The following is a 288,358-nucleotide window of genomic DNA, read 5'->3' on the forward strand; positions in this document are numbered from 1 at the left end:
AACTGGCCAGTCTAGACACAGCCATACAGTTTAATTTAAAATCATCTCTGTTTTGTGTTACTAGTGCACCAGAAAGCACTGAAAACTGGCAATTTTTTTGCACACACCTTTAAATGGAAAAACACGGACAATTTACATTTTTCAGGGCAAATATATAAAAGGACAATATTTACATTATTCCAATCCTAAAAGTTCAGAGTGCTCTAAAAAGCATTAAGAATATATATTTAACTATAAAGGATTAACTGAAAAAAACAACAAATGGTCTCACAGCACTTTATAGACTATCAAAACATGTAGATGGTAACATGAGCTTTTGTGGGCATAGCCCACTTCTTCAGAAAGCCCACGAAAGCTCATGATACCATCTACATGTTTTGTTAGTCTATAAAGTGCTACCAGACCATTTGTTGTTTACGTTTATCTTGTACAGACTAACTCGGCTACCCCTGGAAGCTTTATAAAGGATTATTAATTTAGTGGTTTCAGTCAACTCCTTAGAAAATAAGGAGCCAGCAAATACTAATCACAGAAAGGATTTGTGAGTAATGATAGATACTTCTGCAATGTGACTGCGTCCTAAACACACTAGTGGTTTCATCCTTCATAATATATTTTAAAAAAGCATCATTTAAAGTATGATAAGTAATTATTGCACAACCACTATGTTTTACTATATGATTGCTATTGCCTTCTCCATAGATTAGCAACGTAGTATCGGGACAAGTCATTAGGCCTGACAATTTGATATCAAGAGTTTTGTCTAATCTGCTTAAGTACTGGGTATCTGTTTTTAATATACCAACAACAACCCGTTTATTTTATAGTTCAGTGTGTAAGAAAACACTCAATGTGTCTGTTTTTCTGCCCAATACATTAAAGTTACTTGTGTGACCCTGGGCTGCTTCTGTCAGTTTCCAACATATAGGTCACAGTCACCATAATCCTGGAACACAGATTAAAAGATAAAATTGTTTTATGATTTTTTCAGATAAAAAACTAGCATCTTGTCTCAACATTACTTTGACCCAAAACTGAAACAAGACCGACCCCTGGTGGTCATGTTTTATGTTTGTCTGAATGATTTTCTCTTGTGAAGTGTTCCCATTTAATGGAAAAAGCTGCTGAGAATCAGGCCCACTGCAAAGGAGCAGATAACTTCTGTGGACCTCTGGAAAAGGTAGAGGAGGGTTTGCTTCTGTGTTTCCAGAAGGGGTGGGGCTGGGATCAGCCAGACTGCCTGGAGCATGCTGCCACCTTGGTCCCTTGAACTGCTGGGCTACGTCTACACTGGCCACAATTTCCGGAAAAGGGATGCAAATCAGGTAAGTCAGGATAGGGAAATCCGCGGGGGATTTAAATATCCCCCGCGGATTTAAATAAACATGTCCGCTGCTTTTTTTCCGGCTTGGGGAAAAGCCGGAAAAAAAGCATCTAGACTGGCACGATCCTCCGGAATAAAGCCCTTTTCCGGAGGATCTCTTATTCCTACTTCAAAATAGGACATGTTTATTTAAATCCGCGGGGGATATTTAAATCCCCCGCAGATTTCCCTATCCTGACTTACCTGATTTGCATCCCTTTTCCGGAAATTGTGGCCAGTGTAGACGTAGCCTTGGAGTGCAGCTGGGAGCCTAAGGCCCCTTTGAATCATCAGGACGTGTGGCAGCTGACCCCTTCCGGTTCCCCCCTTCCTAGTCAGCAGGCCTGTCCCATTTTGGCAAGTTCTGTTCACATTGATTCTGTTTAAAAGTAGATGCCAGGGAACAGGTTACTAAAACTACGCCGACAATATGACCCAGATTTTCCGGGACCATACCTATTTTCAATATTCTGTCCCAGTGTTCCCCAGTGAAATGTCCCAGTTTTACAGGTCCATACACAGCGAGGGTGAAAACGCACCCCCACAATGCTCCAATAGTGTCAGCGCGTCTCTCCCATGGTGTCAGCGCGTTCACGTCCCAGCTGGGCTGCCAACAAGTCTGCACTGTGTGTGGGTAGGGGGAGGCGGGGAAGGGCAACGCCGGCAAGGGCAGAATTTCAGCAGGGTAGGGGACGCAGCAGCTGTGCGCACTGCTCCAGGACATGACTTGCTTTTGATACTATTCCTCAAAAGCTAAGAAGGGAGTGAGGGGAAAGTGCTTGCATTCTTGCTTGTCCCTCACTCCTGGCTAGTGAGAGGCAAGTACAGAATGTAAGCACTTTCCCTTCACTCCCTTAGCATCTGGGGAATGGGATCAAAAGCAAGCTGCATCCCAGAGTGGCACACACAGCTCTTGCCCTATCCCCCCGGCTGAAATTCCACCCTTGTCACAAGGGCCCCCTCTGGGACAAATCCAGCCTTGGGGCAGAGCAGCACTGTCCAAAGCCCCCCCCCCCCCAACTTTGCAGGGCTCAGGGGGCACCACAGCAGCTACCCCAGAATTCCCCTCCCTGTGGCCAGGCTGGGGGTGGCCCGGGGAGTGCAGCTGGGCACCCCACCCAGGCTGAGCTCGTCCCACTTTTGCATGGAACGGACAGGGGCCAAACTTGCCTAGCAGAGCATGGAGCCACTGTGACTGGAGCATGCAATTGCATCCAAAGGTGCCCATTGTGGCTGGTAATGTGGCTGTGGGTAATACTAGCTTGGGTGCCACTGTGGGTGATATGGTCATGGGGTGTAGTGATGCCCTTGTAGAGATGAAGTGAGGGATGCCTGCTGGGAAGAGAATGCACTCATCATAGATCTCTGTTGAGCACCCCCGTCCCTGCTTTGATGGTGAGTAGGGTGGGTATGGTGCCGGGGACTGTTCCCTTGATGTAGGCAGGGGAGGGGAGTCATCTGTGCTTGGTATAATTCCCCCTTAGCTCCATGCAGTCTGCATCTGTTTCAAAGCCCGTCTGCTTAGCCTGTGGGCTAAAGTCCTGCTGTAATGAAGGCAGTGGAGAGGTGGGTGCACTAAGCGGTGGCACCGAGGCTTTGCATGTCTGCTGTGTAGGCAGCGCCACTTCTCTAGCTGGTGCCCAGCTGAGCGGTGGCACTGAGGGTTTGCAGGGCTGCTTTGAAGCTGGCTCCGCTGCTTCATCCGGTGCCGCATATACCTGTGCCTGTTCTTCTTTGAGTGGTCCCTGTGAGTGCTCCATTCCTGGTGTCGGGCCCTGTCCCAGCGTCACTGTTGGGGGGCTGCCCCCCCACTTCAGAGGGTGCCGCCAAAGTCTGGGGCATAGTTTAGACCACTCGAGTCTAGTCTCACAGTACACTGCCCCTGTACTATGGGAATTATGGCCCACTGGCCTAGTCTTAAAGTATGCAGGACCTGAGGCCAAGTCCTTTAGGTAAACCCCTTCTTGCTGGCGGTCAGTGAAGGAGGGGTAGGGGGGCCCGGGCCCTCCCTCTCCACCGGGCTCCCACCCATGGCCCTATCAGTGGTGGGTGACTCACCCCACTGGCTCGGCGGGGGTCCCTTCCCGCAACACGCCGAGCCTTCTGGGGCCTTTCGGGCTCCCTGTCCTGGGTCACTTCCTACCCCCTTCCCCTGGTTGGCAACGGTCCCACCTGTTGTTGTTAGCCAGATGTCTGTAACAGCACCTTCCGACTTGGCGTCTGGGGTTGCAGTGGCGGGTCCAGCCTGGGTCCCATGTGGCTGGCTGGCGGCTTTGACATTGGGGCCGAGCCCAGCTTGGGCCTTGCGGTGGCGGGCCTGGCGCTTCTCTCTCTGGCTGATGGGTCGGAGGCTCTGGAGGTTGGGCCCTAGTTCCTGCTCCGTCAGCTGTCTGCCCCAACTGAAGAGGACTGCAGACCTCTGTACCTGAGGCCTCCTGGGAGCATGCCCAGTAGGGCAGCGTGGGTGCAGCCCTCTCTGCCCCCTGAGCCAGTGGTTTCCTGGGGCTAGAGTGCGGGGCGGGGTCGCCCCGTCACAGTCACGAATTGGAGAACAGTCATAGCCATGCTCTGCTGGACCACTCATGCGTGGCTTCCTTCTGGCGGCATTTGCGCCTTTCATCCGTCGTGGATGGTCTGGCCCCGCCCAGTTCCTCTCATATGCCCCTGGTCATGGATGGAGCTCCCTTCTCTCTTCTTGTTCTCTCACAATTTTTCCTCACAAACCTATCACTATCTGTAAATACTTAAGAGTTCATTAGTTAGTTTATAATTCTGTGGTTATCTCTTGTTAAATATAAAAAACATATTTTTTTTCTTCAGAAGTTATATAGAAGCTGTTGCAGCTACCCACTTCAAAACAAAAAACAACAATAAAAAAAAGGGTGTGGGGACAGAAAGAAGGTGACAAACAGTTCAGCTAATCTGACTATGCCGGCATCCTCCAGATAAAAAAAGTTTTTTGCCTGCTGTGAAGCTATGCCGGCTTCTGATGGCCATGATGCTTGCATTTGGTGCTTGACTGAGACACACATCCCACAGAAAGGCACCTATTGCTGCAAGCTCACGTTGAGAGCTCAGAAGGATTGCGACATGAGGCTGAAAATGATTATGCTGCAGATTCCTTGGTGGCTACGGCAGTACTCTCTCGTACCCAGAAACTTTAATTCTGGCGCTCTCCGGCAATTTGGGTACTGCTGTAAAGTCACCAGGAGAGGAGCACTCACATGGACCACTCAAAGAAGAAGTTACTCACCCTGTGAAGTAATGATTGTTCTTCGAGATGTGTCCCCATAGGTGCTCCACGACCCGCCCTCCTCCCCGCTCCAGAATTGTTTTTATTATTTCAGATAGCGGGTGAGAGGAACTGGGCAGGGCCAGACCGCATGCAACAGATGAAAGGCACGAACGCCACCAGAAGAAAGCTATGCATGCGAGGTCCGGTGGAGCACAGCTATGACAGTTCTCTGATTCGCGGCACTGGGACAGGGCCTGACACCAGGAGTGGAGCACCCACAGGGACACATCTCGAAGAACAATCGTTACTTCCTAGGGAGAGTAACTTCTTCTTTCCCTGCCGGAGGCTGCCTGTGAGTTTCTCCTGGTGCAGGGAGATATCTCACAGTTTATCTGTGCCTGGCTGGTGCTGAGGCAGATGACTCTGAGGCTGCCACATCCCTCCCATTCATTCTGGGGGACCGAGATGGTGGCAGGCATCTGGCAGGGGAAATCCTGCTCCTTTGATGTGCCTTCAGCATTAAAGAGGCTGATTTACACCTGGGGATCTGTGTCCTTTGATCCTGTGCAGCCTCTGCCTGGGGCTGTATAGCCTTCTCCATACAGGACATAGGGAGCGGAAGCTCTCTGTCCTCCCTCGCTCTTGCAGGCAGGGTTTTACAATGGTCGCATTCCTGAGGACTGTGTGCCTCCCTCAAGCATCTGACAGCTGTGTCCATTTGAGAATAGTGGTAGAGATGTAGCCGTGTTAGTCTGGGATAGCTGAAGCAAAATGCAGGACAATGTAGCACTTTAAAGACTAACAAGATGGTTTATTAGATGATGAGCTTTCGTGGGCCAGACCCACTTCCTCAGCCCACGAAAGCTCATCATCTAATAAACCATCTTGTTAGTCTTTAAAGTGCTACATTGTCCTGCATTTTGTGTCCATTTGAGGCTGGGATAGGATCACTGCAGCTAAGGCACTTTTTAAAGCCTTGTGAGGCAGGTATATTCCAGCTGTTGGCAGTTGGGCTGGAGGCGGGAGAGGTTAGTGAAGGTGCTGACTTCCCTGTTGATGTGAGGGTGTCAGGTTGTGAAGGTGTGGGGTTTTTTGTGTGTGATTTTTTTTTGAGCCAGCTGACGGACAGCAAAGGCTGCCGCTGAAGCTGCTAGTGGTGAGGAAACAGTTCCCCAGCTTGATTTGTTTGCCTTCGAAGTGGTAATAAAGTGTCAAGGATCCAAGATGAATTGAGGTCAAAAGGGTGAGGGTTTTATCCAAGTGCGTGAAGCGGCAGGCCGACTCCGTCTAGGCCAAGTGCGGTAGAAGAGGAACTGAGGGGAGGGGAGGGGGGTTGGGCCCCGTTCAACTGTCAAACTGTCAGCAGCGCGAGACACCTGCTGCACATGCGTGCCCGACTAGCAACTGCTTAGAAAAAGCTCTAATCTGCGGCACCAGGATGAGCCCAACACCATATGTTGCACCCACGGGGACATCACCCGAAAAAGAACTAAGGGTCTGGTGGACAGAGCCTGAGGGGAGTGTATCCCAGGAATTATATGAGCCAATAAAGCAGGGTGGATAACATAAGAATGGCCATACGGGGTCAGACCAAAAGTCCATCTAGTCCAGTATCCTGTCTGTCGACAGTGGCTGATGCCAGATGCCCCAGAGGGAGGGAATACAATCAGTAATTCTCACATCATCTCGCCGCTGTCACCCATTTCCAGACAAACAGAGGCTAGGGACACCATTCCTACCCATCCTGGCTAATAGCCATTGATGGACCTAACCTCCAGGAATCTATCCAGCTCTTTTTTGAACCCTGTTAAAGTCCTACTTAAAGTAGGACTTCAACAGGGGTTAAAAAATTATTATTAAAAAAAATCAATTAAAGAACAGGTGTTTTTAATTTAAATGGGATTTGTTTAAACACATTTTTCTTTTTAAAAATAAACATGTTTAAGTAAGATTATACTAAGTCTAAGCCTATTAAAATAATTTAAATAAATTTGGTGAGCCACTTCAAATATTAAGGAGTTCAAGAGTATTGTTTTTTATTTTATGGTGGGGGTGGCTATAATTAGAGGTCAGGTCAAGCTTTATAAATGTCACCATGTCATGAATTGCATTATCTGTATTATTTTCAGTTTTATCATGAAACAAATGCTGGTATTCACATTTTTCCAAATGTAAGTATTTTCTGTTGTGCAGAAAAGAAAGCTTTTATCTTAGTTACATCTTGTTTCTTAAGGAAACATAAAAGTAGGAGAAAAAAATAAATTAGATTCTTAAGTATTGAATAGCTATAAAATTTACAAGATTATTAGAAGATTTCATCCAGGCACATAATATGAGCTCAGTATGTTTCAAATGTATGTCCTCTCTGTATAATGGTATGGGACACAATCGTAGCAATGGGGAAGAGAGGGGACAACAAAAACTCTTTCAAAGAACAAGCCAAAATTGTTCAGTACGTTTGGGGACTAGGATTCTGACTAGGAGACCAATCTTCCATATCAGTCTTTGACTAGAAGATGAAGATATGGCTTTGAAGCACCAGATTTAGGAAGCTTGAGTTTGTTCACTTATATCCATTCTCCAGAATGAACTCTCAATAGCTGTCACAGTCAACTGTAGATATGTGACCCTAGTTCAATCCATAACACTTCCCTGAGGAGTGATCCACAAAGAGACTTAGGTGTCCAGAAAAATCCCCATAACAGTGCTATCCATAAAGTCTGAATTAGGTAAAATGAATGGGGAAAGAAAGATGCCTTAGCACAGGGGTATTCAACCTTTTCTCTGTCATCCGCCCTCCTCCCCACCGTAACATGCTATAGTAAGTTAATGGCCTACCTTTGTCAGAACTGTTTTACTGCATAGAAAAGCCAGAGCCAGTGTTAGGAGGTACAAGCAGGCAACTGCCCAGGGCCCCTGTAAAGCTGTGTGACTGAACTTGATTCTTTTATAAATTTCAGGTAACTGGACATTTTAATATCAATATTATTTTATCAGTATACCCTACAAACGGATTTTCATCTCCCGAATCTAGAGAATGCACCAATCTCCCTCTAGCTGTGCCTGTGCACCCTCTATGGGACTGTCGACTAGCGATGTGAAAGAGTAAACATATACACAGTTAACCGAGGAGTCTGGGCTCATCTGTTAACCTTCATGGACAGCAGTGCAAGGGAGGAGAGACAGGTGAGTACCAGCTCCTGGGAGCCATCTACCTGCCCCCACTGCTGCCTCTGATACTGAGGCAGCAGCATGGGGGAGGGGCAGGTGGAAACTGGTAAATGTGGGAAGCTGGCTTTTAAACCCATCCCCATGCACACTGGCTCCCACAAAGTGCAGGGTGGGGAGGTGGCTCCACATGAACCAGTATGTATAGAGAGCTGGCTTTAAGCTGCCCCATTTCTCCCCTTTTAAATGTGTAACTGTTGAAATTCAGTGATTTTACATAAACCATTGTAACATTCTTACTGTTGACATTACAGCTGAGAGTGAGGGTCCCAAAATATGCATACAGTGCAATGAAACATGCATGGCTGGGTTAGCTAATTCTTGCTCAGATAGCTCAGGACAGATGCAGTGTAAACATACCCTTAGTCTTCTCAACACAGACATATAAAACAGTATTGCTAACATCAAGTAGTAACAAATCATGAATGAAGCATCTTCCAAACATAACATGTTTAAAAGTGAGCTATTTTGTACTTATCTGTTTGTTTTTGAGCCTTTACAAGTTTATTTGTAAGCTTTAAAAAAAGACACTTTTTAAAAATGAAAGCTGAGATTTTCACATCATAGGATTGCAGAGCTGGAAGGAACCTCATATCATGAAGATTCAGCCCCCTGCATTGGGGGTAAGACCAAGGAAACCTAGAGCATCCAACTTATTTTTAAACGTTTCCAAATATGGGGACTCCATGGTCTCCCTTGTAAGCCATATTCCAAAGCTTAACTACCCTTCTAGTTAGGAAAAACTTTGATACATAGCCTAAATTTCTTTTGCTGCAGCTATTCTATTACAAGAAGTCTATTACTTCTGGTCATCTTCAATGGACATGGAGAACAATTGATCCCTGTCCTCTTTATAACAAGCCCTTAACATCGAAGACTATTAGCAGGTCACACTTCAGTCTCTTCTCAAGATTAAACATACCCAGTTTTTTCAACTTTGCGACATACATCAAGTTTCCGAAGCCTTTTAGCATCATTTTTGTTGCTCTCTTCTGTGCTCTTTCCAATTTGTCCACATCCTTCCTGGATTGTGGGGCCCAGAACTGGACTTATTACTCCAGCTTGAGTGTTACAGTGCCAAGCAGAGCAGGCTCTTTATCTCTTGTGTCCTACATACAACCCTCCTCCTGTTAACATACTTCATAGTCTCCTCATTCTGCAGCTGCAGCACATTGACGCTCATATTCAGTTCATTGTCCCCTCCATCCTTTTCAGCTGTTCTACCACTAGACGGTTGTTCCCCATTTCCTAGACATGCATTTGATTTGTCTTTGGGAACGTGACTGCGGGAGCTGGGACTGGATGGCACACGAGGCTTGTTAGAAAACCACAGGCTGGCACGGTCAGAAACAGAAGCTAACCCCGGCTGGCTGGGGCCGGGCTCAGAGCACTCACTGCTGTCCAGGTGTAACACCTTTGGTTGCTTACTGTGATGTGGCCTCCCCCAGCTCTGGCGAGCTGCACGGACAGGTAAAGGGGGAGGTGCTGAACCAATCTCCGCCGAGAGTCAGCGAACGAGACCGTAATGGAAACCACTTCAACCCCCTCCCTGCGCAGGTTGGAATCGTTCCCTAGCAACGCAGCGCTCCGCCTGCCGGACGCCAGTAACGGACTCTGTAAGCTCGAGCTGCTGCCATCTCTCGGCTGTTCCTAGGACTGCGCACTTCCCCCAACTATGCCGAGGGCCTAGCCTACGTAGCCTCTCGCGGCTGTTCCTGCCACTCCCCCTCTCCCTCTTCCCCTTCCTGCTTCTCGCGAGACTGCTAGTGGCGCTCGGGACAAATTTGAAGCTAACGGCGGCGCGAGACGAGCTGTTGCAGGGCGCGAGAGCTGGAGCGGTGGTGAGAGCGACTAACGCGATTGATTCCGCAGGTGGGAGACGCCCGGGGCCTGGTACCGACCGAGCGGCGTTGGAAGGAGCAGGGCTCGCTCCTGCGTCCCGCAGTGCAGCGTCCCCCCCCCCCTCCGTGGGTAGGTGGCGGAGGGTCACGTGAAACTATTTGTTGAACTCGACACCAGATTTCAAAGACTTCGGGAAGAGTGTGTGTGTGTGTGTGGGGGGGGGGGAGTATCTTTGCACGTGTGCTGTCAGCAGCCCCACCTGTACCCCAGCTGTGCTGGCTGGGCAGCCGGAGCTGCTTGGTGGTGCGTGGACCTGAGGAGGCCCTGCAGCAGTCCCGGACCTTTCCCCACCAGCACCCCGGCTCAGCGACGTGCTCGTATCTCCCCAGCAATGGGAGCGGAGAAGAAGCTGCTGCAGATCAAAGATGCATTCGAGATGGCTCAGAAACCTCACCAGAACCATGCCAAGCTCGTGGCAGGTTTGAAGCGGACCTACAATCAGGTGAATATCCTCCAAGGGATTGGCCGTACCAAGAGCACAAGTGTGGGAGGGCACTTTTTAAAATTCGAGTTGAGCTAAGGGCCATTAGCAGCTTTAGTTCCTTCTATTCCATGTGGAACCCAGGCTGGTTTTTGTGTGACCTAGATTATAGAGCACTGTGGTCCGGACAGCTGGGGTCTAGTCCCGGCTCTGCCACTGGGCAAGTCACTTTCCTGCCCTGTGCATCGATTTCCTCATCTGTAAAATGGAGATCGTAATACTAATTCTATTTATAAACCATTTTGAGCTATGTGGATGTAAACAACAAACCAGGCATTATTATTTATTATTCCACCTTGCTTTCTCCAAAATGCATAACAGCATGTGCATTAAACAAACCTAAAAACAAAGCTTTATCAAACAGTACACTGTATCCTCAATTCTCCAACCGGGAAGAAGAAAAAGAAAACTTCATATGACAAATAATACTTACCTTGAGTCATGCAATATTGGAAAATACTCCGACACCACAGTGACAAAGTGGTGAAAGAACCTCTTTAGATTAATGTTGACATCTCAAGTTAGACAGGAGCCTACAAACTATGGTACAGATTGTTACAGTTTAGTTCTTGAGTAGGACATTTTGCTGAAAGCACATTGTGCAGAAAATCTATACTTACTGATTCAGACTTATAAAGACCTAAATGTGAGCTGCTTATCTGAGACACTACCTCTTTTCTCTGATTCTGTCATGGTAAGATTGCTAATGTTCTGTGTTTTTAATATATTGCAGCTGAAGGATAAGATGATTTTTCATGAGGAGTTTGTTCATTACCTTAAGTATCCTATGATAATCTACAAACGTGAACCAGCAGTGGAACAAGTGATAAATTTTGCAGCTAAGTTTGTTACTTCATTTCATTTGCTGGAGAAAGAAGATGATACCGAGGAAGAAGAGGAAAACTCACTTCTGAGTTATTTGTTTAATTTTTTGTTTAAGGTACCATGACAACATTTACCAAATTGTTAATGTGATGGTGAAATCCCCATGTAAGGGAAGAACTTGACACTTGTGTTCCAGTTGATAAGTACATTACTATATAAATCTGAGGCCTGATCTAAACTTAAGTTTTGCCAGCATGGCTAGGTATGGGGAGTAATTTTGTTTGTTTGAAGCTATTTCAGTAAAAGAGCTAGTGTAGATGGACTTATCTATGTAAAAGTGCTTCTAGAGGTATAGTTTGTCTATTGCTCAAACAAGAGTAAACTATACTGATAGAAGCTATATCAATATATGTCTGCATTAGGAGGGTTTGGTGGTTTAAGTATACCCGTGTAGTTAAACCAAGAGCAGCTGCCTGTTATGCCACTCATTTGAGTGCTACTGTGCAGCTCTGCAGAGGAGGTGGGAGGGAGGAGAATTTTTTGGTTACGATGTTGTATCTGTGGTCAAAATCATAACCCTTTGGCCATTGTGATGTCTTTTTTTGTTTTTAGTCTCACAGTGCGAACAGCCATGCTGTTAGATTTCGAGTTTGCCAGCTTGTTAATAAGCTTTTGGGAAGTATGCCAGAGAATGCCCAGATTGATGATGATCTCTTTGATAAAATTAACGAAGCTATGCTAATTAGACTAAAGGATAAGATTCCAAATGTGAGAATCCAAGCTGTACTGGCGTTGGCTAGACTTCAGGATCCCAGTAATGGGAACTGTCCCGTGGTTAATGGTGTGTTTGTATACCTGTTATCCTTTTCTTTTTGTAAGCACAGTTGAGTTAACTTGTTCTAAAATTTTCTTTGTGAGTATTATCTAAACCTGGGCTACTCCACTTTGGAAGCCCCAAGGGCCACAGTGATTCTTACAGCATATGCCAAGGGCCGCAACTTAAGTGTGGTTGTGTGTGTATATATGTATGCAAATAGCTTATTTCACACAATGCCTTGGTGCTCTTGGCACCTCCTCCCTGGGGGGTTAGAAACGCTGACACACTGTACCCATCTGTGCCAACCAGCCTGTGTGCTTGCGTCTTTCAGTGCTCACCCTGCCTGTGAGACGCCTCGCTGTTGTGGAGCATGTTCCCATTCAAAGGATCCCACCTGTGGGTCATGTGTTGACCCCCACGCAAACCCAAATCGCACCGTGGGCCACAAACAAACGGGCCTCATACAGCCCATGGGCCACATGTTGAGTAGGCCTAGTCAAACTTTGAATACTATACAAAATGTAGCTGTCATTTGTTTACTAATTCTAGCAATTTTAAGGCAGATATATAGAATCAGAAAATATTTGAATCTGTAATGTTTAAAATGTACTTAACATATTTATTTTATCTCCTAGCATAAAGGGCCATATAGTAAAACACAAATCAAAATAAAAAATAAAGATTGCCAATCAAAAGAGCTAACTGTTGGTAATATTGCACTATCAAATAAAAGGCATTTTAAATGCTCCCAAAGGTTGAGAGAAATGGGATTAACAGATCTAAGTAATGAAAAGTAAAACAAAGTAAAAAATCAGGATAAGCCTGGCAATGCAAATAGATTTCTGCTGTGCCCTGAAGTTAGTGTAGAGTATAGCCCTGCTTCTGTGGGGAAGAGTTTCTGAACTGAAAGGCCTGCTTGATGCTTCATGTGTCATTTTGAGAGAAGCTACGGACTGGACCCTTAAACAGCAATGATCTTTTGTATCTGTTGTTACATTTAGGGCCTAGAATGTTCTATAAAGTGATTACCACATAAGAGAGGCTTTTTAATACAATTTGAGAAATAGATCAAATTTAGTTGCAGGTATCTTGTAGATGGGTTTTATTTTATTATGATGTGAATTTCAGTTTTTAAAGAGACATTTAGTGCTAATGATTGATTTTTTTTTCTTTCAGTTTACAACGCTTTGCTTGAAAATGATTCAAATTCAGAAGTGAGGCGTGCAGTGTTGTCATGTATTGCCCCATCAGCTAAAACTTTGCCAAAAATTGTAGGCCGCACTATGGATGTTAAAGAGGCTGTCAGGAAACTGGCGTATGAGGTAAATAGGTCTCTTACTTTTCTTATTGGGAACACCTAATAAGCTTTACAAAAATATATAACCTTGTAACTAAAATTAACTTCCAGGACTGGTATGTTCAGTTATGAGAAAAACCACTGCATAAAACTGCTACGCTCAAGGACTCTCAAGGTGTGTCTACATAGCACCCTTACTGCAAAATAAGCACGCAGTTTGTGATATACAAATTGCATACCTTATTTCAATCTTATTTTGAAACTTAGCGGTTTTCTTTCAAAGAGCACCATTCCAAAATGTCCCTTAAACCTCGTGCAGTGAGGTTTGCAGGGATGTCGGGATAGCAAGCCTGTTCTATTTCAACATAATAGGCTTGCTCTTAAGACATGGAATAGCTTCCTAGAGTCAGCTGCTGGTCAGTTTCAGCAGCTGCTGAATTGGGGACGCCTGGGGCAGAGCAGCTGGGGTGCTGCCGGGTTGGTCCAGTAGCGCCGAGGAGTGGCGCTGCGGGGACCAACCTGGCAGCACCCCAGCTGCTCTGTCCCAGGTGTACCCAAGTCAGCTGCTGCTGAAACTGATCAGGGGCTGATTCCAGGAAGCCAGGGCAGAGCAGCTCTGCCTCGGGCTTCCTGGAGTCAGCCGCTGGTCAGTTTCAGCAGCGGCTGAATCGGGGACAGCTGGGGTGCTGCCGGGTTGGTCCCGCAGCCCCGAGGGGCAGTGCTACGGGACTTACTGGGCAGCACTCCAGCTGCTCTGCCCCCAGCTTCCCCGATTCAGCTGCTGATCAGTTTTAGCAGCGGCTGAATTCGGGAAGCTGGGGGCAGAGCAGCTCCAATGGTCTGGCTGCCCAGAGTACTTCCGTGTTCCTGATGGTGCCGGACCATCAGGAGTGCCGGACCATCAGATGCCGGACCATCAGAGTTTTACTGTATTTGGGATGATGACCTATATCCCCTCTAAGATTTTTCCATCTGTGAGCGGAGTGATCTTTTTTGGATGTGGGCCACAGTAGCACCTAGGGATGTAAGTGACTAGTCAACTATTTGATAAGCAAAAGTTTATCAGATAGTTGACTAGTCCCTCAACTAGTCACTTCCCTTCCCCCCCATCCCTCTTGCTGCTTCTATCAGGGGCAGCAAGGGTTGGGAGCGGGAAAGGAGCAGAAGCCAGTGCTGGGGAAGGCTGGCTTAAAAACTGGTTTCCTCCCCCTCCTCCCCCCGCGCTATGTCTGCAGGGAAAAGAGGGCATAGTGGGACTGGGTGCAATCTGGGAATCAGCAGATCTCTGGCTTGTGCCTAATCCCAGAGCATTTAAGAGCTGGCAGGCTCTTAATACATTTAAAAGGCTGAAGCACAGCAAGGAAGAGCAGCGCGAACTGGGACAGCTGATTCCTGGCTCACTCCAGGTCCCCTGCTGCACTCCAGCCTTTCTACATTTAAGGCTGATACACTGTGTGTGTGTGGGGGGGGGGGGGACCCTTGTGCCAGGTCCCCCCTGCTGTGCTTCAACCTTTTAATGTATTAAGAGCCTGCTGTCTTTTAAAGGCAGAGCTGCACCGGGGTTAGCTCCAGGGCTGGAAGCTAATGCTCCTGTGGCTCCCCTGTTTATTGACTAATCAACGGGAAGTAAATTGGCTAGTCGATTAGTTAAACTAAATTCCCCTTTTCCCTTCTGCACAGTGCCCTCTTCATCCCAACCCCTACGTTTTCCTCCTAGTTGTGCTCCCAACCTCCATGCTGTTCTTCCAGCACGTCCTACCATTCTGCGCCTCCCCCCCCCCCCCTCTTCAGCCCGGTATCCTCCTCTCCCTTTGCCCAGAAACACCCATACCCTGTTGCCCCTTGCCCTCTGGCTGTGGCACCCTAGGCATGAGCTAAGTTTGCCCAGCCTTAAGGCTGGCCCTGTGATAGGGCAGCTGATCTCCATGTGGCCCTTGCTACTGGCTGCCACGCCGCTCCGGCCCAGCCCCTGCCCCTGCCCCAGCTGCCCACCACATAATGTCTCAGGCTTAGGACCTGGCTGCTGGAGCTGCCGTCGCTGCTACCGTTTCACACATGACTGCTTGGGCACTGGAACTGCCTCTGCAGCTGCCACCGCTGCCCACCATGTTGGGAAGGGCTGAAGATAGGACCAGGTGCATATGGGGGCTGTCTAGCTGCTCCTGGGGCAGGGCAGCTGGCCCACACGTGGCCCTGCTCCAGAGCAGCCACTTCATGGCCCTGCTGAGGAGTTGGTTGGGCCTCAAATTCTTGGTGCTCGCCCACCTTATAGGGAACCATGATGATGTCTAACAAATGTTAATTATATCTTAAATTGTTGAGAGATTCTATAAGACAAACTATCTAACTTGTTTTGAGGCTAAATCCCCATGTTTGTGGATGTGGAAGAAAAATATGGGGTTTGAGTAACGTAGCAGTCTTGTTTGTATCATTACTGATAGCTTTCCTTGAGTGCTTTAAGTGGAACGTTACTGCTATATAATGTGTTACTTGTGAATCTTTTTTCTTAAGCCAGGAAGGGGAAAAGACTTTAGCTCTCAGAGCAGAATTGGAGCTTAACAGGGCTGTGGTAGAAGAAAAATGGAGTGAGTGGTGAGGGGGCTGTCTGGATGTTTTATGTTAAGGAATATAGATATCAGTGTCTTATTAGCATAAGATATGGCAAGAGGGTTGACTTATAGTTACTGTGGAAATAATAAAGGAATTTTCTAATGGGTGTTTGAATGCTCAGTTACTCTGTTAGGGTATGTCTACACTACCACCCTAGTTCGAACTAGGAGTTGCAAATGAAGCCCGGGATTTGAATTTCCTGGGCTTCATTTGCATATTGCTGGGCGCTGCCATTTTTAAATGTCCGCTAGTTCGGACTCGGTGCCCGCGGCTACACGCGGCACGAACTAGGTAGTTCGGATTAGGCTTCCTATTCCGAACTACCGTTACTGTAACGGTACACGCGTTACCATAACGGTACCGTTACTGTAACGGTAGTTCGGAATAGGAAGCCTAATCCGAACTACCTAGTTCGTGCCGCGTGTAGCCGCGGGCACCGAGTCCGAACTAGCGGACATTTAAAAATGGCGGCGCCCAGCAATATGCAAATGAATATGAAATCCCAGGCTTCATTTGCAACTCCGGTTGCCTACATTAACCAACCTAGTTCGAACTAGGGTGGTAGTGTAGACATACCCTTAGGGTTTTTAACACTAAGCACCATAATGAGAGTTTGAGGTATTGAATTGCTGGATGTAATTTGTAGAAATGTGTTTGATAGTGAAATACCAATTCCTGCTTTTTGTTTTGTTTTTTTTAGGTTCTGGCAGAAAAAGTTCACATGAGAGCTTTGTCCATAGCTCAGAGAGTAAAACTTTTGCAGCAAGGACTTAATGACAGATCTGGTGAGAGAACTATTTGAATTTGTATGTGTTTGGGCTTAGAGTTCCTTAAACGTTATTTTTTTCAGGAGTTTAAAAATACTCTAAAAGAAAATGTGGAAGATACTTCTATAAATATAATATGATGGCAGAACGTTAGTGTGTAGGTACATAATAGTTCAGCTAGGTAATAGAGGATTGTAGGTAGTCATAGTGTGTGTGTGTGTGTGTGTGTGTGTGTGTGTAAAATGTGAACAGTTTAATGCAAGGTTAGTATTTTTTAAAACATTTTTAACTAGATTTAAAGTTGCCAGGTATCCAGTTTTCGACTAGAGTGCCCATCAGAAATGCCCAGCACTGCTGATTGAGCTGTGAAAGTCTACTTGTGGCACAGGCAGGCTCCCTGCTCAACTCCATGCAGCTCCCAGAAGTGACAACATGTCCCTCTGGCTCTTAGGGGTAGGGCGGCATGATGAAGGCACTGCATGTTGCCTCTGCCCTGCTCTGAGAGTAGATACCACAACTCTCATTGGCCTGGAGTGTGGCCAGTGGGAACTACATCTGCAGTACCTGCAGCTAGGGGCAGTGTGCAGAATCACCTGGCTATGCCTGCAGCTAGGAATCAGAGGGACATGTTGCTGCTTTCAGGGGTTGCCTGAGGTCGCACTGGCTAGAGCTCAAGCCCCTCTTGTGCCCCAACACCCTGTCCCTGTCTTGAGTATCCTCCTGCATCAAAAGCCACAGCCCGCAACCCTCTCCTGAACTCAGGGCTTCAAGCAGTTCAATCCTACACCCCAAAACACTCATCGCTGGCCCCAACCCAGGGCCTGCACCTCCAGCCCCTGCCATACCATGGTGAAAATGAACAAGTGGGTAAGGATGGGGGAACATGAGTGAAGAAGGGATGGGGTAAGGGAGTGAGTGGGGGGGTTCAGAGAGGAAGATGGGGCAATGGTACTCTGTTTTCTGCAAATAGTAAAACTGGCATCTCTAGTTAAGCTAGATGTATTGAGCAAAGTAATCTTGGCCCATAACTTAGCCCAAACATCTACATAGGGTAACTAGAGTTGGTACCAAATTCAATAGACCAGTTCAGTTCTTGTTTATCTAGCTGAAGATAGGACTTCTCAGTCCTTCCTATTTGGAAAATGTTGGCTACGTACCACAAGTAGGACTGTATGGACACAGATTAAAAATGAAGTTACTTCTTTGTAATTGTGCTTCTTCAAGCTGTTCTGTTCATGTCTGAGTATTTCTCTATCCCCATTATTGTGGAGTACATATTTTTTTTTAAATTTCAGAATGAGGGAATATATGAGAGGTTGGAGCTGCTCTGCTGTACATGGTCTCGCATGTGGGAGAGAGAGTGCACAACATGAAGAATATAAACATGGCCAATAGAACACTGCTGGCCAAAATATTGTAATCTCACACACACATGCAGCTTGTGCACTAGTGGGGCCGTCCACATAGACAAAACATCTAGAACAGGGCTACTCAGGTGGCCCGTGGTGTCTTGAGTGTCTTCCCGGGCTACCTGCTTGCCTCATCGCTGGGGCTCTAGCGGCAGCACTGAACTGCGAGCCGAGCGGCTTTGAGACAAGCTGCCTTTTGGCAGCAAAAAGCGGTGGCAGAGTATGCCTGCCACATCTGCCACAGCGGCAGTGCCTCCCCGCAAGCGGAGCTGCATATTGCGGCACTGAGACAGGCCACATTGGTGCATGTGTGGGAGCTGTCGGCTGGTGGGTAGGAGGTGGGAGGCAAAAGGCAGCAGCAGGGCATGCCTGCCGGGTCTGCCACAGCAGCAGTACCTCCAGGGGCAGCAGGGGAGCTGGGCAGTGAGGCACATGGCAAAGCAGTGGCAGAGCTGGGCAGCAAGAGCGAGGTGGTGGTGGAGCCAGGCAGCAAGGCCAGAGTGAGAGAGCTGCGATGGAGCTTGGGTAGGGTTACCGTACATCCATTTTTTTGCTGCATATGTTATTCTTTTTACATGTTAAATCGCCATCCAGACAAGTTTTTTAAAAGGCAAAAAATAACTGGGATTTTTTTTCCCTGCAAAGGAGATGGCGAGAGAGGGGACGGCACGTGCCTTCAATGGAACGTTCAGAGCTGCGTGCCAGAACTGTTCGCAGCTGCTCTGCAAACTGGCCCCAGTGCTTGGAGGGAAAAGGGTGTGGCTCCAGTGAGACCCAGGGCATTACTCACTGCTATGCTAGATTTATGTCCCCAGCTCTGTGGGAGGGAAAGTGCATTGAGTTAGAGCAGGGAGACAGGGGGTGCCTGGCTCTGCGGGAGCGGAGGGGTACTGGATTTTAGAGCAGAGAACTGGGCATTAAAACGTCTGACTCCTTTCCATTCCTGTAGGTGGGCAGTGAGTATGTTGGTTAGATTTGGGGGTTCCAGTCTCAGCTCTTTGAGGATTGTGGGAGCTGGTGGTTGGTGGGGTTGGCAGGGGAAAGGAAGGGATTCTGGGAAGCAGGATTCCTGAGTTCCTTTTCTAGCCATGCTACTTCTCCCCTCGGTGCCTTTAATGTCACATTGATTGTACTTGTATTTCAGTAAATATTGTATTGGCAGTTTTTGTTTGATTTGTTAAATTGTGAAGCCAAAACAAAAAAGTATAATGGTCTTCTGTTGATATGTGTTTTAGTAGTTAAATTGCTGAACTGTCATTGCTCATTAAAAGTACTGTCATATGGGTGGAAATCTGGTAAATATTGCATATTATTATAAGCAGAACTGACTGAAGTGTTGTGAAGGGGCCTGTGTGTTGTGTAGTCTCTTTAATTTTTGTATTCATATCTGTCATTATGAAAGCTATTTGCATAAATATTTGCATATATTTGATCTAGAAAGACCACAGTTCTCATAATAAACATAAGAATTGCCAAACTGGATCAGACCAAGGGTCCATTTAGCTCAGTATCTTGCTGACAGGGGCTGGCACCAGGTATTTCAGATGGAAAGAATGGAATAGGGCAGTTAATAGAGTTAATTGATCTGTCTAATCCTAGCTTTTGGCAGTCAGAGGGTTTGGAGCATCCGGATCCTGTGGTAATACCCCTGATCATCATGACTAGTAATCATTGATGGACCTGTCTGCTGTTCCTTACAGTAACGTGAATAGCTGCTCTTCTACTAGCATAACGTCCATTTTGGTTCCTTGTCTTCATGTATCCAAAAGTATGTGAGAAATGTACTTAATCTTGTGAATATAGATTGAATTCTTCTGTGAATAGATGCTGTTAAGGAGGTAGTGCAGAAGAAACTTCTTCAAGCCTGGTTACGGTTGACCGAGGGGGATGTTTTAGAATTGCTTCATCGGTTGGATGTAGAAAACTGCCCTGAAGTGGCTGCCCTCGTGCTTAATGCAATGTTTTCGATATCTCCACTTAATGACTTAGTTCAAAACTGCAAAAACCTTGATAACAGGTATGTAAATCAACTCTTTGTTAACATTAACATTTTTTGGTCAACTTTCAGTATGGGATTTTGTTTTTTTGGGGTCTTTTTAATGGCAAAGGAGAAACTGTTATGTGCTGGGAAGTGAACTCAATGGATATCATAGTGATTATTATGTGCTTAGCTATCTTTAATGTCTGTCGTGGTGTGGTGTGGTTTTTTTTTTTTTTTTTTTTTTTTTTTTTTTTTTGCTATTTGGATGGGCCAATTTCACAATGTTTTAAAACATTTGAGTTAAATCATCTAGGAGAATTTCAACAGAGAAATATTAGTGATAATTAGAAAATGTCTAAGAACATGTTAGTAGGGGCTCAAAAAGCTACATGCCTGCTGGTGACATGCCTGCTGGTGACAGAGGTTCCTACGTTGGTTAACAAAACAGCTTAGGTTTGAGGGGAAGTTCAAGCAACAGTACAAAATAATATAGAGCAAAAAAGAAAAAAGGGGAAGTTGACAGCAACATATATATATAGAAACTAGAAATCTTAGAAAATTGATAAGGGAAGCAAAAGATTACATGGCGACCTATAGCCAGTAAAGTAGGGGTAGGGAACTTCAGGCCCAGGACCAGAAGCAATCCCTCGTTTGCTTGGATCTGGCCCCTGATGCTCAGGACCCCCTGTAGCACTGGGGAGCCCATGCTGGTGCTTCAGCCCCTCCTGCTACCCCACCGTAGGGCTGGAGCAAACAAAATCTACTAGTCTGGGCCTCCCAGGCTCTTCTGTGTGAGAGGTAGGTGGGGAATGTCTGTCTTCTTCTCACCTGGGACCACCGTAAGCATTTTTTTTGTGGGGTTTTTTTACTTCTCACTTGTGTGTGGCCCTCAACTGATTTTTCTGTACGTCAGTGGCCCCCGTCCCAAAAAAGGTTATAATAAAGTTAAGAACTATTTAATAAAAATAAAAAACCCCAAAACACTGCCTTAAAATATATTGGGAACAAAAGGATCCTTAATTATGGTAATTCTCCATTATTCAATGGAAATGACAGAATTGTCAATAGTTCAGAAAAGTTAGGCTGAATCTCTGCTTGTTATGCTGGCGATCAATCTTCTGGCATTCGATACAGCGGGCCTTATAATGACTGTCACGCACCACTTCCCTATCGGCATGCACAGAGCAAAATTCATTCTGCACATTGGTGGAGAAAATCAGAGGGAACTCTGATTCACTGGTTACATTTGCAAATATTATTAAAAAGTGGAAGTGGTAAATAATGAAGAGGACAAATCACAAGGGGCTGGGCTGCCGTGGACAGAGGTTGCTTCATGGCAGTCTCTTTTGTACTCTGTCCACCCAGCAGCCTCTGTCCACAGGGAGCTCAGACCCCTGTGGACAGGGGTTGCTGCCACTCAGCACTTCTGCCTCCGTGTGAGAGGTAGCAGCGCAGGGCGGCAGGCAGCCAGCCAGCCAGCTGGTCTGCGAGGGGAGCTGGTTTTTAAACTGGCTCCTCTCACAGACTGGTTCCCACCTGGCATGCTGCACTGCTCCCTTTGATACAGAGGCAGCAGTGTGGAGTGGCAGGGGGCTCCATGGGAGTGGTGCTAGATTGCACTGGCTGCCGGCCCCACCCTCAGGGACTATAGAATAATTGACTGATTGCTGAGAATTCATGCAATTTGTTGACTATTACAGGCAGTCCCCGGGTTACGTACAAGATAGGGACTGTAGGTTTGTTCTTAAGTTGAATTTGTATGCAAGTCGGAACTGGTACATATTGTAGGGGAAACTCTAGCCAAACATTTCTCCAGAGCTCAGTTTTATTCTCCCACACCTCACTTCCCTCTGTCCTTTATTCTCAAGCTGAGGTGTCTGCTGAGAAAAGCCGCTCTGCGTCTCCCTGGTCTGCTGGGGGGGGTGCTAGCTTCGCGTCTCCCTGGTCTGCTGGGGGGAAGCAGGTAGTGTGGGGTTGCCTCACCCCGTTTGTAAGTAGGGATCTGATGTAAGTCGGATCCATGTAACCCGGGGACTGCCTATATATTATTTACTATCTGACATCCCTAACACCTACTGCTTTTATATCTGTTGTTCTGCCGGGGTGTTGTGCTGCTTTGAGTCGGTGTGTCCTGGTTCATGTGAGGTTGCTTCTGGAGATGAGTGTGGGGGGCGGGGTCATTACTTGAAGGCCAGAATGTGTGTGTGTGATTCAGGAAAGATGTCTGCATCCTAAAAGAAACATCTCTACCGCAACAATTGTCAGCACCCTCTATAACAGTGGTTCCCAAACTTTTTAATGCCACAGACTGGCAAACCCATTCACAAACTTTTAGCAGACCAGTAACATTTTTATTTGTATAAACCAAGCCCCCAGAGCTGCTGTGAATAACCCTTCTCTCTTCCCTTCCCATCAGCCAGGGAAGTCCTGTGCATGTCCCTATCCAACACACACATGCCACCCACATGTTTGTCTCCCATCCCAAACCACATTGAAGGAACTGTGAGCTCGTTGCGTGGCAGGAATGGGAGATGGTAGAAGGAGAGGGATGAATTGGTGTTTTCAAACCTCTCATTGAATCAAACTGGGAGCCAAACACTCAGAAGTTTCACTGTGAAAAGAACCACCTCTACAAGAGGCATAGAGCTCTTATTGGTGATGCTTTTGCAGTGATGTGGAAGTGAAGATACGTTCCAACTCTATACAATGCTTTTGGCCTTCACAGTGCCTAGGTGACTACTCAAGCCAGTATGTCTGCTGCTCTGATTCCAGCTAAACAGACAGCCATCCCTCCCTCTGTAAAGCCCTGGGAACTTTGAAACTCCCCTTTCTATTTCTTTTGGCATGTGCTCCCTTATAATTTGACCAAGTGACAATGGTTGCTCCACAGAAAAAGGGATCCCTTGCTTGCAGTAATGCTGATGTATTCTTTGGGTATAGAGGGCTGTGTAGGGACCTAGGATGTTCGGAGATCACCCCAACTCCCTTCCCATGAGAGCTGCACTGTGGGATATCTGTCCTCAGGATGCTTTAATCAGAGATGGAAGTGCTTCAAATGTAAACACTCTGATGCCTGTGTAAGTAAATGAATACACAAATCAGTGCTTTTCTTTTACCAGTTCCCTACCACTGGTAAAGCTGACAGTGGGAAAAACTTCAAGTGTAGACACAGCCTAAAAATCTTGGACTGAATAGACACTGGGTTTATGGCTTATTACAACAATCTATAACCCACTATTTATTTTTAGAAAATTGATTCCACTGGAAGATCTAACGGCTGAAAGCGCTTTATATTGGCGATCCCTTTGCGAGTATCTAAACTCAAAAGGGGAAGAAGGTGAAGCTTTTATGGAGAAGATTTTGCCAGAACCTGCCATATATGCTGATTATCTGTTAAGGTAGATATATTTAATTATTGCTAATATAGGAAAAGCTGTTGAATATTTCTTAGGTCTAGTCTATACTACAGAGTTATGTCAACATAAGGCAGCTAACTGTAAGTGTTCTCACGAATATGTAACTCCCACTCCATCAACTTAACTCCACTTCCACAGGAGGTGTAGTGGTTTGGGAGGTACAGTGGTTTGGGCCTATGTAGTTAGGACAGCCCAATGACTGTGTAGACCAAGAGTGGGGAATTGTTTTTGGATCAGGGGCTACTGCCTCAGAAAAATCAGTCAGGGGTTGCACACAAGTGAAAAGCCAAAAAAAACCCAAACCACTAAACCCCTCACTGATGAGGCCCCCAGCTGAGAAGGAGAAAGAGACGCCCCACATTCCCGTCCCACACCAGAGCATAGGGGGCCCCAGCCTAGTAGATTTTGTGTGCTATAGGCCTATGATAGGGCAGCAGGAGGGCTGGAGTGCCAGCACAGGTTCTCCAGTGCTTGGGGTGGGGGGTGCTGAGCCTTTAGGGCTGGATCTAGGTAAGCTGGGACTGCATTTGGCCTCTGGGCTTGAGGTTCCCCACCCTCTGATGTAGACACATTACTTATATTGCCTGTTGGCTGTCAGCCCCATTTGCAGGGCTCGCAGCTGGAGCCCTCCTGCGCTGGGGCTGACAGCCCCATATAGTGGGGGTCTCCGGCTGTGAGCTCTGTTGCCAAGGTCTGACAGCTCCAGCTGTCTGCCTCAGGATGGGGGTGGGGCTTAGGGATGTGACTGACTAGTTGCTTTGCCCCCCGCTACCTCTTTCAGAAAGAGGCAGCAGGTGGGGGAGAGAGGTGGGAGTACTTTCAGGCGGCAGCACCGCATGGAGCTTGGGGCCAGACCCCAGGTTCCATGCAGCACTGTCGCTTGCAACGCTGCATGCAACTCGGGGTCAGCTGGGGTATCCCCAGGCTGCCCACGACATTTCAAAGCAGTAGTGCCTTGTGGAGCCCAGTATCAGCAGGGGACTCCTGCTGACCCCCCGGCTCCATGCGGCACTGTCGCTTTCAAATGCCACGTGTAGCCTGATGCAGGTCTCTTCTCAATATTTCGAGTGGCACTGCCACGCTGACCCCGGGCTTCACGTGGCTCTGCTGTTTTGAAATGCCACAGAGAGCCTGACGCCGGGCTCCCCACAGCGTTTCAAAGTGCCAGTGCCATGTGAAGCCTAAGGCTGTTGCTACACTTCACAGGCAAAATAACCACATCTTAACAGCGTCTGTTTCGAAATAGCGCCATAATGCAAATATGCAAATGAAGCACGGGATGTTTAAATCCCAGCTTCATTTGCAATTTTGAATGTCTTCATTTGCATCCCTCTCGTGAAAGAGGGTACAAGACATACACCGAGAGTGTGTGTTAGGTCTCAAAACACTGATTGAAATCTAAAACACAGATTGAGACCTAAAAATGATTTAGGTCTCAAAGCGGTACCTTCAAAAAATTTCACCTAGAACTTAGCAGCTGGTACAGATCATGGAGCACAGGTGCTTTTTGCATGAAATAGCCTCGTAAACAGGGAACTGCATATTGCAGTGGTTCCAAGTTCTGAAAGGTCCCCATAGAATACAGTGAGAAAAACAGTTGCATCCTCCTTTTGCATCTTGGTTTATAGTTTGTACAGCTGTTTGGTTTAAAGTGCCCTCCCACCCTTTCACTACTCCCTGATCTTATTACAGTAAAACTCTGATGGTCCGGCACCATCAGGAACCCGGACGTGCTCCGGGCAGCCGGACCATTGGAGCTGCTCTGCCCCCAGCTTCCTGGATTCAGCCGCTGCTAAAACTGACCAGCGGCTGAATCCCGGAAGCCAGGTGCAGAGCAGCTGGGGCGCTGCTGGGTAGGTACCATAGCGCTGCCCCGTGGGGCTGTGGGACCAACCCGGCAGCACCCCAGCTGTCACTGATTCAGCCGCTGCTGAAACTGACCAGCGGCTGACTCCAGGAAGCCGGAGGCAGAGCAGCTGTCTCGGGCTTCCTGGAGTCAGCCCCTGGTCAGTTTCAGCAGCGGCTGACTTGGGGACACCTGGAGCAAAGCAGCTGGGGTGCTGCCGGGTTGGTCCAGTAGCGCCGAGGAGCGGCGCTGCTGGACCAACCGGGCAGCACCCCAGCTGCTCTGCCCCAGGCGTCCCCAAGAGCAGCTGGGGTGCTGCTGGGTTGGTCTCGCCGCGCCAAGGGTCGGCGCTACCGGACGAACCCGGCAGCACTCCAGCTGCTCTGCTGCAGTCCCTGATTCAGCTGCTGCTGAAATTGACCAGCAGCGGCTGAATCAGGGACACCTGGGGCAGAGCCGGACTATCGGAAGGGGGGGCTATGAGAGGTCTGGGGACAGACCCCTTTTAGCCCCCCCTTCTGATAGTCCGGCATATTTGATAATCCGGCACCCCTTGGGTCCTAAAGGTTCCGGATTATCGGAAGTTTACTGTAGTATGGATTTTGGAAAATGTAAAGTACAGCATGTGAGTGAGCATGTATATCTCTCCTTTAGGACGTTAGCCACATGGCCCCATTGCCTGTGCACAAGGCTGGGCTGCCACCAGGGTGGCTGGGCTTTCCTCAGCAGTGGCTGCCTATAACACTGGGCCTCCACAATGCTGTGGAACTGAGCTCCCTAAAGCCTGGGGGAGAGAGCAAAGCACGGGCAGGGCCAGGGCTTGCTTTAGGGGCTGCTTAGGCCCTCACCTCCTACCCCCCAGCTATTATCCACTGCCCATGCTATTGCATGTAAAATCTGTTATGGATTTTTTTACAAATATAACTTTAATTTGTACTTTATTGCCCTTATCTGTGCTGTAGCGGTCACTTGTGAAAGGCTGTAACTGAATTATCCCCAACTGAAACCTGGGGAATGACTTGAATACAAAGCTGCAAACAATTTAAACAATTTTTATATTCCTCTTTTTGTAATTTTTCAAGTAATAGAAAATCTTTTAACTGAATCACAATTTCTTCAGAATTATTTTCATTGCTATGGTGGTTCTACAGGCTAAAAATTAATTATTCTTGATATTTTTCACAGTTTTTGTAAGTGTTTTGAGGGGGGGAAATGGTTAAGACATTTTGAGTATGAGTGTGTGTACTGGTGGATGGAGAAACACCCCATTACAAAGAAATCCTTGCAGTCGTTTTCTTTAGGACAGCTAGCACTGAAATTATTAGACTTAGGAAGTTTAAAAATTTAGTATCTGTCATAAAAATAATCTTTAGTGAATAATGCTGGACTGTTCTGGAGATTTGAGTATGTTGTTGAAAATCACTCTTTGTGATGTATGCTGTGCATGCATGTCAAGTTTTTTTGTGAAGCTAAAGAATGCTCCACAGAACATGAATGCATAGTCAAGGAATAAAAATGGAGGGATATATTGGCTCCAAAAAGTCACAAAATGATCAAGGACACATTTCTGTGGATATGGACTATCCTTAAGTCATCTTCTTTGCCAGCAAACTTTGTGGTGTTGTGTGATATTTAGTCTGACATGTTATGTTAGAATGGCTTACTTGGTATTTCTCATATAAACTTTCTTAGAATTTGTACATCTGATGCGCAGTATTCAAAGCTTTAATTATACTAAATCTTTCTTTAATTGCTCATTTGAGAAATGTTTCATGTGGTTTTTAAAGATGTTTGTCTACACACAAGGCAGACTTAAGCTTGCATAAATAAAATAAAGTTGGCCATTTTCTGACTTTTATATTGAGTTTTATACATGGGAATTTTTGTGTGGCTTTCAAACATTTAAGCTACTTTATTTGCATGTTTTATAAATGTTTGTCCAGAATTGTATACATTTTAAAAAAATGCATGAACACTGAATTTCATGTTTTATTGTTAATGTATTGTGGTAATAAAAGATGTAACCTTTAGTTACACAGATGTAGGAAGGAACACTTTTGTGTTTTGGCAACAAAGTTGCTACATTTAATGATGACTGTTCTTTGTGTTCAGTTACCTTCAGAACATGCCAGTTCTGAGTGAGGAACAAAGGGAAGATTTTTCCTGCATTGAAAACTTGATGACAAAAGAATTTATAGGTCAGCAGTTGATTCTTATTGTTGGCTGCATGGATACCAGTGAAGAGGGAGGAAGGTAAGCTTTGTAAAATTATATGCACGTACAGGTTTGTTTGGCCTTACTATGGAAAGGTTTGACTTTTTCTATGGAAACTACTTGCTTGCATCCAAAATGTACTTCTGAAGAAAACCATGTCAAACAGTCAAAATATTATACTTCTGTGCTGATTGCAAAAATGACCTCACCCTTCTTTAGGATTGTTTCTGAGTATATTCAGAGTACTATCAGCATACTGTAGTGGAACAATACATATTCAAGTCTTCAGTTATTAATTCAGACTTGATATAACTATGGGAGCATGAATTCATTTATTTTCTATTCTGACTTGCTCATAATCTCAAAAATTGTTAATTAAGTACCAAGTGAACAGCCTCTTCATGAGTTGTGATTTCAGAAACAAAAAAGTATAGATTTTATTTTTGACTTCAAGACAATTATTTTGATTCATTAAAACTGTCTTTTTACTTGCAACATGACTAAACTTGACATGTTAGTAGTTGAGCAAGTATAAGTTTGAAAACCCACAACGCCACATTTACTGATCCTTTTTCCAAATATAACTTAACTTGCAATATTAATTATGATATGTTTTGGTCTACTGCATTGTGCAGGCATTGTGAAGGAATAACATTCTCGTATGCTATCGAACTAGTTAAAACATTTTGCATCTGGAAATATGAGAGTTTTTAATTGAAGAACTTAAATAGAAGTTTTCTTTCTAATTTATAAATACTTTTTCTTATCCTCACTTTTATTTAGGTAATGGGTCACACTTAATAGAAAATTTAGTATCAACTGGTAAAGCAGAAGGAAATAATATTGGGTAAAAATGAATAATTCATGTAAACACTGTCAAGTCTAGTACTTTCCTAGCAAATGTCTTTCTAACTAAATAAACTAGATTAAATCTTAGCTATTGAGTGTTTTCCTATTATTTGAAGAAAGAAGCGTATAATTTGCAAAATAATAAAACTTTTTACTTAAAAAAAAAGGAAGCGTCTACTGGCTGTCTTGCAGGAGATTCTTATTCTACCCACTACTTCAACATCACTTGTATCTTCACTTGTGGAGCGATTGCTCAGCATGATTAAGGATGATGACCGGAGAATTCAGACTGTAAGTAGTTTCTTGTGTTTCTAGGCCATGTGAGATACAGCCTTGACAAAGTATTGTAATAGGAGTGGTATTAACCACTGTAGTGATGTTTGCAAAAATATGCTGTTCTGATCCTCTCTTCCAGCCAAGTCTCATTTCCCCATCCACCTTAAGATATGTGAACTCTGCAATTAAATAAACTGTGTGCACACCCACGTTCTAGGATATGTAGTTTCTGAATATTGATGATTGGGTGTGTGGTTTTTTTTTTTTTTTAAATGGAAACAGTGGCTACCTTTCACAAACTGCAATATTTGTCTCCTAGCTTAGCAAATCTCAAGCAGTTTTGCTCAGAATATTCACAGGCTCTTCTGAAGGAAGGCTATTATCTTCCCACATGTCAGCTCTTTTTTCCCCTTCCATTCTTGGCTGAGAACTTAACAGAAATGGTTGTAAGAATAGTTTTTATAATGGAGAAAATCTATTTTTTTACACTCTACTGAAAAATGAGTTTTTGCTCAAACCTTCCCCTTCCCCCCCCAATCAAACCCAAATTTTTGGACAGAAATGATTTCTGGAAGATATCAGTGGGTGAAACTTTCACAAAAAATGGGTGACTGAAAAGAGGTTTCACTCTAGCTTTAATGTTGGTGCTTAAACGATAATGTTTATTCCATTCTGCTCTCTTGGAATTGTGAGCTGAAGCTGGAGAAGGGTTGGTATAAAATGGATTTGGCACGAGACTTCTGTGGGAGGGAGGAGAATTGATCTTTCTTTGAATTATTATAGTAATAGTCAATTTACGTACGTTTCATCCTGTTCTCTGCTCTGTTAGTGGACTTGGCTACTGAGAAGTGGCCTCCAGTTTCACTTGTGAAATTAATTTGACACATACTACAATTTAGATACATTCCTGTGCATAGAAACAGATAAGTATGACAGACATCTAAATATTATATGCACTGTCAATTGTACGTGCAAAACTGGAGGCAGTTAAGGAAAAAAAAATCAACTATGGTCATTTAACTTTTGCAAAGGCTCAGATGTTATTGAGGAAACAAATCTTAATGCCTTGGACGTTGATACCTTCCACTTCAGCACACAGCTGTCTTTTTACTCGTTATAAAAGCATCAGTCCTTTTTATAGGTTGAACTCTCTAATCTGGCATACTCTGGTCTGACAACATCCATGGTCCAGCATGATTTTAGTTAGCTGGATGTCCTCTGATCGTGGGTGTGGCCAACTTTCCTGCAGTCCCATAAAGTTGGTTTACAGACCTGGACCGCCTGCGGAGAGGGGCCCCTGGCTGCCACTGACAGAGGCTGCTCTGTGGGATGCTGAGGCGGCAGTGTGGGGAAAGGGAGTACGCAGCACCCTGGACTGGAGTAGGTGGCACCCCGGAGCCAGTGCTGAAGGGAACTGGCTTTTAAAGTGGGCCCCCTCCCCTCCGCACCAGCTCCTGCTTCTGCTCCTCCCCTTAGCTGCCTCTGATACAGTGGCAGTGGGGGGCATGGAGAAATTCTAATAGTTGATTAGATTAACTGATTAATGGATAAGCCTAGGCTTATCAACTTGTTCAATATTTGTTCACATCCCTATTCGTTGCCAGTCAGGTCCTGAGGACTAGAGAGGTTCAACCTGTATTACATTTCCATACTCGGGTAGCCACCAGGAAATTCTAGACCTCTTCCATGGCAGGGCAGTGTATTGGCAAAAATGGTCACTAATCTTTTTGGAATTTGTTGTTGTAGTTTTTATCTACTAATGATATCTAATGAAAGCTCATGATTTTTGTAGAAGATGCATTTTTTTTTTTTTAATATTGAATGTCCAGGAATATATATCTATAGGATCTGAGATTCATACCAGTGACAAGCTGTGTTAATAGCAGTAACTTTTGTCTCTTTTATATTAGGTTGCAGAAATTATCTCAGAGGTCCGTGAGCCCATTGTTTCAGTTGACACTCCTGTAGATGCAGCTGCAATAAGAAAGCAACAACTTAAGGTAAGTGAATTTTAGATAACTTACAATGGCTATTTAAATGTGTGTATTTTTACAGACAGCACACTTATATAAAAAGTGCTACTTACTAGCTGATTTAGATATTTTAGCATTAATTTTGCAGATAATAAAATCATTTACAATGTTGCCACTTATATTTTCTGTGTATTTAAGCTGGCTGAAATAAAAGTGAAACTTCTGGAAACAAAAGAGGCTTTGGAGGAATGTATTACTCTGCAGGATTTTAATCGTGCATTGGTATTAAAAGAGAAAATAACAGAGCTGGAATGCATCAAGAGTGATCTGATAAAAGAAGCAGAACAGCCTGAAATCAAAGAAATGCGTGTGGAGAAGGTTCTGCTTCCTTTCATTCTTCTCTCCCCTAAGTACTGGTTATGTCTTGATATCGGTGATATTTTGATCCACTTTGGTTTTCAACTAACTGTTGAACAAGCTTGTGCCTTATTTAAATTTCTTTGAAGATGTTAGCGGGCATATAATTGTTCTTCATGCAGTTGTCAGTGGTTTGCATTTACATTTCAAATGTAAATTATAATGTTCTCTATCAAATTCTTTACAATATAAATGTTGTTTTGTGCAGTTTATGGACTTTGAGGATATAATTCAACCTCTTAAAAAGGGGTTTTATCTTATCTAAGTGTTCTTAGCCTTAAGTGACAATTAATAACAGGTGAACCACTAATTTATGTAACCATAATTCTTTATCATTTTCAGTACTGTAGGTGAATATAGCGTTCTTTGAGAATATAGTGTGAAGAGAACATTTTACTTGCACAGAAAAGGCAAAAATGATCTTTTGTTTATTCTCTCATTTTTAATAAAAAAAATATTTTTCTCCTCTTAAAGAATGATCCAGAAACACTACTGAAGTGTTTACTGATATGTTTCGAACTCCTCAAGCAGATGTCCTTTTCTAAAGGAATAGGCCCAACCATGAATGGGATCATTGAGTCGTTGGTAAGTGGCAATAAGGAGTGCAGTTTTAAAAGATAGAAAATAGAAAAACTGAAATGGAAAATGAAATGAAAAATAAAAACAATAAATATTGTAGAAAATTGCATTTTTGTAATGCACCTTCACCTTAAATTTCCTGTAATTGTCAATTTCTTGTTATATGAATATGGATGTCTCAATCTTCTCTATCAACATCTCAGTATGAAGTGTGGGTGTGTGGGTGTGTGGGTGTGTGGGTGTGTGTGTGTGTGTGTGTGTGTGTGTGTGTGTGTGTGAGAGATGTATTCTAGTATTCCTTTGAACTAATTTAAAATCATTCTTGGTATTAATGCAGTTTTGGTTAGTTAAACATGTTGGTGCTTATTCTGATGCATGTAAACTTCATCTTCAATCAACTAAATTGCCAGCCAGAAGCACTTAAGCTACAGGAAAAGTTTAACACTATGGACCTTAACTACTGCATTTATTCTGTTCCTAGTGTCGTTGTCTTTTTTATGGGAGTGTCATATCAGTAATGCTTTTACGCTTCTTAGTTACTTTTATCTATATGTATAGAATCAAAGCAGAGTCCCTCCCTCCCCCCCATAGCATTAATGTTACAGCTTCCAAGCCACTCCTATGCTGAAAGAAGCTGAGATGTGTTTCTGCAACCCTGTGTCAAGATGAGTGCTGAGATCCCTTGGGCTTCAACTTCCAAAGGGATTTATTACAACATTTTTACTGAAAAACCAATTACAATAAACTTCTGATAATATGGCACCTTTAGGACCCAGGGGGTGCCGGATTATCAGATATGCCGGACTATCGGAAGGGGGGACTATGAGGAGTCTGGGGAGGTATCCCCTCCACCCCACGCCAGACCCCTCATAGCCCCCCCCCCTTCCGATAGTCTGGCTCTGCCCCAGGCATCCCCGATTCAGCCGCTGCTGGTCAGTTTCAGCAGCTGCTGAATCGGGGAAGCCGGGCGCAGAGCAGCTCCAATTGTCCAGCTGCCCAGAGCACTTCCGGATTCCCAATGATGCCGGACCATCAGGAGTGCCGGAGCATTGGATGCTGGACCAATGGAGTTTTACTGTATGTCTTGCTCCCATTTCAGGGAAGCCTGTAAATGCTCAACCAATGTAGTAGCTGACCTTAAGATGGCCAAAGCTGAGCACTCAGTTGATGTAGGCCCTTATGCTTATGTTGATGAGAGATACTATGTTCTTTTTTTCCTCATGTTATTAAAATTACTGAAGATTTATATAGAGTAAAATGATTCTGTGTTAAGGAAAATGTGGGAAGCAATTTCAGACTTACAGAATCTTTCTTGCAAGATCTGTTGCTCAACCCTAGTAGTTTCAATTACGGGATTTCATGTTGATCTCGAACTGTGGATTACCTGAAGTCTATTGATCTTCAGCCTTTACCTGTCATTCTGATCACAAAAACGATCAATCTGGAAGGAATAAATCGCATTGGACCAATAGTCATGCAACAGAAACTGGTGGTGTTTGGTAGCTGTTCTGTCCTTCCATCTGTCCAGAGTATTCTTTTACACAATGGTCTTTTTTTAGAGTTATGACCATTAAATATGGACAGTAAGTCAGTATAGTGAGCCATAGAATACTAGAACTGGAAGGGACTTTGAAAGAACATCAAGTCCAGACCCCTGCTCTCACAGCAGGATCAAGCACTGTCTGGATCATCCCTGATATATGTCTGTCCATGTAATTTCTCTAGTCTGGTGGGTTTTTATTGTCAAGGGTTGTCAAGCAGTTAGAAAGTTAATCATGATTAATCACACCATTAATCATGCTGTCAAACAATAAAAGAATATCATTTATTTACATATTTTAAGTGTTTTTTACATTTTAAAATATATTTATTTTAACTACAACACAGAATACAAAGTGTATAGTGCTAACTCTATACTTCTATTACAAATATTTGCACTGTAAAAATCAAGAGACTATTTTTCAGTTCACCTAATACAAGCACTATAGTGTAATCTCTTTATAGTGAAAGTTGAAATTCCAAATGTAGAATTATGTACAAAACCCATTGAATTAAAAAATAAAACAATGTAAGTCCCTAGAGCCTGCATGTCCACTCAGTCCTACTTCTTGTTCAGCTAATAGTTCAAACAAGCTTGTTTACATTTTGTAGGAGAAAATGTTGCCTGCTTCTTGTTAAAGTGTCACCTGAATGTGAGAACAGATGTTCACATGGCATTTTTGTAGCTTATCTGAAGATATTTGTGCTAGATATGCTTAAGATTCATATGTTACTTCATTCTTCAGCCATCCTTCCAGAGGACATCTATCCATGCTCTTGATGGGGTCTGCTCGATAACAATCCAAAGCAGTATGGATTAGTGCCTGTTCATTTTCATCATTTGAGTCAAATGCCACCATCAGAATATTTATTTTCTTATGGGGGGAGGGGTCGGAGGTTGGGCTCTGTAGTTTCCACATCAAAATGTTGGCCTTTTAAGACTATGGACAGCATGTTCTATACCTTGTTCATCTTGAAGTACTATAGCTATCTTTGGAAATCTCACATTGGTACCTTGTTGGTGTTTTGTCAAACCTGCAGTGAAAGTGTTCTTAAAGAGAACATGTGCTGGGTCATCATCCAGGACTGCTATTTGAAATACATGTCAGGGGCCTGGACTTGACCTCTCAAGGTTCCTTCCAGTTCTAGGATTCTGTGATCCTGTTGTGGTTTCCCCACTTTTATAGAAGACATACAGTTCTCCCCCAAGGAGTTTAGTCACAAATTTAATTAATGCATTATATGTTTAACTAGCATCATCAGCATGGAAGCATGTTTTCTGGAATGGTGGCTGAAGCATGAAGGGGAATGTACGTACCTTGCAATACTGGCAACAAAAGTGCTATGGAAAGGTGTTCTTACTTAGGGTACATCTAGACTACATGCCTCTGTTGCCAGAGGCATGTAGATTAGGCTACCAGACATAGTAAAATGAAGTGGCGATTTAAATAATCGCCGCTTCATTTAAATTTACATGGCTGCTGCGCTGAGCTGACAAACAGCTGATCAGCTGTTTGTCGGCTCAGCGCAATAGTCTGGACGCGCGGTTGTCGACATCAAAGGTATTTGTCGACCACCCAGGTAAGCCTCCTGGGATGAGGTTTACCTGGGTGGTCGACAAATACCTTGGATGTCGACAACCGCGCGTCCAGACTATTGCGCTGAGCCGACAAACAGCTGATCAGCTGTTTGTCAGCTCAGCGCAGCAGCCATTTAAATGAAGCGGCGATTATTTAAATCGCCACTTCATTTTACTATGTCTGGTAGCCTAATCTACATGCCTCTGTCGCCAGAGGCATGTAGTCTAGACGTACCCTTATTTACAATATAGCCTCACAGTGAAAAGTATTCTCTCGTATAAATGTAAACAAATTTGGTAAGGCAATCTTAAGAATAACAAGAAGTAGGACTGAATGGAATTGTAGGCTCTAAAGTTTTACATTTTGTTTTTGAGTGCAGTTATGTAATAAAAAAATCCTTATTTGTAAATTGCACTCTCGCAATACAGATTACATGTATGAGGTGAACTGAAAAATACTGTTCATATTTATTGTTTTTTGCAGTGCAAATGTTTGTAGTAAATGCTTATATAGAGTACTATATATTTTGTATTCTGTGTTGTAACTGAAATTAATATATTGATGGAAAAACTTCCACAAACATTTAATAAATTTCAATTGGTACTTAAGAGGTCAATTCAAATTGCAATTAAAAAAAAAATCACAAAAATTAAATGTGATTGAGTTAAATGTTATGAGTTAAATGAAAATAATTGACAGCCTTAGTTTTTATTAAAGTTAGCAGTTTCTTGTTCAGTGTCTTCTGTGTACCCATAAGTGATTGCTCCCACTCTTTTGCACTGTTTGCAAACACAGGATTTCTTAATGTTTTATTGTGTGAAAGTTCAAGCCATTTTTCTAGGGTTGTTCATCCCGTTGTAATTATAATTACATGAGGTAGGCATCAAAAGTAAGGTAAATGAGTAGTCACTATGCTCTCCTATTCAGTCATTTGAGTTCCTTGTAGCAGGGCTGGTGTGTGCTTCTGTAACCCAAGCTGTAGAGTCTCCTACACTAAGCTCCAGAGGTCCCAGGTTCTGTTCTGCCTACAGGCGATTGCACTTGCAAGTGTATTTTGTGAGAGAGAGAGACCAGGTGATGTGTGTGATTATGTGGATTCACTTGATATTCTCTCGAGCCGCATGAGGAGCTTTGCTTAAAGCAGTGTCCCAACCTGTGGGTCAGGACCAAAATATGGGTCGCCATTAAATTTCTAAAGGGTCGCCAAGTGTCTCCCCAGGTTGCTCTGCCCCCTTCCTCTCTCCGTTTTTGAATTGCCTTGGGTCCCCAAGTCTTTCTGAATTGTCTCCATCTGGAAAAGGTTTGGAACCGCTGGCTTAAAGAAATGCGGCTCTTGCTAGTTCTGAGCCGCGCGTTTGGACTGCTCATGGCCGGCCACTCTGCACACGTGCCTAAGCGCATGATTACGATTGGCCATTCTGCTCATGCACCCCAATCCTTGGTGGGAGAAGCACATGGCGGCAGCTCCAGGATCCAGACCTCTGAGGGGTTGGAGGGGTAGTCTGGGAGTGCCTGGCTGAAGCACCTTAAACTCAAAGTCTTCAGGGCTGCAGAGTAAGACGGCCAACACAGATATCATATTTAAATTCCAGGGCGCGGTGAAGGGGGACATCAGCATGTACCTGGTTACACTGTGTTTTTTAAAGAAAATGCAAAGGCTATACTGTTTGCCAGGTTGAAGCAATTATTCTGAGATATGTGTCTCTCCCTTATGGTTTTTGAACCTGTCATATTTGCAGTCTAGAAAAGACCTGAATGTTTAGAACTATAAAAAAGCCATAACCTTCATAAAGTGTGTGTGTGTGTGTGTGTGTGTGTACGAACCATATTGTGCTAATGTACTTCTCAGTCCAGCTTAATTTTAAAAAACTCACAGGACATAATAGGTCAGTAGTGTTAAATTTAAAATACATGGTGGGGATGCTTTTTTGTGGGAGAATATTACTGTATTTTATAGGATTTTTTTTTTTTAAAATTTGATATTTGGTCCTTGTCAAGTTCTCTGAAGATCTATGGACTGGCTGTGAATTTAAGTGACTAGAGACTTTTTTTTATTGGTTTTTGTCCTAACTGTCCTGTAATGTTGGTTTTTATCACTACACTTCGTGAATTCTAACTATATGTCTAAGAATAAATATGAACTTATATGAGTCAATTGTTAAGCAATATTTCCCCTTCTAGTATAGACTCCATTTATCTAGGTTTAATCTCAAGTGGCTTTCTGAACACTTTGTCTTCAATTAGCAATGGAATAGTCTTACTTCTTGATTGACTCACTCATTGGGTACAAAAGTACATGTGAATAAGTTACACATAGGTCACTTAATATTTACTTTCTAATAACTTATTTTCCAACATGAGCTACAAGTATTTCTTGTCCCAATGTGTATATTTTAATCACAAAGAATCACATTTTTATTTTTAAGATACTTCCTGGAGTAACTAATATTCACCCAGCTGTACGAAATATGGCCGTTTTGTGTTTGGGTTGCTGTGCCCTGCAGAACAAAGACTTTGCCAGTCAACACCTTGCATTGTTGTTACAGGTAAAAACTTCTTAGCTAATCAACACAATTCTTATCTAGGGATGTGAAAGGTTAACAGGTAGGGGCTGGAGCAGCTCCCAACCCACTGTGGTGTGGACTGTTCTAGCCCCATAGGGCCCATCACAGGCAGGGGCTAGGTGTAAACTCCTCAAACTTTGGAACAGTATAAAAAAGCAACCCAAGTTTAAATATTAATCCAAATTTAGAATAAAATCTGATGTTGAACTATAAAAGAATATCTATTCAGCTCAAGCTATGCAATCAGCCTATTTCATGAAGTCCAAAACCGTGCAGCACTATTACAATTGTTTCAAGCAGGGATGTTGTCATGATCCTAATGGAAGACCTTATCCCATGGTTCTCAGGCTCTCTGGTTCAGGAGCATCTATGGTCCTGCCAAACCAGGGGTATTGCAGGACTAGAGAGTGCCGGATATTGGAGGTACAATCTGCATATGCATGTGGTTTATGTCCACCTCTGCCACATACACTTGACTTCCTCTGATAGTTCTAACACCTCTCTGTTTTCCTCACCTGTGAAATGGAGTCCTTCTTCAGTGTTAAGCTTCTCAGCAATTTCTAAACTCATAATATTTATGTCTTTGTCCTGTTAGTTCTATCTTGGGCATTATTTAGAAAAGAAAGGGGTCTTGATAGTTCTAGGTCTACTCAGTATTTTTTTTTCTAAACGCAAGTTGCATATGTCCACAGCATGGAAAATGCTTATAGTTGTGGCTCTTCTTTTGGCCAGTTGACTCTAGAGTAAAATGGACAACAGCAGATGAGTTTCTTAAACCACTATCACATTCTTGCGTATTTGCATTGTAGTAGCATCCAAAGGCCCTCATCAAAATAAATGATCATTGTATTAGGTAGGACAATATTGTCACTGACCCAGAGAACTTATGATACAATTTTCAAAAGCCTAAATCCCATTGACTTTCAATGAGACTTAGACTTTAAGTCACTCTAGAAAATGGAGCTTAAGGAGAAGTCACCTTTGAAAATGTCTTTCAGATTAGACTAATTTATGCAATTTGAATTTATTACTCTCCCCCCTGTCTTTATATCCCATTGTTTGCTACAGTCGTCTTGTGTCTTCTTTCAAAATAGACATTGAACTCTTTATTGAGTAGTGCTCAGCACAGTTTGGTCCTGGTTATGTTTTGGGCCTTTTGGAGTTAGCAAATTCCAAATGAGTTTGATTTTTATTATTACTTGCTTCCAAATTAGACATAATAAGGCAGTAAGAATACATGGGATAAGGTCTTCTATTAGGATTATGATTTCCCTGATAGAAACAACTATAAATCATGCAATGCTGGTTTGGACTTCATAAAGTAGGCCGATTGCATAGCTGGAGCTGAATGGATATTCTTTTATAGTTTACATCAGATTTTATTTTAAATTTGGATTCATATTTGAGCTTAGATTGCTTTTTCATACTGTTCTAAAGTTTGAGGAGTTTCCACCTAACTTTGGTGGATTGCTGTCTAATCTTTGGGTAAACTCAGTCACTGATTTAGGAATTAAATAATGTCAGTTTTTCATTTTAACACACCATAATTGAATGATGTACCACAGAACTTCCTCCCTTCCTAGGTTTTACAAATTGATGACATTAAGGTGAAGTTAAGTGCTTTAAAGGCAATCTTTGACCAGCTGATGATGTTTGGGATAGAAACATTCAAAACAAAAAGAGTCAGTGATTCTCACAGTGAAAAAATAGAGATTAGAAGCAGAGATTGTGAAGAAGAGGAGACTAAAATAAAAGATTTGGAAGACGAGACTGCCACTGTTCACAACCTTCTGCACCTCCTTTCTAGTTTCTTAGACAGTGAGGTAAGTCATTTATAAAATGCCATCAGTCTGCTCTTATACATCTTTTTTTTGTTTTTGTTTAAAAAATTGTATACGATTGTACGTAAGAGAGCTTTTCCCCCCTAAACCACTTGTATGTTTATATTCTTGGGTCGGATGACCAGTGTTCAGGAACTGCTTATAGATTTAAGCTTGTATGAAAATTACTGCTGAATGGAAGTCTGTAAATAGGGCTGCTGTTCTGCAGTGGTTTCTTTAGAAAACCCCATAACAATGGTGGAAATGTCAGACATTTCTTTATGGCCCAGAGTGCTTTATTTTCTCATTTAACATCATTTGGTATAGAACTTAAGGTGGTACAATTGGCATAGCTCTAGTATTATTAACTAGAACAAGTTATGATGTGATAACAAGGATAACAGTGTGAATACCAGGACAGATTTATTTAAAAGCTCCTTCGTTCCATTTTTAATCGGCTCGCTTTGCTTTGCAAGAGAAGGCAATTACTTTGCCTTTGGAGGAATTAAAACGGCTATTAAAACTGCTAAGTCTAGTTTTTGTGGAGTCGTATTCTGTTCCTGTTCTCTGCTACTCTTCCACATAACTCATGGCACTAAGTAGGCATCTCCCCCACGTTTTCAGTGGTATTGTTTCAGTTACAATTACATGCACTCCACACATGCAGGCATCCAAAAACATTATGTTGTGATGTTTTTAACGAAAAAAATGCTTGTGTGCATGCCTTCTGATGGATTTTATTCCTCATTATTATTCTGTTATATCAAATTTTTGTTCTTCTACATGAAAATGATGGACTACAAGCATGTACAAATGAAGTTAAGGAAAAAAATAAAGATAGGACTGTGATTCACTGTAGAGAAATGTAAAATCATGGTAATTGGAACATGGATTTAAGCCTCAAAATTAACAATCAAGAGCTAGAGAGGGTAGATTGATTCAAATGTCTTAGAAGCACAATAAGCCAAGATGCTCTGAGGAAAAAAGAATAAGGATTGGCTAAGTGAATGCAGCCTGGTGTAAATTTTGGAATCTTGATACCATATCCTTATATACAAAACAAAGTGTCTACTCAGCTGTTATAGCCATAGTAACATATGGCAGTGAAATCTGGCAACTCAACATACGTTTAATCATAAGTGCTCGGTGGGGAGAACATTAGGAGTAAGTTATGAGGAAAGAAAAATGAAGGATGAGGTCAGAAAAAAAAAGCAAGATCTCTATTGCAAATAATTTGTAAGAAGACATTCATGACTAGGGCATGTATTCTGAATGGATCATTACTGACTAATGATTATGGCTCTCTTGTTGGATTTTCTGGCTTCCACCTGAGAGAGGGGTAGACCTAAGATGACTTGGATGTGTACGACTATCTATGACATTGAAAAAATTAATTTGATATCGGAAGACTTGGGCCAAAAGGCAGCTGATAAGCAAGCATGGAGAATGTGGGTAGCCCAATGTGCTGAAAAGCATAGTATGGACTAAGGTCTACATTCTATATTAAATTTTCATTAAGCTACTTCTGGATTTTGGCTGCCTTGTATGATTGGTCTTTTCACCATGAAAACCTTCTTGTGTATATAGTCTTAGGATAAATATATTTGGACTTGTTTTCAAAACAGGCTGCTACTTTGGGTCTTCCTTCATGTAGGAAATAACTCGTACTTCTTGAAATTCTGCATAATTTTGATGAGGGCAAATGTGAAGGCTCATCAGTGATTTTGAACGAAATGAGAAATTGATGCAAACTACTAGTTTCTGAATGTTTGGCAACTTCCAAAGAAATATAACTAACTGCATCCCCAGCCTTGTTAAAACTGTCAGTCCTCCATGGCTTTTATATCTGTAAAAGAAAAATGAAATAGCAGGATTGTTTTAGCAAAGTTGTGTATTCTATAATCCATTTTTTTTCATTGGTGAGGAAAGAATATTCTTTTCATTCTCAACTGGGTTGGAAATAAATTGATAGCTATGATGGGTTTTTTTCCCAGTATGTTAACTTTAGGTTTCTTGATAGAGATTTGAGGCACCTGAACTCTGTTAGCATGGATTTGGGTATCATTCAATTAACATTTAGAGTAACTTTTGTTTGTAGTATGCTACTTTAAGAGTTTTACTGGCATTAAAGATGCAACTCTAAGCTTGAATTTAAATCTTCAGCGTAGTCATAGATATAAGATTGGTCTTTACTTTCCAATTAACTGATGTATGTCATTTAAAGGACTGCATTTTTCTCTAATCAAACCTTTCTTTACTTAAGTATTCTGAACTCAGGACAGAAGCTGCAGAGGGTCTGGCCAAGTTGATGTTCTCTGGGAGGTTAATTAGTGCCAAACTTCTTTCTCGTCTTGTTTTGTTGTGGTATAATCCAGTAACAGAAGAGGATACTCGACTTAGACATTGTCTGGGAGTTTTCTTCCCTTTATTTGCTTATGCAAATAGGTATGACAATTTAAAAACACTTTATGTTGAAAGCATGTATTTTTTTTTTTTCCCTTTCTTTGCTACATTGTAATTTTTAGCTGGTTTTGTTCTTAAGATTTACACAACACAACTGATACAACAGCCTGAGAAAGTAAGGCCAGCTGTCAAACCTGAGTGTTTTTAAAATTAGACACCTAAATAAGTGGCCTAATTTTTCAGGTCTGAGAGCCAGGCTGTTCTAAGTGTTTGGCAGCTATGTAGAGCCGTGGTCACCAACAGGTCAATCGCGAGCTGCTGGTCGATCTCGAGGCCTCGACCAGTCACTCGCGAGGCGTCCTGTCCGCCCCCCCCTTTTTTCCCACCCCCCCCCCCCAGAAGCCCCACTACTTACCTCAAGAGAAAACGGAGGTAGTGTGGGCTTCAGAAGTCCCGCAGCTTAGCGCCACTTCCGGCAATTCCAGAAGTGCGCTAACTGCTCTGCCAGCCCCCTGCACCGCACAGGAGGGGTGAGTCAGCCCTGCGGGAGGCGCGCAGGGGGATTGGCCCTGGGGCAGACGTTTGCGTGGGGCTTCCCTGCGCAGGGGGAGGGGGGGTCGGCCCCCCGGGGCAGACGCGCACACGGGGCTTCCCTGCAAAGGGGGTGCTGGCCCCGGGGCAGGCACACGCTCGTTTCCCGGGGGGGAGAATGCTGGGAGGGGGGAGATGCAGGGGACTCTCTGCCTCCACTGGCACCCTACTCCCCAGTCCCCACTCCCGAGCCACAGAATGCTGTCCCCACTCCCCTGGCCCCAGCCACAGAATGCTGTCCCCATTCCTGTCCCCACTCACAGAACTCTGTCCCCTCTGGCACCCTGTCCCCTGCTGCAGAACCCTGTCCTCTCTCCCCTGCCCCCAGCCGCAGTACTCTGTCCCCACAAAATGTATAATTATAAATGCTTCATTTTAGATTTAAATAGCATGAATCAAAAACAGACCATTTATTTCATAACTATAAACACGTGATTTTAATTGTATGTATCGCATAATTTAAAAATAAACTGTTGATCGGAGTGTGTAAGTAAGGGCTGGGGATAGCAAGTAATGGACAGGAGGAGAATAGAGAGGGCGGGGCTTCAAGGAAGGGGCGGGGCGGTAGATCTTCGCCTGTTCTGAGATTTAAAAAGTGATCTTGGGTGTAAAAAGGTTGGAGACCACTGATGTAGAGGAAACTGTTAGTCTCCTGTCTAAAAAATTAAATTAGCAGATGTAGGGTTTTCAATGCAAGGAAGTACATTAGCATTGCGCTCCTATGGGTGAACCTTCTCTAAATGTCACAATAACACAGTATACTAATAAATATATTAAAAGTAGTATTGCCTTTTGAAGCCATAACACAGTATACTGTGGTGACTCTAGAAGGCAAAATATTGTCCTTGACTTGGTAAGTTATGCAATAAGTATGCTAATGTACTTCCTTTTGAAGCCACTCCTCCTTCCTGCATTTGGAGAGCTTCAAACTGGATTCTTGAGGGACTAACAAAGAAAGGACTGTTGGATAAATACAGTAGAGTCCCAATTATCTGACCTAAATGGGACCGACATGTGGTCGGATTACCGAATATGTCGGATAATAGGGACTCTACTGTAGTCTGGCCCCATCCCTGCCTGCCCCTTCCCTCCCTGCAGCTCCCTGGCGCTCGGCCTTGCTTGCTGCCCCGTAGCTCTCCTGGAGCCGCTGATGCCTGCAGCTCCCAGGGACGAAGCGGTGCCAGAAGGAGCGGCTTCAGCAGCTCCAAGAGAGCAACAGGGCAGTGAGCAGGGCCATTCTCCCTGTCCGCGCCCTGGAGCTGCTGATGCCTGCAGCTCCCGGGGATGAAGTGGTGCTGGCAGGAGCGGCTCCAGGGCACGGGGCAGGAGAAGGTCCCCACTCGCTGCCCCGTTGCTCTCTTGGAGCCACTGATGCCACTCCTGCTGGCGCCACTTTGTCCCCGGAGCTGCAGGCATCAGCAGCTCCAGGAGAGTGACGGGGCAGCAAGTGGGGCCGTTCTCCCGGCCCACGCTTTATCCGACCCTGCAGCTCCCGGGGACCAAGTGGCGGCGGGAGAAGCGGCATCAGCGGCTCCAGGAGAGTGACGGGGCAGCGAGTGAGGCCATTCTCCTACCCGGTGCCCTGGAGCCACTGATGCTGCAGCGCTGCTTTGTCCCCGGGAGCTGCAGGGTCGGATAAAGCCCAGTGTCGGATTACCGAATGTTGGATAATCCAGACTCTACTGTAACTTGGTCTTAAAGCAGCTCAGGGCCTTCTTTCTGATCCAGCAAACAAACAGGACCTCTGGTCTACAGTGGGCCCCAATCTTTAGTTTTGGTTTGGAAAGCCTTGGCCTTCTGAGGCCCCTCAAAACAATATGCTATTTCTGGGTTGAGGCTATAATGAATTTGTGATGACATTTTTGTATTGTATTAGTATTATTTGACTCATTTCATACAGGACTAATCAGGAATGTTTTGAGGAAGCTTACCTTCCAACTCTGCGAACGCTGTTTAATGCTCCTGCATCTTCACCTTTGGCTGAAGTAGATATTGCTAATGTTTCTGAACTGTTAGTGGACCTGACAAGACCAAGTGGATTGAATCCTCAAGCCAAAAAGTCACAGGATTACCAAGTATGTAGATTATGGCAGACGGGATTCTACTTTGATGTTCATAGCTAGAGATTGTGTCCCAATAACCCAGCCGCTTCTAGCATTCTGAAGATTTCTCCCTGTTCCTTTGAGGTTCCTGCATAAGATTCGCAATGACCTCTCACTACCTTTTTTTTTTTTTTTCCCCCCCCCCCCCCCTCACGTGGTTAAAGCGTACATAATTTACCAATAGCAGCTGTTTGCTTCCTTCTATACATGTGCATGTATGTGCACGTGCGTGCTTAAAATGTGGATTTTTGATAAATTACCTTTTTGGCATTTAACATAGCCGACTGGTTTCTTACATCAGACACATTTCATTGTCATCTTATGTGTAACTAGCTTTCAGCTAATTTTAAGAATATCCTTATGATTTTTCCAGGATTTGACAGTTCATGATAGCTTATCTATGAAAATTTGCAATGAGATCTTGATGGATCCAACTGCACCAGATGTTCGTATTTATGCAAAAGCTTTGACTTCATTAGAACTCAGTAAAGATTTCACAAAAGATCTTCTGGTTATACTTGAAGAGATTCTTGAGGTAGGTAGTGTATATAAACAGTAACATTGCTCTTTGTACCTTTTTAATAGCTAAAAATTGTAGTATCCTAGTAGTACTCCACTGTTTATCTGTTAGTTATTTAACAAAGAATCTGTGTTAATACTAATTAGGGTGGAATTATTTTAGTTTTAATCAGGATAGTTATATTTTAAACAAATCTAATTAAAATTGAGTTAATCTATGGGTTGAGATCACTGTACGCTGATATTGAAGCATACTGAATTACTTCAACCAGTGAAATAAATTGAAGCAACATGTCATGTTTTTCATGTGTCCTCAGAGTAAGGCTCACAATAGATATGCTGCATTATATTTTATCACATTTTAGTAATATTGAAGGATAGTCCTTTACAACTCAGATTATCGAATAGCTACTGCTGTTACCTAAATCTCAATATTTGCAGCTGAATGCAGAGTTGGAGCCTACCTTTGTTCACTCCTTCCACAGTTAAATGCTTACTTGCATGCTTAACTTAGTATTAGGTCTTTTATTCAGAGGGGAAAGAATGTGGTCTGAATTGAGATGGTGAGGTTTTGGAAGTCTGCTACAGATGGCTAACAGAATAGCAGAGAAAACTCACATCAACCATGGACTGATTGGGTGGGATGAGAGAAGAATCTAGTGCTATGTATGTAGAAGAGTCGAGAGGGACACATGGACGAGAAGTTCCATACCTGAATTTGGCAAAGGTGGCAATTTTGAAGTGTTCTGAAGCAAATGTGCAGCCTATGGACTTTATTAAGGATGTTTCTGAGGTCTGCATGTGAAAGAGTAGAGGGCAATAACTTCTGCATGGGCTGCACTCTGCTTTTTATCTAATTCTTCTCTATTGATTTCAAGCTAGTTGTAGTGATCATAGTGGTCTTAATTCTAAGATGAACCATTTAAACATAGTTTGATAAGAGTAGTAAGAAAAGACATTCTTTCATGTTTGGCATAGCATAAAAATTAGCTAAGCTCATTTGCTAAATCCTCTTACTCTGTTGAAACAGTGCCTTTCAAGCACTATACCAAGCAATGAGAACTAATTTGCCTTCTTTCAGTGGCCCTTGGACTAAGGATGTTAAGGACTAGTCAACTATCTGATAAGCAAATGCTTATCTGATAGTCAAGTCGACTAGTCGATTTCCTTCCCCCTCTTCCCCTCTGTTGCTGCCTCCATCAGAGGCAGTGCGGGGGGGGGGGGAAAGGGGGTACTTCAAAGCAGCAGTGCCCCACGGAGAGCCTGTACCCGGGCTCCATGTGGTGCTGCCTCTTTGAAATGCTGGGGCTCTTATACATTTCAAAGGAAGACTACGGAACTCCATTGACTAGTCGAGTAGTTGATGGAATTTCCATCGACTAGTAAAGTAATAGTTAACATCCCTACCTTGGACTAATGCATTATAACCTCTGTATGTTGGGGTGGAAAGGCCCTTCTTAAAGGATGTAGACTTAGGCCATGTCTATACTTACTGTGCCAGAGATCTTCTGGCATTAGATTTAGTGGGCCTATTAAGGATTCACTAAAGGAAATGCTGAGGGTGCCCCAGTTGGCACTGGTATGCCTCGATTCGCGAGGAGTAAGGAAAGCCGGTGGGAGCATTTGCTCCGGTCAGCGTCCTGCTTTGGAGATGGTACCAAGCTCACCTTAAGGTACGTTGACTCCTGCTATGTTGTTTAGAAAGCTGGAGTTGCGTACCTTAAGCTGACCTTCTGGGTCTAGTATAGATGTGACTTAACTAGCTGCCTTCCAGGTAAGGGGTTTGAGGCCAGGGCTTAGGTGATGTCTGAGCATACAGGCGACCTAAATCAGAAAGTCTTTCTAGAAGACCATGATCAGGGAATGGTGGGGAAGGAGCTCTCTGTGGCAGAAACCTTTTGAGGAAGAGGCTTTAGGATGGGCCAGGTATTAGTTTGAGTTTTGACCGTTTTATATTTTGAAAAATAAACCCATCCCGGAAGAAAGGGGTTTCTGTTCTCTTTTCCCCCCACCCTCCATTCTCCCCTCCTGTTGCCTAAATAATTCACCTTGTGAGTTAGTATCCATAATTTAGTGTGTGGTTTGTCTCTGTATAAAATATGGTAATGAGGGGTGCATGATCCTCAGTTGTAGAAATACCAACCTTTCCTGGATAATCCCATGTTAGAAGATGTTTTGAAAGTAAAGTTGCAGAATTAGCAAAATTTAATATGAAACATTTCTACCACAGGAAGTGAAAGATAGGTTGTGTCAAAGAATGATTGAGAAACTCAAGATAAATTTAAGCAAAGGAAATGATATACACAAAGATCACTCTGAAGTAGAACAGGAAACTGGCACCATGATATCTGAGCAAGTTAATCCAAATGAGGAAGGTAATGTATTGAAAGTGCGGCTAACAGGAGGATAAATGAGTCCCTTTGTAAGGGTGGAGTTTGAGGGGGAGTTATTAATCAATTTCCTATCTAAATAGCTAAACATTTGTCTTACTTTCTGCTGAATTCTTAGTGACTGACTTCAGGTCCTTAAATCCATCATTTTAAGAGTTCTAAGCTCCAGCAGTTGTAGCTAAGTAGGACTGGTAGACTAAAATAAATGTAATTCAGGGATGCATCACAAAATATGTATAACAAACTAACACTTTCAACTGTTCATCTCTGCATATTCATTGTAGGAGGATCTGGTAGCGATTCCTTTGTGTTTAGATGGTACACTCTCCCTCCTCTTTCCCTCCCAGCTGTGAGATAATTCCCTGTGCTTACTACTGGTTTGGTCTTTCCAGTGTGTAAGTCCTACAAAGAGAAGTGGAAGTTCTGCATTTCAGTACATTTTTTCTTGCATCCTGTAAAGCAGTGCTTCTCAAATTGTGCGGTGTACCCCTCTTGAAAAGTGCAGAGGAATGTGTAGATGGCTGTGGGGCCCACTGGAAGGGAATGCTATGCCTCACAACTAATGTTCCCTGTAATTTGTGTATCCATGTGCAGAATGAATTTTATTTGCACTGAGGCATGTGCACCCCCAGTAAAAACACATGCTGCAGGCGCTATGGACTCTCTGCTAATCAGCTGGGCTGCATTTGAATTTCTCCGGCATGGCTGACCAAGCGCTCAGGTCACAGGGAACACTGTCCCCAACCCATCTTTGTTCCTCAGTCTGGCTCCGACTCCAGCTGCAGCTTCTTTCCTCTCCCAGATCAACTCTGTCTAGTCCCAGCTCTGCCTTCAGTACAGGTTCTGCTACTGAGGAATCTTGGCTGTGTGGTAGCTGGGAGGTGTGTAGGGTCACAGACCCATTCTGTTACAGATAAGGAGGGACGCAACTGGAAACTTCGAGCATTACTGCTGTAAAGAAAACCACACTTCACAATGATTGTTAATGTTTGCTTCCATTTTTTTCTCAATTAAAAATGACTAAAGTCTTTAAGAATGGCAGTAGAGATTTGTGTAGTTTATTTTTGCATTGGTATCTAAAGATCATTTCTTATGATTGTCCTGATAACATTGTTCTGTTACACAGAAAAAAATAAAGAAGCTGATCAAACTCCTGTTAATGAACAGAAAGATAAAACCACTACAAAGCTGAAATCAACAAGAAATAAAGCTAATAGAGGTATGAGCTGACTTTTTTTGTAGCTTAACATTTACTACTAGTATTTTTAAAATCTATGTACAGTAGACATCTGATAATCCGGCACCTTTGGAACCTAGGTGGATCCGGATTATCGGATATGCCGGAGTATTGGGAAGTACTCCGGTGGGGGGCTGTAACGGGTCTACTGGGACCCGCACTGTGTCCGGGGGGGTTGCCGGGGAACGGCGCGGCGATGGGTGAACCCTCCGCCATTTTGCAGGAAGGTGGGTGAAGCTCCACACCGCTGCAAGAGTTTCTGGGAGGGGAAAGGGCTCCCCACCAACCTGACAGCACCCCAGCTGCTCTGCTCCGCTGCTTCCAAGTCCGCGGCTGCTGAAACTGACAAGTGGTGGACAAGTGGCGGAGCAGAGCAGCTGGGGTGCTGCCGGGTTGTTCCCGCAGCGCTGCTCCTCACCCCGCTGCTCAGCGATAACTACTGCAGTCTGAGGGGTGGGGAGCCCGCTCCCCTCCTGGAAACTCTCACGGTGGCTCGGGGCTTCCCCCGCCTTCCTGCAAAATGGCGGAGGGTTTGCCCCTCGTCGCGCCGTTCCCCACCAACAGCTCCAATTGTCCTTTTGTCTGGAGCACTTCTGGGTTCCAGTTGGTGCCGGACTATTGGGAGTGCCGGATCACTGGATGTCGGACAATTGGAGTTTTACTGTATGTCCCATAGATATTGAAACAAAAATGTCCTTGTCGTAGCATAACTTGCGTTAAAGCCAATTAGTGATAAGAACTGTTTCATAAATAAAACCTCATCTCTGATGGAGTTTGTTTTTAAAAATAATATAACAGCCTTGACTTAACAGTCATTTTCAGATAATCTGCTTTTGGACTACCAAACCATACTGCTGATGTTACCACTTTTTTTTAATATGGTAGCTGCCAGTAGGAGATTGCCCATTTTAATAAAAACATTTTAAATTTAAATCCAATTTGTAAGTTATTCATAAGATAGATCATAGGATACACTGTGGGCTTTCAGAATACTTTGTTGCACAAAATAGATACTGCTCTTTTAGGTAAAAAAGATTTTACTTATGTGATTACTTTTATACAGAGTAAAGCAGTGTCAAGATATCTGTAAAAAGTTGACTGTGGTTTGTGACAGGAAACTTTTACTTGTACTTGATATTCTGTGTGTGTTTAATGTTATTGCCAGATATACATTGCATTATTTATTACTGAGAGATGTACTATCATTGGATTCCTGACTTAAAATCTTGGAACGATTAAGTAGGTGTTTAAAAAGTTGGTGTAGAGAAGAAAATGTTAGTTGGTTATACTTCTTACCTGTTGAAAGAGGTAAAACGTTAATCCATCTTCCTATGGCCCATTTGAGCAATATAAGGAGAGGAGAAAGTGTATGTGTTTTAAAGCAAGACACAAGCTGAACTGTGATCTTAGAAATAATAGTGTTTTTCTCAGAAAGCCAAAATAAAATTGCCACAACCTCCTCAATCTCTAGTACCATGCCACTGTTACAAAGATATTAACTTACCCCACTTGTTCAGTCTAAGTACTTGGTACTGAGATGAGACAGTTCCATCATTTTGGTTTTGAGTTGCCAATGTGAAATTGGCTTCCTAATTATTTTTATTATAGTCTTAAAAAATAGGGCATTTTAAGTGGCTGATGTTTGTGCATCTTCATGGTTTATTAGTCTTCAGTAGTCAGGGCCCAGTGTTCTATGTCATTGGTTCTTGGACAAGGAAATACATAACTCAGATGGTCTGTAGGGGTCTTCCAACGGGTACATCAACTGTATATATTTGCCTGTTTGCACAACAGGCTACATAAAAGCTCCAGTGGAATAAGGATAAATTAAATTTTCCTACAGTGACTTGTTTATACTGCTCTGTGTACTATACACTGGCATGTAAACATGTATAATATTTATATTCTAGTTTTTCAGTAATAGCATGCTGTGAAATTTTTGTATATTCATGTCTGATTGTTATAAGCAAGTAGTTTTTAGGTGAGGTGTAACTCAGAGGTACATAAGATAAATCAGACTTCTGAAAAGCATAATAAGTCTGAAAAGGTTGAGTCGTTGGTGTAAGGAACTCCCCATGTGTGGTGAGGGAATTTTTTTTCGGGAAAAATAATATAAAGAACTGAAAATTCTCTCTAGGAGATAAAGGTTGTTTGAACAAAATTCACATTGTTGTTCTGATAATGGATAACTTTTATTTGTGTTTTAGGGCAGGGAAAAGTAAATCCAGGTGCTAAGTCTGTGAACAGAAGAAGAAATCGTAAAATGGTTGAGTCTGACAATGAAAGGTAAACCACCTGGTATAATGTATGCACAACGTCCTCCCTACGCCTTGAACTTCCTTCCTCCTTTCTAGCAAGCAAACTTAATTTCAGCACTTTCATCCATATGACCTTCCTTTTTAAAATTAGATGTTCTGAGCAGAGAAGATGAACTATGTTAACTACGTATTCTGTAAACTTAATCCCATACTTCTCAGCAAATAAAAATAATTTTAATAAAAATAAATAATTAAAGCTATCCATAAATATTAAGTCTCCTTAAGCAATATTGGTTAAGAAAAGTTAATGTTTCCTTTCAAGGAAATAAAGCAATTTCTTTAAGATAAGAAATCCAACCTGTATTAATTATTTTCCAATATATCTTCGTTTTGTTCTTGTGTCACAACTATTTAGGGAAGAGTTTGTAATGTTACCTCTGCTACACTTAAATGCTCCAGGTTGCATCTCTTTAAAGCAGGTCTCTGGAGTGGCTCAGCTGAACTGTGAAGGTGGGGGGAGGGACTGGGAAACCCAGCATGCGGTTCAGCTGGGTTGGCGGTGGGGAGCCCGGTGTGTGGCTCAGGAGGGCTGTGGGAGAGATCAGAGGGGTAATAGGAAACCCAGTGCTCGACCCAGCTGGGCTGCTGAAGGAGCTGGTAAGCTGGGTGGAGTGGCAGGCAGGGGTGCCAGGGGCCTGAAATGACTTCCCCTTGTCTGGCAAAATCCCTCATCCAGGACTGGTAAAGTCCCAAGGGTGCTGGACAAGGGAGGTCCAACCTGTATTGTTCTTCATTTTTTTTAATTTTGTAAATTGATAAACATTAACCAACATGTGTCAATAAATAATTAAGTGCTACTTGAACTACTTGCCTTTGATTATCCCTTTGTGGTGGTCACATATTTTAATTGATAGATACATAGCTGCTTAAAAATAAACTTACACCATATATCTAGAGCAGTGTCTACAATAAAGAATGTAGTTTAATCAGTGATTTCAAGGCTGTGAATTTTACAGTTAAACTTATTTGCAACTTTTTGTGGCCTTTTATGTTTAGTGGTGATGAAGTTCCAGAACCAGTTACGTTGCCAAGTTCAAGACCTCCAAGACGAGCAAAAACAAGTGCACTTGAGAAAACGCGAATGAATCTCTCAAAGCTTCTGAATAAAGAAGCAGATGAATGAAGGTGAAAGACAGAGTGAAGTGTTCTTTATGAAAGCCAGCTCTTCCCAATAAACTTACAAAAATAAGCTTTCTTTTTACTGTCAATTCTATTTTTTTAAATCTTTCTATAATTGTTGTAAAAACACAAAATTCCCAGAAACTTTGCAGCATTTTAAATTGGTGTTAATTTTGATAATCACTTCCTAGTTACATGCATATTTTCAGTTCTAAAACTTGATTTGTGGCTTTTAGTCTTCTTGATTGAGCATTTGAACACAACAGCACTTTCCATGTGAAGATTTAAGTCTTACTAGCAGTATTGAGACTGTTAAATCTGGTTGCTGTTTTTTGTGTTAATTTACAATTAGTAGTGTGTAGCATGGTGTGCATGTCCTGAAAGGCAATACATTTTAATGTACTTTTTTCTCATTATTGGCTTGTCAGAATTGCTAATGTGAGGTGGTGATGGGGACCTGATTGCTTTGTTTTCTGTTTTAAAGTGTACAAGAGATCTTAAGTGTGGTCAGGAACTGAGCAGCAGTTTGTGTCTACAGGTATATCCAATACTGAAACTGAAAATATGTAATGTTAACTCTAAGAATGAAAGCAACATTTTGACCATGTTTATACTCTTTTGTATAAAATCCAATATTGGTTTCAAAGACGCATCAAAATCATAAATTATTTGTATTGTTTAGCAGCTTGGAGCCCTAACTGTGGATGAAGACATCATTGTGCTAGGTGCTGGGAAAACAGAAAAGAGTATGATAGGAATAAGAGCTAATAGGGAAGGAGTAAAAGGCAGCCAAAATACTTTGAAATCAGGTAATGGCATCCTCTTCAAAGCTATCAGTTGCACCTCTTCAGGTGGTTTTATATGGAAAACTGGTTTATGTGCATAAATGTATGTCTGTGTATTAAAGCCACGTTCATAACTTTTTGAGTAGCTTCTCATTTTAAGAGGTGTGGGTTTTGGGGGTTGTGGGTTTTTGGGGGGGGGATGGGAGATGGGATGGGCTTAGTAGAGTTGCTATTTGTTTTTAAAAAAAATCAGGTAAGTGATCTATTCCAAATAATAGTTCTCCCACTTCTCAGAAAAATACATAGGGGGAGAAGATGGTGAAGCAACTTCTTATATACCTTCCTTGCATCTGTAGGCCTAAATATCCAATGTTGGAACTTGCTTACAGAATACAAAGAATCAATATCACTGCAGATTTGTATAGCTTCCTGGAGTTGTCAGACATGTTTCTTTCTCTAAAAGACTCTGAATCTTGGAGTTAGTGATCCCTGTTGATACTGTGTGAAAGTTTGTAAACCTTTCTTAAATATACTATTTCCTTTTTTTAGAATTTTGAAACCTATTTTTGGATAGGAATTGATGAGTGGATTTCCTCATAGATTTTGTGTTCTGAAGGTTTGCCAAATGGCTTCGTGATCATCCACTTTTGTGCCATAATTTTTTGCAAGTACAGATTGAATCTTTCTAGTCCGGCAACATCTGTGGTCTGGCATGATTTTAGTTAGCTGAATGTTCACTTATTATGTGTGTGACTGAATTTCCCCTGGTCCCATAAAGACGTTTACAGCGACCAGTCCTGGCTGTCAGTGGTTTGTGCTGTTTTGCTCTAATTTACCCCTAAATGTCTTCTCACAGCCCAATAAGAAGTGGAAGTGTTGGTAACACTGCTAGAAAGTATCAACTTCCTGTTATTCGGCCAATTCTCTGGTTTGGCACTGGTCAGGTCCAGAGGATTTTGGACTAGAGAGGTTCAATCTGTATTCCCAGGCAGTATAGAACCTGGTAAGGAAGTACATGGGTGATTGGTAAAACTTAGGCCTTGTCTATGATACCATGGGCAGTTCAAGTAGGTTATGCAATTTCAGCTAAGAGAATAATGTAGAGGAAGTTGATGTACTTAGGTCTGCTTACTGTAGTATCTTCACAATTGTAAGTCAACAGCTGATCTCTCCCGTTGACTCCACCTACTCTTGGTTTGGTGGAGTACCAGAGTCTATGGGAAAGTGCTCAATTTATTGTGTCTATACTGGACTTGATAAATTGAACCCTGGTGGACTGATCACTGCTCATTGATCCAGCAGTTAGTAAAGACTTGCTGTAACTGTTTAAGCAAAGGACAAAATAGTGCTGTTAGGAGAGCAGTATTGTTTGACACTTTCTTCTACCCACCTGGATGACTGTAATTAAGAAACAAGTTTTGGCAGTAAGGTTAAAAATGTACACTGCAGGAATTTTGAAAGTCCTATTTAGGAAAAAATAGGGCAGAAGCTGGATATGGCTCATTTATCTTAATACCTGCTAGTGAATATCGTGATGGTGACAGCTGAAACAATATCGTTGGTTTCAGACTGAAGTAGATATTTAAGATAAAAATCCTGTATCCATGATTTCCTATGACTATATCTGGGAATGAGAGCATAACTTGATAAGCCACAGTTGGTACAAAAGGTTACAATAAGGATGTTAAATTTACTTTAATCAACTAGTCGATTAGTTGATTATCTATGATTAGTGAATAAAAGGGGGAGCAGCAGCAGAGTTAGCTCCCAGCCTGGGAGCTAACCCTGCTGCGGCTCTGCCTTTTAAATGTGTTAAGAGCCTGTTGGCTCTTAACACATTTAAAAGGCTTAAAGCGCAGCAAGAGGGACTCAGTGCAAGCTGGGACAGCTGATTCCCGGCTTGCGCAGGGTCTCCCCCCCTGTGGTTTTTTAAAAGGTTGGTGCGCAGTGTGGGGGGACCCAGCACTAGCCAGGAATCAGCTTTCCTGGCTCACGCCGGGTCCCCCCTGCACTGCACTTATGATTTTTAAGTGTATTAAGAGCATGCAGGCTCTTAATACATTTAAAAAGCAGAGGCTCAATTTCTGAGACTGGCCGGGAGCCAGGAATCAGCTGATTCCCAGCTCCCTTCCAGTCCCTGCAACCTCCCTGCCTCTCCTGCCCTCCAGCGGAGATGATGCTGGGGGGAACCATCTTTTAAGCTGGCTCCCCCAGCACCTAGTCTCCATCTCTCTTCTTCCCCCCCTTCCCCCCACACACATTTGCTGCCTATGATAACAGGCAGTAAGGGGTGGAGGGAGTGACTAGTCGCTTACATCCCTAGTTGCAGCCTTTCTGTATAGGGTTGTTATGGGTACAAACAGGTTGCCATGGGTACATCACCCCACAGTCTGCTCTCTGACCTGGCAGAATCTATTTTTAAGGTCTTTCTTTGTAGTCCGAGCCCTCCACTTTCAAAACAAAATGTTCAAATGTGTTTCTTCTTAGTTTTCCTGCAGGAATTTTCAGTGGTAATCAAGCGAAGAAATAAAAGCCTTGCAAACAAATCAAACTATTTCCCCTACAGACTGCAAAGAGGTTGTTTCTGTTTTTAAATATTTGACTCAACAGAACAATCTATTGCCTTATTAGTTATACTAATGAGAAATTGAGGGATGACTAAAATTTGCACCAGGTATGACTGTGTGTTTCTCGGCTTGTTCAGATCAGCCACTGATGGTTTTGTCATACTGTCAGCCCCTCTGTAAGTGTGGTATTAGTACCCAAAGGCCCAGGAAAGTTAATACTCTTTTTGTTTTGTTTTTGTTTTTTTTAATCTGAGGGGACGAAGTATCTTGAGTGATAACATGGTTGAGATATACAAGTCTCTTTGGATGGAAAATGTCTCTTCTGACTGCTCTGTATTCTGGAAGGATGGGGAAGTTTTTGTAGTATAGGTATACAGCGCTGTAGTGGCAGCTATGTCAGTAGGAGAAGCTCTCCTGCCAACGTAATGCTGCTATTGGTGTAATTTGTTACTCAGAGATGGTTTATTCACACCCCTCATCAACATAAGGTATGCTGACATAAGCTTTAGTGTAGCTATAGGTTTATTCTCCACTGTTTGACACCTTGGTGACTTCAGTAGCTCTGTGAACTTCTAAGGCTGTACACTGCTAAAAAAATTGGCTAAACATAGCAGGTATTGAATTGTAGGTACAACTAAGCCAGCGTGTGCAATAATTTTTGATGGGGAGTTTTAATGGAGGAGGTAAAGGGTCTGGGATGGAAGTTGGGTGCAGAAGGGCACTTGGGGTAGGGATTGGAGTGCGGGGGGGGGTCACTAGTTTTGGGAGGGGATATGGATGCAGGAAAGTATTCTGACATGGAGAGGTGCAAGGGTTGGGTTTGATTTGTGACCTGGGGCACTGGTAGAGGATGGGGAGCAGAAGGTTGGGGGGGAAGGAGGTATGCAAGAGGCAAGCTCTGGCCAGAAGGCACTTCCCAGCCAGAAGCCCAGCAGGGCCCTCAAGTAGGCCTTCCATGTCCCTACGTACTGCTCAGAGCAGCGGACTGCAGGAGACTTGTGATTTCTGTGCACCACGTGTCCTTGACAGTTATAGTGCAGGGCAACTCTCATTGGTAAACACATGGCCCCACAGCCAGCCAGCCTTTGAATGGTTTGGGGAGGCGTGGAAGGCAGGGAGGCTGTCACTGCACCTCAGGCTGGATACAGCAGTTTGGCAGATTGGATCCGGCCTGTGCGCTGTAATTTGCCCATCTCTGAATTTAGCCCTGGGAAAGAAGAACTTCATCCTTGTTTTTTTTTTAATAAATCTAGTATATGTATTTTAAGTGACAACCAGGACACTTTGGTCTAAAATTTTTGAATAGATTACCATCAGGACATTTCTTTTAAGCTGTGATAATTTTTGGCTCTTTTTTCAGGACTGGACAACTCAATGAAGGAATCATTGCTCTGTCCATAGAATAAGTGCATATAGAAAAAGGGAATATCTAATGTAGATTTCTTCTAAGTAACATAACAGCACACTAGTATCAATACACTTTATTAGACATGTCAAGTAACCATAGCTGAGACTATATTGTAGGCTTGATAAAAATGTCTACTAGGTAATGGAAACATTTAAGCAGAGGCATACTGTTGAAGTATAAAATTATAAGATGCAATAAAGCAATTAACTAAATGTGTTTACATCAATTTTAATTGGTGACAGGCAAATTGATAGAAACAAAATAGACCACTTATTAGAAACATCAAAAAAAGTGCGGATACATGTTTGTTGAATGACAATCGTTCAAGAGATTTCACCAGCAAGGGTGGCCCTTCTTTTAGACTACCAGTTTTAAGGAAAACATACTGTGCAATCTGACTGTTCTGTAAATTTTGAACATTTATGAATGAGCTTGTATACATCTTTGCCTTATTGTTTTACTGCTTTGCTTCGAGGTAGCCAGTCTCCACCTGTTACAGAATTTTCTGAATCATTGCCATAAATCTTTACACAGTTAGTGACTCATGTCACAAAATATATTAACTTTTGTGCACAAAAATAAACTGGGACAATTATATAATTAAATTTAAAAACATAGGCCCTCCCTCCCCCCCCCCAATGAAATGCTATTGAAAGGGAAACATCTGATACTTTGTACTGCAAAATTCCATAATGATCAAATGCAAACCTTCATGTAAAAAACATACAAAGTACATCAAAATGAATAATGCTAATGATTTTAATATAAAGCCCAATCACAAGATCATTTCAAGATCAACATAACAAATGCTTATTATTCAGCAGAAGAAAAACAATGTACAAAATAATAGTGCAAGAATAACTGCAATCTATTTGTTCTCAGCAGTTTTGAGATTTTGGTTAAAAACTTTACAGGTGGCAAGAGATACTGCTGTAAAATTCAGATTCCACTCAGTGGGTTGATTAAGGCACTTCTTTACTGACTTCAGAGGTTGAGTTGTTGTGTTCATGTCAAATAAATTCTGCTTCTTGGAGGCCTTCACTTGGATTAGGCTAGGGAGAAAGGAGAGAAAGGTCTTTAGTGTATTTTTTTTTCATAGAAACCAAATGCATCAACAGGGGTGAAGGATGGAGAGGGAGATCTTTTTTTTTTCTTTTACTAGCTCAAGTACACCTGGAGTCATCAACTGGGAGTTGCACACTTCTGGGGCTCTGCACAACATGAAGGAAAACTCAGGCTTTTCCTCACTGTAAGATTAATTCCAATTGAGTTAGGGACAATGCTTGAGTTAAAAGTACTATTAGCACAGACCTTAAAAGCAAGTGGGATGGTGCTTTAAATTAGCAGCTCAAATTAGCACAACTTGGCTACTTCTACAATTGTTAGTTTGTGTGTGTTCTGTAGCATTGCCACATTCACCTGAGGTGTTAAACAGTAGCCTGAGTCCCTGCCAGAAAGTTGACTACGTGAAAATAGTCTGCTTATTGCTATGCTACCTGAGGTTGTAGTTACAATAGATATTATGGATGGATATACTAATACGTCCCTAGGTGGTGCTTTTTGGGTGTTTTGAGTCTTACAAAAAGACCATCATCTGGACACTGAAATCAAGCTGCAGCATACAATTTGTTCAATGCAAAAATCTCATCAGTGCAAGATAGTGTGCTTTCAAAGCTCAAAAAGAAGTAGCATGAAATTTTGTCCTGCTTCAGAGAGCTTTGAAATTAGTCTCTCTCAACACATTTTCTTTGTCAAAAGAAAAAGTATAGGATGCAGATGCCTCAGCAACTGTAGAGGTAAGATTTTAAAATGTGCTTAGCCCTGATGTTCACATTGTACAATTTGTTGTCAAGAAGTACAAAAGATTCAATTTCTGGCAAGCCTGTCTCATTGTGAGAGTCCAACTATTTGGTCAATCACTTACCTGTGAGAAGATATCTTAATAAAGGTAAATAAGACCATGAATTCTGCTACTGTGGCTCTTTATGATAATAGTGCTAATTTGATTCCTGAACTACTGAGGTCTGAGATCATTGCCTAGTAGAAAGGCCAAAGGCCAGATGCTGACGCTAAAATCAATTTACTGGAAACAAGCTGTAGATTTAACTCTCATTATTGAAATTTACCCAGGTAGGTGGAGTTTTCATTATCAACTAAAGTCTCCTTGCTATTAAAAAATGGGCTTTAGTCTTTAAAAATATGTTTGCATGCTGATAATTGGGAAAATGACCAATGTGTCACCAATTCATCTGGTCTTATCCAGCTGAGCCATTTTTATTTCTCTAATGGGAAGAATTGTGTGTCTTGTTATATTGACAGACAAATCTTGCTTTTAATTAATAAATATTAATGAAATAAGGAAATTAGCCAAGCATATGCTAACAAGCAATTGTAACTCAGGTGGCCAGAAGACAATATTGGGTGGACCTCCCTGGTCCAACAACATCTGTAACATTCTCTCCTTCTCCCCCCCCCCCCCATTTTGAAGTAGATCTTTTGAGTGTGTGGCTTTTTTAACCCCTTTCCTCTCCCCCCACCCTCCGTCCCTTCCCCCAAAATCCATATGAATAACAAGCACAGAATATCCTGGATATTGGGGCAGCCAGCTGCACTGAGTGACCCATGTTCAAGCTTGTGTTTTGCCTAATTCAAAACAGGGACTTGAACCTTGGTGCATCTAACTATTCCATGCTGTGCTAAATCAGCATTTCCATGAAATGTTTCTGGTCTAACTAAAGAAAAATAATTTCATGGGTAGGAGCCTAGTCATGTAACCTTTTAAAATCTTTGTGTCTTGTGCATGTGTGGTGTGTGGTTTTTTGTTTTTGTTTTTTGTTGCTTAGAGAGAGCAATTAGTTTTCTAAAACCCAGGGAGCTAAGAAGCAGCTGAACCTTGTTATGAATACAGCTCTAAGTAAGGGCATGTCTACACTATGGAGATTAGTCCCCCGGAAGCTGATCGTCTCTCATCCAATTTAGCAGGTCTAGTTTAGACCCCCAAATCAAATGCTGAGGATTCCCCTTCTGTGTGTGCTCCCATTGGCCTCCTGCAGTGTAGACACAGCAGCAGCTCAGCTTAAGGTAAGTCAAATCCTGCTATGCGTTTTGTGTAGCTGGATGTGTACCTTAAGCCAACCTGCTTGGTCTAGTGTAGACTAGGCCTAAGTGATTTTCTTTCTCTGGACCCTCTGATGATAGCTATCATTGCTTTTTAACAGGTATTTAAAGGCAAAGTAGCAAGAATACACACACTATAAATGCTGTTTCTTTTTTCAATGGACATGACTATAAACAAATCTGTACTCAGATTTTTTTTTTTAAACTTATTATACCAGAGCCAGTAGAAAAAGGGCCAGGGATTTATAGATTGCCAGAGCAAGTTCTTCATCATCTAACTCTAGCTCTGCCTCTTACATCAACTGATTTTTCTCAGCTGTCTATGTAGCACCAGATAACTTCTGCATCTGTTGAAGCATACACACTTTATTTTGATGTTTGTTTGAAATATTTTAATCAGGTTTTGTTTTTAAACTGAGATTTGATTGACACAAATTCTTTCCTAAATACCACTCTGATTACAACTAACTTTTAAAAATGTTTTTTCTTCAAGCAAAGCCTAGTCTGTACAGTGCTGCACTCACATTCCAAGAAATAGATGCATAACAGTTTTAGACATTTCTCTTTAGTGGTTCTACATAGGCACCTTTGGCTGAGAAGAGCAGAGCTGCAGACTACACCATGACCCTAACAGTGGGCCTAATTCTTTTAGCCTTTTCCACTGGCATTAGGTCCTGGTCTGTTTGAGAGTGAGGACTCCAAGTTTCCCTGATGCATATACACCTCCGCTCCTATCCCCCCCTCCCCCTAGCTGCTTCAACATACAAATCTTGGCAGTTGAGCATGGATTGGCCAGGGTGACCTCACCAAGTGAATGAGAAATCAGGAATCCTTTCCTTGCTGAGTCCAGTCAGCTTTATTTGCTCTTCTGCTCTATGTGCTGACCATCCCAATGTGCTCTAATGCATAATAAGCAGCAGTCACCCCCAGGAAAAGCTGCTAACTGCAGCATCAGGAATTACACTGTTTCATACTTGGGAGAGGGAGGAGAGTAAGAGGAGTCAGTGCTCAAGTACAGGAGAGCTATATAGATGGCTCTGACATCAACGGAATCCCTGAGATTGGAACATGGAACTTGCCAAGCAATCTGCCAGATCCTGGTTTCATCAACCTCCAAAAATGGATGATTTGAAGGAAGTTCTGCAAGTGAAAACTCAGTTTCCAATTCACTATGGAAGAAAATCCCACATAAGAAAAGATATGGCTCAGTTCAGCAATCTTAGGCAAACAGCATGAAACTGCAATTTCAGTTTGTGGTTTTGTGGTGCTGCCTTGATTCATTGGGTATTGAGTTAACTAAAATAAATTGTGGCCCATCACCACCTTTACTTCAGCTATATTTGAATCCATTAAAGCTCTGTCAAATCAATAGGCCCCAGTACTGTCATTGGATGGAGGTATCAATTCATGCCTTCACTCAGGCTTGTTAGTAACATGGCTTAATGGGTGGTCTGCATGTTTCAAGGGGCAGTATGAATTTATCATTCTTTACTGTAACCTTTCCAATAAGTACATGCAGCATTTTATTAGACAAATTTGAGGATTTAAAAAATACAGGTTGTGGTCTTTGGAACCCTAGATCATAAAAAAGTAACTTTTGATTCTACAGCTACACCGGACTCAACATCTCTTCAAATATGCACAGATTACATGATGCCTGCATCTTGGAATTAGGGCAGAAACATAACACATTTTTAGTGGTGTCTGAAAATGTGTCTGAGCTCCTAAATGCAACAACAACAAAAAATCACAAGTTGCCAAAGGTGTGTCAATGAAATTTGTCAAATTTCTCAATATGGATAAGAGCCCTACCAAATTCATCATCAGTTTTGGCCAATTTCACAATCAGAAGATTTTTAAAGCTAATGATTACAGGTATTTAAAATTTCATCATCCTGTACAGGCCCTGACCACAAATGGAGGTTTAAGTTGAGGGTTCATAAGGCTATTGGAGGGTGCAGGCTAGTGCCATGCTTACTTTTGCACTGCTGTGGTTGGCACCACTACCTTTAGAGGTGGCCAACTAGAAAACTGTATTGCTGTTGGTGGGTGCCTAAGGATGGCATGGCACTGCCACATTTACTTCTGCGTGGCTATCTTCAGAGCTGGTCTGTTGGCCAGCAACTGCCACTCTTCTGCCATCCATTGCCAACCTAATTTCTGCATTGCTGCTGGCAGTGCTGCCTTCCAAGATGGGTGCCTGGCATGCAGCTGCTGCTTTCTGATCATCCAACTCTGAAGGCAGTGCAGAAATAAGGTTAGCAATGCTCTCTCTCTCTCTCTCTCTCTCTCTCTCTCTCTCACAGACAGAGAGAGAGAGAGAGAGAGACAGTTACGACCCTCCTGAAATACTGTTTGGGTAGAGACCGCCAGTTTGAAAAACTGGTCTCCAAGGAAATCTAGACAGTATAAGGTAAAAGCACACAAAAAAGGACTAGATTTCAGAATCTGTTTTTCACAGCTGTGAATTTGGTAAGACCCTAAATATGTAGCAACATTTTTGATAAACAGGACAGCTCAGGAATTAGTCTATAGGAGACCCAAGAAAACCAGAAGCAAGTAAAGGGCCCTGGAAGTAGATTGCATGTTTCAAGAAATGAGAGAGTAATTGGAGAAACAAGGCAAAATTCAGGAAGCTTTTTAAAAAATACAGGATGCAAAATCAGGCTAGTAAACAGCTAAACAAGAGACAGACCAAGTTAGAAGGTAAGAATGGATGGAGATCATACAGACTAGTGTTATCTTACAAGACTGAAATTAAGGCTGATAGGTGGGAGGAAATGGTGTAAACAGTGGGTGGGGGAAACTAGCTTTGTCTTAAAAAAAAAAAAATTGAGATTTCGGATAAATGGGGAAGCTGGAAATATAGATTAAGGACATAAGTGATAAGAGTTGTGGTGCATGGGAGGCATGGATCTGTCAGGAAGAGAGAATTACTTATCAGTAACTATTCACTGTGATGGATCAACACTCTGGCTACGTCTGGACTACATCCCTTTTTTGTAAAAGGGATGTAAATTAGATGTATCACAATTGCTAATGAAGTGGAGATTTAAATCTCCCCCACTTCATTAGCATAAAAATGGCTGCCGCTTTTTTTTTGGCACAGAGCTTTGCCGGAAAAAAGCACCAGTCTAGAAGCTGATCTTGCGGAAAATAAAGCTTTTTCCGAAAGATCCCTTATCCCTCTTTGAAATAAGGGATCTTTCGGAAAAGGCTTTATTTTCTGAAAGATCAGCATCTAGACTGGCGCTTTTCTCCGGCAAAGCTCTGTGCTGAAAAAGCGGCAGCCATTTTTATGCTAATGAAGCAAGGGAGATTTAAATCCCTGCTTCATTAGCAATTGTGATACATCTAATTTACATCCCTTTTACAAAAAAGGGATGTAGTCTAAACATAGCCTATCTGTATGGGATGCTAATACACAACAAGCTGGTGCATAGTAGACTTGCAGCCTAGCTTGCTCCATAGTAACTTGACATGTAGACAAGCCCTCACTTAAAGTAATATAGAAGGCTGTATGCACATTGTAAAGATCAATATAAATTTGCCTTTATATAGATTGTTACTCGAACAGGTTTAAGCCTACTGACAAAAGTGAAATAAGAGCATCTATTCAGAGTTTTGATCTGATTTAATTCAGTTTAAAAACTTTTACGTTGAACTGCTACAATTCATAAAGTCTTTTCCTACTGAATAGGTTTCTGGAATCACCTCAAGGCATCTCTGCCTATCACAAACTGCACCAAGGCATTGCGTTCCAAGTGCATGGAACTAAAATAGATTTTGTGGTAAGGCACAGATGTAGCTGATCTCAGCTGGGCAAGTTAGGTAAGTTTCAAGTGTTGAACCTGAAAGAAAAATGGGGGATATTTTTTTATATAAAACTTAGAAGAAACAAACAGGAAAGTAACCTTAAGGCTTCATGAGGAACCAGTTACCTCACACCACAGACATATTTTAAACTTGGTAGATTAGACCAGACAGATATCATTAGGTTATATAAACATAAATCTCAAGAACTACTTCAAAGCAGGCTAAGCAGCTTTTAGCTAATTTTTGTGACCAATGCGGTAGTAGTCAGGAGTTCCTTATCAGCTGTGAAAATAAACTGAAATGAAGTGGGGGTTGCTAAGTCTTCTCAGTAGGCACAGAAGTCTTAGAAAAGGGAGCAAAGGGACAGTAGCTCCTTTAGAACTCTAAGGCTATGTGTACACTGCCAGTTTTGCCAGCAGTGAGTATGCAAATGAGGTGCAGCTTAGCATACTGACACCTAATTTGCATAATTTATGTGCACTTTTTTTTTTTTTTGCAGAAAAAAGTAGTGCGGACAGGGTTTTTGTGCGTGAAAGCTCCATTTTCCACAAGATCCTTGTGCCTCTGCGGGAGAGACAAAAAAGGATAAATTATGCAAATGATGTGGTAATATGCTAATATGGGCTCATTTGCATAGTCACTGCTGGATGAAGCCTAAAGGTTTCAGAGTAGCTGACTTAGAAGCACAGAAATAAAGTTTTGAATCTATTACAATACATTTGCATAATTAATATTTACTCTGTTTAGTTCTTTACAAACAAATAAAGTATATATTGACTTGCTGGAAATGGCTTAAAAGCTAGCCATGGCTATTCATAAAAGGGTTTCTATGTATTTTGAGTAAAGATTGGAAAGACGATGGTTGTGGGAAGAAAGAAACAGTTCTTAGGCCTTAACAATTGCAGTGGAGAAGCAGAGTTAAAAAGGAAGAGTGTAAAGTTGAAGAATGAATTGGGATGAAAATGTGCTTTGGCTCTGGATTTTCTCCAGACCGTGACCATATACTGAGTGGCTGTGTCTAGACTGGCCAGTTTTTCTGGAAAATCAGCTGCTTTTCCGGAAAACCTTGCCAGCTTGTCTACACTGGCCGCTTGAATTTCTGCAAAAGCACAGACTTCCTACTGTAAGAAATCAGTGCTTTTTGCGGAAATACTATGCTGCTTCCGTTTGGGCAAAAGTCACTTTTGCGCAAAAGGGCCAGTGTAGACAGCTGAGATTTGTTTTCTGCAAAAAAGCCCCGATCGCGAAAATGGCGACTGGGGCTTTTTTGCGGAAAAGCGTGTCTAGATTGGCCACGGACACTCTTCCGCAAAAAGTGCTTTTGCGGAAAAGCGTCCGTGCTAATCTAGACGCTCTTTTCTGAAAATGCTTTTAACGGAAAACTTTTCCATTAAAAGCATTTCTGGAAAATCATGCCAGTCTAGACGTAGCCTCTGTGTAAGAAGCTGATATAAAGGCTGAGAAGAGGCTAGGGTTTGATGAGATAAACAGCGTGGTAGGAGAGAAGAGTGAAGGAATTGGGTGGGAAGAAGAGAAGGTGAAATTGGATATAGAGATCATCATACAAAACTGAGATCAGAAAGGGAATAACGGGACTGAAAGCTGTAGAGATCAGTCTGTTAGTCTAAAAAGGAGTATTGTATCTGTCAGGTTATAGTGCAGGAAGTGAGCCAGCAGCAGAGGAGATAAGATAAATTATCAAGTACTGAGAGTGAAGTCAGGAAGAGACCAGTGCTTGCTGAAAATTGGTATGGAGAAAGTGACCAAGCCAATCAGGCAAGAGGTGATGATATAATGAAGAAAAACAGCAAAAGAAAAAACAGATGGAGGTGGTATAGAAACTGAAGTAATCCAGGATAACAACTGATAGACTGAGATTAGAGGAAAATGAACAGGAGGGACTAAAGAGCACATGCAACATAGCACAATATGCACTGTGGCCAATTGAGTAATATTTTAATATTTTTTTTAAATTTTAACCCAAAAAGTTATGTCTATAAGTTGTTGTTGTCTGGGTATTTTTAGAAGTTGTCTACTGACTAGCAATGAAGTGATATTGGTTTCCTTTTGTCACACCACAGTATTCTACTGGTAAACTATTTCCATAAAGGACTACTGTGACCATCTAGTCTACCCTATGGAACACAAACCATAGAACTTCCCCAAAATGGATCATGTTATAACAATGTTAATTGTCTTGTTGCTTCATGTCCTTAATCTAAGCTCCAACTGCACTATTTCAAGACACAAGCTCTGCCTTTATAAAAAAAAAGTCCATGGGGAATTCCGTAGTAGGGTATAGATGTCTTTGGATTTATTTAGTTTGTTCAAATGTTTACCTTTGCTCCTAGAAGTAAGCTTACCCCCCTGCTCTTATTTAGAACTCCTAAAAACATTGTTATAACCAGATAAACATTGTATGCCATTAATGACAATGTATTTCATTGCCAGATTTCTCATATATATACACACCATTATTTCACTACAGTCAGTCATTCTAGATCTCAACAGGTCCAATACTGTAAGATGGTACAGTGTGTGGAAGGCCCTTAGTTCCTACTGAAGGCAAACATGTAACCCCTTATCCTGCAATGCATTATCACACATGCAGACTGGGGCTCCGGGTGATGCTCCACTGAAGTCCATTAAGATTTGAGGGCACTCGGCATCCAGGAAGCAATATTTTATTGAATCAGGACAATTGAAAAGGATAGAGATTCTTTATATTCCACGTAAGCTAAGAAAAAAAGAAAAACATCTAGAGGAAAAGGCTTACCATATCAAACTATAATACAGTTTGGACCTTCCCGTCCAGTATCCTCAGAACCTGACCAGTCCTGAAGAAGGGGTTTTGCTGGACTAGGAGAAGTCCCTCCCATCCTGGCCCATGCTAAACTGCTACCGTCTCCCATTTCCCCTCCCCCTCTGCCACCTGCCCAGATGTCACTCCCTGGGCCAGAGCTCCTCAGCTCCTGCTGACCCCACTGCTGCTGGGGCCAGAGCTCCCTGACTGCCTCCAGAACTGGAAATGCATGGCTGGGGCTTCCCCGCTGCACAGCCAGGATGGGAGCTGCATGGCTGACCTGTTACTGCCCAGCTGCTGGGTCCAGATGATCCTGCTGCACAGCCCTCCACCACTTCCAACATGGGGCTCCCAGATGAGTTGCCAGCCCTCCCCTGTGATGCTCCTGCCCCGTGGCCAGACCTCCCCTATACCTGGACTCTGTGGTCCTAGCAGACCATGGATGTTGGTGGACCAGAGAGTCCCAGTTAAGAGAGGTTACAACCTGTATTTCAAAATTTTGCCACTGTTTTAAGTGCATGAAATCATAGTCAAGTTATACAGTTTTTAAGTAGATGAATGAAAAAAAATCACATAGAAATCAAATAATGTAAGAAAACAACAAAATCTTCACCTTTGGCACTGATTCATATACACTCGCGTAATGTTGCCACATGAATGTTGCAAACATTGTTAAAAAGCTTTCATTAGAATGTTTAAAATATAAAATATGTCAAAGTTTAACTCTAGATTAGAGGCTCTCATACCCCTCCCAACCACCCCAAACAACATATCTCATCTTAGTGGCCTTTTCCCCCTTGCATTTCTTTTTCAGGAGATGTCAGGTAAATTACTTAAATCAAAATGTAAATCAAATAGCATTAAAAGGAACACTCCTCTTTCCATCTGAGTGGTGCTGTGACTCAGTGCATCAGGTCACAACTTTGTACTCAAATTTGTTCAGGGTGCCCCGCCATCATGCAAGCAGGGAAGGGCTCCATTGTTACAACTCCCAGTTTTGAAAGGAGTTAAAGGGTTGGGGAGGGAAGCTAGTACTCCCCTCACTGTGTCCTTATCAAGTTCAGATTCTCAATAGTGATGGTCTATAACCCTTCCCCCCCCCCCATTTAAAAGTTGGAGCAATGGCCCTTGGGAGCCTCCTCCATGGTAACAATTGCCAACCTTCCCCCCCACTTTTAGGCAGCTTGATATGCTTCCACCCATCTCCTGGGTTTGTCTCTCTTAGTTGAAAACACTTTGGTTGTGTCTACACTGGCAAGATTTTGCACAAATACTTTTAACGGAAGAGTTTTTCCATTAAAAGTATTTGTGCAAGAGAGCATCTACACTGGCATGTGCTTTTGCGCAAAAGCATCTGTGCCAGTGTAGATGCTCTCTTGCGCAAGAAAGCTCTGATGGCCATTTTAGCCGTCGGGCTTTCTTGTGTAAGAAATTAATGTTGCCTGTCTACACTGGCCTCTTGCGCAAGAATACTTGCGTAAGAGGGCTTATCCCTGAGCGGGAGCGTCAGAAGCAGGAGCAATTTTGTACATTACAACGTCAGTGTTCTTGCACAAATACTCGCGGCCAGTGTAGACAGGTGGCAAGATTTTGCCAATGTAGACACAGCCAGTCTAGACCAGTGTTTCTCAACCTTTTTTTAATAAAGTACCTACAGTTTTCAGACGCACAATTTTTTTTTACCATTGCAACACACTTGTTTAAACAACTTACTGTAGCTGGGCAGGCAATGAAATTTTTGGGTGTAAAAAGTATAAAAATAAAATGCTGTGAAACAAAAAAAAAATTCAGTTTTCTTCACATTTCAGTTGTGTTGACATCCCCCCCCCACCCTGACTCCTCTCAAGTACTCATACTACTGGTTGAGAAACACTGGTCTAGATGATATTTTTACAGGCAAGGATGCTAGGATTTCTTCCAATAGTGATAGGTTGTCACATGGCAGTGTTAACTGATTTTTTGAAATGCACCATTCCCCTACTCTCCCCCCGTTTTGTGTGAGAAAATGAAGATCAGGTTTGAAAACTTTTTAAAGAATACACACTGCAACAGATTACTTGAGTGGTGGTAGCTCAGGAAATATTGTTTTCTGTGGTCTGTCATTTAATTTGACCTAAAATATGTACATTCAGTATGTAGCTAAAACTTAAACAAAATCTAGTAGCACTTTAAAGACTACCAAAACACGTAGATGGTATCATGAGCTTTTGTGGGCACAACCCACTTCGGATGACAGGAGTATTAGAAGTTCAGATCCAAGAATAAATAACAGAAGAGGGAAGGAGGGGGAAAAAAAAGAGAAAGGGGGGGAGGGGAAAAAATAGAGAGAGTGAGTAGATGGTTCAAATAGTTAGAAGAGGCTGATAAGAACAATTAGCATCTCCACTGTTTGGTTGGTTAAGTCATTAGGATGTGGAAGGTAGTGTGGGAGCCAGTCTATGTCCCTATTCATACCATTTGCATACAAATTAAACTTGTGAATGGAGTTAAGTTCCAACCCTTTTCTGTGTATTTGGCTTGTGGAATTGGCCTTAAGTGGGTTGTGCCCACAAAAGCTCATGATACTATCTACATGTTTTGTTAGCCTTTAAGGTGCTACTAGACTATTCATTGTGTTTTAAGTTTTTCCTGTTACAGACTCACTCAGCTACCCCCCTGAAGTCTATGTAGCTAAGTTAGTCATGTCTCCATGTGACTCACAGGTTAACTTCTCACCAAATGGTGGCTTAAAAGTGTTTAGAAGCCAATGTTCTACCCCAAGATTTAAAGCACAACTTTAGCAAAGCATAGCCCATACTTAATCCAGTAGATTGTGCCTCTCAGGTAAGTTCTCGAGCCTCTCTCTCTCTCTTAGTTGGAGAAGCCCCACTTTTTGTTCATCTTAAAATATGAAAGTAGTTTATAAATTTTACCTTCTTTATATTATTGAGCTAACTGCAAAGAGTTGACAACTTGTGTAAGAGGGGCTGTGGGTTCATAGGTGTCCAGTGGTTTAGGTGGGGCAAGGCTTTGCCTTCCCAACCTCCAAACTGTCTCCGCCCACACACTGTCCCCAGAACACTTGCTGTGGGTGTTCCAGGGGCAGAGCGTTGCTGCTCCAAGTTCCTGCCCTCCCTGTGCTCTGGATGAGGGAGGCTGGAACAGCACAGCATCCTCCCCTCCCTCAGTGCTCCGGGGCCCACGTAGCACAACTTTCTCCTCTCCCTGGTGCTCTGGGGAGACTGGAAAGTCATGCTGTGCATACACACTCCTTTCACCTCTGCTGCTCTGGGGAGGTAGGGCATGCACCCCATGCCTCTCTTCCCCTTCCCGGTGCTCCAGGGAGGCTGGGGCATGCTCAGTGCACTGCCCTACCTCCTCCCCTCCCAGCACTCTGCCCTGACTCCTCCCCTCCTTGTGGGGGGCAGGGCCTCAGCAGAGGGGGCAGAGCTGAAGGTGGGGCTGCTGTCCTGCCTCCCCAGCCACACCAACCACTAATGTTGTGGTCCAAACATATGAAATATAGGTCAGCAACCCCAGAGCGAGGATTTATTTCTATTCCTTCTGCAGTTTTACATAACTTTTAGGATGTCCATTTAACAATTTGTTCCTCAGCTACCCGGTCTAGAAAATAATATCTAAAAGAATTAGTTTTGATGCTATATACGCATGCTGAGTACATTTTATCAGCTCTTTCTTTTTGATTTTGATATGTAGTCAATTTCTTTTATCACCATGGTTCTTGATCAGCTAAGACAGAATCATGTTAAGGTTTTTAACAAAAATAATTAATTTTTATAGAACTTCAGAATTATGAACAGCAGTTATGAACTGAGCAGTCAGCTATATATCTCATCTAGAATTGGAAGAAGTGCACAATCAAGCAGCAGCAGAGATTATTTTTTTAAAGTACACGAAATTACTGCACTGTGGTAAACTTTCAAAAGAACAATCAATGATTTGTTCACAGTTACTGACACCTCGGGAATGAAGTTCTAGTGTATATTCTTTCTTACTAGTTCTCCCTTATAAAGTGTCTCATATATACCAGGTTAGAACTTTTTATGTTCCTGAATTTGGTAGATGATTATTTATCAACCTTTTTAAAATCAGTCATTTATATGGATCAAGAGCCAACAAAACTCTGGCTGAGTTTAAAATAATGTAGAATGAGACAAGATAAAGGAATAATATCAAAAGCTTTTGAAATAAAGTGAAAAGTTTAAATAAGCATGAGTTGAGCTATTTTTTACATATTTTTATATCTAATGCCGCAGATCTGAAAACTCTTATGCACATGCTTCAAATTACTGTTGTGAATAGAGATGCTTTTCTGAATTAGGGCCTAGAACTGTGGAATTTTCTCACGATCTCTTGTCTCCACAGCTATGTTTAGAAAACAGAATGCAGGACTCTATAGTAATAGAAATTGAACAGCACAACAAGAAAATTTGTCTCTTCCTTCATTGCAGTTTGTCAATGGAAATTCTAGTTTCAACAGTTTCCTTGTATTTCATTGTAGTTCAACTTCTGTATATACAACCTTACATCATGTTTGGTTAAAAAAACCAATACTTAGCATCATTTAATTTCTTAGAAAGTAATATTTTACATAGATCTGCACACAAAGTTTAATGCAACTCCAATAAATGGATTTGGGATAATTCTCAAAAGCCCAATTTAGCAAATCACTTAAACCCATAAATGATCTTGTTGATGTCAATTGAATTATTCACATAGTTATAGTTAAACATATGCTTAAATGCTTTGCTGAATTGGAGCATAGGTGATTTTAAATAAATTTATTCTCTGGATCACCATCTATAAACATTATCAGTTCATTAGTGGATCCTGAAAAACTTAACGGTAATTCCGCCAAAACTGTAACTGGAGAAAAGATGAGTGTGAATCTGTCCATATTACCATATTTGGAAATCAAATATTAGAATACCAGTTCAATAAAAAGATATTGAGACAATCCTAAAACTGAAATAAAAATAAGATTTAAATGATCAATGAATTTTGTTAGTATAAATTATATACAAAGGATGAAAAAACATGACACCAAGATATGAAGACATTCTAGCAGAAAAAAGAGGAAGTATTTAGAGTTAAGTCTTTTTGTTCACTTTAATATAACTCTTGTAGTAAAGATAAGCCAAATGTAATATGGTGCCCAGCAATGTTTCCTGTAAGCTGTGTGCTTGTGCAGCCACTCAGGAGAAATTCAAATGCCACCCAGCTGATTAGCAGTTAGGTTTTTTGTTTCTACCGGTGGTGCTCATTTGCACATGCCTGGGTGCACATAAAATGTGTTCTGCACATGGATGGAAAAAAAATCCCCACACTGATGGAAAAGATTAGAGGGAACATTGGTGTCCATGCCAATGACAACCCATGGCTCTCTCCAGTGAGAGAATAAGCAACAGACAGCTATGATGCTGTAACAGTTCAAGAAATTTAACCCATAGGTGTGCAAATGCGTGCACACGATTTATTACATGTATATTTCTGCTGCTAGCAAAAGAAGGTAAGCTAAAATGTTGCTCTTGATATTTTCCTTTTAAGACACATGCACTTAATTGAAATTAATTAATTAGTGTTAAAATAAATTTGTATACAACTTATATTGTTTTGTCTCTGATTCTGTTTAATGATAAAATGGCTCCTTGACTCATAATGGTTTGGTGCCAATGACTTAGGTAATTGTAGTTTATGAAATGAGCTGCACATGCTTGTGTGATGTCTCACAGGTATAAATATCCTGAGGCCAAATACTTTCATTAGCATTCCTCTGATGAGATTCCAGAGGAAATTCTTACAAGAGAAAAATGTAATTTCCATTTCAACAGATTATTTTGCACTTAATGTGACCTCGCATACTAGAAGCATATGTTTCACTTGTTCCACACCTAGAGCATAGAATAAGTCTCTACATGTGTTAAAAAGATGGATGGATTTTCTTTTATCTGTCATTAACTTTTTGGAGCAGGGATTATGTCTTCCAATGTGCATGTAAAATGCCTAGCACAGGGGTGGCCAACCAGTTAGAGACAAAGAGCCAAAATAGCTGTGGATAGAGTGCAAAGAGCCACATATTATATATTTATTCTTAGACAAGATAGAGTACACAAAATGTAGTGATTAAAAACAACATTACAGGTCATTTCAGACAAAAAACTAATAAAGTCTAATTGCTTCAGCCTGGCAAACAATACCCTCTGAATTTTCTTTAAAGAAACACAGTGTAAACTAGGTACATGCTGATTCTTTTTTTGCCCTGTAATTTAAATGACACCTATATTGGCTGCCTTATTCTGCATCCATGAAGACTTTGAGTTTAAAGTGCTGCAGCCTCCCTACACTCTAACCCAATCACCCCCTACGTCCCCAATGCCAGGCACCCTCAACGCCCCTGCTCTAACCTAATTCTCCCCCCCCCCCAGCTCTAACCTAATGCCTGGGTCCTGGAGCTGCTGCTGCCACCACCACGCACTTCTCCCTCCTTGCACTGGAACGCATGCTCAGAGTGGCTGGCTATGAGTTCAGGCGCATTGCTCAGAACCAGCAGGAGCCACATTTCTTTAATCAAAGAGCCGCATGTAGCTCAAGAGCCACGGGTTGGCCACCCTGGGCCTAGTACAATGGCATCTGGATCTTAACTAGGGATGTAAGGGAGTAGTCAAGTACTTGACTAACTGATAACCCCAGGGTCTGGCCCGAGGCTCTAAGCGGCACTGCTGCTTTGAAGTACCCGCTGCTCTCCCTCCGCCTTGCTGCCTCTTTCTGATAGAGCCAGCAAGATGTGTGTGTGGAGGGGAGGCAGGAGGGAAACGACTAGTCGGCTAGCCTGTCAACTATGCAATAAGCATTTGCTTATCGGATAGTCGACTAGTCCTTCACATGCCTGCCTGTGACAGGCCCAAGGTCACTGCGGGCAGGGGTTGTTGCTGGAGCAGCCTCTGTTCACAGCCAGCCCGAGCTGCTGCTAGCAGGGGCTGCTGCCTGCCCACCTGCCTCTTACTACAATCATGCTGCAGAGCCATAACAGAGCCACAGTTCTTGGACATGAGGCTTCCTCCCTTATCCACTACATGATTAACTAATTACTTGCTTCTTAACATCCATAATGTTAACTGAATCATAGTACCAAAATAAAAATAGACTCCAAATTAACTTTTAAAACCCAAGGATCTTTCTGGAATGAAAAGGGAATTTTGGAAAAAATTGGCTGTTGTCATCCTGATATGTTAATGCAGACATTGTTTTAAATTACAAGTGATTGTACAAAGCAAGAGATGGAAACCAATTACACTCTTGGAACAATATGGTCCAATTTTCAAATGTAGGCTCTGTAAGCAATATGTCCAAATCCTGTAGTTGTATTTTCAAGTCAGTATTTAGCACTGTAAATTCTGATTTTGTCAAAGTGCTGAGCTGAATGAACCCAAATAAGGTTCCTGACTTTTGAAAACAGGGCTCATAACTTTGAAAATAAATAAATAAAATTACTTCTAATTTTACACATTGCTAGTAAAATCTTTTCAAATACACATAATGGGAGTTGTTCCAAAATCTTCAAGCCCCCATCTACTCTCTTAGTAGCTAAAGAGTAAGGCAGAAATGAAAAAGTGCATAATTCCCTATGTTGTAAATAATCAGAACTGATCTTACTTTTAAGAATTCTTTCAGTACCTCCTTACTGGAAATCTTTAGACTAGTGTTTCTCAAAGTGGGCCACGGGCCTGCTTTGCGAAAGCCGCTAGCAGGCCTATGCCACTTTGTTTACCTAAAGGGTCCATAACCACAGAGCCTCGCAGTTCCCATTGGCTCTGGTTCACCATTTCCAGCCAAGGGGAGCTTCCCATGTCTCCCATTGGCTGAAAACAGCAAACTGGAGGCAATGGAGATGTGAGGCTCCACGTCTATGGATTTTTTAGGTAAACAAAATGGGTGGATCTGCTAGCAGCTTTCCCAAAGCCGGCTTGGTGCCCACTTTGAGAAACACTGCTTTAGATCATTCGTCATATGGTGAAGATCTCACATGGTATCTTCTCACTATTATGTCACATTGTACCATAGGATGACCATTTATTCTATTTAAGCTTAGCCATCTTCAAAGCCTGTATCTGGAAACTTTAGCTAGCTGCAAGCCTCTAGGTGAGGTCTATGACATACTGATGGGAAATGTATGCACCTTTCTAACCAGAACTATAAACCCTTAACTAAAAATCTATTTATTCAATATCCATCATGCATGTAGACAAGTCCAATTCAATACTGCCAAATGAAAGTGTCCTTTCAAAAAAAAAAAAAAAAATTAGGAACAGAGATTCACAGTACATTGGAACCAAGCCCTCAACATGTCCAAATGCATCACTGCAGCAGTCATTTCACAAGCAAATCAAAGTGCCAAACGTATCATGAGGTTCAAAATATCTTCTATTTGCCACATTTTGAACAAAATGTGGCATGAAAGCACAATCAGTCCTCTTCTGCAGCCAGACTGAGAACTAATCACAGTGATGCTTTCTTTTGAAAAAGTGTCTTGAGCTGTAAGAATGCAATAATATCCACCTGTGTATGTTTATGTAACAAAAAATGGACCCACAATTCTTCAATATCAACATCTTGCCCTTCCTCTCAGCTCTTGCAGATACAGGACATCAGAAAGTTCCTTCAAGAATACTCAAAGTACTTCCCCCTCTTTTCCTCAGTCTGATAGAGAGGTTAATAAACATGAGGAAAAACTTGAACATGTTGACAAAAATATCTACTTATCTATTTAAAAGCATTAAATGTACAGAAAATCTTAACACAGTGATGTAGGTCTTGATACCAATGTAACACATACATGCAATCAAAAAATATACATATACATAATGATGCTTCCATACACATAAACCTTTCAGATACAGGAAATGTGCCAGCAAACAGGTATGCGTGGAAAGTTAGAATGTGATCTTGCAGCTGCATTCACTGGGGGAATAGGGAGGCAGGTTCTATACCAGCTAAAAAATCCACCAGCATGTATGCAGTTGTAGAATCAGACACCTGGACACCAGCCTGAGGCTAAATTTTGCTCTGAGATTAAGGCTTTTTTGACATCTTTCTATGGATACCAACAGCTATGGGACACTATGAACAACAGAAAAAAATTAAAGTAAAAAAAGTCTAAAGTGAAATAATGCAACAATAGTAAATAGTGAGAGACATCAAATTAAAAAAGAGGAAAGTTATCAGCAAATATTAGTGTTAAGCATAGCTAACATGAGCACATACAGGAGTAAGTTATTTGTAGACTTTTGAAATTAGAAAAAAGTTAACTCAAACTAGTATAATTTGAATTTTAACTTTTGTATTTACATCAAGAGCGTATTTAAAATAGTAATTTTTCTTTTGATTGAACTTTCAAAATTAATGCACTTAGAACACACACTCGTTAGTAAAGGTTCATGGACATCAATAAAAGTTTCACAATTGAACCCTGTATTTTGAAACTATATTATGGCCAGGATGATGTCAAACCTGTGCAAAATGCCCTATAAATGTCTTACTGTTCTTTCTTATGTACAGATTGCATTTCAGAATACCAATAAAACATTTCAGGGCAAATGCATTTCAATCTGATTATAGTGTGGCTCACTTAATTAGTTTCATCCCACATCTCGTTTTGACCATTAAGGGCCCACTACAAAATTTATGAAAGTCAACAGAAATCTTATTGATTTCAATCAGGAGCTACCACGGACATTCTAGTAAATAATTGTCCAGAAATGCACAGTATTATCTATCATATCTTAATGTTTAATTATGGATCTTATTATAGAGTTGGATTTAAAACAATGTCAATGAGAATTTTTGTTTAGCCATGCTGTAACTTTATAGCTCTGTTTATATGTATTTTGTAGATAACACCTTCCAGACATAACAGGGACTATGATGCCAAATGGTGAAATCCTGACCCTGTAGGGGTGAAATTAATGACAAAGTTCCAACTGATTTTGACTTTAATGGTGTCAGAATTTGACCCAAATGTCTCTCAAAATATGCTATTAGAACTAACTCATTGCTTTTTGGCTTATCATTAAGTGTATCTTCAGGCTAGATATTGTAATATATCTATTGTAAAAGAAGATATGAAACTAATTAAATAAGGTATTTTTAAAATTTTAATTGCACTTTTAGCACTATGCATTTAATGTTATACTTTGTTCCATTTTACTACTTTTTGAAAATTGGATGTTTTTGACCTACACAATATACATTTTAATTTTGTCCACTATTCTGCTTCTACTCTTTGTTCTACTTCAATTTAAAATTAGTATTTTAAAGTTAAGGGGCAAGGGAACTTACCTAGTTGGTATTTTGAGTAAAAATTCGCCATTTGTCCAGTATTGCATGATTGTCTCTTATGCTTTTTTCTTATATTCATATCAGTGGTCTCCCATTGTGGTCTTTTTCTTATGTTTATTTTGTTAAGAACTTCAGAACTATCAGCAGGGCTTTCATGCATTACAGACGTGCTTGATTTTTTGCCGTCTAATTGATCATCCACCATTGCAGTAATTTTGGAAAGATTAGTTCCCTTAGATAGCTCCACTTCTCTTTCTTTTATCTTTAATGCATCTTGCCTAGCAGAATAGGATCTTAAAGTATGATGCCTTTTTTCTTCAGTGTAGGTCTGATCGCTCTTACTTTCAACAGCTCCTGGAGAGTAAATGATAGTATTGAAGTTAAAAGATTTATTCTGTTCAATATGGTTGAGTTTTCTCAGAAATATTCTACAGTCTTTAAAGGTTTTGGTTCTCCATGTACTTTCATTCATTTTAACTTGATTTTGTGCTTTTCCAACATTTTTTTTATTATAACTTGTTCCATTTATTTCTGACTGTGATTTAAAAATATTTGTTAAACCAGGATGTGGGCTGAAGTCGGACAGTTCCATTGTCTGTGGAAGAAATGAATCTTTGACTTCAGTTCCAGTTGGCAAGATGCTACTTTGAGATTCTAAGATTTCAGTGGGCTGGGTTTCTACAGTACTTTTTCCTTGATGCACAGACACTACATCGCTGATTTTCCCACTTGTATTTTTAAAAAACTGGCTTTGGCAGAAAAATCTTAAATTTCTCCTTTTTGATTTCCAGTCACCTGTTCCATGTTTATATATATTTTTCACTGGTGTCCACCTGTCATGTTGTAACTTCTTAAATTCAGTTCTTCTTAATTTAGCTAGTGTGAAATTACTTTTCATATTTAGGATTGGAGCCTGGATCATTTTATGCAGCATTTGTAATTTTCCAGCTGTTTCTGAAGGAGAGGATAGTGCAAACTTTTTAAAGTGCTTTCTGAAAGGGCTAGTATTAAGATCTGATTGTTTACTTCCCATCTTAATGTCTCTAGTACCAATTACTTCCAAAGGATTGCGAGCATTTGCTTTTCTCACTAGAGAAAGGGATTGTGTTTCTGTTGTTTGCATAAACCAAGTACTAAGTTCATTCATACTACACTTCTTCTGAAAAAGCATTTTTATAGGTGATGCTTCAAGTTCTACAATGCAGGTGTCTAAAGGTCTTGATACTTTAATGCTACAATCTTGTTCAACATGATTCCTTTTTTCATATAAACACTTTTCAAATTCATTTCCACCCACTTGCAACCAGGTATTGGTTATCTGTTCAAATCTATTATTTAGTTCTTCCAACAAGGAGTCACATGAAGTGGAAGTAGCCCACCACCTGAGAGAAGGATTTGATGAAAATATGGGATCCAATGATATTTCATTAATGGACCTGAGTTCATTCACCCCAGAACCCTTTTCTTCACTCCCTGAATTTTTAGTTTCTGAGGTATCCTTGGATACGATCTTCAGATTTGATTGCATATGTTTTTCTTTTTGATTCTTAGCTTTTTTCAAATGGAGCTTATAGGATTTATGTAGCAAGGCACTTCTACAAGTAAATGTGCTAGAAGATGCTAATGAGTGTAAGAAATGCACTGATGGCCTTCTGTCTCTAACAGAATGCCTCAAAGGAATTTCATGTTTTCTTGATTCTGCAGTAATCACATTGCCGAATGCCTCCTTGGTAGTGACATTCTCAACAGTCTTTCTTTCATCTACTTTATTGCATAGTTGGTTATTTTTTTCCTGTGATATGTTAGAAAAAAAACTATGTTGCTGCTGTAAGGGAGGCAGGCAGCCGCTAATACTTACTTTTCGTTCCTGAGGTGAAATTCTATTAACAGTCACTGATATGCCAGATATTTTTACTTTTGCTGGTCTACCAGGCTTTCTAGTGATAGTTAAAGGCTTCTTCTGATTTGGTCGTATGATATTGTTATAGGAGTGTGGTAATATTGGATTATTCTTGATAGGTCTAATATACTCATAACCAGAACCAGACACTTCATTTTCAGTAGCAGAATTCGGTAAGATTTTTACTATTTTGGCAAAACCACTTTCACTTTCAATATTTGGCCTCAGTTCACTAGAATCGTTTTTAAAACTGGAATAACATTGAGTAGGCATATAATTAATTGTATTGGTATTACCTTCAGAAACATGTCTTTTAATTCTTCTTGACCTTCCAAAAACAACTGTCACAATAATATTTTTGTTACTAATAACTTCTTTTATCACTGTTGCATCAGATTTGGTGGTTTCCCCATAAGTGGTGTGTTCACTTTGATGATCACTATTTTCAGCAGTGTCTATTTTAGGCTTTGGAGGTCGTCCAATTGGTCGCTTGACCTGTTTTACAACCTGAGGCCCTAATTTTTTAGGCCTGCCAGGTTTTCTTTTAAAAACAGATTCATTGCTACTACTTGATTTTTCCATAGTTTCTTCACTTTGCTTACAATAATTTAAGTCAGTTTCACCAGCTGCACAAGTATCTGCAACTATCTCAGTATTAACAATATTTGGTTCCTCTTTAGTGTCACTTTCATTACAATTATATCCAGAGTCTCCAATGCAGACTTCATGAACAAGATCACTCGTTTTGAATTTTTTTCCTGATATGATGTCTGGATACTTCTGAAATAAACAAAGATCAGTGTTTACTGTAGAAGATGCACTGGCAGCAGTTAAAGTATATTTGACTCCTTCACTACTATTAACCTCTGAGACAAACATAAGCTTTATTGGGCTAGAGTAAAGAAGAGATGCACTTTCCCCAATTTCAGATTGTGTTTGTACATCCTTAGTACTGGCAGTCAATCTGCCCGAATCAAAGGATGAAGATTTCAAAAGGTTGTTACCAAGTCCTTGATTTAGAACTTCTTTGTATTCTCTTGTTGGCACGCAATCTATTTTGCACGTATTGCTGCATGACAAGTGAGACTGGGGCAGGACACTCTGTTCTACATATTCTTTTTCATCCATGTTAAAATTTAGATCTCTCCTAGCAGTTTGGTTCATGTCACACTCATAAGTATGGTTGTTCAATTTTCTGGATATTTTATATCTATCCAACAATGGACTTTTAGTCTTTTTAGCTAAGTTTAATGTATCTTCCAAGCGCTCCACAACAACTTGTAGATTTGTGTTCCTTACAATCTTATTTACATTAATAGATCTTTCAGCATGCAGATCTTTAACTATATTCTCTCTTTCCAAATTTTCAGATTTTTTTGCTTTGGAGGATTTTTTACATAAAAAATCATTTGTTACATATACAGAGTACCATCCAGGAGGCACAATGTTACGTTTAGTTCTCCCCAAAATGCCATTACATTCTCCCTTCAAAGGGTTCTGATCATTCTCTTTTTCAAGTGCATAATCTCCTTGTCTTTTTGCAAAGTTAGTCTGGTCGATGATAGTAATATTTTTGTTTTCAGAAAATGCTACAAAACCAGAATTGGTTTCAAAATTATTCAGAGGTAGTTCCATTGAATCTGCTTGATACACTGGCAAGGATTTGGATTTAGCTTGACATCTCATACCTACATTATTTTCAGGATTTTGTATAGCTTTGTCTTCCAACATGTTATAACTGTTTCCTTTGTTTGCTGACATTTTGCCATCATTTTTTGAAGACTTTTTTGCATTTCTTTCTGAAATTGACTTTTTGCTTATGAAAGTTTCATCAAGACTTGCAAGTTCCCTTTTGATTTGCAAAGACTGTCGTCTAATGAGAGGTGAATCAGGAGAACTATACATTGCAAATAAAGTTTCCTGGCGTTTGCGAAATCTTGTTTGGATAATTTTATTTTCCACTTGTTTATCATGTTGTCTCAGTAACTCCATAAAAGTGTAATCATTTGCTTTAGCACTATGCAAGAGAGAGGTTATGAAGTCCCCCAAATTTCCATTATCATTTTCAGGTGCCCTGTCACTGTTAGACAATTTTATAAGATTAGTTGATATATCTGTAGTTTCTATTGATTTTAATTTTTCATTAATACGATCCATTAAATCTTGAAAAATGGCAGAATTTTCACCTTTTTCAAACTTTTCAGAGTTTATAGAACATTTCCGGCTTTCCTGACCTGTTGACAGCAAGGTTTCATTTGAGTAATAAAACGCTTTTCCTTTGCCTAGTTTATCTTTGTCTTTATACTCTTCATTGCTTCCGTCTGCTGGAAAGAGAGATGGAGGCTGATTAATGGTTATTTCAATATTGTTATTCTCTAAAACTGGAAAATCTGTAGGTGATTCTTCAAAGGTTTCAAATTCATTATTTTGTACAGGAGACAACGGAGGGGGTGATGGGCTGCGAGATCTACTAGAACTTTCAATGTTGTTTGAGGAATCACTGTCTTCAGTTGAGGGAAAGGACGCATCTGTCACAGAGTACTTGTTACAGCTGTGTAATTGTCCTGTATAATACCTGTGAGGATTACAACTGTTATCAATCCTTTTATTCACTGTTGTCTTAATACATCCAGTAGTTATAGTCTGACATGACAAACAGTGCAAATCTTTAATACAGACAGACAAAGACGGCAAACAAGTGTTTGGTTTAGGATTGTGTAAACAGCAGCTCTTTTTTATCAGTATATGTCCATCAGAACTACAAAATGGGACACAGTTATCTTCAATGAGAGATTTCTGATCTTCTGAATGGATAATATGAGGTTGCAGGCAATTGCAAAGTGAAGGAACATTTGTGTCTTGGATCAAAAATTTTAAAATAGCCAAAATCTGATGCCAGTGATAAGAGCACAAAGACTCCAAAACCTTGTTTAGTGCTGATTTTCCTTTTTCCAATTTAATTGCTTCCTCTGATTTTGCATCAACTGTTGAACTGAAAACAAAAACAAATCAAAACAAAAAATAAATTACGTTAAACACGGTGTTTGTTATATTTTTAACTGTTACGTAGAAGACTGAAACTCTGAAAAGGCAAATGTCTTAGAGCTATTTCACTGCTGCTGATGTGTATGTTATATATGGTACAATATTTCTATCTCAAGTAGGAAAATATTCAGCAAAAAAATGTTTTACTTGAAAAACAAAAACAAAAGGAAGTTTGAATTCTAGTATTTCTCAAATAGAGTATTATTTATTTCATGGCACCTTTCAATCTGGTGTTTCAAATTTCCTTGCACATGTTACTAAATTGACCCTCACAACAAACATGACAGGAAAGTATTATCCCTATTTTACAGATGGAAAAATTGAGGCATGGAGAGGAATTAAACAATTTATCCAAAGTAACAATGGAAGGTTGTGGCAGAGCCAGGGATAGAATCCATCTCTTCTGGCGCCTGAGCCTGTGCTTTAACCACAAGACTATCCTCCCTTACTGTGTGTGTTGTGCAGCACAGCCCCTAAGATGTTTAACGTGAACTTTAAAACATTTTTTAAAAGAACATTTAACCTTAGTACACCATAGAAATAAGTTTAGAAACCATCACTGCTCTTAATGTTCTTTTAAGATATAAATTCCCTTTCCAGTTTTTAAAACATTAGAATGAAGTCTGCCACAGGCTTCCATTACATCTCCGTCTCTCTCACACAAACACACATCTACAAGAAAACAAAAAGGAACCTCTGAAGTAAATAACATGCATGTCTAATGAGACTGAATCTCTTTAAATATCAAGTTAACTAATAAGTGTATATATCTAAACAAGACTTTGAAACAGTTGTTTTCATACACTCAATCAAAACAAAATCAGTTACAAAATACTATGTTCTTAAGTATTTGGTTTCTCAATATAAATTCATTAAAACTAAAGTTATTACTTACCTAATCAATCATTTAAACTGAAAAGCTGAAAATGTTCCATTGTAGAAATTAATACAGACCTTTCTTCAACTAAACACAAAATCCCTTGTTGAATAGCAACTACAACAAAATAGTTATCCCTCTATAATTCAGAACTTTTACTGGTACCAATAGCAAGAGTAGTAAATAATATTAAAATAATTCTGTTTTAGAAAAGTATACATTTGTTTAAACATATCACCAAACTCTGAACATGACACTAACTCTTTACCTATTTCTCTCATCAGTCATTTCAATATTTAAATTTCCATTTTGGCAAAATTCCATTTTGATTGGTTTTTACAATATTGTTGATCATAGAACAAAACATTTTATATTTTAATATACCATGTATATAAATTAATTGGTTAAAGATAAACAAGCTAGTATCACATTTGAATTACAAAAATACATAAGTTAGGTCATAGGTAAACTTTAATTTTTATGCTATAAATGTGCCCACTATAATAATTTCTGGTGATTTTCTTCCTCTCCTGAAACATTTTATAACAAATTTGGAGGTGTTCAAAGTGAGACATTTAGATGGTCCAACTACCTCTTAAAATCTTAACTGAACCCTGATGTTATTAGTTGAACTTGTAATTAAAATTCAATTTAAAATGTTAATGAAATAAAAATAAATGTATTGCATCTGTCATGTAAATTATGCTATATAGTAGAGTCTGTAATGATATTGCCGCCATGAGTGAGTTTAGGATGCAATCAGTGATGGTCATTTATATGGAACTCCAATCGTAGTAATTATAAAATGTATAATAACTTACAAAAACGAGGAATCCTTGTGGCATTTTAAAGGCAAACAGATTTATTTGGGTATACGCTTTTGTGGGTAAAAGCCACTTTATTTCCATGCCTCTGATGAAGTGATTTTTACACATGAAAGCTTATGCCCAAATAAATAGGTTAGTCTTTAAGGTGCCACAGCACTCCTAATTTTTTTTTTTTTTTTGAGATACAGACTAACATGGCCACCTCTGTGAGACAGAATGACTTATCAGATGCATTGAAAACCAAAAAACAAACCGGACGACCAAAAATCAAAAAATAATAAGAAGAAAGCTAAAAGCCAGGACAAAGCAGAATAGAAAAATTAGGTTAAAAATTGACTTTTGTAATCAGACTGGATACATAAAAGTATTTTCTATATTTTTCAATTTTAAGAGCATATTTTGAAACTTAAAAATAGAAATAAAAATATTTCAACATGGTAATTAGACTTTAACATGTTATTTAATAGTTTGTTCAGTAATATTATATGCTGTAGCTTAAACAAGCACCTAGCATATAACAGCTTTGATTAACCTTTAGTTCACTGATTGGTGTGGTAAAAGCTACCTATATACATTGAAGTCTCCAGATAGGAGTCATCTTTGTATGTTCTTCAATCTTTGTAAAATTATTTTTTGAACATTGGATAGTCAAATGAATAATATTATAACATTTACCGAAAGAAAAAAAATGTGCTCATTAGTGTAGTAAACTTCAGTGTTCTTAAATGTCTCTCAGTTATGGCCCAGGTCTTTCAGGAGCATCAAAACTGCCTTGAGTTTGCAATTGAAGGATTTCAGAGTACGTAGAATAATTCTCAGGTGTACACAGCCACTACTATTGCTCCTAATACCATCCCTTTCCTAGCCATCAGTAGATTTGAAATTGCATTCCTATACTCCTCTGATCCCTAGCTGCCAGAACAGCCCTATAAGATCATATGTAGGTCATGCTGCTCTAACTTATGCCATGGACTCAGTGACCCCAAGCTCAAGAGAATTAAAAATGTTAAAAAGTTACCCTGCACTAAACTGTACCTAGCACAACTTAGCTGCAGCTCTGGTCAAAAGCCTAAAAATCTATTTAAAATAAAGCATTTCTTTTGAAGAGATATATAGAATTCCTCTCTGTAGAAGTGTTCATATATGTAAACAATTCATTCAACTTTCATGTTTTTAGTAGCTTTCCAACCCCTTTTAAGTATTAGTTATGCTTCAGTAAGATTCCCCCCCCCCCCTCCTCTTCATTCTGTTGTGTTGTCATTATACCAAATCTATAGTATCACAACAATCCCCATGGCAAAAAGTGGCAGTGCCAAATACAGAGGCCTAGGTTACTAGCCCCATAGAGCCACACATGACTCGTCCCCCTTCCTGTATGCAATGGTAGGTACAATTCCTCTCTTCACAGAACTCTAGCTTTCTATGAATTCCATGAAAGAGGTTCTGTGGGTATAGTATTCAAGCAGAGGAAGGGAATAGAAACTAGGTGCGTTAGAGGCAATACAATTAACAAATCTTTAACATTAACACTCTCGAAGTCAAGCCATGCACCGATTTTGTGGAAATTGCTTCAATCTCAGACTGCATTAACTCTTCTACTAAGATGCTACTGAGTGCCATAGGCAACAATTTTCTGTGGGTGCAGATATTGGAAACAAAGGCATAGGGTCAATACATAGTGATCTAACCAGTTTGAAAAGTAAAGACCTATTTTGTATAGAATATATATATGAAATATCAAGATCTGTTTTCTAACTTAAGAGAACTATCAAGGAAAAACTTCACTAGGAGTACAGGAAGATTTTCTCCCTGGAGTTTCATTCTCAGTTTTTATAGAATGGTAACAGCTTCAATGAAGAAGTGAGCCAAAAGGAAATAGGTCTTGGAAGAAACAAAATTATTTTAGAAGTAGTCAAAAGGAGAACAAAATTATTTTTATAAATATTCTCCCTTTTCTTATGCCCCAATGTATAGGTTTATTAAATAAATATTGGCTAAAGAAAGTTTAACAAATTAAATAAAGCTCTCTGACAGCTAAAAGAAATGTTGTGTCTCCCCTAAAGTTTAAAACATTTAATTTTTTTGAAGTTTGCCTAATTTATTTGCGGACCACCATATTTTGAGAACCAGTCTTCCTTGTGGCAATTAATTTTGCTTTATAAATAAGTTCATTGTAAAAGTAACTGTTAAAAGCAAGTTCTATCATGAACTTACTGTATCAATAGTAAATTTGTGCTTACGGAGTAAGTCAAATGAGCCAGTATGCAGTATTTTTTTGTTTTACTGAATGAGCAAAATCAATCACACATCAGTGTTGTAAATTTATGTGCAAAAGCATTGAAGTGCTTTACTACAAATTACAACGTAGAAACACGTTAACTAAACAATTAAAATTCATACAATCAGATTTAGGAATATAACAACACAAAGAGGAAACAGAATTACAGTACATTTACAACACAAGACAAATACATGGAATTCATTAGAAAATATTGTAATAAATAATTCATGAATTATAGTGCAATTGATTTATGCATAAATATAACTAATTGCCTAAAAATCAGTTATTAACAAAATCTGTCAAAAATCAAGGCAGCCACAGAGTTTTACTAAATTACTGCGACAATGGAAATACTGCAATTAAAAAACAAATACAAGTATTTGTACTGTAAACAACTAAAAAAATCAGTCTCACTAAAGTTAATATACAATTTAATATAAAATTGTCATTAGCTACCAGAAATGGTTTAAACAACTTTACTGAGCAGTAGTTCTAAAAACAGAGGCACTGTTTTTTAATATAAAATACTTGAGAAACATTCAAATAAGTAGAAAGCATGTAGGGCTTGCTTTCGCCTTCATTTAAAAGTCTGCTGAAACATGAATTTTCAGAAATGGTCAATTACGAAGTAGTGACTGGTAACTGAATTTATAAACAGTTCAAAGGTACAACTTAAATGACATTTAAATGGAATACACTGGAGTTAGGGAAAGGGGACTTACACATTTCCCTGTCTTTCCTTAGTTGTGTAATCAAAGGTTAGCCTAATAATTAGAAGTAATTCTGTTTCTTTTTAAACACTTACAGACTGAGCATCATCTAAAAACTATCAAAAAATATTTCAATATACTATTTCTGACCAAAAAAATAAATAAATACAAGTACTAAAATGCTGAAAATTAATTATAATATTACATACAAAACTACTGATCACTGTTAAGTCAATAATAAAATGATCCCTGATTTTATGAATCCTGTCAATTTTTTGGTCAGGTCATCTTTTAAATAATATAAAAAGTGTACTGTAATTTGCTTTCAATATAAACGTCTGACTGAATTTATAATATTGTCTGAGGAATAAAAAACTTCAGTGTGGTATAAATATTAGGCAATGCATTGATGCCCTCAAAACTTTTGTAAATAAAATTCTGTATAAAGAGAGATTTTGAAACTTTTAAGTACTATTAATTGTGTTTTCCATTGAGGAGGATACATTAACAAATTCATCTTTGTGACCTTCACAAAATATGGCTTAATTCTTTAAAATCAACGATGACCATGACACCTGCTTTTATGTATCCTACTTTGTTATTGGGTATAATTATTTTTACAGAAGGATTCCTTTTCAAATATGAAAGTAAGCCTTAATAGTTGAAGAGGGTACACTATAGATCTAAGAGACCACAAAATTGATATGTTGGTGGTTGTGCAGTTTCACTTAAATTCTTATGGATTTAATTTATTTTAATATGTAAGTATTTACCTGAAATAATGTTAACACCCAAGAGATAGACTTTACCATTAATTTTAAAGAGGAATTCCCCACTGAGCTCAATGGCAAGTTTATTTTCAAAGTCAATCACATGATGTGGACCTATACATGTAATGAAGTCTTATATCCACACAGGATAATTCTCCTACACACTGGCAACTTTAAGCAGAAAACAAGTCTGATAATGTCTGTGACTGAGAAAATTTACAAAAAGTGAAAAAACAAGTGTTTCTAAATGTGTGTGAATTGATTTAGAAAAACAATCTAAACCAAATTTTTAACTGGAAAAGGGGCACAGATGTTGAAATTTTGAATGTATAAAGCAAGCCCTCATTCTAATGTAGACAAATGCTTTATGACATTACACCACCAAAATTACATGTTCTATAAAATCCAATGTAAATAATTGAAAATTAATTTAAAAACTGCAATCTGAAAACTACTGGTCTCTCAGATTCTATTAAAAATCACATTTAAAATGAACTGCTGTCTAGCTTCTAACTACCAAATTTATAAAGAATTTATACTACTGAAAGTTCAAAACAGTTTCACTGTTTAATATTTGTGATTCTATCAAGACCCTGAACTGCAAATTTGGTTATTAGCAAAATGATAATATATCGGCCCACCAAAATGAAAACTTGATATTCATTTTGATAAACTGAAAAGGTTTGAAATGTCACAGCAGCAAATATGTTACAGTTACAGTGAGTTAGTTTTTTTTCAATATAAGGAGTGACAATCCTTAAATGAATTTTAAGTAGTCATAACATTAACTAATCAGCACGTGTAATATCCATTCTCAAGCTCATTCTGTGCACATTATGAACATGCTCTAAGTTGCATTCCAACTTTTCTCTTAAACCTTAAAAAGTTCTTATTTTCCAAACGAAAAAGGAAAATTATGTTATTAAGTTTAAATTATTTTATACTTAGTATTCCATCTTATTTCATATTTAACAATTCTATAGCTACAGTAATTTGTCAGTTTTCATAAATGTATATTTTGTAAACACCAATTTCTTGCTAAACGAACAACAAAGTTCTTTTTTAAAATAATAAAAATGCAGTTTTATGTCTGCTAACACATTTTTATTAATGACATGTTTTGGTTTTTTCTAGTTGTATTGGAAATCTAGTTATGATGTCTTTTTTTTCCTTCTTCCGCATAATGTACTACCTTCTACTAATACTTCACACATCCATTTTCTTGGCAAGGAACTAACTTTGTAAAAGAAAAATAATCCCTTGAGTTGTGTATTCTGAATTACTTACAAACTATTGCAAGTACTCTGTGAAGTATAGAAGTTTGCAAATCATGGGTCATGTATTTTCAAAAGATGGTTTATTCAATGGCTAGAATGGTTCTTTTACCAATTAAAAATAATGCTTCACATGACAAATACTTTTTCCCCAAAAAACATTTTATGCTATTGACTACTAAAGAAAACCTGAATCTTTTCACCTATTTATACAAGGATTTTATTAAATACACACTATCAGAATTAAGGGAGAACTTTATAATTCTGTCCACAGTGAAAACCCTGAATAAAACTATTTTTCAAAAAGGCATGTATGTGTTTTTTGAACTGTATAATTTCATGTTTTCTGTTAGTGAGCATATGTATTTTTCGTGTGTGTGTTTGTGTGTGTATATATATATATATATATATATATATATACACACACACACAGACAAACACACACACCCCAAACAATTTGCTAACAATTAATCTATACGGGCTTGTTGCTGTTTTTGCAACTGCCAGTCCCTGAATCTGTCATATTAAATAACCCAGTGTCTGGTAATCGAAGTTTCTTCTTCGGCGGAGTCTTCAGTGTTCCAGATCTTTCTTTAACTTTGTATTCTAAAGTGCTGTGAGGTACCCCATAAATTCCTTGTGCTTTGGAAACACTCATTTTCCCACTCATTACCATAGCAATAGCTTCTTCCATTATTTCATGATCATATTGTCGATAGCGGCCACGTTTTTTCCTTGGTTGTTTATTGTCTTTGCGATCCAAACTATCTTCAGTATTTTCAGAGGTTCCATCAACTGTTCCATTCTTAACATTAAGACACAAAGGAGAGAGGTCCCCATGCAGAAAGTAGGAGTCAACACTTGAGTGAGTTAAAGGTCCAGAACATTCAATTTTGTTCTGTTTAGGGAGTATATTTTTCAATTTTTGAAGAGCAGATCCTTCTAAGACTGAGGATGTTTTGGAAACATGGTACATGACATCCAGAAGACCAGCATTATCAGATTGTGGTTTGGATGCAGAACTTATTCTTAGCTGAGGAATTTTTAACTGTACAGTAGGATTTGAAGTTTCGCATTGTAGACTTTCACTTTTTTCTTTAAACTGAGTGACCATTTTCTGTAGAGTTAACTGATGGAGGTAACTGGAAGCTGTTGGGAATTTTAATTCTGAGGTTTCAAGTAGACTGAGTTTACTTTTTTCTGTGCGCTCTGCTTGAGCTCTTGCCCACAAAGCTACTTTTTGCAGCACTGCACAAGTTTCTTTTCTGTCTTTAAATGAATAACTATCATTGAAATCTCGAGTTTTGTTTTTAAAAAATGCAGGCTTTCCTGCTGGTAAGGCTTCTAAGTGGAGAAGTAAAGTTTTTTGAGGTATGCCATAAAGTATGCCTGCTTTATTTATGTCCAGTGCTCCAGACTGAATGTCTTTCAAAGCTTTTGAGAGCAAACCATCTGCAAACTCAGCACTTCTTTCCACATAGTCCTCTCTGTGTCTGTGTAGTCTCCTGGATGGATGGAATGAAACGATGGTAAACTGATGCATGAGAGACTCTCACACAGCTATGGAAGGGAAGGGTCCACTCCTTTATTATACTCCTTGCTTAGGTAACATCACTGCTTCTGATACTTTAAGTCTTTGAGATGTGGTAGTTACTGATTATGATAGTAAAATGCTACAGTTCTGGTAGGACGTGTCAAAATCATACGATGGCTTCTACAGCAGCCCTTCCAAGAACTTTAAATCCTAGCTCAGTATCTGATAATATTCTCATGTGTTTTCTATATTCCCTTTGATACATGCTTGCAGAGCAACACTTATAATTTGTTATGCAATTAACAATCCATTAAATACCAAAATCCTAAATGAGATTTTGTTAGTAGAAACGTGACGTTACCGCTAAACAAGTAATAAAAGAGTCAACCCCTTATAGAAAATTTGCAGCGATTGGTACATTTCTAACACAAAACCCCCAGATTTCAAGACTAAGTTTTATAATTCCATAAGGAAAAGTGCTGCAATTAACTGTTAAGTCCCATTTTGTCAATATACAACTCAGTTTTGAAAATTTTAATCACTGTTTATATTTTTCAAATGATAAATCCTAGTTTTAAAACTTGTTCATATCAATAAATTAACAGAATATAATTTCAAACAATGAAACAAATAAAGCTAATTATATTGTTTGGAACAAAATTATTTTGTAAGATGTACAGGTGACAAAAAGGGTTCTGCTATGACTAGTGGATGGGAGAATGCCAAAATTATAACAAAATCCAACAGAACAATGTATTTCACTATTTTTGTTTCAGTTAATGTAATGGTAGCTTTCAGCACATGAAGCAACATTTTTAGCTTTTAATGCTGAATGGACATATTTAGCAGTTTGCCACCACACACCACAGGCAAAACCATGATAAAAACATAACAATTAGGAGCGCACTCTCCTTAATATTAAAGATAAAATAGCCCGCTTATATTTCATAAATATCCTTTAGATGACATGAACAAATTAATCTGGGTGTTATATTTTTGTGCAAAATGGAAGTTTCCTAAATAAAACCTTGAAGAATAAATTTACATTTCTTCTACTATCCTAGTCTATTGTATAATGTAGTTAAGTTTCAGTTCATTTTTAGTAACATGAACTAAAGTTTGGTGATTGTTCTGATAACTTTTCTTTAACAGAAAGAAAAAAAAGACAATGAAACAAATGATATATACATAGACACACACTTATGAGTGAAACTCTTGAAAAAAATCAAAATATAAACTGAATTGTGTGTCAATACATACTAAACAAGTATGTTATAAAAATTATCTGATTTCATAGAGTTTTTTTCAGTGTTTCCTTTTTCAATAACTAAATTCAAATGCTGCTTACCCAGACACTGAATTTTCAGAAGATGATGGATCATATGTTGACTCTTCCAGCCTTGAGCTTTTCTTTGTAGAGAGATCTAGCACTCCATCCCCTATAATAAAATAATCACAATACTTTAAGGATTTTTTTGAATTGTTACTAAACTTTTATATACCTGGCACAACTTAATAGATAGCCTATGCTGTATAATTTCTGACATTTGGTTCCACATTAACAGTGTGAAATGCTGAGGAGCTAAATTAATTCGTAAAATGTTAAACAATTTTTTTTAAATTAGTCAAAGTAAAGAGTGGGCTTATTGATCACAAAGGAATCGGGGGCTTAAAAATAGATATCAGAGTTTCATATAGACTTCTCATCCCTTATTTCTTCTTGAGATATATTCTAAGAATTACATTTGCTATTCCAACAGTCCAAAAAAAACCATTAGCAATAATGGTTTGAAATGTGGGTCATAAATCTGAACACACACTATTAATATGAGCTTGGGCTTGAGCAAATAGTAGATCAGTGATATACTAGTAAGACCAGGATCCCAAATGATGAAAATTGACCAAAGATATATGTTAGAAACAGCATCTGTGTGTGGCCTGGGGGGAGGAAGAAGAGGGAGAAAAGTCGAAGAAGAGAGGGTTACTCACCCTCTGCAATAACTGACATTCTTCGAGATGGGTGTCCCTGTGGGTGCTCTACCTTAGGTGTTTTGGTGCCACAGCATGCCTGGCCAGGAGATTTTAGTAGCAATGGCTTTGACAGCTAGCTCGCACGTACGCAAAAGCGCTACACATGCTAGGTGCCCAATGTACATGCACAAGATACAATCTCCTCAGTTCCTTCTCTGCTCCAGAAAGTATGGAAATAACTGAAGCAGAGGAGAGGAAGGGTGGGTGGTGGAGCACCCACAGGGACACCCATCTTGAAGAACGGCAGTTACTGCAGACGGTGAGTAACCCTCTTTTCTTTGAGGAGTGTCCCTGTGGGTGCTCCACTTTAGGTGATTATAAGCAGTCTATCCACTGGAGGTGGGAGCTTCGGATAGGCTGTTGATGTTGCCATGGTCCTGGTCGAATGTGCACAAAGTTGTGCAGGTGGTTCTTTAGCAAAGGTTGAATATGCTATTCTTATGCATTCTACTATCCATTTTGAGATCCTTTGGGAAGAGATCCTCTGGGGAGTTGCTGGGATTGTTCAGTGGTTGACACGAATAGCCTGTTGGTTTTCCAAATTTCTTTGGTTCTTTCCAGGTAAAATGCAATGGCCCTCCGTAAATCAAGGGTGTGGAGTGTGGCCTCTGTTTCGTTGGCATGAAGTTTGGGGGAAAAGACTGGTAAGTTAACAGGTTCATTACAGTGGAAAGGAGAGGGCACCTTAGGCAGGAACCTACCTTGTACGACTACCTTGTTCTTGTGGAAGGTGGAGAAAGGTGAGTTAGCAAAATTGCAGCTCTCCTGGCAGATGTTTTTGCCACTAGTAGAGCCACCTTCACAGAAAGGTGATGCATAGAGCAGGTCGTCATAGGATCAACTGTTTACAAGTTAAGGCGGTCAGAACCAAACTGAGGTCTCAGGCGGGAGCTGGAGGTTTGATTCATGGATAGATGTTCTGCAAATCCTTGAGAAACTTTTTGGTTGTGGGATGTGTAAATAGCGACTTGCTGTCTATTTGCTGATGTAAAGTGGTTATGGCGGAGAAGTGGACCTTCAGTGAACTGAGGGAAAGTCCTGAGTGTTTTAGTTCCATTATGTATTGCAGGGTTGTAGGGAATGGAGCGGAAGATGGGTCAAGATGGTGGAGATGAGACCAGGTGGAGAATCAGCGCCACTTGTACAGGTAAGTTTTGAGAGTGAATGTTTTCCGACTGCTAAGGAGGATCTGTTGGACTTCATCTGTGCATTCTGTTTCTAGAGAAGTGAGCCATTCAAGGATCAGGGTGTGCAGATGAGGATGCTGAAGGCGACCATGACATTGAATGAGGAGATGGGGAAGCCATGGGAGATGCCGTGGGCAATAGGCTGATATTTGCAGTAGGTAGGTATACAACGTTTGTCTCAGCTAGTCTGGTGCTATCAGAATGACATTGGCATTGTCTAAGCGCACCTTGGTGACTACTTGATGGAGAAGCGGTATGGGGGGAAAGCGTATAGTAGGGCTGTCCCTCAGTGTATCATGAACGCATCCCCTAGGGATTGTGTTCCAATGCCCACATGCAAACAGTAGTGTGGACACTTTTTGTTGGCATTGGTGGCAAACAAGTTGATCTGTGTGAAACCCCATTGTGTAAAGATCTTATGCAAGATGGTGGGATCTAACTCCCATTCATGGTTTACAGGGAAGTTCCTGCTGAGATTGTCTGCAGTTATATTGTCTTTGCCAGGGAGATGTGAGGCAATTAACATTATATTGTGAGCACTGCACTAAGTCCATAACTGGACTGCCTCTCTGCAGAGGGGGTAGGACTTCGCCCCTCCCTGCCTGTTTATGTAGAACATTGCAGCTTGGGTGTTGGCAAAGATCTGCACTGTGGAGTTGGAAATACAGTTCACAAAATTCTGGCAGGCATAGTATACCACTCGGAGTTCGAGCACATTGATGTGCATCGTAGTCTCTGTGTGAGACCACTGTACTTGTGTGGTGAGGGTACCCAGGTGAGTTCCCCATCCCTGTTGGGATGTGTCTGTGCTGATGGTGAACGATGGGGGGCTTGCCTGTGGAAGGGGATCCCAGCGCACACATTTTGCCTTTGTGACTACCATTGGAGGGAGTGTCTGACCAGGTTCGGAAGGGAGACCAGTTTGTGAAGGCTGTGTATCCAAGCCCTGTATGCTATGCTCAGCCAGTGTTGTAGAGGCCTCATTTGTAATCTGGCCTGTGGGACAACTGTTCATATGGCCTAGTAGCTGGAGTTATGCCCTAGCAGGAAGTTGTGGGGCTGTGGTGTGAAGCTGGAATACTAGATGTAGTATTGCAAGGAACCTCTGATGGAGTAAGGATACAATCAAGTTGAGCTCCTATAAACTCTAGGAATTGGGTTGGCTGGAGCTGGCATTTGGATAAGTTGATTTATAGGCCAAGTACATGGAACAGCACCATAGTGGACGTGACTCAGTCTTGATAGGGGTAGATTGACACTCCCTATCTTCACAGGTGGACCGCCACAACTGCCAAGACCTGAGAAAAAAACCTCGGCACCATGGAAAGGCCAAAAGGTAGTACTGTATACTGGAAATGTTGCCCCCCTGCTGTGAATCTTAGGTACCTCCTGTGCGCAGGATGTATGGACACATGGAAGTACGCGTCTTGAAGGTTGAGAGTTGCCAGCCAGTCATTTTTGTTAAGGGAGGGTATGATGGTGAAGAGGGTAACCATCTTGAAGCACTGGTACAGCACATATCTGTTGAGAGCTCTGAGATCGAGAATGGGTCTCCAGCCCCCTAAATTCTCTGAGAGGAAATATCTGGAGTAGAAGCCGGTGTTTTGATATTATTCTGGAATCCTTTCCACTGCATTGATATGGAGCAAGTGTTCGATCTCTTGACACAGAACAGTCTCGTGAGATGGGTCCCTGAAGAGGGACGGAGTGGGTGATTGGGTTTTGGTAGGAGATAGGAAGGGGAGATGCAGTATCCAAACTTTATCACGTCCAGAACCCATTCGTCCGATGTTATGAGGCACCACTGATGGTAAAATGGCGTTAATCTGTGGTTGGATATTAGAGTGATCAGAGGCTCAGGCGAGGGAAGACAAATCTGATGGTTCTTGACCAGACCTTCAAAATGTTTGCCTAGAGTTAGAGGACTGAGATGGAGTGGGTTGGTCGGCAGGCTGTCACCTTCTCGCCTGACGCTGGCACTTTCTAGGGTTGTATTGTCTTTCAGAATGACCAAAGAGGGAAAGTCTGTATCTTTGAACGTAAGATTTGTTTTGTTTCGTTTTGGTGCAGGAACCTGGATGCCCAATGTTCTAAGCGTGGCCCTGGAGTCTTTGAGGGAATGTAAAGAAGCAACTGAGCCATCAGCAAAGAGCTTCGGATTCTCGAACGGAAAGTCTTCCATCTTTGTCTGGACCTCCTTAGGGAAACCAGAGAGGTGGAGCCAGGAGGATCTTCCCATCACCACAGAGATGGCCAAAGCTTGTGAAGCTGTGTCAGCTGAGTCCAGAGCATCTTGGAGAGCTGTTTTGGCTATCAAGAGACCCTTCTTAGTGTTTGCTCTCATTTGTTCTATTTTTTCCTCTGGGAGGAATTGAATAAAGTCTGAAATTTGCTGAAAAATGTGGTGAGTGTATTTTGCCAGCATAGTGGTGTAATTAGCAATATGTAGCTGGAGGGAGGCAGAGAAGTATGACCGTTTGCCCATAATATCCAAACGTTTTCACTCTATCAGGAGGGGCAGATTTAGCAATGTTTTGCTTGCTTCTTTGATTCACTGCCTCAATTACTATGGAGTTGAGGAACAGATGTGAAAATAAAAACTCGCATCCTGAGGAGTGATGTAACATTTCCTATCCACTTGCTTGCCCACTGGGTGAATAGTGGCAGGTGTTTGCCAAAGTTTCTTGGCTGGATCCATGAGGGGAGGTTCCATGGGGATAACAGGCTTTGTGGATGGAGAGGTATGGAGGATGCTTGTAAATTTATGCTGGGTCTCTGGCAGTGTGGTTGAGACCTCGAAGACCTTAGCTACCCTTTTAGGTCTTGGAATACCTTTAAATCATCCCCAGATAGAGCTTGCGAAGGCATGAGTGTGTCCCCTGGGGAGGAAAGAGAGATCTGGGTAAGTAGGTGAGAGGAGGTAGTGGATTCCTTGTCACTCAGTGGCCCATCAAAATCTGTCTGGTCCTCTGAAATGTCAAGGGATACAGTGGATGTAGGCCTTGACCGAAGCTGGGCAACATGGAGATGCTGCTGCTGCTGCTACAGCTACAGAGCCCTGTAAGGTGCCCACTAGGGCCATGTGGGGGCATTGGCATAGGTGGTGGTAGCCAATATGCAGGTTGCCACTGTGGTAAGGCCATTTGTGAGCAAGGGAATTTGCACCTCAGCATAGAGTGTCTAGGAGGAGTTGAGGTCATTATGGAGACCTGATCTGCCTCACCGGAGAATGGAGGAATGGAAGTGCCAGACATGGACATGGAGAAAGCCTCAGAATGCGGGGAGGAGTCAGTGCCCAATAAGGGTGTCGCGGGCACTGAAGAAATCATAGAATCATCCGTGGATGTATAAGGTCAAAAGGGACTCACAGGTGGTAAGGAATATTGTGCTAGTGTATGCTTTGGCTTTGCCAGCAGAGGGGATGGCATGGATGCTGGAGGTGGTAACAGCGCCCTGGTCCCTGCGGTGCTTTTATGTACAGCACTGGTCGGTGTCGGTAAGATAGACGATGCTGTTGTAGCCCTGTGCTGTTCAGCTGTGACAGGCTTGGGCTTATCAACATGTTCAGGCACACTGGCCAGATCCTTAGACCCTCGAGGCACTGTGGGTGAACACTGACCCTCTATGCACTTGTCTGGAGCTCCAGCAGGGGACAAAGCTGGATTAGGATTCAAGGATCGCTCTTTCTTGTCTGAAGGGGATTCCCTGTCTGCTGCTGCATGTGCTCTCTTTTGTTTCGCAGAGGCAGAGCTGGCAGCTGAGGCAGGGGGAACTGCCTTGTTCTGACACTGCCGCTGGTGATATTAGCGGGGATGAATGGTGACCAGGGTCCAATGGAGCTTTGGAGGGAGATCAGATTGAACTGAAAACCTTCTGGCTCTCCTAACCCCGGCTGCCAAATTTTCACTGATGATAGTGAACTGCGTTCTATTTGTCCAGACAGTATATGCACTGAGAGTGCTAGTCTGACAGCAAGAATGACAGCCCGTGAGGAAAAAAGAGCATTTAAAAATCAGAGTCCCCGCTTGGGAGAACGCTGCAAAAATTGAGAGAAAAAAATGTTCAAATTTGTGAGGAAAAATAGTCTCTCAGCCATATGTGAGGAGGCTGAGGCAAAAGCTGAGGGAAAGAAAACTCCTCAGCGCATGAGAGGGGAATCCCCTGAAGGGGCATGTGAGGCGCAGAGCATGCACTTGTCTCCGTGTCTAAGGGAGACAGTAGTCTTTTTCTTTTTAAATCGTAAGATTGTTGTAAGAAAGTAATAAAAAGGGTAAGTAAGCAAAAGAAACAAAAAACTAAGGCTAGCTGTCTCAGAGAAAAATCTGAAGTGCGCAGTGTGGGTTCCAACTGGCGTAGGTGGCGGCAGAGAAGGAACTGAGAACGTACCTCGCACATGTGCATTAGCCGCCTAGTGTATATAGCACTTTTGAGCACGTACGAGCTAGTTGTCAAAGCCACTGCTACTGAAATCTTCCAGCCAGGCGCGCTATGGTGCCAAAACACCTAAAGGTGAAGCACCCAGAGGGACACTCCTTGAAGGAGAACAGTTATTTATCCTAAAATAACTCTGGTTCTATATTCTTAACTGTCAGTATAAATCCCACTGTAGGTGACTTGTGAGCAATATTCTCCTGAGATGGTGAGACTGAGGAGTAATAGCTCATGAAAAAATAGACAAATTTCAGTACTTCATGTATGAAATATCAAAGGGAACAGAATTTATGCTCTGACTTATATGATCGTGTTGACAGAGGCATGCAGGGTCTCCTATAAAGCTTCTCTGTGATGGAATGAGATGACTTTTTGTAGCTCATTAGTAGCCCTGAGACAACATGGTAATGATTCAAGTTAGGGCTATCTTGGTCACGTTCTGGGGCCTGTTCTTGATCAGCTAGTTGTTCAGAGATTGTTGTTTCCTTACATGTGCCACTGTCAGGCACATGGTGAATACTCTTGAAATGATAGAGCATATGAAGCACCTAGTAATGGTAATGACTGAATCCTAATGTTAATCTGAAGTACTTCCTGTGGGAAATATGTAAATACATGTCCTGCAAATTAAGAGCCATGAACCAAACTTGATCTTGGTGCGATCAAATAAAACAAGATGAAGGCCCCCTTTCTTCTCTGTACTGAGAAAATATCAAGAGTAGAAGCTTCTTTTCCCAGTACTCCTAATGCACCTCACCTATACCAACAAAGCAATAAGGCCATTTCTTTTGAAAATGATTCTCAAGAGAAAAGTCCCTGAAGATGGAATGTGAAAAGCAGGGGAGAGGTGCGTGGAAAGGAAACTGGATGGCATAGCCGTAGGTGACCATTGTTAGTGGTAGTATCTGATCAGGTCTGATGGAAAGACCATGAAGGCTTCCAAAAGAAATGCTTTGTTGACTATTTGTGGTGCAGCTCTCAAGTGAGTGGTCAAATTTGCTCATGTGTGCACAGAGCATTGTGCATGGCTTGAGTGGAAGAGGAGGTGGTTACATGTCATACAGTAATTGGAGATTCTTTAAGATATGTGGTCTGAATTCATATTCACTCTGGAATACGCATGTTCTCCTTGCGCCCGGATTTGGAGAATTCTGAAAGCAGCATCTAATAAGACTATTAGTATTGATTAATTTGTTAGTTTAGCAGTCAATGGAATTTCCTTCGACTAGTTGATATATATTTCAAAGGCGGAATGTGGCAGTGCTTAAGAGCCCCAGTGGGGGCTCTCGTGCATTTCAAAGCTGGCACATTGCGTGCAGCCTGGGGCCAGCAGGAAGTCCCGCTGAAATGCAAAAGGGCTCTTGGGTACTTCTGCTTTGAAATGCACAAGAGCCCTTTTGCATTTCAAAGCAGAAGTACCCATGTGGAGCCCAGAGTCAGCGGGACTTCCTGCTGGCCCCAGGCTGCATGCGACGTGCCAGCTTTGAAATGTACATGAGTCTCCAGTGAGGGCTCTTGTGTATTTTAAAGTGGAAGCACCCAGTGCTACTGCTTTGAAATGCTGCACGGAGCCAGGGTCAGCTGGTAAGTCCTCAGCTGACCCCGGGTTCTGTGGAATTGCCACTACCACTCTGAAGTATACCCTCTTCCCCTCCCTTTGCTGACTCTATCTGATAGAGGCAGCAAGGGCGGAAAGGAAGGGAAGCAAGTATTCGACTCAAATATCTGAGAAGCATTTGTTTATTGGATAGTCAACTAATCTTTAACATCCTTAGGGTCTAGTGGCCTGTACTTACACTCTTGGTCTCCTTGTGCATCTAACCAAGCAGATAAGTGGAGAGGTGTAGGCCAAGCTTATTACCAATTTCTTCTCTTCAGCAAATCCAAGTAAGGCCCAAAGCACAGGGAAAGGAGGATGGGTAGTGGAATAAAGACCACATCCCTAAATTACTATAAGGCAGGTGTTATAATGCAAGAAACCACCTTCTTATTCTTTAAGTGCTGGTATCTGTGTGCTCCACCGTGGGTAAATGATGAACAGTACTCAAGGAGGAGGAAGGTGCAACGAGGCAGGTGGCCAAGCTAGAGTGAAGGACCATTGTCCCAAAGGATGTCAGTGGCAGAGTTGTGTACTATAGCATAATGTCTCATGAACATATTGTACATCAAGGGAATAACACCACCCTTACTACCAGATGCATGTGGTTTTGGGAAAAAATGCAGGTATGTAGATTGTTTTATGTGAAACTCCAAAAACCAATTTGGGAATGAATTTATGATGTTGCCATGGTGTACAGTGCTTAGGATATACAGTGCATGACAGAACTTCCACGAGGGCTCTCAATTCATCTATACTTCTCTCAAAAGTAATGATCCCAAGGAATTCAACTTTCACAGATTGAGACATGGAACATGAAGCTAATGGTTCAGATGGAGGCTCAGTAAGAGCAGACAGATTCAAGACTGAATGATGTGGAGGGTTCCTTACTGGTGGAAAAGGTTAAGAGGAAGTTCTCTCATCTTTAGCAGTAACTGACATTCTTTGAGATGAGCATCCCTGTGGGTGCTCCACAGCAGGTGTGAGTGCATCCCAGCACCTGAAAATATGTGGAGATACACCTATCTCAGAGAGCTGGAAGGGACCTTGAGAGTCATCAAGTCTAGTCCCCTGCCCTCACAGCAGGACCAAGTACCATCCTGACAGATTTGCCCCAGATCCCTAATTGGCTCCCTCAAGGACTGAACTCACAACCTGGGGTTTAGCAGGCCAATGCTCAAACCACCGAACTATCCTCCACCCACCTGCCTCAGATTGGAATCTTCAAAGCAGTGCCTGGGGGAGCTGCACATTAGCAGCAGCAAGACGCACAAGCACCGCATGGTGCAACTGTGCATATGCAGGCCATCCTCCCATCAGTTCCTTCTCTACCCACAACCTGGCCTATGGAAAAAAGGTCTTCAAAGTAGGGGGAAGGGAGGGTAGTGGAGCACCCACAGGGATTCTCATCTCGAAGAACATCAGTTACTGCTAAAAGTAAGCAAGCTCCTCTTCAAAAGAAAGATGTCCCTGTGGGTGCTCCACAGCAGGTGACTAGAGGCAGGGAGTTTGGCTCTGGCAGGTAATCTGTAGACAACATGACCTTGGAGACCCTTGTTGAAGAGAAAGGTCCACGAGAAAGCGCATAGTGCTTTGCAAAAGTTTGGTCAGAAGCCCATGTGGCTGTAGCGCATATGTCTTCAAGGGGGACCTTGAGAAGGTAAGCTATAGATGTTGCTATGGCTCTGGTGGAGAGGGCTCAGATGGAAATAGGTGGAATGAGCTGATTGTGATGGTAGCAGAAGGCTATGCAGTCAAAAATCTAATGAGATAGTCTTTGGAAGGATACCTACTACTGTCCTTTTTTGTTTCTGCAATGGACATGAAAAGCCTGGGCAAAACCCTAAAGGATCTTTCTGTGAATGTAAAATGAGAGAGCCCTTCAGATATCAGGTGTATGTATCCTTGCTTCAAAAGTGTTAGCATGAGGTTGAGTACTTCATGAACAATGTATTCCTTCTGACCCTGTACTTGTACTGATAGGCATGTTGATAGGGTGCTTTGAGGGAACGTATTCTCTTTGGGTACGCCAACACAGCAGAGTTACTTTGAAATAACGTCCTTTATCCCAAAATTATGCTATGCACTGTTTACACAAGAAACCCGTTATTTCAAAAATTAATTTGAAATAACAAGCTTCTCACTCCGACTTCCTATAAATCTCATTGTAAAAGGATTAAGGAATTCAGCAGAATAGCAATTTATTTTGAAGTAAGTGCTGTGTAGACGGCGCCAAATTTCAAAATAAGCTATTTCGAAATAAACTACGCAGTTTGTGTACCCTTAAAACACAGAGTGAAATTCAAAGGATGAAAGGAGCTGGAGCTTGAATGTGATCAGATTTGTTGCCAACGAACCAATGATCTAGTTTCCAGCAGGATCTGTGTGGAGGTGTTCTGTTGAAAACCATTTCTTTTGTACTACACAGTAGGCATGACCTGTTGCCTAATGTTTTTCAGCTTATTCATATGCAAATTTGACACCACTAGGGATGAGTTAGGGATGTAAACGACTAGTCGACAAGCATAAGCTTATCGGATAGCTGACTAGTGATGCAACTAGTTGCTTCCCCCACTTGCTGCCTCTATCCAATGGAGGAAACACAGGGGAAGGGAAAGAGCAGGAGTCAGTGCTAGGGGTGGCCAGCTTAAAAGCTGGTTCCCACCAGCACTGTCTCTGCAGGGGAGGTATAGGCACAGCAGAAACTGGTATGAGCGGGGACTGAAGCAGTCTCCGCTAGCACCACTTCTGCTGCGATTCTGCTTTTGAAATGTACAAGAGCCCTGCCAGGTGTCCTTACAGACTAATCAAATAGTCGATGGAAATCCTATCAATTATTAGATTAGTTAATTACTCTAAAATTTAACATCCCTAGTCTGACTAGGGACTGGGAATGGCTTGCTCAGTACAAAAAATAAGATTCCCCTTTAGTTATTCTCATCTTCTTGTCAACTGTTAGAATTGGGTCACATTCACCCTGATTGAATAAGCCTCATATTAGCCTCATTAACACTGATGTAACGTTCACATCTATGTATAAATCCCTGCCAAACTGAAGATTCCACTTCATGCATCTGAAGTGATCTGCAGCCCACACAAGCTTATGCCCTAATAAAATTTCTTAGTGGTTGAAGTACCACAGGACTCCTCGTTGTTTTTACTGAAACAGACTTACATGGCCACCTCTCTGAAAAGTGGCCATAGTGGATCCAAAAGGCAGTCTCCCCTCTGATACAGATGATACTGTAAGATCCCTGGAGATCAAATTTTGTGAATATGCAGGTAGCCCCCATTCAGTCCAACAACTTGGCTACCAGGAGTAAAATGTAATGGAACCAAATTATCTGATTTAGGGCTTGGTAGTCAATGCAGAGATGGATGCTATCATCCTGTTTTATGAAAAGGAACAGGGCTATGGCTGATGAATTTGCAGATTTACCCACAGTTTGTTAGTCTTGGCTGTGCTGTTAGCAGAATTCTGCTGAGAAGATGGCTTTCTGTTCTCATCAGTGAATGAGGTCATAAAAGTTCAGCCAGGTGATGCCAAGGATCGGGGCGGGGAATGAGAGGGAATGGATCAGGCCAAACTGTATTATTTCTCTGTGTCCCTGAATAATGGCATCCAAGGGGACAGTCCTCTCATCCACAACTGGATCTGGTGGGAACTGCCAACAATTTGGATCATGTCAGGTCTGGCTTTACTTAGCAAGAGAATCTATAGGGACTGAGCTGCAGCTGCATCCATGAAATTTTCTGCAGTTCCTGAATCAATCTGTTGGAGGGGAATCTATTAGAGGTCCCACAGGATATGAAGCTGGATATGCACCTGCAAATGAAGTCCAGGTTCACCACAGCATAAGCATGATGGTGCCATTTCTTTTCTTCAAGAAAGAGTCACCAATGAACCAGATGATCATGCACTGGTTCCCTGGGCAACACAGAAACTGGGATCCTAGTTCATGGTAAGTGACATTGCAAGCAATCTCCTTTCTTCTTTCTTTGTTCTTACAGCTGATTACATATGCAGATGGGGAAGTCCACAAAGGCATCTAAGGCCTCTTGGTGTCTAAGAGGGGCCAGTGCATTTTTAATTTATTCCTGCCAGCCTCATTAGAACCGATACAGTTATGTTGCTTCATTCCACCCCGTATCCATTGTGATGCACCAGAAGCATGCTGCACAGGAGGCCATTGAGTCTTGCCCCTGCCAGAGTCCCCTGTGGGTGACTTCAGCTGTTTGCACTAGGTGCAGGTCAAAGATGGCTGATAGTGAATGGAGAAAAACATCCCAGTCAGAAGGCACAAGGCTATGGCCTTCCAGGAAGAGGGAGGGTCATCTGATGTCAGCAGGCAGATTACCAAGGCCACCTTGGTCTGGTCAGAGACATAGATTTGGGGATGCAGCAGAAACAGAAGGTGGCATTGGTTCATAAAGCCCTGGAACAGCTGGTAGTTCTGATATTGTCCAATGGACCCCCCTCCGCCCTTTTATTTTTTAGGGCAAAGCACTGCATATAGTGTTCAAAGCACAGTATTCGCAGGGCTGAACTGCCTGAATTGCAGCTGCTGGCTATCCAAGGTCAGCTATGCAACTTGAGCCTGAAGTGCTAGATTATCCACCTGGTGGTGGAAGGCCTATTTAGGAAAATCCAATGCTCTTAAGGGCTATAATGGTGCCCGTGGATCCATCCTTCTTACACCAATCTCAGCCTCTCAGGATAACTAATCTGAGCAAGCTGTTATGGCTGTGTCATTGGCAGGCAGAGTCCGTAGTCTCAGGACACTTGGAGGTCAGAAGCAGGAGACAAATTGGTTCCTGACTTGTGGTTCTGGTCTCCAAAGTCAGGCAAGGTCAGGATACTAGGTGGAAAGAGGCAGGAGACAAACTGGAGATCAGAAACACAAATCAGGTGCCAAGAGTCATGCTGGGTCAGGATGCCAGGAAAATCAAGCCAAGGAGAAGTAGGAAGCACAATTTTCCAAACAGGGTAGTGTCCAGTTGCTTGAACAACTTCCCTTTCCTGCTGCTGGCTTAAGTAGTCTGAAGGTCAATCAGATGCTCTGTGACTCCACCCATGAGATCTCAGGAGCAGAGCCTCGAACTGGGGCTAGGCTTCATAAGTCTCAAGTAAGCGACCATCAGCAGCCTGCTATATAGAGGACTAGAGCGCTCCTTTATAGCTGTCCTTATAAATCCTGTAGATTCAGGTTTGAAACTTGTGGATCATGACACGTGCACTGATTGCTGCCTGGGGGACTTGTACAGAACTGATGGAAAGGTCAGTATTTTTTTTCTGAGACAGAGAGAGAGAGAAAGATCCAAAATAGAAAAAATAACCACTGACTGACCCTTCTAGATGCAGAATGTTTCCACATGGCTAAATAGAATTTCACTAGGAATTCCTTTCTACTTTCATAGAATCATAGAATACTAGAACTGGAAGGGACCTTGAGAGGTCATCGAGTCCAGTCCCTTGCCCTCATAGCAAGACCAAGCACCATCTAGACCAGTGTTTAAATTTTTTAAGACAGAGGAACACCAAACAATTTTTTTTTTATGGGGAACACCAAGGATTCCCTCCCCCCCCCAACAAAAAGGAAGCTTGCCCCCTTTAAGGATGGCCATTTGAGCTCTGTTCTCTCCACATATGATGACCATATTTTCTGAACCAAAATTAGGGACACATTACCTACAGCACCGACCTCTGTTTACTATGCCCCCTAACTCTCGGGGTCAATATGGACACATGACCAGAAGTAAAAGTAACCCTCCTCTAAGAACTTTTCCCACCATCCTCCTACCCATAAGGGATGAGTTTGGCCGTCACTGAACCCTCTCTCCTTTGGTGCTAGTCTCTCCCCTGCTTCACTCCCAGAATCCCCTGGCACCTACACCTTCCCTTACCCCTGTACCCTCCTGGTGTTTCCTCCTTCCTTCACTGCCTCTGTCCCCTTGCCCTCTTTCTTCCTGATGCCCATACCCTTGCCACCCTCTACCACAGTTCCTCTTACGTCCCTCTGTGCCCTCACACATGACTTGCTCAATCCCTGCTTTCCTCATGCCCACCCCTCTTTTCAACCATTCTCCCAGCACCTCTCCCTCCCCTTGCTTTCTCTTGCCCCCAATTCCCTTTCCCTCCCCTCTCCCAGCATCACCCTGTCCCTTCCACCCTCCCACCCCCATTGACACCTCCCCTCCTTCCTCCTGCCCTTTTCCGCATTGACTCCACTTGGCCCCCTAGCATTTGTCTCTCCTCCACCCTGTCCATGGGTGCCTTCCCCTTTCTTCTCCCACCCTGCTCCCACTCAGCACAAGCCCCTTCCTCTCCTACCCTGCTTCCCCCTAGTTCTCCCTGATCCCCTCCCCCACCTTTTGCCTTCCAGTTTACAGGGCTGGAGTCTGTGGTTGGGCCCCAGAAATCCCCGCAGCCCTGGCCCCAGTTGCTTCCAAGGCAAGACCGCTGGCCAGGCCTGGAGCTGGGACACTAGCAGTGCTAATGTTAGTGCCACATTCCAGTCCCCACACCAGCTTTGGCTCCCATTAGGAGAAATGCGGGGGAGCGAGCAGGTCTGTGTACTGCCCAGCGGAGTGGGAAGGGGCGGGCAGAGAAAGGACTGTGCACAGAACACACCGGCAAAGCCTGAACATACCCCGCTGTGCGGCACTCCAGCTGAGCTCTATGCGGTCTCTGCCGGCAGCTTCCAAGAGTATCTCACTAGCTCCAACCAGTGCCCCTCCCCCTCCGGCAGCAGTAGCAGCCATCCGTGGATGGAGGAGGCCAGGCTGGCGGCACACGACGGAGGCAGTCCCGCAGCAGGAGGGAAGGGCCATGCGGTGGGAGGAGGGGCTTGTCAGACAGCGGCGTGCGCTGCATGGGAGCTTGAAGCTCTGGACACTGAAGCAAAGGGAGTGACTTACGTGCTGGGTGAAGGTAGGGAGTTGCTGCTGTGCCGTGCTAGTGCTGGGTGTCTTTAAATCTGGGACTGTCCCCCCCCAAAAAAGGGACGTATGGTCACCATATTCCCCTGGCACACCAGTGTGCCACAGAACACAGTTTAAGAAATGCTGATCTAAACCATCCCTGATAGATGTCTATCTAACCTGCTCTTAAATATCTTCAAAGATGGAGATTCCACAACCTCCTTAGTCAATTTATTCCAGTGTTAAACCACCCTGACAGGAAGTTTTTCCTAAGTTCCAACCTAAATCTCCCTTTCTGCAGTTTTAGCCATTGCTTCTTGTCCTATTCTCAGAGGCGAAGGAGAACAATTTCCACCTTGTAACACTCTTATGTACTTGAAAACTGCTATCATGTCTTCTCCCAATCTTCTCTTTTCCAAACTAAACAAGCCCAATTCTTTCAGTCTTCCCTCATAGCTCATGTTCTCTAGACCTTTAATCATCCTTCCTGGTCTTCTCTGGACCTTCTCCAATTTCTCCACATCTTTCTTGAAATGAAGTGGACACAATACTCCAATTGAGGCCTAATCAGTGCAGAGTAGAGCAGAAGAATGACTTCTCGTGTCTTGCTCACACACAGTGTCACACTGACTCATATTTAGCTTGTGGTCCACTATGAACCCTAGATCCCATCCCTTTCTGCAGTACTCCTTCTAGACAGTCGCTTCCCATTCTGCGTGTGTGAAACTGATTGTTCCTTCTTAAGTGGAGTACTTTGCATTTGTCCTTATTAAACTTCATCCTATTTACCTCAGACTATTTCTCCAATTTGTCCAGATTATTTTGAATTATGACCCTATCCTCCAAAGCACTTGCAATCCCTCCCATCTTGGTATCATCTGCAAACTTAATAAGCATACTCTCTATGCCAATATCTAAATTGTTGATGAAGATACTGAACAGAACCGGTCCCAAAAAAGACCCCTGTGGAAACCCACTTGTTTCTCTTCCAGCAGGATTGTGAACCATTAATAATTACTCTCTGAGAACAGTGATAGAAATGTAGCCGTGTTAGTCTGGGGTAGTTGAAGCAAAATGCAGGACAATGTAGCACTTTAAAGACTAACAAGATGGTTTATTAGATGATGAGCTTTCGTGGGCCAGACCCACTTCCTCAGATCAAATAGTGGAAGAAAGTAGTCACAACCATATATACCAAAGGATACAATTTAAAAAAAATGAACAAATATGAAAAGGACAAATCACATTGCAGAACAGAAGGGGGATGCGGGGGGGTGGGAAGGGGGAGGAAGGAAGGTAAGTGTCTGTGAATTGCTGATATTAAAGGTAGGGAGAGTGGGATGTTTGTGAGTTAATGTTTGTTAAGCATTTATAAATCTCAACTACCCACCCAGAGAAACAAAAAAGCAAATTGAAAGAGCCAGACGAATACCTAGAAACCATCTACTTCAAGACAGACCCAAGAAAACCAACAATAGAACACCACTTGTCATCACCTACAACCCCCAACTTAAACCTGTCCAACACATTATCAATAAACTACAGCCAATATTGGAACAGGATACCATACTCAAAGAGGCTCTGGGAGACAGACCCATAGTCTCCTATAGACAACCACCTAACCTCAAGATGATTCTTACCAACCACCACAGGACATACCACACTAATACCAACCCTGGTACCTTCCCTTGCAACAAACCCCGTTGCCAGCTTTGTCCACATATTCATTCTGCTGATACCATTATTGGACCTAACCAAGTGAGTTATAAGATCAAGAACACATATTCCTGCGCATCCAGAAATATAATCTACGCTATCATGTGCCGAAAGTGTCCGTCTGCTATGTACATTGGACAAACATCTCAGACACTTCGCCAAAGGATTAATGCCCACAAAACAGATATCAGACAAGATCACAAAGAGAAAACAGTTTCTTGCCACTTTAACCAGAAAGGACACTCTCTAAATGACTTAGCCACCTGCATTCTGCTACAAAGACCTTTTACATCTGCACTTGAAAGGGAATCCTCTGAACTGTCATTCATGTTAAAATTCGACACTTACCAACAAGGACTTAACAAGTCTTTGAACTTTCTCACCCATTACCAAGACAGTTTCCCCAATTATCACCTGTAATACCATTAACTCACAAACATCCCACTCTCCCTACCTTTAATATCAGCAATTCACAGACACTTACCTTCCTTCCTCCCCCTTCCCACCCCCCCGCATCCCCCTTCTGTTCTGCAATGTGATTTGTCCTTTTCATATTTGTTCATTTTTTTTAAATTGTATCCTTTGGTATATATGGTTGTGACTACTTTCTTCCACTATTTGATCTGAGGAAGTGGGTCTGGCCCACGAAAGCTCATCATCTAATAAACCATCTTGTTAGTCTTTAAAGTGCTACATTGTCTCTGAGAACAGTCATCCAGCCAGTTATGCACCCACGTTATAGTAGCCCCATCTAAATTGTATTTGCCTAGCTTATTGATAAGATCATTGGAAACTGTATCAAATGCCTTACTAAAGTCTAGATATACCACGTCCACCGTTTCTCCATTATCCACAAGACTTATTATCCTGTCAAAGAAAGCTATCAGATTGGTTTGATTTATTCTTTACAAATCCATGCTGGCTGTTACCAATCACCTTATTTTCTTCCAGATGTTTGCAGATGAATTCCTTAATTACTTGCTCCATTATCTTTCCTGGCATAGAAGTTCAACTGACTGGTCTGTAGTTTCTTGGGTTGTTATTTCCTTTTTATAGACAGGCACTATATTTGCCCTTTTCCGGTCTTCTGGAATCTCTCCCGTCTTCCATGATTTTTTAAAGATGAGAGCTAAAGGCTCAGATACCTTCTCTATCAGCTCTTTGAGTATTCTAGGATGCATTTCATCTGGTTCTGGTGACTTGCAGACATCTAACTTTTCTAGGTAATTTTTAACTTGTTTTTTTTTTCCTTTTTATCTTCTAAAACTACCCCTTTCTCACTTGCATTCACTATGTCAGGCATTCATTCCTCATCAGACTTCTTGGTGAAGACTGAAGCAAAGAAGTCATTAAGCACCTCTGCTATTTCCAAGTTTCTTGTTATTGTTTCTCCCTCCTCACTGAGGAATGGGCCTATCCTGTCCATGGTCTTCCTCTTGCTTCTAATATATTTATAGAATGTCTTCGTGTTACCCTTTATGTCTCTAGCTAGTTTGTGGTTGTTTTGTGCCTTTGTCTTTCTAACCTTGCCCCTGCAGACCTGTATTGTTTGATTATATTCATCCTTTGTAATTTGACCTAATTTCTACTTTTTATATGATTCCTTTTTGATTTTTAGATCATGCCCTTAATAATGTTCCTTTGAAAAACTGCCAAGTCTCTTCAGTTGTTTTTCCTCTTAGTCTTGCTTCCCAAGGGACCTTACCTACCAGCTCTCTGAGTTTACCAAAATCTGCCTTCCTGAAATTCATTTTCTCTGTTTTCCTGTTCTCTCTTTTACCATTCCTCAGAATCATGAGCTCTATGATTTCATGATCACTTTCACCCAAGCTGTCTTCCACTTTCAAATTCTGAATCAATTCCTCCCTATTCATTAAAATCAAATTTAGAACAGCTTCCCCTCATTAGCTTTTTCAACCGTCTGAAATAAAAAGTTGTCTTCAACTACCCAGACATGTTAGGAAACTAACACAGCGGGGCACAGGCTATCCCATAAGTTCTTGGACTGCATTGAAGTCCCCCCATCATCACCAAATCCTGCACTTTGGATGATTTTGTTAGTAGCTTAGAAAAAGTTTTATCCACTTCATATACCTGGGTAGGAGGTCTGTAGTAGACCCTGAGCATGACATCACCCTTGTTTTTTACCCCTTTTAATCTAACCCAGAGACTCTCAACATGTCTGTCTCCTACGTCCATCTCCACCTCAGTCCAAGTGTGTATATTTTTAATATACAAGGCGTCACCTTCTCTGTTTACCCCACCTATCGTTCCTGAGTGGGAAGAGCTGTACCCTTCTATACCAATAGTCTAATAGTTTGTATTATCCCACCAAGTCTCTGTGATACCAACTATGTCATAGTTGTGTTTATTTATTAGGACTTCAAGTTATTCCTGCCCATTACCCATACTTCTTGCATTTGTATATAGGCATCTAAGATACTGATCTGATTTTGACACCCAGTTCTTCCTAGTTCCTCTTTTCCTTGCTATATAGCCCATGTTCCCTCCCATTTCCACCCCAACTCCCTGGTCTCCATGTTTTTCACTTACCTGTGGGCTTTCGTCACCCGCCCCTGTCAAACCTAGTTTAAAGCCCTCCTCACTAAGTTAGCCAAATATGGTCTTCCCTTTCCTCGAAAGGTGAATCCAATCCCTGCTTAGCAGTCCTTCTTGGAATAACATCCCATAGTTGAGGAAGCAGAAGCCAAAGCCCTCCTGGTGACACCATCTTCACAGCCAGGTATTCACCTCCAGGATGCCCCTGTCTCTGCCTAGGCCCCTACCTTTGACAAGAAAGATTGAAGAGAATACCACCTGCACTCCAAACTCCTTCACCCATGCTCCCAGAGCCCTGTAGTCACTCTCCATCTGCTCACGATTACACCTTGCAGTATCATTAGTGCTCACATGGATGAACAGCATGGGGTAGTAGTCAGAGGGCCAGATAATCCTCTACAATGCCACAGTAATGTCTTGGATACGGGCCCCTGGCAGGCAGCATACCTCCCAATATGACATATCAGGGTGACAGATGGGTGCCTCCATCCCCCTCAGAAGAGATTCTCCGATCACCACTATTCTATGTTTCTTCCTTGTAGTGGTTGCAGCAAACCTCCCAGCTGTGGGGGTACAAGGCTTCTCTTCTACTATAGGGGGTGATTCTTTATCTCCCATATCTAGAACAGCATAACAGTTTCCCAGTACTATGGTGGGTAAGCCGAAAGCAGGGGTGACCAGTGTCCCCCCTGAACCATCTCCTCCTCCACCTGTGGTGTGTCAGTGGTCTTTTGTATCATGACAGCTCTCTCAGACTCAGCTGTCTCTACATGAATACTCTCCAGGAATTGCTTGTGAATTTGGATACTCCTCAGCCTAGCCACCTACTCCTGTAGGTCTCCCATCTGCTTCCTGAGAGATTCCACCAGCAGGCACCTTTCACAATGGATGATCCCCCCAACTGGATTTCAATAAGTGGGAATTGCAAGCAACAGTACCTGCAAAACAACAGGATCTAGATAGAGGCATCCCTGGTTAGATGGTCTGTCTTGCTAAAGGCACAGGCTGAGGAGACAGGAGCAGTGCTGGCAGAACTGTTGTGGGTATTTTTAGCCATAGTAGGCCTCCCTCTTAAACTCCTCTGTCTGCAGCACCCTGTCCACTTCGCTCCCCTGGTCACACTGCCTCTGGCTTTTAAAGCCTGCTCACCTAGGTCTGGGCCTACCTCCTCATTAGCCACAGAGGAGAAGGCTGATCCTGAGGGTGATCAAAGGCAATCAAGTGAACAAAGGATCAAACACTCCCAGACACACAATTCCAACTGCCACAATAACAGAAATCACCTGAAATCCAAATCAAAATTCTAACAGTGGAGCAAACTCACTCACATCAAAAGCTAGTACACTCACCTGGCAGCCTGTTCAGCAGCAGACTCTCTTGCTCTCCCTCTTAAACTCCCCTGTCTGCAGCCACCCGTCCACTTTGCTCCCCTGGTCGCTCCGCCTCTGGCTTTTAAACCCTGCTTTTATTAAGGATGATTTGTACAGTATCTGAGCAGGAACACATTAGGATTTACATTCATTCAAAAATCAAGCTGTGCAATGAAATGTTGAAGGGTTGAGATGCTTGATCCTCCCCGTCATAGATCAGGAGATTGGAACAATATTACATTCTGTTTAGAGGATACGCTGACAGCTGTAGAAGGTTTGGTAAGCAACGAGGATGATGGGTGACCTGACACATTTTCTTCAATTATCCAGGAAGGAGTGGTAAAGGAGGACAGGCATAGTTTGTTTAGAGAAGATGGTGGACATCACCTTAAAGAGTGTATCAAGTTATCCAGTGGTCTGCAAAATATCCAGGAGCTTGTGATGATCATCCCAAACCTCTTTTAGGGAGATTGGGACTGCTTCTGCCACCCTATGTAGTGACTCTTAAAACTGTAGTTGTCTGGAAAGGATGGAGATGCTGAGATGATTTCATCAGGAGGAGAAGACTACAACAACCTTGTCTGTAATCGGTGAAACCGGTTCCTCATTTTCCTCTTCAACAAAGATATGAAGATGCTCTGAAGATTCCCTCAAAAGGAATGGTAGAGAGATTACTCCCTGGAAAAACTCATGAGGTCTGTATACCTAGTATATAGGATCCCATGTTTTCCAGTATATTGCATCTGGAGAGGTTGCTAAGATCCCCAAGGCAGGGGTACCACCTATCCCATGAGTCATCTCAGATAGGGATGTAAAATCCCATTTAAATTGACTAACCGGTTAAATATCATGTTTAACTGGTTAACTGATTAAAGGGGGGCAGGCTGGAGTGCCTCTGCCTGCAGCACATTCTGGCCTGCCATGGAGAGAAGCTGCTCCGACTGGGCTGGAGCGCCCCTACCCCTGGCAGGCCCCATGGGCTAGAGCAGCTCTGTGCCTGTGGCAGGCAGGAAGTTGTTCCAGCCTCCACCAGTTAACTGGAACCGGTAAACACCATCCATTAAGGGTGATGCTTACTGGTTAACTGGCTAACCATTCACATCCCTAGTGTCAGAGGGGAAACTGGTAACAGGAGGCTATTGATCTGCCTGAACTAACAGATTTCAAAGATGATGATGGTGGCCATTATAGCGGCTCTGATTCTCCCAAAGAGAAGAAAACATCTGGATCTATCAGCAGCACACAGTTCAAATGGAAGAAAAGTATAGTTGAAGGACAGGACAGATTTCTCTCCAAGCTAACAAGATGTAAATTACTCTGTAAATTACCCTTAGCCATTTTGATTTTGTCCTTATACTGATGTGTACAGACAAAATCACTAGCGATGTGTCCATGCTTCCACATCTCCTTTTTTTACTTTCAGGTCATCAAAGAGCTAATAATAGAGCCGTAAGTACCAGGTGATCTTGAAACAGCTTGAAATTGTCCTGCATTAGTATCAGTGACCACCTTGTTGGGCAATGAGGAGCCAAAGGTCTTTGGGTGGATGACAACAGGCACAGACAGATTTGCATCTCTGTGTCCCGCTCCTCCTCAGACTCAGACAGCTACAGTTTTGCCAGCAGGCTAATCGAACGGGATTGTAAGTGAGCAGCTCCTTTAGGCTTTGGAAGGCAGATCCCGGTTACCCCAAAAGTGTGCAGGAGGCATCCCATATGAATTCAGGTGTCTTCTCCATAGGCACCAATAAGAGTATGGCACCATAGATGCTAGGGCTTTTGTTGGTACTGATGGATATCTCAATGCCAATGACACTGTCCACAATTGCTCACCCGATTGTGGGAAATCAGGAATGGAATGACAGTCTGCTGGACCACAGTCTACTCCTTTTCACTTGTCTTCAAGAACAAGTTTGAGGATTTATTCCATGATCGTTTTCTCTCTCTCTGAGTGCACAGTGATATCATCCAAGAGCTCCTGCCCCAATGTTCTGGGCTGTGTCTTTCAGTGACTTGCTTTGACATCTCTGGCACTACCTTCAAAGTGTACAGTCTCAATGGTTCTAGTGCCATGGTCAATGCCAATGCTCTACAGTTTAAAACGCAGTAAGAGCCAGAGGGCAGGCTGCCCAACTCCTACTGCCTTTTAAATTGCGGAGCTGCAGCGGGGTTTGGTCCCACAACTGGCGCGAGCCAGAACTGAGCCAGGCTGCCTATGGACTAATCAAGTAGTCAATAAAAACTCCATCGACTACTCGGTTAAATGCCTGCATTTTAGTATCTCTAATAAGGTGTTTAAGTTAGGAAAAATAATTCTAAGAATGGTGCTAAAAACAGCCATACTAGGTCAGACCCAAGATCCATCTAGGCAAGTATACTTTCTTTTGAAAGTGGCCAATGCCAGGTGATTTAGAGGGAATGAACCAAACAGGTACTCATCAAGTGATCCAACCTGTCACCCGAAAGTTTCCTAGCTTCTGAGAAACAGAAACTAGAGACACAATCCATCTTCACTGATAGCCATTGATGGACGTATCAATATCCTTGAGTTTTATCTAACAACTTTTTGAACCGTTCTTAGTCTTGGCCTTTACAACATCGCCAACTGGCAAACAGTTTCACAGGTTGACTATGCATTGTGTGAAGAAATACATCTTGTTTGTTTTAAACCTGCTGCCTATTAATTGCATTGAGTGATCCCTAGTACTTGTGTTATGAAGAGGAACACTTCTTTGTTTACTTTCCTCATATCCCAAGTCATGATTTTATAGACTTCGATCATATCCCCTTCTTAGTCATCTCTTTTCCACACTGAAAAGTCCCAGGCTTACTATTTCTCTCCATATGGAAGCTGTTCCATTTAATTAATATTTTTGTTGCCCTTTTCTAAATCTTTTTCAATTCCAGTACATCTTTTTTGAGATGAGGTGGCCACATCTGTACACAGTGTCACATTGGTTATCCTCTAGTCATCTGGTACAGAAGCTGATATGAATGAAAGGTTAAATACTATAGTTAGTAGTTTTGCAATTTCCCATTTGTGAGTTCCTCCAGAACTTTCGGATGAATATGATATGATCCTGATGACTTAACACAGTTTAATGTCTCAATTTATTCCAAAACTTCCTCTAAATCTGGAAAGGTTCCTTAAATTTATCACCTAAAAAATGGCTTAGGTTTAGGAATCTCCCTCTCATCCTCAACTGTGGGGAAAAAAAAACCCATTTTGTTTCTCCACAATGGACTTTTCATTCTTCATGCCTTTAGCATCTCAATTGTCCAGTGACCCTACTGGTTGTTTCTAATGTACTTAAATATTTTGCTATTACTTTGAGTCTTTGGATAGCTGTTCTTTAAATTCCAAAGGCACAAAGGAATGTGCCTTTTTCTGCCCTAATGAAAAAACATCCCAATTCTGGCCAAATTATAAACCACCAAAACAAACTGCAGTTCACACATACTCACTTGAGACTTGGAAGTTTGGCAGAAATAGCCAGTGAAGAGTCTGTCCGTACTGGACTTGCACCAGGGTTACAGGTGGTGAGAAGGGTTCTGCAAGTTCTCTGCCCATCTAGCAGGGGCCACCCCAGTGTTTGGCAAAGGAAATGAGAGAACGGAGCCTGTCTCTCCTGTGCTCTCAATGCTTCTGGTTGCTGGTGCCCAGGAGAAACGAATAGTGCATTTTAAATGGAACACAATGGGTAAGGAGTAAAGCATAAGTAGTGTAGGGAGGGACAGATATAGTCTATGATGAATCTGTAATTAAAAACTGTATCCTATTGCATTTACACAGGGGGCTCAAATTAATGTTAAAATGCAAACTTGATTCTGACATTTCCTAACTTCTGAGCGATTGACTTTGAAATTTTTTTTTAAATACAAGAATGTAGATTGTGCATACATGAATCCATTCACATGTGCTGTTTTTCTAAGGCTGCTATGAAGGAATAAGGAACCACACAGATGCCTGTGAGAGACAAGGGCTACTACACCATTAACCTCAGAATTGCATAATCCATAGCAGAATCATCAACTTTCCCTCAAAATTGCTGCTGGACTATACCCAGGCTTGATGACCCAAGAGAACTAATATGACTAGTGCCATCACATGTGGGTAATGGCACCATCTCTCTCCATCCCCCCCCATCTCTGAACAAAATACTGAGTTTTAACTGAAAGCTTCTGACTACAACAGGAACTCTTACTGTAGGATTCCAGAAGGAAAGCAGTACATAGAGTCAGTGAGAAACAAAAAGAAAAGAGTATTTCAGATCTCTTCCTCCAATGTTTCTAAAAAGGTAATATAACAAGTCTCTAAAAACAAAACTAGAACTGCAATGCTGAGAGACATGGTTAATTTATTAAGTTGTAAAGTATATCAGCATTCCCCTCCCCCCAAAATAAAAATACCAACAGAAAAAGCTTGGAAGGACAGAAATTGAAATTGAAAGAAAGATGTGGTAAATTATGTAAGTTAAAAAAAAAATCAATAAAGTCAAAGTGCTGGGATTGATACAGCAGTTAATTACATATCTATGTTACAATGTTCTACTGTCTAATATTTCCTTATTCTTCTATGGACAGCTCAAACATGATGAGCCAAATATCCAAAAAGAACTTCTTACCGATCCTAAATCTTGCCCACTTCTTTAGGTCTATGCAATAATCACAATGTCTCCTGTTACTCTCATCCACTTCATCTTTTTTACTGGCATCCCTAAGCAAAAACTCTACAATACACACACAAATTCAAGGTCCTTGTCCTTATTTTCAAAGTTCTGCAAAATGTCATCCCTACATATATAGAATTTCTATTTAAATTTCCTTGCATATAACTACTGTATTTCTATCCTTACTTTTCCCTTCATTTTTTCCTGTTCCGACTTTGTGCCCCTTTTGTGCTGTACTCTATGATTGGAATATCATCCCCTTATCTACCAGTATCTTCTCTTCTACCCTTTCAAGGTTCTCAAATCCCATTTCTACAATAAAGTCATAACGTACTGATTTCCTTGCTTTCTTGACAACCAAATTGGTGTTTCATATGTTTCCCTCCTGTTAATGATGGGAAACAAGCAGAAGATCAGAGTTCAGCAGGTTTATGATGGCCATTGGTGAGATGGTTTAAGAGCTCTAGCGTTCCAAAGTTTGCCAAACTGCCACCAGTTACTGATAGCATGGACCTAGGAGTGGGGATATTTAGTTTTTAGGGAAATATAGTACACAATGTTTTTTTGAAATAATTTTTTAAAACGTTCTCATGTGATTTCAGCTGCTGTTTAGAGAACAAATTTGTTAATATTCAAAAAACACAGAAAAAAACAAGCAACAGATTTTTTGTACATGGATTTCAATAACCTACAATAGAATTTATTTTAATATGCTGAATGCTACTTTGGATAGGCAAACATTTAAAAATTATTTTGGATTGCTCAGATTTGGATAACAGGAAATCTCCGCGAAAGTAATTGCAAAGCACTAGCATAGTAAAGAAATAGACAAAAGATTTACCTTGCTGAGTTTTCTGTTCTTGAGTTCTATTCACAGTGAGGTCAAGAGGGCTATCCTGTTCTTCCTGAAGAGAGTTTTCCGTTTGGTTCATTTGGATATTTTTACATATCAGACTTGGTTCAAATGATGAACCATTTCTATTCTCTTGAATTTTGCTACTTTTTGAAATGTATTCAATTGCAAACTGACGAATCATCTTTTTCATTAATTCCTGAGCAACTAGGGGAATGTTAGGATCACAGTTCTGAGGAAGATCTGTGGGGGGGAAAATGGAACACATGTATTAATATAAATGAACAATTTTCTTTATCTTTCTTTTAATAAGACTAAAATGCTTACTCAATAAATGTAGTAATTTTGGACCAGATTTTGAATCTCTTTTTACCTTACTCCATGTGTACTTCAATCAGTGAGCCTATCTGAGAAGTAAGGTAGTATTTAAAGTAAGTAAGGGTATCAGACTATAGCTCTTTGATTTTTAAAATATATCAAGCTGAAATATGTCTTGTAGGCTTCTAAGTTTCAGGTGTTAAAGGTGTTTAAACAAAAGTAGTACAAGTGAATTAGATAAAGCTGTAAGTTACACTGTAGTTAAAAATATTATTTTCAAAAAGACTTTTACTATTATAGCAAACAAAATACAATTTAAAATGTCTTTAAGACTATCCTTAGTATTGATTGGAACATTCTGAGAATCTTAGAAAAACAAAGATTAAGTATGACATAAAGCTGTTTCACTTATTCATTTGTACATTCAGTTAATTTACATTGTCCACATTGTTAATTCAGGATTGTCAAGCCAAGATGTCAGTAGAAATCTCCTATACATGTTATAGGGCTGTAATAAACTAAGTTACACTTTGGATTTCTCAAAGAAAGTGGGTTGTGCCTACTTAAGCTCATGATATCATCTACATTTCTGGGTAGTTTCTAAGGTGCTACAGGACTATTTGCTATTTTTATGGGATGTACACCACATATACTATGTTCTAATTTCCTTTCCTATTTTCAATTATGGGGCCATATCCCATTTTTGTTTAGTCTTCCAACACAGAAAAGTAGTACAAGGAAAGTCTATAACATATTTTAGCCATCTTGTAAGTGACGATTACAGGCTGGAAAAAGGAAAGAGACAGCATCACATGACTAGCTCGGTCTCACAGACCACTCACAACTTTACCATAGACCACTGTTTGAGAACACCAAAGTAAAGCAAAATCCCACCTTCTGCTGAAATATAAAAGACCTGCCAAATCAACAAAGCAAAGCAACTACACATTGAAGAATACAATTAGAAAGATTATCAAAATAGACCATTACTCCCTTACAATTTTTACTCTTGCTGATGCATGATGTGTTTTAGGATTTACCCTCATAAAAATCATTCAATGGAATTGAATGGCTAAATCTCCACAACCCATTCAACATGTCTGAATTGCACTTTATCGCGTCAAAAATATATTTCTATGGTTCATTCCCTTAGTTTCATTATATTTCTTGTGCTTTACATATGCTAATAATATTGCTGTTCAGCAGCACAAGTGTCATGGTAAAGAGTGTGTGAAACCTTATAACGACATTATTATTTATCTTGTAATTCTGCTTCTCTAACAATACATTGTGGCAGAATTCTCACCTGTGTGTTCTTCTCTTGTTCATTTACGTACCCAACTCAACCCTGATCTTATAAGGTACCACAACTCAACCCAATAGCAATCTGGTCACGTCACTATTACTGAAATCATATACAGAGTTAGTACACTATACTACTGTTTTTACCAAGACAAGATCATATATCTTTAACTTTTCGTATGGTGGAGGAATCATATTAAGTAGAAAATCTTGTTTTGGGAAAAAGAATGAGAGAAACAGCATTTCTTTTCAAATATGATATTAGGGGAAATTGATTACATATATTCTGGAGAAGAAATAATATTTTCAAAACAGATTCAGATAAAGAGTTGTGGGTCATGAGTGCTCGGTCACTGAGAAAAACAGGATTTTCAATTATATACTATATGAATATTTTTCTCAAGTAAAAGTTTTCTTGTGCAATATACACTTTAGTACCAAAGTATCATTTTTAAATGTATATTTCAGTTTCAGTAAATGACAAAATAAAAAAAAACCTTACATATTATTGTGCATCTAAAACTGAAAAAATGAACAAAATACTAAAAAATTGAATATTCTATTTAGTGGAAGTGTTTCACTGTACATAATAGTAACTAAGTTAGTGAATGTGAAAACGGTAAATACAATAAATACACTTTTGTAAAAAAATAAACTGCATTTCTCTATATCGTGTGAAATTCTATTCTCAGCAGGTAACACTAAATACACTTTGGATGAAAACCCTAGTAACACAGTGCAAAGATGTGTTTTATTAATTTTAGGAAGTCATGACTACAACTTAAAGCTTTTCAAAATGTGGTTCCTTCCTTGTTTATTTACAGACAGAAAGCCAGGCCACTGTTCTTCCTAAACCACTGGGCAGCTGCAGATTTTCCCAGTATGTGTATGTATACCATTCTGCAGGTAATAAAACAGTCCTTAAGAGTTTGGCCTAACAAATAAACTCTGTGCTTGCTCTAACGTTTGCTCAGGGCCATTTAGGTCCTTCACTGGTTCTGGGACCAAGCTAGATGTTGCTCTCAGTTTCAGGAGCCCCAAGTGTCAGTGTGGTGTAGTTGTGATTTTTCTGCTCATGATTTCTTAATATTCCATTTTAAAATACAAGGGAAGACAATTAATAACTGAAATAATTACTCCTCTGTATTACAGTGGTTTTCAAACTTTTTGTATTGGTGACCCCTTTCATGCAGCAAGCCTCTGTGTATAACCCCGCTTACAGTTAAAAATGGAAGGGGTAATTAATGGCGCTGACAGCTCAGGGCTGCTTTGTAACTCCTGTAGGGGTCATAACAAGCAGTTTGAGAGTCCCTGACATAATATGTGTTATTTTTTTGGAGTCCCCAGCATCAGGACACCCCTGTTCTAGGTGTTGTGCCCATTAAGCAACACTTCTATTAGCGTGTCAAAAATATTCATAATATCCTTCTTCTTAGCTGTAGTACACAGGACCACTATACTGTGGTGACTCTTTGTATAGAATATAGATGACTAGTTAAGTTGGTGGTTTGAATATATACACATTTTTAAAAGTCTATGGAGGGCATAATAGGGTATACAAACTCCACATTGTGCACGACAGGGCTACTGAATTATTATAGGCTCAGTCAGCTGGATTGTGAAAGATGTCAGACTTAGAAGAAATGGCTTTCAAGGAGAGATCAGAGCAGAATTTGTACAGGGCAAAATGAAAAAGAACTACAGGCTTCCAGCACACAACTCCTGGGAAAAGGCTGCTGCTCCAACAGTCCCCTCTGGCAATGAAGGGATACTAATCTACTTTTGGTGCAACTATTATTTGTAGTTAAGTTGTGGCCACAACTGGGCTCACAGGTTACCAGAAGCCCTCTGGAAAAAGGAGCAGTTACTCCTCTTCTGCAGTTACTGAAGTTCTTTGAGATGTGTGTGTCCAGAAGGATTCTCTGTCTCAAGGGCTCATGCATCCATGTACTTTGACTGGAGATGTTTAATAGCATTGTGTTTGACACATGCATGTTCTCCAGAATCTGCATGCCCCATGGTGAGAACATACAGAACTACCCATGGTTCCTTCTCTACTGAAAAGCCTCCATGAGAAGAAACTCAAACAAAGATTAAAGAGGGCAGAGAGTACCCATCTCAAGGAACTCCAGTTGCTACATAAAGATGAGAAATTTCAGGTTATTCAAATAATGTCCTTATGAGTGATCCACTTCAGTTGGCTCCCAAGCAGTATGCCCAGAAGGATTAGGAAGCTTTGGAGCAGTATCTAACAGTGATGACAAAACTGCATTATCAATAGCAGCTTCTAATCTGGCAGTGAGTTTAAAATCATGTTTGGGAAACATATGTATGAAGACCAAATTCCAGTAACTAGATTAGCGCCAGAGAAGTAGATCTTGTAAAGAGTTAGCTAATACTCAGGAAGGAGGTAAAACATTAGTAGCCTCATAGTGAGAGAGAATACATCCTGTAATCCACTTTCAGAGTCTCTGGGTGGAAACAATGGATCTCCTAAAATGAAAGCATCTGGGAGACTTCTTAAAAGATTTGGTCCTGTCCAGCTAGAAAGCTAAAACCCTTCTTATTTTGACTATGTCTAGACTACATTCTATTTTCTAAAGAGGATATGCAAATTCTGCGAGAATTTCCCCTATCCACTGTACCAGTAATCCTGTAAAAAATCCTATCACCTTTGCAACTGACGACCATGAGGTACTGTTGATTCACTTGATAACACTGTCAAAGGTGAGATGTTTAGTGGCTACATTCTTTTCTTTTTGAGAGGGCCCAAAGAGTGGTTAATACTAAGCCCATGGTCACCAACCCATCGACCGTGACTGACTGATCTATTTTGGGGGAATTTGCATATCTTCTTCCGATCTCACTTTCGAAAGTGAAATGGGAAAAATCCTCTTTTTCGGAAAAAAACCCGCTCTTCCTTAAAAAATGAGGGTCATGCAGTTTTTTCGAAAAAGGGTTTTTTCCCCTGAAAGAAAACATGTCCAGAATACTTTCACTTTCGAAAGACCCTCTTTTGAAAGTGAGATTGGAAGAAGACATGCAAATTCCCAGAGAATTTGCATATCCTCTTTCGAAAAAAAACCCCATAGTTTAGACATACCCATATATGCATGGAAGACAGCTTCCTCCCTAGATTGCTGTGGTTTTGGGGATGGAGAGGGAGGAGCAGATGAAAAACTTGGTTAACATGGATATTAAAGAGTATTTATGTAGAGACTTAAGATGATGTTGTACTACTTCTTTTTCTCTAAAGAACACTATAAAGGGTGAACCTGCCATTAATGCACCCATTTCCCTAGGGCACTGGGCAGAATTAAAGGCCACTGAGGAGAATGTCTTCATAGTCAAATGAAGCAGCAAATAATTAGCCATCAGTTTAAACAGATGTTTCATAAGGTAATTAAGAACCATTTCAAATCCAACGTAAGATTATACTAACAAGGGGGAAAAGATTAATACAACCCTTGATTAATCTTGTCATGCTAGGCTGAGCAAACAAATAGCCTTTCATTCACCAGAAGAGAGATTATGATAGACACCAAAAGAACCTTGACAGAACTCATAAAAAGGCCCCTTTTCTTTATTTCCAACAGATAACTTAGAATAGTGAAGTGGGAAGAAAGAGGAAACAAAAACTTAGTGGACACATCAGTGGTGAAATCTCTTCTGACTTTTTGAGGTGACTTTTTAGTTGACCATTTCCTCCATTTAGTTGACCTACTGTAACTCTGTCAAACAGGAAGTTATTATTACTCAGAACCATTGACGAACCAAGCTCAGAGTTCAAAAATCTGACTGGAGACAGCACAAGGGAAATAGATGGAGAAGAAGCAAATCAAACAAAACTACCAGAATTGTCTCAGCCAAGTCAGTTGGATTGGGATTGTACTTCTCTCTGTTCTGCTTGTGACTCCACTTCTTAACCTCCACCGCAACTGTTGTTCAGCTTCCCATTTTCTCCTACAGAGAGGTCTGATTCTGCAAGGTGCTCAGCAAGATCTCTTCAAGTCCTATAGCTTTGGGAGCTCCTGGGGGGGGGGGGTCTATACTTCTGAAAATCAGGCATGCTTATTTAGAAAACTAAATAGTACAAGTATATAACCATCTACATTCTTAAGTACGAAAATTATGGCCTAAGCATTTTAGCTGTGTCTACATTGGCAAGATTGGCCTGTCTACACTGGCCGCAAGTTCTTGTGCAAGAACACTAACGTTCTAATCTAAGAAATCAATGCTTCTTGCACAAGAACTATGACGCTCCTGCTCAGGAATAAGCTCTTTTGTGCAAGTGTTCTTGTGCAAGAGGCCAGTGTAGACAGGCAACATGAATTTCTTGCGCAAGAAAGCCTGATGGCTAAAATGGCCATCAGAGCTTTCTTGCGCAAGAAAGCGTCTACACTGGTACGGATGCTTTTGCGCAAAAGCACATGCCAGTGTAGACGCTCTCTTGCGCAAACACTTTAACGCAAAAACTCTTGCGTTAAAGAGTATTTGTGCAAAATCTTGCCAATGTAGAGGTAGCCAATTTGTGTATTGCCTCACAAAGACTGCATTAAGATGGAATTAGGTATCAGAGCATATATTAGTATTTTAATAACATTAACATACTTCGATATGGCAATAAACCTTGTCCCTACTTCCCCATAGCAGCTCCTCTAAGATAGAGAGGAGGTGGGTTTTTGTATGTCATCTAACTGAAGTAAGCACCTTTGTTCCATAGCCTTTGGGACTTACTAATGAGATAATGAAAACCAACTTATAAAAATTAGTTAAAACAGGCCCTAAAAAGGAGAAAGGGGGAAGAATTAGATGGAATCTGGCTAACTTTCAGATCTGCTGCTTAGCAGAAAACAAACTATATCATTTCTAGCTTCTCTTAAAATGCATATATCCATATTTGACAGGGTGGATTTTCTCTAAATCAAATTGATTTAAATAATTATTTAAACAACAGTCAGGAAGACTTGATTTAATCATTTTCTACATAAAAGTGCATTCTTGTCTGTTGTTATAGCTTTAATACCTATTCTTCACAACTCAGAGCTAGGTTTCATTTTTAGGTACACACTATACATTTTTAAACAGTGATTAATTTTGAAAACTTTTCTGACAGCTGTAAAAACTAAATCTGAAAATGAATGATTGTTTGATATTTCATTTACCAAAGGTAAGTGAAACAGATATTTAAGAAGTCACTGGGGCCATGTCTACACTAGGAAATATCAAAACTACTACATTTGCCTTAACTCCCGATGTAACAAATTCGAACTAGTGAACTAGGGAAAGCTTCGAAATTGGAGTTCGAATTAGTCCGAAATAGCACATCCACATTGAACTGAGCCTGCCTCAGATTTAGAGCCCCAGAAGCATTCTGGGGAGTGCTCCAGGATATTTTCTGTGGCTACTTGGTCCGGCAAGCTGTGACATGTGCTTACTGGGGCTCCTCGAAGAATAGAACAGCATAGAGTAATGGGGAAAAATTCATACCCTTTATTCAGAAAGCCAATAGGAGTTAGAGTCTCCTGCACATTCATGGGACAGACACAGAATAATTCCAAACCTCTCAAAGGGTATGCGCAGAAGGCATATGACTTATGCCTTGTGCAACGAGGTTTACAGGATCAGTCGGCAAAGGCTTTCCTTGCCGACCAATCCCTGTTTTGACTGTCACTTTGTGCCAACAAACAGCTGAGCCGGCACAACGCAGTGGCCATTTTTATTCTAATGAAGCGGGGGATATTTAAATCCCCGCTTCATTGACTATGTTGGTATGTCTAATTTACATGCCTCTGTTGGTATACCCAAACTTACTTCAGAAGTTCTTTGCTTACTAGAGAAATTCTCTTTCCATATGTTTTCAAAATATCAAGCAACTTACCAGAAACTCAACTAAGGCAATAACCATGAACAGGCACTATCTAACCTACCAACATCTTTGGATATTCACTGGAGAGTAACAGTAGTCAGAAACAGTTCTGCTTGTTCTGTCCCCTCTGAATAGGTAGAATGATTTTACTTCTGACACAGCATCATTGATTCATAGGAGACCAAAGAGGTAAGATACCAAAAGAATGTACTTTTCAGGGAAGACCTGGGAGTTTGATGTATGTCTCTGCTAAAGGACATCCAGATCTCCTCCAGATCTCTCTCTCACTGAAAGTTCATCTACAGAAGCATCAGAAGACAATTAGCCAGAATCTCTAAGGTATAAGGAGTTCTATGTTCCAAAAACCCCACCAAGTAGCATGACAACTGAAGGCAGAAACCACACCTCCCAAGCTGAACTCAGAAGCAGCAGGAAGAACCACCCCAGGAGAGGCCATGGGGCCAGAGCCCTGATTAATCTAACAGATGAGTCTCTGGTGCAGTGGTGGGACACCATAGCTTTCTCATTCATTCATTACTAGTCTGCACTAAAACTGAAGTTAAAAAAAAAAAAAGCAGGATTGAAATCCCCAAGCTTCTCAGATGTCAGTCTTTAAAGCAAGCCTAGGCTGAATACACAGATCAAAAAAAGTCCCATCAATGCGGACAAAACATCTAGCCTCCATATTTTCTCCATCCTGCAGCCAGGTAAAGGAAGAAAATACAAACACTCTTCCTCTTCATTTTCCTTCGGAAAGAATGAAACACCATTCTCTTTTTATCAGTGCTAGTTGCTAGGAGTATGAAGTGCTACTCCTCCTAACTCCATGCACACACTGATACACAAATAGATGAAGGAGATAGTTATTTTTCCAGCACCAAGGTTATTCACTGCTCTGTTTGAAACACAACAGGCAGGACAGATACAAAGAATATAGTACACACACATATGTGTATATTGTAGAGAGCAGAGCATTCTTATGACTGGTACTCTGTTTTCCAATTAACCTAGCACAGAAGTAGGCAAGAGAGCCTCTGCAGGTCACAACCAAGCCAGCTGATCCAGCCTACGGCCATGCTGTCACGCCCCTGCCCACAGGCCAATCGAGATCTGGGGATGGGGGAGCACATGAAGTTTACTCCTCCTCCCAGGGTCATGTGGCATCAGAGGGAACCGCCAGCAGTTTTTAACAACTGGTGGTTCGCTCTAGGCAGGGAAACGGGGTGAGAGACTTCGCATACTCCCACGCCCCCAGGTCCTGATTGCCCTGGGGGTGGAGAGAGTGCATGAGGTATCCATGTAGCATCTACAGCTGTTCAAAACAGCTGTTGGTTCTCTCTATGCCCCAGGGAATGGTGGGGGACTGTCATGATTATGAGGGTTAGCCAGCAGCCTGGGGATTAAGGGGTTAACTACACCTAGCCAGATGGAGTGACCAGTAGGAATGTAGGTGGGACTTTCAACCTGGGACAAAGGAATTTGGGTTTTTTCCTTTCTCCTTTTGTCTCTCTGAGAGAGTTCTCTGCAGCTACAGAGAGGAACAAGCATGTCTCTCTCTCTCTCTCCAAGACACCATTCTTCATTTTCTGTAAGTAGGGTAAAGTTTAGGTAGTTTCGTTAGGTTTTATTGTTTTAAGGATTGGGTATGAGATCTGGCACTGTTTAAAAGACGTTTTGGCTTTTCTTTGTAACTAAGTTCTAGGCCCATGGAGTTTCTCCATGAGTATATTTTGTTACCTTCCTATCTAGTCATTATGCTTACAACAGGAATATTGTTGTAATAATAAAAGTTCTTTCCTTTCTTTTTATTAACCTGGCATTGGTTAATAGTGTGCCCTAATTTTTATTTTAGGGGTGACATTTCCCAAATGATCTTTCCCCTAGTTTCTTTAGCAACATTTGGGTGGTGGCAGCGGAAGTTTTATTCCCAAGATCTAGGTTTTTAAGATTTTGGGGGAAGTTTTATACCAAAGCCTGGTAGATAAGGCTTTGGGTACACTTGCTGGCCCCCACTTCTGCATTTATCATGCCAGAGTGGGGAAGGAGCCATGACAGTGACAACTTCCTGTGCTCTTACATCCCTAAGCCAATCAGGGTTTGTGGGTGGGGAAGCACAGGAAGTGTCCTGACCCCACCCCTTCTGCCCAAAGCCCCACCCCTTCCAGGGTGGCCCGGGGCCACTTCAGAAATTTGTGAAGTGGCCCCCCTTCAAAAATTGTTGCCCACCCCTCCTGTAGCAGGTGACTAATTTATTCCCAATTTCTCATTAAGAGCCAAACTGACTTGTCATATCCCACAAAATTATCAGGGGCCAATCAGTGACAGCAGCCTTGGAAGTGAAAATGTGGAGTTATTGAATTCTATGAGATAACCGCTTTCAATCACTCACTTGGACGGATTAAGAGTAGCAATTGAGGAAAGAGGAACTATATCCCATTACTAATCCCCAACATACACAGTTCGTCCTTTAAAAACCATTTTCTTGTAAAAATAGCAAAAGTGGCTTAGGAACAAAAATGTTAAAATGCTTTAAGAATCCAACAAGTGAAGACTGCAGCTGACGGAAAGAGAGAAGAATGCATTATATTGGAAGGCAGAATGAATAACAAAGTACAACTAGATAGATGGCAACAACAGGAGAGGAGTGGTAAGCAGCACTGTGTCGTCTTATTTTAGGAGCAGCAAAAGGGGCAAAGGAAAGAAAAAGACAGACGAGCGGGGAAGGGAGAGGGAACCCTCAGAACTCAAAATTGGAGTAATAATAATGATTTGGGACTGAAAGATTATTAATAAATCACGTGATTATTCAACCTTTTACTGCATAATTTAATATGAAAGACATGCTTCCATTACCTTTCTTTCGAAAGAGTGCATTTAGGTAATTTTCTGCTTGGCATTCAATCTTATCAGTGTTGGACTGGCCCTGAGATGACAGTTCCTCTGTAGGTGTTGACTGTGAAGAACCAACTGGCGTACGATCCTAGAAAATGTAAGATGGCAACAGATCTTAGTAACGATTATAGCTTGTTTTTAGAACCCAGGACACTAATTAATAGTATATACAGTACAAACTTTGTTATCCATAATTCATGAGCAATAGGGGGTTGTTGGTTAATCAAATGTACTAGTTACTCAAGCTTTATATTGACAGTTAATGAATTTTTCACCAAATGCAAAAAATGTTGGATATGAAATAACCTTAAAGACTACATCTTTTAACACTATTACTGTATACAGTACTGTAATTTAATACTTCTCTCAGGGTCATCAATATCTATAACTTCTGCTGTTGATGGTGCTGGACCAGTGGCACAAGCTGCAACTTTTTGAAGCATCTTGAAGGTATCTGCCTGCCTGCCAGTCAGTTGTTTTTTCCTGAGGAAATTGTTGTGGATAATATGCAGCTTCCTGGCTTCCTGAGCAGAATAAGAAGACTGCTGCTCGGCAAACTTCACCAAAGCTTCTAGACACTGTACAACAGTAACCCAAAAGATTTTGGTTTCTTCTCTATGGCCTTCTTCTACTGAATCTGTTTAATCTGCAGTATCTCTCTCCAGATGGACAACCATTTCCATAATTTCAATGTCTGTCCAGGGTTTTAATGACATCTAGATCTTGATAGACCTTTACCCACTCTTCAACTTCATTATCCTTCCGTTTAGTTGTTGGGTTTGTGAGGTCACCATTTGGAACAACATCAAGATTGGAAAGGTTACTCAAAATGTTTTTCAAAATGATTGTCCCCATTGGTGCTCCACCTTTAGATGCGCCAGCACCACTGCACCTCTGATCAGAAGTTTATGACAGAAGTGCCCATGGCCAGCTGCACGTACAGAGTGCCAGTGCATGTGATCTGAAGTGGCTACTGCCCATGAGCAGCCATCCAGCTCCTCAGTTCCTTCTCTGACCCAGACGTGTTCATGTCCAAAGCAGAGGGGAGGAAGATGGGTGCTGGAGCACCCACGGGAACAACCATCTCGAAGAACTCCAGTTACTGCACCAGGTGAGTAACCTTCCCTTCTTTTTTGAAGAGTGTCCCCGTGGGTGCTCCACCTTTAGGTGATCATGAAGTAGTAGTCATAATAGGAGTTGGGAGCTTCGGAAGGTGAATCTGTGACAAAGTATTGTTTGGCCAAATCTCATTTCTGCATCTGTGAATGTATGGATGGCATAGTGCTGCATGAAGGTATGCATAGACATCCATGTGGCAACCTTGCAAATGTGTTCTGTCAGAATGCCATTCTGGCTGCTATGGCTCTTGTAGAGTGAGCCCATACGCTGGGTGAGGGCTCTCTCCGTTAAGGTATATGATAGCTGTATGCAGCCAGATACCCATTTCAATAGTCTTTGTTTTGATATGGGTAACCCCGTGACCTCTCTGTAAATGAAATGAACAGTCGTAGAGTTTTGTAAAAAGGCTTTGTTTGCTGTTGGTAGAAGGCGAGTGCCCTGCAGACATCCAAGGTATGGAGAGCTGATTCCTTGTTGTCCTTATGCTGCTTCGGGAAGACAGTGGGTAAGTATATGGGTTCATTTCAGTGGAATGAGGTTAAGTACTTTCGGGAGGAATGTGGGATGTGTCAACAGAACCACTTTGTCTTTATGATGAATAGTAATAGAGAGGTAGCCGTGTTTTAACTTGTGTTTATGAAATATTGTGTCTGGGAAGGGGTCCATCATTAGGGCTCCCATTTCCCCGATTCGTCTGGCAGAGAATTGCAAAGAGGAAAGCCATCTTCATGAATAGATGTAGTAATGAACACGTGGCTAAAGGCTCAAATAGTTTGCCCATAAGAACTTTTAACATTAGGTTCAGGTCCCAGGCTGGAATTGGGTCCTTGAGTGGCAGAAACATGTTATGTAGGCCCCGTATGAACCATCTGATGGAAGGCTGTGTAAAGACAGGAGTGTCCTTATATGGGAACATGGAGAGCAGAAATGGAGGTGAGATGTACCCTTATAGAGCTCAGGGAAAGGCCTGCATTATGCAAGTGTAATAGGTATTGCCAAATCTGTGATACCCCCGTGTGGACGGGCTCAAAAGTGTGAGTCGTGCACCTGGCTGTGAAGCACTTCCATTTCTGCATATATGTTTTTCTCATTGTAAATCTTCTGGAATTTGTGAGGATGAACTGCACTGATGCTTGGAAGGTCTTTTCCATGGTGTTCAGCCAGTCAGCATCCATGCTTGTAGATGCAACTTGTGGATAGCAGGATGTGGTATCTGACCAATGCTCTGTGTGAGCAAAGATGAGACTGGTGGGAAGCAACATGGTGGTCAGGTGCTCATCTGTAAGAGGTACGAGTACCACGTTTGTCTGGGTCAGTTGGATGCTACTAGTATTACTTTGGCCCTGTCCTGTCTGATCTTGAGGATCACCTGTTGTATCAGAGGAAATGAGAGAAATGCATATGCTAAGGGTGCCTTTCATTGTATGAGGAAGGCATCCCAGAGGGAGTGTGTATTATGGGCAACAAGCATTTTCACATGTAGCAAATAGGTCCACTGTTGGGAACCCCCACTTCTTGAAGAGATAACTCAGCATTGATTGGTATATTTCCCTCTTGTGGTTTTGTGGGAATTGTTTGCTTAGGCTGTCCGTGAGTACATTGTCCAGGAGGTAAGTTGTGACCAGGTGTATGTTCAATGGGATACACCCTTTTCACAGACAGAAAACCTCTTGGCAGAGTTGGTATGAGCGTGTATGACGGCGCGTCAGGGTTCCCCCGACTCCTGCACCCCCGTAGTGGCACAAACAGACTCCACCAGCCAGTAGAACAGAGGGAGTTTATTGCTTCTCCAGGATACAGCACAGCATAGATGTCATCCAGTTACAGGGCCAGGCCTAGGATGCCTCAGCCCCCTTGAGATGGAGGAGACTGGGCCCCTAACTCCCAGCCCCTTTGCTTAGGCTGCTTCCTCCATGATTCCAGACAGAAACTAAAACTCTCTTCCAGCCCTGACCCCAGCCAGGTGTTGGTTTCCACCCTCCTCCCTTTGTCTCTCTCCCTGGGATGCTGAGCCTGAGTGTCTGGGTTAATACACATTTGGGAGAGTCAGTGAGAATCTCAGATCACAGCGCAGGGGGACCCAGGTACACAGAACAGACAGCACTCCCACTACGCCACAGTGTGTACCCTGTCTCTGGGTGTGCCCCCTACAACCCATCAGTGAAGCATCTGTTGTGATTGTTGCTGATGGGGGGTTACATTTGAAAGGGACACCTATGCATACGCTGTCGTGCAGGGTCCACCATGTAAGAGAACTTTATCTTGTTTGGCAAGGAAAGTTGTTTAAAGGATGAATGTGTGGCCTGTAGGCAGTATGTAGCCATGCTTGTAATGGCCTCATGTTTAACCAAGCACGGGGAACCATGAATGTGACTGCCACCATGTGCCCCAATATTTGTAGGCATAGGTGTGCCGTTATGGCCGGGCTGGTCTTTGCTGCTGCTATGAAGTTCTTCATTGTGGCACATATGTGGCTCAGTAATGAGGCTCTGGCCTCTGTGCAATCTAAGTGTGCCCCTATAAACTGTAGTGTTTCAGTTGGGGTCAGTGTGCACTTCACTATGTTTATCTGAAGCCCAAGTATGAGAGACAGCCTGTTGTGTAGACAGTCATCTAGTTATGAAAATATTGTGATGTGTATTTTGCACATGTGTATGGCTACTACTGCCAATATCTTTGAGAACACTCATGGGACTGTCAAGAGCCTGAATGGTAGCATTCTGTACTTTTTCTAGGGCAGGTATAATTGTGCCAAGGGTCACCATCTTGAAGTGTTGGTATCCGACAAAGCGGCTGAGCCTGTGTTGTTGTGGTACCTCTTCTATGATACCCAGACTTAGGAGATATTACAACTCTTGCACGAGCACATGCTCGTGAGAGGGGTCCCTGAAGAGGGACAGGCAAAGGAGGTAAGTGGGGGGAGGGGGGGGCAACTGATAATGGGATGCAGTTGCCGGTTTTCACGATTTCCAACACCCACTTGTTGGTAGTGATGGCAGGTCAGGCTGGATAAAAATGTAGCTAGTATGTTGCAAAATATTGTGGATAGTTTGGATTGCTGCCTCAGAAATTTTTGGGTTGTCAGACCCTCAACCAGGACTTCAAAACTCTTGTCTGGATGTTGAGGGTTACTGAACTGATGACTGGTCAGAGGCCTGTCTACACCCATTTTGGTGTGGCCAGCGTCTGTTGTCATACTGTCTTTGCTGTTGATTGACTGATATAGGTCTGTACCTTTGGGTGAATTATCTGTCTTGTCTTCTTTTTGTGACAGGTACGTGAATGCCTAGAGTCTTTAATGTGGCCCTTGAATCTTTTAAGTTAAGCAAAGAAGTGTTTGTGGACTCTGCAAAGAGCTTAGTGCCCTTCAACAGCAGTTCCTTTACCACCGATTGGACCTCTCTCAGAAACCCCAAGAGCTGAAGTCAAGAAGATTGCCTCATTACCACCACCAAGGTCAAGGATCTAGCTGCTGTGTCCACTGAGACCAGTGTAGCCTGTAGAGCTGTTCAAGATATTAGTGTGTCCTCCTTAACTTTTGATTTAAACCAAGGCTATTCAACTTTGGAAGCTTCAGGGGCCACAATGATACTCACAGCACATGCTAAGAGCTGCAATTTAAGTGTGGTTGTATATACATGCAAATAGCTTCTTTCATACTGACAGGCATGAATACAAAGATAAAGGCAAGACTGCACAACACACTGGCCCCATTTAAGTCAGTTCTGATAATCTTAATAAAATGCAATATTTACCCGATTTCCACCCATAGGACAGCACTTTTAAGCAGCAATGACAGTCCAGGAATTTAACTACTAAAATGCATATCAACAGAAGACCGTTATGTGGACTACTTTTTTGTTTTGGCTCCCACCCACGGGCCACATGTTGAGCCCTGCATAAACCCAAACTGCACTGTGGGCTGTAAACAAACAGGCCACATGTGGCCCACGGGCCGCTTGTTGAGTAGCCCTGATTTAAACTGTTCTTTTTTGTTGTCTGGGAGGTACTCAATAAAAGATATTAGTTGATCAAAAATGTGGTGTGTATATTTCGCTAGTAATGCAACGTAGTTGGCTATTCTGAGCTGGAGGCTTGCTGATGAATATTCCTTTCTCTATTGTGTCCAACCTCTTCCAATCCCTGTCGTAGGGAATGGTATGGGTGTTGCTTCCCTCTTTGATTCACGGCTTCCACAACAAGGGAGTTTGGTGCCAGGTAGAAGAAGAGGAATTCTGCTCTATTGGGGGGAACATAATATTTTGTATCTGTTCGTTTGGAGGTTGATGAGATTGTAGCAGGTGTGTGCCAGATATTCTTGGCAGGAACCATAAGCTTCTCCTTCATGGGGATAGCCAATTTCACATGGAAAGAGATGTATGCAATGTTGTGTCTGTGGCATATCTGACAGGGAAACTCTAAGGTGTCTGCAACCCTCTAGAAAAGTTCCTGGAATGATTTAAAACCATCTCCCTTGGTTGGTGGCGGGTACATGATCGTATTGTCAGGAAGTGAAAATGAGGTGTGGGTTATTGGAGGAGCACAGGATATCTGATCCTCCCCCATAATAGCCACATCTGGCTCCTCTGTGTTCAAACTATAGTGTGCTGGAAATTGTACTGTTGGTGCATGGGACCACAGTGTTGGGGATGGCTGTTGCACCTGCTGTAGAGTATAAGTCACCCATGGGTCCCAGTATGGCCCGTTAAGCAGAATAGGCAGTGGAAACCACTGGGGAGTCTGCCATTGTTGCATTTGTCGTTGAGGCTTAGGTGAGGAGTGTCTCACTAAGTGTACTCGATTAGACACCTCCTCCTCCTCGTCCCTAAATGTTGGGGCCGCTGAAGTGGCTGGAGTGGATGAGAAACTGTGTCCCCGCGGGTGGTCTGTAGTTGGTGTCAGGCTCATCCCAGCACCACAGATCAGACACTTTGAGAGCAGTGATAGGGAGGGCTGCGCATGCGTGAGCAGAGTGCAGCATGCCTGCATTTGAAGTAGCGCATGCAGCCCACTTCTCCTCTGTTTCTTCTTTGACACCCTTGTGGGCTGCTATTATTGCCCGAAGAAGTGAGGAGGAGGGTGGGTAGTGGAGCACTCATGGGAACATACATCTCTAAGAACAATCGTTACTCACTTTGTGCAGTAACTTCTCTTTCTTCTTCAAGTGATGTCCCTGTGAGTGCTCCACAGTTGGTGACTGTGTAGCAGTGCCCATTCAGATAGACGATGGGCTTCGATCAATTGCTACAAATTGTGGAGAGAATCACAGTGGCTACTCCGGTATCTATTGTGGAGCATTGTGGAATAGCATAATGCTCTTTGAAGGTGAGATTAGATGACCATGTCGCTGCCCTGTGTATTTCCTGGAGTGAGACTCCCTTTAGGAAAGCAGCTGATGACACCATAGCTCTGGTAGAGTGGGCCTTTAGATTAATTGGTAATGCCCTATTCTGGAGCGAGTAGCGAGTTTTCATGGTAAGAAAGGTAAGTGGTACGTTTGCCATTAGTTTGAAGGATGGTCTTGTGAGTGAGTGTAGGACCAGTTCTAAGTCCCACGTGGGGGAAATGGGTTTTCGAGGTGGGTGAAGGTTCTATAGACCCTTCCCGAGTCTTTTAGAGATAGGGTGTGCAAAAATGAAGAACCCATCAATGGAAGGAAAGCCATGTGCACTCAGGGTGAGAAAATTGACAAATTTTGTTGTTTCAGGTGTATGATGTATTCCAGTACTTGGTGGAGCAACGCCCTGGATGGTACGATTGCTCTATGTGCACACCACTGTGTAAACCGGTGCCACTTGTATAGGTAAGTCTTGTATGTCATTTGTCTCCTGCTATGCAGGAGGACATTTTTCACTTGTTAGGAGCACTGTTGCTCTGCTTCCAAGAACCAGATAGGTACCATGCCGTCAGGTGCAGTGCTTGTGGTTGGGAATGAAGTATTGACCCCTGGTTCTGGGAGAGCAGATCTGGGCAGTTTGGAAGCAGGTAGGGAGGTTGTAGAAACAGGTAATAAAGACACGTGAATCACGTCTGTCAGGGCCAGGCTGGGGCTATCGAGATCATGTGGGCCCCATCCACCTGTACCTTCTGGAGGACTCTGGGAATGAGAGGAATGGGTGGGAAGGCGTATAATAGGTGGGCCCCCCAAGTGAGAAGCATCACATCACCAAAGCAGCTACGTCCTATGCCCTCTCTCGAGCAGTACTGGGGGCATTTGGAGATCTGTCTGGTGGCAAAGGGATCTATCTGTGGTCGCCCCCATCGGTGGAACAGCTCATGGGTGACCTGATCGTGTAGTTCCCACTCATGTTCTGTCAGGAAGCTCTGGCTGAGGGTATCTGCCATAATGTTCTCGTCTCCAGGCAGGTACTTTGCCAAGCTAGTAATATTGTGGTGGATGCACCAATTCCAAAGCTTGATTGCTTCTGCACGTAGCGACTGGGATCTTGCACCCCACTGGCGGCTGATGTAAAACAGTCGTCATACTGTCAGTGAGGATTCGCACAGGAAAGTCTTCAATTTAAGGGAGGCAGTGCTTGCATGCATTGTGGATTGCTTTAAGCTCAAGTAGATTTATGCATAGTCTGGATTTGTCTTTAGACCATTTCCCCTTGCTCAAACTGTTGTTGGAAATGTGCACCCCATCCCATCAGTGAGGCGTCCATCATAATTTGTTTGGATGGCTGATCCCGGTAGGAAAGGCACCCCGTTGCAGAGGTTATATGCCTTACCTCCACAATTGTAGGTAGGTAAGGACTTTTGGGGAGGCGAAACATGCCTGTGGATCTGACAGCTGGCTGGTGTGTACACTGAAGAGATCCAGTGTTGGAGCAATTGGAAGTAGTTTGAATAAACCCCTCCCCCTTTGTATTTTTCGTGGACCCACTCTATGACTCCTATATTGAGAAGGTGCTAAGCCTCCTCGAGGAGCAGTGTCTCGTGAGAGGGGTCCCTGAAGAGGGAGGGAGAGAGTGGGAAGGTGAGGGGGATTGCCGTGAAGGGGACAGAAATAGCATAGCTGACGATTTCTAGGACCCACCGATCTGTAGTGATTGCTGCCCACTGATTTTAGATCAGGCGCAAGCGGTGGTGAAATATATTAGTGCTCACCTGATACTGTAATTGGCGGTGATCAGGCAGACCCTCAACCAAATATACAAATGTGCTGCTTCAAGGCCTAAGTTGCAGAAGAGTGGTTGTTTGGGGCTCTTTTGCATTGGTTTCGTGGTCGGAAGCGGTTTTGCTGAAAGGGTCGGTATTGCTGTTTTCTAGTGAAGGTTATGTCCCTGTGTCTTTGATACAGTGTGTAACACTTTCTTCGATAAAGGGGAGTATAAATCCCCAATGTGCGTAGGGTAGTGCGCAAATCTTTGCTCGAATGCAGGGCTTCTTCATTGGTACCTGCAGCGAACAATTTAGCTTTGTCGACTGACAGGTCCTCTACTTTGGCCTGGAGAGCCTTAGGGACTCCCGCTGCTTGCAGCCAAGATGAATGTCTCATCACCACAGACATCGTGGTGGAGCTAGCCGTAGTGTCTGCAGCATCCAGAGCCATTTGCAGTGCCGTATGGGATATAGTGTGGCCCTCCTTAATGATTGCCTTGAGGATAGGTCTTTTATCTGCTGTAATATTGTGCATGAATTCTGTTAATTTCATGTAATTGTCAAAATCATGATTTGCGAGCAGTGCTGAAAAGTTAGCTATGTGTAACTGGAAGGTTGATTAGTACACTTTTCTCCTAAACACATCCAGGCGTTTGTGGTCCTTGTCCTGTGTATGTGTTTTGTGTTGTGGTTTCTTGGACCTTTGACTGGCCGTCACAGCCACTACAGTTTCATTGAGGGTGCAGGTAGAGAAAGTCCATGCCTTTAGATGAAACAAAATATTTCCTATCGGCCCTTTTATTAGTTGGAGGGGCCATGACAGGTGTTTCCATACTTCATTGGCTGGATTGCTCGAGGATTACTTCATCTAGAGGCAGTGCGATTTTGGACTTTGCAGAGGACTGTAGATTCTTTAGGAGTGTGTGTTATTTCTCCTGAACCTCAGATAAATCTCTCTCCTGATTGGTAGCCACCCTTTTAAATAGATCCTGGAATTGTTTGATATCATCAGTGAGTGTTGGGTCATTTGGAATAACCAATTCATCGGGAGCAGAGAATGAATTGTCATTGGGTGCTATATCACATTGGTAGATGGTTGGGTCATCCTTGATCTGTCCTTCCTCTAGATCCGAGCCCTTAGATGGGGAATGTGATGTATCTGAGTGCGTGGAAGGTAGTGACCATTGTGCGGGTGTAGGAGGTGCAGTGGAGGTGTGTCATGGTGCCCAGTAACTATAGGGGGACTATCAGCTGTGATGAGTGTCAATGTCAATCACTGTGCCATGGAGGATATTGATAATGTGGTAGTCTATATGCCCCCCCCCCCAATGTATACATTCACTGTGGGCATCAGAGGCTGGAATAAATTCTTGGTATTTGCCATATCTTTTCTCTTTAGGAGAGTCTGGCATGTATCCCAGAAACTAATTGTAATTGTATAAGCAGCGCTGACTGCTCGTGGGTCATTGGTTCCTGGGGTTTTCTTTTGGGGGGGGGAGGGGCTTGCTGCTGCACAGCAGTAAAAGCTGGCAGCAGCAGCTTTTTTCCTCCCATTTTGTAATCTGTGTAAAGAAAAAGGAGTTCTGGACTATCTATGCTGATAAAATGGTTCTGCTTTGTCTTGCAGAGGACACCGAGGAGGAGAGAATTGAGCTCCGTCTGTGGCCGAGGGTGACAAAGAAGAAACTGAGGAGAAGCGGGAGGCACGCGCCATTTCAAAGGTGGGAGTGCCTCTTTCCACTCGTACATGCGCAGCCTGCCTGATCACTGCTCTCAAAATCTCCGATCTGTGGTGCCAGGACAAGCCTGATATCAACTGTGGAACACCCACAGAGACATCTCTTAAAGAAGAATCATTGGTGTCAAATAGAGGAGTCCCCGGTACCGAGTTTACAGAAAGTTCTGCCACCAATGTAAAGTGTGGTATCAGCAGAAGAGGGGGGAAGTAATAGACGTTGCAAGGTGTGTGGTATGTGCAGTGGTTTTATTTCAGGGGCTGGCTGCTTTTTGTGTGAGGTTGGTGCTGAGAGCTTTGGCAGTGCTGAGGTTGCCGCCTCAGGCAGAGCGCTCGCACTCAGTGCTGCTTACGGGCATTGCTTGTTATGCACTGTGGCCAGGGTTGAGGGCATTTTAGCCAGTGCTAAAGAGGAGGCTTTGCATTTTTCCTCTTTTGGCACCTTAGCTGAGGCATGCTCTTTGTATTTGGGGTCTAGGCTCCTTCCATTGCTGGCCCTACTAGTGGGCTGACCCCTTTTGTGCTGGGGAAACAGCATTTTTGTGGAGAGGATGCTTCCTCAGGGAAGAGTCAGTGTCTGAGGAAGAACAGGACCTTATCTTTGGCTGAGTATTGTCCCAGTTCTTTGGGCTTGACCCGAGGGGAGCCGCTCTTTCCGATAGTGTCCCAGATGATTTCAGTCTGGGAGGGGCAGGTTGCTCAGGGTCAGAAGCCAACAGAGACTTTTTCTCTAGCTGGAGCATTTTTAGTAATTCTATTGATTTCCTGGTACGCACGGTCAGTTTCTGACAACGACAATGTTCTGTGGGGTGCTCTTCCCCCAGAAAGCGGACACACTATTCATGTCTATCTGAGACTGAAATGGATAGCTTGCAGGCTGTACACTTTCTGAAGCCAGATATGTCCCAGACACCTGTAAAGTTTGTGCAGAGCTGCTATGTTCGCTTAACCACTTTCTAAAAAAAAGAAAAAACAAAAGACAAAGTTACTCACCTTCGTGCAGTAACGATGTTTCTCTGTGGATGCTCCACTCTTGGTGTCGAGCTCATCCCGGTGTCACTGGTCAGAGGTTTTCAGTAGCAGTTGTCAGCCAGACCGCGCATGCGCAGTCAGCATCTCGTGGCTTTTACACCTTTTATCGCGCGGTCCGGCTCCCATCAGTTCCTCTCACCATTCAGTTCTCTGCAACGAGAAAGAAACAAATTCCGAAGCGGAGAGGAGGGTGGGATATGGAGCACCCACGGGGACACATCTCGAAGAAACATCGTTACTGCACGAAGGTGAGTAACTTCATCTTCTTCTTTGAGTGGTCCCCGTGGGTGCTCCACTCTTGGTGACTGTAGAACAGTATCCAGACAGCGCACTGGACTTAATGTTTGTCCGCGATTGATAATACTGCAGAGGCTACAGCTGAGTTACTGGCTAAACGTTGCACGACTGCATAGTGTTGCATGAAGGTAGTATTGGATGACCATGTGGCTGTGTAGCAGATATCTTCCAGGGACACTCCACTACGGATGTAGCTACCACCCTCGTGGAATGAGCTCTTGGTTGTGAGAGAAGAGGTCTATTTTGGGTAGCGTGACAGGTAGTAATACACGTGCCTATGAGGTTCGCAATACGCTGGCTGGAAAGTGCACCGCCTTTGGATCATTGTGCTATTGACACTAGTAATCTGTCCATTCTGCGCCAGTCCTGAGTTCTATCGATATAGAACGAGAGTGCTCGGCGCACATCAAGGGCGTGTAATAAGGCTTCCCTCTGTGATGACTGAGGTTTAGGATAAAAAGACGGTAATACCATGGGTTCGTTGAGATGAAACAAAGAACATACTTTTGGAATACATGTCGGATGCAAGTGTAGTGTGACCGACTCTTTAGTAAACACTGTGAATGGTGGATTTGCCATCAATGCAGCCAACTCGCTGACTCTACGTGCCGATGTAATCGCTAAGGAAGACTACCTTCATTGTTAATATTCAAAATGATATAGTTGCTAATGGCTCAAACAGAGGATACATCATGGTATCGAGTACCAAATCTAGGTTCTACGAAGGGGTAAGTGGTTTCCGTGGGGGGTGAAAGTTAGTCAGTCCTTTTAGAAACCTTTTAGTAGTTGGGTGGGAGAACATGGAGAATCTTTCTATAGGGTGATGAAAGGCACTAATCGCTGCTATACGTACTTTTAGAGATGAGATCGACAGACCGGAACCTTGCAGATGGACAACATAATCAAGGATTCAATGGAGTGGAGCTGTTTCAGTGTTAGTCTGATTGTTGCCACACCACCGTGCATATCTAGTCCACTTCACCAGGTAAGTCTTTCGGGTAGATAATTTCCTACTGTGCAGAAGGATTGCCTTCACTGGTTCTGAACAGAGGTGCTTGTTTGTTTTGAGCCAATCAGGAACCAGGCTGTTAGGTGGAAAGTTCCTGGCTTGCGATGAAGGAAAGAACCTCTATTCTGTGATAGGTGATTTGATTGGGGGAGGGAGAGAGGGTAAGGCGGTTTCACTGACATCCTGTGGAGGAATGGATACCAGGGCTGTCTCGCCCACGCCAGGGCCAGTAATATTACCAGTGCTGATTCGGCACTGATTTTCTCTAGTGTTCTGGGAATGAGTACTGTTGGAAGGAATGCATAAAGTAGTGATCCCTCCCACCTGATTAACAGTACATCCCCTAGTGATCCCTTCCCGATTTCTGACCTGGAGCAGAAAAATCGGCATTTGCTGCTGTGTGGAGTGGCAAATAGATCTATGAGAGGTGTTCCCCATCTGCGGAAAATTTGGCAAAGGATGTCCGTTTGTATTTCCCACTCGTGATCCAGTGGGAAATGGCGACAGAGAGAGTCTGTGATTGTATTGTTGGAGCCCGGTAAGTATGACGCTGTGATGGTGATGTTGTTTTGGATGCAGAAGTTCCACAGACAGACTGCTTCCGCACACAGGGAACGTGATCTCGCTCCTTCTTGCCGGTTGGTATAATACATTGCAGCAATGTTGTCTGTCAACACCCTGAACACAGTGCCTATGATATGGATGCGAAAGTGTTTGCATGCATGAAAAATAGCTCTGAGCTCTAAGAGGTTTATGTGAAGAAGTCTTTCGGAGTCTGACCACCTGCCCTGCACCTTCCTCCCATTCATGTGTGCACCCCAACCGATAAAGGAAGCGTCTGGGGTTATTTGGTAGGAAGATTGCGGCTGATGGGATGGAACTCTTGCCATGAGGTTGTGAGGCTTCATCCACCATGTGAAGGACTTGCGGATGTAAGCTGGGGGCTCTACTATCTTTTGGATGCTGTGCCTTGAAGGTATATATATGTACGCTAGTCAGTGCTGGCTGGAAGCATCAAAAATGTAGCCGGGCATGAAGAAAAGAACGGTTACTTACCTGTAACTGTTGTTCTTCGAGATGTGTTGCTCATGTCCATTCGAATTAGGTCCATTTGAATTAGGTGTGCGCACCGCGTCTTCCGGAGCGTTTTCCCTAGCGGTACCCGTAGCGCCGGCAGGGCGCCCCCTGGAGTGGCGCCGCCATGGCGGGGCATAAGTACCCCTGTTGGCGCTGCCGCACCTCAGTTCCTTCTTGCCGGACGCTCTGACGAAGGGGAGGTGGAGGGGGAGTCGAATGGACATGAGCAACACATCTCGAAGAACAACAGTTACAGGTAAGTAATCGTTCTTTTCTTCTTCGAGTGGTTGCTCATGTCCATTCGAATTAGGTAACTTCCAAGCCAACCCCACTTCAAGGAGGAGGGGTCGGAACACTCAGAAAGAGAAGTCCACAAAAGTTGAACAATCCAAACAAATTTATTCAACCGAGCGAACACAGAAAACTGTAGAAAGTGCAATGTGACGCAGATAAAACACACATATTTATAATACAGAGCTGAGGACTCCCTGGCCTGCTGTGCCAGCACGTAGTGCGCCGTAAAGGTATGGAGCGATGACCACGTGGCCACTTTGCAGATTTCAGTGACTGGAACCTGCTCCCCAAAAGCTACAGAGGACGCCTGCGCCCTGGTGGAATGTGCTGTAACCTGAGGCGGGACTTTCCCGGCCAAGGCATAAACACTCCCTGATATACCCTGCGACCCAATTGGACAACCTCTGGGTCGATATGGGGAGCCCTTTCATCCTGTCAGCAACAGCGATAAACAATTGTGTGGATTTGCGAAAGGGTTTAGTCCTATCAATATAGAAAGCTAGTGCACGTCTAGTATCCAGGGAATGGAGCACTTGCTCCTTAGGGGAGGTGTGGGGCTTTGGAAAGAAAACAGTGAGGTAAATTTCTTGGGACAAATGGAATGGTGACACCACCGGGGGGAGAAAGGCTGGATGAGGGCGGATCCTCACATTATCGTCAGAAAACACTAGGTAGGGCGGGTTTACAGTTAACGCCCTCAACTCGGAGACCCTGCGCGCCGACGTAATGGCCACAATGAATGCAAACTTCATAGAGAGGTGCTTCAAAGAACACGTGGCCAGCGGCTCAAAGGTGGGGGGGCCGACACAAGTCTAGACAACACGAGGTTGAGGTTCTAAGCGGGGAGAAGGGGTCTAACCGAGGGATACAACTTATCCAAACCCTTAAGGAACCTTTTGACCACAGGGTCAGAAAACAGTGAAACTCCTGCCGAACCAACATGGAAGGCGGAGAGAGGTGCCACATGGACTTTGGCAGAGGAGGTAGAGAGGCCACTGGACCTAAGTTCAAAAAGGTAGTCCAGAATGGACGGGACAGGTGCACAGGACTGGTGCACTCCCCTTCTGGACGCCCAAGACGAGAAGCACCGCCACTTGGCTGCGTATGACCCCCTGGTAGACGGTTTCCTACTACTTAGGAGCACCATCTGTACCTCCTGGGAACATTCCCTTTCTGGTTGGGTCAGCCACGGATAAACCAGGCCGTCAGGTGGAGAGAGCTGAGATTCGGGTGAACCATGGTCCTCCCATCCCAAGGTTGGGTCAGGAGATCCCGAGCTGGCAGGAGCGTTATAGGCTCCTTGCTGAGCATGTCCACCAGTATAGGGAACCAGAATTGTCTGGGCCACCGAGGGGCTATCAGGATGACAGTGGACCTGAAGGTCTTGACCCTGGTCAGAAACATGGGAATTAGGGGAAACGGGGGGAAAGCATAGAGGATGCCCGCCGGCCACGTCACCATCATGGCATCCCCCCAGGAGTGTTCCCCCAGCCCCAACAGGGAGCAGTAACTCTGACACTTGGTATTGCATGCTGAGGCAAACAGGTCTAATAGGGGACAGCCCCACCTGCGGAAGATCTGACGAAGAGCCAAATACTTGAGAGACCACTTGTGGGCTCCGAAGGACCTGCTCAGAGCATCGGCCAGCAAGTTTTTGCACCCCGGCAGGTACTCTGCCTGTAAAACTATGTCGTGCTCTATGCCCAGGTCCCAGAGACACAGGACCTCACAACAGAGGGGAGGTGATCGGGCTCGCCCCTGCCTGTTGAGGTAAAAGACAGCCGCCGTGTTGTCCAGGCGGACCAGGATAGAGCGGCGAGAGAGCTTCGACAGGAAGGTCTCACGTACTCTCCTGACTGCCCTGAGCTCCCAGACATTTATGTGCAGAGCCCGCTCTGCAGGGGACCAGAGACCCTGGGTCCTGTGATACCCCAGATGTGCTCCCCAACCCAGGTCCGAGGCATCTGTGACCAGTGTAAGCGAGGGGGGAGGTACAGTGAAGGGAACCCCGCTGCACACCACCTCCTTCTGAGTCCACCATTGTAAGGAGGCTATCACTTCCGGAGGCACTGTGAGAACCGTGTCCCAGAGACCCCTGGACTGGTTGAATGCCTTTGCCAACCAGGTCTGCAGAGGCCTGAGCCTCATTCGAGCATGGCGTACCACATACGTACACGCCGCCATCTCACGTGGACGCCGGTGCACCGTGCACTGCAGAGTGCCCAGCCGGTGCTGGCTGTAAAGCCGCCTCCATGAGGAGAAGTTTTAGACGAGAGTCTCTCTCTTTCTTAGTGCGTGGCTTAAAAGACTTGCAGATCTTACAGGCGTCTGTAAGATGGCCCTCACCCAGATACTTCAGACAACTGTTGTGAGGGTCTCCTTTGGGCATGAACTTTGTGCAGACAGCACACGCCTTAAAGCCTTGCGGCCCTGGCATTCCTCACCCCCCGAAGGGGGAGAAGGAAAAACAAAGACACTAACTATCTAACTAATTGAACTATTCAGAACTATCTACAATGCTAAGAGAAACGGGAACCATTAACTGATCTGAGAGAGAGACACGCTTCAACAACCGTCACGGGCAGCAAGAAGGAACTGAGGTGGGACAGCGCCGGCAGGGGTACTTATGCCCCACCACGGCGGCGCCACTCCAGGGGGCGCCCTGCAAGCGTTACGAGTACTGCTAGGGAAAACGCTCCGGAAGACGTGGTGCACGTGGTGCGCACGTAATTCAGATGGACCTAATTCGAATGGACATGAGCAACCACTCGAAGAAGAACTACAAAAGTGGTAGCAGCCAGATGGCCCATCAATTTCATGCAAGTGCGTACTGACACCGTGGGAGTATCTACTTTGAAATATATTTAGGCACGTTTTAAAAAGCAGGATTGCTATTTTGGGATACTTCCGGTCTAGATGTAGCCTCAGAACGCTTTAAGGAAAACCAATGGTAGAGTACATTGTCTAATTGCTGTAATTTGCACAAACCAAAACTGGAACCCTTTTCAGTTACTTTGCTTGTCTCAGCACTTGACATGAATTTCATCAACTCTGCCTTCTGCACCTTATCATCATACTTCATCACTGAGTCAATGCTGAACTCTTAAATCAACTGGTTCCTGTTTACTCCTCTTTGAAGTCATCTAATTAGGTCCAATTTCTGGGTTATAGGCAACAGAACACATTTTCTTTTCTGTCCTTTGTTTGTTGATATAAGTTGCAGGATGGGTTAGATAATACAGTATCCAATAGTGGTACTGCATTATACTCAGAAGCACAAAATGTACCAATTTTGCTGCTGCAAGTTTACAAACTTAACTTGTGCAAGCACCGGAAAATGTTGAAAAATTATGCTGGATGGCTATCAGAGTTTTTCCAGTTAACTGAAGGAGGAATTGTATTGCCAGCTATGATAAATGCCAGTTAACCAAGTCTTCTGGATATTAAAAAGTGCCAGAAAACAAAAAAGTTTGTACTGTATGTGAGGGACACACTAAAAAGATTTCTGTTATAGAGCCAACTTAACATTCCTCTCTGGCCAAAAGAAACAATGTGAATACATATAGAAAATGTCATTCTTGAAACTCTATTTTTAGACCCAATATATGAAAAAGATCAGTTTCAACCATTTATATCACATTCATACTTACACTGACTGTTTCTTTGTGTAAGTTACAAAAGGAACATTTTTCATCCATAGACCAGTCAGTCAGTTCTTCTGGCTCACAGTCTTAAAAGAAAAACAATTAAAATGTTTTATTTAAAAATGAGCAAGTATAGATGCTTTAAAAGGGAACAAATCATGATTAAATACAAAGTTAAATTTTTTAGTCTACTATGTATTTATTAGTATAAATTTTGTTGGTAGTATTCTACCTGCCAGATCAGAAGGCTTTCTATATACAAAACAGAATTTTTCAACCCGGCTCAGGATATCTGGCTCATGCTCAAAGTTAATAATGAAGTTTGGGGGTATTCTTTAAATGAAAAGTAAAAACCCAGTGTCTGCACTGGTTATCTCTTGTCGTTAGCCAAGTCAAATTTAAAATACTTATTATGCTTTTCAGAAGCAGCAAATTAACCTGAGAGCTCTGATTAATGTTCTTTCTTTCAACAAAAAATACAAATGTTAAAGAAACTCACAGGCTACTAATTAGGGTACAGCAACTGATATTTAGCCATGCATGTGTACTACTACTATACAATAATTAATTTTCTACTGGCACAGTATACAAATCTATATTCTACTTAAGCACTGGATTAATATTAATATTCCTAAACACAATATACCAAATATCAACACAGTAATTCTTTGAAGCATCTCATCCTATTTCAATGAATATTTACAATAGGGATGTTAATGGCTACTCAGCTAGCTGTTTAACTGAAACACCTCCCCCTATCAGCTACATGTTCTGCTTTTAAAACTTGGACCGGCAGGCTGGCTCAGTCTGAGCCTGCCAGGAGGAGTTATCAATGAAGAACATGGGAAGCTCGGGCCCAACGCTGACAGGGGTTGCTGTTCACCTGTGGGAGCCGGTCTACACGGGGAGCCTGTTTTTAAACTGGCTTCCTTCCACCTGCTACCCCACACTGCTGCATCTGCTGCCTGCTTTGTAACATCTCTGATATATAATATATAACCATTCTCTTCCTTCCATGGGTAAATACCAAAACAGAGATGCCATGTGTCAAAGTCTTGAATTTGCTCACTAATGATTCAGGAAGACTAAAATAGCAGATAAAAGAATTATTTTCTTCATGTGAACGTAATAGTTATGAAAAGTTGCCAGACTCACAAATCCAGAGACTTAATTCATCTATAAACAAACCAGATACAGCACTCTGAACATTTGTGTAAACTTCCCAACTGCACACTTTACATATATCCTGACTCTAATCAAGACAACATCTAGAAGATGGGAGGACAATTCATTTAATTACATCTTTTGTTATGACATAGGGAGACACACATTTAGTGTCAACCGCAGTGGTGATTTCTGTACCATTTATACCAATCCTTTGGAAAATGGACTAAGATAAAATATCTTACAGGCCACTGACTATCAGAGGGCAGCAAATTTCAATCATTACCTTAGCAGAATGTATATAAGCAACTTTAAGATGCAAGATCTATACCCAATTACTAAGTCCTTGAAACATCTAATTTTCCCCAAAATGTACTTTCTTGAAAAGCAGTAACAGAAAACAGCAGTTATAAGAAGCTGAGGAGCTAGAGGTAAAATAAATATTCTTGCCAAAGGATCACTGTTGTCCATGTGAGAAAATATATAGGGGAAAAAAAGGCAAAAATAAATAAATACAATTTTAAAAAATGATCTGATTGATATATTCATTAAGGTTAAGAATTCTTACCTAAGTGGAACATTTAATAATAAAATATAGCATGTAGTTGTGTGACATTAATACATGCCTAGTGTAACTTAGAGCATTATGTTAACACATTCTGCATGAATTAAGCTCACATAATTTACTATTTTATTGCATAATTAGACACTCATACACATTTGACTTAAACATGCCCAATGGGCTTAAATTGCAGCAAGGAAGGCTTAGGAGAGATATTGGAAAAAACTTCCTGTCAGGGTAGTTAAACACTGGAATAAATTGCCAAGAGAGGTTGTGGAATCTCGAGCACTTGAGATTTTTAGAGTAAGGATGTTAAAATGTGGTTCATTGATTAGTCAATGGAATTTCCATTGACTAGTCGATGGGCACTTCCGCATTTCTCCTTTGAAATGTACAAGAGCCCACTGCTGGGGTTCTTGTACATTTCAAAGGCGGAATGCGGAACTCTGTGTACAGCCCGGGGCCAGCAGGAAGTCCCGCTGACTCTGGGCTGCACGTGACATGTCTGCTTTGAAGTGCATACAAGTCCCTAGTGGAGGCTTCTGTGTGTTTCAAAGCCATGGAGCCTAGGGTCAGCGGGGGATTTGCAGTACCCAACTGACCCTGGGCCCCACAGCAGCTGTCTCTTTAAAACGTCGCCTCTGCACATTTCAAAGGGGCAGGCTCCTGCACAGCTGATCCATGGATCAGCTGTGCAGCAGCTGCCTTGGAGTTTCAAAGGGGCAGTGCTGCTGTGCAGCACTGCCACTTTGAATTACCCCTTCCCCCCCCTTTTGCTGCCTCTATCTTCTAAAAGCAGCAAGGGGGGAGTGTGTGATATCGACTAGTCAAAAGACTATGCAAATGCTTATCAAATAGTCGACTAGTCTTTAACAATCCTAATTTAGAGCTGGCTGGGTAGACATCTATCAAGGATAATCTAGATGGTGATTGGTCCTGCTGTGAGGATGATCTTGATGATCTCTCCAGGTCCCTTCCAGTTCTAGCATTCTATGATTTTATTTATTTATTTATTTATTTTTGTTGCACTCCAATCTCAGGTTTTAAAGCCTTGTTTACTCTAGGAAAAAACTGTTATTGATAGTGAGTTTAGCTGGATCTGTAATTAAAACTCTTATATTTTAAGAGCAAACAGGAACATGCTCTGTTTGGCATAAATTCCAAAACTGTAATTAAAATCTCCTGAGTGAGTGCTAAAACAGTTTTAACACAGTTCAACCTTGTGTGCAATTTGAACAAAAAGAGTTTTCAATACAGATTCAGTTAAACTTACTATTGACAATAAGTGCTAGCAACAGTTGGATTTAATAGTGTAGACAAGTCCAGACAGTTTCTGCAGAAGTCTAAATTCTCAGATGATATCTTGCAGCACACATTAACACAATAATAATGGTTTGCATACTGGAGAAGTATCTAGTGGCCAGGACAAATACAAGTTAAACGTCACCCCATATTCCAAATGCATGGTTTTTAAATATCAATGTACCAAGTGAATTCTGCCACCTTCCACTGAAGCAAAAGGGTTCATCTAACACCTTCAGTACTGAACAATTTCTGAGACTTATATTTCACATAACTATACTAGTTTTTGAAATCTATACACATTTATGTAACTAATTATTCACAGATACTGGTTAAACCTATCTAGTCCAGCACCCTTGGGATCTGATCGGTGCTGAACCAGAGCATTTGCTGGACCACCAGAGGTAAATATTGTCTAGCAGCATTACCAACACTTACACTGCTGGCTTTTGGAAGACATTTAGAGGTAAATTAGAGCTCAATAAAAGCACAGAACCAGGACAGGTGTCTGTAAACAAACTTTATGGGATCGCAGGAAACTTGGCCACAACCAGGATAAGTGAACATCCACCTAACTAAAATCATGCCGGACCACAGATGTTGCTGGAACAGTCAGAATGAAAGTGAGAAGTTCAGCCTGAACATTAGTTTTCTATTCATTTAAAAAAAGCCAGGATCTAGAAGAAAAAGGGAGAAAAGAAATGCATTCCAGACCAGAGGATCTCAAGAGTATGTCCTACATTCAGCAGCTTCTCATATAAGTTAGGGGATTATTAGCTAGGGTCACTTAGGACCCTTTTGGGTTTCGCATGTTAAAACCAACACCTAGATGAAGTTTTAAGAAGTCTGTGCTAGCTAGTGTAAATTATGGAAAAACAGATTTAATGTTTAATTTCCTATGAGAAACACTATTTAATCGATAAAGAAAATAGGTCATTTAATGAATATCAACATGACTAATGCAACTAGCACCACTTGTATTTTTTCTTTATTTTGTTCAGTTTGTTTTATTCTGTCCTACAGTACCAATACACAAGAGAATTTTATACTAATATTGTGCTCTATTTTTTTATTTATAGTATAGTATTTATAGTAACATTATCGGGGTGGAGGGAGAAAAATATAAGTTTTGATAGTTGAAGTTTTTGGAGCCAGGAAGGAACAGCAGGTGGAATGATTTGGAATAAGCATGAGGTAATCAGCTCATGTTTTTAAATCTTTCTTTGAAACCATAAAAAAGATTTGGTTCAGTTTTGCATGAAAGCTTGGATTCCAGAGCTCAGATTTGCATCAGGGGTTGAATTCTGTATAAAATTCCTCTATCTTGGGAAACTGGCATAAGTGCTCTCAAGTGCACCTTCCAAAGTTCTTTTTGGGGCCTCTTGAGTATCGGTGTGATTGCAATAATGAGGCTGAGGTAGATGGGCATTGCTGCTGCCACTTAAAATCCCTGCTTGCTTTCTTGTACAGGTCCTGAATCTGCAGTGGAGCCAAGAAGTGGGCCAGGTGCTAGGGGCTGAAATGCTTCCTTAAAGGAACTGGAGAACAGAATTTCAGGCTACGTCTAGACTACAGGGTTTTTTAAAAAAAGTGGCCTTTAAAAAAACAAAACAAAACCACTTCACCTGCATCTAGACTGTCACTGCGTTCCTTTGAAATTAAATTGAAAGAACTTGTCAGTTTTTTCAACAGCGATAAACCTCATTTTACAAGAACGCATTTTTTTGAGGTGTTCTTGATCACAAACAGGACTTTTTCAAAAGAGAGCATCCAGATTGTCTGGGTGCTATTTCAAAAAAGCAGATCACTTTTTTGAAAAAGTAGTGGCTGTCTAGACGATCTCTTTCGAAAGAAGCTTTTTTGAAAGATTCTTTCGAAAAAGCTTCTTTCGAAACAAGCGTGTAGTCTAGACATACTCCCATGGATCTGACGATAGAGCTGATGTCCTTCAGACCATATCTGTTGGTTCTGAGAAGAGAGTAACTCTATAATGGGACGCCTTGGATAGACTGTTAAACCACATAGTTTTTTCTTTTCTGCCTTCTGATATGGGAGAGAGAGAAAATAGGGTCTACTACAGAGATCTTACTGGACACAACAGCCTTATTAATGGGTAGGCTGCTTTAGACGGGGCTATTGCAGCAAAAGTGTCAATAAAGCTATGGGAAGACTCCTTAAGCACCTCAACTATCCTGCTAAGCAACTATCCTGTTTAGAATTCCTATGGTCTTTAATCTCATCTTGTAGCAGTGAGCTACTCATGTCTGAGATTGTTTCATCTGGGGGAGAAGGAAGAGACCTGGGCTAAAGGGAGAGCTTCCTTCTCATCTTCTGCCGTGGTTATGCCACCCAAACTCACATCTAGGCTTGGCACCATTTGGAGAAGTAACTGGACCCTCCTCTTGGATATGACTGAATATAACCAGTAGGAGCAAGGGAAATACCTACACACTCCACAATGGCCACCAGACCTGCATCAGCAACTGTCCACCAGGCCAGTTACTGGTGTGATAGTCTCACCCTGAGGTCCTGAGGGATGTACAATGGGTAGCAGGAATGGTTCTTGAACTGCATGTAGGACTGCTCTTCCAACACTGAAAAACAGATCTCCTTAGCTAACCATGGAGGACAGTACCCTTTCCTTCTGCTGGTCAGTGCCTAGGGACCAGTGCTGGATCAGGAAAAAGCTCATACATATAAGAATGCAAGAACGGCACTACTGTGTCAGATCAAAGGTCCATCTAATCCAGTATCTGTCTTCTGACAGGGCCCAATGCCAGATTTGACATTGCTGTCATACATGAGCTTCTCCCAGACACTTCAGATAACTGGAGTATTAGGTTGTTAACCAGAATACAATTGCCATAGGAGGCACAAAGTTTGAAGCCTGGAGTGGGGCAACCCATCCCAAGGATGAATGGAACCCCTATAATGTCAAGAGAGGGGTGCTAGCTATCTCAACAAAGACCCTAAACTAAGCTAAAGATAAAACCACTAAACGAAGCCTTACTGAAGCAAGAGGAGTTGTTCCAGCAACCATCACAGGTGGTAAGAAGGAACAGAGGGTGCAAGGTCAGCAGTATCCCTTAAAGTGCTGCACTAGAGAATGCTACAGCTGGCCTGATACGTACCACTAAGGGAAAAATCTCCGATGACAAGACATGTGGAGTGCACACACCTAACATGGAAAGGACACAAGCATTTAAAAAAGTATTTCTCACGTCTTGCTTATAACACTCCTTCTAATACAGCTCAAAATGAGGTTACAAAATTACATTATGACTCACTAGAAACCCAGATCCTTTCCTGTAGTACTCAACTATGCAATCAGTTCCCATTCTGTATTTGTGCAATTGATTATGTTTCCCTAGACGTAGTATTTTGTATTTGTCCTTACTGAATTTTGTTGTATTTCACTCAGACTACTTCTCCAATTTGTCAAGATCGTTCTGAATTCTAATACTGTCCTCCAAAGCACCTGCAACCTCTCCTCAGTTGGTGTTGCCTGCAAACTTAATCTTTGTAAGTGTACTCTCTGTATCAATATCCAAATTATATATGAAACTAGTAAATAGAACCAGAATTAGGCCAAATCCCTGGAGGACCCCACTCCATATGCCCTTTCATCCCAATTGTGAATCACTGATAACTACTCAGTGTATGGTTTTCCAGGTAGTTGGTACCCCTGTTATAGTAGAATCACTTCGACAATATTTCTTTAGCTTGTCTATAAGAAGTTAATGTACGACTATCAAAAGCCTTAAAATAAAGTCAAATAATCACACAACTGTTTCCCATAATCCACAAGACTTGTTATCCTACCAAAGAGGATATTAGGATACTAAGGTAAGCTCGGAGATAGTTTGTCAACTGGATGTGTGTGCGCACAACATGCACGTGTCATCACAAATGTTTCCTTTAGCTCGGGTCCCAAGGGTGCTGGACCAGGGAGCTCCAACCTGTAGAATAACTGTCTTGCAATCCAAGACAGGAGTTAGGGGATGCTGTTAGTGCCTTACATGCACAGTTTCAGATTAATGCTAGACAATTTAGATCATTGTCTTCCAGGCTAACAGGGTTTTAAATCTGAGTGCAATATTCTGTGGATATTTTCTTCAGGCATAGAATTAAATAGAAATGCTTTTCCCTCGCTCCATAGATATTTTTTTCGGATTTGACCAACCATTTCGCAATAAATGTCAACATGAATTCTTTAATTCTTCCTTGATAGTCTATCCTCCTATTTACTTGTGGCATTTTGTATTTGACTTGTAAGTTTAAATCTGCCTAGAATATATAAATGAAGCACTTCAATTATTTTTTTATTTACGTTATGGTAAACAAAAGTCCATGATGATAGTATAAAAGAGGCTTCCCATTTCATCAAGATAAACTGTTTGAACTGCTTTTATGGCACAATCATCACTGATCTTTAACATTTTTGAGTGTTGAAAGAACAAAATGTGATCGTGAGGACTTGCAGGAAAGCCTAGAATAGGAAGTTTAAATCTTCATCCTCATAGTTATATTTTGATGAACATAATGGCATCAAAACTCTCTCTCACAGTTCTAAAGATGGGGCTCTTGTGTATTTCAAAGACTGAAGTGCCGCATGGAGCCCCAGGGCCAGCAGAGAATTCTGCAGAGGGAATTCACCTGTAGGGCAAAAATGCCATCATGTAAGTGATCTCGGGGGGGGGGGGGGGAGGACAGTTTGAATGGAGATATAAAGGAGGTATCTTCATCAACTCAATTTCATTCCCCCTCCCCCCCCACCCCAAAGCAGGGTCATCCTTAAGATTTCTGGTGCCTGAGTACCTGCATCCTCCATTCCCTGCAAGGGAGGGGGCAGCCACTCCATGGTGTGGAACTGTGCTCAGGGCTGTGGAGGGACAGAGCTGGAGGGATGGGGAGAAGGAGTGTAGGGAAGCTGGTGAGGGAGCAGGCAGACTTAGTGGCACAGCTGGCTGGAGCTGTGGGCTAGGAGGCAGAGCAGATAAAGGTTGTGGGGGAAAAATGGGGAAGTCTTCCCAAGATTAACAGGACTGCTCTGAAGAATACTGAAGCCATGAACTCCAATAAGTCCAATGGAGAGAGGCTGATCTCAGTAGTGACGGATGGCAGAACAAGGAGCAATGGTCTCAAGTTACAGTGGGGGAGATCTAGGTTGGATATTAGGAAAAACTATTTTACTAGGAGGGTGGTGAAGTACTGAAATGGGTCACCTAGGGAGGTGGTGGAATCGCCATCCCTAAAGGTTTTTAAGTCTCATCTTTACAAAGCCTTGGCTGGAATGATTTAGTTGGGCTTGGTTCTGCTTTGGGCAGAGGGCTGGACTCTATGACCTCCTGAGGTCTCTTCCAGATCTAGGATTCTATGGTTCAATCCAGCTGATCCTGTGCACAAGGAACCAGATGCAAGTTTTGCTTTTTCTACAAAGTGGGTAACTGCCATGTGTCATCAGAACCCTTCAGTAGTTGTGCTTTTTGAACAGGAGTGGCAGGCCATGGTGAATGTCCATTTCCTCAGAACTGAAGGAATCTAAGAGCTTCCCAAATGGTAGAGCGCAGCAAAGCACACAGAGACTTCAGTGTCTCCAAGTCAAATAGCTTGCGGGGGACTAGGAACATTTCTGAGTACACTCGGCATCAGTGGTAAACAGTTTGTTGAGGGGGACCAGAAGCAGTAAAAGCAACTATGTTCAAATGGACAGTTCATGGGCTGCCAGAAGAGTTAAAGGCAGGATATGAGGTTCTGGGAATGGTATCAATGGATCTGGTGAATGGTGCTGCCATTTATCGTTCTTGTGAGCCTTGAGCCAAGTAGTTCCTCCATGGCTAGAATTCATGGATGCCTGGTGCAATGTCATTCTTGAACTTGGAGGAAGACTTATTGCTATGCTTCTGTGCATGCTTCCATGACTCATGGATAGGCCCTGGCACAGGGTCCAGAGAACTGGTATTGAGCCAGATGGAGGTTCCACTATAGGAACAGCACACAGACTATGTCTACACTGCATCTTTTGAGAGCATCCATTATTTCAAAATATAAGAGGCTTGCTATTCCAACATCCCTATAAACCTCATTCCACAAGGAGTAAGGGACATTTCAGAATAGTGATTTATTTTTAAATAAGTACTGCGTAGACAGCACCAAATTTTGAAAAACTATTTCAAAATTGACTCAAAATAAGCTACACAATTTGCATGGCTCAAATTGTGTGGCTTATTCTAAGATACGGGTGCAGTGTAGACGCACCCATAGGTTGCTCGGGCCAATGTACTGGGGGAGAGGGAGAGGAGAGGTGCAGCCACATTCCAATATCAGTCCCACGTACACCTCCAATCAGTGCTTTTAAAGTGAAGAGCTTGGTTTTCCTGCACACAAGCAGGGAAGAAGCAGCAGATATTGTAGCTGGACAGAATGTAGGATTCCTCCAAAACAGAACTCACAGAATTGATGCTATCTCTGATGGAAAATAAGCCAGGACAGGAAGCACAGATTTTTGAATCCCAGAATAATCCACTACCCAAATTAAGGTAATTGGAGAGAGGAAGACTAGCTGACAGGGAAATATCTAAAGTGTCATCCCATATTCATAACACTACCAACTACAGGTTGAACCACCTTAGTATGGCTTGCTTGGGAATGGACCAGTCCCGAACCAGGGAGTTTGCCAGACTACAAGAGGTCAATGCTAGCCCATCTGCTGCCAGCTACTAGTCCTAGCTCTGCTCTAGGGATGTTGGCATATAGTTGTAATTAAATTGATAAGCCTGGGCAGAGAGGGAGAGGGGTCAGAGGCAGGAGCAGCTCCCCATGCAAGCTGATTTCCACAGAGCCACCTGCCCCCCCTTGCTGCCTCTCCACAGCCGACTCCCCACAAGCACCAGCTCCGCAGAGCCACCTGCCCACCCAACCTCACTCACTGTCTCTGATACAAAGGCAGCAGTGTAAGTAGCAGGGGATGGGGGATAGGAAGTAGAGGCTGCTCTGGCATCCCATATGTCCAAAGGGAGTTTGTGTCCCCTGTGAATAGGGATTGTTGCTGCCTCTGCATCAGCAGGGCAGCAGACAGGAGCCAGTCTACACAGAGATGATTTTTAAACCAGTTTTTGATACAGAGGCAGCAGCATAGGGTGGCAGGGGACTCCCCAGGAGCAGGGCTGGGAGACAGAAGCATTTTAGTAACCACGAAACTGCTAAAAATTGTTGCAGTGACATGATTACTAAAATAACCAATAACTAACATCCCTAACTCTGCTCAACCCACTGCACCCCCACTTTCGGTCCCTAGCTCTTGCTGCCAGCCCCAGCTGTCAGCCTCTGCTCCAAATTCCCAGACTCTGGCTACTAGCCCCTCTCCTGCCTCCCCGCTCCCAGCCAAGCTCTCTGGTCTGGCAACATCCCTAATCCTGCTGTACCAGTTTTTCCCCTATGAGTGTTTCAACCCTGAACCACCCACAGGGTCCTGATGATGCAGACCACAGATATTGTCCCAAAGAGTCACAGAGTAAAAAGGTTCAACCCGTACTATGAAACTAGAAATCACCTATACAAAACAACTATGAATGAGGATAGAATCAATTTTTATAAAATCTGTTGAAAATGCATCACAAAGAAGGAGGCAGCAACAGAAGCTCTGACTCAGACCATAAGGCAGTGAGAAAGAAACCATGGTTACCTTTCATAACTGTTCTTTGAGATGTGTTGCTCATGTCCATTCCAATTTAGGCATGTGCACGCTGTGTGCACAGCTGCTAAGAAGATTTTCCCTAGCTGGATACCATAGGTCAGCAAAGGTGACACCCAAAGTGGGGCCAGTATGGTTGGGGATATAACACACTGCCCACTGCCTAAGTTCCATCTTGCCAGAAGTAACTCCAACAGAGGTGGGAGGGGTTTGGAATGGACATGAGCAACACATCTCCAAGAACACCAGTTAGGAAAGATAACCATCTTTTCTTCAAGTGATTGCTCATGTGCATTCCAATGTAGGTGACGGCCAAGCAGCTATCTGGTGGAGGGGTAAGAGATTATCGATCTGCAGTACGGTGCTTTCAAATGCAGCAACCTCTCTAGCATGACACTGGATGGCATAGTGGGTTGTAAACATGTGCACTGAGGACCACGTGGCTGCTCAATAAATGTCTTGGATGGGTACATGTGCCAGAAAGGCTGTTGACAAGGCCTGTGCCCAAGTCGAATGGACATACAGCTGAGGGGCTGGCACCTTCACTAATTCGTAACAAGTACGAACACAGCCCATGATCCAGAAGGATATCCTCTGGACAGTAACGGGCAGCCCCTTCATCCTTTCTGCTATTGTAACAAACCGATCTGACCTTCTGAATGGCTTAGTACGTTCCAGATAAAAGCTAAGGCATGCCTGCCATCCAAGGAATGTAGGGACCTGTTTCAGGGGATATAGTGGGGCTTAGGATGGTTAGGATGAAACACAGGCAGAAAAATGTCCTGTGATACATGGAACTGGGAAACCACTTTCAGGAGGAATGAGGGCTAGGGTTTCAACTGAACGTTATCTTTAAAGAAAACAGTATAAGGAGGTTGCACCACACATTAATGCTTTTAGTTTGGAAACCCATCTGGCCAAAGTCATGGCCACCCAAAATACAACTTTCATTGATAAATATACTAAAGAACAAGTAGCTAGCTAACAACTCGAACAGAGGAGCCATTAACTTTGACAAAATGAGATTTAAATCCTATTGGGGTACTGGTCCCTCACCCGAGGGTAAAGTCTATCCAGGCTCTTAAGGAACCTGCTTACCAAGCAATCTACAAATATCAAATGATGCCCACAACCTGAGGTGGAACACCCACATTGCGGCACCTTAATGGACGATGTGGCCAACCCCTGTTGTTTTAGCCCCATAAAGTACTTAAAAAAAAAAAAAAAAAAAAAAAAACACACCACCACACCACACCAACCCGGAACTAAAACCTACAATGGCTGGGTGCCCGTCTGTAAAGCCCACAAACTAAACCTCTTCCACTTGGAAGCATACGTAGCCCACATGGAAGGCTTCCTACCACCTAACAACATTTCCTTGACTCCCTCAAAGCATTGCTTCTCCAGAGTGCTCAACCTTGGAACCACCTGGCCATGGAGGGTGGGGTGCAGAAACATGTACAAGTCTGGGAATAAGGAAAAGAGGATTGGGGGCACTACAGAGAGCTGGAGTCTCATGTTACCAATGTTGCCTGGGCCAGACCGAAGCTATCAAAATGAGGTCTGCATGGTCTGCTCAGCACCTTGGGGATCAAGGGGAAGGGGGGAAATGCATACAAAAGGCCCTTTCCCCTAATTTGGAAGGCACGGTCCAAAGACCCCTTGCTGCTGCCCAGGTAAGAACAGAAGACCCTGCATTTCCAGTTCCCCTTTGTAGCAAAGAGGTCCAGACAGGGATGACCCCACATCTGGAAAGGGCCTGCACAACCTTTAAAGAAAACACCTCCCACTTGAGGGACCACTCGTACATTTGAAACAAGCAGCTGAGGTTGTCCACCAACGAATTCTGAGAACCTGGCAAGTACGAGGCCAGTAAATGCATCTTGTTGCACATGCACAATTCCCACAGCAACATCACCTCCTTGCACAGGGGAATAGAGTGAGCACCACTCTGTCTGTTGATATAAAACATCTCTGTGATGTCTCAGTTCATATGGACAACAATTCCCCTTTATTTCACCCAAAAAGGCCAGACAAACCAACTGGACGGTCTTGAGCTCCTTTACATTGATGTGCATCACACATTCTGCTCGAGACCAGACACCCTGAGTCTTGAGTCCACCCAGATGCACTCTCCATTCCAAGTCTGAGACGTCTGTAACCAAAGCCAGTGAGGGCTATGGGGTGTGAAACAGAACCCCTTGGGCACACATGGAGAGGGTCCAGCCACCAATTAAGAACCTCTATCACTGACAATGGAATAGTTACTCTGCTCAGATGGTGGCGAGATGGCTTGTACACGCTGACCAACCATATCTGTAGGGGGCGGAGCTGAAGCTTGTTCACGCTGACCAACCATATCTGTAGGGGGCAGAGCTGAAGCAAATAGCCCAAACCCGGCTCTTCCGGGTTACAATCTACTAGCCACAAGCGAGTAGATTGTATTATTTATCGAGCCCTGCTTATCAGATAGTCAACTAGTTTCTTACATCCCTATACTGTACTCCTACGGTGGGGTCTCGACCTAGGGACGCTGAAGGAGTGCCTCTGGTAACTGAAGCAACAGAGACTGACCTAGAACCCCCAGCTTGTATCTGGAGGCAGAACTAAGGAGTTCAAAATGGCCACTGAGGCGGGGCCTGCCACTGAATAGGGGCCTGCCACTGAGGAGACATTGCAGTGTTAACTCCTGCCTCCTCTTCAGAGAGACTTGTGCCAAGCAGTGCCTCCACATGGAAGGTGGACCTCCAGTTCTGACTCCGATGTGGAATGCAGGGACCACTGGGGAGCAGTAGCACACTACACTTGAAAGCTTCTGCACCAGTATAAGGTCACCGATGTAGGAGGAAGTTGTTAATCAATAACACATGTACACCATTTTGTGAAAGTCCAAACAAAATGGACTATCTTGGCCACCCTTCTCCCTCCTCCCCTCACAGCATTTTCACGTTTTAACATATTGTCAGGAAAAATAGGCAGACACGTGACCTAGGTGCTGCCCAGCAACAGCAGCTAATTTAACGGCTGCCTCTTGAGTTCCAAGGGGCTGCCCTTCTGAGTGGCAAAGTCCAGAGCTGCTCAGAGGGTACGCCAGCACCATACAGATAGGTTTTGGCTGTGAGAGGGTGAACTTTCCTGCACACATGGGGTGTGCTACCATCTGCCACCCCTCATCAACAAGGACATACACACACCCACAGTGGAGGGGAGTGGGCCAACCGTCACTGAGCAGGGGTGACATAGCCTGATTACTCTCACCTGAGATACCCTCTGGAGACAGATTCCGGAGCAGTCCTACCACCGTGAGGGTCCACAAGCTGCAGGATGTGGTAGTGGTTTCTTAATCCTTCATTTCCTTACCTGGATCCCGTCTTGGGGGAAGGGAACTCACCCAAGTCACAGTCATGCACCACCCTTGTGTCAGTTACCTTTTATATGTGGGAATCCTGGTTACAATTACGTTCTTTACCTTGTTTGAACTGTTAAATTGATGCCCCATTTGTTAGCACCTAGATTGTAGTCAGTTTTATTTTTTCTAAGGGGCTAAGACAAACCCCGATGACATTCCTTTGACATAGGGAGACGTTTCTTTAGGCCAGTTCTCTTTTCAGCCAAGCATACCAGTCAACACCGGAAGGACTGCGCCTTGCAGAGGAGCCCTCCTCCCAGTACCGGTGCCAAAGGGAACTGTCCCCACTGATTGACCAGTGCCGCCTGGGAGGACTGTACCTGGTATAGGAGTCCTTACCAGATCAGTGCCAAGGTGAACAGTCCCAGCTTGTGAACAGTACTGAGGTGAAAGGGACCTTCTGAACATTGGAGGCTACCCCTCAACTGCACCGGCCCCAGCGGCCCCACTGGAGACTCACAGACCAGATGTTAGCTCAATTAAGTTGCGGGCAGCCTCATACGTCTCAGCAGTCGATGGCATGTCCACATCTCCCATGTGGCTCTCCTGGGATGGGGAGTCCACTTGCACTGGACTTGATGAGACTGGTAGAGGTGCTGGAATCAACAGCACCGGTTGAGCGGGTTGTTTTGAATGGTTCTCCAACTCTGGATGCAACTCTTTAAGCCTCTTAGCTTTGGAAATAGTGGACTGTCCCCTTTCCCACCTCTGCATCTTCTTCTGAACCAGAGAATGGGATCGGTGAAGAGAATTAGGCTTCAATGACCCGCAGTGCTGGGGTGTTTTACCTGACACACCTTCCTTGGAGCCAGCACACTGCACACTGACAAAAGCGCACTGCGTACCAAAGCTGCAAAATTCTGTTCTGCAGCACCAAATGAGGATCCAAAGTCACCGCCATTAATAGATTTTGGAGGCAGAATTCTGTCTTTTCTAGTTCTTGATATAAATGCTCTACAGATCTTACACGTGTATGCTAAATGAACCAATTCCAAACACTTTAGGCAGGAGTCATGTGGATCGCCCATAGGCATAAACTTTGTGCACTGTCTGCACTGCTTGAAGCCAGGGAGCCGAGGTATGCCCTGGCTCCCAGAGGAGAAGAACAAAATGGAGTCCCCACTATGAACTTGACCACTAAACACTTCAGAAAAACTAACTACAAGATCAACTACAGAAGTCACATTTGCCTGAGGTAAGAGACTCTAGCACTGACAATCGTCACTGGAAGTAAGAAGAACTGAAGGAGGGGACAGCTGGCAGGGTGCTATATACCTAGTCATACTTGTACCACTCTAGAGCTCTCCCCTGCTGACCTACAGTATCCAGCTAGGAAAGTCTTCCTGGCAACTGTGCATGCGGCGCGCGCACACCTAAATTGGAATGCACATGAGCAATCACTCGAAGAAGAAGTAGAGACGCTAGTAATCCACCTCACTCAGACGAAACATAGGGCAATTCAAGGATGTGTGTGTGAACTGCTGAGATGATACTACTTCCAAAAGCTTTAGCTCTGGCCACATGGCATATGCACATAATCCTTAGGAAAATCATATATATAGTAACCCAATGTCTGTGCGTCTGTAACGCCGACGCTGATGCTGACGTATATGGCTACACCTCCTGGCCGTGTACGTCCGCGCCCCGCCCCCCTTCTCCTCCCTCCCTGGCGGTTGGGCCGAGTGCTGTGCCGCTCAGCTGGGTCCTGGTGGGGAAGCAAGCGCCAGCGCCGCTCAGCTGGCCCCCGGGGGGGGCGGGGCAAGGCGCCACGCAGGGAGGGGAAGGGGGCAGGGCTGGCCGGAAGAGGGGTGGGAAGCAGAGCGGGGGGGGGGGGGGGGATTGGGTGCTGTAGTGGATGATGGGGGGGGCCTGGAGGAAGGGGGGAGGGAAGCAGTGCTGGCGGGGAGCATGGGGGGGGCAGTGGGTCTGGCCGGCAGGAAGAGGGGGTGGGAAGCAGAGCTGGGGGGGGGAGAATCGGGGGCTGTGTGGCTGGAAGGGAGGCTCAGGTGGGCCCGGTGGGACAGAAAGGAGGGTGGGGCAGTGATGTACATGGCCAGGGGTGGGGCCGTGTACGTCACCGCCCCCCCCTTTGTCCTCCCGCCGTGGCACTGAGTGGTGCGCCCCTCAGCCGGGCCACCGTGGGGCGGGGGGCACGCGCGGTGACAGACAGCCCCGCCTCCTGGCCATGTACGTCACTGCCCTGCTCCTCCTCCCCCGCGGCGGCCCGGCTGAACACACAACACTCAGCCGAGCCGCCACAGAGGGAGGGGAAGGGGGCAGGGCAGTGACGTACACAGACAGGGGGCGAGGCCGTGTACATCACCGCCCCCATTCCCCTCCTGCTGTGGCACTCAGCTGAGTGCTGCACCCCTCAGCCGGGCCGCCGGGGGAGCCAGCAGCGCACGGGGCTGTTTGGGCTCTCCCAGGATGGAAGGGAAAGGGAAGGCGGTGATGTACACTTCCCCGGCCCCAGCCGTGTACATCACCGCCCCGTCCCCCTCCCTCGCGGCAGCCTGGCTGAGCAGGCAGCACTCAGCCAAGTGCCATGGCAGGGGGAAAGGGGAAGGGGAAGGGGGGCGTGGAGAGAGAGGGGAGAGAGAGGCAGGAGGGGGAGGAGAGCTGAGAGAGATGGGGGAGGCAGTAGGGGGAGGGAGGGAGGGAGGGAGGGACAGGGAGAGGGAGAGGGAGCGCGCGCGCGCTCAGGAGAGAAGACCTGAAAATCCCATTTTATGACCGGCTAATTGGCTAGTACATTAAGAACCACCATTTGAAGAAGAATGATGGATTATTTGGCCCAACTGCCACAATCTGTGCAGTCTCCCTCACATCTTTGGTTCATTTCAATCACTGAAATTGTTGCATGAAAATCAGCTGAGGTAAGGGAAGCAATAATTGAGTTACATATGATGTCATAATGGTCTAGAATTATTGGCAAAGAGATACAAATGACCAGGGCTCGACAAATAATACAATCTATTCGCCCGTGGCGAGTAGATTGTGACCTGGAAGAGCCGGGTTTGGGCGATCTGCACATGAAATACTCCAGAATGTCACAAAATAGCTTCTCCATCCCTGCCCCCTCCCAAAAAAAACAAAAGAAAAAACCAAAACCCATACACCACACACATACACACACACACACACACACACCCACCCATCACCATCTTTGTCAGAAAAGTTCAAGAGGGTTTTTTTGTAAATAACTAGAGGAAGAAAAAGTGTTTTCTCTAACACAGTTTCTTCTCTACCTGCCAGAGAAGAAAGCAAAGCAAAAAAAGACAAATACTTTATACAGCAACAAGTGCACAAAAAGATTTATTTAGCAAAAGAATTACTGCTAGAGTCTAGGGTCAAGTGGTCCTGAAATGTATTCAGAGGAAAAGCAAACAAAGCTTCTTAATTAACGTAAAGATCCAGCAGAAGCAGGTAAACAGTAATGATGCTTTGGTCTACTGACGGAAACTGAAGTGCTCAAGAGGTGGTGACTGAAGGAACATGAAGTATGAGAGATTGGATTCAAGAAGCCTCAAACTTCTCCAAGAGTCACTGCCCTGATAGTACTAAAAAAAATGAAATTCACACACACACACACACACACACACACACACACACACACACACACACACACACACACACACAGTTTTCCTGCCGCAAGACAGAATAGTGTCATCAGACTCTCTGGCCGCTTTTGTGGCCAGAGAGGGGGGTTGGTGAGTATAGCAAGAAGAGTTCAGCTCCCTAGTTGTTTTTAAACATAAACTTACAAGAAAAGAATGAAGAACTGTTGAATCCATGTTGGTCCCAGAATATCAGAGACGAGATGGGTTAGGTAACATCTTTTATTGGACCAGCTTCTGTTGAAGAGAGAAATAAGCTTTCGAGTTTACACAGAGCTCTTCTTCAGGTCTGGGAAATTTACTCAGGCTGTTACAGGAAAATACAAGGTGGAAAGAGACTGTTTAAGTGGTCCAATAAAATATATTACCCTACCTCTTTTGTCCCTTTAATATGACAAAAGGTTAAGACCCCAATTCAGCAAGGTATTTAATTATATGCTTAAGTACCTTGCTGAACTGAGCCCCACATGAAGAGGCAAATATGATAAAACGCAATGTAATTCAGAGCTAAGATGATTGGTACTAGTCAATTGTAACCACAAGTTCTGCTACTAAATGACAGTCAGAAAGACTGACCACTGATGCAATGGATGTGAACTGAGTACCTCAAGCAAGCATAAGATGACCTCTAATGTGGTGATCAATGAAGAACTTGGAGATAAAGGGAGCTCTTGTCAAACCTCCTGGATGCCACTTTAAAATCAATAAAAAAATTTTTTAAAAAACATAGTGGGAGGCATTCCACCTTGGCTCTGTACCACTTTCCTTACTATAGATGCTCTAGCAACTCCATAGTTTAATGTGCTATTACTATAGCACCAGCCACATGATCCCAGCAAGGGTATTGAACATATAACCCAGGGACTCAGAACAGCAATCAGGCCTCTGCCAAAATAGTGAGGGGTGGGAAATGGCAATTTAAGACTATATCTTAGCCAAATCTGGACAAAATTTCACCAAACAGAGAAAAAGCACTTCTAAAGTCCAAGAGAATTCTCTTTATCAAACATCAAAGGTCTATTGCAGACAAGGGAAATGTGAGACCTTTGTGAAGAAAAGATTACACAAATTTATTAAACATGGAAGAAGTGTTAGACAAACTAAACAGAGGATTCACTACCAGCTACTTCATTACTATATCCCATATACATAAATGCACCAATTATATAGCAGTGAGATCGGTCATAGAGATCACGTCTATTTAACTATATGTTTGCATTCTCCCCATTATCCAAATACTGCTAACATTCCATATTTCTGAACTGATTTCAATCTACATACAAAACAGACTATAAAAAGGTTTTTCTTCTTTCCATGGCCCAATTTACCAATTCTAATGTCCAGGAATGTTCAAATCTAGGATCAGTAATTGCTTTAAATTCTAGTATCTTGTGTCCCACTAGTAATTATGCCTAGAAAAAGAGTGATTTATTCCCTTTTCAAATAGTGAAGTTTATTTGTTACCACCACGATACACAGTGATAAGTATTGCATCAGACATAAACTGAAATTATTCTGGAAAAAGTTATTTTTAGGTACATGTAAAAAGTACATAAACTTTTTATATCATCTTGGAATGATGGCAGACCTGTCTTTATACACTGAGGGTACACAAAAAACTATGAACAAAAATTCTAACAATTTTTAAAATATTTTTCCCTGAAATAAAAAAAAGGAAAAAGACACAAAAGTGATGAAAAATGGTCAAAGATTCTACTAACATAAAATGATTTGCATAACTTCGTCATGAAGTTTCTACCCTCAAGTAAAGCAGTTATTCAAATTCATTCCAATTAAGTTTTGCTGCACTATATCTACACTTCACATATTGCCAACAACATAACACTTATACAGTGCCGGACTAAGCCATAGTTGCGTCCCGGTCAGCAGGCACGCGGCGCATGCGCACAGTGCCCCTTACCACTTCAATCAGGTGACCCCCCTAGGTTGGCACCCCAGGCAGCTACCCGGCTAGCCCCCGCCCTTAATCCTGCCCTGCACTTGTAACACTGTCAGTAACAAGTTGTAGTGCAATAAAAGGTAAGGCAAAGGGAAAGACTAAGTTATTAAAAAAAAGAGGTTTTAAAATATATTATGAAAATGGACTTAATGTCCTTTCTTTTTAAAAATTCAGGCAAGTTCATACAGGCTTCCCTTGTGATTTAGTGAAAAATCATTAATATGATCGCATTATTTACTAACAACGTACAACAAAGTACATTTTCTTATCAACTTCAATTTAAAAAAAAAATCACAACTGTTTACAGCTATTCCAACATAACTCTCCAAATCTGAAAAAAGATGAAGTTACATGTAAGCTATAAGAGGACTATTATAAAAATTAGGTTAGCCTTCTTAAGAGTCAGTTATTATGCAAAATTAAATTACCATTGAGCACAACCTGAATTCCTAATTCATTCTTATAGCAGGTGTCAGAGATTTAAACTAATTGTCATCATTTATAAAAGCTGCTCACAAAAAGAAAGACGTTAATAAGGGATACAGTGTTCCAGAAAAGAATTTTTTCCTGTGTCAGATACTTTACGATGCCTTAGTAATGAAGTACCTGGATTAACAAGTTCCAGCTACTAATTCAGTATATATACAAAAAATAAGGAAGGGAAGGAAGAAAAGATGAAAATGCATTAGAGAAGACACATTAAAGGATCACAGCTGCAGATTTTCTTCTCAGATTTCAATAAATGCTTAAAAATAAATTTTCTACTTAAAATAAAAGCTACTAAATAAAATCCAGTGCATTAAATATGAGTAATTTACCTTCAAATAAACTGAGGTCTCTTCGTAGCCTTGGTCCATAAAGCCCTTCTAATATACTTTCAAAACCTGAAAACAAAAAAGAAATTTAAAATAGTTAACAAAATCCTTTACTCTCAAATCAATCAACACAGAAGCCACAACCAGCCAAATACTTTTTAAACATACATAGAAACTACATAGTTATAATTTACTGTGTAGAAATTTTTCTTTATCTACAGTGCCGTTCAACAGAATTAGAAGATCAACTTAGACAAGGCAATTGCCATCTGTACTGAATCAGCCTATTAAGCCATGCCCCAACAACCTTATCAGACTTAAAAATAACTACAAGGAATCTTAAAGGAGAGACGATTAACCTCAAAGCTTCTCCACAAATGAAGTACAGGCAGTCCCCGGGTTATGTACAAGATAGGGACTGTAGGTTTGTTCTTAAGTTGAATTTGTATGTAAGTCGGAACTGGTACATATTGTAGGGGAAACTCTAGCCAAACATTTCTCCAGAGCTCAGTTTTATTCCCCCACACCTCACTTCCCTCAGTCCTTTATTCTCAAGCTGAGATGTCTGCTGAGAAAAGCCGCTCCGCGTCTCCCTGGTCTGCTGGGGGAGGGGGGGGGGGGACTAGCTTCGCGTCTCGCTGGTCTGCTGGGGGGAAGCAGCTAGTGCGGGGTTGCCTCACCCCGTTTGTAAGTAGGGATCCGATGTAAGTCGGATCCATGTAACCCGGGGACTGCCTGTAGTATCTTCATTTCATTGAAGGGTAGGATCCTCCATGACAAAGATGTGAGCTTCAAAATAAAGTTATCTTCAGAATTATTACCTGAATATGCATTCTAATAATGAATTTCCAGTACTGTATCAGTTCTGAACTTGTCTAGATGAACACAAAAGCTGTTTCCTCTTTTTGAATTATATCTAAGATTACATAATGGTGCCCTCCTCTCCCTCCCCCCGTATCTTCCAAGAATTCTCCCTGGTCTCTCTCAAACACATATTAAAATTAGGATGAGACAAATCAAGTTTTTCAAGATTTACTGGTTTACCTTAGGCATCTATAAATATCAATTCCATAGGATTACAATGGAGGAAAATATGATGTGTCAGGAGCAACTGAGGAAGCCGAATGTGTGTTCAAAGTCTACTGCTGAAAGGGGTCAGAGGGTTTCCAACACTGTTGGAGTGGCAGGAGGGAGTCTCAATATATTTATATGCTACAGCTTAAGCGGAGTTATATTGCTCAGTGGTGTGAATAAGCTACCCCTAAAGTGACTTATATTACACTAACCAAAGTGACTTCATTGACAATGCTGTGTTGGTAAGAGAGCCTCTCCCACCAACACAACTATCAATCACAGGGGCTCGAGTAATTAAGTCAACAGAAGAACTTTCTCCCATCTTCTTAGAGTAGTGGTCCCCAAACTTTTCATGGCCAAGAACACTTTTGGAATTTAGGGCAACCCAAGATCAACCCTGCCTCCTTCTCAAGGCTCTGCCCCACTCAGTCAAACCTCCCTCTCTTCATGGCTAGCTCTCCCCACCCTCACCCACTTGTACTGGACAAAAGCAGGGGTTGGGGCCTCAGGAGAGGGATTGGAGTGTAGGAGGGGATATGGGTACTAGCCCTGTGAGAAGGTTCAGAGCTAAAGGCTGGGATGCAAGATGGGGTGCTGGCCCAGCAGGGGGTCAGGACTGTGGCTTAGGGCTCAAGAGGGAGTTCAGGGTGCTGACTCTTAGAAGGGATGTCAGGGCTTAGGCAAAGGTACAGGAGGGAGGGAGTGCTGGCTCTGGGAGGGTTGTGGATTGCAGTGCGGGCTCTCATAGCATGGCACTTACCACCAGAAAGTCCAGGTCAAGGCCAACACCGGCTCTCTACTTGCCCTAGTCCCATGCTAGAGCCTTGCACAGAAACAAATGTGTACCTGAAGATAGAAATTGGAATCTATTGATCCATAGGGCTTTGCTCCCAAGAGATGCAGTGGCCAAGAGGGGAACACTGCCACTACTTCCAGGAACCAGTGCCTGTATCAGCAGCTCCTCCCAGACATGTGGCTGTACCACTCTCAGGCCTTTTGCCAGCACGGCTATATGACCACAAACAGGAGACACAGCTGGTGGCAGCATGGCTGGGAGGAACTGCTGGCACAGGCTCCTAAGAATGGTGGCACCATGCTTCTCTTTGGTTGCTGCAGCTCCTGGGAGCAGAGCCCTGCAAATCAGCTGATAACCAATGTCTATTCCTGAGCAGACATTTGTACCCACACAAAGCTCTATACACAGCTCCCAGAAGGGACCAACGAGGCTCTCTGGCCCCAGGAGTGGGAGGCATATGGCTCGGCATGCTTCCCTTCTATGCCAGCACCAGTCCTTTCACCTCCCATTGGCCACAATTTCCCATATCAGGCCATTGGGACAGCGTGTGCAGGCAGGAGCAAAACGTGGAGATCACTGCACTCTCGCCCCTCCCTCCACACACACAGAGCTGCACTGGCTGCTCCTGGGAACAAGCTGGAACTGTGGAGCCAGAGCAGGCAGGGAGCCTGCTGAGTGCCAATCGAGACTGACTGGGAGACCCCATGATTGACCAGTTGATCGTGAACCACGGGTTGGTGACTGCTGGCTCAAAGCATCTGCACTAGAGCGCTACAGTGGCACAAATCCATCCGTTTGGCCATGTGTCTCTAAGCTCTGGAGTACAGTCATTGCCCAAGTATACTTAAAGGGAGTATTACTGCTTTTATAAATGCACCCAGTTGCTCTTTTTACTCCTACTATAAACTTTTGTATAATTCATTTTCATCTAAGGCAAATATTAAAAGCAGTACATAAAGCTTTAATTATTGGTACTCAAGTACAGACCTTAATAAAGATATAGTTAAAACATTATTTTATCCTTTTACTCAACAGATCATACAGGTCACTTATAAGTGATCAATTACGATTTACATATTTGAACTGGATTTTCAACTTTACTCTCTCCAACCTGGATGAACTACAAGGCAATGCAACAAACTACTGTCACATCACTAAATCAAACCTTATTTTATTAAGTAGAATCACAGCTATCCTGGTGAGGAAAAAAGGTGTTTTAACACATACTAATTAGCATACAGATTGAAAAAAGATTGCAGCTGAAGCTTTAACATGTAAGTTGATTGAGAAGTTTTATGGCAGAATCTAGAGTTTAGCTAGACTAGCTAACATGTTAGAACCACAGCTGGCCTTGTCTACGCTAGAATTTCAATGTGTTAAAACACACCTTTTTTTGAAGTGTAAACTAGGGATGCAAATAGGTAACCGGATATGGTTAACCAGCATCCAAGAGCAGCCCCCTTCCTGCTGCCTACCACAAGGTGGGGGTGGTGAGTTGGATTTTGCCATATACAGCAATTTACAGATAGTTAGCTACCTACAATATTGTCACCTTAAGAGACATTTTACTAGTTTGCCCCTCCCCTCCAAAAATCATAGTTACTACAATTAAATACAATTACTTACTTTGGGGCAAGTCTGCACTACAGCTCTACATTGGATGCAGCTCCACTACTGTAATATGTTGAGAAGACACACAAGGCACTAAGAATGCTCCCATCAGCATAAATTACTCCATTTTGGCAAGAAGTGAAAGTTGTATTGGCAGGAAAGCATCTCCCACTAGCATGGCACTGGTGTGGACAGCACATAACTTGTATCACTGAGGAGCAATGATGCTTTTTCATCCCCCCGAGCAATTCAAATTAGATCCACATCAGTAATACAGATTGCACCTATATAAACTGGGAGACACTGGTTCAGGAGGACCATGGATGTTCTAGGATCAGAGAGTCTCAGCACACTATAGAGGAGGTAGCCCAGCATGCAGCCCAGATGGGCTGCGAGAAGTGGGAGAGCCAGGAAGGATAGTGGGGTGGCAAGGCAGGGAGTAGGGGGGCCAGAAATGACCTCCCTGGTCCAGCAAAGTATCTCATCCCAAGGGTGATCCAAACTGTAGCGTAAACCTGCCCTATATAATATTAACTAAGAGACAACTTTAATTGATGATGTTGGCAGATAACCTAGAAAAAGGCAAGAAAATCCAAAGTTAAGAGAGCAATAATGGCCTTGATTCTGAAATGCCGACCCATTTCATTAGTATGTTTCATGTATGATACTGTTACTTGTTCTGACCCCAGTGATCAATCGTTCAGGATTTTGTGGCCGTTTCCATTAACATAAAAAAAAGAGTCTGATGATTAAATCAAGTATTTCTTTGTTGTAATCTAATTTATTTACAAAGCAAGTACACACAAATCCTGATTCCCTGAACACAAGACGAATCCAACTAGGAGGCCAATTTTTTTGCTCACTTCCAAATCTCCTCCAGCTGACATGGTGCCCGAAATGTTCCATCTCTTAGCATTCGCTAAGATCCATGTTACCAGTAGTTTCTTATTTCCTTCTCTATCTGTTCTCCCCAGACACATACAACTTTACAAACAATACCAGTCTACCTGTTTTTGCATTCAGCTCCCAGCAAAAAACTTTGCGACCCATGCAGCTCCACTTCTGGCCAACTTTCTGTATCATTTACTTTTTGGGTGAATGGTCACTATTGTTTCAGCTATCTTACTCCCAAAAAATTAGCTTAATTGCTTCATACTTTTATCCTGAATGAGGGGGACGCTATTACACTCATCTGCTTCAAGAAGATTTCAGTCAATGTCTAGCATAATGACCTGCTCCCACCCCAGTCTCAGCTCTGCCCATTGCTCTACTGGAGTCCAAAATGTCTTACCAATCCCAAAAAAGAGAGCAAATAATTCACAAATTACACGACACAAGCTTAACTATTGACATATTTACACAGTGGTTTTGCTAAGATACATTCACACCAATCCAAACTAGATGAAAGAAAACTGGGCAGGGAGAAGAACTCCAAGGAGATTTGGATGGGAGTAAAATCAATCAGATGGAACCTGTTTCAATAAGACTTTGATGAATGCTTATTTTACCTATGAAATAGATGGCCTGGGACAGAATGTCCATTTTATTCTAAAGGAGGAACCATCACAGCTCTCCCAATCTACGTTTCCAGTTAAAAATCTCAGTTTGTGGGTCAAGGAGTCAGCCATGTTCAAACCCTATCCATCTTCTCCAAAGGTCATTATGGATAACTTTGGGTTTAAGTCTTTTCTGTTATGTTTTTGTGACTATTGTAAAATGATTACTTCATGCTAACCTGGAACAGTGATGGAAAATCCACCATGCCTCTTGGTAAATTGTTCCACTCGTTTATTACTCTCTGTAAAAATCTATAACTTATTTCCAGTTTGAATTTGTCTAGCTTCAACTTTCAGCTATAGAATCATGCTATACCCATCTGATAAACATTAGTTCCCCATACCCATACTTCAACCTAATTAATTACTTTAGCCCATAATCTTCTCTTTGTACTTACAGACTGAGCTCCTTCTATCTATTTAGTTTAACAATTTCCAATCCTTTAATCCAGTGGTTTTCAAACTGTGGGTTGGGACCCTAAAGTGGGCTGTAACTCTACTAGTATCACTAGGGCTGGTGTTAAACTTGCTGGAATCCAGGGCCAAAGTCAAAATCCCATCTCTCAGGGCAGAAGCAAAAGCTTGAGGGTTTCAGTCCTCTGTTGTGGGGTTTAGAGTTACAGATTCCCCACCTGGTGCTAATGTCCTATGTCTTTGGCCTCCACCTCCTGGGGTCACGTAGTAATTTTTGTTGTCATAAGATGGTTGTGGTGCAATTTGAGAACCTTTGCAATCATTCTTGTGATTCTTCTCTGAACCATCTCCAGTTTATCAACATCCTTCTTGAACTGCAAGCACAAAGACTGGACAGTATTTCAAGTTGCATCGGCACCTTGAAAAAAACAACCTCAATAATCTTATATGAAAGTCTCTGGTTTAGCAGGACTACATTAGCTCTTCTGACCACAGCAATCACAGTGGGTCTCAACATGTTCGGATGATTATCCAAAGTTACATCCAAATCTTTTTCCATCATTGCTTCCCAGTGTTAGAGAGGTTTATGTATGGTTTAAATGTTCTGCCTCATTAAAATGAGATGTTGTGACAATTTAAGTCAGTAATTGGGGAAACCAACATGGAGGCTGCAATCCTTGGCCTAGTAATCCACGTTGGATCTTCTCAGGCACTGACCACTCACAGACCACTCAAAATCAGAATTTCCTGCCAAGCAGTCACAAGGGTTCGATTCTCCTCAGATTTTTCCCACTCTTTTGGTTTTATAAGTGCAGCCTAAGGTCCAGTGAACTTCAACAGCAGCCCTGGGAACTACAAGTTGTGGACTACAAAGTGCAGCATTGCTGGGAGAACTTCCTGGTTCCAACCAGGATGTACCCTCTGTCCCCAGCAGGGTCTCAGCAGTGACTGAGCTAGAAACAGAACACAGGCTGCATGCAGAGAGGAGGGGCTGCTGCACTGTGATCCTATGTGTTTTTTTTACAGGTAGGACCAAAAAGAGCTAGAGAGAGGATTACCAGGTAGCTTCAGAAAAGATACCGAACACACTTGAGGGGGATGGGGACTGGCCGGGAGGGGAGCGGGAGAGGGGGACAGGAAGCAGGGCTGGCGGAGGCAGCAGGGCTGGCTGTGGGAGATCAGGGCGGGAGGGGGGGGCGGAGGGGTCAGCCAGTGGGAAGCAGGGCTGGTTGGGGGCAGAGAGTCGGGGGCAGTTGGACTGGCCGGGGGAAATCCAGGAGGGGATCAGGGCTGGCCAGGGAAGATTGGGAGGAAGCGAACTGGCCAGCAGGAAGCAAGGCTGGTGGGGAGGGGTCAGGAGGAATGGGGCTGGCCAGGGGGGTGGAAGCCGGGGGGAAAGAATCGGCCAGTGGAGAGCGGGACCGACCCGGGCACATGCAGATCCCAAGGTGCTGCCTGTCCTGAGCACGGTCCCGGTGAAGCATGAGCGAGTCCGGCTATGGCTTCACAACACGCTTGAACATTGCTCAGGAGCACGGACAGTGCTTCTCCTCCTCCCCTAGGCGTCATTCCTACGTCAGATGCTACCAGTGGCTCTCAGCGCCGATCACGCCCCGCCTCCCAGCCACTCCTCCCACCCCCGCAGGCTTCCATTGGGCGCCCAGCCGGAAAACCAGAAAATACCAGACATTGCACATGTCTGGTATTTTCTGAATTTTTTTACTGGACAGAGGGACCAAAAACTGGACTGTCTGGTTGAGTACCGAACACCTGGCAACCCTAGCTATAGAGCATCCTGAGAGGGGTTTAGGTGACACAAGGGAAAACATGGACTTGGTTGTTGTGGGGCTTAGTTGTGGGAGTTAGAACACATTGTAAGAAGGGAGGGACGGAAGGCTGTGTTATGTGCTGTAACCTCTTCACCAAGCAGGAGCTCAGCAGCGAGTGAGCTAGAAGCAGCACACAGGCTGCATGCAGAGGAGGAGCTGCTGAACTGTGATCCTGTTCTATGTGGTTTTTTATAGAATAAAGTCTGTTCCTGGTGGTTTGTTTGAGTGGGTCTGGTCTGAGGTGCACACACACACACTAATACACAACGCACAGCATACCAAGGAGCTTCAGGCCTGGCCTGCCACAGTTGTGTACAAAGTCACAAGGCTTCCCCTTACTGAATAACCTCACACTGGGCTAGTGAACAGGTGGGGTTACATAAAGGACTGTGTTGCCCCAGCCTCAGTGCTGCCCGCCCTAGGGGCAGCAGTGCACAGATCTGTCTATTCTACCATTTGAGAACGAGGGACAACCCCAGGAGCGAGGGCATGAAGTGCAGGAAGGAGAGCATTACCATCCTCACCAACAGACTACCTGCTTGAAAGACCAATAGCTGGTAACTCCTCTTCACCCACCAGTCTGGGACAGGATATCACAGGACTACCCCGTACTCCACCCCAAGGGCTCTAAATCAGACTAAGAGTAGAAAATCCTGGGCACCTCCATCACTTAGTCCTCAGAAGAAGGTGGTCATTATACTTAGGGGTTTGCTACTATTACAATCAGAGCCAAAAAGCTTGATTTAGTAGATCCGGGCTTCACTCTTCTGTTGCTGTCACTAACACCAGTTTTGTTTTATGTTTGTTATATCAGCATTGGGTTATTTTCCCATTTCTCCCTCTTTTGTAATTAATCCCTAAACAAATTTTACCTTGTTTGCACCTGAACAGTCTCCTTTCTTTATTGCACCTACACCGGAGGAAGGGACTTACTTGAGTGCTCAATTAATTCACAGGTGATAGACCCTGATGGGGGGCTGATCCTGTACTTCTGACAAGGACACCAAGTGGTATTTTTAACCATTTTTGCTACCTATGTCCTTGGAGTAACACCAGGATAGAGTCCCTAGTTCTGCAGATATGGCCTACATTCTTTGTTCCTAGATACATACATTTAGGAATATTAAAACTGACACAGTTTATCAAGCCAGTCAGTGACCTACTCCTTTGTTATTTATCATCACTTTCCCAATTTTTAAACCTGCACAACCTTCCATGAGGATTTTATGTTTTCATCCACGCCACTGATAGAGATTCAGGGAGTAGCCAAGTTAGTCTGTTACAGAAAAAAAAAAAAAACCCACAAATGGTCTGATAGCACTTTATAGACTTTATATGACCGGTCAACTGAAGAAGTGGGCTGTGCCCACGAAAGCTCATGATACCATCTACATGTTTTGTTAGTCTATAAAGTGCTACCAGACCATTTGTTGTTTTTTACTGATAGAGATGTTTAACAGAACAAGGTCAAGCACCAAATTGTGGGGTGGGACCTTATTTGAACAGATCTTTAAAAAAAATAAAATAAATAAATAAAAAAAAAAACTATTAGTTACATTTTAAGACCTACTAGTAAGTCAGTTTTTAAACCAAGTTAATGAGTATCATGTTAATGTTATGTAATTGATTTTTTTTCATCAAACCATCCTGTGGCACCAAGTGAAATGCCTTACAGAAGTCTACCTACATTACCTTTATAAATCAAACTTGTAACCTCAAAAAAAAAAGAAAGATCAAGTTTGATAAGCTTTATTTTCATAAAACCATATTTCCATTAATTAAAAGTGAACTAAAGGAGGCTCATGTAATCAAGTCCCACATCAGCTTCTCCATCATCTTGCCAGGTATCTATGGCAGGTAATAGTCCTATAACCACCCAGGTAATTCTGTTAAAAATTTACAAAGATTAGCTTTCGGTCTACTGGACTTCCCCAGCATGCCAAGGCTTACTGAAAATCAACATCAACAGCACAACACCTCCTAAGCCAGCTTTTTAAAAAATGCTTGGATGCAAATTTTCCAGACCTACTAACAGAAACACATCTAACTTTGATAGCTTCTGTTTGACATCCTACAGTGATATAAATTTAAAAGAAAAAAGTACCACCATACACTGAGACTGCATCATCTTTTTCACCCAAATACAGAACAGAAATATTTATTGAACACTCAGCCTTTTTCGCATTATTGATAATCCTACCATTTCCATCTCACAGTGGACAGTTCTATTAGGAACAAAAAAACCCCTGATATTTAAACTCCTTTCTAACCCTAACTCTGGAGGTCATAGATTTTGTACTCCTTGGTACCCTGGGAATATAGAAAACATGATGAACTTCTGATTTATATTCATTACTATCCACTTTCCCTTTTTTTCATTCATGAATTTTATATAAATATATACACGAGACCTAGGGTTGCCAGATGGTTTTGGCAAAAATACCAGACACACTTGATCGCAGATGGTGGGGTGTGGGGGGAGAACGGGCAACAGGGAGAGTGGAGCAGGTTGGGAGGGGGTCAGGGTGAGGGGCTGGCAGGGAAGATTGGGGGGAAACCAGCTGGTGGGGAGCAGGGCTGGCCGGGAGGGGCAGAGCAGGAGGAACCGGCCGATGGGAAAGGGAGCTGGCCCGAGCGCACACAGATCCCAGGGTGCTGCCCGTGTCTACCAGCCAGGCAGTAGGCAAATACATACTGATACTCATGATAATAATTAAACTTATTTAAGTTATGTCCCAGCCTGAGAGGGCAGGGGCTGCCAGGAGCTGTACTGAGACCCCTGTGGCTGCCAGCCCCTGTAGTGAGTTTGGGGCCTGGAGCTGTGGCTCCCAGTATTCACTAATTTTGCCACAGTGGATGTGGTAACCTATCCACAGCAAATGGCAAGGCTTTCCTGTACTGATTTTACAGCTAGCTTCGCTTCCCCTCTAAACCAGGCTGTTTTTTTATTTAGCATAATCTTCTCCCTAAATTAATGGAACTATGGCTTTTGGGACATCTAGTAAGTTAGAGGTGTTCAAGCTATGGCCTGCAGGCCGGATCTGGCCGACCAAGTTGTTTGATCCATTTCACATCCCACCCTCCCAGGTCCCGCCTAACTGCCAATTGGGACCCACAGGAAATGAAGTGTGCAAAGTCACCTCCACTCCCACCAGAGGCACGCATCAGCTAAAGGGAACTTCCAGCTGTTCAAAACTGTTGGCTGTTTGCTTGAGGTCCCATGCGCGCCTGGCAGGGTGGGGGATAGGAGATTTCACATGTTCCCCTGCCTCCACAGGGAAGTGCTTGAAGTCTCCTCTCTGTTCCCCCACAGGGGCACACAATGCCTAGAGGAAACTGCCCCTTCTGATCCACCCCCTCCAGGGCAGAGCTGGCCCATGACCACTACCAAGACTGGTAAAATGATCCCCCTCCAAAACCTGCCCATCCCTGCAATAAGTTCTTAAATGATTCCCCATTATCATTCACATTTTTCTGATTAAGTTATTTCTCCCAATTGATTTGTCTCAATTGTTTTCAGTTTTGTGAAATTGTCACTATTAAAGCACCAAGTGTGTATGTGATGTGTTACCAGGCTGAACTTGATTACATTTATGAATGTGCAAACAGAATAAAGTTATGATCACGTGTAACCAATCCACCACATTAGGTTTTTAGTTCTGTGTTAAGTTACTCTCTCTCAGGACAAGGTCTGTATTGGTTGCAACACTTTAAGTTACCCAATGCCAAGACTAAGGAACTCTTTCAGTATGTATTTATCCCCCAACTTGAGGTTTCATCCTGCAAGTTTACAAACAATAAAACAGCTTGTCTATCTTGGAAGTATACAAAAGAATACCAAAATCTCCAGCAATACAAACATGTATAGTTTGGTGCACCATGGCTTATAATTGCTTAGAACTAGAACACCACACAGAGGTTACAAGACTATTGCCTATACAGGGCTATGTAACACGCAGCCTGCGATGCAATTTGGGTTTATGCGGGGCTCAACATGCAGACTGCGGACAGGAGCCAAAACAAAAACGAAGTCAATATAACGGTCTTCTGTTAATATGCATTTTAATAGTTAAATTCTTGGACTGTTGTTCATTAAAAGTATTGTCATATGCGAGGAAATTGGGTAAATATTGCATTTTATTAATATCAGCAGAAGTGTCTTAAGTGGTGCCTGCCTGTTGTGTTGTCTTAACTTAATCTTTGTATTCATTCCAGTCAGTGTGAAAGAAGCTATTTGCATATACATCTGCATGTATATGCAACCACACTTAAGTTGCAGCCCTCGGCATGTATGGTATCATTGTGGCCTCTGGGGCTTCCACAGTTGAGTAGCCCTGGCCTATACCATGACACAGATTCAGATAATTTAAGAGATGGGAGGGAGAATGGAACCTTACTCTGGATGAATATTTAGGAGACCTCACAAAAAAAATCCCACAAAACCACCACAACATGAAGTTTTGTCAGCACATCCAAAAACATGTGAAAACTGTCAGGAGAAAAGCCTGTATGAAAGTCAAAAGGGATCACGTTGAATATAATAAAAGTTTACAAGATCTAGCTCTGGACTATGGCATACACCTAGAGAAGGAGAGTACACCCCTAACAGCAGCCCTCTCTTGGAATACCTGATGTTACCATGCAAAAGTTGGAAAGGCTATCAATCTGCTCCTACATAAGTCTAAAGCTTCAGTGGACTATTTTTTTGGGGGGGGGGGGGGGGGGAGAAGGTAGGGACTGAAAATAAAGGTTTGCAGTATCGCTAAAAGTTGTAGGCACCTTTAGATGTGTTTTCTTAAAAAGTCTGATATTCTTGTGGACTCTTCCAAAGCTTGTGTTTTTATTCTTGTGATTTTTATTCTAACTGAGACAGAGTAGCAGTTACAGCTCAGTAATACAGTAGGGATATTAGCATGGAATCATTTACATGATTCCCTGACAAGCCTAGGCTTTGCTGCCTTTGTGTAAACATGTAACCCCTAAAAAAATTCACATTTATACAAATACACGATTATCCCTAGTAAACAGTACACATATACTAATACTAACTTTACAAATATTCAAACACTCGTCAATGATCATTTATCAATTTATGGTGCATCCTATTTTTGTATCACTCTTCTGTTCAAATATCTTCATTGACAGTGTTTTGGGCAGAGATAATATCCACATCCAATACTTATTTTACTACACTGAAGAAAAGGATTTTTAGAAAAAGTTATGGCCACTTTACTCCAACTTTGTAGGGACAACATAGAATTTACCAGAGTTGATTTTTACCACCTTGAACCCTGGTCTACACCAGGGAGTTATTTCAAAACAACAAGTTGGACTGTCCACACTACCAAGCCCATTATTTCAAAATAAGGGGCTGGTTATTTCAAAATAACTCCTGCTTTCCACAAGGAATAATGCTTATTTCAAAATAGTAGTTTTGAAATAGCAGTAGTTTGGACACTCCACTGCTGCTATTTTGAAATAGCTACTCCCCAGCATCACTCAAAGTGATTATTGATACTTCCTGAGGCTCTAATTCAAGGTAGCGCATCTACATTAAGGGTGACTGCCTCGGACCAATTTTGAAGCTTTCCCGTAGCATGGCCATGCTATTTCAAAATAGTTATTTCAAGAGTTATTTGAGATTTTCTCTCAGGGAATGTCTACATTAGGAAACTAATTTGTCCCAGTTAAAGGCATTTTCAGTTTTACAAAAACCTTTATTAATGGCAGCACATTACATTTAGTTTCAGTTACATATACAACTTCTGGATGTAGTAGATTGTTATTTATTTAGGGTTGTACAAAAAAAACCCTACAGTAGGCACACTATGGCTACATCTACACTACAAAGTTTTTGCGCAAAAACTTGTGGAGCGTCCACACCTCAAATGAGCTCTTGCGCAATTAAATGGGCAGTTAAACGCAGAACAGAGGGCTTTTTCTGCCATAGGTAAACCTCTATTTCTGAGGCATACCTGCTTTTAGCGCTATAGTGATTGCGCAAGAAGGCAAGTGTGGATGCTCCTATGGGAAAAAGCACTGTTTCTCAGATGGTCATTCACAGAATGACTGTCAGAGCTTTCTTGCACAAGAGCATGCATGCGGTGTGGATGCTCTCTTGCGCAAAAGCACATGGCTTTTGCAATGTGCTTTGAGGTGCGGACGTGCTCTTGTGCAAAATGTTTGTGTGCAAAAACACTTGCGCAAAAGGCTTCTTGCACAAGAAGCATGTAGTATAGATGTAGCCTACCAGTGTATGTAATTAAAACAATTCTGATCAGAATTGTCCGTACATTTTGGTTCACTGTTTTCTTCAATAAAGTTATGTCATGCATGTCAACTCATGTTTGTTTTAAAATGAAAACTGAAAAAGTCAAACATTATATGACAGCAGTAGAGCTGCACACTTAGGGTATGTCTACACAGCAGTGTTATTTCAGAACAATGTTGGTTATTCTGAAATAACAGTCTGCATCTACACACAAGCAATTATTTTGATAATGTCAAAATCATGTTGAGCTGGAGGATTTCTCACTCTGACTCCTGTAGCCCTCATTGTACAAGGAGTAAGGGAAGTCGAAGGAAGCGAGCACTTATTTCAAAATAGAGCAATGTAGACATTCCCAAATTCCAAGTAAAGTAATTTCAACCTAAGCTACTTGATTAGCACAGCTCAAGCTGCATAGCTTATTTTGAGTTTAGGCTTGATGGGTAGATGTACCCTAAAAGAGTCTGCTGACTGCTTGACAAGTGGTCCAGATCCATTTGGCCATCCAGGATTCTGTACCAGAAGACCAACTTTGTTGTAGCCTCAGTATTATTCAGTTTTGGAGCTTTGGATATAACCATTCAAAAGATTCATTCTATGCTTACTTAACAAGCATCTGCACCATCAATTCTATTGCATCTTATGGAATCTTAGCAATCTTCAGAATTTCCCCTCCCACAATGCCACAAGGAAAATGTTTTCCTTAGAAGCAGATGAAAATATTGATTTTAAATATTATTTCAAAATAGTATTGCTAAGCACCTTGCAATTTCTTCTTGTTCATCTGATTTCTTTCCTGCATATTTTGGATGAAGGAGGTTGTCCAACATGTATACAAGAATAATTGCCCTATTATCTCTTTGTACGTTAGCTTTGTGTGGTTCAAAACCATCACTTTTCATTAGATCCAACCATATTTCACATGCAACTATCGTGTATATTTGGAGTGCATCAAATGAAACAGCAACTGGTTTCAACTAACTGATCGAGTTCTTTTGAGTCTCAGAAAAAAAAAATCTCTTCATTAATGGTTACACAGACCACTATTTAAGTCCTACCTCAAGATCACTCACAATCATGAGATAATGCAGATGACATTTTTAGCCATCATTTCCAGGCATACTATTTGACTGGTCCATCCTTTGGTGCCAAGGATTTTGGGTATCACAAATCATTGGCATTCTGTTATTCATCATCTTGGAGCCTGGTTTACTATTATAAATCTACATATTTTATCAAACAACTTGGGATAAGGTCTTGACCATGTAGATTCTGCTAGTGGATATACATGCATATGTTAACTAAAAATAAGTGTGGTCTTTGTTCCAAATAGCTTCTTATACTTTGCATCTTGTTTTCATTTTGTATTAACACTTTCCCATGTAATTTGTTGCATGTTTCCACCCTTAAGCCATCAATCAATAACTGAATCCAACAGTTCTAAGAAAGGGAAAAAAAGCGACCCAGGTAACTATAGGCCTGTTAGTTTGACATCTGTAGTATGTAAGATCCTGGAAAAAATTTTGAAGGAGAAAGTAGTTAGAGACATTGAGGCTAATGGCAATTGGGATAAATTACAACATGGTTTTACAAAAGGTAGATCGTGCCAAACCAACCTGATCTCCTTTTTTGAAAAAGTAACAGATTTTTTTAGATAAAGGAAATGCAGTGGATCTAATCTACCTCGACTTTAGTAAGGCATTTGACACAGTACCACATGAGGAATTATTGGTTAAATTGGAAAAAATAGGGATTAATATGAAAGATGAGAGGTGGATAAGCAACTGGTTAAAGGGGAGACTGCAGCGGGTCATACTGAAAGGTGAACTGTCAGGTTGGATGAAGGTTACTAGCGGAGTTCCTCAGGGATCAGTTTTGGGGCCAATTTTATTTAATCTTTTTATTGCTGATCTTGGCACCAAAAGTGGAAGTGTCCTAATAAAATTTGCGGATGACACAAAGCTGGGAGCTATTGCCAATTCAGAAAAGGATCGGGATATCATACAGGAAGATCTGGATGATCTTGTAAATTGGAGTGATAGCAACAGGATGAAATTTAATAGTGAGAAGTATAAGGTTATGCATTTAGGGATTAATAACAAGAATTTTAGTTATAAGCTGGGGACACATCAGTTGGAAGTAACGGAGGAGGAGAAGGACCTCGGAGTCCTGGTTGATTATAGAATGACTATGAGCCGCCATTGTGACATGGCCGTGAAAAAGGCTAATACGGTCTCGGGATGTATTAGGCGAGGTATTTCCAGTAGGGATGAGGTGTTAGTGCCATTATACAAGGCATTGGTGAGACCCCATTTGGAATACTGTGTGCAGTTCTGGTCTCCCATGTTTAAGAAGGATGAATTCAAACTGGAACAGGTACAAAGAAGGGCCACTAGGATGATCCGAGGAATGGAAAACCTGTCTTATGAAAAGAGACTCAAGGAGCTTGGCTTGTTTACTTTAACCAAAAGAAGGCTGAGGGGGGACATGATCGCACTTTTTAAATATATTAGAGGGATAAATACCAGGGAGGGAGAGGAATTATTTAAGTTTAATACCAATGTGGACACAAGAACAAATGGATATAAGCTGGCTAGTAGGAAGTTTAGACTTGAGATTAGACAAAGGTTTCTAACCATTAGAGGAGTGAAGTTCTGGAACGGCCTTCCAAGGGAAGTAGTGGGGGCAAAAGATCCATCTGGTTTCAAGATTAAACTAGATGGGTTTATGAAGGGGATGGGGTTTGAGGAGATAACATGATCTTGGTAACTAATTGTCCATTCATTATCAGTGGGAATAGGCCAATGGAGGGATGATAGGAGTTACTATAGAGAACTTTCTGGGTGTCTGGCTGATGAGTCTTGCCCACATGCTCAGGGTTTAGCTGATCGCCATATTTGTGGTTGGGAAGGAATTTTCCTCCAGGGTAGATTGGCAGAGGCCCTGGAGGTTTTTCGCCTTCCTCTGTAGCATGGGGTACAGATCACAGCTAGAGGATTCTCTGCATCTTGGGGTCTTCAAAGTATTTGAAGGCTTCAATATGTGAGATATAGGTGAGAGGATTATTCTAGGAGGGGTGGGTGAGATTTTGTGGCCTGCACTGTGCAGGGGGTCAGACTAGATGATCATAGTGGTCCCTTCTGACCTTAAGGTCTATGAGTTCTCCTACTAATGGTTTTTACTTGGAGTTTTATAGCCTGGTGTTAAGCAGCTGGTCATACAGCAATAAAAAAAAATCTGAAATTGGTTTGATAAATTGTTTCAATTCTAGAGTGTAGGTTACAAATACATTCATTTGTGGCTGAAAAACCATGAAACTTCACCTCTGGACAAGCTGGATCTGCTTTCATTAATGTATTGGGCCAAATGCAGATTTAACAGTACTTCCATCTTCTGTGTGATTCTAATACTTGTGTGTAAGTTTACCTATCAGTGTTTTTAATGTGTCCTTTTACAAAGGAAGTGGCAAAACCAATGATTCCTCATATGGTCCGCCAACCCACCTCCTTATTTGTGGTTTCTGCATCAAAGAAGGACATCTTTATGAACTTTGTTAAAAGAACCATGAATTAGGTCAAGTGGCCTTCCACCTTCGCTTTTGTTGAAATATTTTGACTTGGGTCATTACACTTGGAGCTCAGTTACAAGAATTGCACTTCAGACAGCCAGATCAAGAGAGAATACTGACCTAGACATTTTGAGGTCAATTGCTAGACTAACAAAAAAGTGTGAATTTGTTTGGTAAGAGGAGGGGGAATTCCCCAACATTCAATTTTCATTGCTAAACAGAGAAGAGGAACTCTCAGGTTCAGAAGTTTCTATTTGACACAGCCAAAGCTATATAGATTGAAAGGTTTCTGCATTTTATTGCTTTCATTTCAAATTAAATTACTTTAATAGCTTTGCAGTAATAACTGCTAAATATTTTTCATTGATATTTGTGGATTATAAGAGGTTTATTTTTTTAGTTTAAATTATTAATCAGTGCCCTGTCCTAAGCTAGATTTTTCCAGATAATTGACAAGACTGATAAAGAATTCATTACTTGGCATGAATTTGTTCATCTGCCTAAGCCTCTAGTAGTCTGAAACTTGCTTTTCCAATTTGAGGAATAAGTTCTGTATCCCTTCCTCTCCATTTTTTGAACTGTTTTATGACTATATTTATATTACTCTTGTAGGAGAAATAAAACTGAAAGTTAGGACTTCAATTTCATTATTTTCAATGTTTTATTTCAAATGTATCCTCTTCCCTCCATCACCACCGCTCAACCCTGCTTCACTCTCAACTCTGCTCTGGTCCTGCCCCCAGGCATGACCCTGCACCTCCAATCACAGTTGTAGTCTTTTTGGATAAAGAAGATTCCTGAACAAACTTTGGAAGGATCCCTCCACTAGATAAGTGACTGTAGGACACAACTGGATACAGATACCTGTTTGTTGAGACTATGATAGTTCAGTATATAAAAGCGTCCAGAGCCATTCCTCAAGTTAGAGGTGTAAATTGGCATTTTAATATTAAACATGTAAGCTGCTACACTTCTCAGAATTTGCAGACGTCCTTGCTGGAGCTTGACGACTAAGCTGCATTCTTCAAATAAGGTTAATTAGAGCAAGGAATGTGTCAGGAGGGAGAAAAAGCACTACCTATCACTAAATCCAGAAGTACATCTATACAAAAATATTCATTGTGTAGTGGTCAAAGCCAATTCTCAAGATTTATTTGTAAGCCTAAACTGCAGCATAGTTATGTTTTTTTTGAACAGCCAACCTTTTGGACACATACTACGAGTTATATAGGCTTTACTTTCTAACTTTGTCTTAGCTAGCTAAATAGATTTTTATAAGCTTTGTTTTATAGCAGTTATAGTAGATATTAAAGTGTATTTTGTATTAAGTACTAAAAGTTAATAAAACGGTTTCAAACTGTCTTAACTTTGTAAGTCTAAAAACAGTCCTCCCTGCTCCTCTGTAAGAGAAATCACGTTCTCTAAAATGAGCTGTCCTTTGAGTGAGGAATGTGTAAACGTGGGAAGACAACAGCGATAGAAGACTCCAGCACCAGATGGTCAGCCTGGTTAACAAGGAGGTGTGAACTCAGGCCTTGGTCAAATTCAGGAGGGCTGAACTGACTTCTCAAAAACAAGAACTTACACCTGTGAACGAGAAACCAGCTGCAGTCAAGTCCCAGAACATTCAAAGTACTGATGAACAGGACAATGGAAACAGCCTTGAGATAAAACAGAGGACTTCAGCATGACACTGCAAAAAGCCATAGACTAAAGTTGGGTCTTACAACTATGAAAGTGTGGTGTGTAGCCATGAAGCTTTTGGTTAGTCCTGTGAAAGCAACTTTGGAAGATCAGACTGTGACCAACAAGAACCTGGCTCCTTCCTCGTGCCCTGTCTACTTGGCCATCAGGCTTGCACAAACACCAATAAGGCCTGGTCTACACTATGAATTTAAATCAAATTCAGACACACAAGGTTGATTTTCTAAACAATGTATCCACACTACCAAGGTCATTCTGTCAACTTTAAGGGCTGCTGAAGCCAATTTTGGGTACTCCTGCTTTTATAAGGAGTAACGCAAATTTTGACCTTGCATGGTCAAATTTACATTACTGCAGACCCAGCATTGAGAAAGTCAATATTCTTGACTTCTGGGAGGCATCCCACAGTACCTCGCTGTGAGTGCTCTGACCAGAACTTGCACCTCTGCTGCTCTCCAGGTGAAGATGAAAAGCCCCAGGAATGTTTGAATTTCCTGTGTGGCCAGGGTTGCGAGTACACCTCAGAGCAGGTAGCACATGTGGCCACGACTTCCATGATTTCAAGTTGCATGAGCTCTAGTTCCCATGGGTGCAAAAGAGCACCAGCATGGAGTGAAAGTAGAAGGCAGCTTGGGTTGAAAGTGATCATGTAGTCAGAGTTCATAATTCTAAGGAATGGTAGAAGGAAGAACAAACAGCAAATTAGAGACAATGGATTTCAGGAAGGCAGATTTTGGTAAACTCAGAGCTGGTAGGTATAGTCTCATGGGAAGCAAGACTAAGAAAAAAAAATAACTGAAGAGAATTGGCAGTTTTTCAAAGGGACATAATTAAGAGCCCAAATGCAAACTATTCCACTGTGTAGGAAAGATAAAAAATATGGCAAAAGACCGCCCTGGCTTAACTAGGAGACCTTGCATCAAATTACAAAGGATGAATGTAAGTGAACAACACACGTATTCAGGGGCAAGATCAGAAAGGCCCAGGCACAAAGCGAGCTCAATTTAGCTAGAGACATAAAGAGTAACAAAAGGACATTCTATAAATATATTACAAGTAAGAGGAAGACCAAAGACAGGGTAGGCTCACTGCTCAGTGAAGAAGGAGAAACAACAACAGGAAACTTGGAAATGGCAGAGGTGCTTAATGACTTCTTTGTTTCAGTAGTCACCAAGAAGTTTGATGATGAAGGGAGGCCTAACATAGTGAATGCTAGTGGAAATGGAGTAGGTTTAGAAGATAAAATAAAAAAGAACAAGTTAAACATTTACTTAGAAAGGTTAGATGTTTTTAAGTCATCAGGGCCTGATAAAAATTCATCCTAGAACACTCAAAGAACTGATAGAGGAGGTATCGGAGCCATTAGCTATCATTTTTGAAAAATCATGGCAGTCGGGAGAGATTCCAGAAGATTGGGAAAGGGCACACTTATTAAGTATGCAAAAGATACCAAGCTGGGAGGGGTTGCCAGTGCTTTGGAGGATAGGGTCATAAATCAAAATGATCTGGAAAAAGCTGGAAAAACTATCTGAGGCAAATAGGATGAAGTATAATAAGGACAAATGCAAAGTACTCAACTTGTGAAACTGATTGTTCCTTCCAACCTACAAAATGGGAAGTGACTGTCTAGGAAGGAGTACTACAGTACAGGATCTAGGGGTCATAGTGGACCCCAAGCTAAATATGAGTCAGCATGACACCGTAATTTTCTTAATTTGATGTTTGTTCATGTCAAGTTCTCTGAAGATCTATGGACTAGCAGGGAATTTAAGTGACTAGAGACTTCGTTGGTTTTTGTCCGAAATGTCCCGTAATGTTATTTTTATCACTACATTTTGTGTACGATATTTATATCTATATATAGAAAGATAGCTAAGTATATAATATGTGGCTCTTTGTATTCTATCCACCACTGTTTTGATTCTTTGTCTCTAACTTGTTGGCAACCCCTGGGCTAGGTGCGCCGCTTTATATCCCTCCCACCTCACCATGCCAAATTAACTTTCCACCTTGCTCTCACAAATATTATGCAGCACGGAACATGCTGCCAGCACAAAGGGAATGTTGCATTCAAATTGTGATCCACCAGTACCTGTATCATTGAAAAGTACCTTTTGCAATTATGTACTCCTTGGCAAGGTGGTCAAGTGCCAAGATGGAGATGTGCATTCTATTGCGGTTAGGGACCCCCATCGTGGCAAAGCCCTCCACTGTGGCATCCATGTTTCTCAGAGTCACTACCCTTCAAAGCAGAATGGTATTGATTGCTTTGGATACTTTATAAATAGCCCCCACTGTAGATTTCCCCACTCCAAATTGATTCCCAACTGACCAGTAGCAGTCTGGCATTAAAAGCTTCCACAGGGCAATTGTCATATGCCACACACTTCTTCTCCACTGTCACAGCGGGTCTCGTTCAGGTGTCCCTGTGCTTCAGGGTGGGGGGAAAGCCATTTGCAAAGTTCCACAAAAGTAACATTGCACATTTGGAAGTTTTGTAGCCACTGCTGATTATCCCATATCAGCAGCACAATGCGGTCCAATCAGTCTGTACTTGTCTCACAGCGCCAGAACCAGCATACCACTGTTTCCAGAGGATTGATTGCCATCTTGTGTTTCCATCAGCACCAGGGCTTGCCTGTACACCTTGTCCATTAAATTCCAGATTAGTCCTCTTCCAGGCAGAGTGATATGAATACTCTCTCGAAATACTGCACCATTAGGTGCGCCAAGGTAGACATCATCATCATCACAATGGTTTGATGCAAAATGGGATCCATGCTCACACTACTATGGTATCTGTGCTGGTAACCTGGGCCAAAAAGGGCGCAAAAAGACTGTTTCCCATTGATCTCAAGCAAAAGGGGGGGGGGGGGGGGAGAGAGTAGAAGAGAGAGTAAATGAGCATATTATGGGATGCTGAGCACAAACCCAGAACCACACACTTCAGTTTTGGTCCCACTGTACACTAGGGATATGAAGACATGCACAAGTTTACACATTTACACTGACAGCATGTCTGTCACCAAACCTTCCCAGTATAGACATAGGCATCATTCATATCTATGGCTATTTATCTGAGGCTATGTCTATACTGGGAAGGTTTGGTGACAGAAGTGCTGTCTGTATGCAAGTCGGCAAAAGTGAAAAATGGTTGTTCTGCCTCCAACTGCTGACATTTCATGGCCACGCTGCTTTGCTAGCTCCCCTGTCAATAAAGCTATGTGGATAAGCATCCCACAGTGCAGTATTGTGGGAAGGCAGAGCTGATCCCTGTGCTTCTTGGGATTTTCTTCAAGTTTTCCCACAGCAGTCTCAGCTGCTGGGAGCAACATCATGAGCATCTCTGAGCTCTGCGCAGAGGAATGTCAAAACAGCACAGCAGTCTCTCCAGCCTTCCCCCTATAGCAGCAGTCTGCCTGCTGATTTGTTTCTAGCAGAGTAGAACAGGAACATTCCAACGATTTGCTCTGTTCCCCAAACAGAGCAGCTCACTCAGCTGTCAGATACTTTGCAAAGCTTTAAAAGGGGAGGGCACATGTCTGCAGGGTAGCAGAGATTACAAAACTGAGCACACTCATGAGGGCAGCATTGCGGGATACTGGCAGAAGCCATTTCCCTTGATAAAAATCAGACAAGGGTCCACACTGGCTCCTAGTCAACAATAAAAGAAGGGGTGGTATATATGATTGTGACAATTTTCTTCCACTATTTGATCTGAGGACATGGGTCTGGCCCACAAAAGCTCATCACCTAATAAACCATCTTGTTAGTCTTTAAAGTGCTACATAGTCCTGTTTTTTGTGGAGTCTTAAATATTTCAGAGTGTGCATAATATTTATTCTTCTTAAAGACTGAAAGCATTTATATTGGAAAGACAGTCTCTAATGGAAGCTAAGAGGGAAATGAGTTTGAGGAAAACAGGAAACCCATCCTAGAAACTTTGTAATTTTAGATGCTTGCAGCCAGTACCAAACATGTATACAGGTCTCCATAGTTTTTAGGCTTGGCATAACTTATTATTTGAACATTTCAGTATTTTTTTCCCCAGAGTTCTGGGGAATTATGGGGCAGGCAACTATAGATTTTTAGATTCTGAGCTTTGTAACTATTCAAACAAATTATAATCTTGAGAACTTAGTTTGATTTTAAAGCAGCATTCTTCTTACTTTATCTGTAAATTTCTATTGTCAGCAATGGAAACTTTTTTTTCCAATTGATGTGTGTGTAGTTGACATTTACCGATTAAAAGAATTAAATCCTTCCAAGCCTAATTATATATTGAACAGCAAGATCATTTTGTACCACTTAGTCTTGCTTTTAATGTTTGAAATGTTTCCAACAAGTGGAAAAGAAAAAGGGTATCTGTGTTCATCACCTAACTAAATGAAAATTCATCTCAGAGCTGAATTTGTTGGCCATCATCTTCAGATCATTAAGGGCAAAGGCTAAAAGATGGAACAAATTGAATTTGCCAATTACTTAACAAGTACACCAATACACAAATGCATGTTGTTTCTGGTAGGGCGGAAGGTAGTCAAACAGGCAAGACTAGAAAATTCTGTATGCGGTGGCTTTTCCTATTCTAAGGATGTATTGGAAAAGCGGTGGGAAATATTTTTGATAAAGGTAGTCTTATTACTTCCTATAATTGCTTATGGCAGTCTACTAGGGCTGTCAAGGGATTTTAAAAGTCTGCGATTAACTACATTGTTAAATAGAATACTATTAATTTTGTACATTTGAAAATATACAGATTGGACCTTCCTGGTCTGGCATCTTTGGGACCTGACTGGTCCTGGATGAGGGATTTTGCCAAACCAGGAAAGGTCATTTCTAGCCCCCCTGCCTTCACATACACACTCCCCTGCCACCCTATCAGGCTTCTTCCCCACCCCCAGCACCCAAGCTGTGCTACATGTCAAACTCCTGGTGCCCCCTCCTCCCACATCATGCCGGGCCCTCCCAACCCCAGGACTCTCTTATTCTGGAGCATCCACGATCCTGCCAGAACATGGATGTTGTTGGACCAGAGTGTCCCAGTTTACAGAAGTGCAACCTGTATTGACTTCAGACTACAACATAGATAACAAAAGTGCCCAGCGCTCAACTTTAAATTTTTAAATATTTGCACTATAAAAAACAAACAACAGTATTTCAATTCACCTAATACAAATACAGTAGCACAATCGCTTAGGAAAGTTGAATTTTCAAATGTAGAATTATGTACAATAGAAGGATGTTAAAGAACAGATATTTTACTCATTGTGTAGTCAATACAAATTGTCTACATCAGTGTTTCTCAATCAGTGGTACAAGTATCCTTAGAGGTACTCAAGAGAAGTCTGTGAGGGAGTGGGGTACATCAATACAACTGAAATTTTCTTTTAAGTTTTACAGAGCTTTATCATTTTTGTACTTTTTACACAAAAATTTCATCACCCGCCCAGCTATGATTAAGTTTTTTAAATAAATGTATGTAGCCAGACAGGAACCCCCTCTCTTGCAAGTGTAAGTTAACTTGAAACTTACTTGTAAGAACTGGTGCCACAAAACGGACCAGTAGAATTTGGCCTCTTAGATAAGAAAGAGGATAAGGGCCCCCAGGGGTATATAGATGGGTCCAGCAGCACATTTTCTCTGAGTGTCAATCTACCATCTACCTGCTGGTCGGGTTAGGTGTTTGATCTCCCGAGGTTCCAGAGGGGACGCCCACCTCGTATTCATCTTTCCTAGGAATTGAGAGACCGGCCCTGGCCTGATACACTGGAGTCGAGAGGCACAGAAAGGGGTAAAAATTGTACCTGGATGTGGTCCTTTGCTTAAGTGTGTGTGTGTATATATATACATACATACATATATATATATATACACACACACACACACACACACACATATAGTGTTAGAGCTCTTTAAAGATTACTGTCACTTGGTACCATTATTTCTATTTTCTGTCTTTACCTTTTTCCTGTAATCATTTTTAAGACATTATATATATATATATATATATATATATATATATATATATATATATATACATATATATATATATATATATATATACATACACACACACACACACACACACACACACACACACACACACACACACGCTAGCATTTAAGAAATAGAGCAATAGCCATATGATTTATAAGCTTCTTTAATAAACCTGTAACTGTTTAAGCTTTAACCCGACTCCTTCAGTTGCTGTAATAGAACCAAGCACAATTTAAAAGAACTTCAGCCAGTCATAAAGGGACAGACATAGGGAGAGCTTGGGCGTTTGGATCTGTGTCACTCCCAGGTGACAAGATCCGTTGGGGCACCTTTTCAGCCTTTCCTAGGCTGCCCGCTGCAAAGGAACCCCTGTGTTCTAGCAGCTAAAATCTAAGGTGTAATAAGCTCTTCCTATATAATGGGGCGTCTGTTGGCCTGCTGGCCACCCTTTGTGATGGGACCCCAGTCCTAGCAGTAAAGACACGGACGTTAAACCTTTTCTCGGAAACACACACACACACACACACACACACACACACACACACTGCCCTGACCGTCGGCTGATAATGTGTCACAATGGTAGAAAAAAAAATTGTGTCTGAAAACTGTAGATACTGGGGGAACTTACAGTTTATTTTTTGAAAAAGGGACACTTTATAAAAAAGGTTAAGAATCACTGGACAACATGGTAAGGGGAGGCTCGCTCCAGGACCGCTGCACCTCTGCATTTTAAAAAGATACTAAGAGCCTGGTGATTCTTACTACATTTAAAATGCAGACACACAGCAATTCCAGACCCACATGAGCCAGGACTACTTGGTCCAGGCTTGCATTGGATCCAGCAGCCCCTGTTCATAGCAGTCCAGCTGGCCACAGGCAGGGGCTGCTATAGCAGCAGCAGCCTCCCTGACCTCACCCTACTGTTATTTTGGGTCATTTTTGTCTGTTTAATTCTACATTTTTAAAGTTCAACTTTCATGATAAGACTGCACTACAGTACTTGCATGAGGTAAACTGAAAAAGATACTATTTCTTTATTTTTAGAGTGCAAATTTGTCAAGTAAAGTGAGAGCTTCACACTTTCAATTCTGTATTGTAACTGAAAATGATGTTTGAGAAGGTAAGAAAAATCCAAAATATTTTACTTGGTATTCTATTAGTTTACCAGTGCAATTAAAAACTAAATTGCAATTAATTTGCATTATCACTAGTTAACTGCAAATTATTGAACAGCCTTACATTCTGCAAAACTCAAACTAAATGAAAATTTCCTCCTAATTTGCAAGAGGCTTTGAAAAGAAAGGAAGCTGCTGTATTAGTAGTAGTTATATAAAAGAAAAACCTACTACTTACTGGTTACTTATGTCCAGGGCTTGATGAACCACAGCAAGATCTACTCGCCAGCCCCCACCGCACATGTGCCTTACCGGCACTGCGCATGCATGCAGCGCCAGTGAACGGGGCGACCGGCTGAAATCTATTCGCCGCGGGCGAGTAAATATAGCAATTTGTCGAGCCCTGCTTATGTCACAGGATTCTGACTTTTTGGTCTGGAACCTCCTATATGAGACTGATGAAAAAAAACTCTCCTACAAGAAAGGTAACCTTGGCATTTCAACCATTCCGAACTACAACTACAACAGGGACTGCCCCACACACTCCTATCTTCTTACGCTAGTTCTTTTCAAGAGACGCGTGAAGGCTCTTCCCCAGTCTGGTGCTTCAAGTGCAAAAGGTGTGGGCTCACAAGAGACTTTAAAATACCTGTCACTAAGATTCTGCTTGAATTCCAAGGTCACAGATTCCCTGACCTTGGGTGGTACGTTGCCACTACCCAAATACAAAGATACCCTTTAAGAACCTAGGAACACACACTTGGGAATTTCTTTCCATGGGGTACCCTCAAGCTCTTTAACCCTCCCACAGGAGAGGGCTTGCAAACAAACTGTAGTTCCCATATCTGACATGGCAATTTTAGGCATCTGCACACAGACTCTCCTGCCTTCTAGGACAGAGGAATCTGTTCATAATCTTTTAAGTGATTTTTATTAATAAAAACAGGCAACATATTTGGTAAAGCATTACTTGGTTGTGAGATTTTACACAGCAATTGAAAAAGGCAAGCTTAAAAAGAGAATTGATTCCCTAGGCTTTAGTTAAAAAATTGTGTACAGGAAATTAGAAGGTGGAAGGGATAGTACATGGGCTCAGCACAGAGGAGTCCATCGAACCTAAAAACAAAGAAAGTGACCCGATTGCTAGAGCCCTGTGCAGATACACATTTTGTATCCACATGTGTATCTGCAAGAATGAGCCTCTAATATGCACATCTGCAGTTGTGCATGCAGATACAAAAAAGTGGATATTGGCAGATTTAAGGAACTCTATTGATCGTGTCTAACTAAACATTCCCTGTTATACTCATCTCCTGTTCCAAGGTTTAGTCCTGGGGTGGGGAATCTCAGACTTAAGGGCCAGATGCAGCTCAACATTGGAGAGCCCGTCCTGGCGTTCCAGCCTTCCTACCACCCACCTGCAGTGCTGGAGCACAGACAAGTCTACTAGCCTGGGTCCCCATAGGCTCTGGTATGCAAGGGGATTAAGGGGAGTCTCTCTCTCTCTCTCTCAGCCAGGGGCTTCTCGCTTCTCTTCTCACTTGTGCACAGCCCCTGATGGATTTTTTTTGTGGGTCAATAGCCCACCAACCCAAAAAAGGACTCCCACCCCTAGCTTAGTCCTCCCCACAGCATGAATGTTGCTGGAAATTCCAAGACTTGCTCCTGACTTAATTCACATGTCACAGCTTGGTTCTGGTTACACAAATACTTTAGCAGAAAGGTCCTGCATTTCAATTCAAAACCTCACACTTTGTTTTCATTGGCTCTCCAATATGGGTTTAACCTACTGTAGTTAACTGAATGGCTAGGATGTCCAGAAAAAAAAAAAGAAGTAGTAATCCTTTCCATTATTTTCCACTTCTTGTGATGAAGAGGTTACTCACTTTGAGATGTGCATTGCCAGGGGGTGCTCCACATTAGGTGCACTAGCAGAAATTGCACTTTTGGTCAGAAATTTCACATTGTGTCCATTCAGCCTCCTGCAGGTATCTTATGACGTAGCACTATATTTAGGACATAGAAAAATTTTAAGGTGAAGGAAGAGAGGGTGGGTAGCAAAGCACACATAGGGACACAAAACTTGAAGAAAAGGGAGTTACCTATTCTCGTAACTGGTGTTTTTTTATTTGTGTTATTCATGTCCATGCCAATTTAAGTGTACACACACCACAGGCACAAACGTTGGAAACTTTTCCCCTAGCAGCTACCATTGGGTTGGCTGTGGAGAACCCTAGAGTGATGCTGGTATATCAACACATATACCACTGTCGACCCTCCCATCCCCTCAGTTCCTTTTTGACAGCTACTCTGACAGAGGGGAAGGAGGGGGAGTATTGGAATGGACGTGACCACTGCAACACCAGTTACGAGAATAGGTAATTGTCTTTTCTTCGAGTGCTTGTTCACGTCAGTTCCAATTAAGGTGACTCCCAAGCTGCTTCCCCATGGAAGTGGGATCCGAGTTCAGAATCACAGACTGCAGGACTGCCCTGCCAACTGCTGCGTACTCACTGGAGGACTTATCAATTGTGTAAAGACCATGAATGTGCGACTCAAAAACCAGGTAGCTCCCTTATAGATTTCCTGCAAGGGGACTAGTGCTACAAAGGCCCTGGTTGAGTGGTCTATGACTGCAGGGTGAGGGACCCCAGCTAGGTCATAGCAGGTGAAATGCAATGCACTATCCAGGCCAAGATGCACTGAGCAAAAACCAGATCTCCCCTCATCTCTTCTGCTATAGCCACAAATAGCAGTGTGGATTTCCTAACAGGCCTAGTATGGTCTGTGTAAAAAGCTAAGGCCCTCCTTACATCCAGTGTATGCAATACCCTCTGCCTATCACTAGTGTGGGGCTTAGGATAGAAGAATCTTGTAATAGATGGAAGTGGGAGATCACTTTCGGCAGAACAGCTGGGTGCAACCTAAGCTGCACTTTGTGGAAAACTGTGTATGGTGGCTCAAATACCCATCTTGCTCACGTGACTGCCACCAGGAAAGCTACCTTCATAGACAGATGCAGCAAAGAACACTGAGACGTTAATTCAAAGGGCAGACCCAAAAATTTATTAAGCTCCAGATTCAAGTCCCAAGCAGGTACAGGTGGACGACAATATGGATACAACCTGTCCAATTCTTTTCTGAATCAGGTCACCATGGGGTGGCCAAACGGAGTGCTGGGAGCAACATGGATGAAAAGCGGACAGTACCACCAAATTTACTTTGACTGAGGAGGCCACCAGCCCTGAGATCGTAAGTGCACCAAGTACTCCAATACCACTAGGATGGGCGCCTATCCCAGGGATACATCTCACCCCTCGCATCAGTCAGAAAACCTTTTCCATTTGGCTAAATATGCCACTCTGGTAGAGGGCTTCTTGCTGCCCAATAAGACCACCTGTACCTGGGTTGAGCACTGAAGCTCTAACAAATTCAGCCATCCAGCTTCCATGCAATTAGATGGAGGGAGCGCAGATCTAGGTGCCTGAGGCACCCCCGATACGGAGTCAGAAGGTCTGGGTACCAGGGAAGGGTTATCAGGGTTTCCACCAACAGGCTGAGCAGGGTAGAGAACCAATGCTGGCGCGGCCACGCTGGTGCCAACATGATCAGGTGGGCTCCGTCCCTCCGATATTTCGCTAAGACCCAATGTAACAGGGGAATTGGGGGGGGGGGGGCGGAGCATACAAGAGAGGCGTCTCCCCTCCAGTGGAAAGCAAACATCTCCTGTGGAACCCTGATAGTTATTCTGGAACAAACAAAAGGCCAGGCATTTCTTGTTTTCTGGGATGGCGAACAGGTCTAGACAAGCAGTCCCCCACCTTCGTAAGACTAATCTTATCACTACCTCCCTAACCGACCACTCTTGGATCATAGAAATCCTGCTAAGGGTGTCTGTCAATGTGTTCTGCAGCCACAAGAGGTACTGAACTTCAAGATGGATACTGTTTGACAATAGCGCCATAGCCTCTGTGCCTCTTCGTGTAGGCGAGATGACTTCGCTCCCCCCCTCCATTTTTTAAGAAAAATATAAACACACAACTGTATCGTCTGTACACACCGATACACACCTCCCCTGCATCTGGGTTCGGAACACCTGGCATGCCAATCTGACTGCTCTAAGTTCCTTCACACTGATGTGAAGAGTTGTATCCGTGGGTGACCACAGACATTGCAGCCTTAGGTTGCCCAGGTGGACTCTCCAGCCCATGTCTGATGCGTCTGTCACCAGAATCAGAGTGGAGTTTAGAGGAGCAAATTGTATACCCTCTGCCAGGTTGTGGACGTTCTATCACCACCTGAGGGACTCCAACACCCTCTGGGCAATGGATACTACCATGTCCAGGTCATGCGGGCACAGAGACCAAAGTGAATCACGCCTGAAGAGGCCTTAGGTGTAGACAAGCATGCCTGATCACATAACATGACATCATGAAGCCTATGAGCCTGACACACATCCTTGAGGTTACAATAGCATAGCGCATGGAGGGAGTCTACAAGGTCCTGAATGTTCTGAGCCCTGGACTCTAGCAGCAGAGCCTTTCCTTTGTGAGTCCAAGGTTGCCCCTATAAACTCTATCTCCGCACCGGGGTCAACACCAACTTCTTGTTGAGGAAGATCCAGTGTTTTGCAGAGTTCTAGGGCAAAGACTATGGATATATCTAGACTACATGGCTCTGGCAACAGAGCCATGTAGATTAGTTTACTAGACATACCCAAATGAAGCAGTGATTTAAATAATCGCAACTTCATTTAAATTAAAACGGCTGCCACGCTGTGCTGATCAGCTGTTTGGTGGCACAGAATGGTAGTCTGGACGCTCCGCAGTCGACATCAAAGGCATTTGTTGACCGCCCTGGTAAGCCTCATCCCACAAGGCATAATGTAGTCTAGACATGCCCTGATAGCCCTTTTGCAGCCCTTTTGAAAGAGGGATGTAGTCTAGACATACCCCCAGTGAGCTTTTTCAAAAAAGGGCTGCAAAAGGGCTTTTTTTAAAAAAAAAAAAAAAAACCACATGGCCGCCATTATGCAAATGAAGTGTTGGAAATTTAAATCCCGGCTTCATTTGCAATTTCGATCTGTCTGATTTACATCCCTCTTTCGAAAGAGGGATGTAGTCTAGAAATTCCCTCAGTTGGGGTCTTGAGCGGGCCTTTGTCAGCTGGTTGTCCAGGTAAGGTAATACCTGCACTCCCCTCTTTCCAAGGAAGGCCGCTACCATTGCCATACATTTGGTAAACACCTGTAAGGCAAAATGGTAGTACTGCAAATTGGTAGTCCCCCCGACTGTGAACCTGAGGTAACATCTGTGACAAGAAAGGATCGAAATACACGTTCTTCACGTCGAGGGCAGCGAACCAGTCTCCCGGATCCAGACAAGGAATTATAGGGGCTAAGGTGACCCTCCTGAACTTCATTTTCCCCATATAGCAGTTGAGGTTCTTTAGATCTAGGATAGGTCTTAGGCTGCCCATGGCCTTTGGGATAAAGAAGTAACGGGAGTAAAACTCTTTGCCCCGACTTCCTAAGGGACCTCCTGAAATCGCGCCCATCTTGAGGAGTGATTCCACCTCCTCTTGTAGGAGATGCTTGTGAGAGGGGTCACAGAAAAGGGACAGGAAAGGGGGATAGGGAGGCAGTGGACAAGCCACCTGTAGGGAGTATCCCACTAACCGTGTGTAGGACCCCAATGGGCTGATGTGACAGAAGCCCACACATAGTAGTAGCAGGGCAAATGGGCCGAAAAGAGGGGGGAATGGATCCTGCAGGTCTGCCTTCGGGCACACCTTGAAAAGGCCTGCTTAAGGTTGGCTGGGGGGGGAGGGGGGGGGGGGGGAAGAGAAGGAGAAGATCCTGCAATGTAGACTGGACCTCCGGGGGAAGGCCCGATGCCTAGAGCCATGCAGACGGATGCATGGCCACCCCCAATAAGAGGGTTCCTGCCACTGAGTCAGCACAGTTTAGGGCCACCTGAAGTGAGGCTCTAGCCACTGTGCAGCCCTCCTCCAACAGGGCACCAAACTCCTGCCTAACATTATGGGGCAGCCTGTCTCTAAACTTCAATAGGGCGTCCCATGACTTGAAGGCATCCCTGCTTAGTGATCCTCAGCTGTAGGCCCCCTGACAAGTAGACCTTTTTGCCAAACAGGTCAGTCCTCTTCGCCTCCTTTGATTGGGGGCAGGGGCCTGTTGCCCCTGTCTTTCCCTCTTGTTGACTGCTGAAACCACGATCGATGAGGGTGGGTGTACAGGGACTCCTATCCCTCGGTACCTCCTCTCAATCTCCTTAGCAGCTGGAGGAACAGAAGACAGGGTGTGCCACAGAGTTGTGTAATTCGACTGTATCATCTTTAAAATTGGCAGAGCCACCCTGGGAGGGACATCATGGGAGAGGATGTCAGAACAGTGGTCTCCAACCTTTTTACACTCAAGATAACTTTTTAAATGACAGACCAAGCCAAGATCTACCGCCCCGCCCCTTCCTTGAAGCCCCACCCTCTCTATTCTCCTCCTCTCCATCACTTGCCATCCCCAATCCTTATACTGCTGCTTTTTTTATTATTAGTTATTATTATTATTATTCTGTAGGAAGAGGTTTTTCCAACATTTGGCATGTCTACACTGGACCAAATGTCAGAAAAAAACCCTCTCTTTTGGAAGCCACCTTATTCCTTGTGGAAAGAGGACTATAGGGGGTGAGCAAAAGAGCCTGTTTGCTCTTCCACTAAAAAAGCAGAAGAACAAACACAACCCTGGATGCAGAAGAGTTTTTCTGGGATATCTCCAGAATCCTGAAAAACTCCTGGGCTGTGTCTACACTGGGCCACTTATTCCGGAAAATCAGCTGCTTTTCCGGAATAAGCTGCGAGCTGTCTACACTGGCCCTTGAATTTCCGGAAAAGCAATGACGCTCTACTGTACAAAATAAGCCGCTATTCCGGAAAAACTATTCTGCTCCCGCTCGGGCATAAGTCCTTATTCCGGAACACTGTTCCGGAAAAGGGCCAGTGTAGACAGCCCAGTAGTCTTTTCCGGAAAAAAGCCCCGATCGCGAAAATGGCGATCGGGGCTCTTTTCCGGAAAAGCATGTCTACATTGGCCACAGCCGCTTTTCCGGAAAAAGGACTTTTCCAGAAAAGCAGCCTACCAATGTAGACGCTCCTTTTCTGGAAAAACTGAAAATGGAATAGTATTCCGTTTTAAGCATTTCTGGAAATTCATGCCAGTGTAGACACAGCCCTGCAGTCTAGCTTGACCCTTGATGTGTTGAGACAGGATGTATAGACTCTGGGATGGGAATGAGGGATTTGGGTGAGAGGTGCAAGCTCTGGGAGGAAATCTGGACGCAGGACGAGGTGGAGAAGGGGACACTGGCTCGGGGAGCAGGCTCCAGGCTGGGCAGTGTTGGGATACTGAGCAAGCCACAGGCTTGCGGATGTGAGGGTGCAGGAATCTGGGTTCGGGTATGTGAGGGGCTGAAGGCATGAGGTTCCAGTGTTTGATAGGCTCAGATCTAGGGTCTGGGGAAGGGGGAGTGCAGGAGTGGTTGTGACCAGATGGGGGCTTGGCCCCAATTGGGGGTTTGTTGGCCAGGCTTCATTTTTAAATGAATACTATGTTAAACACAAAAAGTTTCTGCATTGTCTTTATTTATGAGAATGGCAGGGAACCTGCCTTGAGTCAGGTGTCACTGACCCATAGAAAAGTCATTTGGGAGCAGGGGACACAGTACTGGGGAGGGGTGCTAGTGGGTTCTGGAGCAGGGAACAGGGTGCCAGTGGGGGCAGGGGAGAGGGGGCAGGGTGCCAGGACAGGTTTCTGCAGCAGGGGACAGGGTGCTGGGGGGGGGACAGGTTTCTGCAGAGGGGAGCAGGGGGACAGGTTTCTGTAGTAGGAGACAGGGTGCCAGAAGGAACTGGTTTCTGCAGGGGGGCAGGGTGCCGGGGGACAAGTTTCTGCAGGGGGGGGCAGGTTTCTGCAGCGGGGTCGGAGGGGGAAAAGAAGAGGGAACAGGAGGGCGTGGGACAAGTTTGGGGTAGAGGAGAGGGAACCAAGCTGGGGGCAGGGAGTTCCCTACGCCAGCCACAGAGGGAAGCCTCCGACCCGTGCTCCCTCCGAACTGACCGCAGGGCAGCCGGGTTGGAGCGAAGAAAAGCGGCTGCCCGGCCAGCTGGCCATGGTGCCACCAAACTCCACGTGGGCAGGCGCGGAGGGGAAGCCGCCCAATCAGCTGGAGCGCAGTTCAGCCTCCTCTGGGCTAAACGCCACAGCCAGCAGGCCAGGCAGCTTCTCCTTTGCGCCAGCCCACATGGAGCATGGTGCACCCTGGCTGAGCGCCATGGCCAGCTGGCCGGGCAGCTGCTTCTCTTCCCTCCAGCCCGGCTGCCCTGCGCTCAGCCCAGGGAGGCTGCGCCTAACTCCAGCTGTGAAAGCCACAGTCAGCTGGCTGGGGTGTTTCAGCCCTCCCAGCTCCCACCATTCCTCGCAGCTACTCACCTGTGTTGTTGCTCAGTGAGTAGCTGCTCCTCAAATGAGGAAATCTAATGTAAATGTACTGCGCAGGTGCGCAGTTCAAAGAGGGCTCAAGAGCTACTCTTAGAGCCCCTGAGATCTACCGGTAGCTCATGAGCTACTGGCTGGTGACCACGGTCATAGAATCGTAAAAGCTGGAAGAGACCTCAGGAGATCAAGTCCAGCCCCCTGCCCAAGGCAGGACCAATCCCAACTAAGTCAACCCAGCCAGGGCTTTGTCAAGCTGAGACTTAAACACCTCCAGGGATCAAGATTCCACCACCTCCCTAGGTAACCCATTCCAGTGCTTCACCATCCTCCTAGTGAAATAGTTTTTCCTAATATCCAACATAGATCTCCCCCACGGTAACTTGACCCCTGCTCCTTGTCCTGCCATCCATCACTACTGTGAACAGCCTTTCTCCATCTTCTTTGGAACCTGCCTTCAGGAAGCCGAAGGCTGGTATCAAATCCCCGCCCCCCCACTCTTCTGCATACTAAACAAACCCAAATCCCTCAGTCTCTCCTCATAGGTCATGCACTCCAGCCCCCTAATCATTTAGGTTACCCTTCACTGGACCCGCTCCAATGCGTCTACATCCTTTCTATAGTGGGGGACCCCAGAATTGGACACAATATTCTAGATGTGGCCTCACCAGAGCCCAATAAAGGGGAATAATCACATCTCTGGATCTATTGGCAATACTCCTCCTAGATGCACCCCAATATGCCATTAGCCTTCTTGGCTACAAGGGCAAACTGTTCACTCATATCCAGCTTCTCATCCACTGTAATTCCCAGGTCCTTTTCTGCTGAACTGCTACATAGCCATTCGGTCCCCAGCCTGTAACAATGCTTGGGATTCTTTCGTCCCACATGCAGGACTCTGCACTTGCCCTTGTTGAACCTCAGATTTCTTTTGGCCCAATCCTCTAAGTTTGCAGATGATACCAAACTGGGTGGGGTTGCAACTTCTTTGGAGGATAGGGACATAATTCAAAATGACCTTAGCAAGTTAGAGAAATGGTCAGAGGTAAACAGGATGAGATTTAATAAAGAGAAATGCAAAGTGCTCCACTTAGGAAGGAACAATCAGTTCCATACATACAAGATGGGAAGCGACTGTCTAGGAAGGAGCATGGCAGAAAGGGATCTAGGGGTCATAGTGGACCACAAGTTGAATATGAGTCAACAGTGTGATGCTGTTGCAAAAAAGCAAATATGATTCTAGGTTGTATCAACAGGTGTGTTGTAAGCAAAACTCGTGAAGTCATTCTGCTGCTCTACTCTGCACTAGTTAGGCCTCAGCTGGAGTACTGTGTCCAGTTCTGGGTGCCACATTTCAAGAAAGATGTGGAGAAATTGGAAAGGGTACAGAGAAGAGCGACAAGAATGATTAAAGGTCTAGAGAACATGACCTATGAAGCCAGGCTTCATGAACTGGGCTTGTTTAGTTTGAAAAAAAGAAGATTAAGGGGGGACATGATAGCGGTTTTCAAATATCTAAAAGGGTGTCACAAGGAGGAAGGAGAAAATTTGTTCCTCTTGGTTTCTGAGGACAGGACAAGGAGTAATGGGCTTAAAGTGCAGCAAGGGAGGTTTAGATTGGACATTAGGAAAAAATTTCTAACTGTCAGGGTGGTCAAATATTGGAATAAATTGCCAAGGGAGGTGGTGGAATCTCCCTCTCTGGAGATATTTAAGAACAGGTTAGATAGACATCTGTCAGGGATGGCACAGACGGAGCTTGGTCCCGCCTTGAGGGCAGGGGGCTGGACTCGATGACCTCTCGAGGTCCCTTCCAGTCCTATGATTCTAATCGGTCCAGGTCACTCTGGACCTCGTCCATGCCCTCTAGCGTATCTACCTCTTCCTCTAGCTTAGTGTCACCTGCTAACTTGCTGAGGGTGCAATCCATCCCCTTATCCAAGTCGTTAATACGGACATTGAATGAAACCAGGCCAAGAATAGATCCTTGGGGCACTCTGCTAGAAACCGACCGCCAACCTGACATCGAGCCATTGATCACTACCCGTTGGGCCCAGCAGTCTACCCAGCTTTCTATCCATTTTACAGTCCATTTATCCAATCCATAATCCTTTAACTTGCTGGCAAGAATATTGTGGGAGACTATCAAAAGCTTTGCTAAAGTCAAGGTATATCACATTCACTGACTTTCCCATATCCACAGAGCCAGTTACCTCATCATAGAAGCTAATCAGATTGGTCAGGCACAACTTGCCCTTTGTGAATCTATGTTGACTATTCCTGATAACTTTCCCCTTTTCCAAGTGCTTCAAAATGGATTCCTTGAGGATCCTCTCCATGATTTTTCCAGGGACTGAGATAAGGCTGACTGGTCTGTAGTTCCCTGGATTGTCCTTCTTCCCCTTTTTAAAGATGGGCACTACACATTTGCCTTTTTTCAATCATACGGGATCTCTCCTGATCGCCACAAGTTTTCAAAGGTAATGGCCAAGGGTTCTGTAATGACATTTGCCAATTCCCTCAGTACCCTTGGATGCATTAAATCTGGGCCCATGGATTTGTGTATGTTTAGCTTTTCCAAATAGTTCCAAACTTGTTCTTTCCCCACCAAGGGCTGTCCACCTCCTTCCCACACTGCGTTGCCTAGTGCTTTTTTCTGGGAGCTGACCTTGTCCGAGAAGACAGAGGCAATGAAATCATTGAGTACTTCAGCTTTTCCCACATCATTTGTCACTAGGTTACCTCCCTCGTCCAATAGGCGCCCCACAACCTCTCTGATCACCCTCTTATTGCTAACACTCCTGTAGAAACCTTTGTTATTCTTCACATCCCTTGCTAGATGCAATTCTAATTGTGCTTTCGCCTTCCTGATAACTCCCCTGCTTTGAGTAATATATTTATACTCCTCCCTAATCACTTCTTGTAAACTTTGTGTTTAAGCTCACCAAGGATTTCCCCGGTAAGCCAATCTGGTCGCTTAACATATTTTCTTTTCTTGTTGTGCATCGGGATGGTTTCTTCCTGTGCCTTCAATAAGGCTTCTTCAAAATACTGACAGCTCACCTGGACTTCTTTCCCCTTCATGTAAGCATCCCAGGGAATCCTGCCCATCAATTCTCTAAGGGAGTCAAAAATCTGCTCTTCTCAAGTCCAGAGTGCGTATTTTGCTATTCTCCTTTCTTTCTTTGGTCAGGATCCTGAAATCTACCACCTCATGATTACTGCTTCCCAGGTTGTCACCCACCTCTACTTCCCTTTTCTCCCTGTTTGTGAGCATTTGGTCCACCATTGGATCCTCAGGTTCTTGTACCACCGTCAACAGGAGGTTCATATTCTGTGCTACCCCTCATAGCAAATCCTGATATACCCTGTAGTCCACAGGCGGGGGACCCAACATGGAGATGCCTGCCATTGCCTCATCCGGGGAGGACGATGAATAGGCCTGGGTAGTGTTCTCCACTGATGCCTGGGCTCCTTCCTCAGGCCCCCGCCTCCTCCACAATTGTCTTTCCCTGGTAGACATGTTTTAGCCTCAGAGGGAGGCCTATCCCTTCTAGGTGGATGAGACTCTGCCGCAGACGGTGTCCTGAGGATAACAGGACCTGTGACTTGGTGTACACAAATCACGTGTCCCCCAACAAGCAAGGAGCACCTTGGGACTGGTGGTAAGACCAGGGTGTCCAGAAGGACCACTGGGCTGGCAGTGGCTAGTGCTGCTACCACCATACTGGTTGGTCCCTAGCATTGCGCCGAGATCAGCTGTACTGAGACCTGCCCACCATCTTCTCCGACTCCGATCCCAACTAGGGCCACCACAGCAGTGCCAAAGATGCCAGTGTCGGCACCAAGTGATGGGATCCCAACTGGCACAGAGGAGGCCTGGAAAGGGAGAGGCATCTCAGACTCCTAAGATCTTGACCTCGACCTGGAGGCCAAGCTCTGTGTTGATCTAGTACTTGGTGCCAGACTCACCAAGATAGCAGCAGGGAACATCACGCTGGCAGAGGAGGACCCTCCAAAGAAGAAGAGCTGTCCCTGTACCACTCAGTGGACTGTAGTCAGCGGAGCATAGGAAGCTTTCCCCTTGAGCAGTGGAAATCTCAGAGTTCAAAGTGTCCAATCAGGTCTCTGGCCGCTTCAAAAGTGCCTGGCGTCTAAGGGGAGTTAAAACCTTCAGCACTTGGCTCATGTCTCTCAGTGGCCAGTCATGTGCTGGGGCTAGAGTCAAGGGCACATCCTGGACCTCCCACACTGGGGACTTCCTGTGAGCCTGGTCCTGTCTCTGCTGGGGTTGGGAGGGAAGAGAAAAAGAGGGATCTGCCTCTGTCCTCTCTCCTGCCCAGTGGTGCCAGCGAGGCAGGTTTATGCCTCAGCACCATCATCTTCGGTGTCAAGAATCCCCATCAGAGTCTCTGGCTGCACCGACCTTCTGTGCCATGTCTCTCGTGGAGGCTGGGGCACTGCGCACCAAGTTGGCTCCTGGGACCAATTTTTCGGTTTGAGGGGGTTTTAATGCCACTTCCATCAGGAGTTGTTGGAGCCTATGCTCCCTGTCTTTTCTAGTATGGGGAAGGAAACTCCTGCAGATTCTGCATTTTCCCCATATGGTGTTCTTCACCCAAACAGTGGAGGCACTCATCATGCTGATAGCTGTTGGGCATATGGTGCTTACAGGTTGCACACACTTTGAAGCCTGGGGCATTAGGCATTCCCCATGGGGCTAAACACTTGGGCACTCACCCACTATTCTTCTAGATGAGAGCTATTACTAGGGACTAGGTGCTTTATAAGCCTAGCTTACCAGCTACAGTTCCAATGTTGCCACAGAGGGTAAGAAGGAACTGAGGGAGGGTAGAGTCACAAGTGGGCTATGCACTGTTATACCAGCACCACTGTAGGGGTTTCCACAGCAGAGCCTATAGGAGCTGCTAGGAGAAAGTTTCCAACGTTCGTGCATGTGGCACACGTATACCTGAATTGGAATCAACGTGAACGAGCACAAGAACCAGTTATTGGACAGGGTGAAACATCACTTCAAGTAGTTTCTATATGGGCACACCCCTCCAAGTGACTGAGTAGATCCAACAAGGTGTGGGGTGGAGTGGACAAAGAGGAGACAGGGGGAAGCGTCTGAATCTAAATTGAGAAATTAAAGAAAATAGAGAGTCAAATAGTGCATCAGAAGTTGAATCTTGGGTTACTGCTTAAATGTTCACAAAAGTAAAGCAGTCCCAAATAGCTGCTCTACGGCAGTGGTTCTCAACCTTTTTGGCCTATGGAGCACTTGGCTCAATGTAAACCTTTCCATGGACCACCAGTTGCTAATGGAAATTCACTGTTCATTACATAACTATGACCAAGCCATTTTGCTAGTGCAGATTAAGCACTTTATTTAAAATGAACCTTCATAAACTAATATGAGAAAGTTAATTTATGTCCAACAAAAAAGGTTTCAATATTTTCTTTATTTATGGCAGGGGCCACCCGTTTTTGGGTCAAGGAGCAAAATAATCAGATGGGGACCACACAAGTGAAGCAAAACACAAAACACAAAAACAAAAATGAAAACCACCACACCACTCCTTAAACCCAGTCGGGACACGTCATTCCTCTGGCACTCCAGCCCGAAGAAGGGAAAGGGAGGACTGAGGTTCAAGGCTTCCCTTAGGCCAGATTTACTTTTCTGGGGTTCCGGAGTTGGTGGATTTTATGGACCTCCTTAGGCTTTGGAGTGAGAAAAAAAATGAGGGGCTCAGTGTGGGGGAAGGGATGGGATGCAGGATCTGGGAGAGAGGCGGGTGCAGAAGGGGGTGAGGGCACAAGAGCAGGCTAGGAGTAGGGTATCTGGCCTGGGGCAGGGACTGCCTGGGATCAAGGAGGTGAAGGGGGGGGGGGGGTGGTTAAGGGAACTAGAGGGGCAAGGAGGCAGGGTGCAATGCAGCAAGGTGGGGTGGGTGGGTAGGTGGCCCCAGGGTGTCCAGTCTTCCAGGGGTCCAGCCCATGGTGCCCTCAGGGGCAAAGCAGCAGCTCGGTCCCTCCACACAGACTGAGTCCCCATGGGTGCAAAGCCCTGAAGGGCTCCGAGCCCCCACCTGCCTCCTGCATGTGCAGGGTCCTCAGTCTTAATGTCGCCTCCTCTCACCACTGCCAGGTGTGGCACAGCCCCACCTGCTGCCAGGGAAGGAGGGGGAGTGGGTGGTTGGCTGCTCTCGCACCATGAGAGACTGTTCCATAGGACTAACCAAGGGATGTACCGCTTGGATCCTGGCGGTGGCACTCCTCCACATGTAGCTCCATGGCCCACCACACATGTTGAGGGAGAAGGGGTTGCTTTCTTCAATTCCCCATCTGCCTGGTGATGCAGCCTCATGGCTGCGTGCCAACCACAAAACTGCAGAGGTAGCGCAGACACCCCACTGTATGGGGAGGGTTGAGCTCCTGCTGGGGACCACCTGGGAGGCAGCCACAGACTACACTTTACGTATTTCAGGGATACGAACATTTGTCAAAGACCATTAAGTAGAAAGTTTGTGTTGAATGGGTTTGTATGACCAAAAGAAGCTGGAGACCAATTCTGATAGCAACAATTAATGTAGTCCAATATCCACCCAGAGTATGCGTGGCCAACCTGAACCTGAGAAGGAGACAAAAATTTATCAATGAACACTGCCAGAGGGCCACAGTAATACATCATCAGCCTCTATCAGCTTCCCACCTCCCTACCCCACTACCTCCTGCCTAGCAGCAGTGCTACCCCTTCCCTCCCTCTCCTGCATTCTGGAAAGCAACTGATTGCAAGCAGGGCTTAGAGCTGTGGGGAGAGAAGAGCATAGCAGGCTAAGGACCTGGAGCAGAGCCAGGTGTTGATCAGTAAGCACCACAGCTCTAGCCCCAGACTTGGCACCTATGCAAAAGCCACATATTGAACTTCTAAAGAGCCACAGGTTGGCCATTCCTGAGCTATAGAGTCTGTTGATTTCTGGCCCTTTAAACCAGTCCACAAGAAAAACATGGAAGATTTAGTCCTGCCAAGATAAAAGGTCAGAGTATTCCTGACATCAAGTGTGCCAGGGGAGGTTTAGGGTAAAGGACTGAGAGATGAATAGGCTGGTTAATGTGCAACTGTGAAGATTTTTTGTTCTTAAAAAAATATTTGAGCAGGCATGACAGCTATCAGGAATGTTGTATTTAAAGTTATACACAATATAAATAAATGGTGTCTTGTAAGACATTTGAAAAGAAAACTGAGATCCCAAGGTACAGTAGAACATTTGACCTGTAGAAATGCATTTCTAAGCCCCTTGAGGAACTACACCATTATTGTGTGCGTGCATGACCTCAGAAATGGAAGCCCTCCATCAGGAAATGGAAGACTGTGATGGTTGAGAATGACCAAAATGAAGCTCAGTGAGCATCCCGATTTCCATTTCCAGTATTTAGTGCAGTACATCTGACTGCAAAGACAATGTCATCAGAATGTGTTTTAGGTCAACAGCTGCTGAATCTTGTCCATTTTTGCAAGTGAGTATAAGCACAGACTGTTTCCTGCTGTGTAATATTACTCCTTTTAAAACCAGTCTGGTGGAGGTATCTAATCCTGCAAACCACTGACTAACAATGCTTTGATTCAAAGACCTCAGACATGGGGCGATTATTTGCCTGCCTTCTTGACAGAGTGATTGGTGAGCTAGATGAGGTAAGAGAACACCTGTTTGGACCACATCAGGATTTCTACAATAACCGTGGCTGTGTCTTTGTTAATCAGTACTTTTGCTTATGAGAAGTTGAAAAGAATGGGTACAGAAGAGAGGCATTCCTACAAGGACTGATAACTCTGTTCGGGCACAGTTATAGGTTGGCTGAACTATGCACACTTACTGTTCCTGGCTGCTGCAAACAGGTCCATGGGTGATGGGTCCCCCCCCCCCCCCATGTCAAACAAACAGAATATGATGGAATTTCACATTTCTGATCTTGAGGAATGTCTGCTGAGTGAACCCACATGCTGGGTTCCAAATGCTGGGAAGACAAGAATACTCAAGGAGCTGATAGAGGAGCGATCTGAGCCTCTAGCTATCATCTTTGGAAAATCATGAGAGACAGGAGAGATTCCAGAAGACTGGAAAAGGGCAAACGTAGTGCACATTTATAAAAATGGAAATAAGAACAACCCAAGAAACTACAGATCAGTTAGTTTAACTTTTGTGCCAGGGAAGATAATGGAGCAAGTAAATAAGGAAATCTGTAAACACTTGGCTGTTCCCTATCACCTTGCCACCTTCCAGCATGGATTTGTAAGGAACAAATAATGTCAAACCAATCTGATAGCTTTCTTTGATAGGATAACGAGTCTTGTGGATAAGGGAGAAGCGGTGGATGTGGTCTACCTAGACTTTAGTTTGATATGGTCTCGCATGATAGTCTTATCAATAAACTAGGCAAATACAACTTAGATGGGGCTACTATAAGGTAAGTGCATAACTGGCTGGATAAGCATACTCAAGAGAGTAGTTATTAATGGTTCACAATCCTGCTGGAAAGGTATAACTAGTGGGGTTCCGCAGGGGTCTGTTTTGCTCTCTTCAATATCTTCATCAACGATTTAGATATTGGCATAGAAAGTATGCTTATTAAGTTTGCAGATGATACCAAGCTAGGAGGGGTTTGCGACTAGTCTGGAGGATAGGGTCAGAATTCAAAACGATCTGGACAAATTGGAGAAATGGTCTGAGGTAAATAGGATGAAGTTTAATAAAGAAATGCAAAGTGCTCCACTTAGGAAGGAACAGTCAGTTTCACACATACAGAATGGAAAGTGACTGTCTAGGAAGGGGTATGGCAGAAAGTGATCTAGGGATTATAGTGGACCACAAGCTGAATATGAGTCAGCAATGTGATGCTGTTGCCAAAAAAAGCCCACACACCACCCAAACCACCCAACAGGATTCTGGGATGCATTAACAGGTGCGTTGTGAGCAGGACTCGAGAAGTCATTCTTCCGCTCTACTCTGCGCTGGTTAGGCCTCAGTTAGAGTATTGTGTCCAGTTCTGGGCACCACATTTCAAGAAAGATGTGGAGAAATTGGAGAGGGTCCAGAGAAGAGCAACAAATGATTAAAGGTCTAGAGGACATGACCTATGAAGGAAGGATGAAAGAACTGGGTTTGTTTAGTTTAGAAAACAGAAGATTGGGGGGTGGGGACATGATAGCAGTTTTCACGTATCTAAAAGGGCGTCATAAGGAGGAGGGAGAAAACTTGTTCATCTTGGCCTCTGAGGATAGAACAAGAAGCAATGGGCTGTAACTGCAGCAAGGGAAGTTTAGGTTGGACATTAGGAAAAAGTTCCTAACTGTCAGGGTAGTCAAACACTGGAATAAATTGCCCAGGGAGGTTGTAGAATCTCCATCTCTGGAGATATTTAAGAGTAGGTTAGATAAATGTCTGTCAGGGATGGTCTAGACAGTGTTTGGTCCTGCCATAAGGGCAGGGGACTGGACTCGATGACCTCTCGAGGTCCCTTTCAGTCCTAGTATTCTATGATTAACATCCCAATAGCAATAGTATATGTAACAATTCCAAAGCCTGACTGCTTTTGCACAGGAGGGATGATCTTGTCCTACTTGTTTGATATCAGCTGTCAGAGAGAAGCATCCATCATAATTTTTAATGCATTTGCCCCCTTCAATAGTAGAAGTTAGATACATTTCTGGCATCCTTTAAGAACACCAAAGTTGGCACACTGACTGGCCTTCAGAGATGTACACCTGCCTTGGCTCACATGAGTGTCTAAATGTGCTCTCCAATCTAACAAGGATACATCTGTTATAACAATCATTGGGGAAAGGATAGACAAAAGCAACTCTTATACAAAGGATAGAGATACCCTCACCAATTGAGGAATAGATCAATGGTCTTCTGAGTAGTTACTGAAGCTTCTGCGTAAGAAGCATTCAGAAGCCAATCCCTACATTCCTTTTGTGCAGAGCTGAGCTACCGTTGCCAACTTTTGAATAGATTTTTGGGGTGGAGGAGCATCCTGTATTGAAACTATCCCTGATTATGAAAGATAGAAATTCACCCTTTCCGTGAACGGCTATATAGAAATATAGAGCAAAGGGGTGGGTTCCTGACATGGATCTCAGGTTGGGCGAAGAAAACAATCCTTCATAAGTAGTAGCTGGGTAACCCTATTCTTTTCTGGCTACAAGTGTTATTTTGAATTTGTGTGCCTTCATAAAGATGGCCTTACATCTAAGATTGGCCTCCAAACATCATTCTTTTCTTGGAACCAAAAAAATTACAGGAGATAAAATTCCTTTCCTCTGTCTTGCACAGGAACAAGTTATAACACACCCAAGAGCAGGAGAAAGCCTATTTTCTTTTTTAGAAGTTGCTTGTGAGAGGGGCCTCAAAGAGAGATCGGAAAGTAGTATTGAAAGGTGAGAGAGGGATATAAAATGAATAGAGCACCTTTTGGAGTACAGGCAGTCCCCGGGTTACGTACAAGATAAGAACAAACCTACAGTCCCTAAGTTGAATCTGTATGTAAGTCGGAACTGGCGTCCAGATTCAGCCGCTGCTGAAACTGACCGCCAGTTCTGACTTACATACAGATTCAACTTAAGAACCCCATGCGTCCCCAAGTCAGCTGCTGCTGAAACTGATCAGCGCTGATTCCAGGAAGCCTGGGGTAGAGCAACTCTGCCTCGGGCTTCCTGTAGTCAGCGCTGGTCAGTTTCAGCAGCGGCTGACTTGGGGACGCCTGGGGCAGAGCAGCTGGAGTGCTGCTGGGTTGCTCCAGTAGCACCACTCCTCGGCGCTACTGGACCAACCCAGCAGCACCCCAGCTGCTCTGCCCCAGGCGTCCTGATTCAGCCACTGCTGAAACTGACCAGCAGCGGCTGAATCAGGACGCCTGGGGCAGAGCAGCTGGGGTGCTGCCGGGTTGGTCCAGTAGTGCCCAGAGCGGGCGCTGCAGGACCAATCGGCAGCGCCCCAGCTGCTCTGCCCCAGGGTCCAAAAAAAAAAAAAAAAAAGCCTGGTCTGCTGGGGGGTGGGGTGGGGGCACACTAGCCGCGCCCCCCGCCCCCCAGCAGACCAGGGACACCGGGAGCAGAGCCGCAGCGGCAGCGGGGTGCCACGCTTCTGAAGCTTTGCTCTGGCAAAGCCTCAGAAGCGCGGGAACCCGCCCGGTGCCCCTGGTCTGCTGGAGACGGTCTCCAGCAGACCAGGGGCACCCGAGCAGCTTACGAACGGGGCTTTCTCCCCCGGAGCTCGCAGGTAGCAATCCGCTACCTCGACCTCCGGGGCGAGAAAGCCCCGTTCGCAAGTGCGGATCCGACATAAGTCGGATCCGCGTAAGTCGGGGACTGCCTGTAGTCTTCAAAACCCACTTGTTCTTAGTGGTAAGTTCCCAAACATACTGGAAGTGGCACAGGCAGTCTCCAAAGATAGGAGCATTGTTTCAGCTGATATAAAAGGGGGAAAAAGGGCAAAAAGGATGGTGATTCAGAACTCTGCTGACCTGTCAAAACTAGTACACAAATACTGAAGGCTAAGAGGTAGATTTTTTCCAGTTTGTTGAACGAAACTGAAGGGGAGTAGCAGCATGGAATGCATTTGGATTACCCATAATGAAGTTCCAACTGTTACCATCTCAAATATCCTTTAGTTCTACTAGGGATGTAAAATCCTGGTTCATAGGTTAACCAGTTAAACGCTAAGTCAACCTAATGTTTAACTGGTTAACCAACTAAAGTGGGATCCAGGCCAGGGAGCTCTCCAGACCAGATGGAGCAGTCTCCATCCCACGAGGCTCCCACCTCCAGCCCCAGTGCTGAGGCTGGCTCGGCTGCCAGATTCCGGCTCCTAACCTCTGCCAGAGCAGCTCTGTCCACAGGCAGCCTGGATGCCCCGCAAACAGGAGGCTTCTCTGTGGTGCGCCACATGTGGGGCTGGAGCAGCACCCTACTCATTGCAGGCAGGGAGCTGCTCCATGCCTTCACTAAAATTCTGAGCTAACATTCCACTAAATTCCTGGAACATGGAGTTATGAATTGTTCAAGTGTTCTACAGGCTTCTAGGCACAAAAATTAATTAGATAATCTCTAATCTTATCTAGATTTCAAGTTGCAGTAGTTAAATTATGCACCAGTGAGTGTTTACTGGCCAAATGCAGCCACACAGGTCATTCTGTTTTGAGTGCAAAGGGTCTACACACAGAATGCTATAAAGCATGGTCTATTAAATTGTTTTTTGGAGCAGGTGAATATTGTGTGTTTGAATAATGTCTATTTACACTTTTTGACACCATTTCTGTTAGATTGTCTACTCGAACAGTTCTGTTCCACATAAGGATCATAATCATCTTTCTTCATGAAGAGCGGGAGATGTGTCTCCTATACACACACCCTGGCAGTTTCAATGCTGGAAGACCACAAAGTTCCCAGTGTACCCATAGCCAGTTAAACACTGGATAAGAGAGAAAAACTCAGTATATTCTGAGGAGCACAGCCATGTGTGGCATGCGGTAGCATTCAAGATGACAACCTGATATTATTCAACAGAAAAATAAAATTAGAAAATATAATTGAAGTAATTGTTTCTTTCTAGAAAGCAAACTGGAGTGCAAAGGTAGGAGGACATCTTTCTGACTAGATCAGCAAGGGCACCAGGTAACGTATCACCTCTTGAGAAAGATGTGAGAAGGGGCAAGAAAAAAAAAAAACACACTGGAGCACCATTAATCCTCATTCTGTTTCTTTAAGAATACCCTCTGCCTATGCATATTTCACTTAATCATACTTTCTGGTTTTCCTCTTTCAGGTCTCAGAAGAGGCAGATTGGGAATTGCAAGTGTGGGCCACCTGTCAGCACAAAATAGGAAAAACTTGTCTAACCATTCATTTTTCCTCAAATGAATTTCCTCAAGAAAGTTAATATTTCAAAATGCAGGAGTTATTTCAGAGCAGCAGAAGACCCAGATAATAAAATGAATGCTGGAGTGGCAAGGGAAGAAAAATGTTCATAAGAACGGCCGTACTGGGTCAGACCAAAGGTCCTTCTAGCCCAGTATCCTGTCTGCCGACAGCGGCCAACACCAGGTGCCCCAGAGAGGGTGGACCGAAGACAATGATCAAGCGATTTGTCTCCTGCCATTTCTCTCCAGCCTCTGACAAACAGAGGCCAAGGACACCATTTTATCCCCTGGCTAATAGCCTTTTATGGACCTAACCTCCATGAAATTATCTAGCTTCTCTTTAAACTCTATTATAGTTCTAGCCTTCACAGCCTCCTCTGGCAAGGAGTTCCACAGGTTGACTACACGCTGTGTGAAGAAGAACTTTATTAGTTTTAAACCTGCTACCCATTAATTTCATTTGGTGTCCTCTAGTTCTTCTATTTAGGGAACTAATAAATAACTTTTCTTTATCGGCCCTCTCCACACCACTCATGATTTTATATACCTCTATCATATCCCCCCTCAGTCTCCTCTTTTCTAAACTGAAAAGTCCCAGTTGCTTTAACCTCTCCTCATATGGGACCCGTTCAGGGCAGCCTTATACCACACTGAGGCTGTGTATGCACTAGAAGGTTTTTCTCCCCCCCGCCCCAGCAAAAAATATGTTAATGAGGAACTCAAGTGAGATCATGACTCATGCAAATGCATATTTTCTGCCGATCTGTTTTTGCGCAAAAACCCCTTAGCATAAAAACAGATCAGCAAAAAAATATGCAAATGAGATCACAACTCATGCAAATGAGTCCTCATTAACATTTTTGGCCACGAAAACTCATAGTGTAGACCTAGCCTAAGTGTTTTCCTACATACAGCCTGTAGGCAAGTCGTTTGGTAGACTAGCTCAGTACTAACAGGTGAGCAAGAGCATTAGGGAATTACACCCGGAGAAGGAATTACTTTGCTGCAACTGCAAAGCTTGCATTTCCTGTCCACACTGGCACTTCACAGCAGCTGAGTGACTGGGGCAGGATGCAACGGTAATCAACACAATCTGAGGGCATATCATCACTTAATTCCATGGAAGTTGACCTTCTGACGTCTGATTTAACAGATGGATAAGACCCAGATGGGTAGCTGTGTTAGCTTTTAAATTAAGAATAGTCCTGTAGAGCCTTGTAACCCTTTGTGTAGAGGCAGCAAGGTGACAGATGGGAACAGGAGTGGCAGAAGTGCAGCAGTCCCAGAACCAGTGCAAACCGGGATTACTTAGTCTTGGCACCGGGAGCTAACCCCACTGCATATCTGCAGTTTAAGTGTAGTAGGAACAGGGCCCCACTCCTATTACATTTGAACTGCAGCAAGGATAGCAAACATTCCCCCTTATGAACTAATTGATAAGTAGTAGTTCTGCAGAAAAGGACCTGGGGGTTACAGTGGATGAGAAGCTGGATATGAGTCAACAGTGTGCCCTTGTATCCAAGAAGTCTAATGGTATATTAGGTTGCATTAAGAGGAGCATTGCCAGCAGTTCCAGAGATGTAATTATTCCCCTTTATTCGGCTCTGGTGAGGCCACATCTGGAGTATTGTGTCCAGTTCTGGGCCCCCCCCACTACAAAAAGGATGTGGACACATTGGAGAGGGTCCAGTAGAGGGCAACCAAAATGATTAACGGGCTGGAGCATATGACCTATGAGGAGAGGCTGAGGGAGTTGGGTCTGTTTAGTCTGCAGAAGCAAAGAATGAGGGGGGATTTGATACCAGCCTTCATCTTCCTGAAGGGAGCTTCCAAAGAGGTTGGAGAAAGGCACTTCTCAGTAGTGACAGATGGCAGAACAAGGAACAATGGTCTCAAGTTGCGGTGGGAGAGGTCCAGGTTGGATATTAGGGGAAACTATTTCATTAGGAGAGTGGTGAAGCACTGGAATGGGTTACCTAGGGAAGTAGTGGAGTCTCCATCTAGGTAGGACCAATCCCAACTAAATCAACCCAGCCAGAGCTTTGTCAAGCCGAGACTTAAACACCGCTAGGGATGGAGACTCCACTACTTCCCTAGGTAACCCATTCCAGTGCTTCACCACTCTAGGCAAAACCCACTTCCTCAAATGAAAGTGAAGAAAAAAAAAGGGGGGGGGGGAAAAAAGAGAGAGATCCTTCCAATTTACAACAGAGAAGAAGAGAGGGAGGGAAAAAAACTGTCAAATTTAGTGACAGTGCTAATGAGGCTAATTGAGTGTACTGTAAGTGTCCCCTACTTGGCTTTTGATGTCATTTGCCTGTTGACTATAATGGTCCATCCAGTTCACGTCTGAACAGGCCATGGGAGATAGTGTCACTTTTGCAGATCAAGGCCAGTTCCACAGTATCTATCTGTAATTGGTTCCTGAAATTCCTTTGTAGAAGAATGGCTACTTTAAAATCCATTAATGGTTGCTCAGGTAGGTTATAATGTCGGATATCAGAAATCTGCAGAAGCACTTGTGACCATTTACCCTAGTTAAGACCCATACATTGAATGCTAAGGGCAGCTCCAGCCAGCACCTGTACTCCAGCCAACAGGAGTGTTCGCCACCATAGGCCTCCTGTTGTAGTGGTGCCGCTATGCTTGGTTTAAGGTAAGCCAACCGTAGCTGGAGTTGCGCACCTTAAACCAACATTCCAGGTCTAGTGTAGACCTGGCCTCAGTAAATCACAACAGTGGCTTAAATAATTCTCCACTGTTGGAAAGAACTATGTATTAAATAATTTTAAAGGAATGCAAAGGAAATCTAAAAATGGTCATACCATAAGAAGATCTGAACTTTGGGAAAGTCATTTGACTGAGATGAAGACTTTCCATGAGAAAAGCATGGAAGAAGGGCTCACTCAAGGACAACCTGGAAGGAGAGCAGCCAGCTCAGAGTCATGGAACAGTCTTTTGCAAAAAGCATTATAGATCCTCCACAAGATTCAAAACCCATCTTTTCACCAACACTTTCCAAAAGTATAAGAAGAAAGAAGCCCAAATTCTTGATTTAGACACTCCACTGATTTGAAAAATATGTATCAAAATAAACTCACTAGAAAAAAAGGAAAGTGAATATTTTGTATTCATCATCCAAACTGAGGTAAGTAGAAAGTTAACAGATTTGAAAGTTTGGATTTTACAATTTTATTAATATAATATTTTTAGAGAAACATACAGATGATGTTTAAATAGACTGTCTAGACTGCCAAAAAAAGTGAAGAGGATATAAAAAAAAAAATGGTTCCCTCTGAAGACAACTGAAAAAACACAAGTATATTTTCCCCAATATTACTTTTAAAGCTAAGTACAGTAAACTTCCGACAATCCGGCACCTTTAGGACCCAGGGGGTGCCAGATTATCAGATTTGCCAGACTATGGGAAGTGGGGGCTATGAGGGTCTGGGGTGGGGGATGCCACCCTAGACCCCTCATAGCCCCCCCTTTCCGATAGTCCGGCTCTGCCCCGGGCGTCCCTGATTCAGCCGCTGCTGGTCAGTTTCAGCAGCAGCTGAATCGGGGACGCCTGCAGCAGAGCAGCTGGAGTGCTACCGGGTTGGTCAGGTAGTGCCGACCCTTGGCGCGGCAAGACCAACCCGGCAGCACCCAGCTGCTCTACCCCAAGTGTCCCCAAGACAGCCGCTGCTGAAACTGATCAGGGGCTGACTCCAGGAAGCCCGGGGCAGAGCAGCTCTGCCTCGGGCTTCCTGGAATCAGCCGCTGGTCAGTTTCAGCAGCGGCTGAATGGGGACAGCTGGGGTGCTGCCGGGTTGGGTCCTGCAGCCCCGAGGGTCGGCGCTACGGGACCAACCCGGCAGCACTCCAGCTGCTCTGCCCTAGGCGTCCCCGATTCAGCTGCTGGTCAGTTTTAGCAACGGCTGAATCGGGGAAGCTGGGGGCAGAGCAGTTCCAATGGTCCGGCTGCCCGGAGCACTTCCGGGTTCCTGATGGTGCCGGACCATCAGGAGTGCCGGACCAGCTGGACCATCAGGAGTGCCGGACCATCAGAATTTTACTGTAACTGCAATCACACAATATCTGAGACAGTGATAGAGCAACTCTCCTCTCAGTTTCTCCCTTCATTGACAATGAGGAGAGAAATAGGCCACATTGAAAATGTTGGAGACCCACTGAGCTAAGGAGATTCATTTTGATACTAAGAGATTAGATTGAACACTCTCTCTACCCTTAGTGAATCAAATATATAAATACTTCAGCAGTGAAATACAGAAAAACCATCTGTTTATATTAGACTTTACACAAGCTACATTAAATAAATTACATACCAGAACTACATTTCAGAAGTTAAGACTCCCAAGTCAAGCACTTAAAAGTGAGGAAGTCTCCGAATTAAAAAAAACTGTTCATGTAACAATCTTTTAACATTTTTAATGTAACTTTCTAGGGGTATTTTAAGCAAACTGAAGAAACAAACTCCATCATGTGAAACCATACTGACCCCCCGCATGGGACATCAGCAAGGCTGGGACCTTCCGATCCCCTGTGCAGATATTTAGCAATAGTAACTTCATTAGCTTAAGTGGGCATGCCTCTAGGGAGGAAAACATATGTACATGAGTAGGTTTAACACCTACTAGACAAAGGAACACTGAGATTCTAGAAATCTGGGTTAAAATTTCAGGTTCTGGAGGAGTGTTCCCTCTAGTGGCTATAAATCTCTCTACCACTATACTCCCAACCTGTCTATCTCCATCTACCTGATCCCCTCTCCATATACACTCCATTTTAATCAGGCTGGTTCCATCATTTTGTCTATGCTACCTGGACAATAAAGGAGGAAAACAGAAACAGTTTTGTTTCTTTCATCTTCAACGCCCAGCAGCCCCCAGCAAACAAGAACAGTTGCAGAGAAAATCCTGCTCAGTCCCTGCCACCCAAGATAGTGAATGCTAGAAATGTTAAATTTAGGATTAATCAGTTAATCAAGTAGTCCAAGAATTTGCAACTCCCAGCATACATGCCACAAGCAGTACGGTACAAAAGCCAATTCCTACTGGCACGCAGGGCAGGAGCTCAGCCTCACCACCCTCTGCCCCACCACGCAGTGGGGAGTTTGTGCTACAACACCAGCTCCGGCTTCCTGATGAGGGAGTGGGAGCAGGAAAGGCACACAAATGTGTCCCTGTGCTGCCTCCTGCTTCGGGAGGGGGTGGAGCGGGGCCTGGGCCTGCTTCACAGAGCTGGAACACATGGCACACCAGAGTGTGGGCTGTGTTTGGAGGTAGGGAGCCCTTTCCCCAGTGCCCCACTGTGCCCAGCCAGGCTGGAACCAGCCCGAGGGTCTGCATGCCCCAGCCCCAGAGCTGCAGCCTGCAAGCAAAGTGCTAGCCTGGGCAGAGAGGGACGAGACTCTGCCCCACACGTCGCAGTGTTGCTCCAGGGAAGTTGCAAGTCCAAGCGCTGCTGCCCTGCCAGTGAGTACACTGGGAGCACAGGGACATGGGGGCAGGAGGAGGAGGATGCAGGAGTAGGATGGGAGGGGGGCAAGAGATCAGGCTGAGGGAGATCATGAGGCTGAGGGGAATGAGGCTGGAGCAGAGGGAAGATGTGAGGGTGATACAATTTTACTTTGCAGAAGCTGCACTTTCCCTTACTCTCCATTCCTTTACCTTCCTCCCCAGTTAGCTATTTGGCTGCATTCTCACCCTCTCACCTGTTCTGCCTTATTTCCCCAACCTCCTCCCACCTCCAAACTCCTCTTCCTACCCCCATCCCACACCCTCTCCTGCCACCAAACTCCCTTCCAGACCCTACCCTCCTCACTCCATCGTGTACCCCCATCGCTATCCCACTCGCTGGCAGCCCTATCTAGGGTTACCAGGTGTCCGGTTTTGAACTGGACAGTCCAGTATTTGAGCTTTCATTCAGGAAACAAATTGAGACAATATAAGTCTCCAGTATTTTCTAAATAAGGTGTAATATAGATTGTGATGAAATGTCATGTGGGTCTGGTATTTTTGTTGAAACCATCTGGCAATCCTAGCCCTGTCCCACACATTGAACCCCTCATTTTTGTTTGTATCCCAAAGCCTAAGGGGGTCCCCAAAACCCACTAACTCTGGAACCCCAGAAAAGTAAATCCAGCCTATGGGAAACCCTGAACCTCAGTCTTTCCTGCACTTCCTCCCCACCCATGGGACTGGAGCCAGAAGAGTAAGATGTCTCAGTTGGGGGCCACATCAGGGAGGGTTGGGATTTTTTTTTGGAGAAGTTTTTTATTTTGGCTTCTCACTTGTGTGGTCCCTGACTGATTTTTCTGTGGGTCCTGACACAAAAAGGTTCCCAACCCCTGCCATAGATAAAGAAAACATTGAAACTTTGTGTTAGACATAATATTTTACTTTATTTAAAAAGAAGTTTGATAAACTAATGGGAGAGTTAAAATGCTTAATCTGTTTAAGAATTTAAATTAGCCAATTCTCCCCAGCTGCAGCACTAGCAAAATGGCTGTGGCATAATTCTGTATTTAATGGTGAGTTTCCATTAGCATCTGGTAATCTGCAGCAAGATTCACATTGAACCATGTGGTCCACAGGGCGGGCAGTAGAGAGAGCTCCTCCCGGGAAAGCGGCTCAGCCCAGGGCAGGAGGGTTAAATCTTGGCATGGCACTTCAGAAAGTTTGCTGATCTCCGCAGTAGTCTACGGAGTTTCCATTAACTACTCAATTAGTTGATAAGGGGTAGTGGGGCATTCCCTATGCCCACTGTGCCTCTGCCTTTTAAATGATGTAAAAAATTTAAAAGGAAGGGGCACAGCATTCAGGAGCTGGCCCGAGGGAGGACTGTGTGCCATTTGCCCTGTGGCACCTCTGCAACCTCCCTCCCACTGAGAGGGTGTTTGAGGTGGGGGGGGGGGGGGGGGAAGAGAAGAGAACAAGCTTTTAAGCCAGCCAGCCTCCCCCCCCCCCCCCATTTCTCTGATAAAGGCAGTCAGGGGGGAGAACTAGTTCCTTACATCCCTAGTGCATGCACAACTCACGATGTCATGCAGAAGATCTGTGGGGACAGAGAATGCTTGGTGAACACAGAGTTAGAGAGTTTAGATATAAAACTTCTAGGCTACGTCTTCACTGGCCACAATTTCCGGAAAAGGGATGCAAATCAGGTAAGTCAGGATAGGGAAATCCGCGGGGGATTTAAATATCCCCCGCGGATTTAAATAAACATGTCCGCCGCTTTTTTCCCGGCTTGGGGAAAAGACGGAAAAAAGCGTCTAGACTGGCACGATCCTCCGGAATAAGTAGGAATAAGAGATCCTCCGGAAAAGGGTTTTATTCCGGAGGATCGCGCCAGTCTAGATGCTTTTTTTCCGGCTTTTCCCCAAGCCGGAAAAAAAGCGGCGGACATGTTTATTTAAATCCGCGGGGGATATTTAAATCCCCCGCGGATTTCCCTATCCTGACTTACCTGATTTGCATCCCTTTTCCGGAAATTGTGGCCAGTGTAGACATAGCCCTACTGAACTTCTGTGAACTGCAATTTCAGAGGCGGACAACGTGACCAGATTCAGGTAAATGTTCATGAGAATGGAACCAGGGCAACTCACCTGAAAATGAGGGAATGGGAGCGGGAAAATGTTAAGTCCCTGCTCTGAAACAGAGGCACTAGAACTTGGGGCTTTTTAAGTTTCACTCCAGTTAAACAAGGGCAAAAAGTTCTCTCATTTTAGCTGAAGCTTCCAAAGAACTGAGCTCAAGAGACACCCAGTATGAAAATTTCAAACTCAATGGCTATTTTGCAAAGTCATAAGAAACTAAGAGCAAAGACTTATAAATGGAATGTGTCAACCTTAACTTCAATAAACCCTAAATTATGATTCTAAAGTAATTCATAATGTTAATTTTAAGAACTGCATTTCTACATCAACCCTTAAAAATTCATACTGGTAAGTAATCCCAAAAGGTAACAGACACTCGCAATTCCAAGCAAAACGTTTGACAACTGTGGGGGCTTATTCTCCCACCCCATCAGAACTATGCCCCTAATAAATTTTATACAGTTGGAGTTAAAATGATACGTGACAATTAACACACACACACACACACACACACACACACACACACAGTTTAAAAAGGAGCCACACTTCTGTATTGCTATCATTAAACCTATTCTGAAGAAGAATGCATGAAACGTCCGTTTCATAGTTCCATGCTCATAAAGATATAAAATTATCAAGCCCTCTCAACTCAATGGAACGCAATTAGGAAATGAATGAATGTTATAAGTTTTTATTCAAAGAAATAACAGACCATTCCTGCAAGTATCCTGATAATTGCTTATATGGGATCACTTTCAGTTTAACAGAGACTTTTTCCGAATCCACATCCTTCAAGAGCTATTACCAGACAAGTTTATTGAAAATCTAAACTCCATTTTTTAAGGTGAAGAATTTTGTTCAAGATCTTAAATGTTCTTGTATTTTCATTTAGAATTGCTTAATTTCTTCAGTTTCCCAAATTTGAACCAAAAACTTCAAATGTATAAAAATGTCCAACTGTTCACTAATGAAAGAAAGGGTTTGATTTTATTCCCTAATCTCACACTAACTAGCACCTTATTCTTCATGGAGTCATTTGATTAAATTAACACTAGTACTCAATAAAACCTAAGATGGCAGAACTGAGTCCCTTATTCTGTGGTACGGTTTACCCTTCCTATAAAATTAGTATAGGATTATCCATCTTACAAAGATAATGCAACACTGAAATAACTCACGCAAATCATTTTGAGATCCTCAAAAAACAAAACAACTCTACACACAGACGGTAAACTTAGACTATTTTTTTAACAGGAAAAACTTAAAAAAAAGTCTAGTAGCACCTTAAAGACTAACAAAACATATAGATGGTGTCATGAGCTGTGTCATCTGAATAAGTGGGTTGTGCCCATGAAAGGTCATGATACCATCTACATGTTTTGTTAGTCTTTAAGATGCTGCAAGACTTAGTTGTTTTTTTAAGTTTTTCCTGTTACAGACTTAGTCTTTACCTACAGAGGGGTAGCTGGGTTAGTCTGTCATCAATAGATTATGGGACATCAGAAACGAACTGATAAGGCTTGTTTAAAAACCCAGATTTCCCTCCTCTACATAATCTGTTTTGTTCTGCCTCTTAGTTTGTTACCCTTTCCTTCAATTGCTCTTCTCCCTAACTGAACTCCATCAAGTTCGAAAAATAGCAAAATCCTAAGAGTGAATTATTTCAATTCTCCTGCCCAAACACTTTGACATTGTCTACACTGTCTCTTAGCTTAGAGCTAGTACTTAACTGAGACAGGGATCATGACTAAACATTAACCTATAGCAATGTACTTCCTCCTTAACAGTTACAATTACTATTAGTTTAGTATCAACAATGTGTTCTGTACTGTAGGAGAACAAAGTCAACCTCTACCCTAAAGAATCTCCAAGAGACAAAGCTAGCAACAAACAGAGCACTATATGACAATATGGTGGCAACTACTAGGAGTTCAGTAGGTTTTAGTTTTGCATTTAGAGAACCATAGCACATTCGCACCATTAAAACAAAAGGGCTTGCACAAAGTGCTTGTTAAATACAATAGGACTGGAATTTGCTGCAGCAGCATAAGGAGGCTAAACCAGGCATGAAGGCAATCTAGGAATATAAATTTAATTTAAGTAACCATTTAAATTTAAAATTGTATTGTTTAAACCTTACCAAGCTCACAATTTACCTCTGTCAAGTGTGGAGGATGCTGTCCTCAGAGGTGGAATACAGTGGGCTAGGCGATTGTTTGTGTGTGCATAGCTAGGCTCAGAGCAAGGCACAGAATGCCTATCGCTCACTCTCCCAGTTATTAGGTGCTAACTCATGCAGCTAGTTTGGTGGATCTTTGCCACGCTGCAGTACCAGGATCGATCCAGGTGTTCCAGTGTATCCACCACTGTAGCCTTTTTTAAATGCAATACCAAAAATATGAAAATCCCACAGATTTAAACCAATATATACTGAAGTTAACATTCAAAACAACAGTAAGATTAATACTTATTAGATAAGCAATTAACAGTTTACATCCCCAAGGCAGTGAGGGGAAAAAAGTTACACAGAGAAGGAAAAATTACAAGAGGAGAGTGAAAAAGTAAGATGTGGGCAAAGTAAAGGAGTTTTGGTTATTCTGTATCTGTTTAACTGAACTGAATTATTTCTAGCAACATTTTTAAATGAACCATCAAACTTTAAAAGTCACAGACAACTTCACATTAAGTTGAGTGAACATTTCAATAACTTGACAAAATTTAAAAACAAAGATTTTTCAAAATATCTGTTTGATTTGACAAGTTTCTATATTCATTTGGCTAGTAGAACTGGAGAGTGATGTCATCTGGGCTTTTCCTATTTATCAACAACTTGCACCTTCAATTGGACCCAGTCATGAAGATATATTTTTGTATTTAGGTCTTGTTTTTTATTCCATGGAATACAAGTCAGAGTGGAAAAAAGGCTATTTGTCTTATTTTTTAAAATGATATCTAAGCATTAATTCTATGCAGAAACACAAAGTTTTCCCCACCAGTACTATTTGAGCAGCTCACTGAACTACTCACCTCCTCCCCCTAAAATACTATAGCTACATGGAAAAACAAAAGCCACACACACACACTGCAAGAAAATCTCATTTACTTGAAAGAACATTTTTCACCTGCTAACATCAAGAGAACGGGATGACTTGCTGTTTCCTTTTAAAGTAACATAAGTTAGAGGGCTACAGGTTTATTCAGACAATTAATTTGCAATGCAGAAGACAGTATTCATGTAAAGTACATATCAGATATTTAATTCATACTTCAATCTTGATCGGACACACAAAAATGCTCAGAGAATTCAAGTCACTCAGCTATCTAGATGTGTTTTCATGGTTCAGCCATTGGGGAGATCAATGCAGAGTGCTACCAGACCATTTGTTGTTTATTTATGCCATTTAAATAATGTTTTACCTGCCTCCCGGATAAGCAAGATCTCACTGTGGTCATTACAAATGAACACTTTCCTCTCCCCATCCTTCCCACCCCAAATATTCACCAACAAGCAAAGCAACCAGAAAAAAAAAACTTTTCAGAGATCAATATGATAGAGCACATCATAAATAAGAAAGGGGATCTAGCAGTTATTCTCTATTCCTTCATATATTCACCAAAAGGCAGAACAAATCTTTTTGGACCTAGGAGCTGTCTCCAGTCGCAGGTATCCATCCAGCAGCAGCACAGCGCGGCTGGGCATCAACGGACTCCCCCCGCAGGCCGAAACAGGGTGCTAAAGCGGGGTCGGCTCTCTAGTGTCCTCTCCCAGCGTGGGGATGTCAGCGCAGAGAAGTTTGAAAGGCACCCAGACCTGCCATCCCCCGGGGAGGTCACGTGACACAGGGGAACAGCACGAGAGCCTCTGGACAGCCTCGCGGAGGGAGGGGGGGCAGGAGTGAGGGGAGAACTGCCGTCGCCATGACAACTTCCAAAGGGGGGGGAGGGAAAACTTCAAATCCCAACCGTCAGTGCAGGAGCTGCTCCTTAAAGGCGCAAACACACCCAGATCCCATTCTCTCCCCCCGACACTCAGGGTTGGAAGGAGGGGGCAGCCGCTCGAGAAGGCGCCTAGACAAAAGGACCCGGAACTAGGAAGAGCCAACCTGTCTTTCCCATCCCGCCGAGTTCAGCCCCAAGGGGCTCGCGACTGCTCCCCCTCCTCCCCCCGCGGAGAAAACCCGGGGCTCCAAACCTTCCTCCGCTCCGGACCGAGACTCGGGAGCGCCGCTTCCTCCCGCCGGGAAAGACTCCTCAGCCGGCGCTACCCTCCCTCCCCTGGCAGCGACCCGGACTCCGGTCCCCGCCTCCCCCCGACCCCGCTCTCCCGCGGCAGGGGAGCCTCCCCTCTCTTACCCACACAGTGCATGAGGCGGTGCCGCCAGGAGTCGAGTTCTCGGCGGACTCCCCTGCGCTCCGCCGTGCAGCGGGGGCTCCGGCACTGAGGGGAGGAGGAGGAGGAGGAGGCAGCGGCGGCAGGAGGAGCGGGAGCCGCGGCGGCCATTCTGTCTGTTTCCTTTTCCATCTGCCTCTGACCTCACGCCTGCTCATTTACATACGAGCGCGCGCGCCACCAGAAGAGCGCGTGCCCGCGCCTCCCCCTCAGCGGCCTCCGGGAGGGGGAGCGCGAATCGCCTGCCGGGTTTGGGAGGGTGATGGACACGTGTCCCCTCCTCTGTCCAGACGAGGCAAGTCGCAGTCTCGTCATACCAGCTAGCAGCCACGGCTCCTCCCGCACAGGTCGGAGATGAAGGAGCGACTGGAGGACCAGTGGGGTTCAAAGTTCCTCCAAATTATTGGGCTGCTTTGGCAACTGGCGGTAAAATGGGTCCGTGGCAGCCCGTGGACTACGAATCCCCAAAGGCACGATGCCACTTGACCAAGGCCAACGCAGGGAGCCAGACGAATTGCCTGTCGGGGCGGCAGTCCCTAGCTCAGTCCTTCTCCCCTCCACTGTGGGGGGCTGGGTCGCGTGGGGTTGTTACCCAGCCCTGGAGCCACGTGTGAGATTGGGGCTACCACCAAGTCTTAACCTAGTGAGGGGTCCGAGCCCGTGGTGATGGATATCTTACAAGTGTTTCATACAGCTGCACTCTGACCTAGCCCCAGGTGAATGGGAGCTGGCTTCCTGACCCTATCCCCACTGCTAGGAGAAAGTAGGGCCACATTAAGGTAATCCCGAGCTCTGGACACAAGGGCCTTCCTACAGATCTGCCCTGACTTGTTTGGGAGTGTGGTTTAAGGGAGCAGGCTCCCATGCAGGGAGTGGCATGGAGTAATTGCTCTCCACACACCCCAGAAGACTCAGGGGGCTTTGTTTCCACCCCCATCCTGGGAGAAGCAACAGCAGAAATCAGTAGACCATCCCTTTACCTCAGCAGCTGAGCTATATCTGTTTGGATGGACAGACCAGGACCACTCACTGCACATCTTCCACCCAGAGATCACAGTTGTCATGTTAGCGAGGTCCTCCAGTACAGTGGGTCTTGTTTATACCTCATTGAGATATTTAGATTACAGGCAGTCCCCGAGTTACGCGGATCCGACTTATGTCGGATCCGCAGTTACGAACGGGACCCTTCCTCTCCCTGGTCTCCAGCAGACCAGGGAGAGGAAGCAAAGCGGAACACGCGGGCAGCGGACAGGGCTGTCCGCTGCCCACGCGCTCCGCGGCTTGGCTCTGCTTTGCCCCGTCCCCCCCCCCGTCCCCCTGGTCTGCAGACCAGGGAGAGGAAGGGGCAAAGCAGAGCCAAGCCGCGGAGCGCGCAGCCAGCGGACAGCCCAGACGCGTCTGGGCTGTCCGCTGGCCGCGCGCGCCGCAGCTTGGCTCTGCTTTGCCCCCCCCCCCGTCTCCCTGGTCTGCAGACCGGGGGACGGGGAGGGGGGGCAAAGCAGAGTCAAGCCACGGAGCGCGCGGTCAGCAGACAGCCCAGACGCGTCTGGGCTGTCCGCTGCCCGCGTGTTCCGCCGCTTTGCTCCCCGTCCCCCTGGTCTGCAGACCAGGGGGACGGGGAGCAAAGCAGAGCAAAGCCACGGAGCCCGAGGGCAGCAGGACAGCCACGGCGTGTCTGGGCTGTCCTGCTGCCCCCGTGCTCCGCGGCTTTGCTCCGGACACCTGTGGTACAGCAGCTGGGGCGCTGCCAGTTGGTCCCGTAGCGCCGCTCTGGGCGCTACTGGACCAACCGGGCAGCACCCCAGCTGCTCTGCCCCAGGCGTCCTGATTCAGCCACTGCTGGTCAGTTTCAGCAACGGCTGAATCAGGACGCCTGGGGCAGAGCAGCTTGGGTGCTGCTGGGTTGGTCCAGTAGCGCCGAGGAGCGACGGCGCTACTGGACCAACCCAGCAGCACCCCAGCTGCTCTGCCCCAGGCGTCCCCAAGTCAGCCGCTGCTGAAACTGACCAGTGGCTGACTACAGGAAGCCTCTGCCCCGGGCTTCCTGGAATCAGCCGCTGATCAGTTTCAGCAGCAGCTGACTTGGGGATGCCTGGGGTTCTTAAGTTGAATCTGTATGTAAGTCAGAACTGGCGTCCAGATTCAGCCGCTGTTGAAACTGATCAGTTTCAGCAGCAGCTGAATCTGGACGCCAGTTCCGACTTACATACAGATTCAACTTAAGAACAAACCTACAGTCCCTATCTTGTACGTAACCCGGGGACTGCCTGTAGTTTACATCTCCCAGAGCTCTTGTACATAATCACAACTCCAGGAGTTAAGAGTTTAGCTATAGAGCTATAGTGCCACACCACACACCCTATGTTACCTATGCTTTAATCTAGTCCTTGGAGGAAAGAAATTTCCCTCTTTCCTCACAATTAACCTTCTCCTTTCCACAGCACTATGAGGATGATAGAGAAAACTGTCACCATTCCCCTACAGCCACCTCTTAACTGGTCACATATTACCCCGATGCCAAAACTTGCCAAAATCACATATCTAGGTAGTATGCAGTGCAATTGCAGCCATGAAGAGGCCTGAAAGCATTTCTTGCTCACCAACAGAAGTTGGTCCCATAAAAGATATTACCTCACACAGCAACCCATCATTTCTAGTTAATAACATAGCTTGGAGGAGAGGGAGGAGGTTCAAGAGTTTCCAGGCTACTGATCAGCCTTCAACAACATGCATGGCATTTATACGTGGCAGCTTCAACCTTTTGCCTTATTCATGCAGTCCAGGTCCTGGAACCAAAAGCAGAAATGATTAGAACAAGAAGGAAGATTTAAAATAAGATTTCAAGGATGATTGAAATGCAGCAAAATTATTCTTTCCTTGAAATTTAAGATTATGACTTCAATAGATGAGCAGTGAGTAAAAAAGGCTGGGTGGAGGATGAGCCTCCCCAAACAGCCTGGTGTGGCCTTGTCTATGTTCCACCCATGGCTCCCTCCTGCCTGCTTTCAGTTCCCACTCTTCCTCTGGGGCAGGCTGGCTGGCCTGAAGTCGGGACTCAGAGCAGCTGGTGCCATGCCACCCAGCACTCAAGACATGCTGCCTGTCTTCCCGCTCTACCGAGGCTGGGGCTACACTGCCTACCTGATGTTTTGTGGCTGGAGGCCCTGGGACGCCTAGGGCTGGGAGCTGGCAACTGCGGCAGGGGTGCTCTGAGTTCTGTCAGTGGCTTCAGGAAGAATGGGAGGGGCTAGGGTGCAGCCTCCATTACCTGGCAGTACATATGCTGCCCATGCTTCAATACTAGTCCCTAATGAGGAAGTGAAAATTAACAGCAGGATTATATAACACTATCCATTTAAGAGTTACATTTTTTACTTCTCTGTTAAAAGGAAAAACAGATTATGAGAAGCTAGATAATTTCATGGAGGTTAGGTCCATAAAAGGCTATTAGCTAGGGGACAGAAATGGTATCCCTGGCCTCTGTTTGTCAGAGGCTGGAGAAGGATGGCAGAAGACAAATCGCTTGATCATTGTCTTTGGTCCACCCCCTCTGGGGCACCTGGTGTTGGCCACTGTCAGCAGACAGGCTACTGGGATAGATGGACCTTTGGTCTGACCCAGTACTGCCATTCTTATGTTCTTATGATAATGCAAGAAAGTAGAAAAAATCATTTTTATATTTTGGTTTGTTCACTTTGTTCATTTGATACCACTTGGAACTTGTCAATTTCACTGTTTTTTGTAGTAGTTTAACTTCCTGTCTTCTGCAGCAATGTGAAGAGCACTCAGTGCTCATACAAACACTGCTTTCCTTGCCCTGCAAAGAGTAATTAAGAGGCTTGAATGTATAGCCAGAAAGTGAGGCAGGAGTGGAGGAAGTCAGAGAGCCATCAGTTAACTTCTCAGACCATGGTATAGAGCTAGGAACCACCTTTTTTACTCCTTAGATTACTCTACAACAATGGAGGGCAACCTGCGGCCCAGTGGATGCATGTGGCCTAACAGGGTTCTATGTGTGACCCACAAGATGTTTTGTTTACTACTGCCTACATGTAGAATTGCCGGATTCTTCTAGTTTCCACTTACATAGCTTTTTTCCTATTGTTATTACCAAAGTGACACACAAATAAAGCAAGGGATGTGAAGTTAGATACATGTTGATTACATGCAATATTGACTGTAGGAGCCATGTGCTCCCTCTGCATCCCATCAAAGTACTGCTACAGTTCATACCCTGCAAATTCTAGGTATATGAGTGTAGCTAGCAAAACCTCCCTATCCATGGAGAATGTCTAGGATTAGGGACGTAAGCAACTAATCGACTAGTCAACTATCCAATAAGCAAAAGCTTATTGGATGGTTGACACACTAGTTGACTAGTCGCTTCCCCCTTGCTGCCTCTGTCACAAAGAGGCAGCAAGGTGGGGGGAGGGAAGGGGATGCTGGAGGGAGCCAGCTTAAAAGCTGGTTCCCCCCAGCTCCAGCTCCAGGGAAGGGGCAGGAGCACAGGAGCAGCCAACTCTGAAATGCAGAAGAGCCCCCTTTTGCATTTTGTACATTTCAAAGCTGTACATGCACAAAAGCCCAAGTGGGGGTTCTTATGTATTTCAAAGCAGAAGCTCACATGGAGCCTGGGGTCAGTGGGACTCTCCACTGGCCCCAGGCTCCATGCTGTGTTCCAACTTTGAAATGCCCAAGAGCTCACACTGGGGTTCTTGTACATTTCAAAGGAGTAAAGCAGACGTTCTTATCAACAAATCGAATAGTCGATGGAAATCCCATTGACTATTCAATTAGTTCATTAATCAAAATTTAACAACCCTATCTAGGATAGGACAATCTTGTGGCCTAATGAGATGAAGAAAGGCCACTTACATGGCTCACTCACTAGCCTAGGTTGCCCATCACTACTTTAGATTGTGTGGCACCTATTAAGATGCCCATTTTCCCATGCCACTCTATGGATCCCAAGAGAAGTCAGGAAACATCAAGGCAAGAGGCAAAGGAGATACCCAGAAGACTGAGGAAAGATTTTAAATATCTGAGTTGGGAAGGAGCAACTCCTCCCCCATCACATATATATACAATTTCTGGAGTCAGAAGAAGAACCAGCAGGGATATAGTGGTACCCTATCATGTTCCATAAAAACAAGGAGAAGGATTCTTCTTTCATATATTCGGGCTGCTGGAGTCCTCTACAGTGATAGGCAGGAGGAAGTTTAAGCCAGAAGTGGGGACATTAAAGGAACACCTACTCCATAGAGCTTCTCTATGGAACTGGACAGGATGCAGTCAGTGGTGCCAATTAGGGATATTGGAGGGTCAGATTCCTCCCCCAATCATGTTTTCCATGACTTTCTTGGCAGTGGAGAAGGGCCTCACATAGAGTTGCCAATTCTGGCTGAACGATTTCTTAGAGGTTTCATTACATTACATGATCTTTAACTAAGGGTTACTCTTTATTTCCTGGAGAATTCAGGACAATCCTGGAGGGCTGGCAACCCTAACCTTGTCATGGGGAACCTCTACATACCCCTCAAGCTGCTGGAGAACCTAGATGCATAGGGGGGTCATCTCCATCCTGCCCTTTCTCCCCAGTGGTACTCTTTTACCCAAGGAGGCCAAAGCAACTGAGGAATCCTTTCCAGACAATACCTTGAAAGGACACTCCTCACTCTTTTCTCATCCTTCACACACTTCCTATCAGAGCTAACATGGACATCGCCACAATTGCTGACAGGGAGGATCCTGTGATGGCAGATGGGTACTTCTATATCTTCAAGGAGATCTGAGTCTGACCCCTAATGCCCAAGGACTGGATGACCCCCCTGCCAGCAGCCCTTGATCAGGGCAACAGCTTTGTAGTATCACTCCTACCTCTTCTCTTTTCCCTCCTTCAGGGCTCCACCACTGCTTTCACTCCCAGGACACACCTGGACTTATCCAACTACCTGACCTCAGATGACACTCTATTTGAAGTTCCTGAGCCCATTGTGGTCATGGTTGGTGCCAAGTGGTAAAGCCTTGAGCCTTTGATTGTGGCCCTTTCTGAGGTAGGACAGCTACCTCCCCTGCAACATGGGGCCCACAGACTTTCTACTTTCTTGCCCAAAGCTGTGGCTGCAGTGCCTACCATAGATCCCATGCCAGGCATTATTGAGGCCCCATTTTTCACGTCCTTCCCCTTGGCTCCCATGCCCAGCTGAGTAGTGCCCTAGCCAGGTGGCCTGGCTGCTGAAACCATAGTCCCAATTCCATTCTTGCTCTAGGACCTGAACCCATTGGAATCCCTGCACTACTCCCACCTCCACCTCTTCTACTTCCCATGCTACTGCTACTGCTGGCAGTGTCCTGTTTCCCTTCTCTATTGACAACTCCCAGGTTGCAGTTTTGTATTTCCCTCCCAGCAGACCAGGAGACACGGAGCGGCTTTTCTCACCACGGAGGATGCGGGCGGTGGGACCACGGCGCGTCTGGGTAGTCCCGCCGCCCGCATCCTCCACGGCGAGAAAAGCCCCGTTCGTAAGTAGGGATCCGACATAAGTCGGATCCACGTAACCCGGGGACTGCCTGTACTTTTTGAGTTTTTGGCTAGCTGTTCTTCAAACTCCTTTTTGCCCTTCCTTATTGTATTTTCCTGCTTCATTTGGCAGAGTTTATGCTCCTTTCTATTTTCCTCACTAGGCATTAACTTCCATTTTTTAAATGATGCCCTTTTTATCTCTCACTACTTCTTTTACTTGGTTGTTAAGCCATAGTGGCATTTTTTGGGGGGGGGGGGGGGGTTCTCTTATTTTGTTTTTTTAATTTGGGGATACATTTAAGTTGAGCCTCTATTATAGTGTCTGTCACAGGGTGTACCTACCACCGCACTGAACAGCAGGGAGTTGTCCTGGTCCAGCTAGCCAAAAGGGCCCCGCCCCACGGCCCTATTGGACATGCTCCCAGGGGAGCCAGGGTATAAAAGCCCAGGGAGCCACTCAGTTGGGGCTGACTGCCAGAGGAGAGGGAGCTCAGGCATGAGCTCCAGATCAGCCTCAGCAGCGGCAGCCCCAGCCCCAGCCCCAGCCAAGACCAGCCAGCCGGGACCAACCTGCTGAGCATCACCCTGAGAACAGAACAGCATACTGGGAATGGTAGGAAGTAGCCCAGAGTGGAGGAATGTCCTCCGGGAGCTCATCGTGTTTCAGCAGGAATCCCTGCTGAGCAGGCAGTGAAATCTTCCACTGCCAACAGGGCACCACTTCCACTGCCACCTGGGTCCCCCTACCTCCCCACCCCATGGTAATGCCACTCCCTGGAACTTTGGGAGGCACACTGTGGAGTTAGAGTTTCCAGCTGTCCGGTTTTGAACTGGACTGTCCAGTATTTGAGCTTTTTGTTTGGGAAACAAATTGAGAAAATATAAATGTCCGGTATTTTCTAAATAAGATGTAACATAGATTGTGATGTAATGTCAAGTGTATCCAGTATTTTTGTTGAAACCATCTGGCAACCCTATGTGGACTAGGCCTCAAGGACATAGTGCCTCTGAGAGAGGGGAGGGTGTTTGGGACTAGTCCTGCAGGGCCGGATATACCCTGATAGAGGGGACTTTGCTTTGAACTGGGCCGGCAAGTATATACCATGATAAGGGGGAACTGTGTTTTGAACCCAGCCCTAGAGGAACTTGTGACGTTGAACTAGGCCTTTGGGACTGTATGTGCATGGGAAAAAGGGGACAATAACCCAATCTTAGGGACTTCTGGACCGTCAAGGGGGCGTGCCCCTTGACAGTGTCTTTGAAAAGTTTTCATGCAGCTTCCAGGACTTTTACTTTTGGCACTGTACCTTTTAATTTCTGTTTAGCTAATCTCCCTCCCACCCCCTTCTCCACTTGCAATCCTGGCCTCTTGGCCCCCCCACATCTCCTTCTGGCCTCAGCCAGCCCTGGCCCCTCCTCGGCTTCTCAGTCCCTTTTCCCTCCTTCCCCACCCAGTAGCCTCTCAGTCCTCCTCCGGCCACCAGAACAGGGCCAAGGCTGGGCCAGGGGGTGATGAGGGTGGTAGCTCCTTGCTGTGTTCGAGGCCCTGACACTCGGGACTCAGCGGGGAACTGCTACCTCTGGTTGCCTCTGGCCAGGGCTGGGAGTACTTGGGCCTCTGCCTGCCTGGTGCTCCAGCCTCGACTCTCCTCCCCACCTCAAGATTAGCACACTAGCACCAGCTTCCTGTGGGAAAGGGAGAGAGGAGAGAGCCCCGAGATTCCGTGCTGGGTCCAGTTTGTGCTTTCTTGGTGCAGAGTCTCGGGGCTTTCTCCTCTCTCCCCTCTCCCCCAGGTAGCTGGCGCTGGCACACTAATCTTGTAGGTGGTAGTTGAGACTGAAGCATGGGGGCAGGCAGCGGCCTTGGCCCTGGCCTTGGCCTGAGACTGCTGGAGGCAGCGGTTCCCCGCTGGATACCAGAGAGCTAGAGCTCCAAGCACAGCAAGAAGCCACTGCTGCTACTATCACCTCCTGCAGGGGTGCAGAATCTGCCCAGACTGGGCTGCTAGGCAGCTTTGCCGTTCCGAATAGTCTCTGGGGCAGGGAGGCCATGTGAGGGCAGAGCTCGTGGGACACCAGAGTGATGTGATGACATCACTCTGTTGTCCCACAGGAAAAACTTTTTTCTATATATAGATAGATTTGCTGGGGAACTTAGGTGCATAAATTGTTACTAAAATGAAATTTGGTCAATCTCAAGTTAACATCTCTTTAGTCTATCTAAATATTTTAGAAATATGCATCTGTCTGTCCATCTGTGAGTCTGTTCAAGAACTCCTCCTAAATGGTAAGAACTTGGACCACCAAATTTGGTAGGGAGCTTCCTCTTATCATATCCTCTAATCATATCCTAACTTAAAACAAGGTTTGGTTGTGCCCCCCCCCCCCCAAAAATCCAGGTGGTGCCGAGAATGGAACTGTTTTCCATAACAAGGAAAGGGAGGGACACAGAGAGGAGGGACACGATTCTAAGAGTGGCCACTGGGGACAGTGAGCTGCAGGGAAGAGCTATACTGCAGAGTGACCACAGGGGGCCACTGCACCACCAGGAGAGTGTCCAGAAGGGCTGTGGCTCCATCATCTTGCTTGCCACTAGTCCAGGTAAGTAGTTCTCCTTTCCCAAACCCATCTCCCAGCCCTTGGTCACAGCGCTGGAAAGCGGAAAGGCTTTCCAGAGTGAGTTGGGGGAAGACACCAGGCCAACCCTCATTCTCACATCCCCCTACAACTCCAGACTCCTGTCCCACTCCACACATATTCTCAAAGCCCTAACTCCTGCACTATGAGCCCCCTGCCCTATGGGACCTGGGCAATGCTGCAAAAGTCTTCTAGTAAGTAAAAATATAGTAAAAATAAATCTCTGCCTCAAAATGTTCTGTGCTTAATCTGTATTTTTGTTGCTCTTCATACAAAGGCTTAAAGTGTTTCTGAACTAGCTTCTGCTTTAAATCTTTAGGAAAATGGCTCTGGGTATGTCTACACTACAGCGCTAATTCGAACTAACTTAGTTCGAATTAGTTAATTCGAACTAAGCTAATTCGAACTAACGCATCTAGAACTAAAAACTAGTTCGAATTAGCATTTTGCTAATTCGAACTAGCGCGTCCACACTGATTGGACGCAGGGGGGCATTTAAGGGCAGCTGAAATCGGTTCTGGCAGGGCATCAGGTCAGTAGTTGCTTTGTGTGGCTGCTGTCGGAGGCTATCTGAGGCTCATGCTTAAAGGGACCCCCCCGGACAGCCGGTTCTCAGCTTTTCCTGCTTCCTTGCCAACCTCGCCGAGGGACAGCAAAGCGTTGGTCTCTGTGCCCATCTGTGTCGATGCTTCCCTTCGGGGCCGCCGCCGCAGGTGGCAACATGGAGCCAGAGCTCGCCCTGCACCTTCTGGTGCACTTTGTGGACTTGCTGCTGCAAGCCTGCCACCAATGGCTCGAGGCTGCCTGGCACCTCCTGGTGCACGTCAGCCCCCTGCCTCTCCGCCTGGCTGCCCTGGGGGCCGTGGAGGAGCTGCGGCGGTGCCCCGGCACCGGCATGCCCTGCCGCATCTGGCGTCTGGACACCAGCACCGACTGGTGGGACCACATCGTCTTGGAGCGCTGGGAGGACCGACAGTGGACCCAGAACTTCAGGATGAGGAGGGACACCTTCCTGGAGCTCTGCGAGTGGCTCGCCCCTGCCCTGCGCAGAAGGGACACTCGCATGAGGCCCGCCATCCCCCTCCAGAGGCGGGTGGCCATCGCCCTCTGGAAGCTCTCCACGCCGGACAGCTACCGATCCATCGGGAACCAGTTCGGCGTGGGAAGATCCACCGTCGGAGCGGTGCTCATGCAGGTATGGCACTCGTCAGCCACTGCGCCAGGGAGGAGGGGGTTGCGAGGAGGGGTTGGGCCGCCCCAGGGACAAAGGGGGGGCGGGAAGAGGCGAACGCACCCCGCACCGGAGGGGTTGGTCTGTCCCGGCCGTACCACACGCCGCCAGGGGGGTTGCTTCCGGGAGTGGGGCGCGGGGCACTGCCAGGGCACGAATGCTCCCAGCCACCCGGGCGCCCCACTGATTGGCGCTTTGCTGTGTCTCTCTCCGCAGGTAGTCAAGGCCATCAACCGGGTGCTGCTCTGCAGGGTGGTCCGCCTCGCCAACCCGGACGCTGTCATCTGGGGATTCGGCGCCCTCGGCTTTCCCAACTGCGGGGGGGCCATCGACAGGACGCACATCCCCATCCGTGCCCCGGAACACCAGGCGTCCCGTTACGTGAACCGCAAGGGATACTTCTCCGTGATCCTGCAGGCCGTGTGTGACCACCGGGGCCAGTTCACGGACATTAATGTGGGCTGGTCCAGCAAAGCACACGACGCCCAGGTGTACCGCAACTCCTCCGTGTGCCAGCGGCTGCAGGACGGGACCTTCTTCCCCGACCGCCACATCAGGGTCGGGGACGTGGACATGCCCGTGTGCCTGGTGGGGGATGCCGCCTACCCACTGCAGCCGTGGCTGATGAAGCCCTACACGGGGCACCTAAATCCCTCCCGCCAGGCCTTCAATGCCAGGCTGACCAGGGCCCGCATTGTGGTGGAGGGGGCCTTCGGGTGACTGAAAGCCCGCTTTCGATGCCTCCTCACCCGTCTGGACCTGGCCGAGCACAACATCCCTCCCGTGGTGGCAGCATGTTGTGTGCTCCACAATTTGTGTGAGCAAAAGGGGGAGGCTTTCCTGCCAGCCTGGATGGCTGAGGCTGACCGCATGGCTAGACACTACAGTCAGGCCCGCACCGCCGCCATCTGGGAAGCCCAGCGGGGGGCCGTCCGGATCCGGGAAGCCCTGCGGGAGAGCTTCCAGGTGGAGGAGGAGGACTGACCTTTCCCTTGCATGCCCCACTGGGGCCTTCTTCCACCCTACCCCCCTTCCCCTTTCTCCTCCCTATCTACTGTAAAATAAAGACACCTGTTTTTCAAACAAAAACGTCTGTTTATTTCACATAACTGGGGTGGGTTGAGGGAGGAATGAGGGTGGGAGAGGGGAGGGGGAAACCTGGGACGAGGGAGCTGGAAGGGGAGGGAAGGGAGGAAGGGAAAGGAAATCTCAGGGGTGGGAGTCCGGCTGCCTCTCCTGTCTCGCCACACTGTGGGTCCTGGGGCGTCGGTGGGGAATGGTTGTGGAGGGTGGGGCAGGAGGGACGGGGGGTGTGGAGGAAGCATGAGCGGGAGCAGCAGGGGGAGCAGGGGGAGCAGTAGGGGGAGCAGTAGGGGGAGCAGGGGGAGCAGGAGCAGGAGGAATTGGGAAGCGGTCGAGCAGGCTCTGGAGGTGGCCTCGCAGGGCATGGCCCTGCTCCTCCAGGACCTCCAAACTCCTCCGGCGCAGCCTCAGGTCCTCCTGGACCCAGTGGTCCTGGAGACGTAGCTGTTGCTCCAGGAACTGGAGGTGCTGCCTCTGGTAGTCCTCCTGGTTCCTGGCTCTCCTGCTGGCCCGGGCACGGGCAGCTGCTGCAGGCGGGGTGGTGCACCCTGCAGGCCCAGGTGCTGCGGCTGTGGTGCAACAAGAACAGCGGTCAATTACTTCAGGGGCCCAGGTGTGTGAAACCCAGCTCCCCTCTGCAAGGCCAGGGCCCCTGCAGAATCCCCAGCTGCTGCTCCGTGGTGGGCAAGGCCCAGGCGCACGGTCCCGGGGCTCCCTCTCGCCCCAGCCCCCCGTACACATAAGGGGAGCACGATGGTACTCACAGGTGGATGCCTCCCCGGCCTCGGACGACACAGGCGAGCGACTCTGTGGGGTGCCTCGGGGGTCCCAGGTCCTGGGCAGGCTGCCGGCAGGCTCCTGGCTCTCGGAGCCCTCCTCCTCCTCCTCCGTCTCCTGGAGCGGTCCCTGTGCCCCGGGGTCTATCACGTCCCGGGGGGCAGGGACGGCATGAGCCCCCAGGAGGCGGTCCAGAGCCTGGAAGTGGGGGCAGGCCTCCGGGTCGGCCCCTGGCAGGCAGGCCCGGGAGTAGGACTGCCGCAGGTCTTTGATTTTGCAGCGCACCTGCTCCCGGCTGTGCTGGTGGCCCCTGGGGGCCAGGCTGGCAGCCATGCGGGCATAGACTGCCACGTTCCTGTGGCTAGTGCGGAGATCGTGGACATTGGAGGATTCCCCCCAAACCTCGATGAGGTCCACGATCTCCGCACTAGACCACGCGGGCGCCCACCTCTTGCGGCCCCGGGCAGGGTCCTGGCAGCCACCAGGCTGGTCCCGGGAAGAGGGGGAGGGCTGGGTGGCATCGGGTGGCTGGCTCATGGGTGTCAGGTGCAGGGTGTGCTGGCATGGGTGCTGGCAGCCTTGCAACTGGCACAAACTGTGTAGCCAGCCCGTGGCCCTTTAAGGGCTCCGGGGCCGGGAGGGAACAGACAAGTTTGCCTGGTGTTGGCCAGAGTGGCCACCAGGGCAAGCTGGGAAGGGCTAGCCTCCCACTAGTTCGAATTAAGGGTCTACACAGCCCTTAATTCGAACTAGCTAGTTCGAACTAGGCTTAATCCTCGTAAAATGAGGTTTACCTAGTTCGAACTAAGCGCTCCGTTAGTTCGAATTAAGTTTGAACTAACGGAGCACTAGTGTAGCGCCTATGAAAGTTAGTTCGAACTAACGTCCGTTAGTTTGAACTAACTTTGTAGTGTAGACATACCCTCTGTGAATTTAAGAGGAAGTTTTCTTGTGTTCCCTATGTGTTAAAGGAATATTCAGTGAGGCTACACCTACATATGGTTCCATGTGCAATGTAAGTACTGCTTTGTGTGAAGTTAGGAGATACACCGATTTGTGTAAAATTGGGCAATATACCTTTTAATCTTTTCCATACATGTGCGGAATAATTTTTTATGTACACTGAGGCATGTGCATGTGCATACACCTAGCTGTGGGGGCCCTGCTAATCAGCCAGGTGGCATTTGACTCTCTCCTGAGCAGCCACAGGAGCACTCGGCTTACAGGGAACACTGGTGGGGGTTATTTTTATATAAGCAATCCAATCTAAGCACTTGAAGTCTTGCACTAGTATTGTGCAGAAGCCTGCACTGGGAGAATTTCTATCGAAATTACAGACTTTCACTCAAATGAGTGAGACCTGGAAGCTCTAGATTATATTAATATTCTTTGGAAAAGAAAAGAGTTAATCAATTACTTATAGACTTGACAATTGATTAGGAAAGGGGAGAAAAACATGACATTTGTGTTGTTTAAAAATACCATACACAGATGGTAGGATGAGAATTAAACACTGATGTGCAAAGCCATATGAAGCATTTATACACTGTCAATTATTGTTACTACTGTAATCTATTTTATAATTTCAACTGAAAACACATTTTCCTATAAGTTAACTTTTGTATGTACAGCATGTTCTCCTTGTTTCTGTGATGGTAAATTCAAAATAACCTTTTAAACTTTTATGATACAGATAACATTTTTCCTAAGAATATTTACCATTACCAGCTAATGCACAAGGCTGTGTAAGTCAATACCCTTAAATATGATATTTAAATTCTTTGAGTATGTCTTATAAACTGGAGCATCATGATTCAATGTCATTATTTGATAATTTAGAGATAATATAAAAACCTCTAAAATATGTATCAATAAGCCCTCAGGAGCCAATATTCCAGATGTGATATAGTATCACCGTTCTACATATTTTAATATGCTGCCTGCATAGATGCTATTTATCAGGAATAGATGATTTTATTTTATTACTCATTTTAAAGCATTTTTCTGTTTTCCCAACAACTGTATAATGTCACTCACTCACTATAAGGTTCTCCCAAGTGACTGAGTAATTTAAGTGTGTCATCACCAGAGCAACTCTGCTGCTGAAAACATACTGCTGTTAACCCCACAGAGGATAGATTGCTACTAGCAATTTAATAAAGATGGACAAAATGTGAGATACTGATTCATTATCATACTGAGGTATTCCAAACTAATACTATAATAACTAAATAAAAGTCTTTACTGTCATGAATCACTGCTGTAATTGCAATAAGAAAGGTTGTTAATCTTCCTGTTACAGGTCATAAATTAATAATCAACTAGGATGAAGAAGAAATTTGCACAAGTGATATAGTAGTAGAGTATTGCATCATGTGGGTTTACACTAACACAGCCTCTGGAATAGGTCCTGTAAGTAAAAAAAAATATTAGGCCAAATGGCTTCAATATAACAACTTATTTCCTTTGAGATCACTTGCACAATTACAATCCCTAAAAGTAGCCCTTTCACAAGTGACAGCAGTGTACTTGCCAATCAACACTTGACAATGCACCTTCCAGGAGTGCCACTCAGAAAATCCAGTAGATCAGATAATTCAATTATCTGGCTTGCCCATGAATTTCTTGTTTACTTTTTCAAGTTAAGTCTATATTTAATGTTTAAATTCGATTATCTCCAAAATCCTGCCAAAATTAAGGGCTGCATTCATTTAAAAACACATACAGCTCTGGTACTCTTGAGGAACAGTCAAAGCCCATTAAACCCAGATGTATTATTATGGTAAATCTGTTTCTGATTAACTACAAATTTTTCTTTTCCAACTGGTCCACAGAAATTTGCAGTGTTAACAGTGTTTTAGTCTGAGGGTGCATCTACACAGCAGGGCTTACCTTGAAATAAGCTATGCAAATTGAGCTAAGTCAATTGCATAGCTTATTTTGAAACTGGGAGAATCTACACACCACTTATTTTGAAATAGAGAACTCTTCCTCTGACTTCCTTTACTGCTCATACAGCTAGGCTACGTCTACACTGGCCCCTTTTCCGGAAGGGGCATGTAAATTTCACGAGTCGTCGTAGGGAAATCCGCGGGGGATTTAAATATCCCCCGCGGCATTTAAATAAAAATGTCCGCCGCTTTTTTCCGGCTTTTAAAAAAGCCGGAAAAGAGCGTCTAGACTGGCCCCGATCCTCCGGAAAAAGTGCCCTTTTCCGGAGGGTCTTATTCCTACTTTGAATAAGACCCTCCGGAAAAGGGCACTTTTTCCGGAGGATCGGGGCCAGTGTAGACGCTCTTTTCCGGCTTTTCTAAAAGCCGGAAAAAAGCGGCGGACATTTTTATTTAAATGCCGCGGGGGATATTTAAATCCCCCGCGGATTTCCCTACGACGACTCGTGAAATTTACATGCCCCTTCCGGAAAAGGGGCCAGTGTAGACGTAGCCCTTGGGTTACTGGAGTCAGAGTAAGAAGTCCTCCACCTTGACAGTATTTCAACATTATTTCAAAATAGCACTAGTTATTTTGAAATAAAGTTGCTGTGTAGACATACCCTGAATGAGGTAACAGGGTTCAATGGGATACCAGAGAGAATGGAAGGAAAGATATTTGCTAAAACTAAACAGTATGAAAAGACTGAAGTAACTGAGCACTCAAAAATAAAAACAATTCCTGAAGTTTTTTCCTATTAAACACAAGAAATAACAATCCATTGCTAACTGAATCATTTCTGTTTCATTAAACTGGATGCAGAATGCTTATCTTTGAAAATGCATGAAATAGTGTATCACAGAACAGCCTCAGTACTTGTAAATAGCCCCATGAAAACTCTTCTTGTTCATTTTTGCCTACTGCACAAAATATTTCAAAATATTACAGAGATAACAGCTCTTCTCTTGACTCCTAAATGAAAGAGTAAGGTAATAACCAGCCTACATCTGAAATTCTTTTCTATTTAAAAAAATATATTACATGGCCAAGAGCTAGTGCTTTACAAAAACAACAGATCAAGATACAGATTGTACCTCCAACATCTGGCATTCACTGGTCTAGGAACAACCCTGGTTTGGCAAGACCAAGGATGTTGCTAGACCAGGGAGCCTAAGGGCAGGAGGACCAGCCTGGCTGGTCCTCAGGGTCAGCAGCCCATCTGGGGACAGTACGGGATTCAGGCCAGAGCCCTACAGCAGCTCTTGGTAGTGCGGGGCTGAGGCTGGAGCTCCGTGGCAGTGTGGGGTCGGAGCTCCCATGGTAACTCCCAGGAGCATGGGGCTGGGGCCAGAACCCCGTGGCTTCCCTTGGCAGCATGAAGTCAGGGGTGGGGCTCTGCAGGGCTGGGGTCAGAGCCCTGATGCTTCCTGCAACTTCCCCTGGCTCCGCAGGGCCAGGGCTGAGGATGTGTGGTGCTGGGGTCAAGTCTCAGATAGCCTCAGCCAGCAGCCCCACACAGTTAGTCCTGACCTGGTGCCCTGCCGGAATTGGTTCCAGCCAGCCTTAAATGCAATTCAGAGGCCACTCAGTGTGGATGCGCTATTTCGAAATAGCAACATGCTATTTCGAAATGCATTTTGTGTGTAGATGCCTTATTTCGAAATAACTATTTTGAAATAAGATTTTTCGAAATGACATTGTAGTGTAGACATATCCTAAATCTATAAGGTGTCACAGAACTCCTCATTTATTTTGAAAAAAGCTATTTCAGAGTATTTCTTCCGGAATAGCTTATTCCAAAATAAGTGTGCAGTGTACACGTACCCTGAGTCCCCGGTCTGAATCTCTCTCCATGACAGCAATTACAGATGACTGTGCAGCAGAGAATGTGAAATGAGTTGATGAACACAGCTATTCACATAACCAGAGAACTATCAGAATTGGCCTTAATTAGTACAGTTTGGCGCACACAGAAGAAAAGCCATCTAACCACATGGTTGGATCTTTTAATTGTAAATGTCCTGGTAACCTCCTACTGTTCAAAAATCATGAGTAAATTCCCAAGCTCGTGAGATTGGCTTACAAATAATGCAGTTCATAAAAATACTACATCTGAGATTTTTGTCTTCTGGTTTTGAAGCTTTAGGCTCAGTTTCAAACTTTGTCCATGACTGGAAAGACTAGAAAATAAAACAAACAAACAATTAAATAGAAGTTGAGATTCCCATCTATTCACATAGTTTCAGAATCCAAGGCTTTAAGAAAGCCTCCAAATATCACAAGACTTGTGATAAAATTGTAAGAGTTGGCAAGGTTAACTTTTTAGGGCAAGGTACATATCATCATATATTTCTGTGAAGAACCTAGAACTTTGTTGGCTCTGTTTATTAACAAACTTAATTCCTTTTCTTATCTGCACCCACTCACAAGTGGTTGAAGCAATGGTGGAGACACATTTTAACTGAAATGTGCACTGTTACTACCCATTGGCTACGTCTACACTGGCCCCTTTTCCGGAAGGGGCATGTTAATTTCAGCTATCGAAGTAGGGAAATCCGCGGGGGATTTAAATATCCCCCGCAGCATTTAAATAAAAATGTCCGCCGCTTTTTTCCGGCTTTTAGAAAAGCCGGAAAAGAGCGTCTACACTGGCCCCGATCCTCCGGAAAAAGCGCCCTTTTCCGGAGGCTCTTATTCCTACTTTGAAATATTTTGAAATAATATATTTTGAAATAACAAATGCACCCAGAAGACACTGAATAGCTATTTCAGGATACCTGTATAACTGGATTCAGAAATATTTTAAAACATTGATTTGACACTGATGTTTCTGACTTTACAGTGTTCAGTGATCAGTGATTAGTATCAACTTATCTAAAAAATGTTACCATCATCTTGATACCTGGTCAATTTGAGGGGGAAAATAAAAATAATTTAAGCTGCTAAGCTTGACCTAGATCTCTCTGCCAATTTCTGTGTTTTTACTTTGGAATTTTCTCCTCCTGGTCCACCACAGTCTGTTAACATAGGCAGACTGCACAACTCATCTTTGGGTATGTCTACACTACCACCCTAGTTTGAAGTAGGGTGGTTAATGTAGGCATCCGAAGTTGCAAATGAAGCCCAGGATTTAAATATCCCGGGCTTCATTTGCATCTTGCCAGGCGCCGCCATTTTTAAATCCCCGTTAGTGCGGACTCCGTGCCTGGAGTAGGTAGTTTGAATTAGGTTTTCTAATTCACAAGGTGTACCGGTAGAAAGCCTAATTCGAACTACCTACTCTGTGCCGCGTGTAGCTGCGGGCACGGAGTCCGCACTAACGGACTCCACAACATTTAAAAATGGCGGCGCCCGGCAAGATGCAAATGAAGCCCGGGATATTCAAATCCTGGGCTTCATTTGCAACTTCGAATGCCTACATTAACCACCCTACTTCGAACTAGGGTGGTAGTGTAGACATACCCTTTTTTTCCTGAGTAACTGGTGATAGCGTTGAAGAACTGAGACATAGATGGCTATTATACAATTATTACAAGGCAAGCCACTGATATTATTGTAAAAGCAACTCAATTACAGTTCTTGTAGAATACTTTCTTTTTAATTTACTAGGTATTTAGAATATGTGAGAAGCATTATTAATCACTAAACATAAATAATAGGCTAAAATTAACAGCGAATGTATACATTTTAACTAAAAGATGGTGAAGTGTGTGTGTGTGTCAGGAGAGAAGAAGTCTGCAAATGTTTGGAGTGTAAACATAAAAGATGGAGAGGAATTATGTAGTATGGAATGTGGGGGATAGCTAGACAAATCAGAGGTGTAACTGAGTGCTGGATAATTTACAATGGATACCTGGAAACTTCCTGACAGTGAGATTCATCAGGCTCCGCAATAATCTCCCAAGAGAAGTGATGCAAATTTAATCACTTGAAACATTTCAGACTAGACTAGACAAGACAATGAACTCAAATATATTCTTAGGGTACACTTGTGTGTTAATAAGAGGATAAGTTGGATGGCATAGCAGTTCTCCTTTTTCATAACTACTATATGCTTATATACTGTTTTACAATAAACATAAGGCACAATTCTGTACTTAGATGTTCAAATAGTCCTAATGAAGTAAATGGGAACTTCATGCACACACCATAGGCTGATTAAGACACATCAAAGGGCTACGAGTATCAAAAATGTTAGGTTCCTCCCATAAAACCAGCTTTTCTAGCTCCATCAACCCCTCCAGATCAAGTCTTTCCATCTCCATCCCAGGCCTCTACTCCCCATCCTACATGCTCTTTCTCCACAGGAGGAGTGTGAGAAACTCTTGCCAACGTAGATTGTTAAATTGATGAGATTTCTCACATTTGTTTTAGAGAAAGATAAAGTTTGCCTAATGTTGGCATGTCACTGTGCAACTAACTGGGGCCAGAATTTAATTCCAAGTATCTATGTATTCTACTAATTGGCTCTACTATCAGCTACTCATCTTGTGAGATAGTTGACCATTATGATCAAAGTTTAAAGCCAGAAGAGACTACCAGAGCATGTAGTCTGACCTAAGAAATATCACAGGGTACCAACACATCCTAAGAACCTGTGCACTAAACACAATGTGTTGTAAGTTTAATCTAAAAATTAATGTATTAAATAATTTATTCAGAAAAGCACATTAAATTGCCTTGAAAAAACCCCTGCCATCAATCACGTTAACAAAAATATACTTCATATATGGGATTTAGTTTGGCTAAAAGCACACAGAAAAATCATTTGTGACCCCACACACATATATTAGTACACTGAAGACAAAGTCGAGGCTTTGGAAGCTTCCATTTTGTTTCAGAGAGTTTGTTTTTAAAATGATTAACTTGCTACTATAGTAATAACTTTAATTACATTAGTGTGTACTCCAAGAATAGGATACTACTTGTAAAGTAAGCATCCCGGTTTGATATCAATAGTTACCAAGGACAATGCTTCAGTATATTTAACCGCAATATATTGCTTATTTGTGTCCAGGAATAACCTTTTACTACTACTGTTTAATTCACTATTGCTTACGAAGCAATAAATATTCTTCTCATGCTGTACACAATAGATGGGAATAGAAATTAATTAGAAAGTAGCCTATTTCTTTAGTGATGGAATGGGTCTCATGACGTTTGCAACCTTGAGGGCTTCCTGTTTTGGAACACTTTGCTTTTCAATATTGCCACTGAAGTGTATGGTATTCTTCAAGCCAACTCCCAGAATGCTTTTGTTTCCTTTTAAATTTGTTTAAATTTTAGAATTATTATACAGGGGGGCAAGGTTTAGAGCTTAATTTCCCAATCCCATTCTTCTGTTTAATTAGGCTTTTCCCTATTTGCGATGTTATATCTTTGGTAAGGTACTCATACATCTTTGAGAGCAGGTACTTTGGTAGCACATAAATTGGGAATTCTTGAGTTACATCAAGCTCAGCTAATTCACCAGAAACATGGACAAGCTGTGAGAGGAGTGTGGGGGGCGGGGGAGGAGGGGAAGAAGTGCTTATTACATAGATATAGTCTGAAAATAACTTATCTGGAGTTGATGAGTTGATGACATTTTAATCTCTCCAGTACTTTACCTGATTTGGTCTTATTTGTAAGAAGAATTCAGGATTGTGAAATATAACTTAAGCCGGGTCAGCACAGATTCCCCATATTACAGATAAAAAGTTACTTTATCATCACAAAGTTCTCTGTGTGTGCAAAAATTCACACATGAATACAAACCCTTCAATGTCTGGGATTTGTGTGCAATGCTCCTAGTGGTAGCCAGATCCCCATCTTATTTGGACAGGGGTCCGTTATTAAACTTTTTCACATTCCAGCAAATGCATACAGGTTCCAGAAGAAGCAGTTGAGCTCTGCGTCTGTAGCAAGAGGTGGTATGGAGAGTGTAAAGGTGAGAAATTAAAAAAAAAGTCTTCTCTCTCTTCTTTTTATGTAAAAGGAAGCAGTTAAATTCAGTGAGTATTTGCAAAACTTATTTAACTAACTCTCCCCTTCCACCTTCCAAAAAGATCTTCAAGTAACTCCTGTATGTAGCGGCATGATCATGGCGAACAGGAGTATGTTGTATTTTGGAATATGGAGGAAAGGACCATTACAAACCAATTTTATTCAGACCCACCCTGAGTAGTACACTAAGGAGAGCCCTGACTGTTTTTCTTCTTCTCATTGCTGTCAGGTTCGTCTATTACATACATTCACCTGTCATTTCCAATTGCCATGGAAGCTTGTGCTGCCAACATACACACTTTCTCCTGTTAAAGACACCTAGCACCACATTGTCCTTATTGTTTAAACAGCTCCATGTGTACCTAATTACAAAACCAATTAATTTAGTCAAAGTTTAGATTAACTGCCAGCTGTGGCCATATTGTTTATTAAATTTGAGTATTCAAGTGTGCTGCGGATCAAAATCATCATAAAAAAGCCTTACACTGTATGAGTCCCAATAACAAATCATTGTTGCTGAAAGACAAGAATATTATCTATTAAATAATATTTAACCTATTAATATTGCCAGTGTGAGCAGATCAAAGTGACTAGAAAAATTTGTTCCTCTATAGAAATTAAATCAACATCAACATACTTTGATTAAAAAAAAGTTGGTGACAAAAACCTGAGAAATGCAGGTAAGAATCCAACATAGAAAGATAGGAATGCATAGCAGGAAAGGACAGAAGTTCTAGATGAAATGTGGAAGTACAGCTCCAAAATAGTTGCCTTTTGCTTGCTTGTTCAAAAGTACATTCATACAGCCAAACTGGGAGATATAAGGACATAAAATGAGGATTTAGGACTGCAGTGCTTTGTTTACACCTTGTGTCTGCTATAATCACTACCAAACCAGTGTCATGGAGATATTAGGGACTGGTGCTGGTTCAGGGACTGGTTGTTCAGAAACAATGTATTATAATACCGTATTACATATTAAGGTTACACAAAAGTTTTGCTTATTTAAGTCAGATTTATAAGGTCAGAAAGGACCATTATATCATTTGGTCTGATTTCTTTTATATGTTACAAAATTTCAGCAAGATAACCCTACACCGAGCCCCAAAGTATCTCTGATTAAATCATATCTTCCGGAAAGTTATCAATGTCTTTATTTGAAAACAAGAAATGGATATTCTATTTCTTCTCTTAGTAATTTCTTTCAGTGGTCCATCATTCTCATTGCCAAACGTGTGCATTATTTCTAACAAAAATTTTCCTGTCTTTAGTAGCTTCCACCATTGTTTCATGTTGTGCCTTTTTATGCACATTACACCATATGCTTGATTAAAAATCCCTGCTATTTTCTGCTTGTCACTTCTCAGTCTTCTTTTTAGTAAGTTAGCCAGATTGATCTCCAGGTCTGTCACTGTAAGGCATTTTCTCCAGCCTTCAGATCATTTGTGTGATTATTTTATGCAGCCTATCCAATTTCCTTCTAAAAATGTGAACTCAAGAACTATATGCAGTATTCTAATACCAATCTCACTGATGCCATAGACAGAGGTAAAAAAAATCACCTTCCTACTTATACTAATTGCTCACATGTTTATGTGAATCACACAAGCCCTTTGTCAAAATTTTGCATTGAACACTAATGCTGAGTTGCTTGTCTGTTATGAGCCATACATCCTTTTCAGAATCACTGCTTTCTAGTACACAGTCCTCTGTTCTACATGTATGATTTGCATTCCTTGTTATTAGTTGTATGATATTGAATTTGCCTATTCTAAAACCATAGTTTGAATGGGCCCAGGTCACCAAGTGGCCCAGATCACTTTGTATAGCTGCTCTGTCTTCTACTGATTTACCACTCCATCAGTCTGTCATCTGCAAATTTTTGAGCAGTAATTGACATTCACTGCCAGATCATTGATAAAAATATTGAACAGGATCAGGCCAACTACTAATCCTGGTGGATCCCCTGTTAGGAACAATGCCTTCAGTGGTAATACCCCAGTTAACTGCTTTTTGAGGTCTACCAGCTAGCTAGTTCTTAATCTGTTTAACACATGTTTTCTTGATCCTGCATACTGCTATTTTTAAAATCAGAATGTTATATAGAATTAAGTCTAATGCCTTACAAATGTTCATGTATATTTCATCATGATATTCTATAAATCATTTATTATTACAGCAATCAATGTTTTAATATAATTTACTACAAGGACAACAGTAAATAAATAAAAAGTGCAAATATCATTATTAAGATAAACAAATCAAGTAGTTGTGGAATTTACCTTATAGTTAGAAAGCTTAAATCCTGGATTTAGTGATATCATCAAATAAAAATGCAGACATAGCAACATTAAATTGCATTCATTATTTAAAACTTTAACCAAATTAACTTAAGTAACTTTTGACCGGCCTTCAGTTTCCCTTTCCTACCAAAGTACAAATATCACACGAGAGTATTTCTGAGGCATCATTAACTGCTATTACTAGAATCAGCTTCAGAAAGCTATAATGCCAAAGGATTCTTTATTTTCAACTATTCCACCAGGGATTAGGTTTTTATGGAGGAAATCTGAAGCTAATTAAATATTGTAATAATAACCTAGGTTTTCATTAGTGCTGTAAAGCAATCCCAGATTTTAGAAGTATTATTCCTTTGTCTGCCCCCCCATTTCTAGCCCATTTCTTTAGCCTTTTCCACCATGAGAGATCATGCATTTTCCATCTTACATTCTGACCTAAGTTAGTCATTTTTTTGTAGTTCACATAATATCAGATTATTTTGCTTAATTATTTAACGTCTGAGGAACGAAGAAAATGTGTTCTAAAATAACTTTAATTTTATATTAATTTTCATCCCTGGGGATCAAAGTGGTCTTACTGTAGCAGGAATCTTTAGAGTTGAATAATTTAGTAGAAAGTTCTTTAATCTGAACTGTTACAAAACAGATTACATCTTTTCAGAAGAGATTAATTTAGCTTTATTTGAAGCCAAACTATGTATTCCATGTTCTTCTTTCAAAGCTTCCTTGTGGTACTATATTGTGAAGGCTTAACACTATATTTTAAAGGATAGTTATGTATTTTACTAATATCTGAGGATACGCTTTACACAGCAGGGCTAAAGTTGAATTAAGCTATGTAACTTGAGCTACGTCAATTGTGTAGTTTAAGCCAAAATAGCTTATTACAGCTTTTGGTGCTGTCTACACAGCAGGAAGTCAAAGAAAGAGCACTCTTCCTCTGACTTCCCTTCCTTGTAAAATGTGGGTGACAGGAGTCAGAGTTAAGAAGTCCTCCAGTTCGACATTATTTTGAAATAAACGTTATGTTATTTCAGAATAACGTTAGTCATTCTGAAATATTGCTGCTATGTAGACATAGTTCGAGTGCCTAATTCTGCAGATCATAACACAAAAAGACCTGGACAGGGTGAGAGAGCTTTTCACTGAGCCTATGTCTACACTTTGGGAGTTTTTTTGGAAAAAGATACACAAAAATTGCGAACTGCAATTTGCATACCTTTTTCCGCTTGTTTTTTTGGAAGTGGCTTTTCCAACATTTGGCCAGTCTACACAGGGCCAAATGTCAGAAAAACCTCCTCTTTTGGAACATCCCTTATTTCTCATAAAATGAGGAATACAGGGATGCCGAAAGAACTTGCCTGCTTTTTTGGAAACTGTTCCAAAAAAGTGGACACATTCCCTGGATACAGCCGAGTTTTCCCGGGATACTTCTGGTATCCCGGAAAAACTCTGCAGTCTAGGCATGACCTGAGTAATTTTATTGAAGTGTGTGGGATTGAGGCTTTTAGTTAAACCATCAAAACAGATAATTTAAAAAAATCTGATTATTGTTTTTATTTACTTTTTTATTTTGTATTATTAATTCATCTTGATGTCTGAAAAAGTTTTGTTTACTGGCTTCCATATGTGGGCACAGAATACCAGTGTATTTTATTTCCCACAATTGCTGACTTCCATGAAAAAATCCCATAATGGCTCTTATCTACTTCACAGTGACTTTTTATGATCACTGATATAACTAGTGTAGCTATTGTGGTAGTCTTCTGCACAATACACTAGTAATATTTTTTCTAAAAACTGTAGTTGTGCCGGCATTAGAAGAGAAGATGACCTAATTGGTTGTTATCTAAAGAAATAAGCTTAAGAGACTGGAATAATTTTGGACATATTCATCCATTTGGTCATCTAGAAAGACATTTCTTCTAAATCACAGTCGTGAAAAAAAATCAGACAAAATCATGCCTTAGGGCATGGGAAATAACATTTAAATCAAGTTTCCTCTGCCCAATGTGTTTCTTTAAGATTCCAAATTGTTCAACACTGGGAAAAATGTCCTCTTCCCTGAGAGATCTTAAGATAAACAGTTTACCTTACAATCCAGATGACCTACAATAAATTTGAGCTTTCATAAACAAAACCTTATATGTGGATGCAAACTAGTGGCAAACTGATGCAGCCAAAGGAGCACTTTATATGAAAAGCGATATAAAATATATGCAGTATTAAATCATGTTTTTAAACATTATTTTGCTTCATTCATATTCCTGTAGACAGCAGTAAAAGGTTTGCAGACACAGCTGAGTGAGGTTCTTGATGAATCAGCAAATGCACAGGGTAAAAAAATTAGTTATAAAAATTCTGTTAATGTGAAATGAAAGGATGTGCTGCCTTCTCAGGCAAGTGCAAATGGAGACTGTTTAAAGACTGAAGCCACAAGGTTGTCATCAAGAGATAGACCATTAGACCTCTCTGAGGTTTGGTGTTTAGTCAGTCTGTATTAAAAGGATGCCTTTTAGGCTTCCTGAAAAGAGTGTGATTAGAAAGAAGTAACAGGAAATGTCCTTTCCTCAATGTATCAGTCATTTATATAGATGTGTTACCACTATTGTTGGTGGCATGACTTGGCATAGGCCTTTGACATGTGTGCTTTCCTATCAGCATGAATGTGAAAGTATGGAAACCAACCTAATAACCTACTTTCACCTAGCAATAACACTACCCATTTTCAATCATCTTTGTTTTATTATTTTAAACAAATAACTGGTGGCCTTCTTGAGCCTGGTGAATCTCTATTAAAAAAGGTTTAATAGTACCCTAATCCTGCCCCATAGCCCTCCCCAAAACATAGGAAAGGGAGAACAAAGCCAAACAACAAAGAACAATGAAGTTCAATTTGCAACAGCTAGTTATCACTTCCAATTTGGCCATCTTAGGAAGAAGCTATCTTCTTCTCTAAGATTTAAAGTGCTAAGTTCAGTAGGATGGAGCAAAAAAGCAGAAAAGACTCTTAGGGAAGCTTAATCTAATGCTGATGACCAAAAGTAGGAGTTATACCCCATCCTGTATTACTGAGGCTACATCTAGACTTCAGGTTTCTTTCAGAAGAAGTAACTGCTTTGCTGAGTGGGGCTTAGATGAGGCTGAGTGACTACAGTGACAATGAATAAAATCCTAGCCCCATTGGAGCCAATTGCTAAATTCCCATTGACTACAATAGGGCCAAAGTATCCTATGTTAATAGCTCATTTAGATATTGTTGTGGGTTTATTCATTTAAAATATGGTCCTTAGTCACTTTGTAAGTATAAAAAGCAAATTACAGCCCTATCTTAAAATTGCTCCAATCTGTTGAGGACACTCTTCTAAAGTCTGAATTTTTAAAAATAACTTGATCTGCCACATTATTATTTTTGGTTGTTTCTTTTCTTACATCATTCAAAGCTGCGCTGTATGATTCCCAGTAGATATAAATTGCACAAATCTTTTTGTCTGAAAGATTTACAAATTCAAATCTAATTTTGCATGTGATACACTGAAGAGGCAACCATGCAGTGGGCGAAGAGCAATAAAATTAGTTATTCAGCAAACATGTGTGCAGAGGGGCTGAACTTTTTTTTTTAAGTTTTCCATATAAGGTAAACATGTCTTGGTGTACTCAATTCTTGAAGATTAGCGCCAATAAAGTAGGTCTTAAGGAAAGAGCTGAATGACAGGAGGGAAGTGGCTTGGCAAACCACATGAGGGAGAGTATTCCGTATATAAAGGGTGGCAAGGAGGAACATATAGAAATGCCTGTGAGAGAAGACAAGCAGGGCTTTGACAATGTGGCATCATTAGCAGTGCAGAGTATGTGTATGGGAAGATCCAATTTATTTCTGAAAAGCTATAAGACCCCAATGGCTTTTATTCCCTCCTGACATTCCAGTCAAAGGGAAATGATCAGCGGAGGACTTCTGAAAAGCAGGTTGCTTATCTAGGTGAATTTGGGATCTCAAATGTAGGCTCTTGTTTTTGAAATATATGGCCCTACATTTTAAGTAGAAATAGGATAGAGCCTATCAACATTTTTCACTGTTTGTTATCTGATTCAGGGACTAAGTTTTTTCCTATCTTGAAAAAGAGCTTTCTGAAATCTGAAATCACCAAACTTAGGAAAGTTTAAAATCTGTATCTAAATTCAATTTTCACATCCAAATTTTGCAATTTGACCTCCATCTTTAAGACTGCACTTGTACATTCAGAGAAAATCTCAGTTTCATTTAAGTAATTGGAACTCTTGCCTTCAGAAGCTTCCACATCGGCAAAATCAGCTTCCACATTAGCCTCAAGATTTTTTTAATTGAGATCTTGCACTTTGAACATTTCATTTACAAAAGCTTCCAAATTTACTTTTCAGGCTGTGGCTCCTTCTCTTAAACCTGAACAAAAACTTGATTTAAAGATGGAGTTTCAGATTTAAACTGGAATCAGGTTATTGATGGTTTGTTCGTAACACTGCAATTATTTCAATGTATTGTATTATAGTCAGTGCGGTAGTGCATGTTCAAGTCAAAATGAATAATTAGCTTAGTAACAGACATATATGTACATATTTGTTTTCATGTAATAAGTCATAGAAGATACAGAAAATATTGATAGACATAAAATAACACTCTAGCTATACATTTGTTTATTACTGAGCTATCTACACATAATTCTCATCTCTATTTCCATATCCTAACTGAAGCTATGATATACATTTACTTCTAATGCACTACATGCAGGTACTGTTGGGTTATCCATGACTTATAGGTGATAACTGAGAGGATTTAGAAGATTGCTCATTATAGGGGTAGTAATTTTTAAAATGTATATTTTATGGCCTTACTATCAAAAAGATATCAGTATAGTATAAGGTTTCACATTGTACCTCATTTCTGGTAATACTGAAAATACATACCAATCGTTGTACTTCTGATACAAACCTAGTCTTGATTCTGTTGCCCTTTCTCACACTTAGGCCTGGTCTGCACTAGAAAATTAGATCAGCAAAATTATGTTGTTTAGGGGTGTGAAAAATCCACACCGCAAGTGCTGTAGTTAAGCTGACTTAAGTTTCCAGGTAGATAGCTCTAGGTCAACAGAAAAAATTCTTTCATCAACGTAGTACTGCCTCTTGGGGAGATGGACTGTCTACATTGATAGGAGAATCCCTCCCACTGGCACAGGCAGCATCTATGTGTAAGTCTTCCAGCAGCACAGCTGCACTGGTGTCATTGCAGCATTTTAAGGTAGACATAAGTGGATCCAAGGCCTTAGCCATACAAACGCACTGCTGTGGATGTAATCTACATCACTTCAGCTACTTATTTAACATAGCTGAAATTGACATATTTACTGTGGTGTCTTGCATGTGGTAAGGTCGGCGGGGATTGCTCTCCTGTTGATGCTTGTATTCGTCTCATCCTGGTGGAGTTGACAGCAGAGCACTCGGAGGTTGATTTATCACTTTGAAGCAGATGCAATCCCTGGCATAGTGGAGACAAGCCCTTACTCTCAGTGTGAATAGTTCCATTGAAACCAAAGGGATTACTCATGTGAGTTTGAATTATACCATGTAAGTATTACATAATTGGGACCTTTACAGGTAAGTTGCCTGTAAAGTAAAAATATCAGTTCATTGTTATTTCAGAGTTTATAAAAATTTAGTCCTATTTGGCCAAATCTTATGACAGAAAACCACTGAAATTTAATTGTGCAACTTTACTGGATATTTAAGTATTTTGAAAAGATAGAGAGGTTGTCCTCATTTTAGTGTAGAAGGGTGGGACACACGGACCTGGGATTTGTCTTGTAGGAACATTATTATCCACGATAAGTATAAAACAAACTTTCATGTTTAAAACATAATCTTCCTTAGAAGTGGCTTTAAATAAACGTATATAGACTGAGACTTGGAGCCAGATTCTCTACCACCTCCATATTGCACTATACTCAGGTAAGAAGGATGCTATTGGGTGGTTATGGCTCCCCTGTTCTTTACTCTGGCTACAATGTAGCTTAGTGCAACCTAGCACTCGCTGGCCATATGCTTCACTAGGGACCATACATCACTTGGGGACTATCAGAGCATATTGTGCTCATTCCCCATGACTGTTTCTCCCTACCTTTAATCCCCTCCCACTCTGCTGGGAGCTGTGGAGACTAAGGAGTAGAAGCTGGTTCTCCTGATACTGCTTACTGGGACTTCCTCACAGCAGGGATAGGCCCAGATGGAAAATTACAGGTGTTTTCCATCCATTTGTGCAGTGGGACTGGAGCAGATTAGTGACTCTAGATCTTTGTCATTTAAGTTAATTGTGTCCAGCCCTGCTCTCTCTAAAGTACCCAATTCTTCAAATGCGTCTTGGCATGGTACATATTTATGGTAATTCGCACTATGGAAGATGATAATAAGTGTTTGCAGGATTGAACTTTAATCTACCAGTATAAGAATCTTGAATTAAATTCTATAAATTATTTTTTGTAGCAAGTATGACTATTTTTAAAGAATACAAATATATGTTTATTCTTCTTCAGAGTCACTAGCACTGAAGGATGAGGATAAATTATTTTTAATAAATATCTTAACATTCATGAATTATATTTTAATATGAAATTGCTATTTTTGGATTCCTAGGTAAGATTTATTGAATAGAATTGTGTGGTAGCTGCTAAAAATGACAAAATTAAAATAAAATACAAATTATTAAAATATTCAGACCTGTGCAGATAAATACAATATTCTGCTTCTAATAACTCTGGGTAATTTAAAGATGAAAATTGGACCTAACATGTAAGATGTTAAATACTTTAATTTTCATCTGTGTTTTTTGTGTCAAAAATAATCTTAATATTAAAGGACAGCTGTAGACTCCTAATGACTTGAATACAGTTTGACTGTTTTCATGAAGTGCTCTGTGGGATGTCAGAATATTTAATTCAGGATGTTAAAAACATCCCAAAATGTCACAATAATTATATCACAGCAGGCAATTAAAACACTGGAAAATGCCAACTGACTAAGTGTGTTCCCTGTTATTTAGGAAACTAATGAGTGAGTGACACATAAAGGAGAAAATACAAATTATAACCACAGATTCCAATATATAGTATAATTAAATTTTAAAATAAAATATATTTTAAAATAAATTGACCTGACTTAAACTAACAAAAGCAAGGAAATTTTTAGCTGAAGCTGCTACTTGAGCTTTAGGCTCTAGCAAACTCTACACAATGTGATGTTTCATTATTATTATTGCTATGATTATTTATGAGGAAGCTAAGGAACTCCCTGGAAGCAAGGTTCCAGCAAGAGCTGTGTGGTGAAATATACATCTTATTCCATGGTGTGACAGAAGGCATTGCAAACTACCCTGACCCTTACAGCTGGAGAATTGACAGGAAATACACAAAGTTTCAGTTTTCCATCATGACTTATTCCTGCCTAGATGAGAACAGGGTCGTTCATTTCTTTCTTTCTTTCTTTCTTTCTTTCTTTCTTTCTTTCTTTCTTTCTTTCTTTCTTTCTTTCTTTCTTTCTTTCTTTCTTTCTTTCTTTCTTTCTTTCTTTCTTTCTTTCTTTCTTCACTACAAAGTTAATTCGAACTAACGGACGTTAGTTCGAATTAACTTTGATAGGTGCTACACTAGCACTCCGCTAGTTCGAACTTAATTCGAACTAGCGGAGTGCTTAGTTCGAACTAGGTAAACCTCATTCTACGAGGACTAAGCCTAGTTCGAACTTACTAGTTCGAATTAAGGGCTGTGTAGCCCCTTAATTCGAACTAGTGGGAGGCTAGCCCTCCCCAGCTTTCCCTGGTGGCCACTCTGGCCAGCACCAGGGAAACTCGTCTGCCCCCCTCCTGGCCCCGGAGCCCTTAAAGGGGCACGGGCTGGCTACGGTGCCCGTGCCAGGTGCAAGCCTGCCAGCACCCAGCCAGCAGACCCTGCACCTGGCACGGCTCGAGCCAGCCACCTGATGCCCTCCAGCCCTCCCCCTCTTCCCGGGACCAGGCTGGCGGCTCTCAGGAGCCTGCCCAGGACCGCAAGAGGCGGGCACCCGCCTGGTCTAATGCAGACATCGTGGACCTCGTCCATGACCTCCGCACTAGGCACAGGAAAGTGGCCGTCTAGGGCAGGAGAGCTGCCAGCCTGGCCACCCAGGAGCAGGTTTGCATGAAAATCAAGGTGGTCCACTGAGACCCCCGACCCTGAGCCCTGAGCTTACAGTGGCCATACCAAAGGTCCATCTACTCCAGTAGCCTGTCTGCCGACAGCAGCCAACCCTAGGTATCCTGGATGGGATGGACCAAAGACAGTGACCAAGCCATTTGTCTCGTGCCATCTCTCTCCAGCCTTCCACAAACTTTGGGAAGGGACACCATTCCTACCCCCTGGCTAATAGCACTCCATGGATCCAACCTCCATGAATTGATCTAACTTCTCTTTAAACTCTGTTCTAGTTCTAGCCTTCACAGCCTCCTGCAGCAAGGAGTTGCACAGGTTGACTATTTGCTTTGTGAAGAATAACTTTCTGTTACTAGTTTGAAGCCTGCTACCCATTCCTTTCCTTTGGTGTCCTCTAGTCCTTCTATTATGGGAACTAATGGAGAACTTTTCTTTATGCACCCTCTCCACACCACTCATACTTTTATAGACCTCTATCATATCCCCCCTCTGTCTCCTCTTCTCTAAGCTGAAAAGTCCCAGTCTCTTTAGCCTCTCTTCATATGGAACCTGTTCCAAAACCCTGATCATTTTAGTTGCCCTCCCCTCTCCCAGCCTCTCTCTTCTCCTCTCCCACCTCCTTTTCCCAGTCTCCCCCAGTTTTGTCCAATAAAGAGAGATTCTATTTTGGAACACACGTGTCCTTTATTTTGTACATCAGGAAGGGGGGCTAGGGAGGGGTAAGTGGAAGGAGGTGAGGGAGGAATGGGGTACGAGTCCCCGATGGGGAGGACTGGGCTGGCTCTGCGGGCTGCTCGGGGTGGAAGTTCTCCTGCAGCCCCCCGATTGTCCCCTCCCCCCGGATGGCAGCCTGCGGCAAGTGCAGCCGGTCTGATGGTCGAGTGCTGTGATGTGTCCAGCGTGGGCACTCAGGGCACTCCAAGCCAGGACTGCTTTGCAAGCGGGGCACCCCTGAGAACTGTCTGTCCGGGGTGGGAGTTGGGTCCCTTTAAGCACAGCCCTCGGTTAGCCTGATACAGCAGCTCCACGCTCTAAGTCCTACTCTGATGCCCTGCCAGCACTGCTTCCGGCCATCCTTAACCTCTGTTCAGGGTCCACTCAATATGGACATGCTAGTTCGAATTAGCAAAACGCTAATTCGAACTAGTTTTTAGGTCTAGCTGCGCTAATTTGAATTAGCTTAGTTCGATTTAACTAATTAGAACTAAGTTAGTTCGAATTAGCGCTGTAGTGTAGACATACCCTTCCTTCCTTCCTTCCTTCCTTCTTTCCTTCCTTCCTTCCTTCAACTATTATGTCAAAAGGACAAAAGGTAAAATCTTGGCCCCACTGTGTATTGACTTCAGTGGGGTCAGGATTTCACTCATCTTATTTAAACCAAGGTGCTGGTCCTGCCTTATTCAGGCTTGAGGAAAAAGTATCATTGGAGACAAGCTATGTAGAAAAACCTAAGAGGATGTAACAAAAATGGCCCTGGCCAATTATTCCCATTAATTAATGTGGATAGAATAAGCATTAATGAGTTTAATCTGCAGCTGGGTAGGTTAAATTGTCAGGCATTGGAACAAGCTGCCAAAGGTAGTGGAAGAATCACCATCATTTGAAATATGCAACAATTAGACAACAGATTATACAACAATCTGTTATCTCTGTTTTAGGATTTTCTGTAGCATCCATCATCATAGTATTGTGGGCATTCTGAATTCAAGGTCAGAGAGGCTGGGTGGCTATATCCAGTCAGGGAAATTGTAAGTTCAGCAGTTATCATTCTTTTTAAATTGCTATAACTAGGGGAGTCTCTGAGTAGCACTGATAGCTTCTACTTTCATGTTTCACGGGGAGACATTTTCCTCCAGGTTCTAAAATCTGTTTAGCTAAAAGGCCTTCTTCCTCAGGTTTTAGTGTCTTTTAGCCTTCAAAATTGGCTTCATGCCCTCATTCGTTCACCCATGAGGGCCTGACGTAGCATAATCTTTGTTGGGTTTTTTTTCTGCCTCTGAGAAGGCAGATATCACAGTGAGGATTAAGAATTGCCTTGGACTGTGCTATAGGTCTTAATTCCTAGAATTACTGAATCAGTCTCTAGATTGTCCTCTCTATTGTCTCCTCTAACAGGACCTTATGACCCACGATGGTGTTCATCACAAAAACCATAGCACCGATCTGATTTATGTTATCATGCCTTTTCAGTAAGCTTTCTGGACCGGCTGATTAGAATATTACAGCTTGCACATAAAACCATCTACAGTAAAACTCCGATAGTCCGGCATCCAGCTGTTTGGCACTCCCGATACTCCAGCATCAAAATGCCAAGCGCTCCTGACCAGCTGATTAAAAAGCCTGCTGCTCAGCACACGTGCTGGCTGTAACCAGACTGAGCATAAGGTTGGGGGGTGTGGGATCATGTTACAGTATGGAGAAGAGCTTTATGCTTCAGCAAAGGGGAAAGGGAAGGGGAGGGGCAGGAGGATCAGGTTACAGCACGGAGGAGATGTGAAGAGGAAAGGGGAGGGGAGAGGGAGGGAGATTGTGTCCTGGCCAGCTGTTAAGCTGTGCAGTTGTACCGGACCTCCCGATTCTCCAGCAAATCTGATAATCCAGCACCACCTAGGTCCAAAAGGTGCCGAATTATTGGAAGTCTACTGTACTTCTTCTGTATAACATCAAATCTGGTGCAAGGAAAACAAAATCCTAACTTTCTTTCCTTTCTTCAGGACTTTCTAAATGAAAGTCTGCACGCTGACTTCCTGAGACCTGAATCCTGCTCCCATTTAAACAAATGACAATATTTTAATGTCTTGAATGTGAGCAGGGCCAGGCTTGAGAGTCTAAGCAGCAGAAACTGGAGCCATAAGAAACAAAGTGAAGGGTTATCCTTGGAATTCACACACAAAGTCAGAATATTTTTAGAAGAAGTGATAAACTAAATCCAAGACTCTAGATTCTGCCATTTTTTAGTTGTGTGGGACATCAGTCTGGTTATAAATACCTTCACAAATGTTCCTTTGCAACCTTGGAGGAAGCTCTATAATTCCTTACTCTTAAACGTGCCTTCTTGGTGGCAATTTCAGTCAAGAGCAATGTAAAGCTATGTAGTTTTTTTTCAGAGGGATCCCTGCCTGTAGAAAAATAACAATTAAGCTTATTTGCTGTTTCCTTCCCAAGTAAGCTTTTCATTCCACTAAGACAGTGATGGATTAAAGCACAGGCCAATAAAATACAGTTTAGGGCCTCACAATATGAGGGACCTCTAAAAAAGAAAATAACTAACTTCATTTTAAATTTTATCGAAGTTAGTTGATATATAAAGGACATATGGGAAAAATAAGATTCTCTCTAAATGCAGATATTTTCATTCAAATATGACAAAAATATGCACATCTGGCTACTCACATACACTTCCTCTTCTCTTCCCCTTCATTAGTTGTTCATTATTGATAGGTGGGAGTGCAGGGCTGAAAAAAATTATAATTCCACTTGTAAAATTAGTATTTCTATAAGTAAGTCTGCTAAATAGAAGCATTTTTGACCAGCCTACTACTGGTAAAATTCTAAGGAAGGATAGATAGATAGATTAGATAGATAATCGCACTGCGGTAAAATCAAGAAAAATGTGAAGTTAGAGATAGCAGTGTTGTGAAGCAATCCTGCCAAGCTCATACTTGTATGGAACTCATCTAAGAGTGACATCATGTATAGTACCCCCGTTGGTTGGTATTAGCTGGAATAACTGCCATTTTTTTAAGGTCCAGCATTGCTCAGTCGTATAGTGTCTTCAATCCTGTTTTTTTTTTTTCATTTTCTTAAGTGTTAGTGTATTCTTTCTTCTTTTTGATCTGTACATATGTACAATTGTAAAGTATGAACTCTACTGTCTGCTTCATGTGCTATACGTGTTTCACATGACTGAATTTGCAGTGACGTGGACTAGGGCCAAGTAGATCCTGAAGAGGATAAATTTGTGTCGACTTCCCTCTGTCAATTTAATGAACCTTCGCTGTATTTATATAGTATGGCAAAAGAAAAATCCTAACAATTCATTGTTTCATAGCAAACAATAAATTGGAATAAACATTTGTAAATATATATAGTATGGATACACTTTGTATTTCTTGAACAAAATTAATTAAAGTTGTTTTCACTTTATTCATATGAAAAGGTTAATTTTCCTTATTCATGATATAAAATTTATATCCTTTCTTGTTTTCTTTGAGAACATAAAGCTTTCATGTTTATATATCCCAATGTCCTTTCTGTGAAAATAATAAATTCAATTTTTAATGCACTGGGGCCTCTTATACTAGGCATAGCTTATGGCTACAGAATGTCATGAACTGGCCCTTCATTAAGATCAGGATATTTCTTTCTCCCTTCATTCTGCCCAGCTATCACAAAATGAGAATAATCTTTGCTCTCTAGAATCAAAGAAGGTGACATTTCTATCTACTCCTCCACCCCCAAAGAAGTTAGAAACTCAGTCATTCTTGATGACAGGCTATGGATGACTTGATGATTACCAATTCTCTTCATTGCCTCTGAAGCATGTAAAATTGGCCACTCTTGGTAAGCAGAATACTGGGCTAGATGAACTAGTGTATGGATATTCTTATGCTCATTCTTTCTTTATATTCCTAAGAAAGATTAAATTTCAATGGCTTGTTGGGTTAGTGACTGCATCGAAGATGATCAAAACACATTCCATAAGATATACATTCAATACTATTGCTGGCAGAAGGGAAGTCATTTCCCTTAAGAACACTAATAGAATACCTTGATATTGGTTCTTATTTTTTCATATAATTACAAATTTCATGTAGAAACGTCTGAGGAAGGTTTTTTGGAAGACAGGTCTTGCACCCATTAGCCCATTTTGCTTTTCCCCTCAGTATTTAGTCTGTGTGGGTATGTCTACACTACAAAGTTAGTTCGAACTAACGGACGTTAGTTCGAACTAACTTTCATAGGAGCTACACTAGCGCTCCGTTAGTTCGAACTTAATTCGAACTAACGGAGCGCTTAGTTCGAACCAGGTAATCCTCATTCCACGAGGATTAAGCCTAGTTCGAACTTACTAGTTCGAATTAAGGGCTGTGTAGACCTTTAATTCGAACTAGTGGGAGGCTAACCCTCCCCAGCTTTCCCCGGTGGCCACTCTGGCCAGCACCAGGGAAACTCGTCTGCCCCCCTCCTGGCCCCGGAGCCCTTAAAGGGGCACGGGCTGGCTACGGTGCCCGTGCCAGGTGCAAGCCTGCCAGCACCCAGCCAACAGACCCTGCACCTGGCATGGATCGAGCCACCCACCCGATGCCCCCTAGCCCTCCCCCTCTTCCCGGGACCAGGCTGGCGGCTCCCGGGAGCTTGCCCGGGACCGCAAGAGGCGGGCACCCGCCTGAGCTAGTGCGGACATCGTGGACCTTGTCCATGACCTCCGCACTAGGCACAGGAAAGTGGCCGGCTAGGTCAGGATAGCTGCCAGCCTGGCCACCCAGGAGCAGGTTTGCATGAAAATCAAGGTGGTCCACTGAGACCCCCGACCCTGAGCCCTGAGCTTACAATGGCCGTCCTGGGTCAGACCAAAGGTCCATCTAGCCCAGTAGCCTGTCTGCCGACAGTGGCCGACCCTAGGGACCCTGGAGGGGATGGACCAAAGACAGTGACCAAGCCATTTGTCTCGTGCCATCCCTTTCCAGTCTTTCACAAACCTTGGGCAGGGACACCACTCCTACCCCCTGGTTAATACCACTCCATGGACCCAACCTCCATGACTTGATCTCACTTCCCTTTAAACTCTGTTCTAGTTCTAGCCTTCACAGCCTCCTGCAGCAAGGAGTTCCACAGGTTGACTCTTTGCTTTGTCAAGAACAACAACTTTCTCTTACTAGTTTCAAGCCTGCTACCCATTCCTTTCCTTTGGTGTCCTCTAGTCCTTCTTTATGGGAACTAATGAAGAACTTTTCTGTATGCACCCTCTCCACCCAACTCATGCTTTTAGAGACCTCTATCCTGTTCCCCCTCCGTCTCCTCTTTTCTAAGCTGAAAAGTCCCAGTCTCTTTAGCCTCTCTTCATATGGGACCTGTTCCCAACCCCTGATCATTTTAGTTGCCCTCCCCTCTCCCAGCCTCTCTCTTCCCCTCTCCCACCTCCTTTTCCCAGTCTCCCCCAGTTTTGTTCAATAAAGACAGATTCCATTTTTGAACACAATTGTCCTTTATTTTGTACATTAAGAAGAGGGGCTAGGGAAGGGTAAGTGGAAGGAGGTGAGGGAGGAATGGGGTACGTGCCCCCGATGGGGAGGACTGGGCTGGCTCTGCGGGCTTCTGGTGGAAGCTCTCCTGCAGCTCCCCCAATTACTCCCTCTCTCCAGATGGCAGCCTGCGGCAAGTGCAGCCGGTCTGATGGCCGAGTGCTGTGATGTGCCCAGTGTGGGTACTCTGGGCACTCCAAGCCAGGACTGCTTTGCAAGGCGGGCACCCCTGAGAACTGTCTGTCCGGGGTGGGGGTCGGGACCCTTTAAGCACAGCCCTCGGCTAGCCTGAGACAGCATCTCCACGCTCTAAGTCCTCCTCTGATGCCCTGCCGGCACTGCTTCCGGCCATCCTCAAGCCTGGTTCAGGGTCCACTTAATGTGGATGCGCTAGTTCGAATTAGCAAAACGCTAATTCGAACTAGTTTTGTAGTCTAGATCCGTTAGTTCGAATTAGCTTAGTTCGAATTAACTAATTCGAACTAAGTTAGTTCGAGTTAACGTTGTAGTGTAGACGTACCCTGTCTGTTCAGGTGTTGGGAAGGGCTACTGTCTGGGAAGGTGTAAAATACAATGAAAAATGGCAATCTTACCTGTTCTAAGAGTTCCTCCATGTCAGTCCAGAGACACTGTTATACCGATTGTGGCTGTTCTCACCCCCAAACTATTTAACACAGTCCTAATAGATTTTTATGGGGAAGTAAAGGTACAAAAACATTCCACAAAATCTTTTTTCCCTTTTTCTGTTTGGTAGAAGGATTTATTGTACAGCATCTGGCAGGGAGAGACTGAGAGAAACCAAATTAACAGGTACAAAATTATCAATTTGTGATACCCATGAAAAGAAAATCCCGACAGATGAGAATTGTGCTCATTATGAAGATATTCTCATTCAAAACGGTATTAGGAAAAAAGATATTAATAGCTGACCTTTGAAAATTCATTATTCCTTTCAGTGAAGAACTACATAATTTTGCACCCAATATTGTATCAAATACATATGATAGAAAATGAAACTATATAATAAAAGTCATAATACATATTGCTAGTTATTTTTACTGACCATTCAAGAAACACCAGAAGACATACATTCCCTATTGTTTATAAAATTGCATGATCCATATACACATTTAAAGCAGGTCTGATATGAAAAGTAAACAAAATAATGAATAAACAAAGATTTGAGATTTTAATTTTGGAAAAGGCACTAGTCTGATCCTTTTGACTATTCATTTGAGAGAAGAGAAACTCCCCAAAGCTGTCCTTAAAAAGGAATAGCTTTGTGGATACAAAACTCATGCAACAAACTGTCATGATTATGAGGGTTAGCCAGCAGCCTGGGGATTAAGGGGTTAACTACACCTAGCCAGGTGTAGTGGCCAGTAAGAATGTAGGTAGGACTTTCAAACTGGGACAAAGGAATTTGGGTTTTTTCTTTTCTCCTTTTATCTCTCTGGGTGAGTCCTCTGCAGCTACAGAGAGGGACAAGCATGTCTCTCTCTCTACAAGAAACAATTCTTCACTTTCTGTAAGTAGGGTAAAGTTTAGGTAGTTTTGTTAGGCTTTATTGTTTTAAGGGTTGAGTATGGGATCTGATATCTGGCACTGCTTAACAGGTGTTTGGCTTTTCTTTTTAACTAAGTTCTAGCCCATGGTGTAATTCCTCCATAAGTATATTTTGTTACCTTTCCATCTGATCCTTATGCTTGCAACAGGAATATTGTTGTAATAATAACAGTTTTCTCTTTTCTTTTTATTAACCTGGCATTGGTTACTTGTGTGTCCTGATTTTTATAATAGGGGTGAGATTTCCCAAATGATGTTTCCCCTAATCTCGCTACTAATATTTGGGTGGTGTCAGCGGAAGTTTTATTCCCAAAATCTAGGTTTTTTAGCATGATGTAGCTTCTATCATGCACATGTGTACATGTGAATAACTGTACTGACATTTAGCAGTCCTATTACTTTTAATGGAATTAGTCAATGTAAGTAAAGTTACTTGTATGTCCTTGCAATAGAAGGGCAACTAGTATTAGTGAGGTGTGATTTGGTTTCCTGAATAGTTTTAACATTGGGTCAAAAAACCCCTATAGAATTAGAAAATCAGATAAAATTTCTTCCCTTCCAGATCATAGAATCATAGACGTGAAGAGACCTTAAGAACTCATCTAGTCCAGCCCCTGTACTCATGGCAGAGCTAAGTATTTTCTGGACCAGGGTTGGGCAACGTCACCATCTTGCAGTCTAGCAGGAGCTTTGAGCAGGCTTCCTTTTTGCTGTACCCCACAAGAGTGGGTTCATGTGCTCTGTGCATACAGTGTGCCTAGGGGAGGCTTTGTGCACTGCCCCTGCATCTATCACAATCTTGCAGCTCCCAAGGCTTTCCTTGTCGACCGATCCCCATCTAGATTGCCGCTTTTTGCTGACAAAGTGCTGCGTCGGCAAAAGGCGGCAGCCATTTCTATTCAAATGAAGTGCGAGATATTTAAATCCCTGCTTCATTTGCAATAGCAATGTGCCTAATCTACATCCCTCTGTTGGCAGAGGAGAGTAGTTTAGGCACAACCTCTGAGACTGCCAACAGGTAAGGAAATTATTTCCAATAATTATGTCAATTTTGGTGATTTGGGTCCTTGACCACAAGGAACTGGACCAAAACCATTACATTCTTGTAGGGTGACCAGATAGAAAGCCAGGGCAGAGGGAGGTAATAGATGCCTAAGTAGGACAAAGCCCCAAATATCAGTACTGTCCCTACAAAATCAGGACATCTGGTCACCCTACCTGCTTCACACAGGCCACTAAGTGGTCATGGTTTTCAGTCACTACTGATCTGTTTTAGATTCAAACTAGTGACACATGGATAAGCAGATTTCTCTCCCCTTTAAATAATTTCCTGAGCCATCCAGTGTCCACAACATATTTTAAAATGATAAAACACAGAAAGTAGACTAGCCTCCTATTTCCCTTCTAGTTTTTGTAGTCCATTTCTGAGCCTGTGTCTTGGTTACCTAGGGAACCAGAGCAGAAGTGATCTTTATTAGATGAGAGTTCACTGTTGTCAGAGTTTGGAGTGGTGGCCTTTATAGCAATTGAAAAGTTACATTTTTTTTATTTATAAGAAGGATTAAAGGTGTCTGTTTTCAAGGAGTTTGTGGTAGAAGAGTTCTTTAGGAGTACAGGAAAAGAGAAGCAGTTCTGAAGAAGCAGTTTGAATTGGGACAATGAAGACACGTCTGATTGCTGTGGGAAATATTTGTTAAGTGTTATGCCCAGCAGTGTTGATTTAAATGTATTTATTCCAATAAAGGAAAAAATCCAGCATGTATACTGCATGTGTGATTATGAGATCATTGGAATAATCTTCTTTATTTCTGCAACCATGAGACAATCTGCTGTCAAATTATAAAGATAAGTTATGGCATGTATGCATGGAGGTTTTATTGGGATGAAATTGGGTGTCTGCATTACTTATGAATTATGATTAACATTTATTTATGTTAACACGTGTAATGTTGCAAGCAATTTCTAGACCTTCAAGAAGCAATAGTTCTGGCTCACTTAATTATCCAAAATGAGTTACACCACCCCAAAAATCATCATATATTTTGCTTTACCACATTTTAGATAAGTTTATTATTTTAGAGTTTTACAAAAATTTTAACTCCTTTTTAATTTTTTCTTGCCTGGAAGATAGGCTACACTAGTTATTGTGTGTAATTATTAAATAATACATTAATGACATAGAAACATGAAAATTGGCCAGGTCATGGTCAGATCAGGCCATGATCCAACTAGTCTATTATCCTTTCTCTAACAGTTGCCAGCATCAGTTACTTCAAAGAAAGGTGAAAGAAACCCCATATTAGGTAGATGTAGAATTCTTTTGTCTCACAGGAAAGTGTCATTTAAACTCTAGGGCTACGTCTAGACTAACATGATTTTCCGCAAATGCTTTTAACGGAAAAGTTTTCCGTTAAAAGCATTTGCGGAAAAGAGTGTCTAGATTGGCACGGATGCTTTTCCACAAAAGCACTTTTTGCGGAAAAGTGTCAATGCCAATATAGACGCGCTTTTGCGCAAAACAAATCTGAGCTGTCTACACTGGCCCTTTTGCGCTAAAGCTTTTGCGCAAAAGGACTTTTGCCCGAACGGGAGCAGCATAGTATTTCTGCAAGAAGCACTGATTTCTTACATGAGATCGTCAGTGTTCTTGCAGAAATTCAGGCAGCCAGTGTAGACAGCTGGCAAGTTTTTCCACAAAAGAAGTTGCTTTTGCGGAAAAACTTGTCAGTCTAGACACAGCCTAGGAGTTAGAGATAGGCTTAAAACCTGAAATAAGATTTTTTTTTTTAGTATAAACAGTTATAAGTTTGGAAGATTTTATTACTCCTAAAAATATCTGACCTACAGTTGTAAACTTATAATATTTAAAAACTGGAAACTCTTGCAGGAGTGCTAGAACCTGTCCCACCCCGCCACTTCTGTGTGAGGTTCTACTCTGCCTCAAAGCTTCCCTCCAAAGCCCCACCTCAACATTCATTTTCCCACTCTCCTGCACTCCCTCTACTCCAAGTCAGGGTTTAGAAGGACTTGTCTGCATATCCCTGTGGCAGGTAGTAGGTAGTCCTGGCTGTGTAGGGGCTACTGAGGATACAACACCTCACCACCTCCCTCACCAATAGTAACTGGATTTTGAGTATCCAGTCACTGAACTGACTCTGACCAGACACTGTCAAGTCCCATTTTTCTCTAGATTTTCCAGTAAAAAACTAGATACCTGGCTATCCTCACTGGACCTCTTTTTGAATCTTGCTAAGTTCCTGACCTTACTGGCCTCCAATGGCAATAAATACCACAGCCTATTTATAGACAGTTTGAAAAACTATTTTCATTTATCGGTTTTGAATTTCCTACCCTTCAGTTTCACTGGCTTTGTGTTATGAGATGGGAAGAACAAAAGTACCTACGTAACACTTCTCCTCTGAAAGGGAGGAAAAACACTAATATCCCATTTCACAGAGGGGGGAACTGGCACAGAGAGGGCAAAGGGCTTGTTTAGTGTCACACAGAACCAAGATAGAGTCCAGTTATGCTGGCTGCTTGTCTTGTGACAAAATTATTACAGGCAGTCCCCGGGTTACATACAAGATAGGGACTGTAGGTTTGTTCTTAAGTTGAATTTGTATGTAAGTCGGAACTGGTACATATTTTGGGGGGGGGACGGGGAACTGGAGTTAGGTAGAAAAGACCCTGATTCTCATACAACTTCCTTATTCTAAGAAAAACACATACTGTTTTGATATGAAGATTTTTTTGGTTGATATTTTAATTAAAAATTGATCATAAGTTTCAGTGTTTCATGCTATATCCAAATCTTCCTTTTGGGGTACCTGAAAGATCCCAGTTATTCATTTAATAGTCAGAATCTTTGTTTTTTATAACTAAAAAAAGTTTATTCAATGCATATTACTGTTCCAAATAGAATTTGCTACAGATGGTTCAGTGAAATGGGTATTAAGTGTAATCAATTATCATTGGAGAGCACAGTGAAATATTGATACAATCAAAGCTGTTGTTGTATTCTGCTGAGCAGAAAATGGAAATCCCTTCCTGTGAAGTGTGTGTGTGAATTTATCCACAGGATTAATTTTAAAGAAAAATTCTGTGTTGGGAACAGGAGTTTAGCCACAGGTGGGTCCTCATTGTCCACTCACCCACTTTGCAACCAGACCCATCCCCTCGGGGCTTACCCTGCTCCGCTCCAGCCAGGGTGTGGGGTTGGGGCTTATCCCTTCTTCCCTTCTGCCCTGCTCCTTCCCATTCTTGCCCACCTACACCACTGGGTAATTTTTCAGCTTCACCTCTGCCAGGGTGGAAGGGACTTGTTAATTTCACGTGACGCTAACAAGATACTTGCAGCTCTAGTGCTGAAGAGGGAAAGAGCTGTTGCTCCCAAAGTGGGGACTGTAACACAATGGGTCTCACTGCCTGCTGCTCCTGCTGTTCCCTAGGAAATTAATTTTTCCGCTCTGGGGTGCCCCCTTTTGGCTGGTGTCTTGTTCCCCCCAGCAGACCCGCGTCCTCCGCGGTGAGAAAAGCCGCTCCGCGTCTCCCTGGTCTGCTGGGGGGAAGCGCCCCCTGCGCCGTCAGAGGCGGCGACAGTGGGGGAGGCACCCCGCACTAGCTAGGCCCCCCCCCATTTGTAACTAGGGATCCGACGTAAGTTGGATTGATGTAACCCGGGGACTGCCTGTAGAGGAGTCTGGTTCCTCACTTTTGGAACCCAGAAACCTGAAAAGGATAAAAAAGTAGCTTTTCTATAAACTGGCATATTTTGATTTTGAGGATTTTCTCCTAAACCAACAGCGCTAGATACCACAGCTTTCGAGATCACAGAATAGCCTAGAATCTCAGCCGTCCAACAGAGTAAATTAGGTATTTCTAGTTATGCTAAGCTATGAAACCATGATGTTTAAAACTGTCCCAGTAGTAAATATTGCTAATCATGTACTAGAGTACTTTTAAATGCTTACATTTTACCTCATGCATATTTTGTGTGTGCTTGGAGGGGGACAAAAATATATATCAGTTGGTTAAAACTGCACAAATCTGTAACATCTATCTATATATTTTAGAAATGTGCATCTGTCTGTCGGTCTATGAGTCCATTTATTCAAGAACTCCACCTAAATAGTAAGAGTTAGGACCACCAAATTTGGTATGCAGCTTTCTCTTATCCTAACTTAAAAGAAGAGTCAGGGTTTGGTTGTGCCAGGAAAACAGGATGTGCCTGGAATCTGATTGTTCTCCGTCACATGGAAAGGGAGGGGGCTGATCAAGGGCTATACTGCAGAGTGATCGCTGGGAGTAGCAAGCTTGGGAGACAGCTATATTTCACAGTGGCCAGAGGGGGGCAGCCTCACCAGCAAGAGAGATGCCAGATGGGACCCAGGCTCACCATCTTTCTGGGCATCACACTGGGTAAGTGGCCCCCTGCCCCAACACTTTCCCGGCCCTTGGCCACAGCTGGGAAGTAAAGCCCCGCTGGACACCTGTCCTATTGCTACAGCTTCCCCAGGAGCACCCCAGAGCTGGGCAAAGCAATCCCATTCCTCTGGAGTTGCCAGGGGGTGAGAACTGTAGCCTGGCCCTGCCTCCATATGAGTAGAGGCCAGCAAGGTCAGGTATACCGGCTGGCTGGGGGAGACGGACAGGCCCCCCCAAAGCCACCAGCCAAGGGGACTTGGCAAGGCAACCCCCACCTCCTCAGAAGAGCCCCCCAAGGAGGAGCCACCACAAGGGGTGGGGCCAAACAGCCCAGCTCCGCCCCCCAACAAGGAGCCCAGCCCTCCCCATCCCCGAGGAGCCATGGGGTGGGAAACGGGGGGCCAACATGCTAGCTGGCTAGGGGCCAGATTACTCTCTCTTGGGGAACTGCTGGCTGAGGGAGGGGAATGGGCAATACAGCCCTGGCCTTCTGGGAGAAGCCTCAGCTGGAGTAGCGTCACCCTTGCTGCCTCAGCTGGGCCCAGTAAGTCCCCCACCTTCCCTCTGCTGGCTGGGGGAGGGGAATGGGCAATACAGCCCTGGCCTTCTGGGAGAAGCCTCAGCTGGAGTAGCATCACCCTTGCTGCCTCAGCTGGGCCCAGTAAGTCCCCCACCTTCCCTCTGCCCTGAGCCCCCTTCCCTGATTGCTGCACACACCTCTGTCCTACCCCCTCCACATCCCCCTCCCCCTCCCCTGAGCCCCCACAAGGATTTACCCGCAATGCTGGGTAAATCCACTACCTTAGGTATAAGTTCCAGGAGAGTTGGATAAGTGTGCAGAGGACAAGTCAGGTGTGGCCAGGTAAGGGAGTGATGTGAAATATATGCAGTTTAACACATAACTGTTCCCGTTATAATAACTGCAAAAATAAAATAATTAATCAGATGGATATCATCACACAGCATCATTATTTTTAATCCCTGCTTTTTAACTGGGGAAAGAAAGGAAACCTTTATGGAGCAGGTTCTTTTTACAAATAAAGGAAATGGTAGTTATTGGAAAGCAACTCAAGATTTGGACTATTAATAATAGTCTTGTTTGAGATAGATTAGCACAGTGTTCAAGAAATTGACTTGAAAGAAGCTAAATGAGTATGGTGGCATTTTTCATTTACTTTGCACTCATGTTGCACAGGTGGAGAATCAGGCCCCAACCTCTAAAAATAATGTTCAAAAAGTTATTTTGTTTAAAATGAGGCATAAACAAAACAGGATGATGCATGTGTATGGGAAGGATGCAGGTAAGAGGAAAAATGTTTTATTGGCAATTGTCTGGAGTGACATGCATAACTCAAGTTGCTGTTTTGCCACTCATAAATAATATGGTCATCCGAAATTCATGCCAACAAAATCCTTATACTAACACATGAACAGATTTATGCAATGATCATTTCCAGTCACTGGACATAAATATCTAACTAGAGATGCATAATATGGACTGATACCCTATATAAGCAGGGCTATTAGATGACCACACTGGCATTTGCCTCAGAAGCTGCCTTCTCATTTACTATGGCTCTTGTTCAAGAAAAGCATCCCTCTTCATGAAGAGTACATAAGCACATACTTAACTTTAATAAACATGCAGTTGGGACTTTAGAATATGCTTAAAAATACCGTAAGCATGGGCTAATGTACTTTCCTGAATCTGGACCTATGGGGGAAAGGTGAGGGCTGAACCTTTTGGAGTGCTAAATGCAAATACATGGCCACTGTACTATGCAATAGTGTAATCTGTGAAGAGTACCTCCACCTCTCTGTGCCCTGGGGAGACTTATTTCTGATCCCCTCTCTTTTATGCATTTGGCCAGAACTCAAACTGACTTTTCAACCTGGCCCACCTGGGTTCTGAATTTTGCCCTAAGTGTCCATTTCTGTTTGCACACTAAAGTGTGTAATAAAATATTTAGAAGCAAATATTTAAACAATTGAATCTGCAAAGGATTGAATTCATAGTGTCAAATTGTAAAAAGGTTGTAATAAAAATTAAATATATATAAAGGAGCAACTTCTTCCTGCACATAAAAATTAGTGCTTATGAACAGCTGGAATTTGCATGCAACCTTTTAAAATAGAAAGTGTTATAGAAATCACTGTTGCTGTACTCTGAAACAGGCAACATGTGGTGGCAGAGAATAGAACCCGTTAATTTATATTTAGTCTTATCTAAATAGGTGAACAGACAAATGTTTAGAGAGGGGACAGCTCTTTGCTGATACTGTCCTGAAATATTTTTCCAATGGTGAAAGACTTATGCATTTATCTTTTTGTGCTACTGAAAATTTGTTTTTGTAACAGAGAAAATGTAATCCTTATCCCTTCTTTATAAAGCAGTCAGTTCACAGTCCAGAAATAATTAACAGTGTAGTGAGCGTACTCCTGGAAGAAGTACTATACATCAAGCTGTGGTAATCCCTTATCTATCCTGAGAATATGGTAAAATTCTTTATTTTATAGCATTGATGAATATAGGCCCTGACTGTGAACCTGTAGAAAGTACATGCAAAACTGACATCCTTTGGAAGCCCTAAAGACCTTTGGGATTCTTGTGTTTGTAAGATATGGCATTTATAAACTGGAAGAAGTGAGAGAAAAAATAGTTTTTTAACTAATTAGCACAGCTGCAGTGCGTGACTGTAAACAATTGTCATTGTGTAAACAAATGAAATAAAAGGAAAGAAGATATAAGCCCAGTTCTGCAAGGAATCCCTTATCAGGACAAAAAGTCTACTGATGTCAATCCCATTTTTCTACAATAAAAAGAGCAGGATCAAACTACTGCCACACACATAGGATTTGTCTATACTGAATACTTATTTCAAAATAAGCTATTTCAAGAAGAAATACTCCAACATAGCTTATTTCAAAATAGCACATCTACACCACAGGGAAGCCTCAAAATTAGTCCGAGTCAGTCTTTGCTAATGTGAATGTACTACATTGATTTAGTATCCTAAAAGGCACTGGATAGTAATTAGTCTGAATGGCCCTGGGGAGGAGCTTTTTCAAAATGGCAGCAGTGGAGCGTCCACAGTACAGCTATTTCAAAATAGCTATTTTGGAATAGGTGTTATTCCTCATGGAATGAGGTTTACAGAAGTTGAAATAAGCCATCAGTTATTCTGAATTTATTTCAAAATAACAGAATTGCTGTGTAGACACACCCATATCGATTACCACTGTCAGCTCAACAGGAATGAGAAACAAGCAATAGAAGCTATTTTTTCTGAAAAAAATCAGTAGCAATATTGCCAACTTCAGGCATTGTAAAAGAGGGTGAGGTTTCAATAATTATGAAATTTGTTTCAAAATGATCAGATTTTATAAAAATAGAGTTTGGTTCTTTTTATGTGGCTTCTCAGCTTTTCAGGTGCACTTACGTTATATTTTCCATATTTTCTCTGGAATCACAAAGTTTAATTATTTAGTTTTTTATGAAATGAAAGCTGGGGTCTTGTGTAATCATATCAATTCAGAAGCTACTGTTGTGAGATAAATAACAAATGTTACTAGAGTTACAATAAAAAATAAAAGCAACACTGTAATAATCAGTATTCTAGCACACATACACCACCAATAGTATGTTAGTAAACCTCTTTAGCCTTGACTTTGAAGCTATTACTCATACAAGTATTTCTTACACACTGAGGGTGTGTCTAGACTGGCATGATTTTGCGCATAAGTGGCTGCTTTTGCGCAAAATCTTGCCGCCTGTCTACACTGGCTGCGAGTATTTGTGCAAGAACACTGACTTTGTAATGTACAAAATCAGTGGTTCTTGTGCAAACATTCTGATGCTCCCGCTCAGGGACAAGTCCCCCTCAGGGACATCGGAGCTTTCTTGCTCAAGATAATGTCTACACTGGCACGATGCTTTTGCGCAAAAGCAAATCTTTTGCGCAAAGGCATGTGCCAGTATAGACGCTCTCTTGCGCAAATACTTTTAACGGAAAAACTTTTCCATTAAAAGTATTTGTGCAAAATCATGCCAGTCTAGACGCAGCCTAAAACTCCTGTTGAGTTCACTAAAAATCCTCAGCTGAGGACCCAGTAATAAAAAGGAGTAAACACCACTGTTGATAGTAATAGGAGCTGGAGGCCACTTAGCACCCCACAGAATCAGTCCCTATGCAGAGCATGGCCAGCAGTCTGCAGTTGCTGCAACACAAAGATGCCCTGGTCACAATTCCTTTAAGTTGGTTTGAGTGGTGAAGTGTGGCCCTACAGTTCCTGAATGCTTACCCCCACAAAGATTTACTTAGATTGTAAGCTTTTGGGGACTGTCTTTTTATTTTGTGTGAGTATAAGGGAACCCTCAGTTGTGACTGGGGCTTCTAGGATGTACTAGATTATTTTTTATTGATGTTACGTAATTCCAAAATTCTTCCTTCAATGTTAAGTCAAGTGGATCTTCAGTTTGTCGTCACACATTCTTCAGGTGAATAACTGAAGTATTTACTAGTGAACTCAACAGGAGTATTAGTGTGTAAGAAATACTTGTATGAGTAACGGCTTCAGACTCAAGGCTAAAGAGGATTACTAACATACAATTGATAGCGTATGTGTGCTACAATACTGATTATTATAGTGTTGCTTTTATTTTTTAATGTGAGGAATATGTGATTTAAAAATAGTTTATTTTTAATGCAACCTATAAAATATTCCCAAAACATAACACAAAAGTAGCATACCCACTGACTTTTCACCAGAAGCGTGGCTCACATCATCTGGTCTGGGCACCAGAATCTGGTCCTACTTGCTTATGCAAAGGCTTCAGTATCAAACTGTCATGGGAGGCTTTACTCACCTCTGGGCAGCATCTCCTGTCAGTTCTAGGGATGAGTTGTACCTCTGGACTACTTCCTACCATGCTCTGCCAAGCTTTTCATTCTCCAACATTCCTAGACAGACTAGTAGGTAAACCCTTCTCAGAGGTCCCTATGTTCCCTTCTTCCTTTCCGCAGGGAAAAACACTGGAGGTTGGACACTGCTGCCTGCTTCCTGGCTTATTGGAAGCCCTGCCTGTTCCCCCACAGGTAGGCTTCCTCTTAATTAGCTTTTGACATTTATTTTCAAAATATTAACGTGATGTTGTAGTCACTCACACTTTAAACAGCAATAACTAATCACTCATGGGGCATGAAAATGTAGTCTTGAGTTCCCTATATGCTAATGTTTTATAGGTTGCATCAAATAAAACTGTTTCTTAATCACAGACTCCTCACATTAGTAAGTACAGCGAAACCTTTGTTATCCAGCACTTTGTTAACCAGAAAACTTTGTTAACTAGTACTGCCCCCAGCCACAATACTGTCACATCTTCAGGTGCACAGGCCTGGCTTGGTTTACCATGATTGGCTTAACAATTTTTTATTTAAGAAGTACTAATCATCTTTAACTCAAAATGGAAATGTGAGACCAACTGCCTCACACTACAAAACTACCAATATTAAAAACTTGAGTTTTACTATTATTGTCCATTCGTTTTTCGTAGGTTGATGGGACCCGGAGATAACCGGAATTTTTAGATAACTGGAATGCCCTAATCCCCGAGCATACCGGATAACACAGTTTTTACTGTACTTTATTCACCTAAAGAAAGTGTAGATAAAGCTGACGATACATTTGACTTAACATTGAGGAAAGAATTTAGAAATTACATGATCTCAATAAAATTAATATAACCTGACAAAACACAAAGGTCCATGAGTTGCATATGTAACCTACATACCTAGTGTAGTTACTGAGCAATGCAAATGGTACCTAGACCACAGCAAGAGTTAAGCTCAAGAGACCTCTACAGCATGGGCTAAGAGGCAGTGGGCTTTTTAGCTCAGTGGGTAGAGGCTCCTATACTCTGTTTCAGAAGGCCCAGGTTCAAATCTGCCTGGTGGTGGTTGCACATAGAGCACCAACAAAGTCTGCAACGTTCTTCAGTAGGTGCAATAGTCTTGCTTTGACATCAAACACTAGTGATTATTTTTGTATGTAGTTGTAGGCTGCTGGCATATCTCCTTACTCTGTTAAGGTCTCAATGCCATGCCCAAAGTCTTTGATGCTCTTCCTCCAGAGCAAAGTTTTATTCTTTAAACATATATCTTAGGCAAAACATTGAAATAAAACCAGATAATCTACCCACCATAGGCTACCAGAAGCTTTCCCCCTTGCCTCTCTCTCATACCCTTCCCTTCAAACTGCCTGTTTCAGAGCCTATTATAGGAACTCACTTTCAACTGAGCCACATGCTGAATTGACTTCTTACCATCTGGGTCTGATAAATGAACAGAGCTCAGGCTCTGCAATCCTTAAAGAGGCAGGCCATCCGGTTACAGTACAATTAGATCATATGCTGGTTCTGTCATTCCACTCATCCATCATTCCGTATGGGGATAGAAATGTGCACAACAATACAAACATCAGTTTGTGTAATAATCTATGTTGTGATCCCACTTTATTCTATTATATCAAGAAGAGATTATGGAGATGAAGTGATCCATAATACCAATATTTAACAGTGTGCAAAAAAGCTGGATACATATCAATCAGTATTGACACATGCAGTGTCACAAATGATCATTTCTAGTCAGATGTGAAAAAAGAGAGAAAAACAGAGGAAATATCTAGCACTAATGGATAACTGTATTTAGAACTATACCAAGTTACTAATTCATTATACTGAAATACTTTTTACACAGCTCAGAGTTCAGTCTGAAACTTCTAATATCATCTGTACCAAAGTATTGTTGGTCAGATACATTTAATCTTTTCCAGTAATTTCTTCACATACTTGATATTCCATTGAATAAATTATTTGATCTTGTGATGAACTCTATATTTTAGAGGGAATCAGATGCACTGCTTCAAATTTTTCCTTTTAAGGTTGGAATTTACTGGGTTTAGGTTGCACCTCTTGACCCTAAGCTGAGCCGCTAACATGGAAGAATTTAAATTGTTATCTTTCTGTAACATATCTTTGCACTGGAAAGATGCTTTCAGTATCTGGCCTTTATCTCAAAAATCGAAACGGCAGTCATAGTTTCTGCATTGGACAAATGTGTATTTCCTCAGGAAAGCAACCTATAAGTCCACTTCACATAAGTTGGATCTTTTGTCACATTCAAATGTGGAGTCTCTGGCTGCTATTTTAGCAGCCATGACTCTGATTTTTCTCCCTCTTTGCTTTTTACTAAACCAAGCATCCTTATATCTGACAGTGATACTTTTTTTTTCCAAGGATGGGCAGTTAGGTACAGCTCAGCAAACTTATTTTTACATTGAATGATCTTGACCTCCAAATGTGATTCTTGTCTTGATGTTTGCTCGGTTTACTAGTCTGTCTCGGTCAGTGTCCTTGCTTTCTTGCAACAGGGGACAGGATTACACCTGGATTTTATTTTGGGTAAGCTATTCTATTTCTTCTTCATATTATTAATATTTGTATTGTGGTAACACTTGAAGGTCCCAGTTGGAAGGGGGTCTCATTGTGTATGTAATAGGATATATTCCTCCCCCCAAAAAAAACATTTTGCTAACATCAGGTTGCCCTGTAATCACTGTGGGTGTGTCTACATTGCTATGATTTTACGCAAAAGCACTTGCTTTTGCGCAAAAACTTGCTGCCTGTCTACACGGGCGAGGAGTTCTTGCGCAAGAACACTGACGTTCTAATGTGTGAAATCAGGGCTTCTTGAGCAAGAACTATGATGCTCCCATTCAGGAATAAGCCCTCTTGTGCAACTGTTCTTGCTCAAGAGGCCAGTGAAGACAGGCAACATGAATTTCTTGCGCAAGAAAGCCTGATGGTTAAAATGGCCATCGGAGCTTTCTTGCACAAGAGAGTGTCTACACTGGCACGGATGCTCTTGCGCAAAAGCACATCTTTTGCACAAAGGCAAATGCCAGTGTAGACGCTCTCTTGTGCAAATACTGTAGCGCAAAAACTCTTGCGTTAAAGAGTATTTGCTCAAAATCTTGCCAATGTAAACGTAGCCCGTGAGTCTTGTCCGTATTGATAAACATGGTAGTTTATATCCTTCTGTAACGGGCTTGGCACTCACCTCTTGCAAGTGCCCCCGTTTGGCCAAGTGCAGGTTCCGATGCTGCTTCAGTCTCAAAAGCCTTTTGACTACTCAGCCCTCGAGATAAGTCACACTACTTCATGTACTCACAAACCCCTTCTGGGGCACACCTCTAACAGGGGCCCATCCTGGTACTTCCGTGAAGTGTCTCTCTGGCTATGGCTACAATCCGGGTTTTTTACGGAACAGAAAATGCAAATGAGCGCTCATTTGCATATCTTGTGCTCTCATTTGCATATCTTCTTCCGATCTTTTTTGCAAAATAGGTTTTTGAGATAAAAAGCCCTGTGTAGATGGGGTCATTTGTTGGAAAAAAAAGCCCCTTTTGCTCATGAGCCCTTATTCCTCAAAAAATGAAGTTTACAGGCTCTTGCACAAAAGGGGGCTTTTCCAACAAATGGCCACATCTACACAGGGCTTTTTATTGCAAAAACCTCTTCTGCAAAAAGGATTGGAAGACGATATGCAAATGAGAGCATGAGATATGCAAATGAGTGCTCCATTTGTATTTCCTCTTCCGCAAAAAACCCGCAGTGTACACATAGCCTCTGAGTCCTGTTCACTTTCTCAATCTGTTTCCCCACTCAGTAAGGGTATGTCTACACTACAAAGTTAGTTCGAACTAACGGACGTTAGTTCGAACTAACTTTAATAGGTGCTACACTAGCGCTCCGCTAGTTCGAATTTGAATCGAACTAGCGGAGCGCTTAGTTCGAACTAGGTAAACCTCATTTTACGAGGACTAACGCCTAGTTCGAACTAGCTAGTTCGAACTAAGGGCTGTGTAGCCCTTTAGTTCGAACTAGTGGGAGGCTAGCCCTCCCCAGGTTTCCCTGGTGGCCACTCTGGCCAACACCAGGGAAACTCTATGCCCCCCTCCCGGCCCCGGACCCCTTAAAGGGGCACGGGCTGGCTACGGTGCCCGTGCCAGGTGCAAGCCTGCCAGCACCCAGCTAGCAGACCCTGCACCTGGCACGGCACAGAGCCACCCACCCGATGCCCCCCAGCCCACCCCCTCTTGCCGGGACCAGGCTGGCGGCTCCCAGGAGCTTGCCCTGGACCGCAAGAGGCGGGCACCTTCCTGGGCTAGTGCGGACATCGTGGACCTCGTCCACGATCTCCGCACTAGGCACAGGAAAGTGGCCGTCTAGGGCAGGAGAGCTGCCAGCCTGGCCACCCAGGACCAGGTGTGCATGAAAATCAAGGGGGTCCACTGAGACCCCCGACACTGAGCCCTGAGCTTACAATGGCCGTACTGGGTCAGACCAAAGGTCCATCTAGCCCAGTAGCCTGTCTGCCAACAGCGGCCAACCCTAGGGACCCTGGAGGGGATGGACCGAAGACAATGACCAAGCCATTTGTCTCGTGCCATCCCTCTCCAGCCTTCCACAAACTTTGGGCAGGGATACCACTCCTACCCTCTGGCTAATAGGACTCCATGGACCCAACCTCCATCACTTTATCTCACTTCCCTTTCAACTCTGTTCTAGTTCTAGCCTTCACAGCCTCCTGCAGCAAGGAGTTCCACAGGTTAACTATTTGCTTTGTCAAGAACAACAACTTTCTCTTACTAGTTTCAAGCCTGCTACCCATTCCTTTCCTTTGGTGTCCTCTAGTCCTTCTTTATGGGAACTCAGGAAGAACTTTTCTGAATGCACCCTCTCCACCCAAATCCTGCTTTTAGAGACCTCTATCCTGTCCCCGCTCCATCTCCTCTTTTCTAAGCTGAACAGTCCCAGTCTCTGTAGCCTCTCTTCATCTGGGACCTGTTCCCAACCCCTGATCATGTTAGTTGCCCTCCCCTCTCCCAGCCTTTCTCTTCCCCTCTCCCACCTCCTTTTCCCAGTCTCCCCCAGTTTTTTTCAATAAAGACAGAGTCAATGTTGGAAGAAACGTTATCTTTATTTTGTACATCAATAAGAAGGGGGGCTAGGGAGGGGTAAGTGGAAGGAGGTGAGGGAGGAATGGGGTACGAGCCCCCGATGGGGAGGACTGGGCTGGCTCTGCGGGCTTCTGGGGGTGGAAGCTCTCCTGCAGCCCCCCAATTACTCCCTCTCCCCAGATGGCAGCCTGCGGCAAGTGCAGCCGGGCTGATGGCCGAGTGGTGTGATGTGCCCAGTGTGGGTACTCCGGGCACTCCAAGCCAGAACTTCTTTGCAAGCGGGGCACCCCTGAGAACTGTCTGTCCGGGGTGGGGGTCGGGACCCTTAAGCGCAGCCCTCGGCTAGCCTGAGACAGTATCTCCATGCTCTAAGTCCTCCTTTTATGCCCTGCCGGCACTGCTTCCGGCCATCCTTAAGCCCTGTTCAGAGTCCACTCAATGTGGACTTGCTAGTTCGAATTAGCAAAACGCTAGTTCGAACTAGTTTTTAGTTCTAGATGCGTTAGTTCGAACTAGCTTAGTTCGAATTAACTAATTCGAACTAAGTTAGTTCGAACTAGCGCTGTAGTGTAGACGTACCCTAAGAGAGTAATGACTCTAGGGATTCTCCTGGAGGTAGTGCCCTAAAGAGCTCCTCACTCTGAGCAGTCCTTGATTCTTTCTGCCTGCCAGAACTGAGCTTCTCCTTTCTAGGTCTGGGCTGCAACTGAGTTGCCTTTTGTCCTACAGCTTCTTATATAGCTCCTTCTGGTTCAGGATCGGCTGGTTCCTCCACAGCCACTCTAGCCTCCTGGAGGACTTCTCTATGGCCCTTTGGCTTTAGGGCCTGGCCTCGTTACAGCTTCTTACTTGTTAAAAGCTTTTTATGACTTTCCCCATTAATCTCCTTATTGATATTGGTGCAAATAAAATATATACATTAGATCTCCAGAAATATTCTTAAGTAAGAAGTATAAACTAGTAACTGTGCCTCATTCACAGCCCATTGTCTTCAGTGGATTATGGAGCAGGTCCATTGGACATAGTTTTCTAAGGAAAGTTATTAACCAATGAATAACATTACAATGTGTAATTTTGTCAACTATAGAATATTCATTGCTTCTTATATATGAACCTGGAAAGTCACTGTTGGATTAAGGATATGAGAAACAATATTTAAAAATCAGGAATACCAACTCTTATCTCAATTAAATATTTTTTTCATAGTAAACATCCACAACCCAAGCAAAATTTTCATTTAAAATTAAAGCAATAAATATGCAATCACTCTTTTCTAGACAATTGTAATATTTCTACAGCATTAACATTCTGTACCAACAAAAACATTTTTGACACTAAAACCAACTCCCTCTTAATCCACATCCATACACAGTTATGCAAATTATAAATAGATCTGCTGCTTCAAACTGTTTATCTATGGAGAGGAAAATTCTCCAGAGCACTCTGCACTCAGGAAGGTCACACAGAGAACAATCTTTACAGGAAAACTATTATAGCTATGCTGGATCTTAATTTTCATGGCCACCAAACTAGGATAATATTATGCTATATAGGATTTTTTTAAGCAATCCTAAATTATACCCTACTCTCATCTCCACAGCATTGTCCTCCTCTCAAACACTGCTATAAACCAGTAGATAATCAGTCTACCTGACATCAAAGTCAAGGAGAGTCATTCTTTTTTTATTAATAGAATTTGAATTAGGCCTTACCTACACAACAGTTCTGATCTAGAGCTTATTGATTTACATGGAAAGATTCCCCCTTATTTCAATGGATTTTGAATCAAGACTTTAAAAGGTGCTCTTGGACCCTGTTCCCATGATGCTTTCAGTGGCTTATCGGTTGCATTTATCTAAAGGAAAAGGAATAGTTCCTGATTCTTTATTGCCTAGGGACTTTTCTAGTTATTTCATCCGGGCAAATGACCACCATTCTAATGTTCTTTCACTGTGCACTGTAATAAGTGATTCTACAAAATTTAAGGCAATAGAGAATCAAGCCAAAATACTCACCAGTAGTACAGTAGTGTCTGTTTATAGCCATGATGAGAAGCAGACAAAAATAAAAGTCACAAAACTCAGGTTAATAGAGACTTTATTTAGAAAAGGGTTGTGCTAGATTACCTTGATGGTTTAATATTTGAGGTTTTTTAATAGTTAGTATTACTGTTAAAAATGAAATGGTTTTGGATTCTTAACATTAGGCGCAAGTAATTTCTAAGCAATTTTACTTCTCTCTTTCATTTTTATATACCACAAGCGGGGGATTACTCGGCTATTGAGAAACAAACCTCATCAGTGGAAAATATCCAAATAAAAAATGTAAAGAAAACAGACAACTAGAAAATATTCATGCTACACTGCACTACTATGCTATGTTCTTGTCATACTTACTGAAATACAACTCAAAAGTGTTCATTATAGTTCAGTACTCAAATGCTGTAAATAAGATTTTGTATGTATTGTATGTAGGAAACAAAACTTTTAAACAGATGGCGTTGTATTGGTGTCTTCCCACATGAATCTTAAAATGCTTCGAGATTACAACAATTTTCAATAGGCTATGCTTACTTGGTTTCATAACTGCCAATCGCTCCATTGGACTTGCTTAGATGTACCGTATCTAACCTCACAGCTCAGGTGGAGTAACCACTTTTCTTTCTAATCACCACACATTGTTTACAGAACAGAACTCTAGAAAAGAGGCATTCTTGCCAGAGTTCTTTATTCCACATTCACATCCTGATGAAAATAAAGTGATGCTTTTTTACTTTACAACTTCCATGTTTCACCTAGGAAATCCCAGATTACCCTTACTGAGAAGATGGCTGATTTTTGTTGTCACAGATTATTTTCTACCCAGAGATAACTATTTCTATTGATTTCAAGTGAAATTATGTTTTTTTATTAATCTATCAAACATTTTTCAGTATATGAGGTTGAGAGGTCTGTATTCTATTTTAGAACCCCACACACCCTTTCCTACAGACAACAAAATCATGAATGCACTCAGCGGGGTTACTAAGGAAACCAGAAACTATGGCAACCCAGACTCAAAGCAGATTTATTTATCCAAGGAAAGGGAAAGGAAAATTCAAGCAAAGCACACTGGAATCTGATCTTTTCCTTTCTCTTTGGCTGCTGAAGAACCTTTTGCCTCTTGGGGTCACTGAGATTAGAATCTGGCCCATAATATGTAATCTTGTCTTCATCTGCTGACAATTAAAATACTCATATCAGAGCTTTTCACAAAGGCTCCTACTCTGCAAACACTTATGCACATGCTTAGCTTTACTAACATGAGTTATTCCATTGATTTCAGTTGGTTCACCACAGGAATAAGTTAAACACAAGTATAAGCATTTGCAGGATCAGGGCCTACAAACGTAGTGTTGAGAGGCTCCTGAAAGATGCCATATGCTCTCAATGTTCAACATTTTCATTAGAGGTCGAGGGCATTCAACAGTGCACAAAACTGGACTGGATGAATTTGAAGAGTGTTTCATTATATGAATTCAGACCTTGAATTCAATGGAAAATCTCACATTGACTTTGGGATATTTGAGAATATTCGGAATTTAATATGCAAAATCTAAAGATGTCAAAATCAAAAGAAAATTAGGTTTAACCTTCACAATTTAAAATATGATCATGTTTATTCTTTTCTAGATTTGTGGAAAATAAGAATCCTTTCTCCTGCAGGATTAAATTGCACCTGGCTGTTTGGCATACATTTTTATGTCATTGATCATGGCCTGCAAACATGAGCCACATTAAGGAGCACTAATGCAAAGAGAACCACTGAAGGCAATAGGGCTACTCTTATATGTAACTGTTACCAGTATGAGTCAGGATTGCAGAATTGTACCCTGTGTTAGCAAAAAGGGTATAATGCTTCTGATTAAACTAGCTGGATAAATAACATAGTGCCAAATATATCAGTGAATGAAACTGTGTTAATACGAATACTTCTTTCAAAGTGAAGCATCCAAACAAGAAGGTATAACTTTTATTCTTACAGTCAAAATCAGAATAAGGTGACAGAATAGAAAAGGAAATTGTAACAGACTGAATGCTATCATATAAGGGTTCATGATAAGGTAATAAAACCAGATGGAGTATAAGCATCTGCCTATATACAGCAGGTGACATGACTTAATTATAAAAAGGATTGAGTCAAACAAGATGGAGATATGATGGTAGATCGAATTACTCACACTGTGTGTACATTAGAGGCAAATAAATTAATGCCACAAACAATTGTTTCTAGCAGAAAAATATAAATATTGTAGGCTAAACTATGGGCATCTCTATGGGAGAGGCCACATGGATCTCCTACTGTTTAGCACATCTGTTTAGCACATTTAGCACATTTAGTGCTTCAGAAGCACGCCTAATTTGGTTGCTAAGAGAATGGATGTAGGCTGATCTGCGTTGACTGGTCCCAAAAGGGGTGTGTTGGGGTGTAGCAATGGTGTGATAATGGCCTTCCCCTGTTGTGCAGTGCATGACTGGATGGAGCACAAATTATATTATAGAACAAGTATAAGTAGATGCTGCTCCTTTGTACACTGCCTCCAGCATCCCTGAGGCATTATACCTATTCTTCCACTGTGCAGATTTAATGCTTTCAGGGAGCTGTGATCTTGGTTCTAGCTTACCAAGTCTCAACACAATTCACGCTACATAGCTCCAAAGCCTGTTTTGTCACATAGGTAAAAAAATAGAAGACTTAGGTCAGAACTGTAAGATACTAATAGATCAAAGAAGTTAAGTACGTAAATGGGAAAGTCACAATATAAGACAGGCACAAAATTCTCTGTGCTTTCTGAGCACATGAAAAAAAGAGTGAGATTAGCAAATATTTACATAGCAAACAACAGTTCAGATCCAGACATTAAAATGTGTGAATTAGGTTTTGGAAACATACTAGTATCATCCTCACTTACCAAACCTCATGCAAGCAGGCAGGATGACCTTGTCAAATGAAGAATCTTTTTACATACTACCCTACTCACAATTTTTATTTGGGACTTTTGCTTTCACTGATACTTTTGCTAAATGAATTATTTGCTTCAGTTTTCATGGCTGAAGATCCTGGGGAGATTCCCAAACCTGAGCCATTCTTTTTAGGTGACAAATCTGAGGAATTGTCCCAGATTGAGGTGTCATTGAAGGAGGTTTTGGAACAAATTGATACATTTAACAGTAACAAGTCACCGGGACCAGATGGCATTCACCCAAGAGTTCTGAAATAACTCAAATGGGAAATTGTGGAACTAATAACTGTGGTTTGTAACCTATCCTTTAAATCAGCTTCCATACCTAATGATTGGAATATAGTTACCGTGACGCCAATATTTAAAAGGGCTCTGAAGGTGATCCTGGAAATTACAGACCAGGAAGTCTAATGTCAGTACCGGGCAAATTTGAAACTATAGTGAAGAATACAATTTTCAGACACATGGATTAACATAATTTGTTGGGGGAAAGTCAACATGGCTTCTGTAAGGGAAACCATGCCTTATTAATCTGCTAGAGTTCTTTCAGGGGGTCAACAAACATGTGGACAAGAGGGATCTGGTGGATATAGTATACTTAGAATTCCAGAAAAACTTTGGCAAGGTCCCTCACCAAAGGCTTTTAAGGAAAGTAAGTTGTCATGAGATGGGAAGGTCCTTTCAGGGATTGATGACTGGTTAAAATACAGGAAACAAAGGGTAGGAATAAATGGTAAGTTTTCTGAGTGGAGAGAGGTAACTAGTGGGGTCGCCCAAAGGTTTGTCTTGGGACCAATCCTATTCAATTTATTTATAAATGATCTAGAGAAAGGGGTAAACAGTGAGGTGGCAAAATTTGCAGATGATGCCAAACTGCTCAAGATAGTTAAGACCAAAGCAGACTGTGAATAGCTTCAAAGAGATCTCACCAAACTAAGTGACTGGACAACAAAATGGCAAATGAAATTTAATGTTGATAAATGAAAAGTAATGAACATTGGAAAAAATAATCCTAACTATACATACAATATAATTTGGTTACAGCTACTTGAGAGAGATCTTGGAGTCATTGTGGATAGTTCTCTGAAAACATCCACTTAGGCTGTGTCACTGTGGAAAAAGCGAATAAGGAAAAGTTATTTACTTATTCCCACAATATAAAAACTAGGGGTCACTAAATGAAATTAATAGGCAGCAGGTTTAAAATAAACAAAAGGAAGTTTTTCTTTCATTCTGCGCACAGTCAACCTCTGAAACTCCTTGCCAGAGGATGTAGTGAAGGCTAGAACTTTAACAGGATTCAAAAAAAGGGCTAGATAGATTCATGGAGGTTAGGTACATCAACGGCTATTAGCCAGGATAGGTAGGAATGGTGTCCCTAGTCTCTGTTTCTCTGGAGGTGGTGACAGGGGAGAGATCATGTGAAGATTTCCTGTTATGTTCCCTTCCTCTTGGGCATCTGGTATTGGCCACTGTCGGCAGACGGGAAACTGGGCTAGATGGACCAGTATGGCTTGTCCTATGTTTGGCAGATAAAAAGTTAGCCCATGCTTTGGCCAGATTTCTGGCTATTTCCATTTGTGCAATCTCTGCTGCACTGATCTGGAACACCTGGATCAACAAATACAGTCACCTATTTACATTTTGTAAGTATTGCAGAAATGCTGTCTTGTTGAGTCCAGGAGGATCTTTACAGGGAAGGAAGACAGAAAGCTGAGGAAGAAAGGGGGAGTCTTTCTTTTCCAGAAATTTCATAGAAGGAGGGGAAAAGACCCTTTCCTTATCTCTGCAGGAAGAGGAGAACCCTCTTTCTAACTGAGTTCAGGAATTCCACAAAAGAGAAAAGGTTTACAAAGGAGGATGCAAGAAGGGTAAGAGTCAGTCTTCTCTTTCTCTCCCTATCCCTCATTCTGCACGCACTGGTATACAGTAGCTCCTGGCTAGTGCATTCTCGGCTGACCTGTCAAACATTCTTAGATTATTTGTCCAAATTGCAGTGGTGGACAGAAGCATCAATTAAGTTGCACCAAAGACACTGATACTGAAAACAGTAGGTCATAAGAACAGTCACTCTGGGTCAGGCCAAAGGTCAATCTAGTGCAGTATCTGTTTTCCAAGAGTGGTCAATGCCAGGTGCATGCGTCATAGGGAATGAACAGAATAGGTAGTCATTGAGTGATCCATTCCCTGTTGCCCATTTCCAGCCTCTGAATCTTTCTTGTTTCCCCTTAACATGGGCAAGTACACACCATCCCACTTTGGGGGTTGAGGAAGAGGCATTATATCCCCATGGCTGAGTCTGCCTAACTATCTTTAGCATTAGGCTGTCATGATCTAGTGGCCAGAGTCAATAAGGGTATGTCTACACAGCAAAGTTATTTCAAAATAACTTTACTAGTGTCTACACAAGCCAATCGCTATTTCAAAATTAAATCAAAATAGCGGATGGCTTATTTCGAACTCGGTAAACCTCATTCCATGAGGAATAGCGCCTATTTCAAAATTGCTATTTTGTAGATGCGGAATAGGGGCTATTTTGAAATGGGGGGGTCTCCTGCCCCTCCCAGGGTGCCCTGGTGGCCACTCTGGCCCCAATCAGGAAAACTCCTCTCCTACCCCACTCTCCAGAGCCCTTAAAGGGGTAGAGACTGGCCACAGTGCCTGTGCCAGCTCCAGGCCTGCCAGCCCAGAGTCAGTACTCGCTGCCCCTGATCCAGTGGCCCATACATGAGCCAGCAAGCCACTGGCAGCCAGCCCTCCACCACTCCTCAGGAGCAGTCTGTCACTTCCCAGGAGCCTCCCAGGGGCCGGAAAAGGCAGGTGCCCTCCTGGTCCAGTGCAGAGATTAGGGACCTCATTGAGGTTTGGGGGGAATGCCTCTAACATCCATGATGTCCACTCTAGATGGAGGAACGAGGCCGTGTACCTCCTGGCCACCAAAGGTCACATGTGAACCCAGGAGCAGGTTCGGATGAAAATCAAGGAGCTGCAGCAGGCATATGCCAGGGCCACAGGGGGCAGCTCCCAAACCCCTGCCCCTATTTTGATGCCCTGGATCGCATCCTGGGGGTCGGGATGTTCCATGCCCCCCAGGTGGTCATTGACCCTGGGGCAGAGGGCCCTGATCAGGGCACAGAGGAGGAAGAGGAGGAGGGCCAGGAGCCGTAGGGGCCCAGAGGGAGCGTGCCGTGCAGCCAGGACCCCGAGCCATCCCAGTGAGCCTGTTGCCGGTGTTGTCTGAGGCCAGGGAGGCAACAACATGTGAGTGCCATTACTGTCCCCTTATGCAGGGGTGGGAGGGGAGGGAGACCAGGGACTGTGCGCGTGGGCCTTACTGCCCATGGATCACGCAGCCACCTGTGCATGTGCCGTGCCACACCTGGGCACGTGGCCCCAGCTGGCTGCCACATAGGTGCCTTGGCCTGTTACCCACATGCATGTATGTATGAAGGCACATGATGTGCTTCTGATCCCAGGGTAGGACATAGCAGGATATCCTCCCTCCACAAACCCCCTCTACACAGAGGCAGGAGACATCTCACCTTCCCTCCACACACAGTCCCACACCACATACAGCACAGGGGCATGGATGCACTCCCGGGCCAGCTTCCACTCCCAGGGACAGCAGCAGGGGCGGCCGAAGGCGGGCTGTGGCAGCTGGTAATCCAGGTGGAATGTGTGATCGGTGCCTCCACCTGCACGGCCGTCAATGGCCGTGATATCATCATTGGGCACCCTGGGCACCCCATTGAAGACGGCTCCCCAGGCAACTGCCGAGTCGGCCTATGCTCACAGGCTTCCCCTGGATAGA

The 288,358-nt window shown here is 43.1% G+C and overlaps 2 protein-coding genes and 1 long non-coding RNA gene across 13 annotated transcripts; 2 read left to right on the forward strand and 1 right to left on the reverse strand.

The window, feature by feature from the left end:
- The first annotated feature begins 9,440 nt into the window (after positions 1 to 9,440).
- NCAPG (non-SMC condensin I complex subunit G) lies at positions 9,441 to 52,591 on the forward strand. 6 transcript variants are annotated; one of them, XM_089777833.1, is made up of 23 exons: positions 9,699 to 9,797; positions 10,058 to 10,170; positions 10,943 to 11,149; positions 11,647 to 11,875; positions 13,028 to 13,173; positions 16,459 to 16,543; positions 19,759 to 19,951; positions 23,164 to 23,313; positions 27,290 to 27,430; positions 28,408 to 28,531; positions 30,427 to 30,516; positions 30,688 to 30,867; positions 31,381 to 31,491; positions 37,031 to 37,150; positions 38,752 to 38,991; positions 41,252 to 41,433; positions 43,883 to 44,057; positions 44,458 to 44,619; positions 46,834 to 46,978; positions 48,120 to 48,212; positions 50,438 to 50,516; positions 51,545 to 51,673; positions 52,350 to 52,591. In XM_089777833.1, the coding sequence occupies exons 2-22, from the start codon at positions 10,060 to 10,062 to the stop codon at positions 51,669 to 51,671; spliced, it is 3,090 nt and encodes a 1,029-aa protein (XP_089633959.1). In that variant the 5' UTR covers positions 9,699 to 9,797; positions 10,058 to 10,059; the 3' UTR covers positions 51,672 to 51,673; positions 52,350 to 52,591. The 6 variants fall into 6 exon arrangements, with proteins under 6 accessions (XP_089633960.1, XP_006137054.2, XP_025034179.2 ...); XM_089777832.1 differs by having other exon boundaries at positions 52,353 to 52,591; XM_089777834.1 differs by lacking the exon at positions 9,699 to 9,797 and adding an exon at positions 9,441 to 9,667 and having other exon boundaries at positions 10,023 to 10,170; positions 51,545 to 52,591.
- A 4,048-nt stretch (positions 52,592 to 56,639) lies between these two features.
- Positions 56,640 to 224,875, reverse strand: LCORL (ligand dependent nuclear receptor corepressor like). Of its 6 annotated transcripts, XM_089777836.1 has the most exons (10): positions 224,577 to 224,872; positions 165,268 to 165,333; positions 144,749 to 144,828; positions 127,393 to 127,519; positions 117,039 to 117,293; positions 91,065 to 91,155; positions 78,695 to 81,390; positions 76,499 to 76,852; positions 65,833 to 75,280; positions 57,342 to 57,479 (listed from the first exon to the last, which is right to left on the reverse strand). In XM_089777836.1, the coding sequence occupies exons 1-9, from the start codon at positions 224,743 to 224,745 to the stop codon at positions 75,255 to 75,257; spliced, it is 3,864 nt and encodes a 1,287-aa protein (XP_089633962.1). In that variant the 5' UTR covers positions 224,746 to 224,872; the 3' UTR covers positions 57,342 to 57,479; positions 65,833 to 75,254. The 6 variants fall into 6 exon arrangements, with proteins under 6 accessions (XP_075786792.2, XP_089633962.1, XP_075786788.2 ...); XM_075930673.2 differs by having other exon boundaries at positions 76,499 to 81,390; positions 224,577 to 224,875; XM_006136998.5 differs by lacking the exon at positions 65,833 to 75,280 and having other exon boundaries at positions 57,344 to 57,479; positions 76,499 to 81,390; positions 224,577 to 224,874.
- LOC142829669 (uncharacterized) lies at positions 92,763 to 95,165 on the forward strand. Its single transcript, XR_012904357.1, has 4 exons — positions 92,763 to 92,894; positions 92,970 to 93,092; positions 94,209 to 94,270; positions 95,005 to 95,165. It is a non-coding gene; the product is annotated as an uncharacterized LOC142829669 (long non-coding RNA).
- Positions 224,876 to 288,358: the final 63,483 nt, after the last annotated feature.

This window comes from Pelodiscus sinensis, chromosome 4, assembly GCF_052426305.1.
Source record: "Pelodiscus sinensis isolate ZL-2025 chromosome 4, ASM5242630v1, whole genome shotgun sequence".
Lineage (NCBI taxonomy): Eukaryota > Metazoa > Chordata > Testudines > Trionychidae > Pelodiscus > Pelodiscus sinensis.

What these genes read in the sequence shown, in the direction of transcription:
- LCORL (XM_075930673.2), bottom strand. Translation starts at nt 224,745, where the DNA reads ATGGAAAAGGAAACAGACAGAATGGCCGCCGCGGCTCCCGCTCCTCCT. An exon ending in CCGCCTCATGCACTGTGTGG is followed by an intron (nt 165,334 to 224,576) that starts GTAAGAGAGGGG and finishes TTTTGTTTTCAG; the next exon opens with GTTTTGAAAGTATATTAGAA. An exon ending in AGACCTCAGTTTATTTGAAG is followed by an intron (nt 144,829 to 165,267) that starts GTAAATTACTCA and finishes TTTTCTTTTAAG; the next exon opens with ACTGTGAGCCAGAAGAACTG.
- NCAPG (XM_089777834.1), top strand. Translation starts at nt 10,060, where the DNA reads ATGGGAGCGGAGAAGAAGCTGCTGCAGATCAAAGATGCATTCGAGATG. An exon ending in AAGAAATGCGTGTGGAGAAG is followed by an intron (nt 30,868 to 31,380) that starts GTTCTGCTTCCT and finishes CTCCTCTTAAAG; the next exon opens with AATGATCCAGAAACACTACT. An exon ending in TTATTTGCTTATGCAAATAG is followed by an intron (nt 41,434 to 43,882) that starts GTATGACAATTT and finishes CATTTCATACAG; the next exon opens with GACTAATCAGGAATGTTTTG.